General features: G+C 37.8%; 15 protein-coding genes and 5 non-coding genes across 31 annotated transcripts in view; 10 read left to right on the top strand and 10 right to left on the bottom strand.

Annotated features, from left to right (window-relative positions):
• Positions 1-6,169: 6,169 nt before the first annotated feature.
• On the top strand, positions 6,170-9,589 carry guca1b (guanylate cyclase activator 1B). The gene is made up of 4 exons (XM_055189417.2): positions 6,170-6,762; positions 7,024-7,173; positions 7,812-7,926; positions 8,164-9,589. The coding sequence occupies exons 1-4, from the start codon at positions 6,562-6,564 to the stop codon at positions 8,289-8,291; spliced, it is 594 nt and encodes a 197-aa protein (XP_055045392.1). The 5' UTR covers positions 6,170-6,561; the 3' UTR covers positions 8,292-9,589.
• Positions 9,590-10,032: 443 nt separating this feature from the next.
• Positions 10,033-11,898, top strand: oard1 (O-acyl-ADP-ribose deacylase 1). 2 transcript variants are annotated; one of them, XM_055189060.2, is made up of 6 exons: positions 10,033-10,190; positions 10,513-10,569; positions 10,753-10,918; positions 11,019-11,077; positions 11,177-11,289; positions 11,528-11,898. In XM_055189060.2, exons 2-6 carry the CDS (start codon positions 10,516-10,518, stop codon positions 11,628-11,630), a joined length of 495 nt encoding a protein of 164 aa, XP_055045035.2. In that variant the 5' UTR covers positions 10,033-10,190; positions 10,513-10,515; the 3' UTR covers positions 11,631-11,898. The 2 variants fall into 2 exon arrangements, with proteins under 2 accessions (XP_055045035.2, XP_055045036.2); XM_055189061.2 differs by having other exon boundaries at positions 10,743-10,918.
• Positions 11,899-12,271: 373 nt separating this feature from the next.
• On the bottom strand, positions 12,272-18,966 carry apobec2b (apolipoprotein B mRNA editing enzyme, catalytic polypeptide-like 2b). Its single transcript, XM_055189129.2, has 2 exons — positions 18,519-18,966; positions 12,272-14,513 (listed from the first exon to the last, which is right to left on the bottom strand). The coding sequence occupies exons 1-2, from the start codon at positions 18,845-18,847 to the stop codon at positions 13,982-13,984; spliced, it is 861 nt and encodes a 286-aa protein (XP_055045104.2). The 5' UTR covers positions 18,848-18,966; the 3' UTR covers positions 12,272-13,981.
• Positions 18,967-22,255: 3,289 nt separating this feature from the next.
• Positions 22,256-27,110, bottom strand: LOC129431023 (zinc finger BED domain-containing protein 4). 2 transcript variants are annotated; one of them, XM_055188705.2, is made up of 3 exons: positions 26,863-27,110; positions 26,620-26,784; positions 22,256-25,966 (listed from the first exon to the last, which is right to left on the bottom strand). In XM_055188705.2, exons 2-3 carry the CDS (start codon positions 26,767-26,769, stop codon positions 24,215-24,217), a joined length of 1,902 nt encoding a protein of 633 aa, XP_055044680.2. In that variant the 5' UTR covers positions 26,770-26,784; positions 26,863-27,110; the 3' UTR covers positions 22,256-24,214. The 2 variants fall into 2 exon arrangements, with proteins under 2 accessions (XP_055044680.2, XP_055044678.2); XM_055188703.2 differs by having other exon boundaries at positions 26,620-27,110.
• Positions 27,111-28,348: 1,238 nt separating this feature from the next.
• vma22 (vacuolar ATPase assembly factor VMA22) lies at positions 28,349-30,716 on the bottom strand. The gene is made up of 5 exons (XM_055188984.2): positions 30,497-30,716; positions 30,306-30,409; positions 30,121-30,221; positions 29,752-29,943; positions 28,349-28,583 (listed from the first exon to the last, which is right to left on the bottom strand). The coding sequence occupies exons 1-5, from the start codon at positions 30,596-30,598 to the stop codon at positions 28,453-28,455; spliced, it is 630 nt and encodes a 209-aa protein (XP_055044959.1). The 5' UTR covers positions 30,599-30,716; the 3' UTR covers positions 28,349-28,452.
• Positions 30,717-31,030: 314 nt separating this feature from the next.
• Positions 31,031-31,102, bottom strand: trnae-uuc (transfer RNA glutamic acid (anticodon UUC)). Its single transcript has one exon. It is a non-coding gene; the product is annotated as a tRNA-Glu (tRNA).
• A 408-nt stretch (positions 31,103-31,510) lies between these two features.
• trnah-gug (transfer RNA histidin (anticodon GUG)) lies at positions 31,511-31,582 on the top strand. Its single transcript has one exon. It is a non-coding gene; the product is annotated as a tRNA-His (tRNA).
• Positions 31,583-31,861: 279 nt separating this feature from the next.
• Positions 31,862-33,461, top strand: ebp (EBP cholestenol delta-isomerase). Its single transcript, XM_055188983.2, has 5 exons — positions 31,862-32,053; positions 32,133-32,439; positions 32,590-32,626; positions 32,708-32,838; positions 33,033-33,461. The coding sequence occupies exons 2-5, from the start codon at positions 32,133-32,135 to the stop codon at positions 33,254-33,256; spliced, it is 699 nt and encodes a 232-aa protein (XP_055044958.1). The 5' UTR covers positions 31,862-32,053; the 3' UTR covers positions 33,257-33,461.
• Positions 33,462-34,296: 835 nt separating this feature from the next.
• Positions 34,297-34,369, bottom strand: trnaf-gaa (transfer RNA phenylalanine (anticodon GAA)). The gene has a single exon. It is a non-coding gene; the product is annotated as a tRNA-Phe (tRNA).
• Positions 34,370-35,480: 1,111 nt separating this feature from the next.
• On the bottom strand, positions 35,481-35,554 carry trnan-guu (transfer RNA asparagine (anticodon GUU)). The gene has a single exon. It is a non-coding gene; the product is annotated as a tRNA-Asn (tRNA).
• Positions 35,555-36,910: 1,356 nt separating this feature from the next.
• trnan-guu (transfer RNA asparagine (anticodon GUU)) lies at positions 36,911-36,984 on the bottom strand. Its single transcript has one exon. It is a non-coding gene; the product is annotated as a tRNA-Asn (tRNA).
• A 2,243-nt stretch (positions 36,985-39,227) lies between these two features.
• Positions 39,228-41,135, bottom strand: fkbpl (FKBP prolyl isomerase like). Of its 3 annotated transcripts, none has more exons than XM_055188220.2 (3): positions 41,009-41,135; positions 40,309-40,704; positions 39,228-40,223 (listed from the first exon to the last, which is right to left on the bottom strand). In XM_055188220.2, the coding sequence occupies exons 2-3, from the start codon at positions 40,690-40,692 to the stop codon at positions 39,492-39,494; spliced, it is 1,116 nt and encodes a 371-aa protein (XP_055044195.2). In that variant the 5' UTR covers positions 40,693-40,704; positions 41,009-41,135; the 3' UTR covers positions 39,228-39,491. The 3 variants fall into 3 exon arrangements, with proteins under 3 accessions (XP_055044195.2, XP_055044194.2, XP_055044196.2); XM_055188219.2 differs by having other exon boundaries at positions 41,013-41,127; XM_055188221.2 differs by having other exon boundaries at positions 40,893-41,017.
• Positions 41,136-41,845: 710 nt separating this feature from the next.
• On the top strand, positions 41,846-64,376 carry pard6b (par-6 partitioning defective 6 homolog beta (C. elegans)). The gene is made up of 3 exons (XM_055188394.2): positions 41,846-42,143; positions 43,555-43,777; positions 62,367-64,376. The coding sequence occupies exons 1-3, from the start codon at positions 42,081-42,083 to the stop codon at positions 63,236-63,238; spliced, it is 1,158 nt and encodes a 385-aa protein (XP_055044369.2). The 5' UTR covers positions 41,846-42,080; the 3' UTR covers positions 63,239-64,376.
• A 4,457-nt stretch (positions 64,377-68,833) lies between these two features.
• arfgef2 (ADP-ribosylation factor guanine nucleotide-exchange factor 2 (brefeldin A-inhibited)) lies at positions 68,834-107,514 on the top strand. Of its 2 annotated transcripts, none has more exons than XM_055188223.2 (39): positions 68,834-69,208; positions 73,606-73,636; positions 74,014-74,137; positions 75,974-76,120; positions 76,656-76,835; positions 77,763-78,078; positions 78,227-78,376; positions 78,460-78,578; positions 78,701-78,834; positions 79,934-80,168; positions 80,292-80,391; positions 80,473-80,612; positions 80,869-80,977; positions 81,124-81,295; positions 81,388-81,499; positions 81,601-81,806; positions 81,883-81,967; positions 85,520-85,691; positions 86,904-87,055; positions 87,285-87,413; positions 87,520-87,678; positions 90,146-90,293; positions 90,402-90,498; positions 90,590-90,630; positions 94,028-94,197; positions 94,283-94,434; positions 95,365-95,537; positions 95,624-95,784; positions 95,866-95,996; positions 96,083-96,212; positions 96,300-96,435; positions 96,619-96,757; positions 97,001-97,058; positions 97,271-97,385; positions 101,337-101,476; positions 101,730-101,901; positions 102,063-102,201; positions 102,545-102,662; positions 105,971-107,514. In XM_055188223.2, exons 1-39 carry the CDS (start codon positions 69,043-69,045, stop codon positions 106,133-106,135), a joined length of 5,523 nt encoding a protein of 1,840 aa, XP_055044198.2. In that variant the 5' UTR covers positions 68,834-69,042; the 3' UTR covers positions 106,136-107,514. The 2 variants fall into 2 exon arrangements, with proteins under 2 accessions (XP_055044198.2, XP_055044197.2); XM_055188222.2 differs by having other exon boundaries at positions 78,221-78,376.
• Positions 107,515-107,901: 387 nt separating this feature from the next.
• bcl2l1 (BCL2 like 1) lies at positions 107,902-135,808 on the top strand. 2 transcript variants are annotated; one of them, XM_055188228.2, is made up of 3 exons: positions 107,902-108,114; positions 110,826-111,532; positions 134,094-135,808. In XM_055188228.2, exons 2-3 carry the CDS (start codon positions 110,960-110,962, stop codon positions 134,235-134,237), a joined length of 717 nt encoding a protein of 238 aa, XP_055044203.1. In that variant the 5' UTR covers positions 107,902-108,114; positions 110,826-110,959; the 3' UTR covers positions 134,238-135,808. The 2 variants fall into 2 exon arrangements, with proteins under 2 accessions (XP_055044203.1, XP_055044202.1); XM_055188227.2 differs by lacking the exon at positions 107,902-108,114 and adding an exon at positions 108,634-109,148.
• A 2,027-nt stretch (positions 135,809-137,835) lies between these two features.
• On the bottom strand, positions 137,836-143,975 carry cox4i2 (cytochrome c oxidase subunit 4I2). 4 transcript variants are annotated; one of them, XM_073875135.1, is made up of 5 exons: positions 143,885-143,975; positions 140,074-140,173; positions 139,691-139,849; positions 138,747-138,884; positions 137,836-138,101 (listed from the first exon to the last, which is right to left on the bottom strand). In XM_073875135.1, exons 2-5 carry the CDS (start codon positions 140,171-140,173, stop codon positions 137,968-137,970), a joined length of 531 nt encoding a protein of 176 aa, XP_073731236.1. In that variant the 5' UTR covers positions 143,885-143,975; the 3' UTR covers positions 137,836-137,967. The 4 variants fall into 4 exon arrangements, with proteins under 4 accessions (XP_073731236.1, XP_073731235.1, XP_073731234.1 ...); XM_073875134.1 differs by having other exon boundaries at positions 143,778-143,964; XM_073875133.1 differs by lacking the exon at positions 143,885-143,975 and adding an exon at positions 140,433-140,489.
• LOC129430723 (protein FAM110A) lies at positions 140,665-176,916 on the top strand. 3 transcript variants are annotated; one of them, XM_055188226.2, is made up of 2 exons: positions 140,665-140,685; positions 173,573-176,916. In XM_055188226.2, exon 2 carries the CDS (start codon positions 174,045-174,047, stop codon positions 175,383-175,385), a length of 1,341 nt encoding a protein of 446 aa, XP_055044201.1. In that variant the 5' UTR covers positions 140,665-140,685; positions 173,573-174,044; the 3' UTR covers positions 175,386-176,916. The 3 variants fall into 3 exon arrangements, with proteins under 3 accessions (XP_055044201.1, XP_055044200.1, XP_055044199.1); XM_055188225.2 differs by lacking the exon at positions 140,665-140,685 and adding an exon at positions 158,733-158,892; XM_055188224.2 differs by lacking the exon at positions 140,665-140,685 and adding an exon at positions 164,179-164,330.
• Positions 176,917-201,949: 25,033 nt separating this feature from the next.
• Positions 201,950-207,387, top strand: nsfl1c (NSFL1 (p97) cofactor (p47)). Its single transcript, XM_073875129.1, has 9 exons — positions 201,950-202,111; positions 202,621-202,718; positions 202,810-202,884; positions 204,013-204,178; positions 204,312-204,409; positions 204,497-204,604; positions 205,566-205,703; positions 206,315-206,473; positions 206,585-207,387. The coding sequence occupies exons 1-9, from the start codon at positions 202,010-202,012 to the stop codon at positions 206,745-206,747; spliced, it is 1,107 nt and encodes a 368-aa protein (XP_073731230.1). The 5' UTR covers positions 201,950-202,009; the 3' UTR covers positions 206,748-207,387.
• A 1,040-nt stretch (positions 207,388-208,427) lies between these two features.
• emp3b (epithelial membrane protein 3b (MAM blood group)) lies at positions 208,428-211,980 on the bottom strand. The gene is made up of 5 exons (XM_073875130.1): positions 211,735-211,980; positions 209,709-209,799; positions 209,155-209,259; positions 208,878-209,018; positions 208,428-208,701 (listed from the first exon to the last, which is right to left on the bottom strand). The coding sequence occupies exons 2-5, from the start codon at positions 209,782-209,784 to the stop codon at positions 208,526-208,528; spliced, it is 498 nt and encodes a 165-aa protein (XP_073731231.1). The 5' UTR covers positions 209,785-209,799; positions 211,735-211,980; the 3' UTR covers positions 208,428-208,525.
• A 486-nt stretch (positions 211,981-212,466) lies between these two features.
• The window catches only part of trpc4apb (transient receptor potential cation channel, subfamily C, member 4 associated protein b), a 9,106-nt gene continuing 5,207 nt past the window's right edge, over positions 212,467-216,365 (top strand). Inside the window, exons 1-6 of the mRNA XM_055187991.2 lie at positions 212,467-212,624; positions 212,953-213,081; positions 213,163-213,279; positions 214,694-214,751; positions 216,074-216,129; positions 216,232-216,360. Of these exons, the coding sequence (XP_055043966.2) occupies positions 212,502-212,624; positions 212,953-213,081; positions 213,163-213,279; positions 214,694-214,751; positions 216,074-216,129; positions 216,232-216,360 (612 nt within the window). The 5' untranslated portion in view covers positions 212,467-212,501. The remainder of the gene's footprint in view (positions 212,625-212,952; positions 213,082-213,162; positions 213,280-214,693; positions 214,752-216,073; positions 216,130-216,231; positions 216,361-216,365) is intronic.

Raw genomic sequence — 216,365 nt, 5'->3', positions numbered from 1 at the left:
TTAGAGTGCATGGTTTGACCAAAAGTGACGAACCCAGGAAAACCCAGACAACTTCCGGCAAATTTAGATTTGCTCTGCAAGTAGTCTGGCAGAGAGGCCATTCAAGCCCATTTCTAATGCCAAGAAATCGCGGCACCAATCAGAAACGTTGGGGCGGGCTGTACACGATGATGACAGCGCAGCGACAGTGAAGCAGATTTTGTATAGCTATTGCGTCTGTTTTAAGCGATTTAAACTTTCGTTAAAAGCAAAGAACAACACTCAAAAGGGCTTTTCACACTGCGCTTAACCCTGGGTTATCTTCGTTGTAAACCCTGCTTTTAACCCTGGGTAAAGGATCATTTCACACTTGTAATTTAGAAGCAGGGTTATCCCTGACATTAACCCCAAAAAAAAATTTGCACCGCTTTTGTGGGGTTAACCCCGCATTGTGGTGCCAAACGCATGCAGTGTGAAACGAAGCAGGGTTAGAATGTTATGACCCTAATTAAACACAGCTGAAGTAGCTAATCAAGGTGTTCAGTGTTGCTTGATAATTACAGACAAGTGTGTTGGAGCTGGGTTGGAGACTCCTGACCCAGGGTTTAGGAATAGACAGCGTGAAACGTCAAATTATGTTATCTCTAAACCCCTGGTTGAGTTTGAAAAGTGTGAAACATGAAAAAAATAACCCAGGATTCCATTAACCCTGGTTTTGGAATAACCCAGGGTTAACAATTTCAGGTGTGAAAAGCCCTAAAGTCTTCATATCTAAAAAAAGATGTTATCGCTGTCTTACCGACTGGATCAGGCAAAAGTCTGGTATAGCTCTGCATACGTCATCTCCTTCATCGCTGTGATTGGTTTTAGGTCTATCCAATTGGACTCAGAGGCATTTGAGAGACGTCTGTTGGTGACGCCCCTTTGGAAATGATTTGTCTATGAAGCTTTGCCAGACAATAACTCAGTTACTACTGAGAATGGTCTGGTTTTAACCAGGCTAGACGAACCCAACTGTTGGGTTATAAATGGTTATTTTAGCCCAAAATGGTAGACTTTTCAGCCCATGGTTCAGTCAAATATTTCTATGGTTAATTAAACTCTATAGTTGATTTTGTCCCAAGGGTTAACCTTCCGATCTCTCTGATGAAGCCAATACGGAAGTGATTTGAACTGCAATTCATCGACTGGCCACTAGAGGCAGGCTCCAAAAAGGAGTCAATTCCCATAGACTCCCATGTTAAAAATGCCCAACAGTTTATGTACAGTATACAGCCTGGTACAAAAAGTGTTTTTTGGTCTATATAGCTAATTTTGCCCTTCATGACAACTGTGAGGGGGGTGAATTTTTTTGTAACTCATCTGTTTAAATTATATTAAGCATTAAAGTTCTGCATAATTAAGGGCATCGCCACATGAGTGACGGTTGAACAGCCACTGCTGTCACTTGAATCGAGCTAGGCGCGCGTGGTTTCAGCAACCAGCCACTTCAGCTTCACCCATGTCCCGCCTTTTTACCCATTTTCGGTTTTCCGCACGTTTGACGCGCAGCCAAGATGGCGACGGCAGGTAACGCCTACTTTAAGTTTCAAAAACGATCTTCACAAACCAATGGGTGACGTCACGGACACTACGTCCATATTTTTTCCTTTTCTGAGCAAACCAGCATTTTTAGAGTGTACTTTTTAAACACTACACTTGGGTTGAACCCAACCATTTTCCAATGACTGGGTCCCTTGTTGACCCAACAATGGGTTGAAAATGACCTAGCATTTTTTAGAGTGTAAAAATGTTGAAGCTTTTGGGGTTGACCTACAATTTGAAATCATGAATGAATGTATTTTCTTTTATTAAATGTCACTTAATTTATTTTAGCACAGGGCTGGTGAACGAGGGGCTTCACTTAATGAATCTCATACTTTTATAGCCAGAAGTGCAAAATGGTTTAGTCTTTGAGAGTTGTTCGTATTAGAAGTGCAGCAAATTCCATTCAGACGTCTCCACAGTGCTTTAAATCACTTTAAGGAATACAAATTGTTTGACTCTGGGCTTTTTTATTCTATAATGTTGAAATGCATTTCATCCTTTCCCCTTATTTGTATGTAAATCAGTTCCGAATGAAAGGCAGAGTGTATTGATCACCTAAACTTTAGTAGCAGGTGTTTTGCAGTGATTACGTTTCTCCACGTTCTGAATATTCTGTGGTGAATTTCAAAATTCAAGTCGGTGAACTAATGCCGTTTCTCCAGTGTTTTGTGGGGTTACATGTTTGTTTTGTTCATTTGTGAGGTAACAGGTTGTCATGTTGACCCGTGATACCAGCAGCTGTAGAGATGATCTGATGTTTATTTATGATGTCGTGATGTCATATAGTGATGTAATAGTGGTAGCTGATGGCCTCCGATACTCCGGGCACATTTCAGCACATTTTCTAATCTCCATAATAAATCAATCAAAATCCACATAATCTCATTGCATAATCTCCAATCGGAAGATAGATAAGGTTTGGTTTTAGCCCGGAGCGGAAAATACAATTGTAGTTCATGTTTTTCAGATATGAAATATTGCCATAAACGATTGTTTCACACTGAAGTAGATGAGCAGAGACACGCAGGCGGCCCAAGGGAACTAACACTGTCCTATGAGATTACATTGCACTCATCCACGCAGCGAAAACTGTTTCACCCTCTAGCGTACTGTTGTCGACCATGCACTGAATTAACCTTTGTTGTTACACTTTGAAATACAGGTTACTGTTATTCACATTTTTTTATTCTGTGAAGAATTATGGGATTATTGATGTGTTGGTGTTTGAGCACTGTAGTCATGACCTTTGTGAGATGGGGATTTGGTTTATGTTAAATAATGTGACCCAGTCTGGGAAAACCCATTGACTGACATTTCACAGACAGGGTCACATATTTAAAATGCTTTAAAATCTCATTGACATCTTAAAGGTGTTGTAAATTTTGTTAACTTCAGCCGCACACCCTAAACTCCGCCCTCAAGATGTCACCCTTCTCAAACATGCAAAATTGACTGGCTTTCTGATTGGCTAGATTTCTGATCATCTTAAAAAAGCACAGACCTGACTCATTTGTGTTGTTTACAGAGTCAAGTGCTGTCACAGAAACAGGTGTGATTTCTCAGGACACCTATTTTCTATGATCTCTGTGAGGACGTAGTGACTTTATATGCGTTGTATTTCAACAACAAAACGAAAGAAAAAAATGCTTACAGCACCTTGAAAGTTGTCATCAAGATGAGAGACCCTTAGAAAGCAATATATAAAATAGCAGGAAAGCGGCATAAAATCTTTGGTACCAGTTAAATCCCCATTGTATGTTAACAGAGATTTAAACTGCATATCACATGGAGAACTTGAAAATGGATGGGTTAACATGCTCTGGATTTAAATCTGAATTGTTTGGAAAAGACACGCAGTTGCAAGTCCAGTTCAGTAGTTCAGTGCCTATATATGTGAAGTAGTGCCTCTACTACAATTTCTGTAATAAAGTCTTTGAACATTTCTGTGTGATTCAATGTGTCTTTCGCATACAAACGTCACAGAGAACAAAGGAATAACCCAAAAATGTCACCTCCGTTCATTATGGATGAAGTAGACAACACCAAAACATCTTTGGATGTCACGGTACAAGACAGAGATTATGCATTTATTGATGTAGTTTGATTCATGAGTGTTTGATCAGGCAATTGTGAAAATAACAGATTTTTTCCCCTCCACTTCTTTTATCTCCTAGTAATAATGAAAATTAATTAAGCCATTTAATTAATGCTACATGGATGAAGTGATGAGGGACTTTAACAATGAGTTCATTTACATTAAAAAATAATTAACAGTCGCTGCAATGGGCTTTAATAAGCAGTAATGAAACGGTATCACCTCGTACCTAATTTTTTTCATTCACAGATTATTTTGTATTTCCCTGCAGTGTAGCTATGTGTGTTGAGGATCATTATTAGATTAAACAACCTAGATGTACCTTCAGAAATATTGCTCTGGGTTCCCTCCTGTGTTGGGTGAGGAGGTGGGGTGGGAGAAATGTATTTATTGCCCTGATAACCCACTTAGACATGCAGGAGATTAAAACCAGTGTCAAACACCTGTGGTCAGTATAGCCACGAACATCAACCTTGGTTGACTACTGTAAATCATGGTTTTCATTTCCTACTGTCAATCACACGTCACACCACATTTAAGAGCCCCAAAACGTTATTTATTGTTTGAATATAGTAATAAAACGTACAGATTAGACTTTGTTTAGTATCATTTTGTGTGTAAGTAATACTTTAAAGTTTGACTTTATTTCACATTAAGTAGCTCGGCGTTATTCTCAATGGAATAATCAAGGGTGTGACGTCAAATGACGCGGCTACGTCGGATGTCTGCCTGTGAGCGCCCTTTCAGAGTATTTATTCCGAGTTTGAGGTAGGAAAATCCAAAGTTTTCACGAAACAGTCTTTATTGTGAGCTATTATGAATTATGTCGTACAATTGCCCTTGTTCTTTAATTTAGCGTTGCAATGTAATAATTTAATTGGATAAATTATATTATATGTGGTAGGCTATTCCCAGCTAACAATTTTTGGTTCCCAAAACGTTTCCCTAACGTTAGTTTTTGTTCTAAAACCGTTCTCCTAACGTTAGTTTTTGGTTCCCATAACCTTATTTCCCAAGGTTTGTTTTTGGTTAGCCAGGAAAGTTTTCTTTACAGAAATAGAACGTTATTTTTAGGTTAGTTTAACGTTAGAGTAACGTTCCCAGAACGTTATAATTTGGTTCCCTAAAAAATAACCAAAAGATAACCAAAAACTAACGTTAGGGTAACGTTCTGTGTTTGCTGGGTTATAAGTTATAATAGAGCTGCACAAGTTTAATGTTTCTAGATCACTTCTTCATCCAGGAAGTTTGAGTAACTATTTTCGATTGCGCATTAAAAACTAAAGAATAAAAGACACCACCAAAAAGATCATCACCTTAAGTTTTAGCCTCTGTAACACTGACACCTAGAGGCATCGGCAAGTATTGCACTTTTTTGTAAAACGAGTGAGACAGAACCACTGCAAATTTTTTTACAAAATTTTAATCAAATTTCCGCGTTCTCCACTTGTAATAATTATATTTTAGCAGCCATTTGTATCGTTATAAATGATTTAGTGTCATCTCAGATGAGAGCACCGACCAGGCTCGTTCAGAGGGAACATTACCCAGTGTGCTTATTTCTTCATCACTCAATCCTGCCCCATTTGCATTTAATATGACTCTAAAACTGACTAAATTATTATCAACACTGATTGATATTTTTCAGCATAGCAGGATTTGTTTGTGTATGACATGCTTTTTGAGCATGACACAAATGCTAAATGCATGTTAATTATGGGTAACATGAATCATACTAATGCTTTGTAGCTTTCCATTGTTTTCAATAACGCATACTAATCCTGCATGTTTGTTATTATATTGAGTTTTAATCCAATAAGATCATTAATTCATTACGCAATGAGTGTCCTTGACACCTCCAGGCCCATAGAGATTATCCTCGTGAAGTGTGTAGTCAGCACATTGAAAAAATCTTTAAAGATCATCGACTGACTGAACTGCATCCAAAGTTGCCTACTTAATTCTATGCCCTAAACTAGACCATAAAAACTAAATACTGCTATTGATCACACTGTCCTGTGAATCATAATCTGAGTCATAATCCCCTCTGCCCTTACTATATTTACAGTAGGCTACTGTGCAAAAGTCTTAGGCCACCATGCCACAATTAGATTTGTTGTTTTTGTAATGTTATTGTGACCATATATAATTGTTTCTCAGTCTATTTAATAGAATACACCCAGAAAATACAGGAAATGTGTATATAGTATTAAAAACTGTATACAAATGTAAAATGATATGTCAAGTTTTTAGGGTAAACTTCCCTTCCACTTGAGCAATAACAGAGCTGTCAGGATGTCTTGAACCTAAATAAAATGAAATACTAATTTCTATTTTATATATTATTTATATATACAGTATTTATGTGTTTTATGTGTTTTGGAGGATGGAGCCACTTCCTTTTACACGTTGTGGCCTTAAACCTAGTAAATGGTTTAAAATCTAAAAAGGGTCAAACATAGTCATAATGGACTCATTGTTTGCACCCTGTAACCTCTAGTCAAGAGTGTTACTCTTCTAAATGATAAATAATAGCAAAGCTTTTCTTCATCTTGTTTCAAACTAATTGAATCAGACATGTAGGGTTATGAATAATCCCTTGCAGTCATGTGATGCAAAATCGTCCCTGTGCTGAATCCCAAGCCATTCGAGCATCCACATCGAAAGGATGTGTTGAAAACTTCGGTCATTACAAAATACATCTGAACCTTGTTACTTTTGGCTATTTTAAATGTACCCCTAAAGTATACATTGATAGTCTTGTATTATTAGTTTGAGATTAAAGGTGAATTGTAATGTCTAGATGGAGAAGGGACCCAGAGAAATGAGGCTGCCGGATGCGACCTTGAACATTTTCGGTTAAGTGGCAGAGCTTTTGTTGGTTATCGTCCTATTAAGTGATGGGTCAGCGACTCAGTGAGGAGTCTGATGATAAAGAGATCGATGTTGCTGAACTGCAGGAGTGGTATAAAAAGTTTGTGGTGGAATGTCCGAGTGGAACCCTCTTCATGCACGAGTTCAAGAGCTTCTTTGGTGTAAGCGGCAACCAGGAAGCAGCAGATTACATAGAAAACATGTTTCGTGCTTTTGACAAAAATGGGGTGAGTAATTCGATTCTAGTTAACATACATATCAACAGATCAAACCCATTTCAAAAATTGTGCATCAGCAAACATTTTTCTCCGCTTTTAGTCAAAAGTAAATATTTTAGCAAATTTTATACAAATGTATAATTATTATTATTATGTACATATTTATAAACATAAAAGGGGTGAACCTAATGCGGTTTAAAATTAGGAAAGAAAGTGGCCTGTTTTTGGCAATGCATTTTTCAGATTTTCTCTTTCTTTTATCTTTCATAGGACAACACTATTGATTTTCTGGAATACGTCGCAGCTTTGAATCTGGTGCTGCGAGGGAAACTGGAGCACAAATTAAAATGGACCTTTAAAATGTATGACAAGGATGGGAGTGGCTGCATTGACAAAACAGAACTGAAGGAGATTGTGGAGGTAATCGGCCCTGTCGGTTTCATCAGTCAACATCTGACTCAAACGCTGCTGGGATTAGAATGGATCAGTGGTTTGGAAAATAAAAAATGGTTGAAAGACATAATAATTATAGGAACTCTGGTTGCACTAAGTAGTGATATTTCAATGATATAACTATTAAAGATGCTTAAAAGGTTGCCAGAGAAGAACCAATTTTGGTTCCCCAAAGTCAAAAGTTCATAGAATGACTATTTTTCATACCTTTTTTAATCTGAAGAACCTTTATCACTACAAAACCTTTTGTTAAACAGATGTTAAAGGTTCTTTATGGAACCATTTCACCAGAAATTTTTCTTTTATGGCATCATTAAGCACCTTTGTTTTTAAGAGTGTAGTTGCATAACTCTGACATTGAAATTTTTTACTGAGATACTTACAGGGGATTAAAACAATATTGCTATTTTATACCACTGTTAATGGGACCATAGGCCTGCTTTTAAACATCAATAGCCTTAACAATTAAAATTTTAACAGGGCGTTCTATCTTACATAGGCCTATAGTGAAATAACACCAACAAGTCCCTTGGTGACTTTTACAAGTTGCGTTATTGTTAGTCCTTTATTAGGCAGACTGTGTAATGTTGACTTTATTCTTACAGTCAATCTACCGACTTAAGAAAGCCTGTCATGGTGAACTTGATGAAGAGTGTAACCTGCTGACCCCAGATCAGGTGGTGGACCGAATATTTGAACTAGTGGATGAGAACGGAGATGGTAAAACTTATTATTGTTTTTGTGTTTGTTTGCTGAGTGTCTGTAGCTAAAGTTTTTCACAACTATAGCATACTATAATATAACTATAGTATAGTATATATTATATAGTTTATAATTTCATATTTATTTAAAATGCATCGAATTATGTATCTTAATAATTAATCCCATTGTGAATGGGCTCCAGGTTTATGTTGAAGTGCACTATTGAAGAAGAGCTAATGCAGTTTGTGTCTGCAGGGGAGTTGTCTCTGGATGAGTTCATCGACGGGGCACGACGTGACAAATGGGTGATGAAGATGCTGCAGATGGACGTTAACCCTGGAGATTGGATCAATGAACAGCGACGTCGAAGCGCCAACTTCTAAACAAACTCTTACACTTTCAACACAATTCTGCCCTCTTAACTTAAACATTACATAATTTATACATAGTTTCTCAATTACAAATGTTAGTAAGAATGTTACTTTTCAGATTGTCTTTTTTTATCAAATAGAGTGTAGAAAGGATTTTTGCAGAAAATGACCTTATGCCTCTCTTTATTTATTTACTTATATTACTAATTTTATCTTTCATCTCTTACTTTCATCTGTTTTGAAACTACATTATATTTGAATGTATATATTTATTTCTTTTTTCATTATTTATTATTGTTATGAGCAGCTATTTATTGACTATTACTTTTGTGGTATAATATCTGACAGTGGTGGCCACCAACTTTTTTCGTGGGGGCTCAATGCAAAGTTCGTCACAACATGTATGTGGCCCGTCATGTGTGTGGTTCGTCATTTCAAAATCTGCCCGTCGAGTGAACCTATGTGCATCACGGGTATTGTCAAGGTGGGTGCCTGCTGCAGACGTGTCTAAAGGGTTTATGATAAAAGAGACGATCGCGTTTGCCAGATACTTGCATAATCTCATGCGTAATCACAGTTTAGGGAGTGTCTTGCGTGTATTTTGTGAACGTGAGCGCCTCTTTTATTCTAAACAGTTTTGACGCGTGTGCAGCAGTCACTTATTTTGACAGGACACGTGATGCACATGGTTTACATGACACAACAAACAAATTTTTTGAAAACACGAGCAACACACATGACACTTCGAACACATATTTTGAATTACCATCCCTCGGATGAGCAGTCACGAGACGCCACTGATATCTGATGCGTTTGGGTTTATCTCAGATATTACACAATTAAATAACAGCAATATAATATTGGCATATGATTTTGTAAATAAAGTAAAGAATAGGATCTTTAAAGCAGTGGTTTTCAAAGGTTTTCCCGTTATATATGGTGCATTCCTACGTGGCCCCCCCCAAAGAAAATGTATGACATAAAATATTCCAATACGTAATATTTGAATTAAACAAAGATATTAAATTATACAATGTAGTGCATTTGGTAATAGGCTTATTTTTCTGATGTTTATTTAGACAGAATTTCTGATAAATACATATATTTAATAAAATTTCATGAAACTGGGACCCCTTTGCACAATCTCAGGGCCCCCCAGGGAGCCCACGATCCCCAGTTTGAGAACCACTGCTTTAGAGTCACATTATAAATGTGGTAGCAATTGCTTCTGTAAATTTCTCAAAAATGTACTCATTCTTTGCAATGTACTGTGCTATTATAATAAATGTATATTTTTTTTCTCATTTCATGCCATTTTGAGGCCATTTAGTATTTTGAAAAAAAAAAACATTTTGTTAAGAATTTAAATACATCTAATTAATTGTAATAGCAAACAATATTGTTACTGAAAGTATTGTAAATGTGTAATGAAAAACATATAATCTGCATAAATCGCCATACCAAGTCTATTTAAGCATATAATTTTTAAACCTCCTTATGAATTGTGTTAATTTTACAAAATAATTTACGCACGTGGACGCTACGATTGATAACTACTATTATTATTAGTGTAGACTATTGAATGTTGTTGTATGACACTAAATAAATAAACAAATAATGTTCATAATCAAATTATTCAGTTAAAGAAGATATTAACGTTGTTTGCCGTTTAATTGTTTTTTTCTACTGGGTTAATTTTACCAAAAGCTTTATTTTCAAAAGTGCACTTGAACTCCCTACCATTAGATGGCAGTCAATGCCTTTCAATGCAATAAATCGAAACTTTAAAAGGACAAAATGTGAAACACCAAAACCTTTGGATTTGTTTGCTGATCTATTCTCTGTATTTTACTCAAACTAACTTAAACGTTTTGATCGTTTGTAAAGCACACATCTATCTTCATTGCTGCGGTAAGTTAATACATCACCAAGTTCGAGGCAGCAGGCTACACATTTAGCCAGTGACTGTTAGCAAACACATGTAAATAGTACTGTAAACTTTCCTCAGTCTTAAAATTGAACCATCATAAACTACCCGGAGTTTGGATCGTTTTTATATACAGGATACAAGCTATTTCATGCATCTATTTTTAAAGTATTCCTCTCAACATTATGATTATTATACAAATTATGTATGCAGTGTGACAACATGCCCCGTCAAGTGTGTTAAATGAAATGTGTCGCTGTATTTTAATGATGTGTCTGTCTGGTATTTATCATAATCTCACCACAGTCAATGTCTAAGGAATATAAAGGCCAAGTTAACACAGATGACAAAGATACAAAAGATGTAAGCATGTCTTCATTTAAATAACATTACTTTTATTTAAATATGATGTCTAAAGTGTTATTCAAATTCTATTTTATTACAGTGTAAACAATAATATATGCTGATTTAAAGCTCATAAAAAGGAGGTTTAAATGGTGATTATCTCAGTATGACCTGGATTGTGATCTTGCTAGTATATTTCAGTCCCTGTGCAGCTCAGGATGGCAGCTGCAGTATATGAGAGGAGATTTGTTCACCTGTCCGGCCACAGACGCCCTGGCACATTGTATCAGTGAGGATTGTCGTATGGGAGCAGGTATAGCTTTGCTCTTCAAGAAGAAATTTGGAATTAAAGAGGTTCGTGCTCAGGGTAAGTGTGATTTATTATGATCACCAGTAAGTGCACTCAATACTTCACTTACCTTTATTCTTCCTATTTAATCTTCTATTTCTCCTTACTTTAAAAAAAGACAAGCATATAGGGCAGTGTGCTGTTCTTAAAAAATCTGATCGGTTTGTGTACTACCTGGTGAGACTTTTTTTGTATGCTTTTACTTCACATTTATTCTTTGTTTTGACGATTAATTTGAAAGTGAAGATTTCCCGGCCTCATATTTTCACACATTAGATCACAAAGCCAAAATACTACCAGAAGCCCACATATGAGACTCTCAGAGAGAGCCTTGTGTGTATGAGAGACCACTGCTTGGCCAATGGTGTTGAGAGGATATCCATGCCTCGGTAAACTTGACACATTATGTTATTCCTATTTTCTGTTTTTAGTTTAAATACTTAGCTGTATTACTACATATAAGAATATTGTAATTTTCCAAAGCTCTAAGTTAGCTAAATATTTGCATTTATAAATAATAATTTAGATATGGACATGAAGCTTTATTTTCTTAACAATATATATTTTTTAATATTTGGTATTTGTACTGAATAGATTATGAAAACTGATGTCATTTCATTTCACTAGGATTGGCTGTGGGCTGGATAAATTGAAATGGGAAAATGTGTCGTCCATTATTACCGAAGTCTTCCAGAACACAGACGTCTGCATCACTGTCTATTCAATTTAGATCACAGCAAGTCTGAAACTCACATTTATCTTTATGATGATTGATTCCAATGGAATTTAGCTGTTTTCCGTTGGTTTTCCACTATTTATGTTGGTGGAGGTTAGTAGGTGTAGACTCTACGAATGTACATTATTACACTATTATGTATATTCGATTTTGTTGATTTATTCACTTACTCCTGTTAGAAAACTAAATTATGTTATTCTGTTCAACACTAGAGGGCGTTTGTACTGTTGGATTGTTTTGAAATGAAGAAATCTCAAAATTATGTAATTTTAAATTATATGTTGAATACTGGTTACAAGTTGAATACTACTTTCATATTTGTTTCATTATAATAATAATATCACCCAAAATACAAACCCACTGTATTGTTAATCAAAAGACTTAATAACTTGGTCATCTTTAAAGGCGGGGTGCATGAATTTAAAAAACACTTTGGAAAAAGGAGTCGGGCTACTCTCAAAACACACTTGTAGCCAATCAGCGGTATCTTTTGGGGTAGGGGCGTGTTTGTTTAGGTGATTTCAAATGTCAACATTGGCTTTTAGAGATCATGCACCCCGCCTTTAATATAATAACATTAAAGGAGCCTATTCGCTATGACAATTCCATATATTTAAAAAATAATTTTAACAGACAAAGTTGTAATATTTGTATTTAAAAGCAAGTCAAGACTAGAGTCTGAACATTTTTCCTAAATTACTGACAAACACATGCTTGTAACTAATAATAACTAATGTTACTCTGCAACATACAAATCAAGTATCCCATATATTTAACATCCCTAATAAATACCTTACAATAGTAAGGTCAGAATTGTTACTGTTTACAGTCCAGTCAAGAAAGTCAAATGTGTGACGTCACAGAAGAAATTTTGATGAAAGAGGAAGAAGTGTCAGTATAATAGAGAGCTGCAGGGATGACGTATTTTTATGGGCGAAACCCAAAAACGAGTGAGCATTTTAGCAATTCCTGAACTCAATGTTTTTTTTTTAATGGGGTTTTGGTTAAATGCCTTAAAGCTCAATATATTTCACGTTTTATTCTACAACATAACACACCAGTAATAACCCCATTTGTAATTTTTTAGGGTTTAAGCATCTTTAAAAGGATGGTTAAAGTCCCAATGAAATTAAAACTAATAATTCTTATTTTTTTATGTAATTTTGCAGTGATTATTATAAGTAATTTATCTGTGCAATTTGTTATTCATGTGCCCTCATAAACTTCGATCAAAATCTAAAAGTTTACTTTTCTCCCTCTTGCGTCTGTCATTTTCTGATGACGTCAGCTGCTAGACCGCATTCATTAACTCCGCCTCCTCCAACTCAATGCCTACTTTTCAATATCCAATCAAAGCACTGTGGAAAACACAAGCAACGCCCACTATTTTCCTTGTGGGATATTCTTTTTCACTACGAAAAAGTCACAACACGGAAGTTTATCGTGACTTCCGGTTTACAGGAACTTTAAGGGTGGTTTTAATAGGGAGTCATCACGCATTAAAATCTTTAAGGAGACATTTCAAAAGACTTTAAGATGTCAAATAAATCTTTGGTGTCCCCAAAGCATGTATGCGAATTTCTTCCTCAAAATACCATATAGATAATTTATTATAGCATGTTAAAATTGCCACTTTGTGCCGTTTTGGGGTGTGTCCTTTTAAATGCAAATGAGCTGATTTGCACTAAATGGCAGTGCCGTGGTTGGATATTGTCAATTAAGGGACAGTATTATCCCCTTCTGACATCACAAGGGAGTCAAATTACAATGACCTATATTTTAACTTGCTTGCAGAGAATGGTTTACCAAAACCAAGTTACTGGGTTGTTCTTTTTCACATTTTCCAGATTGATAGAAGCACTGGGGACCCAATAATAACACTTAAACATGAAAAAAGACAGATTTTCATGATATGTCCCCTTTAAAAACAATGCAACGTGGGCACAATTCCCAAAAAGATTCATCCACAAAGTATTTCCTTATCAGGGTACATGCTTTGGTGGTGATGACATACAAGTAGCGTAACTGTGGTGTAGTTTGCTTATTGCCTAAGATTAGCTTTATTTATAGTAACTCAAAGTTCATAAATGGTGTGTTCATTTGTGAAGATTATCATATCAATATCAAAACCTTATGATGATCACAGTGCTTATCTATGATAATCCAAAAAGTCTATGGAAAAATCTTTTTGCCGAGGGAACCCATGTGACGCTAACATCGGAATTTCCCTACCAAAATACGTCTCCCCTGCAGCTCTCTATTGCTGAGTAATTTTAACTGTTTACTTTGAAGCTCTTGCCAGGCTGTGTTGTAATGTCTCATTTAATGGCAAGCAAATCCTTACCCTACTTTAAAATATCACACAGCTTTTCATCATAATATTCATAGTTATCTTGACAGTCTTCCCAGGGTGTAAAGTTATCTTCCTCGTTCTCTACAAAAGTAGACCAAACATAAGCAAAATCCAAAGGCCTCATCATGCGTAGCTTACACCCCGCCTTAACTAGCTCTTGAAGTCCGGCTTGTATCTCTGGCTCCTCCCACTCGAAGAGACGAGAGCAGTGGATATTAAGGCGGAGCGTCTTGCGGTTTTGCAAGATCTCCACAAGCTTAGCAGAGCAGGCCGCGCAGGGGCTCGAGGACGTGTACCAGGTCACTGTGTAGCGAAGTGACGTATCGTACAAGGCCAGCACTTGTTGGAAGAAGGCTTCTTCAGCGTGTACACCTGAATGTTCATCCTCCAGATAACCACGAAGCCCATCTGCTTCTGCTTGTCCTTGGATGTCCACCTGGTAACACAGGAAGGTCTTGTTTCGCCCTGAGGAATATTCTACATTTTTGAATTGGAACTTAAAGAAAATGGGGTTCATTCTGTCACTGTAGGAAAGAAAAACATATTTGGGAGAGATTTAGCAATTTGAAAGAAAACACTACGATGATGTCTGATCTGATGAGAACAAAACAAAAAACTTTTTGAATTAGCTTGTACTGATGCTAGGTTTGCAGCACTAGGCTATATTGAGAATGTTTTCAGCAGCAACAACATAAACAAACGACTTATGTGGACTCAACTTAACTTCCGGTAGAATTTCACATAGCATCAATAAAAAAAGGGTCATTTTACTGAGTTAATGTTACTGAGTAAAATTGATGTATAAAATGTTAGCTACAGGTTCTTTAATTCTTGCCTCCTCGTCTAGTCTCCGCTCTTCTTTAGCAAACCAAAAAAAAATTATTTTCACCAAGGAATTCGTTTCAGAGATCAGTTCAGCCACTAGCCAGACTGATAAATAAATACAGACCGAAAGTTCACTTCGGTTCAGGTGTGTAACCGCAACAACGCGCGTGCGTCCGAAGAAACCGTCATGTATTTTCACATAATTAATAAGTTTTCATACAGGTGTTTTTTAGTTATGTACAAAGATAAACCAAGTTTTAAAAAAAATATTACTGTATAAATACAGAGCAATTTAATAAAATAACTAATAAAAGCAGTTTTTATAACAATTATTAACAGTAATATTCTGTAATTTAATGAATTAGGACTGTAAAAGATTCTCTGTATTTTTACAGTTTTTGTATGTAATTTTGAAAAACATTTTTTTACCGTAATTTGACGGAATTTCTCTGGCGACTTTGCTGCCAGAGATTTACAGTTTTTTTACGGATTTTTTTTTACAGTGATAGTAAAGTACACTACATGGCCAAACAAATGATTTTTTTTGTTGCTGTTGTCATAAATCATTGGGTTTTGTAAATATTTAACTAATAAAAAGTATTAAAAAGTGCTTGCTTTTTGTAATCAGTAAAAGTGTTTTTTTCTGTTTCTTGGAAAAGAGTGAATTTGGGCATACAAGGTTTCGGAAGGACAGCGACAATAATCAATAGAGTTGGTGGTCTGGAATACTACTTTATTAATTTTTCTTATGATAGTCCATAGCTATGTATAAAAATCGGATTTGGACTGACAGTGTGAACAAGGTCTAGTTTTTTTTAAGTTGTCAGTTTTTTTACTAATTATTAAAAAACTTAATTTAAAAACAATTTGAAATAAAATTTAAAAAGTACTGTACGTCAAAAACTACACTTATAAATTAAAATCATTGAGTTATTTTAACCTATAAGCACTATTCGGACGGTAATCGTTTCTCTTGAGGATGTCTGTTAAAATATATTTGCATGTCTCCAAAATAAAACTCATGCATTCGGATGAAGATACATTTGTGGTGGATACACTCTAAAAATGGCTGGGTTATTTTTGACCCATAATGGGTAAATGTTGGACAGAACACGTGCTGGGTTCAAAATTGACCCAATGCACGTGTTCTGACCAATATTTACCCATTATGGGTAAAAAATAACCTAGCCATATTTAGAGTGTATGTGTGTTTATAATTCGAAACACCTGGAAATGTGCTGCTTGTGGTTATTACATGTATAAGGAATACTATTGTGAAATTGAATACATTTTAAAATTGTATTTAGCACTTGTTGCTGCTAATAGTCATTTTAAATGTTTTTGTGATTTTCTTCTCTTTATTTATATCAGCTCCCACTCGCTGTAGTGGTGTGATGATGAAACTTATATTATGTTCCCATATACTTCTCCTCATTTTTGTTATGAAGGTGTCAATGTTTAAAATCCATGCGTCACTGGTGCAGATTAAAAGTGAAGCCTGTTACCATATGATGGTTTTCAGTGATCTACACTATATTGCCAAAAGTTTTGGGACACATGCCTTTATATGCACATGAACCTGAATGACATTCCATTCTTAATCCATAGGGTTTAATATGGGGTTGGCCCACCCATTACAGTTATTACAGCTTCTACTCTTCTTGGAAGACTTTCTACAAGGTTTAGGAGTAAGTTTATTGGAATTTTTGACCATTCTTCTAAAAGCACATTTGTAAGGTCAGACACTGATGTTGGACCAGAAAGCCTCACTCGTAGTCTCCACTCTAATTCATCCCAAAGATGTTCTTTTGGGTTGAGGTCAGAACTCTGTACAAGTTCTTTCACACAAAAGTCACTCATCCGTGTCTTTATATGACCTTCTCATGTTGGAACAGGAAGGGGCCATCCCAAAACTGTTCCCACAAAGTTGGGAGCATGAAATTGTTCAAAATGTCTTGGTATAATGAAGCATTAAGAGTGCCTTTCACTGGAACAAGCCCAACCCCTGAAAAACAACCCCACGCCATAATCCCCCTCCACCAAATATATACTTGGCACAATGCAGTCAGGCAAGTACCGTTCTCCTGGCAACTGCCAAACACAGAATCTTCCATCAGATTGCCAGATAGAGAAGCAAGATTCGTTGCTCCAGAGAACACATTGTCACTGCTCTAGAGTCCAGTTGCGGTGTGCTTTACACCTCTGCAGCCGACGCTTTGCATTCAACTTGGCAATGTAAGACTTGGACGCAGCTGCTCGGCCGTGGAAACCCATTCCATGAAGGTCTCACGCACTGTTCTTGAACTAATCTGAAGGCCACACGAAGTTTGGAGATCTGTAGTATTTACTCTGCACAAATTTGCCGACTTCTGCGCACTGTGCACCTTAGCATGCACTGACCCCGGTATGTGATTTTACGTGGCCTACCACTTCATGGCTGAGTTGCTGTTGTTCCCAACTGTTTCCATTTTGTTATCATGTAACTAACAGTTGACTGTGGAATATTCAGTAGTGAGGAAATTTCACGAATAGACTTATTGCAGAGGTGGCAACTATCACTGTACCACACTTGAATACACTGAGCTCATGAGAACGACCCATTATTTCACAAATGTTTTTAAAAACTGTCTGCATGCTTAGGTGATTGATTTTAAGGAAGTGATTGGAACACCTGAATTCAATGATTTGGGAGGGGTGTCCCAAAACGTTTGGCAATATAGTGTAAAAGGAAGTGCGGAATGACTTTTGCATTGATACCCTTATATAAACTCAGAGATCTGGATCCGGATGGCAATTAAATTACCACAAGACCTTGGTATTTGTGGGAATTCTTAGGCGGGTGTTAAGAGAAAAACGCTGATATTCTGGATTCAGAAGGCAATAAAATCAATGACTACCCCCTGTAAATGATGAAAATGCCTTACGTCCCCTCGAGAAACAAGTACCATCCGAATAGGGCTAAGAGTTAAAATTCCTAGGTTAATTTAAACCAGCTGTTAGGTTTGTCCATATTGAACACAGCATTTTAAGTGCATTTACATACACATAGGCCTGGTTTCACAGACAAGCCTTAGCTAAAGCCAGGACTAGGCCTTAGTTAAATTAAGGTGTTTAAGCATTTTTTTATAAACATTCCTTACACTGTAAAAATGTGCTGTAATTATGCAGCTGGTTGCCAGTAACTTACTGTAGAAGATAAAGATTGAAAATGTTTCATGTTCATTTAACTTTGAACAAACTGTTGACAGTAAATAACATACATTTAAATCTACAGTAAGTTACTGGCAAACAGCTGCACAACTACAGCTTTTTGACAGTGCTGGCTTAATCTAAACCCTGTCTGGGAAACTGTCACTTTATCCTCCGGTTTTACAGACAAGGCTTAAGGCAAGTGCTAGCTTAAAAAACATGATTGAACTGTCTCTGAAAATAACTTTGCAAACAGATGCCAGTAAAACTGTAATTTCTACAGATTGTTTTACTACATCTGAGTTATATTAGGACATTTAAGTAGTTTTTAACAAACATACCTTACAACAAAGATTGCTGGTTTGAGACAAAACAATAGTTTGGATTTAGGCACATTTTGTCAGTTAAGACAGCTCAAGTATTTTAGTCTGGGACAAGGCTTAGTTCGGGAAGCTGCCCCAAAATGTTGACTTGCTTTTGGATGACTTGTATTAAATGAGAGATCTTTGACATACCCTGCAATGATCTCAAATGGTGGAAGCTCCATAGGTTCCAGCTCATACTCCTCTTCTTTTCCGGGACCCTGGGCTCCTTCTGCTACATTTCCATTTCCCTGAGGTGTATCCTCATTTTTGGGTTGATTTTCAGGGCTCTTTTCTGCCTTCTTTTTAACCATTTCATCCTTATCTTTTTCCGGTTGATTTTCAGGGCCTTTTTCTGCCTTCTTTTTTATCTTTTCATCCTTATCTTTTTCTTTCTTCTTCTCAGGTTTACTCTCCACTTTCTTTTCTTTTTTCTTGATCAGAACCTTGCCGGGGGTCTTGCTGTCCTTTTTGTCCGCCATGACTTAGCTGTGCGACGATACGAGTATGTTTGTCAGCGAGTGTGTGCGAGGGGTGCTGTTGATTTAGGATGTGAGTCAGAGAGATGACAGCGTGAAATTGTTCCTAAGTCTGAGAGTTGAAAAAAAGATAAAGATAACCGGTGTCACAAACAGGAGCCGGTCGGGGAACACACAAGGGAGGGGAGGGAAAGTAAAAGGGCAGCTGCTCTCTCTTGTTTCCATGCTATAAAAAGACCCAAGGATAATGGGTACGAGGGAATTTCATACGGCATTGTTTAAATGTAACCGCCTCATTTTGTTCAACTGGTGCATCAATGACCACTTTTCTTCATACTAAATATTTGAATAAGAGTGCGGACACCAAAAATATGATAACACACTCATGGGTGTTTTCCCTTCCCTTTTGAACAGAATATTATTGCAGTTCATACACCAACAAGCTGCTTATTAATAGCTGAAATCTGGCAAAGAGCTCGGAGTGACTCAGTCTCTTCACATAGTTATGGATCAGGTTAGAGCCACACTGCTTCGCATCAAGGTCATCTAAAGAGCAGCATAATACTGACCTGACCTAAAAAATAAAACTCAAGCTTTTTTGAATTATTTAAATATACACTTTACAGATGTTCTTGCATATGTAGATACAGTATTGGGCGCCTCAGGGTAGCACCGTTGCCCTACAGCAAGAAGGTCCATGGTTCAAGCCCCGGCCAAAAACATGCAAGGTAGGTGAATTGGAGATGGCAAATGTGTGTGGATCAACTTGTGTATGGATTAACCCGTTCTCGGCATGAATATAGCCATAGATGCTGGAATGGTGTGAAGAATAAATTAAAAAAGAAAGATTACTGTATGCATTGAGATTTTTTTTTTTACAAATTGTTGATGTCCCTGCTTTAGTACTATAACCCTAATAACCTTCCAGATGTGGGGTCCAAGGACGAAATTGTCTTGTCGCTAATCTACATTTAGTTTACAAGAGGTACTGACCATAAAAGCAGGAAAAATGACTAGAAAAATGATGTTCAAGGATCTAAGCTGTAAGGCCTTTATAAATACATCAAGCCATGCTAGGAACAAAGCTATTGGTGATGCATTGTTATACATCAGTTATGAATGTTTAAATATAGATCTGTGTGAGCAGCTGGAGCGTTGGTCACGTATGGATCACCCATTTTAAAAGTGGACATAGTCAACTATTTCTGACCAACCCTAAACATAAACCAAGATTTAACAGATAATCTAACTTTAATCTAACTCTGCACATTGCAGTTGTCTAACTTGTGTAACTTGTCATTGTCGCATATCAATAACGTTATACTGTATATGCGCTAACATTGGTTTCTTGTTAAGTCCATATATCTATAGATCGTGAGAATGACACTCTTTTTAATAATGTCATTAAGCTTTGTCTTCAAACTAACATATTGTCAATTTCCTGTTTAAAATGTTATTTTCATAGCAACTATGACCAATTATTTTCCACATAAACCCACCCGGGACCTTAACATCAAATCTACAGAAACTGATCTACAGCCATCTGTTATTGGCATTGAGATTGCAATTGCAGATGCAATTTCTTTTGGGGGTTGGCATGGTGGGAGTGTGACGATGAAGAAATGAAATGAAATGCAAATGGAAGCACTGCTATCACTGTTTCAATATGGCTGGGCCAATTCAGCAAAGATGTGAAAATGTCAATTGGACTTTGCTTTTCCATTTTAAACTTGGCAGTCGTGTGCGCAAATAGGAAATGCAATGTTACCGTGTGCATATGAATCAATGAATATGAAGGAATTTGACTGTGGTTTAATAAATGGGAAACTGAAAATAAAGATTGGCGCGCACACACACACAGAAATTGTTCATTACAGCTGCACTGCAGCAGTGTCGCCCCACCTTACACATAAATCTGTTTGAGACTGCTTGGAGAGTTTATTGATTGAATGTCCTTATTTTGTTCTCCGTAGGATACAGGCAGATACAAAATCTTAGAATGCACAACCTGGCACGCTCCCTAAAAATGTAAATGCACACAGACTGATTCTGATGAAAATATCTTAATATAAAGACATCCAAATTGCTGGACCATTGGTGTACTGCATGACATGCTTTAAAATTATGACAAAATGTAGTGTTTGGTAACACATGAAATCCTCACTGCACACCAGCCAGGGGCGTCACTAAGGGGAGAAGAGGTAGGACAATTCTAAGGGCCCACACACTATTGGGGCTCCCAAAGATCGCTTTGTTAGTAGTAACATGGGTGTGGTAGGGTGCCCAACCTTGTATTCTTTCATAGAGCACAAAATTGCATGTGCCCCCCCTGATACCAGCTGTGAAATGCATATCTTGATATCCCACTAGCTTTATTGCTTTCCATTCGGCCCTGCAAGCTGAGAGATCCCAGTTCACCATCAGCTTTCTCTAATTCCCTGCAGTCCTAAAATGTAATTATTTTCAATTACAGTGATTGCCTACAGCTTTCTAGCTGCGGGGTTCTGTACACAAAGAACGCATAGAAGAGACTTGTCAGCGGTATTGTAACTCTATTTGACTAATTCTCCTTAATTATTATAAAACTACTTTAACCCAATGTTTAATAGTGTTTAATTTGGCACAGTTTTTCTTACAGGTATTTTATTAACGGATTTGGCTGCAAAATAAAGTAAAAATTTGGGTTCAGATGCATGCCGAAAGTGGAGAACTATTATGTAAATGTTTTACAATGAATTAGGGTTTTACATCGGTATTAACTGTACTTATATAACCCTGTTACATTTTTTTAAGTACAAGGTATTGGGGTGGAAATGTATTAAAGCCAACATTGGTCTATTTATGAGGACTAAACATCACAATAGGGCTCCAATCCTGCTCCAGGACAGCTCCCTTTCTGCATACTTTAACTCCAGCAAACATGCCAGTAGTTTTCAAGTATCCCTAAACAACTTGTTAAACTGGTTCAGCTGTGTTTGGAGTTGTGGTTAAACTCAGCAAGACAGTAAGTCTCCAGGAGCAGGGTTGGAGACCCCTGCAACAGGGCAATACTTCTGTCATAATCAATTATAGTTTTATAGTTTATACTGCTTATCAAAGTTTCACAGCATTTATTTAAATACATTTTTCAAATGTATTGAATGGTTTTGCAATGTATTGCATTACAGTACACTGTCAGTTAAGGAACGCCATCTAATACCGTCTCATTTATACAGGTACTACAGCTCCCCCTTGTGTTTTTTAGAGAGATGTGCAATCATTGTGGTGATTTGAAATCATCGCGATGAGGTTAAACAATGGCGATGAGATGATTATTTAATCATTGTGACAGCCCTATATTTTTATGATAATAAATAATAGCTTTTGTTTTCATTTACATTCATTTATAATCATAAACGTACAAGATGAGCATAAAAGTTAATGTGTGTATTTATTTGTGAAGAGAACAGATGAACGCAGACCGTGCATCACTTTACATGTTCAACATCACATGAAGCAGATGAATGTGACAGTGACAGCGGAGGTGGTGAAACACGCGACCTTTGTGCCTGAACAGGCAAATATAAACAAATCAAATCACAAAATGCTATTGGGATTAAAATGTAAATTAAAATCTGAATTAAACTAAACTCCAAGAATTTTCTGTATGACACTGAAACCTTCCTGATCCACAATGAATGAGTGCTCTAATTTGTGTAATTAAAATGTTTGTGTAAAAAACTTTAGCGGTGTCCAAATGTCACTACTGTGAAACAACAGCGTTACCATTAACCTATGATATGCATTTTAAAGAATGATTGTCTGACTGTTATGCATGTCAGCTTTCCATTTCAATTTTGCGATATATTCTTTTTATAAATTGACAGAAAAACCACCTCACCCGAGGTAAAAACTTTTGCGAAATTGACATGTCTTTCTATTTGGTCAAATTGAAGGGTAATTATTGATATTGTAATTGCGCTTATTCTTGTCCATTAATAGATTATACATTGAAGTTTTTCTTAACTTTCTGTGAAGCACCTGCATGTTAAATTCTATACATCCAAAACTAAATAATATAATGTAAATCACAAATAATGATGGGAATTATGTTGTTCCCTACTGAAAAATCCAGCTGGTAGCTGGTTTTAGCTGGTTTAAGGTGGCAGTAACTGGTTTAAGCTGGTCCTCCCAGCCTGGCAAAGCTGGTCAAGCTTGTGGGTCAGTTAGTCTTCCTTGGTTCAGCTAGACCAGCTTAAAATGTGACCAAAACACAGCTAGACCATCTTGCTACAACAGCAAAATAGCTTAAATCAAGCTGGGGAACCAGCTTAAATCAGATCACCAGCTTATGCTGGTTTTAGCTGGATTTTTCAGTAGGGTTAGTAAAAAATCTAAAAAAAAACAAATGGCTAATGGACACGTCAACTTATACATTTTAAAATCTCTGATTCACCACTGCATTGGTGCCTAAACATACTGCCGAAATCCACAGAAATGAGCACAGATGGACAGCTGTAATTGAGGCTTTTGGGGATTACGTAATTGCTTCACATGTAATTGTAATCCTGATTAACTATTTCATTAATTGTGCAGCCCTAGCGTCTAGTGAGAGAAAAAAAGCACAAAACAAATCGCTCAAACCTGTTTAACAATGTGAAAGGTCTGTGTTACAAATAACCCCACATTAGGTTGTGCACCACTCACCCCTACATTCAAATGTCTGAATGTACACTACATGAACTACTAATCAGTGCTTGCTAACTTATTGTTGTGTTACCCAATACTTACATAAATAAAGTCTAGTCTACTATACATAATATAAAAGGAATGTCTATTTTAAAGGTGCCATAGAATAAAAACCTGTATTTACCTAGGCAGAGATTAATAATAAGAGTTCTGTACATGGTAATGACATATCATGAGCCTCAAACGCATTTGTTTCCTCCTTCTAATGTAAACCTCGTCCATGCAAAAGACTGCTGGAAAACAGGCCAATCTCAACAAAGACTGCGATGTAACAGTCGAGATGTACGCCCCAACACAAGTTTACTAATGTGAGCTATTGGCATGAGCCTCAGAGCAGAGCAGAGCTCAATATTATTATTCATGACCCTTCCAAATAGGGTTAAAATAGACAATTTCATTCAAAGGACAAATCCTAGGGTTGTAAATGGGCATTTCTGGAAAATAACTTAATAAAGTTACAGACCTTCTATGTAAATATCAAATAACAATTTATCAGATTATTTCAATGCATTCTTTGGCACCTTTAAAATCTACGCCATTTATGTTGACAGATACATATCAGGCACCGTCCCCCGTTTTGCATTTGAGGTGTTTGGTTTGAAATAAGCATGACAAAATCTTTCGTTAAAGCTTTCTTTGCCGTTAGGACCAAAGTATTTTATAGTTAGCCTTTAAGTAAATCAAAGTGTCCAAGTTTTTTGGCAGATATTGACATCGCTGTGGTGCGAGCGTCTTGCTAACCAAGTTAAAAATCTGATCCACCGATGTGGTCGTTGCTGGTACAGTAAAAACTTTCTTGGCTACTTGTGAGAGCAAGGGGAAATCAATGGACTTTCGCTTCCAGTATTGCAGTGGATCCTCGTCTGTTGGTTCCTCGTGGAGATACGTAGACAGCTCCTGCTCCACAGTCTTGGCCTGAGTGGTCGGCCTCTGTTTAATAAACGAGAAAAGCTTACAGCGTTTTGACGGCGAAGGCTGGGCTTCTGAATGATGTTCAAGTGGACTCAAAGGTTGTGTATGCTTTCCAACCTCCTCCAACAGCACCTGCTTGTGCCAGTCAGTGTCACTGCTCCAGGAGAGTTTGAACTGTGGGTCAAGAGTGGTGGCTGTCACAAAAAGAGGGTCTTCAAGAATGCCAGCAAGTCTGCGCTCCAGGGCTTGAGACAATCCCATCACAATCCCAGAACACTGTTGAGTAGTGACCTCTGCCAGATGTTTGCGAAGACCTAATACACACGGCAAGGCTAGACTGATGGACACGTGCTTGTCTCCAGAGACCATGTCCGAGGCCTCCTCGAAAGGTTCCAGCACCTCAACCAGCTCCTGGAGCACAGCTTTTTCTAAGCTACCGAGGACTAAGTCATTTCTATCCACAATGTCTTCAAGGAAATCCATTGATTCCACCATTTGACGCATTATTTTTAATTGAGCGGTCCAATACTTGTCTGTGGATGAGGATTCCTGCTCACCTGCTAAAGTACTACTCGAGCCAAACACGTGAAGAAGTTTCTCAGGAGCAACCGTAGCATTAACATAGTTGTAGAGGTGGGCGGCCTTGCTTAAAGGAACCGATATCTGCGGGGAAGAGCAAACTCCTTCCTTAACACACTGAGCCAATAATCGAGCAAAACAGTCTATCCTACTTTGACCAAGACAGTGATCTAAAGACTTGTGGTTCTCGTTGCTACTAACAGCTTCCTTAATTCCTCCTGCAACGGCTTCTTCGTCACTACTATCATCCTCCCCTTCCTCATCTTCTTCACCGTTTCCCATGAGATGGAACCCGGGAAGACGAAAAGCTGATCTTTTTTCAGATGGCGACGAGTCGGCAACAACTCGGAACACTTTCCCGGAGATTCCATGGGATTCGGAAATCTCGTCGAACTCAGAGAGCATCTGCTGTGTGTTGCTGTGGCCTGGAAGTGGTAGGCACGCCAAAAGTGCAGATCTAATATTCCAATCAGTATTTATGAAATGACAAGTCACTCCAAGATACCCACAATTAACACTCAAAGTGTCAAGAGTCACGCTGCAGGATTCTGCGCCTTTGAGGGCCTGTTTGGCAGCTTGCTGCACCTGAGAGACATAGGCTGGCAGAAGCTGCTGTTGGATGTAATGACAGGGTATCGGCGTGTAACGGGGCTCCAGGAGCTGGAGCAGCTCACGAAAACCTTCATATTCCACTATCTGTGCCGGCTGAAGGTCCCGGATGATCATCTTGGCGATAGCTTCAGAGATGAGGGATTGACGTGGGTCACTGTAATCAAATTTGTTCATCCCAGTGCCGCTTTGAGGGATTACCCGACCTGTTGGAGGGCCGGCACACGTCTGCATTGCCTCTCTTTTTACATCCTTTTTTCTTACAAACTCGTCATACATGGCTTGATGTTTGCGCTTTAAATGTGAAAAAAACTGATTATACAAAAAATTGTGTAAGTTTGTGTATAATTTATTTGTCACAAAAAAGCCAATATAGTGAAGTATTTAATAAAGAAAATTGTAGTAAAATTCTATAGATACTATAGTATTTTTGAACCTACTCTTGTAAATATTGTAGTATACAATATTTTTTATAATAACCATACTATAGGCCTACTATAGTATTGTTACTATAACATAATATAGTATACTGCAGTTTACAATAGCAAATACTATAGTATACTATGGGATTATAATATTAATCACAAAAGTCATAAAATAATAATAATATAGTATATACTAATAAGTAATATAGTATACAACAGTATATTATACTATAATTTAGCTACTATAACATAGTATAGTATATTGCAGTTTACTATAGTACATACTGTAGTATACTAGTATGGTGTTTAATATAAGTTATAAAAGTCCATGAAATAATAATAATAATATATATATAGCATATATTATACTTTAGTATTTACTATAGTAAAATTCTTTTTAAGCCTTTCTATAGTAACATTATACTAGTAATCCAGTATATTTTTATGTGGTAGGACAGATATGCAGATATGCATGTTAGGTATTTCACATTTTCATTGGCTTTCTCTCAGATTAACCCTTACCTTTAAATGTGTAACAAAGTTAGAAGTGACGGTCCGTTTAGCCTGAATCCGTGTGCCACAAGCTTTGCAGTTTGATTCAATTTTGCCATTTTCCCCCTCACAGACGATATTGAAGTAATCCAGAATGGAGACCCTTGATTTTGACGCCATCGGTGATTTTCAGATCTTCCACGATAGAAACAACAATATTGTAGGAAAAGCACATTGAAAAACCCAAGCAATTTGACTTCCTTCTATTTTTACCTGAAAATATCTCGATTCTGCGATTAACAGCCTTGTATGAACATAGAGATAACCGGATTGTTATCTGACCGAGATAACGCGTTCACGTGAGCTGACATTGATCGTAGCGTGTTAAAATATATCGTCAATCGCAATAAAACGCATGATAAAACACGCGTCCGTCAAACCTGACAGGCTACAAACGATACATTATTTCCAGTGTTAGCACCGACGTAAACATAACCCGATCCGCTAGCATCTCTTCTGCGAATGAACAACACCAGGAAGTAGACAGCGATTTATTTATTTATTTATTTGTGGTTTTATTATTTACCTTTCGTTCCATGTTTGGGTATTTTTGCATAACCCAAAGCGTGATACGAGCTAATGTAAGTAAAATTTTAACACAAAGAAAACTTGCATTTCATAATTTTTTGTTTGTTTTGCATACATATTTAAAATAAATAACTAATCCTATATGAGAAAATGCTGTAGTATACATTAATATTTAATATGGTAAACGATCTATACTATGAACCTTGCCGTATTCAAGTATACAACATTATTTATTACAGTTTATTAATTCGCATTATAATAGTATAAGCTACTAAGTTACAATTTCTAGTTTTCTAATTTACAATTTTCTTGTTTTCTATATAAATACTAAAATATACTACAGTATTTTTCATGTGGGATTCTATTTTGTGTGATTTTCCAACGTAAAAATACTGTAGTATACTTTAAAATTACAAGATGGTTCATTTTTTAACCATACTATAGTAAATATTACATTATTCACTTAAGTAAATTATTTACTTAAATGTTACTTAAGTATTAAGTACTTACTACAGTTTATTTAGTTAATACTAAAGAACACTAGTATGCTATAGGAATTATGCTTGATGTGGGTTTTTATAGTTGAATCAGCCACCATGTTAAACAGCCTGATATTTACTTTTTGTTTACATTTAAATATATGACAAGAATTTTCTTGTAGGTGCATGTGCAATTGTGCATAGATACCATGCCCTACCTGGGTAAAGAAAAATATAAACAGCGTTTAGCCCTTTACGTTGATGTAGCCGTCCATATATAGTTTAAGACATTTACATTTATTCTGGAGACAGGTTCAGTGTGACTTTCAATTGAGGGAGCATTTAATCTATTTATAATTTATCTTTGGAGCCAACAAGAAACATTAGCAATGCTAAACAATGTTGGAAAGTCGGAAACTCAGCTTCGTTCTATCAGCAAAACAAAAAACTGCACTCTAATTGGTGTGATTTATAAACTTGCCACCTCCCTGTTGTAGTTCAGAATCTGTCCCGTTTGTAATGAAAATACATAATCTATTTGACATTGCATTGAATGATCAGGCATGATCCTGCCCTATAAGAGCATGCGTCATTTTACTGTCTTTCCCTGTAAAAGCTGTGCAGCATTCCTGAAACTGCATTAAAGCTCACAATGACAACATAGCTCATCAGTAAACATTTTTATTAGGAAACAATATATATTGATATTTAGACAGGTATCTGTCATTTGGAATGATGTGCCATTTTCTAGGGTTCATACAAAGTTAATAAATAAATGTTATACAATTTGAAACTGTTATTCCTTCAGCGTTTCCAGTTTGGTCTCCCCCACACTGTCTTGTTTTTCTTTCATCTGGGCCTGCATCTCTTTCCTTGTAGCCAGTATTGCACTTTGTAGGGATGCAATCTCTGCTGAGACAGTGATCACTATAGTGAAAAAAGGGGTAGTGCTTTAGTTATAAAGTAATAATACAGAAGCTGTTATTTAATAATATGACACAAACCAAACTAAGCAGAACATAAACTGTACAGTGGAACAAATGTGTCAGTGAGTCAGATTCAAATGAACCTCTGAATTTAAACAGGAAGTGTGCAACTAAGCACCTCACATTACGATCTGCTTAAAGGATTAGTCCATATTTTTTTTCTTTAAAAAAATCCAGACAATTTACTCACCACCATGTCATCCAAAATGTTGATATCCCTCCTTGCCCAGTCGAGAAGAAACTATGCTTTTTTTTGTTGAGAAAAACATTCCAGGATCTTTCTTATTTTAACAGATTTTAATGGACCCCAACACTTATTAGTTTTAATGCAGTTTAAAAGGACTCCAAACGATCTCAAACGAGGCATAAGGGTCTTATTTAGCGAAACGATTGTCATTTTTGGTAAGAAAAATAAAAAATATGCAAGTTTAAACCACATCTTCTTGTCTTCCTCCGGTCCTGTGACACGCCAGTGCAACCTCGTGTAGTACGTCATCACGTCAAGAAGTCACGGATGACGAATGTGAAACTACGCCCCAGTGTTGACAAGTGTGGAGAAAGAGGACCGTTCCGACGTTGTTGTATGTCGAATGATACTAATTAATGTCTTTGTGTCAGTTTATTGTTTAAAATGGTCGGCAAATGTGCGTTTCATACATGTAACACGTGACCTTTCGACGTCATTACGCAAATGCGTGAGGTCGCGCTGGCGCGCCACAGGACCGGAGGAAGACGAGAAGTTGTGGTTTAAACGTGGATTTTTTTTCTTGCCAAAAATGAAAATCGTTTCATTAGATAAGACCCTTTTGCCTCGTTTGAGATTGTTTAGAGTCCTTTGAACCTGTAATTTGAAACTGCATTAAAACTAATAAGTGTTGGGGTCCATTAAAGTCCATTAAAATGAGAAAAATCCTGGAAAAAAACATAATTTCTTCTCGACTGAACAAAGAAAGACAAACATTTTGGATGACATGGTGGTGGGTAAATGATCTGGATTTCTCTTTTCAAGAAAATGGACTAATCCTGAAAGGTAGTTAGGATACAGGAAAGTAAAACACTTCATTACGTTTGGAAATAACTATATACACCATATAAAAACCTGAGCTCACCTTCCTTAAATGCAGCTTGAGCTTGTTTCAGATTTTGTGGTACAAGGATTCCAAACCACTTCAGTGGGTCTCTATTCTCTGGTGTTGGTGATTCAGTTTTTGTTTTTTCTTGAAGTTCTGTCTCCTGTTGCGTATCAGAAGCATCTTCCACTTTAGTCTCCTTTTGTTTGGTATTTATTCGCCTTCTAAGACCTGAATTGTTAATAAAATAAGAGTGTCTTAATACACGAATGAATGCTTTGCAGCTTTAAGCAGAAAGTTTATATCTTGGCATATGTTAGATTAGATCTGTATTGTTGTAATTATTATATGTATGGGAGAGGCAGCACTGTTGAAAGACCTTTTACAGAATCTAACTTTAATTCGTACCTCCCTCTTTTGCTCCAATGTCTTCTATGTTACTTTTCAGCTCTTCTGATTTACTCTCCGCTCTTTTACATACAAACTCAACTGTTCCTCTTTCCAGCAAGCTGTTATGAGGACAAAAACGTATGTTTTAACCATTTAAAGCATGTGCATAAGTAAAGGTTATGTAATTTTACACGATAACGAACCTGTCTTCCACGTAAACAAGCGGTTCCATCTCACTCGCATACTGTAAGGCAGATACTTGCTTGTTTCCCATTGAATAACGTGCCTTGGCGATAGAAAACCATCCCTGTGTAACAAATAAATGAGCAGAATGCTTAAAATTAAATGCTCTGTGCTCATGACCTTTCATTTCCTAAATCTCAGAACATCTTACCTCTTCTATAAGAGAATTCAGTTTATGTCTTTTCTCTTCCAAAGCTTCGAGTTGGTCCATGAACAACAATAACTGCTCATCCAAACAAGTTTGGGCACGCATTTCTGCTGCTTTCTCTAAATAGAGACGAACAAATAATGTATGCGTAATGAGAGATTTATTTTGCTAGGAAGCTAGCACAGCCATCAAAGCTTTACCGGTCACGTGATAAACAAATCACATGACATGAGAAGGCCAATCACAGCGGTTATACGCATTCCGTAACTCTTATGCCAGATCAATATTTCAATATTTTTTGTTAAATGCACTATGCTGTTTTTATTTACAAAGTCATTTTACAAGCACGCATAACTTTCGATATACAAAGGGCATTTATTTACTATATGATTATGTTAAGTTACATGTGTAATCTGAACTTACTACCTGGGCAAATGAATCGTTTTAAACAAATAAAAATGATGATAGTGTTTTCTTAAACGATATGTGTTTTGTATAACATGTATTACTGTTGTTGTACATTAAAAAAAATTGTACTTCCCATACCGGGAGTCGAACCCGGGCCGCCTGGGTGAAAACCAGGAATCCTAACCGCTAGACCATATGGGAGATATACACGTACAAAAAAAAGTAAGTTCTTTAAACCTAATACACGACCATGTTTTACATCAAGTTGACTTGCGTAGTTTCTTATTTTTATCTTTAGCGCTATATCTTTATTGCATTCGGTGCCCAATCTAAATTCTTATTATTATAACGATAATTGTAAATGTTCTCTTTTGATTTACTTTGTCAGAAGGTAACTTGAAGAGGCAAACGAGCACATTGTCTTACATTGAATAAGAATAGATTAAAAAGACAAAACACTTGCGTCAATATCAAATAAAACAAATAAACGCCCGCAAGTATCAAAAAACAATTTAAAAACTATTTCAGGATCAAATGTGTAACACTATAATATCGGTACAACTATAAAAGCCCTATTCCGCTATGCACTCCCATCGCCTCCAGTAGCTCGCCGTGATCGTATAGTGGTTAGTACTCTGCGTTGTGGCCGCAGCAACCCCGGTTCGAATCCGGGTCACGGCAGGGACATATCTCCCTATCACGGCTAGGAGGATCAATTTTTGTTTTTAAAGCTTTTTTATTGGTTTTAATTGCTTACGCTTACACGCATTACACTTAACGTAAAATGCCAATAGCTAATTAGTAACAAATAATGAGTTCCACAAGAGAAGTACACATTTCGCAATAACGTGACGACATGCATGTTCCGAGATGATCATCCAACTGCAAGCGAAAAAAATTCACGAAGGGGCGTTTCCCACCAAGAGCCTAATAGTGATTGGGTGGCCACAAACACGTGGTTGTGCAGTAGGATGGGACTCGGTGGTGCGATGCTTTTGCAGTACAGATAACTAGAGGGTTTCATCTGGCTGGCTAAAGCTATCGTTTAATTTTAAGGATATTTTATAACTTATCACAAAGCAAAACCAAAAAAGTGTTCTGAAGCACACTTGTCGATGAGATTGGCGTGATTTTCTTGTTATCTGGTGCAAGGTAAAACACACGCAACTGCATGCAACATTTACTGCTTGATTTGACTGATAAATAACGTTACGTTGATTTACCTTTGCAGATGGTGAAAAAAGCAGACACTGTCAATCATCCCTATTGGCCACGCAACCTGTCCATTCCAAACTATGTAGAAAATGACCGTTCAATGTCAGAAATCCTCACATTCCTGTTCTCTGTGTCTGGGATCCTGCTGCTTGCCACTTGGTCACTAACTGGGTGTAAGGTTTCTGGCCGCAGGCTCAGTGGAGGGAGAAGGTTAGCACTGTGCTGGTTCACTGTGTGTGGCTTCATCCATGGAGTAATTGAAGGATGGTTCTCTTTATACTACAGCATTATTCCAGAAGACCAGAGTTTTCTTTCTCAGCTCTGTGAGTAAAGTTTAAACTAAACTAAAAAAATGAACGGTAGTCACTAAATTATGATGAGGTCATTGTAAATTATCTATATGCATTGATCAACAATTAATTTAGTCTAATTGAATGAAACATATCTGAAAGTCTTTTTTTTGTCCTTCTTAGGGAAAGAATATTGCAAAGGAGACAGTAGATATGCAATGTAAGTTACGCACATGCTTGTTGCACCTGTACTATGAGTACAGTTCTCTAACCCTATTATTTATTTTGATTATTATTTCAGAGCGGATAATTTCACTGTAAGCATGGAGACTGTGACTGCTTGTCTCTGGGGTCCCTTAAGCATCTGGATTGTTTTAGCCTTCCTATATAATCGTCCTTACAGATTTGTTCTGCAGCTCATCGTATCTCTGGGTGAGATGTGTCATCACTATGTATATGCAATTATTAAACAAGATGTTTACTTCACACTATATAATGTTAACTTGAGTAACGTACAATTGTTTAAAATGTCAGAAGGCTCGATTCAAAGGCAGATTGCATCACACAATGCCTGTTGAGCTTTCACTCGAAAATCTCTCTATTTTAACATTACACATTGCTTACAGGTCAACTGTATGGTGCAGTGCTTTACTTCTTCACCGAACACAGAGAGGGATACATTCACAGCGAGTACGGTCATCCCATCTACTTCTGGTTTTACTTTGTATTCATGAATGCTTTATGGGTTGTCATTCCTCTAATTCTCATACTGGATTCGTGGCTTCAGTTATCTACCAGTCAGTTCATGTTTGATAAAGCAGCCCTGAAAGAAAAGTCTAAAAGAAGTTAGGCCAGTAGAAATGTTTTATTATTATGTCTGTATAATTTTTTTAAAATATATACAGAAAATGTGGAAAATATTTTTGTGAAACAGAACTGTAAAATTTTATTTGATAATTTTTATGGTGCATATTGATTACAGAAATAAAAAAATAATTATGTAATGTTGTGTTGCAATCTATCAAATGATTTCATTAAATGACTATATGATTGAGGATTATGCTCTGCTCATTTAATTGTCTCCAGCCATGTTATCACTTTTTATACTTTTTATTTGATACACAAGAATATATGTAAATAGAAATGTGGTCACATTGAAAATGTTTGCTTGGCAGTGCATGATGCGATATACCTTAAAGGGGACATGTCATGAAAATCTGACTTTTTCCATGTTTAAGTGCTATAATTGGTTCCACAGTGCTTCTATCAACTTAGAAAATGTGAGAAAGATCAACTTAGTAACTTAGTTTTGGTTAACAATTTTCTGCAAGCATGTGAATAAAAGGTCATTGAAATTTGGCTCCCCCTGTGATGTCAGAAGGGGATAATACCGCCCCTTAATCTGCACTATCCAACGACCACACTGCCATTTAGAGCATAGATCAGCTTATCTGCATTTTAAAAAACACACCCAAACTGGCACATTTTGGCTCACACCTACAAAGTGGCAATTTTAACATGTTATAATAAATTATCTATATGATATTTTGAGCTAAAACAAAAACAAAAGTCCCCTTTAGGTTAACAGTGCCCCTTCATGGCTAGTCTATAAGGCTAGTCAACCCCTAAATGCACCTGTTATACACTGATATGCTTGGTTAAAATTGTATTTTTTATCAAATGCAAGTAATATGGCTCAATTTACTTTATTGCTAAATGTCATGAATAAACGTCTGATTTTATTATATAGACATTACACAATTGCCTTGTGTTGGCAGTGTAATGTTTGTTGTTTAAAAAATAAAATCATAATCTTTTAATTGTCACAAAAAATGTAGAACACCACTGAAAATTAAACAATTAATCAAAATCATCAATGCGATGTCAAAATGCCGAAACCCGGGATCGAACCAGGGACCTTTAGATCTTCAGTCTAACGCTCTCCCAACTGAGCTATTTCGGCTACATACGCATATGTCCTCGATGGTTTTATGACTTTCATATCTGCTACAATCCTTAATTGCTTTTGTAAGAATCTGAATTATATGATTTAATATGTTTTAGCATGCATTTATGAGAACGTGAGATTTACAATAATCTATCATGTTTGTGGGCGGGACTTACTGGATTACTTAAAGTGGCCGACGTTTCAACTTAGTTCAATGAGAAGTTTGAGGACGACGGTAAATTTGACTTTTATTTGAAGCCTTTCCAACCAATACTGCACACTCTAAAGCTTAATGATAATTGATTTAATTTTAGATCTGTCAAATAAGTAGGTACCAGGCTCAGACTGATCTAGATGCTAACTGGATAAAACTAAAAGTAAATGTTACAGCATTTCATGTCAATAAATATACTGATTTTAGGAGTTAAAACATGAGCATGCATGAGATTTCACATCCCCATGCATGCCTGTTGTATTTATTGTATGGACGTAAAACAGAACATGAAAATATATGCTTTCTACTTAACGCAACATATTTCTTCTCCATTTCGACCTTATCCACCACTTATTTTTTCGTTTCTGTTGTAATTATTATATTAATAGGGGGTAAGCTCCACCTTATAATTTATGACAAGCATTAATCCCTATTCAACCATCAAGTTGAATGAACAATTTTCCTAAATACCGATGTATCTATTTATTTCTCATTCAAGTTAATGTTGATTTAAATATTGCAAAGATCATTTAACAAAATAAAGCAAACACATGTCCTGTAAATATTTAACTTTACAGTAGTTTATACAGTTTTCACTTTAACTGCAAAAAAGTCACAAATGGCATGTTTGCTGATCTGTTTAGTACTGTTATATCGCCGCCTAGAGGAAAAGCAGGGAAGTATGTAAATGGTATCGCTTTATTCTGATCTCAACAGAAGGGGTCGCTCTTTTAATTTTTTCACAGTTGTTTACAGTCATTTACAGTTAACTTAGTATTAAAAAATCTGTACACACATTTAATATTCATTTATCTCATTTCATGCCTAATTAAAATGTTTTTATTTAGCGTTTTCTAACAATGTTACTATTTACATAAATTGCTTCCAAGCATACAAAAACATAACATTTTACGTCCCTGGGTGGGCTCGAACCACCAACCTTTCGGTTAACAGCCGAACGCGCTAACCGATTGCGCCACAGAGACTTGTAGTCATGGGAACCAGAACATTTTTTTCAAAAAAAAAAAGAAAAAAAAAAGACGCGCTCTCTTTATTGCTACTCTCTCTCTACATGCATGCATACATACATGCATACGTATACAGATATATCAAATTGTCCTTAGACAAAAACGGGTATTGGGTAATGGTTTTAAGACAATTTTTATGAATGGTTTAATCCACTTCAAATGTTGACTGGTGTATATACTATAATAATAAACAAATATTGCAGCACATAGATAGGATATAGGAATAAATAAAATATTCAAAGACATGGTTTTATCTAGATAACATTAGTTAATATGATGGTTCTTTTTAACAAGAGCCATGTTTAAACAAAATAATAAAAATCAAGAACAATAATATCAGTCTATCAAGTAATAGGTTATGAAAACTTGCTTTGTGTCTTTATTGTACCTTTGTGTGTAGTCATGCGAGTTGGGGACTCAAGAACTCCTCTACAAAATGTGCTGCAAGTTCAGTCACGAACTTTTTTACCAAGTAGTCTGTCTGTCTGTCTGTCTGTCCTGACCTGACGTAAGAATCAGAACTATCTTGACAAGACACCAAGATACAGACTTTAACATGCAATCTAGTTTATTTAGGCAAATACTTACCTAGTTTAGGTATTATGTTTAATATTTGTCCACTAACCTTTAAGGATTATTGAGTGCAAAAGCGTAACCGGTATTTAAAAAGTTTATAGACATAAGCAAAACTTTTGATATTGGTGCATTTGTTGTCATGCCTTATTGGCTGTGGGCGCCATGTTGGATTTCTGGTGTAGCGGAACACTACCTGTTTAATAAATAAACGAAAGCTTGTAAATTTATGCAGACTCACAGTGAATGTTAAAAGTTTTTAATTGACGTTGACTTCTTGAATTAAAACAGTTAGTCAGTTTATTTGTATATAGTAATTATATAATATTTTAATCACGGCATATAACTTTCTGTTATAGACCTTTTATACAGTCTATAGTGCAGACTGAAAGATTGGAGTGCACTCACATTACCGTGTTCGTTTAGCAAAGCAACAACAATTTTGTCTGCATTTCTTAAGTTACTATTATATTTTTATCATCTTTCTGATGTTAGCTAACAGTTTAGTTATCTAACGTGAAAGCCGGGCGACTCATATTGTATACGGTGTCAAGTCAGCGTGCGATCACGTTCTGTTAAAGCTTTAAGCTCATGAAGAAGTATGGTTTTAGTGAGTGTGCTTGCTTATCGCAACCAGACCGGAAGAATGCGCATTGGCGTTTAGAAGCGCCATCTTGTCCACCTAGCCAACTATCAACTAAACCTCTGTTTATTGTTTAAACAGGTTAAAAACCAACCGTCCGTCCCTGGGTGGGCTTGAACCACCAACCTTTCGGTTAACAGCCGAACGCGCTAACCGATTGCGCCACAGAGACTGGGGTTCACTTTATTTCTGAGGATTTTCCTCAAAAATCTGCTAAATCTAAAATGATATTACATCACCACATTATTTCGACGTGACGGCAGTAAAGAGAAGCGTGACGCGGTCGAGTGGCTTTCTGATTGCTTCTAAATGACGTAATAATGCTGCGTTTTAGACAGAATTTTCTTACAAAAGCTGTGTACAGAAGTGTCTACAGAATGTATAAGTTAATGCTTGAATTACATAAAAACAATTACAACAATTATGATATACTGACCAGTATACTCTACAACTATACTTTTTAGTCAAACCGAACTTTTGTCTAGTAACTTAATAAAAAGTATGTTAGTAGGGATGTTCTAAAATCGAAAGAAATATATTAAGAAATTAGTAAAAAAAATAACTTGCCTTGCTTATTTCTCCATTATTCTAAGGTAGACTCGATCCGCTCGTTATCCAATTTCACAGCGGCGCTGACGCTGTGATTGGCTCTATCCATTCTCAACCTGCGTTGGTCATCCCTTCTCACAATGGATTTGTGCGCGGTGATTGGCCGTGTCCATTCTCATCTCGCGACGCGATTGGCTCTCGTCCATTCTCACAATGGAAAGCGAGATCAGCGATTGGACGAGAACATAGTCTTTACGCCGGCCGCCACGCTGAGTTCTGCACTGGTGTTTGTCGAAGTCTGTTCCCTCTGTTTCCCTTAGTGTAGTGTTATAGTGTTTTAATCACGTGAAGTTTATAATTTATTTAGAAAGAGCAAAGATTTTATGTATTATACCATGTATTCTATAATACCATTTTTCGTTTTGTATTATTTCTTTTTACCTTATATCTTATAGCCTTCTTCCTTTTTCCGTACTGTTTATTCTTAAATTATTATGTTTACATACTTTTCCAGCTGACGTAACACATATTAAATATAGTTAAATTAAATATAGTTCACCCAAAAATGAAAATTCTGTCATCATTTTCTCACTCTAATGTTGTTACAAACCTGTATAAATTTCTTTGTTCTGAACACAAAGTAAGATATTTTGAGAAATGTTTGTAATCAATCCATTCATGAGCCCACTTCACTTTCTTAGTATTCTTTATTCTTACTATAAAAATAAATGAGGCTCATGAATGGTTTGGTTTCTAACATTTCTCAAAAAATCTTCTGTCGTGTTCCTAACAACAAAGAAATGTATACAGGTTTCTAACAAAATGAGGGTAGTAAATCAGTCCTTCCAGAAAATGCTGAGTTTTTTTGTGATTGTTGCGGGCAAAAATCCTCGATTTTGCAGCATGTTTTCTTAAAAAATGCGATGGAATATGCGGGATATTTATGCAATTTATGCGATGGGAATTGCGACGGGAATTTGCGAAAATTGCGTAACTTGCAAAAGCTGCAATGATGTTCACGTCACATAATCACGTCACTTCATAACATTACCATGGAAACAGAGGACATGGCTGCGTTTGTGTGAAGTAAATGCAACATTTTTCAACTTTCTGCTAATATATATGACTTTTTGCTATGAAAATGCGGGGATTAGGAAATCATGCAAGCCCCGCATATTTTGTGCGCGGAAATCTGTAATTAATGCGGCGAAAGTGCGTCGTATTTGGAAAAAATGCAGCCCCGCATAAATATGCGGACTTTGGCTGATTATATGCAATAAACCGTGCGATCGCACAATCTCGTTTTTCTGGAGAGACTGGTAAATAATCACAGAATTTTCATTTTTGGGTGAACTATCCCTTTAACGTTCCCAATGCTTAAAATGTGTCTCGATGATAACATTGCACAGCCACAGGCAGAAAATGAATGATGGGTGATGGCGAAGCACTGGCTCAATCATAATACTATTTACTGGACCGAGCCTCTCTCACGCTGTCCCCGGGAAGTCCTGTATTAAAGTGCACTCTATATCATTGCTAAAAAAATGTGTATTTGGTATAATACAATGTGTTTGCGTAGTTTATGGTTAAAAACACATTATTTTCCACATACCATACATTTTTGTAGCTCCAGATAGCCTATATTGATTTCCTCAAACCCATTGATTTTGTACAAAACTCATCGATCTGAGAAGCGCTGTGTCCTGTATTGGCCAGCTAATCTGTACCTTGTGATTGGCCGGAATACCTCTGACGTCAGCCGGAAATGTGATGCTCCTTATCATGTTTGAAAGATTCGCTCACAATCCAATGCTAACAGGAGTTTTTGTTTACAAAAATTACACTGCCAGAATTACATAAAAACGATTACAACAAAACAGTAATTCCTTTATTTAAAAAAAGTTACATTCAGTAAATGTCTTAATTTAACTTGAATGAGATAGTATAGTAAATACACTATCCAAGAAAAGCCCAGAAAAATTACTTGGACATTTCAAATTTCAAGGCAGCAATGACCTACTGATAAGACTATTTACATAACAGTCAGCACTTTCACATATAATTATTATCCAATATTGATATACACAATCTTTTTTTCTTTTTTGACTTCTCTTCCTTCTTAATTATTTCCTAGTTAAACATCTTGCTCAGCCTTTGACTGAGTTTACTGTCCAAATCTTTTAACTTTGAATTGACTTGTTTTAAAGCACTGCGAGCTGAGGCTGAATCAGGTTGGAGTTCCAGCATCTTTTCAAAGGCCATACGGGACTCATCCAACTCCCCGAGCTGAAGGCAAGCTTGCCCAAGCCGGTACCAGGCCTTAGTGCTCTTTGGGTTTAGCTCAGTGGCTTTGATACTACCATCTCTGGCTTTTCCAAACTGTCCTAACTTAAGCTGGCACAAAGAGAGATTGGAGTGAAGTTCTGCTTTGACCGTTTTATACTCCTCCTCAGTGGGAATGTTGGAGTCTGAAGAACTTTCTGCCTCATCTTCTTCCTTAGCATCGGAAGATGGCAAAGTGTTGTCATTATCTTCTTCCACACCTTCTTCAGACATTTCTTTTGTGTTTCTTTGGGTCTGACCATGTAAAGTTATTGCCAGTTTAACAGCTCTGCAGTAGCAGTCTGCTGCCCCCCAGATATCTCCATTCCCAAACCTCTGGCCGCCCCATTGCTTGTGAGACAGCACCCAAGACCACTTTTCTCCAGGTGTCATCTGCCATGACTCTTTCCCAGAGGTAACTGAGTGTAGCTGTAGTGTGAAGCAGAGAAACTGCTGGCCTGTTGCACTTTCACTCTGGGGAAAAGTAGCATCACCGCATATAGCACTGGCAGTCTTTTCATTCCAGGCACTTAGTGTAAACTGCAAAAAAGCAAAACGTGATGTACGATTACAGTTGCTATGCAGCACATACACCATTACACTTCCATGCCAGCTTTGACCTTACCTCACACATTTCTCCAGCCTTCATCCCTTCCAGACAGCCCTCTATAATGTCACATTGACCCTCTCCCATACGCAACAAAAACCACTCATCTAGTGGAACTTGCAGTACAGAGTCCTGGGTGCGAGGATATGAGGACGCTTGCTGACTACAATCAACATTGGCTATTGATTCCTGTTCATCAGAATAAGTATGTAATGTGTTATCACTCTTTCTTCGCACTTTCACTTTACATAGTGATCCCATCATAGGGGTATTGTCCCCTTTTGGTCTTGGCCCAAGCCATCTTCTGGAGACTTTCCACAGACCACCAGGACACGCGGAGATCCATGACGTCTCAGCTGGATTATGATCCACCTGTCTTTCAGGCACGTAGACCGTTGTCATGACAAGAGATTTCTGGATTACGTTTAAAGAGAAAAATGATTACTGACACTTTGAAACAATAAAATAAGCACAAGGAATAACCTAAGTGGCAATTCCTGAAAACAAGCTGTCAAAACAATAATGCTTTGAATTTTTAACATTTCTAAGATTTGCAGCAGATGCTGTGGCTATCACGGCACCCTGACCCTGTCAACACTCACTGTGCAGCAATATCGTCATTTGAAAACTAGTACATCTGTTGCATTGGAGTGAATATATATTTCTAATGGATAAAGATAAAATTACACAAAGATGTGGCTTTAATAAAAGCGTTTACCTACTTCACTATTCGTTGTCAGTGACAGACGCTCTTCCTCCACAGATAAAGATGCCAAGATTGAAGTCAATCAGCGCCCCCTACAGGTACGGCATAGCATGAACGTAAACGTTATACTCTAATCTTGACCGTAGATGTCGCTCTTTGACGCGATATACATCAACAACTTAAACTATGGGTTACTTACATGGCTAATATATTTAATTAATCTATTGTACAATGTAGATCGAGCTGCACTTATATTATAATAAGATTTTAAAATTTAAATTTACATAAATATACAGCATATACAAATATAACGCATAATGCTTCCGATGACGTTTCTCTCTCTCTTTTCTGTGTTATGATGATAAGGCTTATACTATTTTACAATTACAATATATGTTGTTGAGGTACCATAGTACAGTGATGGTCATCAGATGGTTATAGCAATTCATAAGTACTTTCTTTATATAGTTACACATTACATATTTATTGCATACATAAATTACATTATGCTACTAAATAATTAACGCATTTGCATAATACTGCAAAGTATTTCAAACTAATAAAGTATTAGTACATTTTTAGGGCAAAGCTTCCTGCAATAAAAAATTGTGGCCAGGTGGGGCGCGCATGATAAGCGGCTTTCACGCTGTGTGAGTTTTCCTGGATGCATGCAGCGTCACTGAAAGGATTCGTAAGGCGCTGCGCAATCATTTAGACTGTGATGTTAAAGTACCGCGAGAGCAGTAGAGGGCTGGGTTTTCGAATTGCTCTCGCGGTATTTCTGTGTCATACTGATCGGTCTGCGAAGCGCCACATGAACACGCCTTGCATCTGCGTGCATGTGAGTGAGAGAGGCAGAGCTGAGCTGGGGCAGAGTTTTCGGAGCATGATCAGTTGACAGGCGTCGCCGTTGCTACTCGACTCGGATAACAACACAGGCGAAGGTACAGAGTTGTCGCGAGATACGAGCCCGTAACTGGATTAAGCCTAGAAAAGCCTTTTGGACGGATCCGAGCTGAAGGCGGATGAGCGCAGCCCGCGGAAGGGCAAGTGTGTTTCTGTGGCTGGGTCCAGTTAGCGAAAGATGAACAAGAACCACCGAGTGCCGAGCAACCGAACTCTGAACGCAGTGGAGGTGAAGAGCAAGGTGCGTGCGGGCCAATAACTTTCATTGGTGTAACTTACCAAAGACATGCGAGTGTTAGCAAGAGATTTATCATTAGCTTTATGCGTTGATATGCGATTACACAGTTTACTTAACTCACATTGACAAGTTTGTTAACCTCGGTTGATCAACCGTGACTTTTTAGCGTTTTAAGCTTTACGTTTTAAAGCCCATGTTTTGTGATTGTTTGTTTTGACAGGTGCTAACTAATCTCAATTTGTCAAATGCGTATTCCTAAAATTATATATTCTTCAGTTATTATATAAATAACAAAATAAAAGTTTCAAAAGTAACCAGTGTTAGTAGTGTTTCTAAATCCTTTCCTGATCCCAAAATTAATTTTCTCCCCTTCTGGTATTTACAAACAAACTTAAGATCATAAATTTGTCTGGGATGACACACGAAGTCTTCCAAACGTCACAACAAGGCACGAGATAAAGTTTGAGGAAATTAAATATTGACTGTTCTCCACTGTTTAAGTTAATCAAACAACTTGGCGCATGTATGTAAAATCAAATGTATGCTAAACTAACTGTTTGTTATTTTACCTGTCATTGATTCCTGTGGTTCAACAGGTAGAGCATTGCGATAGGGGCGCAAAGGTTGTGAGTTCCAACCCCTAGGGATTACACATACTAATAACATGTGTAACCTGAATGCTTTGCTTAAATGAGTCTGCCAAATTCATACATATAAATGTACAGACGCCTCAAAAGCCACACATTAAATTATAAGGGCTTTAATTGAATAAACTCAAAATACTGATTGTTTGTGTCCTGTTTAGTATTCCGTGATTCCCAAATGTGGTCTACATAGACATCTTGGTCCCAAACTGGTCTCCTGTTTGATTCTGTCAATGTTATTTTGTAGGTTGGGGCAACTTCAGAAACAAAATGTTTCTTCATTTCTAGTGTTAACAATATAAACAAGGGTCTACTAGTCACACTCACACTTCTTGTTTAATGATCTACAGGACTGCTATGTCATGGTCATTTAACTAAATCTGAATCTCTTTCACATTGTACTTCACTTCATAACTTATTACACACAATGAAACAATCTGAGCAATCTAATCTAACTAGTTACCAATAATTTCTTGCCAGATCAGTTCCTGTTCATCAATAAGAATTTAGTTTTTACAATGTTTACTGGTGCTGTTAGTCTATATTAAGCATATATTATGATTTTAGACTTCCACGGTATTCAAAGGTGAACTTATTATGTGTCAATCATTACAGTCAACAACACTAGTTATGTATATAACAAGCATATGATGTGCGTATAACACACTAATCATGAACAAAAAAATCTATTTGTTAGTCTGTACAGTCTATGGATTAGATTGGTTGAATTTCATTTCTGATGTGTGTTGGTGTCTGTTCCTCGTTGATAGTTTGGAGCTGAATTCAGGCGATTCTCTTTGGACCGGTCCAAGCCGGGGCGCTTTGATGAATTTTATGGCTTGCTCCAGCATGTGCACCGGATCCCTAACGTGGACCTACTCGTGGGTTACGCCGATGTTCACGGGGACCTTCTTCCAATCAACAATGATGACAACTACCATAAGGCTATCTCCGTGGCAGCGCCCCTGCTCCGCCTCTTTTTGCAGCGGAAAGGTGAGGGTTTTGTTTGAAGTGGGTCACTTGTCCCTCACAATCGGTCCAACTTCAACTCTGTATGACGCTTGTACAGAAATATAGTCTTCCTCCAGTGTTTAGATCAGTAGTTATATGGTCACATGTGACAGGTTTTATAGTGTGTCTGTATGTGTGACAGGAATTTGTACAGCTGGAGTGCAAAAAAAATGTTTCAACTGATAACATGTGGGGGTAATGGGAAGCTGTCAGACCAGAAGTGGTGGTTTTGTTTATATATCAATGCTATCAGGTTCCAATGAATGCTGAATTTAGCCTAAAGGTACATTAAAGAAAAACATTTTATATTCTGTAATAATCTGGCTCTCATTTAGCAAAAACTTGCATTTTTTTATCAGCTCTGTTGCTATTCACAGGCAAGTTATGCTTTTGCGGTCACTGCAGGATATTGGGGATTCAGAATGAGATGACTGTTGCATGTTGATAGATCTCATTTTCTTTTTGTCTGTTATTGATGTGGCGTGCTTTAGTTTGATTAAAGACTCTACAGTTCTCCATCCAAGGTATTTGGGAAGTTTGACAAGACGTAGTTCATTGCATAATCTCCCTTGAGCTATTACTCCTGTGGCCAAGTGTTTCTTAATTTTGGTTGAAAGTCTTTTCGCTTAAAGTAGCAGTGTAAAATATGCTTGTCTGGTGACACATGGTCACAGATCTCTGTTCTTTGTGTTTTTGGTGTGTTTCTGTCCCAGTTAAGCATCCTGTCTGTGGGGTGCCCCATTCTAAGCTGTCTTAGCATGCCATATGACCTATAGATTGTAAGCCACTTTGTTGTTGGAGATTACATGGGTCAATGCTTAACACCGCGTGGCCTGTGTTTCAATTACATGGTCGACGCTGGCGCCATGCTGTGACCTGTTGCAATGCCGGAGTTTGTGACTCGGAAGCACACATAAAGACCTGCCCACTTTCTAACCTCATGTGTACATGAGGCTGCTCTGTGTAACCTAAGGCTCTGTTTTTCGTTTTAAAACAGCTTTTTTTAAATGAAAACAATCCTCATCTATAGACGGTTTCATTGGACAGCCGTGCACTGACACGATACACGTCTGGATCCGAACTTTACTGCCGATATCGTTTTTTTTTAATGGTCTGACTAGTTGCTTAACTGATCTCTTGAACAAATGTCTTGTCGAAAATAACAAATGTTTTGGTTTCCTAGGTAATCTATGTGTTGATTTTTGCTTGTTATAAATAAACTACGCTGTAGGCTTTGAAAGGGGACTTCTGTGGAGTTTTATCATTTTGCAGGTATTATTTATGCTCTAACAGCAACATTACACACTAATGCTGCATCCAAAAACTTAAGGCAGTGACTTGTTGCCTCGTTGCCTCATGAGGAAATGACTTCGGAGGTATGAAGGCAGCTCAGAGAAAGACTTTCGGACACACTTCTAAGGCAGCGTGTTTGAAATATAAACAGAGAGCGCCTTTGTGATAACTAATCACATATTTGAAAACTACAATGCTAATTTCTCGCTAGAAATGCAATTAAAAGGTGTAAAAAGTGAAAATCTACCATTATTTACACTAAATTGGTGGTCCGGTCGCGTCCTTGGCCGCCATTTTATTTTTTCGAACTCGACCGGGCTCGACCAATCACATTCTTAATGTACGCCCACGCATAGGTATCTCAGGAGACAGGAAGTAAACCAAACATTGAATTCGGACATGTCTTGATGCCTTACTGCCTTGGAAAGCTGCCTCAGAAGGCAGCAATTTAGAGTTTTCGGACGCAGCCTAAAGTTTGAAAAACGGGATCAGGAAGAACGTGACCTTTAGAGATAAATTCACTTTCACTTTAAAAATGACGAACTGTCACGTTAAACCTGGCTGCCATGTTATATGTTGTCATAAGTTGCGAAAACGTTTATTGTTGTATATATGTGCTTGTTTTGGGTGTTTGTATCATGAAATTAACCTTTGAACAGCTAAACTCTGCAAAGCCTTCAGCTCCGTCTCCATGTTATTGTTTACACAGTCGTTGCAGGATTCATTTACGTAAAGGCCGAAATATGGTCCAATTTTTACACGTACACGTACATGCTATTTTTGTCATCAGAAGAGCACTGGATTTTTGAAACCCTGCGTAGGTCACCTATGCGCCAAGGTTGTTGTATGTAGCCAATTAGATGCATTGCATTTTGTTGCAATGCGCATGCGTCGAACATCTGTGTACACATACAAGTCAAATAAACTACACTTTCCAGTTTCCAAGGCTGTGTTTTCAACCGTGTGCGTAGGTTCGCATACACATAAAAAACAGACTACCCTATCTTCTGGACTATAAGTTGCCCTTTTTTCATAGTTTGGCGGGTCCTGGAACTTCTAGTCAGGTGCGACTTATACGTCAAAATTATTTTATATGAACCAAGAGAAACCATTACCATCTACAGCCGCGAGATTCCGCTCTATGCTGCTCCTGTATTTATGTCATTCAACGAATTCAGTGATCCGGAATGACTTCAGGACCTTTTTGAACTTGATTTGGCTTATTGTGTTAATGTAGCCTATTCAGCCTCCCACGTATGTTCTGTATGCTGTTGTGTATTGTGTAAATAAGTGTTTATGTTACTTTAACATGTACGGACACCTATTCAGCCTGCTGTTCTGTGCTATTGTTTAGTTGAATAACTTGCCTTTCCTGATTAAATGTCTGTTCTTCGGCTTGGATTTTGTGAAATCATTTTCTAAATAAACGCGACGCATAGTCGCATTTTTGACTGAGGCGTCTTATACTCCGGAGCGACTTATAGTCAGGAAAATACGGTTAACTTTCGGGCTTTAGTGTCCGGTTAGATTTGTCGATACTGCTGCAAAACCATGGTACATGGTAAAGCATACAGAAGTTTGTTCAAATGTAGTATGTTTTGTTGCCTACCTACAAAGGCAGTATCCTTCTATGGTAGTGTCCCTAATTAAATACAATGCCATAAGTGACTTATTTAGCACTTCTCAATACTTGTTTTGACTTTGAATTTAACATTAACACAAAATTGATGTTGACAATCTATCAACAATATATGTGACACACAAAATACAGATCACACAGATATACAAAAATAGTTTTTAGGATTAATTGAAAAATATTTTTAGTGATTATTTCTTTTGACTTCATTTGCCATCACGGATGTATTTTTTTTTTTCAACTGAGTCCATTATAAAGCATAATACGGTTGCCTTTTCATACAATGTTGCATTAGTATTGGGCCATAACAACATATCTGACAAGGCAGTGTTTTTAAATCACATAAATGTCCCTAATATCAAGATAAAATTAAAGTAAAACAGTTTTGTTTTGTGCAGCATCTGATTTCATATAATGGGACTCATTCAGTGATCAGGATTAAAATAGCCTTTACCGTGATAGATGGGAGTAAACCAGGGGGATGGGGGTCGGTCTGAGACATTCTTGAGTGGTGCTCTGTGTCTGTGTTTGGAATTTTGGGTTTTGTTCTGTCCTAGCCTGTTTTGCATATTCAAGTGGCTTGACTTGAGTTCAGTTCACTGGATCATTAACCGGGCTGTTTCATAAAGTATAAATTGCATGTTTATACCAAAACACTGCAGTTAAAGGAATAGTTGACTTAAATATAATTTTCTAATTTATACACCCTCACAATCACATTATCCTTTTTATTAGTTGAACACAAACAGGTTTTTATAATACAATGCCATCATGTTGTCGTCTTATGTCAGGGCTCATAACTATGCACCAGGGTGAGTAAATTATGAGTGAATTTTCATATTTGGGTTAACTATTCCAATAAGTGTTTCTAGGAAGTCTAGACCACATAATACAAACACGATAGCCTTTCAGGTTAGCCACAATACGTCAGTCTTTAACTTGTTTACCTGTTGCCATGGCATCAGTGAAGAGCCCAAGCTGGTTAAGATGAATGACAGGATTGGAGCATGCTGGGATTGCTACATTTAAAACACACACAATATTAGCATACCTGACTGTTGTGGATAAGCGTTTGCTGTCTTAAAGGGTGTTGGCAGCTGCGTGTGCCTATTTGCATGATGTGTTTTCCTGATCAGACATCCTGCTCGCTCACTTTTTTTTGCTATTACTCTGGGTCTCTGTTTATTTTTTTTGTCTCGTTCACTCCTCTTCATTCTGTCATTCATTAGCGGCTGATTTTTCTCCTCCTCTCTTCTGGCACTCCTTCATCTCCTTGTGTTCTGCTGATGTTGTGTAATAGTGAAACTGTGCTCTGTCTCCGGTCACGCTAACATAATCATCAATGGTGCTTGTTAGGTTTGGGTTAGGAGCACAAAGGTCATGGGTTCAATCCCAGGGAGCACGCAAACTGAATAATGTAGCCTATAGATGTAAATAAAATTTATATCACATATTTAAGGGAAAAATGTATAACCTCACAGTGTATATTAATAATTCAAAAAAAATCCATGTCCATGAGTCAATGTTTGTTCATCTAGGATTTTGTTATGGACATAAAAATTAGGATCGGGGCAATAATTTAAAAAAAGAAATCCATGTCCATGAGTCCATGTCTGGTCATCTCGGATTTTGTTATGGACATGTTGATTCATACCAAAATGCTTTTTTGCAAAGTTGTGTTTGACACATGAAAATGTCTCGGGTTACGTTTGTAACTGTTGTTCCCTGAGAAGGGAACGAGACGCTGCGTCTCCCTTGCCATACTTCCTGCATCCCTGTAATTCCATCTTTGGCAATATTTCAAATAGTGATATACTTCCTGGCTCCCGCGTCACCCTGTCTTTGTCGTTAAGTCTCACCATTGGTTGAATTAGATATACACATTCAGACGCACTTAACCTTGGAGGCGTCCCCAAAGTGTCACCAAAGTGACGGAGCGCGAGTTCCCTCGAAATGGAACTGTAACAATGTATCTTAAAAGGTAACACGGTGTAACCTTGCTCTCACTTGAAATGTGCCCCCACATTTAGTCCTTGAATTTGAGGATTAAGGTCCTTGAATTTGAAGTTAACTAAGGTGTGGGAACCCTGAAATTAAGATCGGGCAATAATTCATAAAAAAATCCATGTCCATGTCTGGTCATCTCGGATTTTGTTATGGACATAGAAGTCGGGCAATAATTCGTAAAAAAAATCCATGTCCATGAGACCATGCCTGGTCATCTCCGATTTTGGTATGGACATAAAAATTAGGAACGGGCGATAATTCGTTAAAATCCATGTCCATGAGTCCATATCTGGGCATCTCAGATTTTGTTATGGACATAAAAATAAGGATCGGGCGATAATTCGTAAAAACAATCCAGGTCCATGAGTCCATATCTAGTCATCTCGGATTTTGTTATGGACATAAAAATAAGAATCGGGCAATAATTCGTAAAAATAATCCATGTCCATGAGTCCATATCTGGGCATCTCGCATTTTGTTATGGACATAAAAATAAGGATCGGGCGATAATTCGTAAAAAAAATCCAGGTCCATGAGTCCGTATCTAGTCATCTTGGATTTTGTTATGGACATAAAAATAAGGATCAGGCAATAATTCGTAAAAACAAATCCATGTCCATGAGTCCATGTCTGGTCATCTCGGATTTTGTTATGGACATACAAATAAGAATCGGGCAATAATTCGTAAAAAAATCCATGTCCATGAGTCCACGTCTGGTCATCTCCTATATTGTTATGAACATAAAAATAAGGATCGGGCAATAATTCGTAAAAAAATCTATGTCCATGAGTCCATATCTGGTCATCTCGGATTTTGTTATGGACATAAAAACAAGGATCGGGCAATAATTCGTAAAAAAAAATCCGTGTCCATGAGTCCATATCTGGTCATCTCGGATTTTGTTATGGCCATAAAAATTAGGATCGGGCGATAATTCGTTAAAAAAAAACTAGGTCCATGAGTCAATATCTAGTCATCTCGGATTTTGTTATGGACATACAAATAAGAATCGGGCAATAATTCGAAAAAAAATCCATGTCCATGAGTCCACGTCTGGTCATCTCGGATTTTGTTATGAACATAAAAATAAGGATCGGGCAATAATTAATAAAAAAAATCCATTTCCATGAGTCCATGTCTGGTCATCTCGGATTTTGTTATGGACATAAAAATTAGGAATGGTGTTTTTGGTAGTTTTGCATTAGGATACAAGTGTATGGTGTATTGGGATTGTTTTGTTATTTTCCTTTGGCATTAAAAATCGGTTGGACTTGAAAGTGATGCATGACATCAGACTTAACAAGCCTATTGTTTCTCTGCCTGATATAATATTGGGTAATGCCTATTTTTGGATAGAATAGTGAATTTGATACTTAACAACAGAATTGGTCATCTTATATGCCGATTTTCTCGTACTATTTGGAACTTGACAATGTTTGCTTTCATATAAGTAATGTAAAACAGCCATCTACCTGTTTTTCAAACCCTACAAGTTCCCTTTTGAAGTTTCGCTTAAGTAATTGGTGACTAAAACTTTGCTTCTTGATTGAATTTTATTGTCATTCATTACACATTATATCCATTCCTTTCATAGTTTTGTCATTGTGATTCTAGGAAACTCCCATTTGACTCACCTGACGTGCAGAGGTGTGGTTCAGGAAAGCGTTTCTACGCGGGTTGAATAGTTTCATGCCGTAACACATGCTTTGAGGATCTGATCACTCTGTCTCTTTCGCTTCTCTGGCCCTTTATTTCCTGAAACCACAAATTTGTTTACTTTTCCATTCATTTCGTCAGCTGGCCGAATCAGGGTGCAGGAGTGGGTTTGCGTTGTATTGATGCCAGTGACGTCTGCAGCTTTTATTGCGGTTTCAGCTTTAGGAGGAGTCGCTGTAATAAGGGAAAGGAATTCCAGGGTCAGGGAATGTCTCACTGAGACGGAAACATTCTGAAGCGTTGTTATGTCATCATGACCGGGTAACAGCGTGGAAGCAGAACGTTTGCCTGAAGCAAGGTGTCTTTTTAAAAGTCGCAGTGTTTACTTTTGCTCCAGACTGACTTCTTCATGCTCTTTAGTGCTGAACGACACCACAAAATTAGCATGCATACTTAAAGGGTGTGTGCTAGACTAAAGACAAGAAAAAAAATTGTATTTGATAATCGCAGTAGACCATGTTTATATTTCACTAACTGTGCAGTCATATTTTAAAATCATTTGTCATATTCCTCGTTTTACAGTTAATTACATTGTTATGACTGTATAACACATTGCCTAAAGCATAATTGCACATATTTCATTGCTAAAAACACAACTATTTTGTGTATTTGGTATAATACAATGTGTTTGCATGGTTTATGGTTAAAAATGTGACTGCACAGTGCACACTCACTTGCAGAAGGCTTGTTGGTACCAATGTTTCGGCATAAAGCCTTTGTCAAGGTGATACAGTAGGTATACCTTGACAGGGGCTTTGTGCCGGAACGTTGGTATTAGTGGACTTTTTGCAGGTGAGTGTGCAGTCATATTTGGATTCATCCTTCCTGGCTTGCACCTCGGACGGAGTGCGTTTGTTTCTATTTGGATTATGGTTAAAAACACATTAGTTTCCACATAACATACATTTTTGTTGCTCCAGATTTCACTATTTTCCTGAAACGCACAGATTTAAAGAGCTCTGTGTCCCTGATTGGCCAGCTACTTTGAGGTGTAAAATTTGCGTCTACCGCGTCTAGTTTGCAGCTTGAACATTTTGAGTTTACTCGCTTAGCCGCACGTGAAATTCTAGTCATCGAGACATTCACGTGGAAATTCGTGTCATGGGAGGGGCTTCTGCGACTCCGCTCGCATCGTGTAATCACGTCACTACTAGAGCAAGCTCCTGATTGGTTAACACGGCACGTTTTTCTGCCAAAGTAAAAATTTTTCAACTCCCACGTTTGCCACGCTAAACGCCTCAGTCGCGCCGTGAGATCTTCAGACGTGCATCAACACGTCTTCACATTGACTTAACATTAAAATCACTCGCGCTTGACGCCTCTACCACGGCTGGTGTAAACGCAACATTACCATGTTTGAAAGATTCGCTCACAATGCAATGCTAACAGGAGTTAACTTACAGGCTTTGAGTCCAAGCAGAGAGGAATTATGATAATGTCGGTCTTGTCTACATCAACAGGCCCAGGAAGTAAACTGTTGCCTACAATCTGTGTGTTTGTTGTAGTACAAGAAACATTCGTTGAACATGTTTTTCATTATTACATTTTATTGATTCATCAATTAGCTCTGTTTTTCATATGCCATAACCTTTGTAGATGTACCGAACTACACAAACAAGACTTTATGTATATACATTTTGTATTTATATGTTCACAATTTAAAAAATACTTTACACTGAAGCAGTAATGGTTATTGATAATTTATGTAGTTTTGAACAAAATAGTTTTTTTCACTTATGAGCAACAGGTGGGAGATGAAAAACTTGGAGTGTGGATTGCTTTAACAAAATGATTTAACAGGGAAAATGATGATCCTCTCTTGAATACTCGGCTGGTTAAAGAGGGCAACCACTGTTGTCAGTGAAGCGGAGAGGGAATGGGGGAAATGAACTAACAGGGATGAAAGAGGGATGGAGGGTACGCTGTGTAGTGTTTCTGGGGGGAAGGGGGCCGTTAGTCGCAGGATTGGGGAGGGCTCACACCGAACATTGTGTGGAATGTGGTCAGACTGTGATCACTTCTGCTGGTTAGATTAGAGAGGACAGCAAGGCTGCAGATGGGTGTGAGGAATGAAGCAGTCCATAAACATGTACAAGTGTAGCGAGGGACCAGACAAGAAAAGAGGCGATGGAAAAAAATGGGTGGGAAGGAGGTATTGTTTGTGGAAAAAAACTCTGCTTTTATTCATCTGTTGGGGTAAAACGTAGTGCGAGACCTGGTCTCTATTTAGGCTGTTTGGGATAAAATGCCAAATTAGTCACAGATTCTTTAAAAAAGTTTCTAGTCAACCTATGTTCAGACATAAAGAGCACATATACAGAAAACAGTGGTCATTACAATCATATATCAGTGATTGAGGTATTGTTGTAGCTCTGTGTGTAGAGTGTCGTGTTAGCAATGCAAAGGTCACACATTCTTGAATTTTTGTTTTGGTTTCTCATCATATTTTATCGACTGCAAAACGATTAGTCTCCATTGTACACTACTTTCACCAAAAAAAACCACCTACTTAGACGAGAAGTCGTCGTCTTTCATTATATAATTGGGCAAACCCAGCCCTAATGTATAACAGAAGAAGAATTTATTCATTAGCTTTGTCATACGTTATTATGAATGCTAATGACTGTGACTTTCGTACCGCTTTATGATGCAGCTATGTATGATTAACCTAAGAGCAATAAAACGCCAACCTGAACCGTGTCACCTTAAAGCACTTCACATTCCTGACAGTGTCAAGCAGATAAAGGTATGAGTTACCTGAGAGCTTCAAGCTGGGGAAACTTGAGTAACAGGGTGTCCCATTAAGGATTATTTATTCACATAAAATGTCTATTTTTCGATTCTCCCTTCTGTACATCCTCAATAATTGGCATAAAGTCTGGTCCACTATGCAGCTTAATATGTATCAGGGAGGAAGTTATGCCAAACTTAGGGACTATTTTTGAGCCTGATAACCAAGTTGCCAGGTGGACTGATAAAACCATGTATTCTGACTCTCAGAAACTGCCAATCAGATTAGAGCTTGTCATGCTTTTATGCAATATGCATCAATCATTCAGTGACCGCGCTGTGGGCAGGCCCTATTTACACCTGGTATTAAGATGCGTTTTGGTCAATCGAAGTGGACAAGAGAGACATATTCTCGTTCACACCTGGTGTTTTAATCTGTTTTTATTTATATGTTGGTCCACTTTTGACCGCTTCTGTCCTGATTACTTCCCTCTGCTTTCATTAACTCTTTCCTCTCCAGCGTTTTTTAAAAAAAGTTGCCAGCCAGCGGCAGCATTTTTATGATTTTCACAAAAGTTACAAGTTAACGTGTTTTTCTTTAAATATATAAACATACAATATATCAAATGAAAGAACAGACCCTCTGCTTTCAAAATAATTTTTTTCTCTCTTTTATCACCGCTCAAATATGGGTAGGTTTCTTCAAAAATGCCAAATTTTGAACAAAAAGCTGAGATAATTGAATTTTTATGAAAGACTTCTGGTAGAAATTCTATTCATAGCAATGATCAAAACATATGCTGCGTCTGAATTGTTTGAGGTGAGCGGTTGCTTCCTGGTTGTATAAGTTGGGCCATCTGGTGGATAAAAGCGGTATTATGGATTGTCGGAAAAACTCGTCATTGGCAGGGAAACGTTTTCTCTTAATTGACGAGTTAACTTGTCAATGGCAGGGAAAGAGTTGAACATGAGCAGGAGAAATGACGAGTTTAAGTTGACACGCACTAATATCTAGGGCTGTAACGATTAATCATGTGTCCCATTAAAATGCCTGTCTGAAATCGATTCTGAATCGCAAGGCTCCGATTCCATGTTTCATGTACAGCTTGTGCGTGTACTACGGCATTTGGTCAGTAGGAAGTCCTTATCAATCTAAAATCATTATGAGTCAGAGTCATTTATAACGTGCATTTAAAAAAGCAACACTCGTTAAACAAAATCATTCAACATATTCTTTATTATCATGAAAATACCTGAAACAATTTAAAGAACAGCGATATAAATATTCCTGTAGACATTTCCTGGAATAGCATTTGTAATGCTACTTCTTTAGTGGCACAAAGGGAGTTTCTGCACGAGAGCGCCCCCTGGCTTTGGGATGTGCCGTAGGATTTCACCGTAATTCATTCAAATTCATTCATTGAGAAAACGCGCATTTGCACGATTAATCGTTACAGCCCTACTAATATCATGTGAAAGTACTGCGGCTTGTGTTGTTAGTAAACATGCTGCACAACGTTTTGTACATTTATAGCCTGGAGTATAGTTTTTTTTTGTGTGTAAAAAAGCTAATGTATGGCACGGTCTAACTCACAGCTTTGCAAAGTATAGTTTATTTGATTCGTACATGTACACAGATGTTCGACACGTGCATTGCGACAAAATGCAAATGCAATTTTCTGCCAAAATCTGCGATTGCGGATTCCGTTTGGGCTTGCCTTACTCCTGCTGCTGTTTAAGTTGTCACGTTATTGTTTGTACCTATTCTGAATAGTTTTGTTTCATATAAGTTGTTATTTATAAGATGATAACCTGCTGTTTCAAACATTAAGTAAAAAAAGTAATTCAGACAGTCCTGTTTATGACTGTCTATCACTGTTAATAGATTTGTGATTGAATATCCATTACGGTGTTTTTTTTTTTTTTGTTTTTTTTTTTTTTTTTGATGCGCACGCGGGGGGCACCTAGATATTCGAATATATTCAGATACATTTCATGATATTCGATATCCATTCGAATTTGATTTTTCTCAAAAGTGACAGCCCTATCACACGCACTGTATGTGGACTCTCGCGCACATGTAAAAATGGACTACCCTTTGGCCTTAAATGTAAGGGCTTTCTCAGATATCTAAGAGCAATTTATGAATTAAGCTCATGAAACTTTCACACGCTCGCAAAATGAAACAAAAATAGTCTAAAGCAGGGTTCTCCAACCTTTTTGTGAGCAAGGGCTACCACAATGGATAAAACCATGTTGGAGACCACTGGTCTCAAGATTGTGCTGAACACTCTGGGTTCATAGTAGAAGTCGGGACCGATGAAAAAACATTGTGCTTGGTACATTACACATAAAATTAAAAGGCAGTCTTTTGTGACTGCTCATACACATTCAACCACATAAACGTTTACTCCACAAAAGAAATCCAGTTAGATGCGTTTTGCACTACCTCTGAATGTATTCGAAAAGGGAAGAGCTCAAAACATTTAACACCCCATTTACACCTGTATTTAGCGTCAACAACTTGTTATCCGATTGACCCCAAACATCTTCATACCAGGTGTAAACAGGGCCTTGAGACAATGACCAACACAAACACAGGCCAACAAAAACAAGCTCATCCCAGTTGAAGCAGCACATCTTGGATAGCGAAGCTTTCATGAAAGCCCCTAAGAGACAATGACTATGAGAGAGAGGAAAGTGGGAGAGAAAACAATGAGCATTGTCAGCATGAATAAAATTGATGAATGCAGCAGAAGTGATGAGACAGGAGGACTCATTCCACCCACATCCACTTATTAAACAAACACATCCTTAATAAATTTATTACGGTTTTACCCTTGGCTATAAGCATTATAAAGGTAATGACCCTTATGAGAACACTGCTGCGCTATGCATCATACAAGAATATTCCAGGTTAAATACAAGCTCTAACAAAAACATTTCGCTGGCATTTGGCAGCAGCTGTAACATTTAATGACTTTAACTTGTAAAGATGAAGTAGAAAATGGGTTGGCAGTTAAACACTTGTAATGTAAGTGCATAGGGTAAACGTAGTCTCAGCTTTAGTGTTGTTATCACCTGAATGTGCATTAAAATGGGCATTTTAACAAGAATATACAGCAGACTTTACAATCACTGCATTACACTTTAGCAAAAGTTTATTTGGCTTGCCGTATTGGTTTAATGCCAGCAAACTACACTGTAAAAAAACGTTTTGCACTTAAAGGAAAACACCACCGTTTTTCAATATTTTACTATGTTCTTATACTTCAACTTGGATTAATTAATACATACCTATCTTTTTTCAATGTGTGCACTTTAATCTTTGTACAGCGCTTGTGAATGTGTTAGCATTTAGCCTAGCCCCATTCATTCCTATGGCTCCAAACTAAAGTTTTATTTTCTGCTACCATACTTGTGTAACTACTTATGTAACAGTCTTTAAATAGGGAAAACATGGAAGTGTTTGGTGGCTTCTAAATTCATCCCTGTTTGGAGCCAAAGGCATGAATGGGGCTAGGTTAAATGTTAAAAAAACATTCAAAATGCGCTACATCCAAAAGCCAGAGGGCGCTCTCGTGCAGAAACTCAATATGCGCTGCAGACGAAGAACCATACAAACGCAGCTATGACATGCAGCTCCAGGAAATGGCTTAAGGATATTTATATTGCTGTTCTTCAAAACTTTTCAGGTATTTTCATGATAATAAAGAATATGTTTAATAATTATGTTTGATGAGTGTTGCTTTTTCAAATGCTTGTTATAATCGACTCAAACTAACAGTGATTTTAGATCGATAAGGACTTGCTGATCAAAAGCCGTAGTACATGAAATAGCTGTGAATAAGATCGGCTGTCCGATTCAGAATAGTGATCGGCCACGTATTTTTAGTTTATATCGACATTGATTGGAGCACCCCTAATGATAATGACCGTCGTGTCCAAGTCAACAGACTCAGGAAGTAAACTGCTGCCTACAATCCGTGTGTTTGTTGTAGTCCAAGAAAAGAGATTTAAGTTGGAAACAATAGCTCGCGTCATTGTTTACTTTGGGATTTGTACCTTTTGCATATCGTTAACATGAACTAACACACACTTACACACCAAAGGAAATGTAAAACCATGAATCGGATACTTGGTGTTCTTTAAATTCTTAAGTATTATCAACTCAGCTTTGCAAGTCGTTTTAACTTTTAGTTGCTGTAACTTGAAAGTTTAATTAGCTTATTTAGCTAATTATATTATCTTAAGTTATTTTAAATTAATTTTTAAGTTACAGCAAGTCATCACTAGTCAATATTTTAAAAAATAAAATCTGATTATACTTAAAAATATAAGTGCAATGTTTTTACAGTGTAGAGCAAAATTACTACTGTTATGATCTCCGTGTGGGCTTAATACACTATGCCCTTGATCCTTATACTCATCTAACTTTTTCCAAGTGTGGCTTGTTCTCGAAGGCCTTTCCCTTGTTAAACGCTCCCAGGCTTTGCACACTTTCTCTGTTATCAGTGCATGTCTTATATTATCTCAGTAATTTTGCCGAAGTATGCACACAGCAAACCCAAAATAGCAGTACCTTTCAAGTTTTTCACCATTGAAAGCGTTTTTTCCCATAAAGCTCTGCTTTTTCATTCTCCCCTCTCTCCCTTCCCCAATAAGCACTCACAAGCTCCCTCTCCACCCCCTCACCACTATTGCACCGTGACTGGAACGGGATGGCACACAGTCTCCATGGGGGAGACGTCCAGAATCTTAAAGCAGCAGAAATGTTTCAAACATGCTGTCAGCAGCCGCTGGTCTGAATTATCTGGACGCATTTCTCTCACTTTGTGGAGTCAGGCAGTACATAAAAAGTTGCACAGTGGCCACTGGCCTGGTCAATGGTGTCTCACATTTCTGTCACACTGAATTTTGAGCCTGTTTTGCTTATAGGATCGAATAAATATTTCGATGAAAAGGAGGTACTATCTTTGCTCCCTTACTGAAAAGCATTGATGGTATCAGATTGTATCGGGCAATCACGTCGCTCGGCCTGCATATGCAGCCAATAGTGTGTGTTTAAAGGGACACTTCACTTTTTTGAAAATAGGCTCATTTTCCAGCTCCCCTAGAGTTAAACTATTGATTTTTACCGTTTTGGAATTCGTTTAGCCAATCTCCATGTCTGGCGGTACAATTTTTAGCATAGCTTAGCATAATCCATTGAATCAGATTAGACCATTAGCATCGCGCTCAAACATAACCACAGAGTTTCAATATTTTCTTATTTGGAACTTGACTCTGTAGTTACATTGTGTACTAAGACTGGCGTAAAATTAAAATTAGCAATTTTCTAGACTGATATGGCTAGGAACTATACTCTCATTCTGGCGTAATAATCAAGCTCTTTGCTGCCGTAACATGGCTGCAGCAGGCGCAATGATATTACGCAGGGCCCGAAAATAGTCCCCTGCTATTGAAAGGTACCAAGGGGACTATTTTCAGGCGCTGCGTAATAACATTACAGAACTACAGAAGAGTCAATTTAAAAAAAAAAAAAAAAAAAATCGAAACTCTTTGGTCATTTTTGAGTGCAATGCTAATGGTCTAATCAGATTCAATGGGTTATGCTAAGCTATGCTAAAAGTGTTGCCGCCAGACCTGGAGATCGGCAGAATGGATTCCAAAACGGTTAAAATCAAATGTTTCACTCTAGGGGAGCTGGAAAATGAGCATATTTTCAAAAAAAGTGGAGTGTCCCTTTAAATGAGGCCTGCGTACCTGTGAGTTGGAGACATAGCATGTATGTTTTTGTATAATGAGAACACAGGACTGACTCTAATAATGAGCCATTATGATCAGATCGGTTTCCATAGCGAGGGCATCAGGTTTCACAAAGAGCCAGCTATGCTTCATTGAAGTAGTGAGGTGATTGATGTTTGTCTTATGCATATGCTTTTATATATCTATATGTATATCACCACCGCTTCGATGTATACTTACCTCTAATCTAACAGAAAATGTAGGATGTGCCTGTATGGGTGGCCTTTAGGGACTTCCCATGATGCCCTTCAACATGACTATGAAGCCATTGTTAGGCTTGAATATAGAAGAGCGTAGCAGATAAGGAACAGAGGAACGCTGGAGGAGATGAAAAAAGATCTCTATATGTGCTTGCTTGACTGCTCAAGCAAACCTGTATAGCTAAGACTTGTGTGTGCATGCTAGTACTTAAATGCATGTTTTTCAATTTAAGCCAACATGAGATTTTTTATGTCTGTAGGATTTAAAGGCATTTTGCCAGATTGTTAAGATTTCGACATAGGCTATAACCTGAACATGCAGTCCTATCAAAACACAGCAATGAGGAACAAAAATGAAGGATCTTTGCTCTTATCAAACAATTAGTCTTGTGTGTGTGCATGCATGTGAAATCTTGTCTTATTTCTTTTCACATGGTCTCACTAGGTTTTTGCAATGTCATTTTTTAATAGTATAGCTAAATAATGCAATTAAAGTTCATCAACTTTTGCTAAAAGCAGTGGCCTGTGATGCAAAACATTACTGATTTGTAGTTTTAAATTCAATCTGATGCTTCCAATTCTGTCACAATTTATTATCATAGTTTCACCCAATTTTGCAATCTCAATGTTAGCCACAGCAAGTAATTAAGTTATGTTCAGTGTATAACAGAAAACTGAAAGGTCATGTTTGCAAAACATAAAAACATGGCACAACATTGACCTAATAGGGCAAGCAAAGGTTCTGTCAACAGGCCCACAACACTCTCACACTGGCCCGGGGAACGGTTAGTTATCCTTATTGTCTAGTCCTGAATACATTGTAATTTACAGGTAAATTTAGCTTTATTCCTTCCTGGTTCATGTGATAAACAAATCCATAAAAATGCATCACATAAGTAATTCAAATCGTAATAACATAATTGTGATGTTAGTTATGATCTCATAAAATGGGTGTTTTTTGTCAATGATTACACTTCTCAGGTTAACCATTGTACTTATTCGGTTAATAGGAGACCTGTTGTGATTTTCAATACCTAGAACTGCTTGAAACTTTCTAAACTCTTGTCCAATTATTTTCAGCATCCAGACGTGTCTTCATCCATTTTCGTACTTCATTCTTTTTTGATCTCGAGTATGAATGCCTTTGAGTATGAAGTTCAGGCTGTGATTAAGCCCCTGAGGAATTCATAAATGGCAGGAGAGAGAGAGAGAGAGAGAGAGAGAGAGAGAGATTGAAAGAAGGCTTGGGTTTACAGTAGATTACACATTAGCTGAGGGGCGGAGGGAAACTAACAAGCAGGCATTCTCTGCTACGATATCCCCTGTAGGTCTCTTCTTACAAGGCTGTGGGAATCTAGAACAGAGAAACATGTTTGATAATGGTTACAGGTTAATATTAAATAAGGTGTGCAGATAATGAACATCACATGAGTTGGAATATTCTTAGAAAGGCATTAGAAGTTTTATGTGACAATTTCGTCACTTTTTACATCGTATATTTTTATTTCTTTAGTTGTAAATACATGGTTTAAATAATAAAACCATACAAAACAACAATGGCGGCCCCCACGGATGCAGTGTTTCTGCAAGTAGTACACGGTGGGAATACACTTTAGGACAATATAACGTTGAAGTCAAATTAATAATAATATAATAATAATAGTAAATAATACACATGATTATATATTACAATGTTATATTACAATGTAAATTCCTTGCGCTCAGGTAGTTTGGCGTGACTTGCCTGGAATGCTACAAAGCATTTAGCAGACACTTTTATACAAAGCAACTTATAAAGGTGAAAAAAACATTGTGTGACACATTTCAGGTAACAACCTTTTAAAGGTGCCATAGAATAAAAAAACTGTATTTACCTAGGCATAGATGAATAATAAGAGCTCTGTACATGGTAATGACATATCGGAAGCCTCAAACGTGTTTGTTTCCTAATTTTTATGTAAACCTTGCACTGTAAAAAATACTTTGCTGCCTTAAAATTTTTGGTTGAATCAACTCGGATTTACAAGTCATTTCAACCTACTGTTATTTATCTTGACTAGAGATGAGTTGTTATAACTACAGGTGAGTTGTTATAACTTATAAAATTAAGTTGACTTTTCTCAACTATATTTTATAAGTTGTGACAACTTTAAATTACACATTTAATTAAATACAATGTTGCTACAATGCTAAAAACAAAGTTGTGATTGCTGAATTAGATCTTAGGCTGAAGTTCTACTATTGACTTTACAGTTATGTTTTGCAGGTCCATACTGAAAAAACACAAACTTACCACTCAGAAACATCCATTAGAATCTCCAAACAATTAGTTGTTCCCAAAATCTGTATTTTTGTCTGATACAGGCTTAAGCTTATAAGGTCTGTTTACTAATGTGAGCTACTGGCATGAGCCGCAGAGCTAATCACAGCAGAGCTCAATATTATTATTTATGATTCTTCAAAATAGGGCAAAAATAGACCATTTAATTCAAAGGACAAATCCTAGGGTTGTAAATGGACATGTAAAAACCTTTCTGGATAATTTTTGCACTTTATAAAGTTAAAGATCTTCTATGTAGTTCAGAGAACAATTTTCATATTATTTCAGGGTCACATATAAGGGGAAAAAATAATTAAATAAATGCAGATTATTTAAAGGAGAAGTATAAATAAATTAGACTCAACCATAGCAAATAATTTTATCTTAGTTCTCAGTTTGTAACAACAAACAAAGGATGTGTTGACTGTTAAACACTTACAATGGAAAAATACTGAAATTGTGAATGCATTATTGTAGACACATACCTCAATTTGTAAAAACAAACAAAAAAGGATTTGTGGTAATTGACAACATGAAACTGGTGGGTCATGGAGGCCTTTTTTAAATTGACATTATTTAATTGTTTATATTTGATTGTTTAATATTTAATTTCACACTTGATGTCACCAATGTCACAGCCATTAAACGTGTTTTGCCACCGTCTCATTCAACAAAAAAAACTTATAAGTGTGTATATGTGGTAAGACCTAATTTAGTCAACTTTTAGAAATAAACTAGAATTTGGTGTTCAACACTAAGCTATAAGAAATGGAAAACCACTTAAAACTTGGTTTCTTAGTGACTTTAAGTGCCCAAAACAAGCTTTACATTAACATTTTATATCTCTCTTCCTTTTACAGAGGAGGCAGATTACTCTGCATTCAATACGGACACTGTGACCCGTAAGAAGACCCCCGCCGGGCTTGCTGCTGTCCTCCTGCGTCAGGATGCCAACAAGAAAAAGCCTCCGGTCATCATCAGCCTGCCCAAAGACTTCCGCCCAGTTTCCTCCATCATTGATGTGGACATCCTCCCAGAAACGCATCGACGCGTTCGTCTGTATAAACACGGCCAGGAAAAACCACTGGGCTTCTACATACGCGATGGTTCCAGCGTGCGTGTCACGTCACAAGGCCTGGAGAAAGTACCAGGCATCTTCATTTCCCGCATGGTCCCCGGAGGCCTGGCGGAGAGCACGGGACTTTTGGCCGTCAATGATGAAGTGTTGGAGGTCAATGGCATCGAGGTGTCTGGAAAGTCCCTGGACCAAGTAACAGACATGATGATCGCTAACAGCCACAACCTCATTATAACCGTCAAACCGGCCAATCAGCGAAATAACGTGGTGCGGAGTAGTGGAGGCAAGGCCACGTCTGGCAGCTCAGGACGATCGTCTGACAGCAGTACTAGTTTCTACGGTTATTCAACACCAGCCTCTATGGCAATGACCCCATCCCATATTATCCAGAACTATGAACCAGATGAGGAGAGCGAAGATGAGGAGGATCTGGTGATTGAGGGGAACGGAGAGGCTAAATTCATTCCACCGGCGGTTGCTCGAGTGATGGCCAGCTCCAGCATGCCCAGCCTGCCCAGATATGAACCCCACCTTCATTTCCGACCCTCCAATGGTTCCATTGCAATGAGCTCCAGCACGGGGTCTCTAAATGCCCACGACAGGAGTTTGGAGAGACATAATTTAGAGGAAGAAGGCACAGTTATTACACTATAGAGACTGATTTAATTTTCAAACACACTAATACTGTCACACATGCCACTACGCACACTTGTGTGCCATAGCACGTATTTTCGGTGAGTATGGCACCAAGAGAGGATATAACCACGGGACCAGGTCATCACTATAATCAAATCCACAGAGAGCAGTGCCGAAAATAGCTGCTTCATGAGTAATAATGATCTGACGGAGTCAGAATGAATAAATGCAGATGTCTGCAGGGTGTTAAGCGTATTACATGACGAAGTGCAGATTTTTGGCATCGTATGAATCGTGACAATCTTCTTCGACTTTGACAACCACTCGCATATGAGCCACGTGGCTTTAGCATTGTGACCGAGAACAAAGTATGGTGTCCCATCTTCTGTTGCTATGGTAACCGAGTAAAAGTTGGGGTCTGATGGTACCGCTCAACTTTAGAGGGAACATGCTTTTCGTCAACTCCTGTCTACAGCACTAACAAGCGGATTCATAATGGTTTGCAAGGGAATCATGAACATTTTTGGAGGCTAGACGAATGTTTAGGATATTTTTTTAAGTGTGATCGGACATTTCAGTAAGGTTGTAGACTGCTGCCTCTTAAGATATATTGTGTACATATCTCAATTTTTTTAATCATAGCCAAAAATACAGAAGATTAATGTCATATTTTTCATATATTGATATTTTTTTATTTGCATCACGTATTTCTTTATGACAAGGGCTATCTACCTGCTCTGCGGTTAAGTTGACCCATGTGACCTAAGGTTAGAGAACGCTCTCTGTTTTGAATACATTATGTTTTTATAGTGCACTCTGAAGTGGACACAGAGCTGTTTCATGTATGAAGAGTGTCTCTAACCCTCAAGTGTTGCAAGCGAATCATAGAGAAAAAAATGAATGTTTTTAATTGAATGCTCACAATGACTATTGAACATCTGCCAAAATGAATTTTAAGGGTGATGTTTGTGAATTGTATATTTTGGGGGTCCACACCATCCACCTTCCACTCCACCAAGGGTGGATCTTTCTACTTGATCATTTTGATTTTTAGAAAATGACCTCCTATATGAATGACAAACAGCATGATGTCCATCATCTTTATGAACAAAATTAAGCTCTAAAGCATTCCTTTAAAGGAATATTCAATTTTCTTGGGGGAAAGGTCCAGATGGTTTGCTCACCACCATGTCATCCAGGGTGTTGATGTCTTTCTTTGTTCGGTCGAGAGGAAATTGTGTTTTTTGAGGAAGGCATTGCAGGATTTTTCTCATTTTAATGGACTTTAATGGAGCCCAACATTTAATACTTAACTCAACACTTAACAGTTTTTTCAACGGAGTTTCAAATGACTATAAACGATCCCAAACGAGGCATGGGGGTGAAACGATTGTCATTTTTGACAAGAAAAATAGAAAATATCCACTTTTAAACCACAACTTCTCGTCTAAATACGGTCGTGATGCGCCAGCGTGACCCCACGCAATACGTCATGACGTCAAGAGGTCACAGAGGACGAACGCGATACTGCGCCCCAGTGTTTACAAATGTGTTGAAAGAGGACCGTTCCTACGTTGTTGTATGTCAACTGATACTAATTAATGTCTTTGTGTCAGTTTATTGTTTAAAATGGTCCGCAAATTTGCATTTTAAATATGTAACACGTGACCTCCCTACGTCACTACGCATTTACGTTATGTCGTGCTGGACCGGACCTAGACGAAAAGTTGTGGTTTAAAAGAGCATATTTTTGTTTTTCTTGTCAAAGGTGACGGTCGTTTTGCTGGATGGGACCCTTGTGCCTCGTTTCGGATTGTTTGTGGTCCTTTGAAACTCCGTTGAAAAAAACTGTTGAGTGTTAAGTGTTGGGTGTTGGGCTCTATTGAAGTCCATTGGGGTGAGAGAAATCCTGCAATGTTTTCCTCGGGAAACGTGGTTTCTTCTCGACTGAACGGGGAAGGACATCGGCATTTTGGATGACATGGAGGTGAGTAAATTATCTGGATTTTTCTTTTAAGAAAATGGAATATTCCTTTAAGTTACTATTACTATACTGTAGGTATACATACATGACCCTGCCTGTGAAACCTCACTTGAAGTCATTTTTATGATTTACTAAAATCATCCTACATGAAGAACATTCTGTGAAAATATAACCGTGATATATTTAATATTGACCCCCGTGAGGCCATGGCAAAGATAGAAATCAATGTAAAATTAATGAGTGTGATCAAACTTTAATGCTCCTAATCTCAAAATTAGATTATAAGACTTCAGCCTGGATATCACACACAGGGTCACTTTTTGTCTTTGAAGTGGACTGGACACATCATAAAGATATTTTTGTGCACACTATCTGTAATATAAGCTTTAAAGATCCCAAAATTAGTGTTGACACATGCACTGAAGGAGAGATGTGGCTCACGCTGCGCCCTTACAGTTTAAACTGGATATTTAGCCTTAGTTTCTTAACACTGCTGTCTCACCTTCGTAATAGCTGATGAGGGTTGCAAACACTGGATGCTGTGAGCAGAGCGCATATCAACTCACTTCACATACATGTAGAGCTTCTTATGGCACTTACACTTTACATTAACATGTACATTACCAAAACCTGCTCTGAGTAGCACACTTATGTAGTTAAATCATACGAATTTTATACAGATCATTCATTTTAAAGGTACAAGCGACATATTGAATGGAGTCTTTAGCTGTGTTGTTAATTTATTTTTTTAGTAACCACTACATTGGGATATGATTTGGGATTGTAACCACAAAAGTTGTATTTATTTTCAGATAGACTCGATGTGTTTTTGTTTTGTTTCAGCAGACATACAAACCTCATGATTTTTTATTATTTCCACATGGTGGTGTTTTATTTTTTTCATCCACTAGCATTTTTTGTGTATCTTAATTCCTTTTTGGGACTGGAAATATGAAGAATATAACCTGCTATTTTCCAAACTGTGAATATCTTTAAATTTCTAAAGGAAAGTGTATATCTATGACCATCTGCTATAGGAGACCTAGAAATGGCCTTTTTTAGCGTTAACGTGTCAATTTCTCTTTTTGATAATGAGCTTGCCAGATGAATCTTAAGGTATAGATTTGTACTGAAAATTGTCAGTATTTTCTTAATAGTGCTACATGATATAAATTTGTTTCACATAATGAAACTTTGCAAAGAATAAACACTATATTAAGACATAGCTGCACATGTATTATAGTTGATTCTTAGATGAAATAAACTAATATGTTGATAAACATTGATGATGCTCCTTTCTTCAATTGCTTTAATATTAGCAATGATGAATGTTCATGTTTGTGATAACTGGCGTGTGAAATTTATATTGTAAAACCAAAATTAATATAATGCATGAGTTTAAATGGAATACAGGAGGAATTGTATGTTATGCTACATTAACAAAAAATAATTAATTTAGAAACTAAAGTATTTTGTTGGTTTAGACCAAAAAACCTTTTAGAACATCTGTTTGCTTCAAAGATGAGTATCAATAGACTGCAATCATAAGTGTTTTATAAAACCAACTATTCAGTTTGATGTCAATACACGTTTAACCTTTGGTTAACTGAACAATGTGAAAGAGGCCAAGTTTTTTGTCTGTAATAAACTACTGTAGGTTCACCCAGTCCATCCCGGACTTTGAAATGATGATGCCACCCCGTGGTTAAATCATGTAGCAGCATCTTATACCAAATCAACAAAAAGCATAGCAAAAAATCCTTTACGGACCAGTAATTAACTGTTAAAAACATGGGGGTGATTTACTTAAATATGTTTAGGAATGTATTTTTGCCAAATTGCAAAACTCAAAGGTCAGATCTCTATGATAATGATAATAGCTACATTTAAATTCAATTATGTTGGTGACTGAAAGCATCCAAAATAAATCAAAATTCTGTTATATTTTATCATCTGAAGTGCAGTCACCCTTTGACTAGAAATTGCAAAACCATACTCGTGTCATTTTATCAAGAAGCTTCTTGGAGTTTTACTTTAGACTGTATTTTAAAGGATATTGTAGGACTTCACATTTAATCTGGGCTCTTATTGACAGATTTTTCTTTAATATTCAGTGCAAGTCATCTATTTAAAAAAGAATATTTTAAAATAAAATTTTAGTTTTCTAATAACAGAAATTAAACAGAAACGTTATTTCATGCATTTAACCATACACCTTCAGATTAAAAGATTTTTTAAATCATAGTTAACATTTTAGTCAAGTGTGTCCACACTTTTGGCCTGTGCTGTATATATCTATATCTATATATATATCTATATATATATCTATATATATATATATATATATATATATATATATATATATATATATATATATATATATATATATATACAGCACAGGCCAAAAGTGTGGACACACTTGACTAAAATATATATATCACGCACGTAGAGAGTTTTGCAGCTAAAGACTAAAAAAGAATTTTTTACAGCCCTTCTTAATCTCTTTTTTTTTATCTTTATTTTGTGACAATTCACATAGAAGTTAACAATAAAAGCAAAAATGTCAATATATTCAAACAGACGATAATTGTAAAAAAAAATGTAAGAACATACTAAATAAATCAACAAAAAATAACAACTATATACAGTGGGGTATTAAGAACAAATCCATATCTCCAACTATAACATAAGTACAACAGTTCTTAAAAAGGATAAAGTTTCAAGGCTTTACAACAATCTATAGTCTGTTTAGCTTTAGAGTTCCTTACAAATTCCATCACTTTAAGATACTGACGTAACACAAATTAAAATTGTAAAAAAATAGGTGTACTCTTTGACCATCGACATTATTATTGCATTTTTTTAATCAAGAATACTTATACCATCTAACTTTAAATTTAAGTCAGTTATGTTTAAGTCAAAAGCAACAGCAGCCCACATCAACTGAAGAAAACCAGAAGGTATAACATCAAAGACCCCTGCATAATCCTTTGCAGAAATTGGAAGTTTAAATTTATTTAAAAATTCTCCATATGAAAGTAGAAGACCAAACAACTGTGTCACCAATATAATATTATTTCTAAACCAATAATCGAAAAAGTATCTTATTCTTTAATATCTTTATTGTTCCAAATCAAACACCTGTGAAGAGAGAAATTAGGTTTGTACACCAACAACCAAGATAATAGAGCTTGTCGCTGAAAGTTAGACAGCTTAATGGAAATTTTATTCATATCAAAATTACAATTGAGGAGAAAATGAATACCACCAATTTTGTCAAAAACACAATTTGGGATATTTTACCATAACTGATTATTAGATTTAATACAATTCTGAATCCACTGACAGTGAAATTTGTTAAATAAAAATCTATTTACTGTAATATAATAATATTATCACAAATATGATCATATTTTTAAAATACTGACATCCATCCCTATCTATTTAATTTTATGACTATTTCCCCTCATTCTTTTAAAAAAATAATTAGGTGCTTGTTCCTAAATTACACCATCTCAATTTTTTTGGACGGTCTTTTTATATTAAATATATTTACATATGGCCAAGGTAGATATAGTCAAATGAACACAACAATATTTTGAACAGAAGCTCTCACTCTGATGTACACATCAGTGTAAGCGCCCGGGTGTCACGTGACGTGACGTTCGGCCAACATGGCGACGCAGTGCTGAGATAGCAGCAGCGGCCAACCAGTCCGAGTCTGATCTACCGATACCGTTAGCCCGCTCCTGGCTGGCACCCTCACCCACCTGCCGAACCGCAGGGAACGGGCCAGCGATGACGGCCTGAGGGTCTCGTTTAACGCATCGACCGAGAGATGAAAGAACAAGAACAGCTGGAAATCCATCGACGGCATACGCAGACAGAAACGCTGAGCACCAAAAGCATGTTTCTGTCTCGGGCGCTGGAGAAAATCCTGTCGGATAAGGAGGTGAAGCGGAGCCAGCACAACCAGCTACGCAAGGCTTGTCAGGTGGCACTGGGTGAGCTTTCTTTCTTTTAAATTACCATGACAACAGATCAGGCCTCGAGCACATCTTTAGACCATAAACTAGCTGCCGCTGCCCACTGACGTTGTCAATTAGGTCTGTGTAGCGAGCTAGCGTAATGCTAGCAGCCTTCGGTGTCAGTTTGTCTCATTTATCCTAACGTTTAGCTTGTCATCTTTCCTGTTGGCTGTAATAATACCACAGTGGGATGCAGAAGTCAGAATGACATTGTTTTGGTTGATCGGGAGCTGTTAGCATGTGTTAGCAAGGATCAGCTGCTATCCGACAAGCTGTTCTTGGATTGTTGCTCAGCTTTAACATATTTGCCATTTGTGTGTCTTATCGATTAAAGGTCAATTTCTGATATAACGTTACAGATCGTATCGATCTGCATTATGTGTGGCACTTTAAACGCGACGATAAGCACGAGGCCTATTCTGTATAAGTTATTTGTATAGCTTAATGTAGTATAGAGATATGTTTTTAAGTGTCATGTTGTGTCATATGTGCAGCCCGATAGCGGTTATTCGGAATACACGTTGTTGCTGAATAACTTCCGGTATATTCATCACTGTGGTCATGTATGAGCCTGATATGCAGGTCAGACTCATTGAGCTCGTCCCGCCTGTACTTCGTTACTTATTTACTAAGTCGACGAGTACTGGTTGAGACAGGAGGATCAAGTTTCTTAGTGAGATTTTCCAACATCTAACCTTTGTTCTGCAGTTTCTTACATGTCAGTCAAAAATGAAGAGTGATTCATTTGAACAAAAATGATCCAATTGCAGCATTTACTAAGTGTATTTTAAATATTTAATGTCTTATCCTATTTACGGTATAATCTTGAAAACGAATGATAACTGTAGTGTTCAGGCATTTTAGGTGATGTAATGCTCCTTTAAGTTTGTTTAACTGTATAGGTGTTTTCTATTCATACAGACACTCCCCTTATTACCTCATTTGAGTGAATGAGGTTAAGTGCCATAGACATGTTTACACAGTCCAACAGACACCCGGATTCACTGCAAGCCAATGGCTTATATACACAGTTTCTCAAATCAACGGTGATGTTTCTCTCAAATGTTTTTTTCTCAAACAGTCAGGTATAGGTTTATAACAGAATGGCTTACAAAACGTCGCAATGTGTGCATCTTGTGAAATATAACATTGCTTAAGCTTTTCCTGTGGCTTTTGGTAAGGCTGGTGATGATGATCTGTTTAAATTCAAAAGATCTTGTCATTGCTTTAGCAGAAATAAAAAACGTTCTGCCGGTTTTACAGACAGGGATTAAAGCTAGTCCTAGACTAAGACACATGCTTGCATTGACAGATATTAAAATATGCCAGTGCCACCAGTAACGTTTTTTCTAAGGCATGTTAATAAAATATGCTTAAATGTCTTAATTTAACTAATAAATTTAACTCCTGGCTTTAGCTACGCCTTGAAAGCCTTTATGTTATTTGCTCACTCTTGTAAATAAACTCGTTTAACCCTATATTTAAAGCCAAATTAAATTGGTGGTATCTTCAAATTGTTGTTTTCCATAAGGAACAGAGCATGAGTAAAGTTATTCACTAAACACCTTTCCTCTCGCTATCCTTTGTAATAATGTTTGAGTTGGATTCACTCAGTGAATTTAATTATCTCGTTCACAAAACAATTCAGAATGATTAATTGTAATTTAATGGAAAAGATTGACCAACTACAAAAATAAATCAGAAATTATTAGAGATGCACCGATACTACATTTCTCTATCGATATCCGAGTATTAGTCGTGATGTCTGGCGATAACGATTACAAATACTGATTAAAGATGCATAACGATTAGTTGCGAGTAATCTATAGCAGAATAAAAGTTTTTTTTTTACATCATATATGTGTATAATTACTTTAGATAAATGCACACAAATGCATGTATATATTTAAGAAATGTTTTCATGTTATTGGGCTATATGATTATGAAATTTGGCTGGCAGTTAATTGTCTAAGAAATTGTGACAATTATGATGATTAATTGCCTGTTTTAGGGCTTTGACATTTATTCTCATACATTTTTTTCTTTGTTTATGAAGTAATTTTCTTTCACACATTGTTGTGATTATTTAAATTAAATCTTTTGCCAGGTTTACCTAGCAGTAAATATTAATACACATAACATATATTTAAAAGTAATTTGATACGGAGCCAAATTTCAACTACCTATTTTTTCATGTGCTTGTAGTGAATGGTTTACCAAGACTAAGTTACTGGGTTGATCACATTTTCTAGGTTGATGGAAGCACTGGGGACCCAATCATAGCACTTAAACATGGAAAAAGTCAGATTTTCATGCCATGGCCCCTTTAAAAACAAACACTTGAATTTACATCAATGTGATAAAAACTACAGTAAATGACAGAAACCAGCTTCGGAAAAAAAGATAATTGAAGCGTAATTAAATTGTTTAGTTGGTCTCAAGTCCCATTGAATAACATGGGGGAGGCGGGCATTATAACCTATTTTTGGCTTCACTTTTCAGGGCTTGTGCGCCACGCTTGTAATGAATGCGATATTGCCTGTCTTGTCAGAAAACTATAGCTTTGTGTAGTAAATGCTGCTCCATCTGAAAGCAGGTGATGGGGATTTTCTACTAATCAAGAAACCGGTTTTAAGCTGCGGTCACACTAGATTTTAATTATGGAAGTATTTGTCGGACGTTGCTGCAGGGAGTTGGCGGGGGGCAGTTCATGAATATGATCTTTGGCTTCGTCCATTTGTGCTTTTCGGTAGAGATAAAGATTACGCAGTGACATGACATACCAGTTTTGTACTGGTTACAACACTCCATGTGGTTTGAATTGGCTGGTCAGAGTTACCAGACCTGCAAAATATCGTCACACAAGCTTACGTTTCCGGTCTGACGCATTTACTTGCATATGAATGGAAGTCACTGGGACTAAAAGTCTAGTGTGACCGCGGCTTTACTGATGAGATACACATGACAGTCACGTGATTTATTGTGCGGCCCTTAAATACACATTGCTTGTGTATTTGAAGAGTTTGGTTCCAAAACGCGATAAACGCCATTTTTGAAAAAAATGAGTTACTGCCAAAATCAGTATTATATCAGGTCAGTAGTTAAAAGTAAATTCTTAATTTTACGCAAAATCCAATATCCGCCGTGTTATTCTGTCATCTTTTCTCCCTTTTTTCCCAAAATGCGATAAACGCCACTGCTCCTTTTTTACAGAACGCAATAAATCCATTTCTGATATTACAGCCCACCAGTCACGCAATGTAAACAAACAATGGCGGACGCGCTGAGTCCACGGAGTCCTAGTTTTCCTCATCTACTTTGTACTTCGTGATCAACAAACAAAACAAAATAATACTTTAATTGCATCGCTAAACCTGTGATGGTTTTCTGTGATGGGAAAGAAACGTAAGCCATCAACATCTAATATTTTCCCTGAGAGGCACTCGGGAGACGGTTGCTTGTTCTCCCGACAGCAAGCTTCTCATGCTAACACATTGACCCCAGAGGATCTTATGAAAAACTTTCCATAATTTTACTCAAAGTCAACGAAAATCGAGCAGGACCAAAAACATTTTACAGCTGATCTCTGTGAAAGACGTTAAGCGACGACGTCAAGTAACCGCAATGACAGTGATCTTAATATGACAAAGTAAGTGTTTTGATTAATGACATTAATGTTTATATTTTTAATTAGTGTGTACAACTAGTCAACTAAATGAATATAACATGGCAAAGATGAATGCACATTTATATAGGCTATTGATTCAATAGATTTATAGCATTTTGAATAAAAACTTGTCATGGATTTATTGCATTTTGTGGAAAAAATTATCAGTTTTTATAATAAATCTTTGAAAATCAACTTATGGATTTGAATTTTTTATGTTTTTATAACCTAAAGATGCTATGTGAAAGTTTGTAACAGAAAATAGTTGTTTTCATCTTGTCACTTTCTTGGTATAGAAAACACGTTTTTACCAAAATTTGTCAAAATGGATTTATTGCGTTTTGGAACCAAACTCTTCATTTATTAGGGCACATATACTTTCTGCTGTGCTGACGTTTTTTTTACACTCAGCGGTTGCAGTTCCTTTCATATATCCCACAGTACTTAAAAAAAAACACTTTACTTGACTTATTTAGCAGCAACTAAAAACTCAAAACTTGTGTTAAAACATAACACTTTTCACAAACGTCATTCACAATTGTATGTGAGGATCTTTCTGATCCAGTGACTAAACAGAGAATACAGTGAATAAATACACTCTTGTCTGTCAGGTTTATTTGCTTTGAAGGAGGGGTCTCATTTAAACCTTTTGTGATGTAACAGTATTTTCATATGTTAATTTGTTTCTTATTTTTGTTTGTTTTAGATGAAATCAAGCTTGAACTGGAAAAGCAGAAGTAAGTTTACAACCTACTGTACTGTAGCTCCCTGTCACCGCATCTTATTTACCAACATACGCAATCCATAAAGTCATCCAAATCCTCCTTTAATGTTCACTGAAGCATTGGTATAACATTGAGAGAACCTTTCTTAGCTTTTCTTGGAGCTCAATGTATTTTTATTCTCCAGCTATGTATTATGTGTTATGTAATAATATCAGACACTGGCCACATTCATTCGGTTTAAAATCTATGCTGTTAGCTGAACATAAGGCCCTCTTTAATGCTAAAGAACTTCGGAAGGATTTAACTAATGTGACGTGTACGGTCTGAAGCTTTCTGTATGGTGTAGTAAATGTTTTACTCATCTGTGCTGTGAATTCTGTGTGTTTCAGGGATGGCACTGTTGTTCCACCCAGAGCAAACTACATTGAAGCAGACAAGTACGTCCTGCCATTTGAGCTGGCATGTCAGTCGAAGTCTCCGCGCATTGTCAGCACCTCTCTTGACTGCCTACAGGTACATTCAGTGTTCTCATTGTCCTGCTTTGGTACCCTTGGCATTTGCCATTACATATTTCTGTTAAACCCCTGACATGTCAACCCTGTAATTTTCAAATTACGGACAATCTTCTTTGATTTGTTGTTTAGGGAGGTAACTAAAATGGTTATTTTAGGATACAGATTTTACACTGGACATTAGGTTGTGACTTGGTAGTACTAGAACTTCTTCAACAAATTTGTTAATTAAAGGGACACTTCACCCATTTGCATTAAGTCATGTATAGTTAGAACCCCAGTCATATTTTTGAATGGTCGTGCATCATTTCCTCTGTTTCCCCTGAGACAGGAGAAATATGGATTTCAGTGTTGCACTTCCTTCTTTCAATGATGTAAAAATCGTCATTTTGCATCATTGAAAGAAGGAAGTCCAATATCTTTGTAGAGAGGGTGAGACAACAAACACTCATTTTCTCGGTCAAATAGGCACCAAATTAGAAATTTATGTTACATTTCGACTACAAATATGATCCACTTTTAATAAAGATTAATGTTTCCACGGGTGAAATGCTCCTTTAAGCTTAATTTAAAGGGACACTCATTTTCCAGCTCCCCTAGAGATAAACATTTGATTTTTACAGTTTTGGAATCCCTTCAGCCGATCTCCGAGTCTGGCGGTACAACTTTTAGCATAGTTTAGCATAATCCATTGAATCTGATTAGACCATTAGCATCGTGCTAAAAATAACCAAAGAGTTTGGCTATTTTTCCTATTTAAAACTGGACTCTTCTGTAGTTATATCATGTTCTAACAACGACGGAAAATTAAAAGTTGCAATTTTCTAGGCCGATATGGCTAGGAACTATACTCTCATTCTGGCGAATAATCAAGGACTTTGTTGCCGTAACATGGCTGCAGGAGGTGCAGTGATATTACGCAGCACCCGAAAATAGACCCCTTGGTTACTTTCAATAGCAGAGTATTATTTTCAGGCACTGCAATGATATTTCATTGCTCAATAGGAAAAATATCGAAACTCTTTGGTTACTTTTGAGCGCGATGCTAATGGTCTAATCAGATTGAATGGATTATGCTAAGCTATGCTAAAAGTCATACAGCCAGACCAGTGGCCGGTTGCATAAACATAGCCGTGACGTTAAGACTGCGTCTTAAGTATGACTCTGACTAACTAGCAATTAGTTAGGGCTAATCAGTATTATTATTTGGATTTAAATTAGACCAATCTACCTTACTATGTAACATACTTAAAACAGTTATGATCAGTCTTGAAGAAAAAATTCATGACTAACTTTAAAGATTAGTCTTAAAGTTTTATGCAACCGGCCACTGGAGATCAGCTGAATGGATTTCAAAATGGTAAAAAACAAATGTTTTACTCTAGGGGAGCAGGAAAATGAGCATATTTTCAAAAAAAGTGGAGTGTCCTTTTAAATTAAACAACTAACCTAATTTTAAGAATGTTTTTAGTGGATAGAAACTTAAAAGACTAGTTCATCTTAATATAAAACAAATGTATTTGCATACCAGTGGCATCACATAGCCCTCACAGATCTGTATGTTGCTATGGATATGCATATCAATAGGTAAATAAGGTAAATTATTTACAAATCAACATATCGATTGGTAAATAAGCTCAAATATTATCATCTGAATGGCATGATAGCAGTAAATTATGAAACAATTCTCAAATTTTGGTCCACTATTTCTTTAATGTGTTATAGTGGTAGCTCCTTTCTACTTCATTTTAGTTTTAAAAATCACAGTTCACAACTTTCTGAATTTACAATCATGACAAAAACATCTCATCACTCACATTTTCTCTGTTCACTGCAGAAGCTCATTGCGTACGGCCACATCACAGGAAACGCCCCTGACAGTGGTGCTCCAGGAAAGCGTCTGATTGATCGGCTGCTGGAGACCATCTGTAACTGCTTTCAGGGTCCACAGACTGATGAGGGGGTCCAGCTACAGATCATAAAGGTGACACAACTCTTCATCATCACCGCTTAACCTGAGAGCAGTGTGGATGATGGCCCATATAATACCAATGTACTGTGGTTTCTAAGACCAAACCAAAGATATTGGATATAACATGATTGAGCACTGTTATTACTTTAAATAAGGGACTGTGCAATGCTCAATGTGACGCCTCTGGCAATGGACGCATACATGGTCACCTAGTGGTGCGACATTCAGAGTAAAAGTCTTTGATTCGAGCCTAACTGTAGATAATCATGCTATGTGACAGCTCTCTTCGGTGCAGAGAAAGAGGCAGTTTACATAAAGAGAGTAATGGTTTGCATAAGAGGGTGAGGCAGCATCATGGGTAAATTGTTTCGTGTGACTACTAAGGTGTGTAAATAAGCTCACAAGATCTTGTGTGCATGTAATATTCTTTTTGTTTTATATTTGTGACCCTGTCTGTCTGTGAAATTAGATTTTGATCAATTTAATGTGGTCTTAGATCTTTACACTCCACTGTATTTGAATAAATCGTAACGTTTATATCATGTAGGCTCTTCTGACAGCTGTGACATCACCGCATATAGAGATTCACGAGGGGACGATTCTCCTCACCGTACGGACCTGCTACAACATCTACCTGGCCAGCCGAAACTTGATCAACCAGACAACTGCCAAGGCCACTCTTACACAGATGCTTAATGTCATCTTCACACGTATGGAGAACCAGGCGGTTAGTGTAAACTACTTTTTAAAATACCTATTTCACATAAAAAAGTACTTTTTGGAGATAATGCAATCTTGGAGATAAGATTCCTGATAAGGCTTAGCTTACGCCGGCTTGGCTTAATTACACGTTGGGAAATGTATATATATTTGCGATCTGGTATTTAAAGAGACACTCCACTTTATTTGAAAAATATTCTAATTTTTCAGCTCTCTAGAGTTAAACATTTGATTCTTGCTGTTTTGGAATCCATTCAGTTGATCTCCAGGTCTGGCGGTACTACTTTTAGCATAGCATAATCCATTGAATCTGATTAGACCATTTAGCATCGCGCTCAAAAATAACCAAAAAGTTTTGATATTTTTCCTGTTTAAAACTTGACTCTTCTGTAGTTACATCATGTAATAAGACCGACAGAAAATTAAAAGCTGCGATTTTCTAGGCAGATATGGCTAGGAACTATACTCTCAGGCGTAAAGGACTTTACTGCCTTTAGCGCCTAATAATAGTTCCCTTGGTTACTTTCAATAGCAGTGGACTATTTTTGGGCACTCTTTGATTATTACGCCAGAACGAGAGTATAGTTCCTAGCCATATTAGCCTAGAAAATCGCAACTTTTAATTTTCCGCCAGTCTTAGTACACGATGTAACTACAGAAGAGTCAAGTTTTAAATAGGAAAAATATAGAAACTCTTTGGTTGTTTTTGAGCGCGATGCTAGTGGTCTAATCAGATTCAATGGATTATGCTAAGCTATGCTAAAAGTGGTACCGCCAGACCCGGAGATCAGCTGAATGGATTCCAAAACGGTAAAAATCAAATGTTTAACTTTTGGGGAGCTATAAAATAAGCATATTTTCAAAAAAAGTGGAGTGTCCCTTTAACTAATACTTGGAACTAGCATCGGAAATAGACTTGCTGATTTTCTTACAGGCTCTGGAGGCTCAGGAAGCAGAGAAAGACAGACAACGTCTGCAGCTGTGCAATCCTTCTCCGGTCTCCAGCAATCCTTCACCTGTGACCCAGAACCCTTCCCCGATTGCCGGCCGAAGGTCCGGTTCTCCGTGGCTTGGGCGAGACACCTCAGAACAGAACGGTTCTCCGTCTTTCCCCCTCAGCCCCGCTGGTGTCTCCTCCAGCCCCTCCCCTCCTCAAGACTCATCAACCATCAATGGCCAGACAGAGGAGTCGAAATCAGAAGAGGAGTTTACCACAAATAAAGAGAGCACAGAGGAACTTCAGCATCCAGGTATGAAGGGTTAAAATGACACAGAGGCCAAAAAAGGTCTAGCTCCTAAAACGTCTACATACACAATATGTAGTATTTATTTCTTTATTAGTGAAGTAGTGACTGACAATCACTAGCTTAGCTCTCCTTTTTTATTTTAAAGACACAGACACTAAAGAGTCAGGCCAAACAGATGCTGGGTCTTTAGCAACAAAGGAGGCAGACGAGGCACATCTACAGCCTGAAGCTGAAGCAGCCACTGAGGTTCTGGAGGAGGTCGAGCCGGACAGCGGTCTGGGAGATAGCTCTGTTGAAGGAGGTGGGTCAAACTTTAATCTGCATACGACTACAAAATAATAGGTCCACCTGCTCCTAAAACCTTTTGCTTATTTTCTTCTATAGGCTTAGATCAACACTCTGATTCGGAAACCAAAATGCCGCCCCCTGCTGTCCATGTAGACTCGCAACAGATGAACGGAACGGTGGACGATCGTGCCTCAGAGTCCTCGACAGACATTCTGGTGGGGTTTGAATTTTTATGATGGAGTTGTTTTCTGAGCTTTAAGAGCTATTTGTGTTTTATATATATACATAAAAACACATTACATCACTGGTCTGATGGGTCTTCTTTGTGTATGAGCAGGATGCAGAAACCCTCCAGGGCGGCCAGACAGCTACCCGTTTCTCTCACATCCTACAGAAAGACGCCTTTCTTGTGTTTCGTTCCCTTTGCAAGCTTTCCATGAAGCCTTTGGCTGATGGACCACCAGATCCAAAGTAAGGGGAAAAAAATATATTTTACAGTGCTGTTATGGCTATCCAATATCAAATCCAAGCCCCTTAAAGGGATTATTCACCCAAAAATGAAAATAATGACATTAATGACTCACCCTCATGTCGTTCTCGTAAGACCTCCCTTTATCTTCAGTACACAGTTTAAGATGTTTTATATTTAGTCCGAGAGTTTGTTGACCCTTATTGAAAATCTACGTATGGTTTACTGTCCATGTCCAGAAAGGTAATCAAAACATCATCAAAGTAGTCCATGTGACATCAGGGGGTCAGTTAGAATGTGTTAAAGCATCGAAAATACATTTTGGTCCAAAAATAACAAAAATGGCGACTTTATTCAGCATTGTCTACTATTCAGTGTCTGTTGTGAAGCGCATGCGCGAGACTAAAGTCACGTGACTGCAGTGACGCAGATGACGTGTTATCCTCAGACATGTTTGTGAAGTTTCTTTCCAAACTTACAGCGTGCGTCTCCCTCAGACTGTAAACAAAGCGTGGGCGCACAAAAAAAACAAAAACAGCTGGGGCGCACCAGATAACACGTCATCCGCATCACTGCAGTCACGTGACTTTAGTCTCGCGCATGCGCTTCACAACAGACACGGAACAGAAGACGATGCTAAAAAAAGTCATAATTTTGTATTTGTTCGATGCTTCAACACATTCTAACTAACCCACTGATGTAACATGGACTACTTTGATAATGTTTTTTCTGGACATGGACAGTACACCGCACGTAGATCCTCAATGAAGGGTCAACAAGCTCTCGGACTAAATATAAAACATCCCAAACTGTGTTCCGAAGATGAACGGAGGTCTTACGACTTTGGAACAACATGAGGGTGAGTCAGTAATGACATTATTTTCATTTTTGAGTGAACTATTCCTTTAAATGATGAGTACTCTATATGATGCGATATTGTGTAGTGTTGTTATTTATTAAAGCATTAAGTGCAGTGTTTTTAAAGGAAAATTGTTGTTGGATCAGTTTACTATTGAAAAATAGTCCTATACAGTTAATATAACTGTGATTCCATCTTGTGTCTATTTCTGTACTCCATCCTCTTCCCTTCCTTTCTCACAGGTCCCATGAGCTTCGTTCTAAGGTGGTTTCTCTGCAGCTCTTGCTGTCTGTGCTCCAGGGTGCCGGTCCTGTTTTCCGAACCCATGAGATGTTTGTGAACGCTATCAAGCAGTACCTGTGTGTGGCGCTCTCGAAAAACGGGGTCTCCTCTGTGCCTGAAGTGTTTGAACTTTCTCTCGCCATATTCCTGACATTGCTCTCCCATTTCAAAGTGCACCTTAAGATGCAGATTGAGGTAAAGCTCATTTTCGTAAGATTCATTCACAGTTATTTACTATTTTTATTTTAACACACAAAAAAAGTCTTGCTAACACCATTTTGCATTATTTTTGATAATTTTTATTCTGAATCTTCTCAGGTGTTCTTCAGAGAGATCTTTCTGACCATCCTGGAGACTTCATCCAGCTCCTTTGAACACAAGTGGATGGTCATCCAGACGCTGACTCGTATCTGTGCAGGTCTGGGGCAAACAACTATAATGTGCCTACCACTTTAATCACTTTAAAATCCAGTATTAAGTCTCTTCCTTCCTCTCACAGATGCTCAGTGTGTAGTGGACATTTATGTGAACTATGATTGCGATCTCAACGCCGCCAACATTTTTGAGCGTCTGGTTAATGATCTGTCTAAAATCGCCCAGGGACGGAGTGGACAGGAGCTCGGAATGACTCCGTTACAGGTATTTAAAATAATTTAATCATACAGCTCACATTAAAATGATGCTAGGAGGAACGTAATGACATTATGGTACATGTTAACATCATTGTTTATTGCATTTTCCTGGACATTGTAACTTGCAACTTTACCCCAGCAATTTACCCATCATTGGACTACTCATTCACATACTTCTGTTAAAACTTGCCCATAATGTAAAGCCAGAGAGGTGTTTGTGTTTTGTAATTACTGATTGATTAAGTGTTGGTTAATAATTTCAGGAGTTGAGCTTAAGAAAAAAGGGACTGGAGTGTCTGGTGTCTATTTTGAAGTGCATGGTGGAATGGAGCAAAGATCTGTATGTTAACCCAAATCTGCAGGCCAATCTTGGTAAGAGAACTGATTCATAGTTGCATATGAGTTTAGGTTTATTTTATTTTAACTTTAATTTCAGTTTACTTGAGCCTCTTCTAGGCTTAGGTTATTTTATGAGTCTGTGAATGTGTTTGAATGTGCTGTACTGTTTTGCGGTGAAGGTCAGGAACGTCCAGCAGAGGGTGACAGTGCAGATGTGAAGCTCGCCGAGCATCCGTCCTCTCGCAGAGACAGCGTGAGCTCTCTGGACTCCACTGTATCTTCTGGTGTTCATCCAGATCAGTATGAGGTCATCAAACACCAGAAAGAGATTATCGAGCATGGTATTGATCTGTGAGTCATCTTTTTTTTATTAACATTTCATTTACATTTTTTTGTTTTGTTGTATCTATATTTTTCTGAAAACTTTTTGCTTTTTACGAAAGGTTTAACAAGAAACCAAAAAGGGGACTGCAATACCTGCAAGAGCAAGGCATGCTGGGAACATCACAGGAGGAAATAGCCCAGTTCTTACACCAAGAGGAACGACTGGACACAGTAAGTTCATAGTGAACGGACAGTAGTAGACGTTTTGTTTAATATTGACAACTACTTAGGCTTTGGTGTTGAGTCTTGTCTATGCTGTACCATGTGATCAGACACAGGTTGGAGAGTTTTTGGGGGAGAATGTGAAGTTTAATAAGGAGGTGATGTACTGCTATGTGGACCAGCTGGACTTTTGCGGCACAGACTTTGTATCAGCGCTCCGTGTCTTCCTGGAAGGATTTAGGCTTCCGGGTGAAGCCCAGAAAATCGACAGGCTCATGGAGAAGTTTGCCGCTCGCTACTTGGAATGCAATCAGGGGTGAGCAATGCAGTCTTTTAAAGCTTTATGGGGTTTCTTTATATGCTAATCTCTAAACTGGTCTGTTGCTTTATAGGCAGACTCTGTTCGCCAGCGCAGATACAGCTTATGTTCTGGCATACTCCATCATCATGTTAACCACAGACCTGCACAGCCCACAGGTGAAACTGCCCTCTATATTACAGGGATTGTTTACCCAAAAATGAAAATTCTGTCATCATTTACTCACCCTCGTGTTGTTACAAACCTGATATAAAAGAAGATATTTGTAAAAAAGCAGGAACAGAGGCACCATTGATTTCCATAGAAAAAACTGCTACTATGAAAGTCAATAGTGCTATTTTCATTTGTATTTTTGTGTTGTTTTCAGCAGGCTTGTGCACAATTCAGAATTGAATTGAGAATGACTCCTGAATTCCAATTCAATTCTTGATTTTGAATTGAATTTGAATTGATGTCAAAAACAGGATCTAGAATTAAAAATCGAATTTGAATTAAAGGAAGCAGAATTGCAATTCAATAGAAATTCTAAGAAATTAATATACATATTATACAGTAAGTGAAGTGTTAAAAATGAAGCTTTCAGTATATGTCAGATATGATTGCATTACATATTCTAAAAATTATATTAGTTTGAATTACTTGTACAGATTACATTAACAGGAAATGTTTTCCCCCAGCAATTAATGTTAAAAACTCTAGTCACATAACAAATAAAGTTTTTTTATTGTAATTTTGTGGAACATGACTTCATTCCCCAGAATGCTTTAATTTTACCAACTATTTAAAATGGTTGCCAAACAATTTTCCAAAGCAACTTTCCTAACACTGAATGTATGTGAGATTCTTTCTGTTGTGTGACTGTGGAATTTATTTGAATTGCCATGAATTTAATTCCACTTCCTGTCATTCCAATTCAAATTCAACTTCCATGGCGGAGTCAATTCAATTCAAATTCAAATTCATGAATTGAATGGAGGCCAATTCTGAAATTCTGAATTGTGCACAAGCCTGGTTTTCAGTACAAATATCAAAAAATATGCTTGATGAGCAAAATGACCTAAGAAAATAAGTCTAGTTTTTAGACAAAAACATACAATTTAAGTGAATTTGTGCTTAAAACAAGCACAAAAAAAATTTGCCAATAGAATAAGAAAAATGTTCTTGATTTTTTTCTTGAATGAAGTGTTTAAAGGCACCCTGCATGATTTCTGAAAGCCAATGTTGACATTTGAAATTACCTAAACAAACACGCCCCTACCCCAATAGAATCTGGGCCTTCTTTTGATAGACACGCCCCACACATACGTGACACGATCTGCTGACTCTGTAGCTGTCTTTAAGAACCGGCTAAAAACCCTCTCTTCCATCTCTTCCGCCATTAGCTCACTTCCTAATATAAGACTTACTCTCATTTTATTTTTTTCCTTCTTTTCCTGATCTCTATCTATACATTCTTACAAAAAAACTAACCCATGGCTATGTATACTGTGTTAGACTTGATGAGACTATTTCCAGTGCACTTATGTATTTCTGTTCTTGTGTTGCTATAATTGCTTCTATTGTTTACCTCTTGTTAACAAAAGCGTCTTGTAAACCTCTTGTAAAAATGCAAATTTAAAATACGCAACCCTGGCAATGATGTCAGTTAGTAGACACGCCCCTTACTGCTAATTGGCTAAAGTGTGTTTTGGTAGTTGGCCCAACTCCCTTTTCCAAAGTGTTTTTTCAAAAATCACGCACCCCGCCTTTAAGAAAGTGAAAGTTTTTACTTGCCCCATTTACAGTTTTTTTTACCGTTTTTGCTTGTTTTAAGCACAATTTTACTTACATTTAATGTTTTTTTTTTTTGTCTAATGCAGGGTTTACACCAAACGCGTTTTGGGCGTCAAAATCGCGTCTACCGCGCCTAGTTTGCCGCGTGAACACTTTGAATGCATTGGCGCTGAAGAGCGGAGTAGACGCGCGGAAAAAGCAAGCATTTGACGCGCGTCCGAGGCAAAATCCGCTTCTTGTGGGAGGGGCAACTGCTGTGCGAGTGTCTGTTTGCAAGATGACTGATGTTACTTGTGCATTTATCAAGAGAGTTACCAGTTTGTATTGGGTAACCTTACTATAGGGGGAAAATAAACGGCGCGGGTTGATAAACGTCACGTGACTCAAAAGTGAAGTGTGTATTACAACTTGCCAGGTTGCCCAAAGTCCTTACTGACACTCTTCCAAGCGAGGTCCTTTTTATTCCTGTCTCCTAATAGAAATAACAACTTGTGTCATATAGCTCCGAGTGACTGCTTGAGTGAGTGACTCCGGGCGGGGCTGCCACCACAGCAGCAGGCAGGCTCCTGATTGGTTAACGCGGCGCGAAATTCCGCCAAAGTTCAAATTTTTCAACTCGGGCGTGAGCCGCAAATTTGCGTGAAACGCAAAATGCACAATAGCACCATTCGCGCGTACCGCGCACAACGCTCAATTCGCGCCTTTCGCGCGAGCTTCACGCGCGAATGAGGCGGAAACGCGTCTTCCGCTCCGCGCCGAACGCCTCTTCCGCGCCGTGGGACCTCCTGACGCGCGTCAACGCGTCTGCACATTGACTTAACATTGAAATCACTCGCGCTTCACGCCTCTACCGTGGTTGGTGTAAACGCACCATTAAAACTAGACTTATTTTCGTAGGGCATATTGCTCAAGAAAATATATCTTGATTTAAGAATTTTTAGATATTTGTCCTAAAAACAAGACAAAAACACTAACTTAGTAATTTTTTTGCAGTGTTCCTGCTTCATTACAAATATCTTTCTTTGTGTTTAACAAAACAAAGACATTTCTGTGCTTTTCACTGCTTCTATTAATGTAAAGCTGCTTTGAAACAATTAACTATTGTGAAAAGCGCTATATAAATAAAATTGAATTGAATTGAATTGAATTTATACAAGTTTGTAACATGAGGGTAAATAAATGATGACAGAATTTTCATTTTTGGATAAACAATCCCTTTAATGGTGAATTCTAAGGCACTGTTATGCAACTTACACACCAAACGTGGGGCATCGCTTTACCCGCTCTAGATTACTCGCGGGATTTAACTTTGTGTCATGCAAAATTTTTGCTCGAGTTGAATATTTTCAACTTGGGCGAAGACGCGTTTGAAGCGAATAGCACGTGTTTTTGCGGCAAACACGCCACCCATATTGCGTCATTCGCATCGCCCCATGCGAGGACACATCTGATCGCGTCTTTGTATTCACTTTGTATGTAATCTACTCGCGCAAATCATTGAACTCGTGTCTGGTGTGAACCCACAGTAACAGTTGCTCTAACTTGGGTTTAGAGGTTTAAACAAACCTTTTGCATAAAAATGTAAAATATGTGCCTCCTAGGTAGAATTGCTTTGTTTTTCCTCACTTTTGTATGTTGCTTTACAATTTACATTGTGCATTCGGTTCTTTCATCCAAAGCAACTTATAGTGCATTTTAGTTATACAATTTTACAAGTGCGTGTTCCCTGGCAATCGAACCCACAAACTTTGCAGTGCAGACTATTATAGAGACTTGGGTGGGTTTGAGCACTGTTTTGATTTGGGCCACCATATAACCACCTAGCAATGCTCTAACAACCATCATTACACCTTTAGAAACTGCACAGTAAAATGCTTAAAACCACCCAAGCACTTCTTCAGTGATGGAAATGTCACATTGGTTTCTTCTTTCTTTAGGTGAAGAACAAGATGACAAAGGAACAGTACATTAAAATGAATCGCGGCATTAATGACAGCAAGGACCTGCCTGAAGAATATCTGTCATCTATCTACGACGAGATCGCAGGCAAGAAGATCGCCATGAAAGAGAGTAAAGAATACTCCATCACCCCCAAGTCCAGCAAACAGAGTAAGAGCATCTTCATGACGTGTATCTGATAAATTGTATTTATAGATATGGCATCCAGAGGAAGTATATTAGGTTGTGTGGTTACATGAAAGCTTGTTTGCTATCTAATTGATCTTTTAAGGGATACTCCAGCCAAATATCAAAATAACCCCATTATTTACACACCCTCAAGCAATCCGAGATACACATGTCCATCATCTTTCAGACAAACACATTTGGAGTTATTTTAGTAAATGTCCTTGCGTTTCCTAGCTTATAATGGTAGGAAACAGAGATCAGGGAACAACTTCTGACTTTAAAGCAACACTATGTAGTTTTTTTTACCTTTAAATAATGTCTCTAAAATTATTTCAGTGATAGAACAACTCTTAACTGGACAAATTGTACTGTTGCTGCAAACTGAGCAGCCTCCTAGCTGCTACAAGCACACTCTGAAAGTGGCGGTGGAGGGTAGGAACCACAGCCCCGCCCCTCCCCCTGCCTGCAGAAGAGTGTCTGATACCAGGCACTGTTGCGCTTTTCAACCACATGGGGGAGCTGTAAGTCATTTTTACATGGAAACTACATAGTGTTGCTTTAAACAGCAAAAAGTGCATTCATCCCTCTCCGAGGCAATCCACACGGCTCCAATAGGTCAACAAAGGTCTTCTGCGGATAATTTTGTGGGAAAAATATCCATATTTCAAACTCTATAAACCACAATGACCAGCCTCCGGTAACGGCATCATCTTGGGCTCACTGGAGAGTTTTATAGTAGTCAACGTTCATTGCCATGTGTATGCTGCGCAGTGACTCTTGTGAATTGAGTCCAAGATGCCGTCGTTACCGGAAACTAGTTATTATAGTTTATAAAGTGTAAAATATGGATATTTGTCTTACAAAATTGCATCAATTACCAGCAAAAGACCTTTATTATTCCCTTGGAGTCATGTGGATTACTTTTGTGAAAGATGGATGCACTTTTTTGGGCTTCAAAGTCAAAAGTTGTTCCCTGATCCTGGTTTCCAATAAAAGTTTGGAAAAGCAAGGACATTTAGTAAAAAAGTGTTCATCTGAAAAATGATGGACATATGTATTTCGGATTGCTTGTGGGTGAGTATATCATGTGGTAATTTTGATATTTGGCTCGAGTATCACTTTAAGGTGTCATTTCCATGTTGAGGTTTAAATTAAACCTCATTGGATGCTAAAAAGTGAATGTCTTCCTTTAAGATGTAGCCAGTGAGAAGCAGAGGAGGTTGCTGTATAACATGGAGATGGAGCAGATGGCCAAAACGGCAAAAGCTCTGATGGAGGCTGTAAGCCACGCCCAGGCGCCCTTCTTCAGCGCCACTCACCTGGAGCATGTCCGCCCCATGTTCAAGGTAACAGCAGCTCTCTTAGGTTTGTAATTGTTTTAAAAAAGAAAGCGAAAGCACATATTGAAGGTTACTGTTGGGTCAAAAGGTTCACAGAGAGTTTAACACATTCTGATGCTGTTACAGGAAGTGGTTTCACATGTCTGACTAGTAACATGTATTGCAAAGAAGTCAGATTTTTTAAAACTGCTTTCATGTGCTGTGTGGTTATAAATGTGTTTATCTGTGCATACAGTTGGCCTGGACGCCTCTGTTGGCAGCATTTAGCGTAGGACTTCAGGACTGCGATGATCAGGAAGTGGCGTCTCTATGTCTGGAGGGGATCCGCTGCGCTATCAGAATCGCCTGTATTTTCAGCATGCAGGTTTGTGATTGGCTTATCAATGCTGTTCATGCCTAAATGTCAAGCATATCTTATTTAGTTCCTTTTTACAAAGTCTGTACATTTTCCCTCTTGCCCATACGTGAAGCTGGAGAGGGATGCCTACATCCAGGCCCTGGCCAGGTTTACGCTGCTCACCGCAAGCTCCAGCATCACAGAAATGAAGCAGAAGAACATTGACACCATTAAGACTCTCATTATGGTTGCCCACACTGATGGGAACTACCTGGGCAACTCCTGGCATGAGGTGAGGTGGAGTAATGACAATTTTGCTTTGTAATAGATACGCTTCAAATCCACTTCCAGTTTCCTCTCACCTGCTCTTTACTGCTAAAGGGAAATTCCACTTTAATTTCGTTCATGGTATGAATTTGCATATCCATGCAACGGCTAGACATAAGGAAAGCATGTTTGCCATAAACATATTTATTATGAAACCAAAAAGTTTTGAGTAAAACGGGCTGTACATGATAAAGGGGACATATCATGAAAATCTGACTTTTTTCATGTTTAAGTGCTACAATTGGGTCCACAGTGCTTCTATCAACATAGAAAATGTGAAAAAGATCATCCCAGTAACTTAGTTTTGGTAAACCATTCTCTGAAAGCATGTGAAAAAATAGGTCATTGAAATTTGTCTCCCCTTGTGATGTCAGAAGGGGAAGATACCACCCCTTAATTGCTCACACCTACAAAGTGGCAATTTTCACATGCTGTAATAAAATCTATGGGGTATTTTGAGCTAGAACTTCACATACGTACTCTGGGGACACCAAAGATTTATTTAGCATCCTAAAAAAGTCTTGTGAAATGTCCCCTTTAAAGAGAGTACTGTATTACCTATATGTTGTATCATTGAATAAATTTACTGGAAAATTCCACACAAGCCAAATAAAGAGATAGTTTACCCAAAAATAAAAATGATGTAATTTATTCACACCTATGTCATTCAACACTTATATGACTTTCTTCTATGGAACACAAAATAAGTTACTTTGGGAAATCCCTTAGTGTTTTTTTTCTATACCATGGAAGTCATTGGGGTCTGATGTGGTTACAAACGTTCTTCAAAATATTTTCTTTTGTGTTCCTGAGAAGAAAAAAACTTACACAGGTTTGTAATGACACCAGGGTGAGTAAAATATCAAAGAATTTTCATTTTTGGGTGAACTATCCCTTAAAGGTCTAATAACACACACTGTTTCTGCTTATCTTATGTTAATATTGAGTACTTATAGAGTAGTATTACATCCTAAATAACCCCGAAGAGTTTTCAGTTTATTCAAATTTATAAAAGACAGATCAGCTGTACTGGTACTTTCTGTAAAAAAAAAAGTTTCTGGAGGGGGTGGAGCGAGTCACGAGCAAATAATGCACACACAAAACATTATCTCACTATCTCTAGATAACTTATGATTCACTACATGTACATATTGTTTACATTATATGCACTTATGCGAGGCAGGGGCGTAGCCACGAGGGGGGCTGGGTGGGCCTTGGCCCCCTCATTTACATGTCTGCCCCCTCAGATTGGATTTCCAATTGCTTAAAAAATAATAAGAAGAAAATGTTGATTTCTTAGTCTGATTGATAGATTGACCAATCAAAATGCTGCACGGTAGAATGCACTGTAAGATAAGCGGGAAGGAGAAAATGTGCTACTTCATGTTCTGCTGAAACAGTAGAGTAAAAATATGTTGTTTTTAAAGGGGCCATGGCATGAAAATCTGACTTTTTTCATGTTTAAGTGCTATGATTGGGTCCCCAGTGCTTCTATCAACCTAGAAAATGTGAAAAAGATCAACCCAGTAACTTAGTTTTGGTAAACCATTCTCTACAAGAACATGAAAAAGTAGGTCGTTGAAATTTAGCTCTCCTTATGATGACATAAGAAGCCCTTATTATAATAATACCACCCCTTAATCTGCACTATCCAACCACAGCACTGCCATTTAGTGCAGAGAAAAGCACAATTGAGTTTTAATTGCAACACACCACCATCATTGTGATCAGTGTTTTGAATTTCATCAGCTCATTTGCAATTTAAAGGACACACCCAAAACTGCAAACTTTTGCACACACCTACAAAGTGGCAATTTTAACATGCTATAATAAATTATTTATATGGTATTTTGAGCTAAAACTTCACATATGTTCTCTGGGGACAACAAAGATTTAATAGACATCTTAAAAAAGTCTTGTGCCATGGCCCCTTTAAATGTGTACAGGTGTTAAGCTATTGCCCCCTCATTTTAAGATTGGACCCCCAAAAATAAAATTCTAGCTATGCCCCTGATGCGAGGATTGCCAACAAAACACAGACATTTGATGCAGTTTTACTTACTGTCTGCAACTCATGACGCGGTATGACGCGTAATGCTGTGTTCTTTGGAAAGCTGAACAAGCTTAAATTTCCCTCACAAACAACAACACACTTTTTTGGTGATGTTGATTTCGTGTCAGCTCTTCGTTAGTGTGTGCGTGCGATATTCCGGATGAAGTGCCCATATAAGGACTTCTACTGTGTTCCAGCTTTGTTCCGAAAATACACTTTGGTTCCATTGTTGATTTTGGTCTAAAACAAAATGACAAATCTTTCACGCGCAATGCTGCCGATAACTTTTTCTCCTCCATATTGCCGAGTACCCTCTTTTTGTGCAAAATATCTAACATTTCTGCCGTCTCTACATATTCTTTTGTTGTCCCCTTTATAGATTCTGAGGTGTATCAGTCAGCTGGAATTGGCCCAGTTGATCGGAACAGGAGTGAAGACGCGCTACATTTCCGGTGTGGTTCGAGACCAGGGAGGCAGTATAAAGGGCTTCCCGACAGGGGGAGAGGAATTCATGCCTCTAGGCTTAGGCAAGTTATTGTTAGACTGCTGTTAAAAAGCGTTCGGTCTGGTTTGTTTATTGCTATGTGCAGAGTGGGTTCCATATGGAACGAAACAATATTATTGGTCTCCCACAGGTACTCTAGTTGGAGGTCCAGACAAGCGTCAGATGGCTCACATCCAGGAGTCGGTGGGGGAGACCAGCTCGCAGAGTGTAGTGGTGGCTGTGGACAGGTGCGCTGCTGTTATAGGACATTACAAACATGCAGTTTTTGTTTATGCTCTTTTGTATGACCTTCCTTCTTTTTTTGTTTTGTTTTTTAAGGATCTTCACTGGATCCACTAAACTTGATGGAAATGCAATTGGTAGGTTATTTATAGATTTGTGTTTGCCTCTTTGAGAACAGTTAACTTTTATTAAATATATGCTACTCTTAGTCTCCTTTAAATGTTTTATGACACAAATTGGTGTCTTTATAATGTCCTTGTTTTTACAGCATGTCTCTATTCTCATAGAATGAGACCAATTCATTAATTTGGTCCATACCATCATAAGGAAGTGACTTAACTCTTTCACCGCCTTCTTTCTTTTTAAAGTTGCCAGCAAACGGCAGCATTTTTATGATTTTCACAAAAGTTTAATGCAATCCAAATAATTTCCTTCATTAAATATATACACATACAATATATCAAATAAAACAACAGACCTTTTCCTTTTAAACAAACCTAAAATAAAAACATTTCATCCCCTCTTAATTTGTTCTCCTTTTATCACTTCTTAAATATGGGTAGCTTTCTTCAAAAATACTAAATTTTTAACAAAACAAGCTAGAAATCAGATTCAGAGCCATGATCTAAACCGTCAGAGTTTTTACTGTCTTTGGATCAGTTGATGCTTTAGTGTTTTAAAAGTTGGGGAGGTGCGCCACCTAGTGGATAATAGTGGAAATATGGATTGCCGTAAAAACTTGTTATTGGCAGGGAAGAGTTTTCTCTTAATTGACGGGATAACTCGTCAATGGCGGGGGAAAGAGTTAAGAGGCACTTATTATCCAAAATCTACTTTTTTGCATATTGATGTGTGATGGCACTGTGGGAACACAACCCTACAATGAAACAAATCCACCCACTCCTTTTTTAATCCCTATTAAACCAAAGCATTCTCATTAGACATGCTGTTTTGATTATCTTAATGGGACATCACACTGATTAAGCGCCGCCCACGGCTTCTGACTGACTGGTTAATAGTACCCAACAGCTTTTCTAATTGTGTTTATTAGTGTTAATGCAGCTAAATATACTATTGTCTCAGACTGTATTCACAGGAATCAGATCTATTTTAACCAAAAGCACTCAGTGTCTGTCTGTAAGGAAGTGATGAGCTGTAGCTCATTTGCCCCCCCCCCCTTTCAAATAAGGGCATTTTGGACACGCTATAAATTGTTTCCTGTTTAAAAAGGGGCTTTCCCTGTTGTTAATGTCACTTTCCATCAATTTGTATATGCTATCGCCTTTGGCTGTTTTTAAGACTTGTCACTTCCATTATCAGATGTTGATGCAAGGTTTAATAATAAACCCTTCTTACATAAGGCAATTTTTGTTTAACAATGTTTGGCAAATACACAATTACCTAAAGGATTATTAGAAACACCTGTTAAATTTCTCATTAATGCAATTATCTAATCAACCAATCACGGCAGTCGCTTCAATGCATTTAGGGGTGTGGTCCTGGTCAAGACAATCTCCTGAACTCCAAACTGAATGTCAGAATGGGAAAGAAAGGCGATTTAAGCAATTTTGAGCAGGGGATGGTTGTTGGTGCCAGACGGGCCGGTCTGACTATTTCACAATCTGCTCAGTTACTGGGATTTTCACCCACAACCATTTCTAGGGTTTACAAAGAATGATGTGAAAAGGGAAAAACAACCAGTATTCGGCAGTCCTGTGGGCGAAAATGCCTTGTTGATGCTAGAGGTCAGAGGAGAATGTGCCGACTTATTTAAGCTGATAGAAGAGCAACTTTGACTGAAATAACCACTCGTTACAACAAAGGTATGCAGCAAAGCATTTGTGAAGCCACAACACGCACAACCTTGAGGCGGATGGGCTACAACAGCAGAAGACCCCACCGGGTACCACTCATCTCCACTACCAACAGGAAAAAGAAGCTACAATTTGCACAAGCTCACCAAAATTGGACAGTTGAAGACTGAAAAAATGTTGCCTGGTCTGTTGAGTCTCGATTTCTGTTGAGACATTCAGATGGTAGAGTCAGAATTTGGCGTAAACAGAATGAGAACATGGATCCATCATGTCTTGTTACCACTGTGCAGGCTGGTGGTGGTGGTGCAATGGTGTGGCGGATGTTTTCTTGGCACACTTTAGGCCCCTTAGTGCCAAATGGGCATCGTTTAAATGCCACGGCCTACCTGAGCATTGTTTCTGACCATGTCCATCCCTTTATGACCACCATGTACCCATCCTCTGATTGGTTTCTTGCACATGATAATGAGTTCACTGTACTAAAATGGCCCCCACTGTCACCAGATCTCAACCCAATAGAGCATCTTTGGGATGTGGTGAAACGGGAGCTTTATGCCCTGGATGTGCATCCCACAAATCTGCATCAACTGCAAGATGCTATCCTATCAATATGGGCCAACATTTCTAAGGAATGATTTCAGCACCTTGTTGAATCAATGCCACATAGAATTAAGGCAGTTCTGAAGGTGAAAGGGGGTCAAACACAGTATTAGTATGGTGTTCCTAATAATCCTTTAGGTGAGTGTATGTGACCATGTCTGTGAAATCCAGACTAAAGTCTTGTAATCTAATTTTGAGAAGAAGCATCAAAGTTTGGTTTCAATCATTGATTTCACATTGATTTTAATCTTTTGACATGACCTTACTCGGTCAATATTTAATAATAATAATAATAATATTTAAGATATCAAGGTTATATTTCCAAAGAATGATTGTATGTTGAAAACCGTAAAGCACTCAATATTACTTCAGCTAGGTTTTCTTCGAATGGATTACATGTCACATCACAGTCTAATAAATAATATTTATAAAGGCTTCTTTTAAAATGAATTTAAGCAGACACTTATTGAGCCCCTTCACAACCTTAAACAAGTGTTTACTAAATGGTCCATAATGGAGGATTTCAATACTTATCCAGTTTATGGGCTGATCCTGACAGAGAAATGTTGAAACCTGGAAATCTTTTGTTAGCCACCGAACCCTCAAACCATTAGGTCATTGATTTACAGCCCGGCTCTGGACTGATTCCCTGCACACCTATTTATTTTTCCAAGGTACACTTTGGTCATCATTATTAATTACAATGAAGATTCAAAATAAGATAAAAGGGCTGCCAAACTGCATAAAACTTTCCAGAGGAGCCTCGGATAGTATATTTAAGGTGCTCAAGATTGAGATATGACATCACCTCTTTCACCCAGCGTTTATGAGACTGTGAGATTGCCTTTTTCCACACTGACACATCTTGACATGTGTCAGTGCCATTGTTTTGTCTCAAGATGCACACCAGTATTGTTTTTTGTAGGGTATGTTTGTAAAAACTACTAAAATGTCCTAATATAAGGCCTGTTGTTGATTAATCTAAACCCTGTCTGGGGAAACTTCCCCAATATGTTCTGTTAATACATCTGTTCATGTACATAAATTGTTTTGAGGGCAAAACGTCACTAAGCTCCATCCCATAATTCATGTTGGTTGTGAACTCTGCTTTGGTCTCCAGTGGACTTTGTGCGTTGGTTGTGTGCGGTGTCAATGGACGAACTGGCCTCGGCGCACCAGCCTCGCATGTTCAGTCTGCAGAAGATAGTGGAGATCTCCTACTACAACATGAACCGTATTCGCTTGCAATGGTCACGCATCTGGCAGGTCATCGGAGATCATTTCAACAAGGTCGGTGGGCAGAGACAAACATGGCACCTTTAATACATAATCACACAGTAAACCTAGTAAATCAATTTTTCTTTTGGTATGGTAGGTGGGTTGCAATCCCAACGAGGATGTGGCCATCTTTGCTGTGGACTCCCTGAGACAACTTTCAATGAAGTTCCTGGAGAAAGGAGAACTGGCCAACTTCCGGTTCCAAAAGGACTTTTTAAGGCCATTTGAACACATTGTGAAGAAGAACAGGTGAGGAACGTGGGGACAGACAGAGAGTGATTGTAGAAATTATAATTCTGAATACACATAATATAGTATATAAAACAGAATAAACATAAGCGATTCTCACGAAATCCAGACTTAGAAGGTGTCCAGCATCAGATTTTTTTGCACATATAAGATTAATGTCTGAACTTACTATAACCATGATTTTTAGAGGATTAAAAAATATGTCCTATAGAATTATTTAAATTTTTTAGATTGCCATTATCAAAAATGGTCATTACTGGAAAATTATATAACATTAAATAAATGCATTTACAAACTCATGTTTCGGTAATGGGAACTAAAAAGTTGTCTAGGTACTTTGACAAACAAAATTTCAACTTTTATCTGGAGAGAAAAAATAAGAACTGCTTACCTGGTAGCCATCTTGAGTGTCACAGTCAATTATGCCCCTTCCAACATTTTTTTTTTTTGAAAATGTTAGTTCCTTGAGAGCTTAAACAATTATTGAAAATTGTTGCGGAGGATGAGAAAGTTTTTCTCTCTCTCTACATTTACTAATGATTACCAAATAGCACATGTTTCTTTATTGTAAATGTTTATAGTATAACATGCACTGAAGCTTTTTATTTTTTAGATATTTTAATTATAAATATTTCCATGTCTAAAAACCCAAATCCAGTCATGGACACGTTGCGGTAATGAAAATTTTCCCCTTAAATGTGTAAAAACAATAAAATTGGTTTGTATGATGTCATTTAAAAATCATGTGCAAAATAGTACATGAAGAGATGTTTGTAACCATATGGTTCTTATTTTAATACTCTTACTTTGCATTTACTTTTATTTATCAAAATGTTTCATGACACCTCATAAGTCTAATTTCGCGAGAATCACCCACATACTTATCTCAATGCTTGTTTCTGTAATAATTACCCCTTATCCTTTCCAAAGGTCTCCTACTATCCGGGACATGGTGATACGTTGTGTTGCCCAAATGGTGAACTCTCAGGCTGCTAATATTCGTTCAGGCTGGAAAAACATCTTCTCTGTGTTCCACCATGCGGCATCAGACCATGACGAAAACATCGTCGACCTTGCGTTTCAGACCACAGGGCACATTGTCAGTAAGTACCACCAATTATCTCCATTATGAATGGGTATTTATAATTTTTTGTAGATCGGTAGTAAAACATTATCATCTTCTCCACAGTGAACACATTTCAGCAGCACTTTGCGGCAGCCATCGACTCTTTCCAGGACGCGGTGAAATGTTTATCAGAGTTTGTTTGCAACGCTGCGTTTCCCGACACCAGTATGGAAGCCATTCGGCTAATCCGCCACTGTGCTAAATACGTCTCTGAACGGCCGCAGGTTAGTGCTGTAACCTCGCTCTTAGGATTACCCACAATGCCACTTGAAGATTATCCATTACAGTCATTTCTACGTTTGCAGGCGCTAAGAGAGTACACCAGCGATGACATGAACGTCGCCCCCGGTGACCGCGTCTGGGTGCGAGGCTGGTTCCCCATCCTGTTCGAGCTTTCCTGCATCATCAACCGTTGTAAACTGGACGTCAGGACTAGGTGCGCCCCCTTCTCTACCCAACTACTCTCTTCATCACCGTAAAGTGGCTGTTTGGCTCAATGAGAGTGTGTGTCGTGTCTTACAGAGGACTGACCGTCATGTTTGAGATCATGAAAAGTTATGGGCACACTTTCGAGAAGCACTGGTGGCACGACCTCTTCCGGATCATTTTTCGCATCTTCGATAATATGAAGCTTCCGGAGCAGCAAACTGAGGTAAGTCGGTGACTAACTTTAAATAGTGATACTAGTGATTTAATTGTTACATCACTGCTTTTTCTATATCACTGTATGTTCACATAGAAAACCGAATGGATGACGACAACGTGTAACCACGCCCTGTACGCGATCTGCGACGTGTTTACGCAGTTTTACGAGCCTCTTAGCGAAGTGCTCCTGGCAGATATTTTTGCACAGCTGCAGTGGTGTGTGAAACAAGGTGGGGATTTTGCATATATCATTTGGGAGAGTTTTGGGAAGTTTAGGGCTTGACCGTCTGCAGCCGATACGGTTAGCACAACAGTACAATAACACGACACCTACACGTGTCGTATTAATGGAAACATATCAGCGGCGTTTAAAATCGGCAGGGTGTGGTAACACAGGGTGTCTCTGTTTTCAGATAATGAGCAGCTGGCGCGGTCGGGCACAAACTGTCTGGAGAACCTGGTGATCCTGAACGGAGAGAAGTTTAGTCTGGAGGTGTGGGACGTCACGTGTGCCTGCATGCTGGACATCTTCCAGACCACCAGCCCTCATGTGTATGACACTCTTGCACACACCATCTGTTTCAATGATACATCGATACAATTATTTATTTACAGTTGTGAAAAAAAGTGCATAAACCATACTTTGCAAAAGTCTTGAGCCACCTTTTGCACAATACTGTATGTCGTTCATATGCTGCAAACATATTTCACCCTGTTTATGATACATGACCATGTTTTTGGACAGTCTGCTTATTAAACGCTCTCTCGGTTTTATTCTGACTTTGCTTTTAACAGCTTGTTGACATGGCGACCAGCTGGACAGGAAGAGGAGGTGGGAGAAGGGAAACACATGGTGAGATGACAAGAACTTAAATAAATATTGCCAATGCACACATGAATAATCACCGGCAAATAAGCACCCCTAAGCCCATAATCTTTTATAAATTGTAGTTTTCTTGTAGCATTAAGACACACCCAGCATAGACTTTGCTTGCTATATATAGTGGATATTTGCATTTTAGGCTGCGGTCAAATAAACGCATGCGTTTGTGTGCGCTTGTTTAGGATGTTGATGTGGATACTCAGTCTCAGAGCAGCTTTGAAAGGACCCTGTCAGAGAGAGCCCACAGTCAGATGTCCACTGCCAGCGATGACACCTGGAAAGGAAAGTCCCACATCAGTATGTACTTAAACACAGAAATCCTCTGATGTCAATATGCAAATAAAGTATTCTTTGAATGGCAGGATGTTCTAAATACATTTTATGCAAAAGGAATTCATGAAGATCACAGATGCAAAACCCTCTAAGTGCATCTGACATGCTTTCTTGTAAATTAGCATTTTTTATCAGGCTCTTATGTTTAGGTTTAGTAATTTCACTTAATGGCATTGAAAAGGTTATTAGTCAGTAATTAAAATGCCTTATTTTCACAAATTTCACTTCATTGGTATTTAACAAATTTGACTCTCTGCAAGCTGCAAAAATCTCCAGTCACTCTTTACTGTCCTGTTCTAAATAAAAGAAAAAGGGTCTAAAATTCGGTCAATATCCTAATATATTTGGTAAACCTTTTATAACTGTGCAAAAAAACCTTGATGTAAGCGTGCCTTTATTGTATCCAATTCTTTTTCGGTGCTCTTATGGCGCTTTTCCATTGCATAGTACCCCACGGTTTGGTTTAGTTTGGGTCGGGTCAGCTTACTTTTGGGAGCTTTTCCAATGGGTGCAGTACGTAGTACCCGATACTTTTTTTCGTACCACCTCGGTTGGGGTTCCAAACGACCCGAGCTGATACCAAACGTGACGCGAAAACACTGTAGATCACTGATTGGTCTGAGAGAATCGTCACGTCATCGCTATAATGTAAAAGATTAGCTTTATCTCAATACTAGCTTGCGCTGCCTCGAGCAAACATGTTGTCATCTGCTCTGCTATAAGTTCCCAAACTCCCATTAAGCGATGAAAAACATCCACATGTTGAGAATCCGGCACACCATAACAGTTTTTTCCAGACTTGCAGTTTGTGGCGGAACATTTGCGACGAGCACGTCAGCATTATATGCTTAAATGCAACCTAAATGAGGCTCCGCGGAGCGCCGTCGGCTGACGCAGCGGGTGTTTGTACAGAAACTGTCATGTAAGACAGAGGTATAGTGATAAACACGATGTGCAAACGTCTGTTTGTGGTGGTCAATTTTAATTTTGTGGCGGACTGATAAATAAATAAATGAATGGGAATGTACAACGACGCTCTCACTTGTATGATGTCACAGCAGGCAGCGCAAATATAACAACACGCCTATAATCCCTCCCACTGCGAAGTGATACTAAACTCAATGGAAAAGCTAACCAAGCCAAAGTGAGGTGAGCTGACCCGGCCCAGGCTGGACTAAACCGTGGGGTACTATGCAATGGAAAAGCGCCATTAGAGGACGTTTAACTGATTTTGCCAACAAATCGGCATTTCTGAATTGCCTGAGGCTGGGATTAACTCTTTCGCCGCCATTGACGAGATATCTCGTCAATTAAGAGAAAACGCTTCCCCGCCAATGACGAGATTTTCCGTCTTTCCGCAATACCGCTATTATCCACCAGGTGGCGCACTTCCGCAACTTATACAACCCGGAAGTAGCGCCTCACGTGAAAGAGAAAGAACTCTGTGTATGTTTTAAAGATCGCTCTGCATCTGATCTCTATCAAAATCCTTCGCAAAAATGGAATTATCTCAGCTTTTTGCTCAAAATTGGGTGTTTTTGAAGAAACCTACCCATGTTTGAGAGGTAATTACAAGAGAACTAATGAAGGTAGGATGAAACGGTTTCTTTTTGTCTGAAAGCAGAGGGTCTGTTCTTTCATCTGATATATTGTTTGTTTATATATTTAAAGAATAACATTTTTTGGAAGGCATTAAACTTTTGTGAAAATCATGGAAAATGCTGGCTCTGGCTGGCAACTTTTTAAAAAAACGCTGGCGGGGAAAGAGTTAAGCAGATTTGAAGCAAAAATATCCTATGACTGTATAATACCTGCCGAGAGCAGTCAATATCATTATTACATATTTGACAGAGGTGGCGTTTATCGGCTTTTGCATCTGAGCTCTTTATATATGTCACCCTGGACCACAAAACCATAAAAGTCATAAGTTGTACACGTATATTTGTAACAATAGCCAACAATACATTGTATGGGTCAAATAATCATTTTTTTAATGTAAATATTTAATATTAGGCATTTATGTTATCCCAAATTTGAAAACATTTCTTCGCAAATATCTGGAAATTACCCCCACATAATTAGTCATTTTGATTGCAAAAATCACCTAAAAAGAGTCACGAAATCCTGGTGGGACTAATTGGTAGACATTTGTAACCGAGTCTGTGACAACCCATCTGAAGTCATTTTTTTTTGTGATTTACTGTTTTCCACATAAAATCTTCTGACATAACCGAGATGGTCCTCACTGCAGAACACGACATCTAGGGGGCGAGGTTGGATGTAGATCCAACTCCTCCCACTTTATATACGTTTGCTCTTATCAGTTTAAGTCTACGTTTCATTAATAAAATATTGTCGAGAATGATTCATAATTTAGTAAGTAATGATTACAGTTAGTGTAAGGGGAGGTAAGGGAGACGTTCCCGACAGGGTGATATCACTGAAGTGATATATTTGCGACCCGCTTGGCTGTACATTATTCCACTTATTCCAAATAAAAACACAAATTTATTTGATATCTTTTATTAGCACTTTTTTTTTTAAAGGTAAACCATCTACGAGGGAAACCTGTTTCCTAATGGCTGTAAACAAAGACACGTAAAAACAAGTTCAAAGTCCCTACAAGATAAACATTCAATTTATTATTGCTCTTGCCATATGTTAATAATTATGCATATTTATACTGTATACATTCATAGGTATTAAACTGCATTTTGTAAGATTACTCCTAGTACCTGAAATATTTTACTCCAAAACTTTATAGCAAAAAACTTACTTTTCACCTTAAAGGCACTACTTTTATTGTAGTCATAAGTAAAGTTTGTTTTTCTGTCAAAATAATAACTTAATTTAGTTACAACTCAATGCGGAAATGCAACAACACGTGTATGACGTGTCTTGTGGTAAAACTGCCGACCAATCAAAATGCAGTGGGAAGAGATCTCTGGATCTGAATCCAACCCCGCCCACTGGATGTCGTGTTCTGCAGTGAGGCGCTACTGACATAATGGTTAATCCTGCTTGAGTAAAATAACGTCAAAAATTGAAATCAATAATTGAAATCAAACTTCGATACTCCTAATCTCATCATTAGATTATGAGACTTTAACCTAGGTCATATATTGGTAAAAATGTATCAGAAAGCCATTTTCTCTTTTTGGCATTGATTTACAGGGGTCAATGGTGCATATATGCTATGTGCCACACAGAAAAAAATGGTACCAAGCTGTACCCTTTAAAAATGTCCTAAAATATACTTTAGGTACAAAAAATGTACATTTGGTCAAATATTTACCTCTGAGGTACTATGTCATGAATTGAATTGGTATATATAGTTTGGGTTAAAATTCGATTTTTAGATTTTTTTATGCCAAAAATCATTAGGATATTAGGTCATGTTCCATGAAGATATATATAAAAAATATGTAAACTGTGTTGCTATGGACTTCATTTGGACAACTTTTAACTTTTTGCACACTCTAGTTTTTTAAATAGTTGTATCTTAGGCAAATATTGTCCAATATTAACAATTATTTATTCAATTTTCGCTTATTTATTTAACTTTTAGATTATCTCAATTTAAAAAAGTTGACCCCTATTACTTGTTTTGTGGTCCAGTGTCACATATAGTTATTTGTATATTGGATATTCTGCAGACATGTACTGTATGTCGATAACCTGACTACACCACATATAATCTACTTGAGTTTCCACCGACAGCCACATTATGTTTAAACGAAATTATCACTTCCTATTTTAGGTTTTATTATGGATACAGTTTCTGTCTCTGAAAATTATTGACCAAATTCAAAATATTTCCTCTCTTACCAAAACTATTAACTACCTATTTTTCGCTTTACTATAGGCTGTCTATATGTATGCATGCTTCAAGGTGTATTCTCTGGTCTGATCTAGGGGTCTCGGACCACAGGCTGTTTGCAGGCCTGCTTATAAAATGCGTTGTACAGCTGGAGTTGATTCAGACCATAGACAACATTGTATTCTACCCAGCTACCAGCAAGAGGGAAGATGCTGAGAACATGGCTGCTGCTCAGGTTTGTTGGAAACAATAATACAACTTTGCACTGGTTCTCAAACTTTTTGACATGCTCCCTCCTTGTGTAAGGTGCATCTCTTTGCAACCCCCCAAAGACAAATCATCACATCGAACAAGCTCAAGCTCTTAGAATTTAAATTAAGCAAAAAAAAATTTCTGAATGTATTTTATAAAATATACATCAATAAAGCAAATTATATAGCATAACAAATCTTGTAATAATAAGTTTGGCCTTATGTGTTTCTCGGCAGCGAGATGCGCTTGAGGAGGCAGACGATGGAGAAGCGGAGCCGGATCAGGGCATGTACAGACACCTGTCGTCACAGCACCTCTTCAAACTACTCGACTGCCTCCTCGAGTCCCACAGGTTTGCCAAGGACTTTAACTCCAACAATGAGCAGAGGACGACACTATGGAGAGCAGGTCTGTGCCTGTTGGCTTCCTGCCAGTTTTTAAAAGTCATTACAAATGTCAATCTTTATTTCCTTGTCTGGGTTGTGGTAATCCTGTCATTTTAGGCAACTGCCCTTTTTAACTGTGCCTGTCTTTCTATATTTTTTTTGAATGTGTGGGCTCGTGTGTAGGTTTTAAGGGGAAGTCAAAACCAAATCTTTTGAAGCAAGAGACCAGCAGTCTGGCCTGTAGTCTGAGGATCCTCTTTCGCATGTACTCTGACACGCAGCTGCAGAGCTCCTGGCCAGACATCCAGACACGTCTGCTGCAGTGAGTGCAGCCATCTGCCTCATTCATTAATCACACCAAGATCAACCACGTTTAATACAATTAGTATTTTACAAATAGTACTTAATTTGATTCATTATATTAATTATATTATTATATGTCAGCGATCACGATAATAAAATCATAATGATGCATTATAATTTAAATCATTAAATATATATATACGCCACAGTCATCAGTTAAATCAAATGAGGACCAATCAGTTAGAGGGATTATTTTTATGACTAAATGTAATGCAGTAAGAACAAATAAATGTCAGATATAAGATGATTTAAGAAGGTTTTGGGACGGGTGGGGGTAACGTACGTGTTTCTGTGTGTTTTAGAGTGTGTAGTGAAGCTCTGGCTTACTTCATCCGTCTTACCTCAGAGAGCCACCGGGAAGCCTGGACGAGTCTCCTGTTGCTGCTCCTCACCAGGACACTCAGACTGCCTGATGAAAAAGTAATGACTTGCATAAAAACCTTCTGAGTGATTAGATGTGTGTACAGAATTAGTTTTGCCACACCTGCCAAAGATGGATGACAAATCTTGGCAGCCGTAAAATGATCACTAATTATTTTGCTCTCCATGTAAACACAATTGACATATTTTTTTTAATAATTTGGTATCATGTTGAGGGAAAGAGAGAAAGAGAGACAGATAATGCATGTTCTGCCTGTCTAGTTCTGTTACATAATGTCAGCACTGTTACTGTGCATTCACACCAGACGCGGAAGAGGCGGCAAAAATGTGCTATTCGTGCGTAGTTGGAAGCTTGAACAGTTTACTTGTTGAGTTTACTCGCTTCATTCGCACGTAAAATTCTAGTTATTCGAGACATTCACGTGTAAATTTGCATCATCGGAGGGCCTTATATAGCTCAGATTGTTAGACCTCCTTCCAAACAAGATCCTTTTAATTCCTGTAAAAGTAAGATGTCGTCTTGTGTAGCGATGATGATTGTCCTCCTTTGTTTTATTTTTCTGCCTCTGCTTGCTTTCTGTAATCATGTCACTGCTAGAGCAAGCTCCTGATTGGTTAACGCGGCCGAAAATCTGCCAAAGTTCAGATTTTTCAACTTGCGCGGATCATGTGGCAATGCTCAATTGATCTGCACCATTCGCGCTTACCACGCCACAGGATGCCTATTCTTTGCATTGACTTAACATGTAAATCACTGCCTCTTCCGCGTCTGGTGTGAATGCACCATTACTGAACCTTGGTAACAGTTTGACAGTAACAGAATTTACTATTTTGGACAACAGGAGGTCATGATGATTTTCAGCTATTTCAGACACTTTTATAGAAAATATGATGATGTTATGGCCTGTAAGATCTTGTGATCCATGACAATGAGTATCAAATTAATAAAATAATGAAAATATAACCGACTAAAAGGTTAGAAAATCACCCACCTGTCACAAAATTCATTCAGACAGGTTGTGATTTTTGTTCCTCAATTTTGATTTGGTTGGTTAATGAAGTTTTTTTCACCCAGAAATGAAAATTTTGTAATTTCTCTGCTCTTGCTTAGATTAAACACAAGGAATTTTTTTTCAAACAATTCAAATTTATTTATATAGCGCTTGTTCATTGTCTCAAAGCAGTTTTACATGACAAAATAACACAAAAAAATGAAAATAACTAAATATATAAAATGGAATACATAGTATTATTGCAAAGTTCCTATAGAACTCATAAAAATCTACTTAACCCTTTAACTGGTGCATCCCTTTTTAAGTGATGGGGGGTCGTGAAAAGTAATGTACACCTTCAAATTAATATAACTCATTGTTTTGGTCTACAACCCTAATTTTGGTCTTGTTTTAAAGAAGACACTTTAACGTTTTTTACGGAAGTGTCTGGAGGTGAAAATAATTTTTATAGCAGTTTACATTTATTTGTAATAAACAAAAAGTGAAATATTATATTATTTTTAATACATAAAATTATCAAAAATGTTCATGAGGTTTGCTGCATAATCTTGTCACAAGTGAATAAATGACAGTTACTGCATTATTATTACTGCTAAAAGGTTTTGATGTATAAAAACTACATTCTTAGACATTTCCAACAATATGTAGTTTGCCGTGATAGATTAACATTTACATTAAAAATATTGAAGTAAACTTAGGTGTCCCGCTCATGGGACAGCGCCAGTTAACTGGTTAAATGGAATGTAGTTTTCCTGATACTATAGGACAGATTTAATTTTACTTACTGCCAAAACCCATTTTTACCCGTTTCACATGGTAATTTTGAACATAATTATTACAAAGTTAAAGATGTTAGACAGTGTTTTGGAAGTTACTTTTAAAGTAATGCATTACAATATTAAGTTACTCCCCCAAAAAGTAACTAATTGCATTACTTAGTTACTTCTCATGGAAAGTAATGCTTAAGTTACTTTTAAGTTACTTTTGCGTACTTGGCTGAGGCTTGATCTCTTTCAGGCCTTGCAGGTGTTTTTTATGACAGAGAAGTTTCAGAAATTGCGTATTTCCTTCGCAAAATTGCAAAAAGTCATTGTTTCTGACTTAAACTGTTCCTGCTCAGCTGCGGCGCATAGAGTGTGTAATTCTATGTTAATATGTAAGGAACAATTGATGACGGGCCGTTGAATTATTAGAAAAAATGCACACCCAACAACACCACGGGTATGCATTGTTTTCTTATAATTCATAGGACCATAGTCAATTATTCCTCTTATACCACTAACATCGCCCTGGTGCCTATTTAAGACATTTCACAGGTTAGGTGTGTAGTTTACAGAAAAATAATCCACACACATGGAACATTTCTAAGCCAATCAGAATAACAACAGGCCCGTGATATAAATTCAGTTTAATTCAGTAATTTTTTTTTAATCAAAATAAATTAAACTGAAAAGTAATAGTTTTTAAAGTTTTTTAAAAAGTACCTCAAATATTAATGTGTACATTTTATAAAGTAATTTATTTGTTACTTCAGAAAAGTAATATTATTACGTAATGCAAGTTACTTGTAATGAGTTGCCCCCAACACTGATGTTAGACTTTTTGCATTTTGGCTCCATGAAACAGAACTCAATCAATAGTTCCTTTGTAAACATACTGGGGAGTGTAGTGATGTAGGATATTTCCTGGAGGAAAGCCCTGTTTTGAATATCTCTTATCCTTCATGGTTGTGTGTTAAAGGGAATAGTTCACCAAAAAATGAAAATTAATTTACTCATCCTCATGTTGTTACAAACCTGTATAAACTGTGTTGTTCTGATCAACACAAAGGAAGACATTCTGGGGAATGTTTGTAACCAAACCAATCAGAAGCCTCATTGACATCTATAGTAGAATACTTAATGAAGAATATATGGAGGTCAATGGGGCTTCTGATCGGTTTGGTTACAAACATTCCTAAAGAAAATCACCTTTTGTGTTTATCAAAATAAATGTATACAGGTTTGTAACATCATGAGAGTGAGTAAATGATGACAGAATTTAAATTTTTGGGTGAACTATCCCTTAAGGCTTTCATTATGGAAAGCACCCTGCTGATAAGCCCGCTTGTCAGTATGATGACCTTTATATGTAAAAGAGACTTGCGATTTAACGCAAACAGACGATTGGCCACCCTGGGGATCTTCCATTTCCATTTCTAAAATAAACATTTCCGTTCATCACTGTTCTGATAACATCAGGTGTTCCTCTGTAGATTGACACAAGGTCAAAAGGTCTTGAATTAATATTACTTTCTTTAGCATAATTCCCTCTAACCTTCTTCTCTCCCTGCAGTTCAAGCCTCATGCCTCCTGCTACTACCACCATCTGTGCGAGATGATTCAGTTTGACCTCATTCCAGAGCTCCGCGCAGCTCTGCGGCGATTTTTCCTCCGTATTGGTTCGGTCTTCCACATCGCCGCTCCGCAGTTGGGCCAAGCGCAGCCTTTATCATCCTAAATTACATCAGAACTGGGATCACAGCTATGAACTGGGAAATAAACAGGCTGGAGATGAGACCGATGGATGGTCAGAACATATAAGCACCTTCTCCTGTGGATGTTAAAGTGTACAGGGATGCTAAGCCTGATGCAGAAATGTGTGACTCAGACTCGTGCGTTTTCTTCTGCCAGTTTTGATTCATCGACCAACAGCCACTCCCCAAAAAGAAAGCAGCACTGTGACCCAGCAGGGCTTCTCGACGCTGACACCTCCACTGTGTCATCCGTCTGTGTTATTGAAGTCATGAGTCATATTTGTTTATTTTTATTTAGGATGGCTACAACAATAATTTATTACCAGTACTGGTATATAGCTGGTTTCTGATTGTCTGTTGATTTCAATTTGTTGGTTTTTGTCTTGTGTTCAATTATTTTGTTTGTTTTAAAGGCTAAGCATATATACATATCTCAAAAGAAATTAATTCATAAGAATAATTATATAAACCCTTATTATGTCTAACAGACAGACGGTTAATGGTATGACAGATAATGTGCAGTTTGCCTTTGCCAGCTGGCCGTGGCATTTTTGTAAATGATTGATTGGTCCTGAAATGTGCATTGTTTTTGTCCTTTACTAAAACTGTTATAAAATTAAACATTCATCTCCAATAACAGTTTAAGGGCTAGTTTATTGAACCCAGATTCAGGCTAGCTTTAAAGTTTGTGGTAGCCCTACTCGAGTTTAAAGCTCAAAGAATGTAAAACATTTATTGTTTATTTTACAGGTGTCAATGCGTACACTTGTTATTGTTAATTCAACTAAACAGACACTACCATTTCCCAAATACCACACATCAGGCAGGTTCCAGCTACATTTTCTATATAAGGGTTCTTTTATTTTAGATGTATCTGTATTTATCATTAAAACCATATATCAAATGAATATTTAATTTAAGTGCACCAATGTTTTAGTTTTTTTTGTGTCAGACTGAATCTTTGCTAAAGTTTACATCATGGATGCCATTTACTGGTATCATTATCAAAAAAGAAGCTAATTCAAATATACTGTATAATCCAGGTATACCTTTATTACATCACCACGACATGTCTAACTAGTATATTACAAATTTAGATTCAACTCCTCATTCATTTCCATTAAGGATGTATTTCGTTCTTGAAGTGCATTTAAGTATTTTCTGAAAACCATTCCTACCCTTGCAACTATGGATGTCTACTTGCCTCCCTTTGAGACTGGGAAATATAAATATATACAGTATACGAAAGAAACGTGTAAAGTTTTAATGTAAAATATGCAGAATAATGTTCAACTCTATACATATTGTGATGTAATCTTACAAGCATTTGGTGAAGTCATCAATAAAGTTGAATTTTCTCCGATGTTTTGTTACTTTTATTATTAAAGAAGATTATAGATTAATATTTATTTGACAGCGCCACGGGGTGTCGCTACAGCAGTTAAACGCACCAAGAGAGCGTTTTGGGGGTAACAAAGGTTACCATAGTAATTCTGCTACTCTTTGTTTCATTTAACGCTCATCTATATTCATATAACATCACATTCTTATTAATGTCAAGAAATTTGTTGTTAAAAAAAACAACTTGCCAAATTAACGAGCTCGTGAATATATTAGCAGAAGTTAGTGCGAATATGGTCCCTTTAAATGTGTAAACCGGTGCGGTGTTGCTTTTTAAAAAATATTATTTTCACTTAAATTAACGTACTAAATAATAGTGCGTATAAACAGATCACTCCACAATCCAAGACTTCAACGTACATCTAATCTATATGCAGTAATAAATTAATAGACCGTTGGTTTGAGAGCAGCCGCTCTGAAGGGGCGGAACTGTGAGCGCTTGTAGCCTCCTGAATGCACCGCTGACAGACAGCCGCTCTGGAGTGACTGCAGACTGGTCGAGGAGAAACACATCTAGATTGATCATGCGGGAGTTCGAGGCTTTGCCTTTTCAAGTGTCCGTGTAAGTACATAAGATCCGTTAGGCGGGTTTTTTGCGAGCGTTATTTTTTAATCCGCATTTTGCTCCCAAACGATCTCGTCAGCTCATCTTCCATGACGCTAGCTACACTGCTAACTAGCCGGATGAGGAAAGATTGACGTAGTTGGCTTGGATTTTACTGGAAATTTATTCTTGGACGGCAAGAGTCGTAAATTATAGAGCTGTTTTTTATTAATGTGCTGTTCTTGCGAATGCTTTACGTGTATAATGCGCAAGTGCATTAAATATTTTCGCAAATAAAACTATGTATTTTATTGTAAAGCATGCAGGATCGTCAAACAGCTCAACCTTTAAAAGATCAGCAAACCAGATGTCAAAATTATAATCTGCATGTGTTTTGCACAGATGCTGCCCTCTGCATAGTCAGGGCGACATTTAGAAAGCTCTCTCTCTCTATGAGCAGGAGAAACGCTGTTTCGTGAACAATATTAGTTTTGTCATAATTTGGTGTCTGCTGTGGGTTCACAGACTGACGTGGTGCGTGATCGTGTTTCTCCGCGAGTGCCGTGTGTGCGCGCGTCCTTTGCGGTTGTTTCCAGAAGTGACTGGTTGTTTCCGCTGTGGTGGGCCCGACAGAATGGAGTCTTTATTACGTAATGGCGTGGATCAGCAGACAGGTCGTTCCTCATAGGTGTGTTTGATTTAATGCGTCACCGCACTGACCAAAAAGCAATGACATCGAAGTACCGCGAGAGCCAGTCGAAAGGTGAGCTTTCCATTCGTTCTCGCGGTAGCTCGATCTGACTGCAAAGTGCTGCATGAAGCCGAACAGCGAATACGTCCAATCACAGAGATGGGAGGTCTGCTTTAAAGAGAAACATCTAGTGCAGTATCGTTTGTGCTTTACACAGTATTACTTTTGATCTGCCGCGGTGTTTATTGGATTTTGTACAACAACCTTTGCACTATAACCAGAATTCACACAAGTACACGCGGTCGGGGTTGTTTGCTCTGTTGACCTTAATCTACGAGAAGAGTACGCAGATTGCGTTATGGTAAGATAAATGCTTTTTTACTCTGCTGTCATAAACACGATAATGTAAGATAACGTAAAGATTTTCTGTCGATAGACTTTGTTTTGGTTAATTTCCAAATAGTTGGTTGATGAAAGGTTTAATTATGTCTAAACGCGAATCTGTGTATTAGCAATTTGGGGGCAAACGAAAGATTTCGCCTGTTTTAATGTTTTTATGAAATGTGTAGACGCATTACTCGGATAAACACATTGAATAGCTTCATTTTCAATAATTCATTACATTATTTTTCCTTTATTTCAATATAAGTTTCCCCGTCATGTCAGCGTGTTTACATACCAATGTATTATATTAATGTTACATGATGTGTAAAATAAATATTGTGATTTGTAATTTAGAGAATGCGTCATATACTTGTTTATAAGTAAATATTTTAAATGTACATATAAATAAAGAAATTCGAAATATATTCTCCATTACATCTCAGTCTTTGAGAGCAGCATCGCAGTGGCCATGTGTTGTGTTTAGTAGTGCCTCGTTGTTGTCAGCACGTGTTTGGCTGATCCACTGTGTTTCCTGGGAACTCGCGTGTCCCCCTCGCGTGTGCCCTTCCAAACGAACTATCGCAAAATGTAACGTGTAAAGACTTTTTACTGGTTATCTAGTCTTTAAATAGTCTTAAATCATAATAATATACTAATCCATTTCAAAATCAAGCATATTTAAAAAAACAACATGAATGTAATGCATCTGTTTACTTGTGTGATCACAAAGACGATCTTATGTTTAGTTTCGGTAGTTTTACTTTTAATGGCAATTAAAGGGTTATTGTCAGTAATTTAAATGCCTTATTGTCACAAATGTCACTTTAGTCATTTCATTTTATTTGTTATTGAACAAATGTAATCCTATAAGTGCATGCAATAATTTTGGCAACAATTTCTATTTCTAAAAAAATCCACTTTTCTTGGATAAGACGTAGTAAACAATTGCCAAACCACTAAAGATGCAACTAGAAGCATTGCAAATAATAAAAGAAAAATAGAAAAACGAAGATACTAAACCACACGTTAGGGGGCGCTGCGATGTGACTGCCACATAAATTCTAGTGGATACATTTTTTTCTTGTATTTGAAAATTGTATGCTAGCCGTAAAAGTTATGTATTGATTATTTTCAGTGTAACACTGAAATATATGTTTTGAATAAGTGTTTTTCTTATTTTTGTTTGATGGAAATTAATAAATTTATATGTATACTTTTATACAATGCTTATATTGAGTAATGGCACAAAACACTGTGCCATCTTTTGTCTGTGATTCTCTTGGCTGGATCTTCTGCCACCATAATTACAGTCCGTTATATACAGATTTGTCCAAATGAGAAAATCATAATTCAAGCCACGCTGGCTGACCATGCCCCTCGCTGCTTAAAATTCAGTCATGTCAAGGTCAAAGTATACATTGTCTTTCCTCACCATGGGGAAACTGTCCCTGTTTTTCATAGGAGGCAAGTGATGAGTAGTTACCATCTGTTCCTTTGATCAAGCCACTCAATTAAGTAAGAGGGTTTTAAAAGGCTGTTTATTTCAGTGCCCCTTAACCCCTTCCAAAGTTTCACCATGACCCCCTCCTCTCCCTGTTTGTGAAGATGATTGCGTATTTACGGATCAATTCATTGCACTGTTGTCTTACTACAGGGCATGAGCCATTGCACCATCCCTGAGCGTCGGCAGAAGCCTGAGAGGGACGCAAGGGTGTGCACTGGGTTCTAAGAACAAGCAAGTAGGAGAAATAACCAGACATCGGAAAGCAACCAGGAACGACGTGAACCATGTCTTACTATAACAGAGAACTGGTGGTATTTTTTATCAAACACAAACTCTCGCAGAGGAACTACCCCTGCAACCACATTGGACTCACGGAAGACACAAATCGGACTGATGGGGGACAGGCGGCAGAAGAAAATGGTGATGGGGCGTCAGGGACGACGACCATCGTTAATGGCTCCCTAAATGGAACGAGTGCTGGGACCCCGCCGAGGTCCCCCACTTCATCCCCCCAACATCAGACGAACGGATCTGGGAGTCTGAACGCCGTGAAGGAGGCGCTCCGAGATTCGGCCAACGAGTTTGAGCTGCGTTATTCCAGAGCATTCAATGATCTCTCCTCGCAGCTTCACATCACGCCCGCCACGGCGTACCAGAGCTTCGAGAGCGTGATGGATGAGGTGTTTCGCGACGGAGTGAACTGGGGTCGCATCGTGGGTCTGTTTGCTTTCGGAGGGGCTCTGTGCGTCGAGTGCGTGGAGAAGGAAATGAGCCCGTTAGTGGGGCGCATCGCAGAATGGATGACAGTCTACCTAGACAACCACATTCAGCCCTGGATCCAGAGTCAAGGAGGATGGGTAAGTGAAAATACTCTTGTATTTATTATTTTGTCTACCATAGACTTTTCAATGTGTGAAAGACTAATCTTATCTATTTATAGATGTAGGGTCAAAATATGTAGAGCTTGTTCATGTAAATTGGATTATAATAAAACAACCTGTGATTTGATGCATATGGGGCGGAACCTCACAATTAAAAAAAAATGAATACCCTCCTAAACATTGAAATTGTATTGTTTGAAAAGGCTTTCCAGGAAAAGTCTTAAGTGGATTTAATTGATCAAGTTCTGTTGCAATTTGGTGTGTGTTTTGCATGGCCCTATCTGCCGGATCCCTTGGGTCCAGACGCTGGCTGTTTTTAGAGTCGCCTTCTCTTGGGCTTGGGTGGAGATGTTCTAACTCTGTGGAGGGGAAAGAAATTGGAGATAAGATAGCAGAGCCACAACTGGTTATTGATCTTCATTAGCTTTATTCAAAATCAAAACATGTCACAGAGCATGTAGATGCACATATGGTTGGGAAAAGAGAGGGGATGCACAGATTTTTTTATTGTTTTTTTTTTACTGTGCGTTTGTTTTCCATTTGCTTTTGCCATGATCAGCTGTCCAGCAGATGAAAGGCAGGCATGAGTAAAATCATGTGAGAAACCTTTGTGCTGGTCTTCTGCTTTGTGTAGACTGGATTGGTGGCAGTAATGGAGGTTACTGGCCAAGTCAGCCTTTTCCCTTTGTGGTCAGAGCTGCAATCTGATTGGGTGGTCAGTGAAGATGAGGTATAGAAGTTATTGTCTACAGGTCATTTTTAACATTGCTGGACCTGGTTTAGTGTAGAGTGTCTCTGATCTGGTTTAATCTAAAATCTCTTGTTTTTGTCTGACGTATAATGTGTTTTCTACCCTTGATGTTCCTTTCTGGTGTCTTGTGATGTTTTGGTTGGAAAGCAAAAGTGAACATGCCGCTTTTTATCTACACTTGAATTAAGAAATCGTAGTCTTATCATGTGATCACAGAGATGATCATATTGAAGCGCACAGTCAAAACAGACTGTACATAAAGGGGCGTTTTTCCGGACAGGGCTTATCCTAGTCCCAGAACACTATGTTTGAGCTGCCTTAATTTTCTTTTAATACGGTTTTTATGTTATTAAAATATTTAAACAAAAATCAAGCTTACTAAAGATAAACAATCAGTGATGAAATAAGAATAAGTAAGAAATAATTGATTTCTTGACGGGCCATTGAATTATAAGAAAATAATGCACACCCAAGGTGGTAATGCAACACGATTTCAAAGGACCAGAATCAATTATTCGGCTTATACCACGGTTACCACAAACATTGCTCTGGTGCCTTTTTTTAAGACATTTGACAAGTTAGGTGTGCGGTTTACAGAAAAATAATACAGTAAAATTAGGTAACTTCCCCTTTAAAGGGAAATTCCGCCTTGAAATTATCCCAGGGCCAACAACAAACGTGCACCGAGCTCGACCGTTCACTGGAGTTTGTTTTCATGCTAGTCTAACGTGACCAGTGTTATTGCTAAACGCAAATTAGCATGTTATGGTAGCCTTCGGGGCATCAGTGCATTAAAAACGAAATCGCTATGTCTATACTACTAATAATGCTCAAAATAACCCCACACTTACACTGTAGCACAATGAGGGTCTCTATATGTAAACCGAAGCATTGAGAACTTTGCAAGTGTACAGGCAGTTTATTAAAAAGAAACACTTACCGTTCACGTCTGGATCACATATCCATGCGGGCGCCATCTTGGGAAAACTAAACTATCGCGTGAAACGTTGTTGCCCGGAACAGGTGTTGTGCTTTCACGCGAGAGTTCAGTTTTCCCAAGATGGCGCCCGCATGGATATGTGATCCAGACGTGAACGGTAAGTGTTTCTTTTTAATAAACTGCCTGTACACTTGCAAAGTTCTCAGTGCTTCGGTTTGCGTGTGGAGACCCTCGTTGTGCTGCGGTGTGGGTGTGGGGTTATTTTGAGCATTATTAGTAGTATAGACATAGCGATTTCGTTTTTAATGCACTGATGCCCCGAAGGCTACCATAACATGCTAGTTTGCGTTTAGCGGTGACGCTGGTCACGTTGGACTAGCATGAAAACAAACTCCAGTGAACGGTCGAGCTCGGTGCACGTTTGTTGTTGACCCTGGGATCATTTCAGGGCGGAATTTCCCTTTAAGACCAAAGTCACTCCGATATAGTGTTACACATGCGTTTGCTTTTTCAACCGTTTACTTTCTCTTAAGACCTAAATCGTCTTGTTTATGAGGATACTTTTTGATGCATATGTGTATTTAAGGCCAATTAAGCGGAAAAAATGCTCACAAGCTTAATGAGCAGCGAAAGCGTGACTTCCGCGCTCCTCTCACACAGAAACAGCGCCCCCATATAGCTCTGTTGTTTGTGTTTTAATCACTTGTTTTAAAACTGTGCTACTTACATACATGTACAAACGTTAAATTTCGTCAACATGCGCAGAGCAACGTGATGTAGGTGCGCAACCTCGATAGAGACAATAGTCCAAATCTTATTCTTATTTAACATATCTACAGTTTTTTTGCCCACCCCTAATCAGTGTCATTGTTTTGTCTCAAGAAGCACACCAGTATTGTTTTTTGTAAGATATGTTTGTAAAAGCTACTTAAATGTCCTAATATAACTAAGACCTAGTCCTAGCTTAACCTTAACCCTGTCTGGGAAACCGCTCCAAAGTGTGTCTCTAGAATTACCCAATAGAATTGACTTAACCAAATTTTGCTATAATTTCTGTGATTCAGAAAACACAGACGAAATCCTGGAATCGAGATATGAAAACGGAATTTACCCTATAGTGCGGAATTCAGCAAATTTTGTATAAACAATTTTTAAAACCATTATTTATTTGCGAATATCAGTTAATTGCTGTGATGTTATTAACCAGAAAATAAAAATAATAGAAATGAATGGAACCATCTCACTATTTGCGGGACAGAACACGGTCAAGTGATTAGGCACCATCAACTATAAACATTCATACTGAATTGAAAAAACGATGTCAAAGAGACTGAGAATTTCAACTTTAACTGCCAAATTTATATCATAGCAGTATCCAAATAACTTTTATAAATTGGGACAGCAACTGTTTTGCAGATTCTGTCTACACACTAAACACGTAACGAACAAAATGAAAAATTTAAAGGAAAACTAGAATAAAAAATTTAAATAAGGTAATTTGAGAAAAAAATAAAATGAAATTAAAATAAAAAAAGTTTTCATAGAGCCCTACAAATTACAGATGTAACATAATTTGCTGAGGAAGAGGAAAGTCTCGCTCAATGTATTATGTTTGAATTGCTGAATGGCACTTCATAGGCTAATGATGAATGAAGGCTTGAGGTTTCACATCCTGAGGTTATGCACCCAGCTGCATTTTGGGTTAATTTTGAGCTGAAATTGCAGGATGTCTCTTGATGTCACTTCCTCAATGGGGTAGGAAAATGAGGTCTGTGTGTCTGACATACAAAGGAAGACATGCATGTGTTACATGCTCACGATGAATGTAGGCCGCCTTTCTGTACACACCCACTCAACCCTCTTCATCCCACTCGCATTCAGCAGCAGTTACTCGCTGCCAGTCGAACTTCACCAGTTGGCGTACGGATTCTCAAACAGGCCACTGAAAATCATCTGCGAGATGTGGCGGCAGGGTTCACGCATACGTGCACGTGCGTGCTCGATTTTTACAGTCGACAGAATAGGGTCTCTCTGTAGCGTGTTTTTTATGCATGAAGCATAATAGGGGGAGTTCACATAGTGCTTAATCATAGTTTCTGCTTTGTAGTGAGATATATGGGGGGAGCTGAAAAAAAGTATTTACTTTCCCTTGTGTCATTCCAATCCTGAATAACTTACATTTTCAAGAATTTTTTTTTTTTAAAGGAAGTGAAAGGGGAACCAGATTATGTCAAGCTTCAAATAAAAAACATGCATCATAATAGTAGTACATTGGAATGTTTATGTATTATATTATAGTTTCAGTGAAAGTTCAAAGTATAGACTGTAGCCTTTTGAAGCCATACAGTAGCTTTGTGGTCACAATTCACTTTCATTAAATGGAAAAGAGCAGCTTTTCTTTTTTTATGTGCTCTGTAAAAAGGATATAAAAGTTAAATGGGCTATGAAAGACATGAAAGGACGTAAATTGTGAAATACAGGCTAAAGTCATTAAAGCATTAAAGTTTGATTTGACATTTTTCGTAAAAAAAATCCAGATAATTTACTCACCACCATGTCACCCAAATGTTAATGTCTTTCTTTGTTCAGTCCAGAAGAAATTATGTTTTTTGAGGAAAACATTCTAGGATTTCTCTCATTTTAATGGACCCCAACACGTAACCGTTTTAAAGCAGTTTAAAATTGCAGTTTCAACTGAGTTTCAAAGGACTCCAAATAATCCCAAACGGGGCATAAGGGTCTTATCTAGCGAAACGATTGTCATTTTTGACAAGAAAAATATAAAATATGCACTTTTAAACCACAAATTCTCATCTATCTCCGGTCCTGTGACGCGCCAGTGCAACCTCACGCAATACGTCAAGAGGTCACGGATGACGTATGCGAAACTACGCCCCAGTGTTTACAAGTGTGGAGAAAGAGGACCGTTCCAACGTTGTTGTATGTCGAATAATACTAATTAATGTCTTTGTGTCAGTTTATTGTTAAAATGGTCCGCAAATGTGCGTTTCATATATGTAACACGTGACCTTTCCACGACATTACACAATTACGTGAGGTTGCACTGGTGCGTCACAGGAACGGAGGAAGAAGAGAAGTTGTGGTTTAAAAGTGCATATTTTTTACTTTTCTTGTCAAAAATGACAGTCGGTTCGCTAGATAAGAGTACTTTGAAACTGCAATTTTAAACTGCATTAAAACTGTTAAGTGTTGGGGTCCATTAAAGTCCATTAAAATGAGAAAAATCCCCGAATGTTCTCACCAAAAAACATAACCTCCTCTCGACTGAACAAAGAAAGACATCAACACTTTGGATGACATGGTGGTGAGGAAACTATCTGGATTTTTTTTTAAAGAAAATTTAAATTCAATCTTTATCATGACCTTACTCCATGAATATTAAAGACATCAAGGTAATATGTTTTTACGTTGTATAGGATGATTTGGTAGAAAACGGTTACTCGCTAAAAATTACAGGGTTTTCACAGACAGGGTCGCAATTATGACAGAATTCAAATTTGGAGTGTTGAATGAACCAACAGTTACCAAAAATAGTGTGTTAAAAAACCCATCCTATGTCATACAAACATACCACTCACCTTCATCTGCCTTCTGAAAAACCTTCTGATGTGCGCAGCAGGGTTACGTAAATGTCCAAGCTGCACACGTGACAGAACACCTAATAAGCAATACAATGGCATGTGAGAGGGCTGTGTGTCATCGCCACCAAACGACTCCGAATAAAAAAAGACAGACTTAACATTACGATGGTTCCAGTGCAAAGAGAGTGCTTTACTTAAAATCGCATCCTAATGACGAAAGCACGCATGGGCTCGGATTGATAAAAGTACAGTGTGAGTGCGTGCTTCTTGGGGAGTAGAGAAGGGGGGACTATTGCGCTTGGGCATGGTTTGGTTTGGGTAATGTGAGTGCGCCCTCATATTTTTGCGTGTGTTTATGTAGGTTTGTCTCATCCCACAGAGGCACATTTTTCAACCACACTTGTCTCGTCCTCAGCCCGCGCAGTTATGCCGTGAAAGTCGTTGGCAGCTGTGTGATGCAGGTGTATGATGGTACCTGCACGTCTTTCTTCGGCTCTGGGGAGATCTGTGCTGAGATCTCTGATACAGTAAAAATACCCAGAAGGGCAGTGGCACCATGGTCTGTTTTCAAATGCATGCTGTAAGTAAAAAAAACAAATGGATTTGGGAATAAACAGAGTCAATAGGAAGGATGTGCAGATTCAGGGAAAGAAGAATGACTGTCGTGTATGTGTTTGTGTGTGTTAGTATTTCCAGTGATCTATTAACCATTGTACTAGAGAAGTCCAGTTCTGGAGGGGGTTGGGATATTACCAATTAGGGTTGAATTATATGTGAATGTGCTCTGGGTAACTGCCTTTGTTCATTTAGGCTAGTACAAGATCAATTATTTTAGGTCGGGGAGAGTTTAAAAGCAATGAGGGGAGGGCAAAATAGCTATACGGGTGCTGCTTTTTGTTGTTATTACACCTGCTTTGTTCATGGTTCCTGCTTTAGTGTATGTAAGGGTAGGATGAAGAAGTCCTCCGAAACCCTCATTAGCACTGTCCAGCCAGCTTCTTTTACCATAGTATTACACACCGAACCATTAGTCAACACATAGTATACTCGTGATGCACTCATGCATGCACGCATATAAACAAAGTCCCAATTTGTAATGTTTTATTTACTGTCACCAGATTACTTTAGTCCTTATGTGATGTATAGCTATCCAAATTCATTAAATGTAGATGCAAAATGCACATGTTTCACAGACACGTCTCATTGTCTATCATGTTTGCAGAGGAAAACCCATGGGACCCCCTCCTCCCATCTATTATCCTTCTTTCATCACTTTTACTTTCTCTTCACCCTTCCTCTGTCTCTTCATCATCCCCTTCCTTTCTTTCGATTTTTCGGTTTCTTCGTTCGCTCTCCCCCGCCTTTCCCTGAGCCTCACGTGGGTGGACGTGTTGCAGATCAGACATGCAACAACACGCCTACGTCACCACGTCAGTGTCCCCGTTCACCCCTTCACGCCGTCGCATTCGTTCCGCGTTCATCCGTCCATCCATCATTCCACCATACTGGTCATCTGTTTGCTTCTTGCGATGGCCACACGTGTTGGGCGACGTGTTTGTGACACGCCTCTTCGCAACCATTCGTCAAGCTCCAATACATCAGCACCGCCTCTCTGCGCCTCTGCGGGCGCGTGTGTCGCATGTATACGCCTGCTTTTGTTCTCCTGGTCAATTGTGTCTGGGTTTGGATCACGTTGTTTCTTCAGCGTAGAATCGCCAATTAGCGTGTGCAGATGCATGTCGCATTACAAAATGCGACGTACGTTATTGTTCTACTTCGTGCATTTTGTTCATTTTCACGGTTATATGAGCGTATAGCACACGCAGAGCATGTGATTACCTTAAACAAAGGAGCTGCGGGACACACAGTCAGCTTGCAGCGTCCAGGTGAGGGGCTGGGCTGTAAACACACAGCGACTGCAGTAATGTATACAGTCGTCCAGATGTGACGCTGTTGAGCAAATCTAATGCACATTAAAAAATTAAGCACAACCATTACCTTAAACAGTGATGCATCATTCAGTTAGTGCTTCGCATAATATTGCATGGCAGCCAATATTCTCTCATTACTATTCTCAAGGTCATAGTTCACCCTGACCTTTGACCTCATAACAGATGAGACGCGGGACAGCCAGATCAACACACCGCTGAGATTTGGCATTTTCTTTTCTGTTTTGCTGAGCTTTATCTTTTTAACTACATGCATGTGGCTTTATTGTGTACGTGTGCATTTGGTGTTTGTGTGTAGCTGACTGAGTAAAAATGGCAGTAAACAGATGGTGTGTTTCGGTCTCTTCCAGCAACCTCCTTATTGAGAGAGCGAGAGAGAGAGAGGGATGGGTGGTGGTTAAGGGGATGGGGGGTTGAAGGACAAACACTATGGCCATGCACTGCTCTTATGTCACATGCAGAGGGACAGATTTTGGGGGGGGCTTACCTTCAAGGAAGCGTGGCCTGATCCATTGTGCCATGGGAGGAGACCGAGCAAACACGAAAGACGAGGGATTGGGCTGTGGGGGATGTAGAGAGATGAGGACCGTGTTTCATTATTACGAAAGTCTTTTGGTCCGACAACAGAGGCTTAGTCAACATGCACCTGTAAGCTCGGTTCTCCTAATGCACTTCAGACAAGATTATCCGGCGCCATAAAACCATGCTGCAATTAGCCCCAATAACACGGACTAAAAGCCCACTGAAAAGACGCGCTCACCATGGCATTGTTGCTGCTTGACTGTGTGTCGGTGGACAACATTAAGCTCCTTGTTCATCTGACAGAATTTACTTAGAAATGTGATTTGTGTTCTCGTACATCGGTCGTCTGCATTCCACTTTCACTCGTCTAATATACTATGCAGAATACACTTAGACTGTCTCTTGCTAAACAAATCATATAGCCGGTGCATGTAATAAATTAATAAATCAGTTACGGTAAGTATAGTCCATTTTTATGGTACGCTGGGGTCCGCGTACAGTGCATGTGATGCAATTTTCATCATTAGAGGAGTTTCATCATACCGACGGCTTTTTGAAACCCTGCAGACATTGTACACGTAGGTTGCGCCCACAGGAGAATGTCGCGCAGTAAATGACTAGTATATGTACACATGTCGAACGTCTGTGTACACATACTAGTCAAATAAACTATACTTTGCAAAGGCTAAAGGGCTCGTTATAGTTGTGCGTAGCCGCAACGGCGTAGGTTCCGCGTCGGTTTTCATTTATACTTTTGCGTCGTCATCCCCGTCGACGTGCAAACACACCCGCAGACCGCTGGTATGCAGTAACCACGCGTGTAACCACAGTAACAGCACGACTGTTAAAGAAGAAGAAACTTGGCCAGTTAACCCACAAACAAAGAAGAAACAGCAACTTGTTGTGTATGATTTAAGAAGAGCAGCAATGATGGAAGTAAATAAACAGCGACTTTTGTTGCAGTATGAGTTAAATCACTCTTCAACTTGGCTCATCTTTGTTTTCATCGTCCCAAATGGAAATATCTATGACGCGTTTTTTTACCTGACGGGAGGGGTTTTGGTGGACCAATCACAGCGCTTACGGTCTGCGTAGATCGGATGCGCTGTTAAAACGTCAGGCTACGCAGAGCTACGCACAGGCTACAAATAACCTACGGCGTCGCTACGGTGTAGAGCTTACGCACGACTATAAATCGTGCTTAAGCGTTCGACCGTGTGCGTACGTTCACATGCATAGATAAAACAGACTATAATCTGGGCTAAAAGGGACACTCTACTTTTTATGAAAATATGCTCATTTTCCAGCTCCCCTAGAGTTAAGCATTTGAATTTTTGCCATTTTGGAATCCATTTAGTCAATCTCTGGGTCTGGCGCTACCACTTTTAGCATAGCTTAGCACAATCTGATTAGTCCATAAGCGTCACGCCTAAAAAATAACCAAAGAGTTTCGATATTTTTCCTATTAAAAACTTGACTCTTCCGTAGTTACATCAATTACTAAGACCGACGGAAAATTAAAAGTTGCGATTTTTCTAGGCAGATATGGCTAAGAACTATATTCTCAATCTGGCGTAATAATAAAGGACGTTGCTGCTGTAGCATGGCTGCAGGAGGCGCAATGATATTTTGTAGTGCCCGAAAATAGTCCCCTGCTATTGAAAGATACTAAGGGGACTATTTTCGGCTGCTGCTAATATCATATCAATATCAGGGTGCACAATCTCTGAACGCCAATATTGACATTTGAAATCACCTAAGCAATCATTTCGGTTAGTAGACACGCCCCTTACTGCTAATTGGCTACAAGTGTGTTTTGGTAGTCGGCCCGACTCCCTTTTCCGACGCGTTTTTCAGAAATCGTGCACTCCGTCTTTAAAGTATGCAGAAGCTGTCCTCTTCCAATGGCACACTTTTGCAACATAATGCGTTGAAGGTGCATGGTGACCGCCACTAAATCGTAAAATGACAAATGCGATGCCTACGGTCTCGTCGTCCTGCACTTAATGGCCACTGCAAGACCGCAAGAACACTTCAAGTGGGCCATTTGGGACAGGCCCTAATTGTGAACATGTTCAAGTTTGTGTAAACGTGTCTGCACTTTTGAGATGAAGTCATAAAGTCACCACAGTGTTACGGAGGTGACTGACTCAGACTGGTTCAGCTGACTCAGAATGAAAGCTCAGTCTTAATAAGATGCTCAGATTGGGACTGGGTTGACGTCAGATTGTTCTCGTATATGCTGCTTTGGATGTAACACAGCTGCTGCTGTGCCCTGACCGAGGTGCCTTACAATGGAAATCAGGTCATGAACAATTCTGTCTTTCACATTGTGTCTGCCCTGTCCCTCCATCCTCCTCTTTAAACCCCCATCTGCTTTCTCTTATTCCCGTATAGCTCAGTTCAGATCAGATTATGGAGTTCGATATGAGGCCACATCAGAAAGATTAGTTACCGTGATGAAGAAAGACCGCCATGGCTACTGAGTCACTTATATAATGTGATTTGTTTGATTTGTTTTTGTACAGAACTGTCGGTGGATATTCCAAGATTGCTTCATATGTAGTCATAATTTGATCTGATCTTTAAATAAGTTAATTGACAAACAGTATGTTTAAACATTGTTGACTCATCCAACTCGGTAATGTCAGCAAAGGGCAATTACATGCATTATAAAAGTTCAAATTTAATTGGATTAAAACATTTAATATTTTTGCATTTGGCAAACGCTTTTTTTATCCAAACCAACAGTGCACTTTATCAGTATGTGTGTTCCCTGGGAATCGAACCTACTACTTTTTGAGGTGCAAATGCAATGCTTTACCAACTAATGCAGTAATACCTGAAGTAACTAGGTTATCGCTATGACTATCCTGGTACCACCCCTATGTTTGTATGTCTGGTGCTCTCGTACAGTGCATGCCATCCAATATGCATAAGTCTTACAGTCTGACACACATCCCCAGAGGCTGTCTGTATGAGCAAGTGTCTGATAAATCCGCCCATATTTTTCCCTTCATGCTTGTATGTATGTGGACATACATGGTCTGTGGATGGGGATACCCAGCTGTATGCTCATTGGGATTTGTCTGACAGAATGGGAGCTGATGGTGACGCCTCCCTAGTGAGACGTGGAACAGATTGGAGTCTAAACCCCACTCTCCTGACTCATTAATCTCCTCTTTAATTCATTTATAGTACAGACAAACACGATGAGTACAAAGGACACCTCCAGCAGACAGATCCTTCAGATATATGACCTAAAATAAACGAGGAAATGTGACTCTAGGATTACTTCACATCCGGTTATCTGATTGGATGTTGGGTGGTCTAAATTACATTTGGGATAAAGGTGTAGTGGAGTCTTTAACTGTGATTGACTGCTAAATTTGTGATTCCCAGGATTGATTCCGACTGAAGGATTGTATAACTAAACCCTAGCCTAATAGTTTAAAGGATAGTTCACCCAAAAATGAAAATTTGCTCATTACGCACCCTCATGTTATTACAAACCTGTATAAATTACTTTGAATTTGAGGAATGTTTGTACCTAAACCAATCATGAGCCCCATTGACTTTCATAGTAGGAAAAGAATACCATGGAAGTGAATGGGGCTCATGATCAGTTACGGTACAAACATTCCTTAAAATATCTTTTCTTGTGTTCATCCGTAAATTAAATTTATACAGGTTTGTGAGTAAATGAGAAAAAACTTGAATAAAACTAATATCTGGATGTTGGGAGATTTAAGCTATATGCAAAAGCAAGAGTGCTGTTATAGTTAGTATTAGCACACCTGTGATGTATTATTTATAATATTAAATTCTCTCTCATTTGTAATTTACTTTGGATAAATGTGTCTGCTTAAAGAATAAACGTGAATCTAAAACAGCAGCACATTCTTTATGTGATGTCTCAGTGCTGTTTTACAAAATTTCGACACTGTGTTGCTTGGCCAATCAGATTAGAGAACCGGAAATAAGTAATAAAGTATGTCTACAGTGAGAACAGTTTGTGCCGTTGCTGTCATTGATGCAACGTACTTCAATTGTTGTACAGGCCCCTGATATGCTGCTTTCAAGGTGACTGTACTTTCTGTGTTTGACAAATAGAGACTTCATAAAAAGCCCTGCTATTTGAAAAGTTATTAATACAAAAACTAGTAGTTTCAAGATGCATTTTATTATAGACTAGTTTCAGCAGTAACAACATAAACAAGCGGCTTTCGTGGTCAACACGTAACTTATGGTAAACTCCGCTAAGAATAAATAAAATACTTTAAATGTAGTTTATTTATATAAAAAATCAAAATAAACAACCCTTAGATTACATAGGAAACCAAACATTTGTTATTTTCGACAAGGTATTTGTTCAATAGTTCACTTTAGAAACTAGTCAGACCATTAAAATATGAAACCGGAAGTAAAGTTCTGACCAGACATGTAATCGCGTCACCGCACTTGTGTCCGATAAAACCGTCTATATGTGACCGTGTCTGTGAAATCCAGAATAAAGTCTTATAATCTATCATAATCCATCATAATCTTGGCCTTACTCGGTTAATATTAAAGATATCAAGGTTATATTTCACAGACTTTTTTTTACATTTATATAGATTGATTTTATAGCAAATCACAAAAATTACTTGAGCTGGGTTTTCACCGAGGGGCAACCTTCCGATCTCTGATCAAGCCAATACGGAAGTGATTTAAACTGCAATTCATCACCTGGCCACTTGAGGCTGGCTCCAAAAGGGAGTCAATTCTCATAGACCTCCATGTTAAAATGCCCAACTTTACAGTAGAAAATAATATGTTTACAGCCTGGTACAAAAAGTGTTTTGGTCTGTATACCTTTCATGACAACTGTGAAGGTAGTAACTCTTAACGTTTAAGTTATATTAAGCCTTAAAGTTCTGCATAATTAAGGGCGTGGCCACTTGAGTGTTGGTTGAACAGCCACTGCTGTCACTAGAGTCAAGCTAGGCCAACGTGGTTTCAGCAACCAGTCACCTCAGCTTCACCCACGTCCCGCCTTTTTACCCATTTTCGGATATCCGTGAGATATGCACGGTGACGCACGACCAAAATGACGATGGCAGGCACTGCCTTACTATAAGCTTCAAAAACGATCGTCAGAAACCTATGGGTGACATCACCGACACTACGTCCATCTTTTTTACACAGGCGTCATCACAAATTGGTTTGTGACTCATTGTGAACCTGAACCCAAAGGCGTTAAACCAAAGATAGAGATTTCTCTATACGAGAGAGAGTTTTAAAAATACATTTTTGCCTAGTAGGTGTGAGCTGATGTCATTGACATCAAAATGGTAAATACCAGGCTGACATCAGAAATCCTATTTACTGGGAAGCCTTTGCCCTCATAGCTCAATGTCTGCTGACCTGACGTGATAATAAGCGGTACAGTTTGATCAGAGATGAAGTAACTGAGGCAAACACAATCTTTGCCCCTTGCTGTTTATTTTTACCCTTAAAAAGTACCAATACAGGTTTATCTGTAAATCCCAAAATATTGCATCCTGTTTGTTGTGCAACATTTTGTTATGTCCATCCTGCCGTGTGATTTACTGGATTTATTCAGCTTAAATCCGGTGTTTTGCCTCTTTTCCTCCTCTCTCACTGTTTTCCATCATCCCTCCCATCACAGACCAGAAATTTCTGGTTTCAGCCCGAGTGACTCAGCAGAGATTATTGATAGAGAAAGTGCTAGGCCTGTGTTACGAGTTACACGAATTTTTTGTTCTGGCTCTCAAAGCCTGCTTCATATCAGCTGATTTCTGTCCACATTCCTCACTGGCTATGAGGAAATCCTGCCCTTCCGGTCTCACTGTAATTGTTCTGCTGTGAGTCAGTGGAGTTGACTGTAGAAAAGAATCCCACTGTTATCCTTTTGTCTCACCATTCAGGCTCAATGCGTTTTTAAGAGGCCACAGGCCTTTATGTTGTTGTAAGACACCTCCTTAACATTCCAGTTTGTGCTCTCATCTGAACTGGACGGCTTTGTTTGGTTGCCAGCCTCAGGCTGCATGGATCTTGGTCTCCAGGTTGAGATCTTTCATTAGTGGTTCTTGTTAAGAGTCATTTTTGTTATCAGGGACGTGACGGTGAGAAAATGTTCCCCACCGGTTATTAATTAACGTGTGACAAACTCTGTGTCACCAATATCACCGGTTGGGGGAGGAGGGGGTTAAATTGCTTATTAATGCACATGCAGTCTTGTACATTTTAATTTCACTTATTCCCTAGGAAGCGAACCCACAACCTTTTGCGCTAGTGATGCACGTGTTGGGGACATATCATGAAAATCTTTTTCCATGTTTAAGTGCTATAATTGGGTCCCCAGTGCTTCTATGAACCTAGAAAATTTGAAAAATCAACCCAGTAACTTAGTTTTGGTAAACCATTATCTGCAAGCATGTGAATAAATAGGTCATTAAAATTTTGCTCCCCTTGTGATGTCAGAAGCATTTTTTGCATTTTAAAGGACACACCCAAAAAACACACATTTTTGTTCACACCTACAATTTTAACATGTTAAAAATAAATTATATTTGTGGTGTTTTGAGCTAAAACTTCACATACATACTCTGGGGACACCTTTAGTTGACATCTTAAAAAATCTTGTGAAATGTTTAATGACGTTTTACTATTTTAAAACGGCATAAGATATTTTATTTAAGGCTTGAAATATTAAAATCAAAAAAATTATATTAGTAAAACTCGATGTGTGGCTTTTGCACTTTTTAAAGTACACTTCTACACATGAATACCCAAATTTGGGTTTTATTTAGCTATAATGTAGTGAATAGATGTTTAGGTTTTTATCTGATTAGTCGATTAATCGCTTATGAAAATAGTCGTTAGTTGCAGACCAAAAAATAATAATTATTTGGCTAAAATAATGGATTTCAATTTAAACTATTTTGAACTATTATGACAATTATGCATTATTTTGATCTTTTAGGAAGCATGTGTTTATATCCCATCTATGATTTCCTTTAACTCAGGTTGGTGCATTGCATTTACATTCAAAGGTCATGGGTTCAATCCACAGGGATACTGATAAAAACACACATACTGATAAAATGTATATCTTGTACGTCGCTTTGGATAAAAGCATCGGCCAAATGCATAAAAAATGTAATTTTTCGTCAACATTACTCATCATCCATGTTGGATTTATCCGATCTTGTCAGATACATTCTGGGATTTTCATTTCTACAAAGGCCTATTTCTCATTTTATCCAAATTTCAAGGCGCTGTAATTACAAGCTTTTTATCTTTAGAAGCAACCTTTGCTGTTCGAACACACCTATTGTTAAGATCTCCATTTGGTTTCAGAGTAATTGTTTTTTTGAAGATTCTCATTGGTCAGCCAAACAAGAAAAGGCTGTTTCACAGGTATCTACATGAAAGGTGGACAGCGAATAACACCCATCTGAGGACTTTCCTTTTTTACTGGCTTATGTTCAGACATACCGCCCTTCATCCAGTCTTCTCTCATCAGTACAGAAGAATTGTTTAGTATGAAACACATTATGTTATAAGTAAACGCATCATCAATCATTTGCTTGCAAACAGAACAGGCCGTTCCAGAAAGCGTGTCATCGGTTAAGCGAACGCCATGGTGAGGGTAAGGGGTCAGGATGGTGTAACAGTGGAGAAACACAGCTTTCTGACTCACTGAAGTATCTTTGTGACACTTTCACAACCTCTCTCTCTTTTTCTTTCCAACATTAAGCTCTAAGTAACTTGATGTAATACACTGATGTCAGCCGACAACATGATGAGGATGACTACGCTCTACCACCATCTTCTGTGCCAACTCCAATACTCCCGCTCTGTACCTCTTTCATAAACCAAATCCGTCCCTTTACTGGCCTCTATTTGGATATTAGCCTGTGCTAACTAAACGCAGACACCTTGCACCTGGTTTCACTCTCTCCTGTAGGGTTTGGTTTGTATGTGCTCTTTGTTCTGATAGGCCTGTGGAAAACGCCTGGCACTCGCCGCTGCCTAGCAGCCAGTATCTCTCGGGAGATTTCGCACAACCCCTGCGGTGTTCGAGAGCAAGACAAATCAGGTTTTCATGACAGATAGCATTTATGTACACATGCTTAACTTATTCACTCAGGCACACCTACTGCAGATCATCGGTTTCGGAGTAGGTGTAGTTGTAAAGTAGTCCTATTGGGTTTAAGAGCTGTTTAGACAACTAGTCATAAATACTTTTAGTGATATTCAGGCGTGATGATGGAGTGGGTTTGGCTGTATTGTTAGACGTGTCAGGGCATGTACTGTACCTGTGTGTTGGTTATGGGATCGATGAACCCATGCATTTTGGGTTAAGGTCATGTTAAAGATTATTGAGAGGAGCTAAACACAAAAATATTAACATTCATGTAGCAACTTGGAGAAAGACTTAGTTGCAAAGCTTGCACCCATGTGCATTTACAGTGATGCCTTGGTGGACGCTTTTAAACTATACATGTTATCATTCTGTGTTCCCATTATCTACATTTATGCATCTGGTAGACCCTTTTTTCCATGCTATACTTTTTTATTAATATGTAATTTTTATTAAACCTTTTGCACTACTAATGCAATGCTCTACCAACAAAAGTCCTTTTAAGGAAGTCCCGCCACTAAGCAGCCATGTTTGCAACACCTGCAGGCTGTTATTTCAGTCATGCAAGACTAAAGTCCTATCTACTTGAATGAGGAAAGACGGATATCTCTAAAATCACGTACAATCACAATTAAGCAACATTTTTCTGACCAACAATTAAACTTGACGTCAACTGTACCAAAACTTTTGTTCTTAAACTCAAATTGTACTTAAAACACAAGCGGACATATTAAGTGTTGCATCACTTATTGATAGTAATAGCAATGCTATGAAGCAGTTGGGGTTTAACCATCTGACCCAAGTAAAAAAGCGAACTAGTCCATATATTTAGTCGTCTTTTCAATGCAAGTCTATGGAATATTTTGTTGGTTTTGCAAAAACAAGCCTTTGTGATGTTTCAAGCGCATTATGCATGACACACACTTTTTTTAGCTTACTCATTCCAAAATAAAAGACATCGCCTTGAGTTTAAGGCGAATTTTTAAAACGCCCATTCTACATCCAGCTATTACACTTACTACTTAATTTTCCCATACATCTTACAACACTACAGGCTGAGCTCACCTTACCACCAATGGCATGTCTTAACATGTCTGAGATTTAAGATTGGACAGCAACCAAAGAGCGACATTCCGATCATACCGCGGTACATTTCACCCACCTTGTTCTCAGAGTTTGTGTATCATAAAAGTTGGCGTTCCTTGAGAGGTTACGTATGTATCTGTGTGAACGTTTAAAACAATGTGAATTCCTCTAGTCGTGTATTGACTCGAGCACACCCACTGTTCTCCATTCACTATGAGGTCAGCAGTGTTTAAACAACCCAAAGTTGACGGAGTTGTGATGGAGGAAGTGAATGAGAGAATTTATATTTACTCTTGCTGTTCGTCATAAAGCTGTAGTTTACTTTTATGGTTCAGTTCAGTTGTTAATTAATATAGAAGTATATTAAATCGCATTTGATGTGCAAGTAATTCTACTCAGTCAGATTTAGGTTTTTGCTATGTGTGATAGGTGTGTCTCAAATTACATATTTGTTTACTATTGTACTTGTGTACTGTTTTGCAAAGACAATTACGCTTAAGTCTGACTGTGACTGAAATTATGTGACATTGACATCAAAATACCATGTATGGATCGGTTTTCATCGACTCGCATTGTGTTACGCGTTTGACGTAAATTTATATCATACATCCGGTTGGTCAGTTTGGAAATACTTACTTTATTTATTTATATTTTTTCTACAACAGAATAATCGTAAACTCCTCGAAACTGGCATAACACAAATGTAACTATGGGAATTATGTTGCAACTAAAAGCATCCAAAATAAATAAAAACAACTGTTATAGTTTCCGCAATAACGGTACATTCACACGCGGCGAAAGCGTTAATGCTTGACAGAAGGCTTGTCTGAAGCGTGGCCAACAGCCAATCACAGTGGCCGCAACCTATGCCGAAATTGGCTGGCTCTGCCTAGGTTATTTGCATAAGGCGATCTGATTGGCTGGCGCACGTGGTGCCCCTTGAAAAGTTAAAAAATGTTCAGCTTCGGCCTCGAGACGGATCCACAATTCAGTTTGGCAACGCATGACGTCACCCATTAAAAGTGAATGGGTAGCGTTAACGCTTACGCCCCGTGTGAATGCACCGTAACATCATAAACAAACGGCTTTCATGGAACAAACGTAAACTCAACAAATAACAAAAAGTCATTTTAAAGTAGTTTATTTTTGATAACAAGCAAAATAAATAACAAGTAGATTACCTTAGTTCAAATCATAGCTAAAGCTTATCAAAAACTACACTGAGCGTAAGTAACTGTGTAAAATTACTGTATACAATCTTAACTACAGATCGGCTGCCAGACCTGCATTCACATGGGGGTGATCTATGATCGCCGTCTCCCCTTGTCTTTAGGAAACCAAAACATTTGTTATTTTTGACAAGGTATTTGTTCCTGAGTTTAGTTTAGCCACTAGCTGTAGCAACAGACACTGGAAGTTAAGTTTCGCCCAGACGCGTAACCGTGACAATGCGTGTGCATCCGATGAAACGTCTATATTTTATTATCTTTACCTCGAATTTGCAAAATTGTAATTGACATTTTAGCGAAACGCTTCTTAAGGAGTCATTTAAAAAAATAATGAAAGAGTTTGCATCAGTTCTGCAGTCTAATTGGCTGCTTTATCTTTAATACTCAGTCCAAAATAAAAAAATATTTTTTTAAATAAAATTTTTGTTTTTTAAAAGCGGGGTGCATGATTTTTGAGAAACGCTTTGGAAAAGGTAGTCAGGCCAAATACCAAAACTCACTTATAGCCAATCAGCAGTAAGGGGCGTGTCTACTAATCAACATTGTTGCCTGGGTTGCGTATGTGTAGGGCGGGTCTATCAAAAGAAGGTCTAGATTCTATTGGGGTAGGGGAGTGTTTGTTTAGGTGATTTCAAATGTCAACATTTGGCTTTTAGAGATTGTGCACCCCGCCTTTAATGAAAGAAATTTATATGTTTGAAACACCTACAAAAGTCATTTGAGGGACACGAACATACACCTTAAGATTAAGAGTTATTTAAGATCATGGGAAACTACATCAGAAGTGTAGATGGTAGAGTACATAGTGCATAAACAGTAATTTTCAACCCAGCGTTTGGTTGTAATTTAACCCCCACTTAGTTGTAATTTAACCTATGCTGGGTTGTTTTAACCCATTGTTGGGTCAAATATAAACATTTTGTAGGTTAATTTAATGCAACGTCAGTGTTCATCCCACACTAACGCTGTGTTAAAATAGGCACAGCATTTTTCTATTGTAGTTTATCATACATCTTTTGCGAAAAACAAAACGGATGAAAAATTCTGATATTAAGGCAGGAACAGAGTTATAATGTTAAAAACACTGAGTAATAGGTGCGTTTATTTAGGTTAGTAATGGAATACCCTAGCAACCACATAGCAATGCACTCAAAACACCTTAGCAACCATCCGCACGCATTCTGCCAGCACAGGTAAGAGTAAAACCTATGCTGCATTATGTCTCTGTGTTTTTGTACCCATGGATTTAAAGCAGAGCTTTTCAAAGCAGATCTGTTGGGGTGTTTATGTGGATGAGCATGTCAAACTAAAACAGTAAGTTAAGGTCTTGACCTGTGATGTCACGTGCTGCGTCATTGGTGATGATAACCCCTCTGCACTGGAACTGCGTGTGTGTTATCAGCCTCTGCCACTGCCATGACCCCTCCCATGTAATGACACAATCATTTCTAATGAAATCGCTGTCATGTGCATCTGTGTGTGTGTGTGTGTGTCTTTAACAATAGTGACACATTACAGTAATGTCAAACCTGTAATGTATTGCACCTTACACTCCACCTCTGTTAATCTCACACACCTTTGTCGTCTTATCCACCTGCATTCCAGGTAGCGCCTTTTTGTCAGTTAGTGCAGTTTATTACCTTTTTATATTTGACTTGATGTGTAATTAACCATTTTATTTGACTTTAACGTTGCATTAAACCCTCTACCCCAGGATATTTCTCACGCTTTTTTTTTGAATATGCACAATAATTTACAATGTTGAGGAAATTCTGTTTGTGTTCAGTATGTGTACACCGTGCTTTTTGGGACTTGGGACCGTGTACAGAAGCTCAGTTAAAGGGAAGCTTGCGCAAAAGCAGCTTCCATTCAACCTGATGTAATGGAGTCAGTTGCCAAAGGGCTTCATTTGTATTGTGGTTCTTTCACACATATACACCTTTAGCTTCTCTTTTTTTTTGTACAAAAAACACAACTATTGGTGTTGAAATGGTCAGAAAACGTATGACATGCCACCTGGTCATTCGAAAACAAAGTTATCGTCTTTGAAGATGCTGGGGTATCTCCGCTTTGGTTTCTGAGGTGAAACCCAATCTGCTGTGACTGACAATGGTTGCCACAGTGAACATGTTATGCGTCTGATGGTTTTGTCCTCCACATTCTTCTTCCCATATTTTCAAGCTTGTGTAGTCAAGTAGGGCAAAGGGAAGGAGAAAAGGATGACATCAGTGTGATCACATTGTGGAAAACGGGGGTGAGCGTCTGAGGCTTGTGTTTGACTTGCGGCCTGTTTTGTAATCGGCTGCATGCACTGAATATTTCGTGCGTGATTGCGGCATTGCTGTAATTCCTGGACCGAAAATGTGATGCCAGTAAAGCTTATTGCATTAACCCTACATTGGCACACAGGAGGCAACAGAAAGCAACTGTTTGTATATGTGTACAAGAACATGTCCATGGTTTTGAGTTATATTTGTTTTAGTGGTCACGCACTGTAGATTTATTTCAGCTTTCATTGGCAATTGGTCTGCTCCACTTTTTGTGTGTTCCCTAAGGAACGGGTTACGTTATAAAGCCTGAATTCCCCTTTCAGCTTTTCAAATAAAATTGGGGTTGAAATCCTGCTGTGAAATGAGGTTAGGCTAGTATTTGGTAAATCTCGCCCCCTGGTGGTTACAGAATTGATAATGCATTACAGTGCACACACATTTGTCATGAGAGTGGGAGGGTTTATTGAGAGGGATGTGATGGAGTTCAGTGATTGGCTGAATAAAATTTCAGCTAGTGTTAAGGAGTAAAGTGATTGGATAGTTGGGCATTGTAAAATATTTCCTCTCCTATATGGCTTGTGATGTTAGAATTTTCCAGAATTTTCTACATGCTTCACTATTGCTGTGCCAGTAGTTAGTTGGGACTTTATTAAACATTTTGTGTCGAGTCTGGAGTCCATATTTATAAGATTTTGGGGCAGTTTCCCTGACAGGGTTTAGTTTAATCCAGGAGTAGGTCTTAGGATATTAAAGTCGTTTTTACAAACAAACCTTACAAAACGTTACTGGTGTGCATCTTGAGACAAAATAATAGCACTGATGTATGTTACAATATGTCAGCGCAATATGTTTTTAAATTAAGGCAGCTCAAACATGCATTTTAGTCTGGGACTAGGATAAGCCCTGACCCTTTATGCTCATTTAAAGTAAATTTAAGTGTATTTATTATTTATTTTGAACCCATATCATAATAAATGATCATAATACAATTTGTCCACAGAAATCAATATTAATAAAAGTTTATACATAGTTCTTGAAAACAATATTATTGGGATAGAAAAGGACCGGGATGAAGCAGAAGCTTGTTTTCTCCGCCCCTTGTACAATTCACATTTTAACCAGTACATGCTGGTATCATATATTCATTGCACAATGTCCCTTAAATACATATTTGTTAAACCATGTCCCATGAATTCCAGTTATACACCAACAAATATTTGTTTTTTAACAAAACTAAAATAATTTTTATCATATACACATTCTCTAATTTTACAATTACTTCCATACATCTGTACATTGCTGTATAAGAGCGTTTTATATAACTTTTGCACTGCTTAATATTTGCATTTTTAACTCTGATCTTTAAAGGGATACTCCCTAGAGTTAAACAATTGATTTTTACCGTTTTGGAATCCATTCAGCCGATCCCCGGGTCCGGCGGCACCAACCTCAGCACAGCCTAGCACAATCCACTGAACCTGATCAGACCACCAGCATCACGCCACAAACAACCAAAGAGTTTCGATACCTTTCCCACTCAAAACTTGACTCTTCTGTAGTTACATCGTGTACTAAGACTGACGGAAAATTAAAAGTTGCGATTTTCTAGGCAGATATGTAACTACAGAAGAGTCAAGTTCCAAATAAAAAAAAATCAAAACTCCCTGGTTATTTTTTAGCGCGATGCCAACGGTCCAACCAGACCCAACGGACCGTGCCAAGCCACGCCAAAAGTGGCACCGCCAGACCCGGAGACCGGCCGAATGGACTCCAAACCGGCAAAAATCAAATGCCCAACTCCAGGGGAGCTAGAAAATGAGCACACCTTCAAAAAAGTGGAGTGTCCCCTAAAACACCATTTCGTTTCACAATCAGTGTTTTACTTTATACATAAAAAAAATCTATTATTATACAGTAATGAGAATCCCTATTGAATAAAAATGTCGGAAAAAGAACCTAAATGTGTCAATGTGATGAGTCTCAAAATGTTGTTTCTATTTACTTGACTCATATATTGCATGTGTGTTTTTACGCAGGAACGCTTCGCAGAGATCTTCGGAAAAGATGCAGCGGCGGAGAGCAGAAAGTCGCAGGAAAACTTCAAGAAGTGGATCCTGGTGGGAATGACCTTGTTCACAGGTGTTGTGGTGGGATCGCTGATAGCACAGAAACGCCTGTGAGGAAAAGGATAGCTGAAGATCCAGCATCACCCGCTACTTCATTTAGACATCGACTTGATATGAAGAAATACTTTTCATTTCGGATTCGTTTATTCTCTTTTATTGCCAATACATTTTATGTTTACATCCCACATCTCCACTTGTACTGCTGACTGAGTGAAGCGGAGAGACGCATCTGCGACGTCAAGTCACACAACCCAGACTGCAGGAGGGTGCGTGGCTTTTTAGCAAGAAAGAGAAAGCCACGTCTTATTGTTTAACAAAATGAGAATAATTACTAAATTAGTCAAAGTTTGACCAAACATTTGTTCGTTTTTTGTCTCTCTTTCTGTAATTATTTTATTTTAATAAATAATTATTTTCTGCTTTATTGTCAGTCAAGTATCCAAATTATGCTCTCATTTTCAGAGATTGTCAACTAACAAGGATACAGACATTTTATCTGAGTCTAATTTAAGCTTATTTGTGATTCTTTGAAAGTTAAATCTGAACTGAATCTCTGCTGAAGTATTCAGTCATTATAACAGCACTGACATCTCTGTGAAACGTCGCCTGTTTGATGTGCAAGAGCTAAATAGAGAAGCCCCCCTGATCCCTGCACTAAACATTCAGTGCTTGAAGCTAATCTGGAGGAGGATAAAACATGTCAGGAACCCTTTTTAATGATTCTGCTGTTTTTACATGCAAATTTTAAGAGTTAAATGTGTGTGTACCTTTTGAAAACATCTGTTCGAGCATTTTATCTTTTGATGGACCAACAGCTTCTTACAATGTTTTGATTTTGAGTTCTGTATGTTTCCGTTCAATGTTGGATTAAATCTGTTTGTTTCAGCTTTGAATGTGGTATCACACATACAACTCATTGGGGGATTGTTCTAGCTAGAACCTAGTAGAGACAAGGATATGCAAGGAGGGAGACGGTCGCTCCTGTATTTATTTTGGCTGCCCTTTCACTGTGTTTGGTGCACAAATGTAACGCATTCAGCAGAAAGAAATTAGATTAAACCATATTGCCACAAGTCTTGAGAAATGACTAAATTAGTGCTGGATTTACTGCTATCTCTCTCATCTATCTAACAGGCATTTGTATGTGTTATATAAAAAACATTTGCAGCAGGTATTTAAGCAAAGTTTTGAAATGTTTCAAAGTCAAAATCCCAACCTTAATTCACATAGGAGCATCTATACTTGAGTTTACAGGGATAGTTTAATAATAGTTTTGTTCGTTGTTACAAACCTATATAAATGTCTTTGTTTCGCTAAACACATGAGCACCATTGACTTCCATAGTAGGAAAACAAAATATTATGGAAGTGAATGGCGCTCAAACATGGTTTGGTTAAAAAAAAACATTGTTCAAAATGTACTGCGTTGTGTTCGGCAAAATAAAGAAATGCATACAGGTTTGTAATATTGTGAGGGTAATTAAACGATGACACAATTTTTATTTTTGGGTGAACTATTCCTTTAAGTCAACCCTTATGTGTTATAGGCCCATGATGTTTTCAACACCCACTTGAATCAGATCAGACAACTTCTTGGTTCTGACTTAAAGGGACACTCCACTTTTTTTGAAAAATATTCTCTTTTTTCAGCTCCCCTAGAGTTAAACATTTGATTTTTAACGTTTTGTAATCCATTCAGCTGATTCCTGAGTCTGGTGGTATCACTTTTAGCATAGCTTAGCAACATCCATTGAATCTGATTAGACCATTAGCATCGTGCAGAAAAACCCCCAAAGAGTTTTGATATTTTTCCTATTTAAAACTTGACTCTTCTGTAGTTAAATCGTGCTTTGCTGCCGTTACATGGCTGCAGCAGGCGCAATGATATTACGCAGCGCCTGAAAATAGTCCCCTTGGAAACTTTCAATAGCAGGGGACTATTTTCGTAAAAATAAAAAAATTGGAGTGTCCCTTTAAACTTTACAAAATGTTTATTTATTAACCTTTTTGCCTCTCTGAGACTTCATGGTTTTGTTTTCCGACTGAAATACTTCACTGTCACAATTTAAAATAATTACTTATAAACTTAAAGCAACACTATGTAGTTTCCATGTAAAAATGACTTACAGCTCCCCCATGTGGTTGAAAAGCGCAACAGTGCCTGGTATCAGACACTCTTCTGCAGGCAGGGGGAGAGGCGGGGCTGTGTTTCCTACCCTCCACCACCACTTTCAGAGTGTGGTTGTAGCAGCTAGGAGGCTGCTCGGGTTGCAGCAACAGTACAATTTGTCCAGTTAAAAGTTTTTCTATCACTGAAATAATTTTAGAGACATTATTTAAAGGTAAAAAAACTACATAGTGTTGCTTTAAGTGTCAGTTTCACCTCTCCATCATTTTGTTATCTCCTCACAGCTCCTGATCGTAATCATATTTCTGTTAGGCTGCACCTGCTGCTCTGCTTTCAGCTCATGTCACCATGTGCAGGGATCAGGAAAAACTTTTAGGTTCAAACCATGATTAAATCAAACAGGACGTCAAGTCGAATATTCCCCGCCTGTTCCAGTTAATAATGATTGACGAGTGGTTTAATTCAAACAGAAGTGAATAAAGGAACAGTGGTGCAGGTGTATTTTCATCCTTCAGCCGCTACTAGAGGTCTCAGGGGAAAGCGGAGATCTTTTGGTGTGTCAATCAAAAGACACCAATCCTAAACGTGACATCCTTTGAGACCTAACCTAGAAAAGACACGTCTGTCATAGAGCTCTTGTAAGCATTAAGCAGGTCTGAGATACTCTGAGAACGGATGAATAGATTCTGATTCACTTCCAAAACATGAAATTCCCAGAGACATGGAGTGTTTTGTTTTAATGTCAAGGTGAAATCGAAATCCAAGCTTTTTAGTTAAATTGTGAGGTTTACCGGTTTTAATTTTGCAAGTGTTTGAATAGCAATGTAAAAATTATAGTTGAGTCTCAGCGGATTCAAATAGCCGGCATTTACACTTTTTGCTGCTCTGTAGACACTGATTTCACAGAATACATTCCGTGTTATTAAACTTTGCTGCTTGCATGAATAGTCTGTGTAACATTGCAGATGTGTGCGTGTTTGTGTGTGAGAAAGAGAGAGAGGTTGTGTGTACTGTATGAGTGACAATATGCTTAAGAGTAAAATGTACCAGCATTGGTACGACACCATGTAAACTAGTTAACTTAAATGACCATTAGACTAGCTCATCATAGCGTAGCAAAAATATTTAAGGCATTTGATGATTTGAAAATATTATTTATGATATTTGATGTAAACGCATATTGTTCCTTCCTATGGCCTTAAACTCCATATTTTCTTTGAAGTGTATTTGTTGTTCATTGTGTTTGTATTTAGCCATTTTAACCTAAAATAACAAAAACTATTTTTTTAAAGGTTTTGGGTTTATTTAAACGGCTTCACCCATATATTTTATTGTTTTATGTCTTTGGACATTTTTTTAAATGTCTAATATCGTTTAAATTAAATAAAGTTCCATTTGAAATCAAAGGTCTTGTGGTCATTGTGTGTTTTCTTGTCCACTGAGTCACAGATTTACACAGATTTTTGTAGTAATTTTACTTAAATCAATCAAGATGTAATGGCTGCGATTCATCCAACATAGTAAATTGTTGTGGCTGAAACTATTTTATTGAAATGTTAATGTAAAGGACATACATCATAGTAAGGTGTGATGACTGCCAAAGCAATTGACAGATAAGGAGCAAGGCTTTGACACGTGAAGCTCACATGAACTTCGTCTATTTCCACTTGCCCTTCTCATAGTCCCACTTAGCGGAGAAACTTTCCACAGGATTTATTCGCATGTCCAGCATTCTCTTCACTTGCATGGCCTGCCACTCCTCATCAAAGGTATGTGGATGAGGTGGATATACTGAAGACACAAAAAACCAGACTGACCAGACTGCCATGCAAAAAATAAGTGCATAATTTGCATGCACCTCTAGCTTTTTGTACTTATTTACCCTTTAAGTACTGCCCTAGTGAAAAACTTAACATACAAATGTACCTCTTTTGATAGTGTAGAACACAAAAATATGCTTATTTCAGATACACATTAAAATGAAAGTTGGGTTAGTTAGTAAGACCTAAAATAAAACCCTTTTCAACTTACATTTTCTCATTGTGAAATTTAAGGTTTTAAAAGCTTACATTTTTAAGGTGTAAACAAATTTAATTGTACTTAAAAAATGAAGGCACCAAAAAATTGTAAAAAAAAAGGGGCATATCTAAATCAAAATACTGTATGTGCATGATTATCTATCTGTAAACAATCAAAAATGAATGTTTAAAAAACTACAATTAGCAAACAGTGCGAGATCTCCGTTTTCAATTTAATGATATGATAATATTATATGGAATTAGCACAAGCAGACTAGGTTGTTTTCAACCCATGGTTAAATAAAATATGGACAAACCCAACTCTTGGGTTCAAGTTAACTTTTAAAATGCATTTTGCAATTTGCATTTTTTATGTGCACAAGTAAAACCTAAAACATAAGTGAATGTCATTTCTTACCATAAAGCCTTTGCCAGAGGAGGACCAGACCAGTGACACCAATAAAGAAGAAGATCCCACCAAACACAGTTTTCCACTCATGGGTCGGTCTCTTCATCTCTGCGTATGTGAGATTAAACATCATCCTGTACAAGGCAAATAAAATTTCACAAGTGACTTAATAAAAACTACAACAGATTTACATTTTTAATATCATCTTATTGTGATTTGCCCTCTAATTTCTTGTCTAAAAAACCCCATTAAATGGCTTAGGTAGTGCAGATTTCCTTCTATATTATATATTATATTATATTATATTATATATTATATTATACATTATATTATATTATACAGATATTTTGTACACTACACTCACCTAAAGGATTATTAGGAACACCATACTAGTACTGTGTTTGACCCGCTTTCACCTTCAGAAATGCCTTAATTCTACGTGGCATTGATTCAACAAGGTGCTGAAAGCATTCTTTAGAAATGTTGGCCCATATTGACAGGATAGCAGTTGATGGAGATTTGTGGGATGCACATCCAGGGCACGAAGCTCCTGTTCCACCACACCCCAAAGATGCTCTATTGGGTTGAGATCTGGTGACTGTGCGGGCCATTTTAGTACAGTGAACTCATTGTCATGTTCAAAAGACCAATTTGAAATGATTTGAGCTTTGTGACACGGTGCATTATCCTGCTGGAAGTAGCCACCAGGATGGGTACATGGTGGTCATAAAGGGATGGACATGGTCAGAAACAATGCTCAGGTAGGCCGTGGCATTTAAACGATGCCCAATTGGCACTAAAGGGCCTAAAGTCTGCCAATAAAACAGCCCCACACCATTACACCATTGCATTAATGAGAAATTGAACAGGTGTTCCTAATAATCCTTTAGATGAGTGTACGTGCCTAATTGCATATAGTACTAATAAATCCATAGCATGAAATACCAACGCAATTTTCTCTTCTTTCGAGAGGTTGTTCCAGGGGCCCATCTCCTTCTGCTTCAGGCTCTTATCCACAGCGTTGAGGGTGTCACGGTATGGCCTATCGGGCAGAGGAGTGTCCAGACGGTCATTGTACAAAGGCAGAGACATGTCAGTTTGCTGTGCCACTTCTGAGAGAGAAGAAAGAAACGAACAATCATGCAAAGTAAATAAAGAGAAACACAAAAATGATCAAGAATCTAAAATGACCAAGGCATGAACAGCTACATTTTGTAGAATGATGGATATGGAAAAAACTCTGGACCATAAGGTACAGGAAGTAACATTTGATGAATAATTTTGAGAATGCAGAAATGAAGCGTGGATATTTGTTTAAGAGGACATTTAGGCTTACCATGGCCATGGCTGGCAGTTCTGGCACTGCTATAGCTGAAAGCAGCAACTGTCCGTCTGGACAGAAGCCCCGCTACACGACCGGCAGTCAAACGCAGCATCTAAATAACAAGCGAAATTGAAAACACACACACTCGAACCCACTCAGGAAGAGGTTAAATACCAACAAAACAAATGTTGTAACTGCGTTTTAGTACTACTAGTACTAGTTATCAATCAACACAAACTCAGCACACCTGATAAACGATAGGCGGCGCGTAACTTAGGCAACAACACAGTCGAATCAAAACAAATGTGACGTTTCGGGCGTCATGACATTTAAAAATACATTTCCAACCCATGTTTGTTAAACTAACTTACCGATGTCCGTGTGGTTTTTATGTGGAAAAAAACATGGAACATTCTGTCAGGAGAAATAATAGGCTTGTTCGACTTGCGGATGACATCAACATACCGCGAGAGCGATTCGAGAACTCATGCGAAGGAGTCTGCTGTCGCATAGCTCTCGCGGTACTGTGATGTCATCTCCATTCGCTTCTTGCGACGCCACATGAAGTCGAACAAGCTTAGCGATACCCTGAAGTGATTTATTTTGGATTGCGACACTGGTAATGTAAGTGTCTTTTATTGTATATCTGAGTGTCTGTTTGATCATTAGGGATTGATATTAAAACCCAGTTAAGACGTGAATTGGCCTATGCTATCATAACATCGTTTAAAGGTCCCATTCTTTCTGTGTTTTTGAAGCTTTGATTGTGTTTACAGTGCACAATATAACATGTGTTCATGTTTAACCTGTAAAAAACGTAGTATTTTTCACACAATTTACTTATCTCTACACTGAAAAAAATAATTCATTGACTTTAATAATTTTTTTTAGGTTAGTGGTTGCAATCAATTTATTTCAGCTAAATTTAAACAATACGTAACAAGTTCTGATTGTGTAGCTTGTTTAGTGTGTTGTGATTCGACAGCAGCTAACCCAGCTAACACAAATACTTAACTGTTACCAGTGTTGGGGAAAGTTACTTTTAAAAGTAATGCATTACAATATTAAGTTACTCCCCAAAAAAGTAACTAATTGCATTACTTAGTTACATTTCAAGGAAAGTAATGCTTACGTTACTTTTAAGTTACTTTTGCGTTACTTTTTCTTATTTGGCTGAGGCTTGATCTCTTTCAGGCCTTGCAGGTGTTTTTTATGATCGCAAAAATGTCAAGCTCTGGCCTGCCATCTCCGTTTCTGACTCAAACTGTTCCCGCTCAGGCGCACAGAGTGCGTAATTCTATGTTAATATGTTCAGTTTAATTCAGTACATTAATTTATTTTTAAATTGAATTAATTAAACTGAAAAGTAACTTGCATTACTTTTTTATAAAAGTAACTCAAATATTAATGTGTACATTTATAAAGTAATGCATTACTTTACTCGTTACTTCAGAAAAGTAATATTATTACGTAATGCACGTTATTTGTAATGCGTTACCCCCAACACTGACTGTTACGTAACGTTAACATAATATGATGACCAAACTTACGTCGTGGCGACCGGAAAAGTGAAATTCCTGGATTTGTCGCCTCAACGTAACTTCGCAACGTAATCTGCCTGTCGTGGGCAAGTCATGACAATGGATTAAAAGTTATGTGTTGGTAAGTTTTGTGTTTGGGTCTCAGTTCAGAGAAACGACCGGTTTCTGTTAGACACCGTGCTGTGCACGCGCGGTCACGCGCTCAGATTGAGTTCAGCTGAAGGTGGGAGGCGCGTGATGTTTTTTGTTTCCCATGTAAAGAGCAGCACATACGGTGGTTAAATATCTATTCTATTTTGATTTATTTAAGGGACACTTTGAGACTGAACAGTTTTAACAAGCTAACCTAAATAGAAAATGAAATGAATGTTTATATTCATTATATTACCATTCATTGTAATGGCAAGAAATTACCTCCCTGGGACTTAACAGTTACGTTGTAAGTTATGAAATTACCAAAATAGTACAAATGTATTACGTAACTGGAACGTACTTGGTTATCTCGTGATGTTAGGAGACCATAGTAACAACATAGTGTGATTTGGTACTGTATGGTAATGAAATTAACTCTCTAGGATGTAACAGTAACGTTGGCAGCTGGTAATTAATGAAATTACAAAAAATTACCAATAAATTATGTAACTAGAACGTCATGTGTTAGCTGGGTAGCTTAGCGGAGTCGTTTGAGCTTAGCTGGTGACTGACGTATTCCTCTGGGCAAAGGTTAAAAACTCTTCTAGTGACGTCATTTAACCGGGAAGTAAAGGGCTGTAGTCCAAACCGGCCATTCGCTGTAGGCTTTGAAAGGGGAATTCTGTTAAAGAAAATATATCGCCTGGCAGTGAACTTTGAGCTTATGCCAACTTTACACACTAACTAGGGTTTAAAAATGGGATCAGGAAGAACGTGACCTTTAATGTAATGTTGTAGTGTTTCCTATTATATTTAATTATATTTATAAGTCCATGCATTTTATGACGTAAGAGTTTGTGATTGGTCCATATTTAGTGTTGATGACAGTTTTAAAACGTCATGTCTTTAAAAGTATATTCCTGATGAAGGTTGCTTTTGTTAATTAATAAATATATCTAGCAAGCATTGGTAATGTGCAGATTTTTTTACTACTACTAGTAATAACTTTACATGATCTTATAGACGTAATAGCAGTTTTACACATATAGGCCTAGATCTTTTAATGGGAAACAAATATATTGCAGAATGGATAAAAACAACATCATCTCATTGTAAAATTATTTGGATGATTATTATTTACGTGTACCGTGTGTTGTTTAATTCCGACTTCTGTACAGAACCAAACCCAAATGCCAGCTTGCCGGGTCCGTTCACATAATAATCTTCTGCTGTTTTTTACAGTAAGTCTTACTTCACACAACTACTCTGGATCCTCACAAACAGAATAATACAGAGTAAATAAATATCTTGATTATGTTCATAAACAAATTTTCATTAATTTGTGCAAAGTTTAAAGTTTCTGATCTGTCTGTGTGCTGACGAAGAGACATCTTGTAATTTAAATGGACGATAGGCCGGAGCTCAAAGTGACCTTCAAACTCTCACCCAAATAAACAACAAATAGATAACACACTACATTTTAAAATATCTATTTTAATCTCAAACCTATTTTGATACGTCTATGCACTCTTAAAAATAAATATAATAAAAATAAATATTCTTATCAGGCTGTATGTTTCTATAAAGAAGAACATCCACAGAAACTTTCTGTTGCACAAAAGGGTATTGTCTAAAAAATGAAAAAGTTTTTTTGTGGAACCAAAAATGGTTCTATTATGGCATTGCTCTGTGGAGAACCCTTTATAGCACCTTCATTTTAAAAAGGTTAGCTCAGTCTTTAGACGTCATTCAATAAAGACTGTTTTAGTCTGTATACACATTGTGCATTATTTTATGGCAGAGATTGTAAGATAAACTTCATCTGTAAATTATTATATGCTCATCGGTTTCTGCAAAGTTGGTCTATTCATCCAAAAATATCAAAAGTATGAAAATGTCCCCCCTTTCATGCTACATGATATCTTTGGAAGCTGTTGAATAGCCATTTTGACAACGTTTTCAAAAAGTGCACACATGCATTTTTCTTCTCTGTTTGTGAACCGTCTCCCCCTGCTACTTCTAGAAAGTCCACAATGTACTCACAGTTTTCCTGAGAGACGAGACGTTAAGATGGCAAAACCACACGCAAAATAAGAATGTTTGCAAAAAACCAAACAAACAAAAAAGTATTTTAAAATATGCACACTTGCTTTTCTTAACGTGTAAGAAACTGCCTGGGTTGCTTGCACACAAAACTGATCAGAAAAACACAGAGAGAGAGAGAGAGAGAGAGAGAGAGAGAGAGAGAGAACGAGAAAGAGAGAGAGAGAGAGAGGGTGGGGGTGTTGGGTTTAATATGGATTTTAAACAGTCTGAGACTCTGCCAGTACAAGTAAACAATCTGGGACAGTCATGTGATCGCAGTGGGATGCCAACACTAAATTTAACTCTTAAACTATCAAATGTATTTTGTGCTGTTTTTTTCTGCATTTTTCTATCTCACATTTAGTATCGCTGTCCAAAAAAAGATGTTTTAAACATTTGTTTCTTGGTATTGGATTGTTTTATTTATAGTTTGCATTCTGGGAAATGGTCAACATTCAGAGAACGGAGGAAGTAAAGACCCTGAAGAAAACAGCAGAGAAAAGTATGAGAAAAGAGGAGTAGGAGAGAGAAGGGGGGGGGGGGTCTGGATCTTGTCCAGTTCTGGGTTTGGCCCAATGCAATGTGAACTAAAGTCTGCTTCATAAGGCTGTGAGCTTGCCTGCTGTATATGTTCACAGCCAACAAACAGACACCAAAGCTGAAAGAGAGGGATAAAGAAAGATAATGAATAGTGTGTCTCAGGGGTCAAATGAGGACTGCACTCACTGCAGAATATTCAAGCACATGCCTTTAAACCTTGATAGTGGGTACAGACATTCTCATTTTTGATATACAGTATCAAGCACAGAATAGAATAAACATTACTAACCCTTAACTGCCCCCCCCCCCCTTTTTAAGTCAAGTTAAAAATACAAAAAAAGTTTTTGTTACACTTTTAGTGATTTTACCAACAAAGGCCACTAGGTGTCATTGGTTTGCTGCATTCTATTGTCATAAATTAATAAATCATGGTGACTGCATTATTATTAGGCCTACTGAAAGGGTTTAAATATATGGAAACTACATTCTTAGAGCTTTCCAATGATATATAGGTTCAATATTTTGTAAGATTTATACTAGGATATTAGTATTATAAATATGTAAAAACAAATTCGTCCCACTTGTGGGACTGTGACATTTTAGAAATAGCTCTCACTACGTTACACTTTTCGCAAATTTCAAAACTAGACACCAGTGGCGGCTCGTGACTGCACTTCCGAGGATGCGCTAATTCAAAATAACTGTTCGGATTGTCACGTGTGGTTCCCTTTTCCAAAATATGTGTCATGCATGTGGAGAGATCTTGTGTGCATCACGTGTTTTGTCAAAATAAGTGCCTGCTGGAGACACGTCAAAACCGTTTATGATAAAAGAGACGCTCACATTCCCTAAATGCACGCAAAACACTCCCTTAACAGTAAACTCTGATTACGCATGAGATTGTGCGAGTATCTGGCACACGCGAGCGTCTCCGTACCTTTCAAATTCAATGCAGCAGGCACTTATTTTGGCATGACACGTGATGCACACACAATCTCCCAAAGCGCAGAACACATATTTTGAAATGACGAACCACACACATGACAAGCTACATACATGAACTTCGCATCATGTGCTTCAAAAAAAGAAGTCACCAGCCGCCACTGCTGGACACTTAGTAAAAATGTTTGGGCCCACCTGTGGGCCAGTGACAGTTAAGGGTTAAATATGGTTAAATCTTGCTCTACCATTTAAGTCATGGCTTGTTTTGCTCGTTTGACTCTTTTTAACGAGCTATGAATACAAAATAAGAGCAGCTGTTATGCCTTTTGAACTACTCTTAAATTGTCACACAGTGCAAGTTAAAGTGTGTGTGAAAAAACCAAGACTTACTAAACTTGTCTATTTAAAGTCGTATCCAGTTTTTTCCAGTTATAACTTTTATGATATGCATAAGGATACCAGAAAGTAAAAGCAAGTCAATGCATGACTTTTGGAACAGCTTTTGATAGTCATCTCATTGTCCCAAACTATCTGAATTTACTTTAAACTTTACATTAAATATAAAGTATTGAGCAAATGGCACATACAGGAGTTACATCTGTAATGCATAACTAAAAGTTTATACACAAAGAAAATAAGTTTAACTTCACAGCTTAAATAATACATGAAAAGTGCTTTAACCTACATTTAACATTGTGCATTTAACTTTATTAACTAAATTTTAAGTACACATACATTTTGTAATTTTTGCAATTTTGTACCTGCAATGGCCTGATCCATGTTTATCTCATAAGCATAACTGAATGTTATCTGCTTCTGAGCATACTGACACATAGAGCTGCCATGCACAGATGACAACAACCACAATAAGGCCTGTCAGTTCACAGCTTGCTTTAAACCAGCAGCAAAACTGCATAACAAGTTGGGACAGTTTTCTTTGGATCCCACCTCAAATGTAAACAAACAACTCCTTTAACAAAGTTAAGAAATCTGATAATCACTGCCAGGTTGTGGATCTGTTACCATGTTTTGAAGAAATTAGTAAAAAGTTTTAGTGACAGCCTCATTCATACAAGTTTCTTGTAAAACCTTCAGAAGCCTCTAGGTGGCGGTATTACGCTTCACAAAGTGCAAGTTGCACATCTTCTGTAATTCATACAGTTAACACAGGGGGCAGCAGTGAATATGTATATAGACAGGATATGATTTCAGACACACTTGGTACCTCTTACAGTTTAAAAAAAAACTTACTGTTATGAGCACCTGCATTGACAGGGTCTATCTATAAGAAAAGCTTTAATGTTTATTTTAAATGCTTAACCACATACAATCACATTTTGTTAAAAGTTTCTCAGTCTTGTGCACTTTAAAGACTTTACATTTGTTTTTACCAAGTTTAAGTATTAAACAGTTTCTGCATCAATTTTTTATTGTATTGAGAGAGACCACTAATAACACTTATTTTATATTTCTATTTTTCTATTTGTTAAAAACTATAGAGCATAATTGACCATTTGATAACTGCTATACTATGTCTATATGAACTGCCACCTGCTTATTTACTGAAGGAAAAAACTTCAAGTGAATGTTTACATGTGACTGCTTGTGTCTTGCGGCACTTCTGTTAAGCAAACAAAGTAAACAAATTAAATGAAATATGAAATGCAAATATTCTGTCTCTGTTTAAGTTCCTTCTCTAAAACCAGCAAACAAAACATTATTATTACACATTTAATTAAATATGAAATACAAACATTTCTAATGTCTTCACTAAAAACACATTTTCTTCCTTACAACATTAAACATTTTTGTTCATCTCATTCATCCCAGCAAAAATCAATGTGGAGTCTGATAGTGACTGTGCTGTTGGGCTCCACTGATTTTTGGGTGTTGACTGTGACACCAGCAGCTGGCAGAACAAAACCTAGGGTTGACTGGGGCATCGCTGCCTCTGCGGCCCCACTTTACACGTTCCCCTCCCATAAAGAGTGCATGGCACGTGCCGACTCCCCTAAAAAATATAACAGCTTAAACCAAGAGTACACAACCCCCGCTTCTCCTGTGGTTACACCCATTGTTATCTCTCGGTTCCCCACGGGTCCCCTTCCTCCATCTCACTCTTATCATATGCTCAGATTTAGCATTTTTTGCTCTCTAGAGAAAACTCATATGCCATTTGTCTTTTCTAAACCCCCAACGCACCAGGAGCGACTCTCATTGTCCTGTCCCTCCACCCGACAATAAAAATCTGTGATGAAGATTGAAGGAGAAATGACCCTCTTGACCGTTAGCCTGAAGTCAGTCTGGTTCTTCGTGTCATTCATCTACGCCTAACAGACACAACTCACCAGCAGTTTATCTGCAAATGATAGGACGCCCATATGACACAAATGCACATGACCGTTATTTTATAAATCAATGAAAACTGACATTTGTACTGTTTTTAATTTCACATTTATATATACAATCCCAGTGTTATCTGTCCTTGTTTATTAAACCTCGTGTTTTTACAGGTTTCGGTCACTATACTAATTAAATTATGAAATTTTAGCCTGGACCCAACCTACTTTGATGGCATCATAAGACAATGTTCTCCATTTAGTCCCCCGGGGCATGCTGGGTAAATGGGTCATTCTCCCGCTGCCCTACGTATGAAGTATGATTGCTCTTTTGTTGCTCATTTCATGTGTGATAACAGCTTTGTGTTTGATGCGAACCCTCTCCTCCTCTGCTGGCTCACATTCAATGAGCGATGTCCCACGTATGCTGGATCGCAAAAGATAAAATGTACTCAGTGCCGGGCTTGCTGAAAGACATAATTCTCATTGCACGCCTGTTAGACTTCCTCACTGTTTATTTTTCTCTGGGCGGACTGGGTATGCCAAACATTCGGCTACAGTAATGACATTCAGTGTTGTAACTGTAACAGGATTATCAGGCTGACTTACCTTGCTTGCAGTTTCCATATTATCATTTGGCATGATATGAAATGAAGCAAAAGAGGTTATGAGCATTTCGCTTCAGGGCGTAACATCAACGCTCCCCCCAAATAACTGCTTTTAGATTATCATGGGCGACAAGTTCAACATCATACCAAAGGGCTTTTATCTGTGCGTGTATTTAAATCAGTTCCTCATCAACTACAAAACAAAACTAAATCGAATCTCCTTAGGGTCTCGTCTTTTTAAATCTCACATCTGTGAGGTAATACATTGCAAGAAACAGGTAAACGCCATATTCAGGTGCCAATTTAGTTGCTATCTGTGTTTAAATACATATAATTTTCTAAATTCTGGGAAGTCATTGTTTTTCAGTGTGGGATTTCATGGGTAACTTTTACATAATGGAAACCTATCAATCAGAAACTGTTTTCTGCTGTTATTTTTGGGTGGAGGAGGAAATGTGAAGGAAATAGTTTCCATTTTCATCAGAAGTATATTTGATGCCCTACACAAGAAGTAAAACAAAGGGGGAGGTTTATTCTGGAACCTGGTTGGGTAGAAAAAGGCCCCACTGTGTCAAAGTCCAAATTTGCATGTTTAACCATAATCTGTGCTTATGCAAACATACTGTATACACATACACAGCTCAACAGTCTAAAGTTTTTGGGCTCGCCAAATTTGACAAATAACAAACAAGCTCATGTGCATGACACAAATAAACATGTGCACATTAAAATGGGTGAAAGTGTAAAGAGTGATGACTAGGCTTTCCACTTAACTTACTAGGAAAGAGCAAGAGTTTATTTTAAATAGACATAAAGAATTTACATTCATGCTTTTGGCAGACAGTTGTAGACTTTTTAATATGTTTATTTCCTTTCATTTAGTTTCAAGTGGATATTTCACAAGACTTTTTAAAGATGTAAAATAAATCTTTGGTGTCTCCAGAGTACATTTGTGAAGTTCTAGTTCAAAATATCATATACATAATTTATTATATAGCATGTTAAAGGGACACTTCACTTTTTCTGAAAATATGCTAATTTTCCAGCTCCCCTAGAGTTAAACATTTGATTTTTACCATTTTGGAATCCATTCAGCTGATCTCCGGGTCTGGCGGTACCACTTTTAGCATAGCTTAGCATAATCCATTGAATCTGATTAGACCATTAGGATCGCGCTAAAAATAACCAAAGAGTTTTGATATTTTCCTATTTAAAACTTGACTCTTCTGTAGTTACATCGTGTACTAAGACCGACAGAAAATTTAAAGTTGCGATTTTCTAGGCAGATATGGCTAAGTTACATTCTGGCGTAATAATCAAGGACTTTGCTGCTGTAACATGGCTACAGTAGGCGCAATGATATTACACACTGCCCGAAAATAGTCCCCTTAGTAACTTTCAATGGCAGGGGACTATTTTCGGGCCGTGTGTAATATCACTACGCCTGCTGCAGTCATGTTACATCAGCAAAGTCTTTGATTATTATCCCAGTTTAAGAGTATAGTTCCTAGCCATATCTGCCTAAAAACGCAATTTTCAATTTCCTGTTAGTCTTAGTACACAATATAACTACAGAAGAGTCAGATTTTCAATAGGAAAAATATCAAAACTCTTTGGTTATTTTTGAGCATGATGCTAATGGTCTAATCAGATTCAATGGATTATGCTAAGCTGTGCTAAAAGTGGTAACGCCAGACCTGGAGATCGGATGAATGGTTTCCAAAAAGGTAAAAATCAAATGTTTAACTACGAGCTGGAAAATGAACATATTAAAAAAGTGGAGTGTCCCTTTAAAATTGCCACTTTGTAGGTGTGAGCAAAAATGTGCCGTTTTGGGGTGTGTCCTTTAAACTGCAAATGAGTTGATCTCTGCACTAATTAGCAGTGCTGTGGTTGGATAGAGCAGATTAAGGGGTGGTATTATCCCCTTCTGACATCACGGGAGCCAAATTTCAACAACCTATTTTTTCACACACTTGCAGAGAATGGTTTACCAAAACTAAGTTACTGGGTTGATCTCTATCACATTTATAGGTTGATAGAAGCACTGGGGACACAATTATAGCACTTAAATATGAAAAAACAATTATGATATTCATGATATGTTCCCTTTAATTTCAAGGACATTTTGTGCAATAAGCAATGTTGGTACCCTTATATGTTGTCATTTTTGTTCCTAAACCAGAAACACCAATGTACAGATTATTCCATACATACAATGTATTTACCTCTAGCCAATAAGCCCATGTAGATTAAAAAACCTTGTCCTACATCTGAAAGTCCCTGTGTCTCGTTCCTTTTTGCACAGCTTCAGGGCAAAACATTATCCTGGATTCATTATTCAGTTTGATATTCATATTTATAATTTAACCAAGCCCCTCTAGAGTTGACTGTAGGCTATGCCTTGTGTCACAGTTAGTTGCTCAATACCAGAAAAGCATCAGTGAGGTTTGAATTCAGAGAAGTGGCATTAGCAAAGGAAGTTTATTTAAGATGGAGGAGTGCTGCAGGAAGGGATAGATCGTCTTCTCAGGAGTCCTGGCTTTGTTGATAAGGTCAGCTCCTCTGGGGTTTGATCTTTGACACAGCACTGAGCGCCTAATGTGCGTGTGCGTGTGTGTTTTTGGGAAGAAAGACTGTTTTTGCGTGTCGTCATTGTTTAATGTTTTACTGCGTAGGGAAATCTGCATCAGATGGTTTAAAATGGCCAATTTCACACTCCGTTTGCTGTAGCATTTGCTAACTTAACTAGCTTGCTAGTTGAATGTAGTAAATCCTTCCTGTTTAATGGGTATTTTTAGATATTGCATATATTTGCATGTATTTTAGATATATCATTGATTGGGTATGCATGATGACTGTAGATAGAAGTTGTGAGTAATTCCCTAACTGATATGCCATAGAAATCTGGCAAAGCTGTATCGACCTCTGACCTGTAGCGTCTAGTCGTACTCATCCTTGTTTTCTCCTGGGGATCTCCATTCACAGGGAGAAGGACAGCAGCTGCTTGTCAACGTAGAGAAAAGGAAAGAGGATTTAAATTTGGTTGAATGGGGTGTTTAAGAATAGATGAAAGGAAAATAAAAGAGAATGCAATGTTTACTTGGGCCTGTGTACTGTAATATTTTGTGCTATATCAAGGTGAAATTCAAGGTGATGTATATCATTTTTGATATGTTTAAATAGTTTTCATTTCCCAGTTTAATTTGAGAGTGACAAAACACTCTCAGTTTGTCAGTTTAGGACTACTGTAGAAACAAACTGTTCGTGGACCCCATTTACTTCCATAGTAGGAAAAAATAATACTATGGAAGTAAATGGGGTCCACAAATGGTTTGGTTACATTTCTCAAAATATCTGGTGAATAAATAACAGAATTGTTATTTTTGGGCGAACTGTCCCTTTAATAATACTTAATTCACACGTTATTTCCTGTTTTGAGGTGAGAAATATCCTAAATCCAAGTTGTCTGGAATGCAGCGTGGGTCCGTAAAAGTCTAAATTGTCTGCCAAATAAATGCAAACAAAGTACGATCACAGTGTATATCTTGTATCTCTCTACTTCCACATGCATTCATTTTAGTGAACTTACATAACACGTAACGTAATAATGACAAGTAGGACACAGTGGAATTTAATACACTCTTGAGTACCCACATATACCGAAACACATGTAATTCAAGTACGCCAATAACTTTTTTAAATGGCAATACGTCTGGCACTATTAATAGTGGTTTGGATTTGAATGCACATGTGCTAGCAAGTGTATAAATAGGCAAAAACACACCCCATACGGATGAGCTTGACTTTGGAAAGTCATTGTTTACATTGTCTCTATTTCCTGATAAAGAGTGAAAAAGACTGGGCGGTGTATGTGTGACAGTGAGTTTTTTGTGTTTGATGGGGGTTGGGGTGGCGGAACCTGTTTAATTCAGTTTGCGTCTTTGCTGCTTGGCATCTGCTGATCCCTTTGTCCTTGTCCTGATGGGACTCTCTCCATTGGGAAAGAGCAGAAGAACACTAGAGACGGTGGAAACCGTCGAGGACCAGAAAAAGGGAATGGAACAGAGAAGTAATATGTTGTAGAGACAAGACCAGTATGGGGAGTGGTTGGCGTGTCTTTGGTAATGGGAGTAAGGAACTGAACTTATCCTTAAAAGTACATTTACATGGCAATGTTGTACTAAAAGCGGAAATGGTTTCTCTTTTAAATTTGCAATGTGGAACTTTTACTGGAATCTAGTGGTGAGACTGTGAATTGCAACCGATGGCTCAGTCCATAGCTCACCCCTGACCTTTCAAAACGCATAGTAAAGCTATGGTAGCCGCCACAAGACAAACACGTCATAGTCTGAGACAACATATTAACAAAACACGCCCTATAGAGCAGTTTATCCATTTAAAGCTACTGTAGTAAAAATGGCGTTGCGAAAATGGCGACTTCTATGTGTATGATAAAAACGGCTCATTCTAAGGCAATAAAAACAATACAGTACAATTTTGTAAGGTCTTTATACACCACTAATAATATAGTTATGTGTATTATATTGCATTTCTGTCAAGAGGTCCTTCTAAAAGTTACATAGTGCACCTTTAAGCATGCAGGGGACAAAGTTATCAAAATGCTGTTTTAAAATTAAAACAATCCTCCTCATTGTCATATAACGGGGTCATATGATAGGGGGTTTACAAATGAGAATACTCAAGGATTCAGGGAGGGACATCAAATAAGGGAGCAAATGTGGGCCTAAGGACTTAAATAATCCACAGCCTGTCTTCACATACACTGTAATGTGGCTTTCACACAGGACGCTGTGTACGCTGCGCAATGAAACCCATTTATTTCATTGGCTTGCGTTGTGTGAGGACGGTTTGTTGTTGCATTGACCAAAGGTTTTTTACTCTTGTGCTGCGCTCTGTGACACCCAGCAGCGAGCGCATTGTGCACCGCATCCTGTGTGAAAGCTGAATGAAGAATATCAAATCAACATATATTTTTGTTACTTTAAAGTAACAAATTAAGTTAAACAATTTCAACTTGTTTTTCAAAGTTATGTCAACTTATCACAAGTCAAAACTTAAAAAGTAGGTTAAATTTACTTGCATAATTAAGTTGTTTAAGCTTCATGCTGCATTTTTTTACAGTGTAGGCTATCATTCCTCTCATCTATCATATTGTCTGCTGTGGTTTTCTTTCATCCAAATCAGATGAACTTATCATCACTGTTTCATCTCGCCATTCCTCTCGATCACACTTAGTTTTCTTCTACTCTCTGTTTCAACTAGTGAGATAATGAAGGCTAAGTGATCAGCAAACCGTCCTTGTTCACATGCATGGATTTTTCCCACGAGTCTTTTATCATCCAATGGTAGGGAGTCTGGGTGCTATGAATAGCTGACAGATAGGGAAAATAGTTTTTGTTTATTTGAGAATGAAAATGTGTGTGCGACAGAGAGACTGTCACTGGTGATTGAATAGCAGCATCCTGGACTGGCGGTCTGCCAGGCTTTGCCTCAATGCAAGGAAGAGATGCTGAGTGACCAAAATTAGATGTGGTTTGTAAAAATAATAGAGGGACATATACTGATGTATGCAGTTGCCAGTTATCTCATTATAAAATATAGAACTGTCATGGGCTTGCCAGAGCTTTTTGTAATAGACTCAGGTCTGAATGTATCTGGCAAGACCATGACAGTACTATGTTCTGTGTGGGAGCATGTGGAGGCATATAGTTGTGTGGCTTCCACATGTTCCCAGTGTTTTGTGGCTGTCATGGTCTTGCCTGACCTTGGTTATTATCCAGGTTGGATGTTAGAGGGCAAGACCATGGCAGCAGTGTGTTTATGTGGGAACACGTGTGTTTCACATCATGTCTGTGTGACACGTGTTCCCAGTGTTTTGTGGCTGTCATGGTCTTGCCTGACTTTGGTTATAGTCCAGGTCGGTTGTTGGCAAGATTATGGCAGCATTGTGTTTATGTGGGAACACGTGTGTGTTCACATCATGTATGTGTGACACGTGTTCCCAGTGTCTTGTCACTTTTACCCTACTCCCTTATGTACTCGTGTCTTAAGTGATTAATTATGTTCACCTGTTCCCCATTGATGTGCTGTCTATATAATGCCCTTGTGTTCTCTGTGTGGTGTGCGTGCGTTGTTGTATGTCAGAGCTTCATGTTCTCCGTGTGCTTTGTTGCAAGTTCCAGTTTGTTCCAGTTTATGTTACGTTTCTTACCAGTGTTTAGTTTATATTCTGTTTTACCCCCTCGTGGGTATTTATGTTCTGTTTTAATAAAATTATAGTTTATTTTTGTAGTTCGTGTCTGCGTTTGGGTTCTTCTTTAGTTTATTTATCCGGTGTGTAAACCGGTCGTGACAAGAACAGTGTAAAAATCTTTACACCTAACCAATCCTCTAAGGATAGAGGCTTAAAGCAACAAAGGAATCAATAGTACTGGGTTGGAGGTGTGCTTTTCTCCACTTAAATTATAGACCGAAGATTAAGCAGAATATGAAGTCCTGGCTCAGCTAACTGGAAGTCATTGAAAGCAGACAATACCTTGACTCTTCATAAGATTTAATCTTTTTCTTCAGAGCGTCAAATGCTTTCCAGAAGTGATGGAAACATGTTAATGGGAAGCATTTATTTAGAAAGTAAAGGGCAGGATCATTAACATAATTGTCATTGCTATATCATAGCAGCAGTTATGATTAATATGTACACTCACCTAAAGTATTATACTGTTCAATTTCTCATTAATGCAATTATCAAATCAACCAATCACACGGCAGTTGCTTCAATGCATTTAGGGGTGTGGTCCTGTTCAAGACAATCTCCTGAACTACAAACTGAATGTCAGAATGGGAAATAAAGGTGATTTAAGCAATTTTGAGAGTGGGATGGTTGTTGGTGCCAGGCGGGCCGGTCTGAGTATTTCACAATCTGCTCAGTTACTAGGATGTTTACGCACAACTATATCTAGGGTTTACAAAGAATGGTGTGAAAAGAGAAAAACATCCAGCATGCAGCAGTCCTGTGGGCGAAAATGCCTTGTTGATGCTAGAGGTCAGAGGAGAATGGGCCGACTGATTCAAGCTGATAGAAGAGCAACTTTGACTGAAATAACCACTTGTTACAACTGAGGTATGCAGCAAAGCATTTATGAAGCCACAACACACACAACCTTGAGGCGGATGGGCTACAACACCAGAAGACCCCACCGGGTACCACTCGTCTCCATTACAAATAGGAAAAAGAGGCTACAATTTGCACAAGCTCAGCAAAATTGGAATGTTGCCTGGTCTGATGAGTCTCGATCTCTGTTGAGACATTCAGATGGTAGAGTCAGAATTTGACGTAAACAGAATGAGAACAAGGATCCATCATGCCTTGTTACCACTGTGCAGGCTGGTGGTGGTAGTGTAATGGTGTGCAGGATGTTTTCTTGGCACACTTTAGGCCCCTTAGTGCCAATTGGGTATCGTTTAAATACCACAACCTACCTGAGCACTGTTTCTGACCATGTCCATTCCTTAATGACCACCATGTACCCATCCTCTGATGGCTACTTCAAGCAGGATAATCCACCATGTCACAAAGCTCGAATCATTTCAAATAGGTTGCTTGAACATGACAATGAGTTCACTGTACTAAAATGGCCCCCACAGTCACCAGATCTCAACCCAACAGAGCATCTTTGGGATGTGGTGGAACGGGAGCTTCGTGCCCTGGATGTGTATCCCACAAATCTCCATCAACTGCAAGATACTATCAATGCCATGTAGAATTAAGGCAGTTCTGAAGGCGAAAGTGGGTCAAACACAGTATTAGTATGGTGTTCCTAATAATCCTTTAGGTGAGTATAGAGCTCAGATGCAAGTGGATCTGACATGTTTTTTACTAAGCATATTTTTTCAGTCTCCTATGTTTAGTTTCAGTAATTTTACTTAATGGTAATGAAAATGTTATTAGTCAGTAATTGAAATGCCTTATTTTGTCATTTCATTGGTATTTAAAAATTCTCCAGTCACCCTTTGCTGTCCCTTCTAAATAAAGGTAAAAGGCTCAAAAATCAAAAATTCGGTCAAAAGCCTAGCATAATCTGTATAACCTCCTTTTAAAAAAGTGTGCCATTATTCATTCAATTACTCTTATGTGCACCTAGGGGACTTTGCTGAAAAATCGTCATAGCGTTTAATGGATTCTGCCAACAAACAGATATTTGATGAACGTATAATACGTGCCGAGAGCATTCTGTCAATATCACATTTTTGACAAAGGTGACATTTAGGGGCTTTGCATCTAAGCTTTTAACATATATTACAGCACATTCGCTTAAATATATAACTCAATACCCAATAGAAGGTTTTTGGTGATTTATAGTATTCAGAAACAGATTGTGTTGAAAGAAGAAGTAATTTACAAGCCAAAGCTTAACAATAATTATTAAAATATTACATAACTAAGCAACATTCACAGTAGCAGCATACAATTAGCTTTATTGTTTGCATGGCTAACTTGTTTTTTATATTTCAACCACAAAACCACACACCTGTGTGACAACAATGAGAATGAAAGTGGAACTGATATACTTCATTGTTCCTATAGTTTATTTTATGTAGAGCGACAGATCAGCTGTAGCCTAGTTTAATGAGACATGTTTGTAATGGGAGACGATTGACGGTTGAGGTTCATGGCCCAGGGGACTGTGTCTTTGTGTCTTAGAGTAGACATGGCTAACTGTTAAATTGGCCATTGAACAATGGATGCAAACTGCATTTGGGCCCTCAGAGCCCCTATGGGAGTAAGTAATAAGGCCCTGGCAGTTTCAAAATGCCTTTCTTTCTTTTCTTTTCTGTTTCTCCAGATAATTACATCTTCACAGTAAATCAGCAGCAGTTGTAGTTTGCTTTGGTAATATATTTTCCACCCAATGCCTTTATTTCTTTGCTTGAATTATAAAAAATTGCTAAAATTATAAAAATAAATAAATAAATTAGCTATCAGATAAATTCTTTGATTTTTACAAAAAAACTCTCTTTCTGCATAATAAGAGAATATAGTGGCTAGTTACTGTGCTGCTAGCCCCATTCAGCCTTATACAGTATATTCTTTATATAATTTAATGTTACATCATTTAATGTACTCAACTTAAGTGTTCATGTGGCTTAATGGGTACACCATTAAGCCACATGAGTAATGGGTACAAGTTCACTCCCAGATACACACATACTGATGAAAGAAACGTGTATTAAACACACACTATAAGTTGCTTTAGATAAGAGCATCTGCCAAATGTAAATGTAACTTGAATTATAATTGAGCTGCTCATTAGCACATACAGAAAAGATGACAAAAAGGGAAAGGTTACAAATTTCTCAAGTTTATCAAATTACTTTGAATTCAAGCCATACTACTTTAGTTTATCAGTAGCCCCATTGTATACATGCACTAAACAAACAACACTGAATCGGTGCCAGCTAATGAAATAACCCCATCATCTCATTACACTTCACTCTGAGATTGGCTGGGCTTCAACATTATGATGTAGTCAATGTAGCACAATTTAATTACACAAACACATGAAAAAATGCTAACTAAACAGTAAATAATCATATGATATGACGTGCTCTAATGTAAATTTCTCTTTGTATACTAAAAATCGTAATTGCTAACATATGGCATCAACCTCAAGTCACAAATAAAGTTAGCTAAGAGATTCAAGCTGTAGTATTGTAAAATAAATGCTAAAACTTAGGTTATAACAATAAGATTATATTTGTAAAAACAAACAAACAAACAATTTTTTAAATCTTTGTTAATGCAAATAAATACACATATTAATGTTAGTTCATTGTATTGATTAAAAAAAATATATTGTAAATGCTGAAATGTACATGAACTAAGGTTAATAAATGCTGTAGAAGTATTGTTCATTGTTAGTTCATTTTAATCAATGCATAATCTCGTGTTAACAAATAAATCCTTTTGTTAATTTTTTTCCAAAAAATATGCGGAAATGACACACGATGAAGTTTATTGGCAAATTCTGCTAGCGTACGTCAAAATAAAGTACAATGTTTAAATGTACAATATTTTTACAAGGGTTAATTTTCATTCAGCTTTTGAATGAATCGCTTGTGTTAGCAAAATTACGTAATGCGTTGGAGTGTTGTTACCTTGGAAACTATCCTGCGTTTTCCAAACTGGGAAATCATGTGGGAAACGACCAATGGCAGGATCGGCTCATACTACGTTTGCTATAATAGGGGTGTTGAAACGCCATGCTGATGCATTTACCCTCTTTTTGTCCCAAATGTATGTTTTTATTGTTTTTTAAGAACTTGTTAAATTAGCTAAAATACATACATGTGTAATAAATGCTAATATGTTTAAATACGTAAATACCTCTATTTAAAACACAGTAGTATCGCCCCCTTATCTGCCATGATCTCATAATGGTACATTCCCCGCAAAAATTAAATGTACCGACAACGAGTGTTCATGAAAACGTGGTTTAGTTTATCAGAAAGATAAGTAACTAATAATACGGTACTATATTTAGCAACACGGTACAATACATAGTTTGACGCAAGGTTTTTACGCAGGTTTACGTTTACTCAAGGAAACGCTGCACATTTGAGGTAAGTGCAGAAAGATATGAGGCAACTCAATGACAGCTGGAGTGAGTTTATCAGCACATTTTCGTGTGTTCATTTAGACACGCTTTTATTCAAAGCGACTTCAAATGAGGGAGTATTTAATGTTTTACGAACTAATTTAATAATAAGCATTAACAGTTAATAAGCATAATACGCAAAGCTATCTTTGCATTTAGGAATAGCAATAAAGAAAGGGGAGAAGAGAATAACTTAGTAAATTTTAAGGCTTTTAAAGTAGTTGCATTTTATATGCGTAAAAGTGCAGCCTAGAACACAGTTAGTGTTTGAATTCATGCAGTACTGCGCAGACTTATCCGCGAATGACATCACAGTACCGCGAGAGCGGCTGATGTCAAATACAACGTACTCTCTGCAGAGTGATGTGTATGTCCTTGACTACAGCTCTGCTTCCTGAAGTAACAAAATATCTACACAAGTAAAAAGTGACAGGTGCTTCCTATCCATTTCAAGTTTATGTCTTTTGAACTATTTTTATATATAAGTGGCCACTCTGGGTGGCTAGAGCATTCTGTAAAGTTCTTAGGAACCTCCTGATGTGGTTTGGGGTTTCTCCTCTCTATGGCCTACAGTTTGGACACTGTACATGTTATGTTATAACATTTCAGATGTAACTTTGAATATGCGTATCAGTTTTTTTAAGCAAATTAATCAATATATTTATTCAGGAAAATTAATACAGTTAAGTCAGGATTGACTTATCCCAGAAATATGTTACACCTCAGGATGGTTTTAGGCAGAGCTAATGTGTTGTAATGCGTCTTTCCAGCATATTTATAGTGATACTACAGAAATTATACCTTTAAATCCTGACTTACTGAGCGTTTTCAGTGGCAACCATTACATAATACTGTCAAATGTGTTTCCTCTTGATCATGAGGGTTCCCAAAAGTATAAAAGAAATGTATATGCATAGTAAAATAGTGAGGTTTTAGGACAGAGTTATGAAAATTGCCATTATTTCACTCTACATTTGACAGATATTATTCGGTAGTTAAGTATTACTGCTGATGTCAGCGTTGTGGAAATCATCTGTACTCCCACACTGTTGTGAAATGTAGGATCGTTCAGGATGTCATAACAAAGTCTGAAGCCCCGTGACTCTTGTGGTCTCTACTCACAATCTTTACTGGCTTTGTGGATTTCCATGATGACTGTCTTTTCTGCAGGCCAATTTTCCATTTTGGATTTGGTCAAATGGAAGTCTGTCAAAACTGAGAGGACTGTAGGATTAGTACGCGGTCTGTTATGTTCTCCTTTTTTTCATAAGAAAGAGCTGTTTTTCTCAAATTAAAGATGTACACTGTGAAGCCCCAAATGCCACAGTCTTTCTTTCAATGATAGTTGACAGTTTGACTGCCTTGAGGCTCGAGGAGATAAGATCATATTCATACTCTTAGAATTATTGAATCATTGACAGTTAGATGTCAATTCAGGCATTCTGTGTATAAAAGAGGTCTAGTGCATTGTATTTAGTCAATAGCCGAGGGGAGGATGTGTACATGCATAAACTTTGCAGAATAAGATGTTGGCTCTTCCCTATGACCCATATAATGCTCACAGTTTGCTCAGCATGTGGCCTAACTAAAGTCAAAAATACCACTCCTACATAGCAATTATGCTTAATGTACATATAAAGAAAATAAAAACCAGAGCAAAAAATAGAGCACTGGAAAAAGCAAAACCCAGTTTGACTTCATTTGTTTCTCTCTCTCCATTAAGTAAAGTTTTACCATAACTTTTACAAAATATGATCACAATTCTAATATACCTTACTCTTAAATGCACTTTTTGAACTACAATTTATTTATGTTCATATAAGACATAAGTTTTGATCCATAAAAAGCATGCCACATCAACCACCCGTATGCAGTTACATGACTAAACATCTCTCTCAAGTGGAACTTCCGAACGTGGCTTTTCCCTTCTACTCACATGCTCACGGCTTTCCAAATTCTTCGTTTTTTTTTTTCCTGAGGAATGCAAGTTGGCTCTTTCGTGCCTCTCCCATGAAATGCCATCCCAAGATAAACAGCTCTAGTCCAGCCAGCCCTCCACCCTTCCCATAGGGCCATGCTTCCCTCCTGCACGTGAGTGAAATCATCTGGCCACCTCCCCTGTATGATAGTCCTGACCTGACCAGCTGTGTGCTAACCCTTGATCTTCCTCTCTTTACACATTTAACTCTGTAACCTGTCTAATATTTCATTACTGCAACCTTGAATTAAGCAGGAATTAGACAAGTAGTTCTCTGTTTACTCATCCGATAAGGACTGTTAACCTTATTCAAATTGAAACAGTTTATTCAAACACCAGCGGTAAATATGTAAAATACTTCCATTCTTGTATGCGACCTCACAATGGTTTGATATTGATTCATTGACCCGCTTTACACCTGGCTGGCACTAATGTGCGTTTACATTCCACTGCCTTTCTAATATGATATGTATTTACTGCTATAAAAAATTTCCTTAATCTCACAATAATGGATGCTTATTTAGAAAAAGAGGTGAAAATAGTCCATTTAACTAAATCACTAGCTTGGGTGTATTTACACCGAACTTGTATTGTGCTGTCTGATTGTGATCCAAACCTCAGATACATATGCTAATGGGAGGACCTTTTAATGGTCTGTTTGATTGGTCAATTGATCAAGCGTCTTTATGGGTACATTCGCTAGTGGGGGAGGAGGTTTTAGTGGTGTGAAAGCCCGTTTGGTCTTGTCTGCATGTAATGGGATTTGTAAACGGAGATGTCCGTATGTGAGGTTGTGTGTATCAGAGCCTGCAGCGTGGTCTGTGATCTTCAGAATGAAAGATGGGCAGCAGCAGTAATCCTGCACTCCTTTATAATCCTCTCTTTCAAAGACACAACTATCCTTCAGCAGCTCAGATGAACTCCGTACAGATCCATGTTGACAGCTTTAATAGTGTGGCAAACAGGGCAGCCAGGGTATTCAACATTAGCATTGATCTTGCGGTGCCACCAAACATAACAAAAACTTGTCCAGGGAAGATGTTTTGACGTGAAGGTGAGAGATCAGGGCTGAGAGAAGATCTAGCTTCATGCTTGCACAGAGATTCCTATTGAAATAGAAAATAACCTGATGAAAGACAGAAATGGCAAAATTAAGATTTTGTTTTGTTCACATTTTGTTGTTTTAATATGCTGCACATGGAGTCTTTGTTTCAGATCTTCCAAACCAACTTTATGAATCAAGCAGCATCTTTTCCCGCGATTACAGCTATTCCCATAGAGATCTGTTACCACAGCCAAAGGCGCTAATTTTGTGGGTATTGTGGTGACGCTATGACACAGGTATGTCCCCTTGGCATGAGGGTGTGGGTTTCAAAGACAGCCAGGAGAAGAGAAATGGATAAGAATCCACACCTGGACCTGACTTAATGAATAGACCCGGTGCTGTGAAGTGAAGGAGGTGTTTGGGTTCAGACTTGTTTGTTTGTTGTGCATCTATTAGGTTGATGTTATCTGTTTTAAGGTGAAAACTTGCCTTCACTTCCTCTTTACACCCTAACAAATGTCTGCCCACCTAGACTTCATCTAATCACTTATTGAATAATCTGGTTAATCCGATTTTAAACCGGTTAATGGAGAGGCGGAGACTGTAGAAGTTGTTTGGAGGCCACAGTGTTTTTCTGCTCTCTTGGGTTAGTTAAAATACAAGGCCTTTTTGTGTACCTCTTAGCTGGATCAAGTCCAATCGTGCACCCCTTTACCGGATGCACTTCTTGTATAAGTGCTATACCACCCAATCTTGTGTTATGAGAGCCGAGAAATTGCACATATTTATGGACTGCTTCCAAGAACAGAACCGGTCATAATAGATGAGTCTTTTGCAGGTATACTGGAGCTCTTCATGAAATTGTCTAGACTAATGACAGGATATCCTTATGAGTACCACTGTTTGGCTTTTTGTTTTCTGCAGCACTCTTTTTACTTTGATAAAGCCGACTGGCTTTTTAAAATCATATCCTCTCCAGTAATACAGACTTGAGGCGGGATGTGGGAAAAGATTATTAAGAGGTGTTTTGGGAAATGGACGCTACAAAACAATCTTAAAGTCTCGGATTGGAAACAAAGTCGGAAATCACTCTAATAGCTAAAAATAGGAAAGGGAATGAAAAGCTGGAGTGTAAACGAAGAGTTTGGTTCCAAAATGCGATAAATGCCTTTTTTATTAGTTACCGCCAAAATCAGTATTGTATCTGGTCAGTATTTAAAAGTAAATTCTTAATTTCACGCAAAATCCAATATCCGCTGTGTTATTCTGTCATCTTTTCTCCCTTTTTCCCAAAACGTGATAAACGCCAGTCCTCCTTCTCTGCAGAATGCAATAAATCTGTTCAACAAATCACAGCGCACCATTCCACGCATTGTAAACAACAATGGCGACGCGTTGAATACACACGGAATCCTAGTTTTTTCTCATCTACTTTATACTTCATGATCAACAAACAAAATAATACTTTGTTGGCATTGATAAACCTGTGGTGGTTTTCTGTGGTGGGGAAGAAACGTAAGCCAATAATTTACGCGAGAGGCACTTGGGCGAAGGAAAAATGCCGGCTGTTGCTTGTTCTCACACGACAGCATCAAGCTTCTGTCATGCTAACACATTGACCCCAGAGGATCTCATGAAGAACTTTCCATTATTTTACTTAGTCAATGAAAATCGAGCAGGAATAAAACATTTTACAGCTGATCGCTGTCAAAAAAGTTCAGCGACGATGTCCCAAGGATGACAGCAGCAATGACAGTGTTTTTAATAGTGTTTTGATTAATGACATTAAAATAAATTTTTTTAATCAGTGTATACCACTAGTCAACTAAATTAATATACAATGGCAAAGATTAATGCATATATATATATTGATTAAATAGATTTGTAGCATTTTGAAAAAAAAACTTGCCATGGATTTATTGCATTTTGCGGATATATAATATAAAAATATAATTTTTATAATAAATCTTTGAAAATCAAATGATGGATTTGAATTTTTAATGTTATTATAGCCTAAAGACAAACACGTTTTTACCGAAATGCGTCAAAATGGATTTATTGCGTTTTGGAGCCAAACTCTTCAAATCTAAAATGTAAACATAGATTGTGGCCCATGAATTAACATTGATGTGTCTGTAGGGAAGTGTTGTTCTTCCTGCTTGTATTTCTCCATGCCAATGCTTCCTGAAAGTGTGATGTGGGAGGGGTTTTGTGGGAAAGAGGGAGGAGGAAACGTATTTGAGTAAGCGTCTCATTCGATCATACACACAGACTCTCACACACATTCACTGAAGCTGAGCTCCGGTCTTCAAGAGACTCTTCAGCTTGAGAGCTTCTGCTCTCGCATAACACTTATCCCTGCTGATTTCTCACAGATCGGGTAAGTTAAGCAACCTGTAACAGAGATCATTCATTTGTAGACTAGTTGCATGTCCATTATAGTTACTTAGTGTTGACTGTGGGAGATATTACTGTTGGGCAAGTGAGCTGTTGAATTTTTACTTTTTTTTTTTTAAATCAACTTATGACAGTGTTTAGGTATTTTTCTCATTTTATCATTCATTTATAGAGGATGTCTCTAGTGAGTTTAATTTGAACGTGTTGTGGCTGGACAGATTACCTAGTAGAGCATAATGAATGTTTATATGGGATCGGTGAGAGCTGTGTAAGTGTATGGTGCTTGAGGTTTTTAAATGGACAATTAAACGCACATTAAAAACAGGTATTTTCTCATCCCATGTAGTCATACGTGTGTTGTATGTGTGTGACTGTTGCTTTAAATTTGTGTATGCAGTTGGTCTGTTCAAGTGTTAGATTGTGGTTTTTCTGCGTGCTGATAATGTTGTTTTGTGGGTTAACGGTGTGTAAGAATACAGTGACTAAAATCGAGGAACTGAGTCATAGCGTGCATTGTGTTTGTGTAATAAAAATCACAAGCTAATATTTGTGTCAACAGGTTGCCATATACATACAGTACAGGAAAATATTACTTTTTTATTACCACTGCTCTCTAGCATGCTCTCTCTCCCTTTCTCTCTCTCTTTCCTTCTCTCTCTCTCTTTGAGATCAATTAACTCACATTCCAGTTCAGTTATTGGTCAAACTGGGTTAATAGGTGACCTCTGCTTGTGTATGTTTTAGATGGTGTGATTGTTTGTTAAACTTGGTTACTTTGTGTTTGTTGTCCTTTTGTTTTGGTGGGTGCTGCGTGTGTGGGAAAGGGGAATTGGTAGCTGCAGTGGAAGAAGGCAAAAACAACACTCTGCGCTGACGCTAAAACCACATCATCTTTGTGATTATACACTGTGTCCACACAAGGTTTTATGTCTGTTAACATGCCTGTTTGTGTGGTTTGTAACACAGCATATGGGTGATTCTCACGAAAACTTGGTTGAAGCATGAAAATGTAAAAATTGCTTACATTTACTTTTTTTTCCACCAGACATTGAAAAACAAAGTCTGGAGTAAATGGGAACATTAATTTAAAAACTTTTACTTATCATTTAACACTTTTTGTAACATAATTTAATAAATTAGTCCTAAAAAATCTCATTACCGCAACAGTCAGAAAACATCAACACTGACATATTTTCAAAATGACAAGACAAACCTGAAAGAACATAATTTGGAGGTTCTGCACATGCATTTAAAATCAAAGTATTATGCTTCTATTAATTAAATTAACATTTAATAAGCATCTGTTGCGGTAATGATAATCAAAATGTCGTGTGAGCATTCTGACAAGACAATATTTCAAATTAACTGTAAAAAAATGATCTTACCTGGTAGCCATCTTGAAGTAACTGGTCCATGTGCTTGGTCACTCACAATCAAACTTTATTAAAATTCTGTATGTGTGCTTAAACTGTTCTCAAAAAGTGTTGCGGAGGATGAGAACATCAGGCATGGACATCATTTTCCAAATTTTTCTTCATTATTATTATACATGAATATTCAGTAAATATTTTTCTGTCATCTAAAGTAGTCTAGCAAAACATCCATTTTTTCTTAATATTTTTGTGTTATTTTAATTAAATTACAACATAACGCATGTTCAAACACAGCCGGACACATTGCGGTAATGAGAATTTCAGCAGAAAATGAGATAAAATTTCCAATTATAAATTCTTATGTTGAAATCACACATTGTGCTAGGTAGAACACAGTATTGTGTTAATTCTGATGCTTTTTAATGTTACTATATTACACATTTTAAAGCTAAAATCATTAGTGCCGTGGTGTTTCAATGGTTTCGTGAGAATCACCCATATAATAATAATAATACAATTGTAGCCAGGTCTGTGCACGCATTTTCAGTGTACAGAATGTGAGTCTTCTTTATTGTTGCTCTTGCAGACCTAAGTTGGGTCAGAGGGGTCAGGGTCCATCTAAAAGACCCAGGAGTAATGAATTCCTGAGATGAGTCTGACACAGACATGGTTGCCATGGTTGTAATAATGGGATGATCTGGCCATTTATCTGTCATTTAACTTAATCAATATATCAGTGAGCAGCATCACGCTTTTTACCAATGACAGGACCTGCATTAAACAATGCTTGAATGAAAGTGTGTGTGTGGCTTTAGTTTAAATTGCCCTTTACCCCCACAGTGGCCTTGCCCAAGTGTGCAGCTGATACTGCAGCGCTTCATCCAGAGGAAGCGGTACATCACTTATAGTCACGTAAGTGACAGATCGCTCGGTCCTCTGGGGTCAGATACATCTGTCTAAACGCCTATTGTCTTGGAAGAGCCTCCTGATATAATGTGACGTTGTACCCTGATCTGAAAACTCCAGAGAACTGATTTGGTCAAAGCTGATGAAGAAGACAGGAGTAAGGATGTGGATAGTTTGGGGTCATAGTGTGTGGCCTGCATGTCAAAGACAGATGGGCTGTCTTCTATTATCTGATTTTTCTATTACAGTCAAAAGGGATGAGAACGGGATTACATTTGCCTTTATCAAACATTAAGGGTGTTGAACGTGTCTGTGTTACTTTTTTAAAAGATCGGTCTGTCCTATAATACATCCTATGATTCTCGATTGCTCAGACACAACCATACCGCTTTTGTTATCTTTGACAAACAATTTAAGAAGTGAGAACAGCACATTGTTTTGTGTATATGTGGTAAAAGCAACTGTATTCGCACCTCTGTAGCGATCTATTGTATTTACAAATGGCGGATGATAATGGTATAGTTGACAGTATCCTGAGGGCTAAGCCAGACATTCAATGCCGGTTGCATTCAGGTCTAGCTGTGTGGCGTACAATACCAACTCTGTCACAGTCTAATGATGTTGTGTTGATAGCTCGTCCTGGCCTGTTGTGGACATGGGGGAAACAGCTGTGATGTGTTTTGCCACACGTTGGAAAGAGAAGGCAGTTTATAACCCGTATTAACCAGCTGTCCATTACTGATAGAACTGTGCGGTAGTAACGGATGGAGTTGGTGTGAAAGGTTATCAGGGTAAAGGGTTGAATCCTCCGGGGCGTCTTTATTGTAGGTCGAGCAAGAGGTGTGACTCTGTCAATGCAGTTAAAACTCTTGGGAATTATGCTACTTCTTACTTCTTAGTAATCTTTCAGTTTGCAGCCACTCAAATAAGGTTCACCCGTAGGGCATAGCTACTAAATACAGCTGAAGCAACCCATTATGATCAATAAATCAATTGATAACTGTCACGTAAAAGCACTGGCAATGTGGAACTACTTGTTGCAAAATAACAGTTAATAAAGTGCATCTGTTTCGGTGTAAATTGTCGACACAATCCTTATCAGCTTCCATACTTTGCCAGCCTGCTAATCTATAAATTCAGGAAATAATTTCGTCTTACTCACGTCTTTGCATAACTTCAGCTTTGTCAGCAGAATGCCCCACATTGGGCGAGATTCCTGAATTTCCGCATTACTCACAATGACGTAAGCACGATCTTCCTCATTTCAGTTCTTGCTTAATACCTGACAAAGCGTACTCAGGCTTCCTGTATACTGACACACGAGAGCATAAAACCATTTAGCCTGAGGATTGTAGCGGTAACTGTTACGTGTGTACACGGGTGACTCAATGCCAAAGTGGATCTATCCAGACTAGTGGGAGCAGTTTTATTTGACACATGGATAGGAGGGGAACTGTTGGTTTCCAGTCAGAAAAATACTGTTTCGCCTCTCTGTAGATCTTAGTGTCACTCAATAGAAGTTAAGCAATTCTTGTGGCATGTGGATCTTCCTGTAGATAGTGTTTATTTAAAGTATTAGTGGTAGTAATTTGTTATCATTATTGTTATGAACCATTATATAACAGAGATTTGGATATAGGCTCTTTTAACTTAAAGGAGGACACCGCCGTTTTTCAATATTTTACTATGTTCTTACCTCAACTTAGATCAATTAATACATACCTATCTTTTTTCAAGGCGTGCACTTCATCTTTGCACGGCGCGTCGTGAATATGTTACCATTTAGCCTAGCCCCATTCATTCCTTAGGATCCAAACAGGGATGAATTTAGAATCCACCAAACACTTCCATGTTTTTCCCATTTAAAGATTGTTACGCGAGTAGTTACACAAGTAATTATGGTGGCACGAAATAAAACATTGCAATTTTTTAAGCGAATAAAATTTGAAAAGAAGTTTGAGTAGTCAGGAGTGATGATATTTCTGTGTCAGAGGTTGGAGTGCTGCAAACTAAGTGTTCTTCCGCCACACAATATAGTTCTCATTTTTATCCACTTAAAAAATCGCAATGTTTATTTTGTGCCACTCTACTTACTCGTGTAACTACTTGTGTAGCAGTGTTTAAATGGGGAAAACGTGGAGGTGTTTGTTGGCTTCTAAATTCATCCCTGTTTGGATCCAAAGTAACGAATGGGGCTAGGCTAAATGCTAACACATTCACGACGCGCCGTGCAAAGATGAAGTGCACGCATTGAAAAAAGATAGATATGTTTTAATTCGTCTAATTTGAGGTAAGAACATAGTAAAATATTGAAGAACGGTGGTGATTTCGTTTAAGCTGGGATGCAACCTAGCAATGCACATAGCAGTGCATTTAAAATACACAAGAAATTGCATAGAAATGCTCTTGCAACTACCCACAAGACTTTTGATTTGTGGTGGGCAATAGCACGGACATTGATCTACTTAGTCTACTTTACTTTACTTTGTAGCTGGGATACCTTACCAAAATGACCTACTGTTTATGAACCCTTTATCAATTTGACTTTTTGTGTCTGTTTCTTGCATACTTTAGCCTTTCCAACCACGTCTCTCTCCTCCTCAGCCTCCTCCTCTTTCATTTTTCTTGTTCTGTTTTTATTCTCTCCTCTCACGTGTATCGCTCATGTCAGGCCTGTTGTCCTGGCAGTTATTGATAGATGGTCTAAAAGCAGCAGACTGCTTCCAGTCATACAGAGCTTCTCTGTAATTACACTGCGGGCCTTTTTTAGCCAAAATTAGTGAGGTCATTTTTTACATTATATCTGCAGCTTTAGACCGCCAAAGTCGAACTGTTGTGTTCACCTGAGGTTTTTAAGAATTGTTCATATTTTCCTCGCATCGAGCATCACTCAAATTATTAAACGCTAATGAAATGAAGAGATTGGAAAATTATACATCCACTCATAAAAGATATAAAAACATCACTGTTAGATCCCAAAGGCTGAGGCTATTAACTAACTTTTTCCATTCACGTTTTTTGTGGCTCGACCAACAGTCGTTTACCACTAAACACTGTGGGGAACATTACATCAGCTCAGAGAAATCAGGACCAGATCTTTATTTAGTGCCCAGCAATGTTTACATTGGAGATGTTTGTGTGTTTCTGCGGTTGTGGCGGTTTAATATGATGTGTATGTGTGTGTATTACTGTCTCGCACCACGTCCTCTGTGTTCTGGGTCCAGTTGGCTGATCGATGAAACCCTTCTGTTATCTCAATCAGTTCACACTCGTGCCCAAAGCTGACGTCTGTTGGTGCCTTGCACATTTCTCTGGCCCTTGCATTCCATTTATGTGTCTACTTGTGTTTTGGGAGATCTTATTTTACATGGCACGATACTGTATGCACCTTAATGGTTTTGGGATAACTGTGTACTACTGTAGGGCAAGCGTGATTTAGACTCCTGTTGAACAAATTACCCCACAGTATAATAACCAAACCTTGCTTATTATTTTTGGTTTGACAATTCTACTTGTGTTGAATAATTTTTATATGACATTGCATCATGTGTACTTAAAGGGATAGTTCACCCAAAAAGTACAAATTGTGAATGCGAAAGCGCAGAGAGTGAAACAAAACGCAGTTCCTCCAGAAAAACGCGATTGCGCGATATATTGCATAATCAGCCAAAGTCCGCATATTTATGCGGGGCTGCATTTTTTCCAAATACGACGCACTTTCGCCGCATTAATAACATATTTCCGCGCACAAAATATGCGGGGCTTGCATGATATCATAATTTCCGCATTTTCGTAGCAAAAAGTCACATATATATTAGCAGAAAGTTGAAAAATGTTGCATTTACTTCACAAAAGCGCAGCCGTGTCCTCTATTGCCATGGGAACGTTATGAAGTGACGTGATTATGTGACGTGAACATCATTGCAGCTTTTGCAAGTTTCCGCAGTTTTTGCAAGTTCCGCAATTTTCGCAAATTCCTGCAATTCCATTGCATAAATTGCATAAATATCCCGCATATTCCATCGCATTTTTTAAGAAAACGTGCCGCAAAATCGAGAATTTTTGCCCGCAACAATCACAAAAAAACCCCACGTTTTTCTGGAAGGACTGAAAGCGCTAGTCAGGAAATCTGTGAAAAGTGCTATACTAAGCAATACTGTACATTTTTATTAAGTTTAAAGGTCCCATTCTTTTTGTGTTTTTGAAGCTTTGATTGCATTTACAGTGCGCAATATAACGTGCGCAATATAACATGTGTTCATGTTTCACGTATAAAACATAGGGTGGCCATTCGTGCCAGTTCCGCCAGACACATCCCAAACATGTTTTCGGGTGCGTTCTTCGGAAGTCGCGTTGGTCGACCACATACATCATCAAGGTTTAATATTTCGGGTTTAATTTCAGAAAAGCAACCGTTACATTTCAAGGTAACTTCCGCGACAAGGCAACGCGACTTCCGGAGACTGCACCCGAAAACTGGCACGAATGACCACCCTAGTAAAAAAAGCTGTATTTTTTACAGTTTACTTATTTGTATAGCACTGTTTACACTGTCCTCAAAACAGGCTGACGTCTTCCTTGTTCTATGAAGTCCCTCCTTCAGAAATTCGTAACGAGTTCTGATTGTGTAGTTTGTTTAGTGTGTTGTGATTCAATAGCAGCTTAGCTTGCCGTTAGCTTAGCTTGCCGTTAGCTTAGATGGCGACTGACATATTCCTGTTTAGTCAAATAAATGTTCTACTGACGTCATTGAAGCAGGAAGTAGACGGCTGTTGTTCTAACCGGCTGTTCGCTGTAGGCGTTGAAAGGCAAATTCTGTTAAAGAAAATATATCGCCTGGCAGTGAACTTTGAGCTTTATCATTTTACAGGTATTATTTATGCTACTATAGTTTAAAAAATAGGATCAGGAAGAACGTGACCTTTAAAATGGTTTACTTTGCATCTATACTACTACATCTCGTAAGCTACATCCTGTGGCAACGTACTCTCTCGTGAATGCGTGTCGGTCAATAATGGAAGCTAGTACATCAATGATTGCTTGAGGGCAAGTAAATCATGGGTAATTTACATTTTTAGGTAAACTATCCTTAGTAATCTCCAGTAATGATGTCAGTAGGCTTGATTCAGAGCTGTAGGGTTAGGCGGCATGGAAAATATCATTTGCCTGGTATGAAACTGTGTGCGTGTGTGCTTATCTCCCTAATGCCCGTGGCAGTAAAATTCTTCAGAGAGAGAGAACAACTTGTGTTGGCTTTGGCCCTGATGACTCAACAAGCCTAGAATTTCTGCTATTTCTCTGCTGCCCCTGTATGCTTGTAGTCTCAGGTCCCTCTGGAAGATGTTTCTACCATGTTGGTGCCTAGTGAAGGCCAGTTGAGCACTTGGGAATACTGGGATGTTGAGAGTTCGGAATGGAGATCCATTTTGGATTATGGTCACTAGAGCTGCCTCACCCATAGCATCATGGCAGGATCTTGAGCAACTGTGCCTTCTATTAAAAGCCAGGCCATTGAGAGACAGCTGTGTATGTGTGCATCATTAAAATGCACCACCGAATTTGACCTGGATATGCATTTATTGAAGTACTCATCCATAAGCTTTTAAAAAGACGACAGGCAGATCCATGACAAACATGTTTAAGTAGCTTTTTCACAGTAGTGGCTCACTAACAGACATTTATCAGTGACAGTTTTAACCTACTTTTAACTTGCTGCCACCATCTTCAACAAACAGAACTGTAAAAATAACACTTTTATCTTTATTTAGTGTTTACAGTTACGTATAATCTCTGCATATTAAAGAAAGTATTTCAAGTGCTACACGAAGCCTCATATAAGCTTCATATTAAATCATTGCATAGTCTTTCAAATGATATCAGAAAGGTTATGAGAAATTGCCTACGCAGGCATTTTATTATTTAATGAGAGTTTGAAGCTATATTTAGGTTTTCACATTGATTGTTTCTCGAGTAAAGAAAGCATCTTTGTCTTTTGTTGAGTCTGTTCTGTCTTTTTAGAAGAAATGGAGGGGTCATAACAGGGGCAAGGGCCCAGACAAAGTCATGCTATTAAAAGATTAATTGAAAATGGGCATTTGAATATAATGAACTTCAATGCTATAACAAAAAGAATGATATATGGGAATGAAGGCAAATTGCTGTCCCTCCCTCGACATTGATGTTCAAAAGAATATTAAAGCATTAGAAAATGTGATGGAGAAAAAGAGAATAAGAGAAGAGTTGCATTTAAGCCCGCAGAAATTCTCTATAGTTTATAGTTTACTAAAAGGTTAAAGGGTTACACAATATATAAAACCAGTCAAAAGATGTGACTGTGCTCATAAGTGTTTTTGACAGAGCCTTGGCTTAGATCTAGTCTGGGACCAGAATATAAAACATGTTAATCCACCCATATTGTACTCGGTAAAGACAGTGCACAAGGCGCTTTTGTGTGCATACAAACACTGAACAAGTGTAAAGGGAGAGGAGGGGATTTAAATATTTTCATAAAATGCCACAGCTTGATGCAACTGAATGTACAAGATTGCAGCTGTTCTTCAGCGCAGCCTGTTTCTTTTTTGTTTCTTTTCAAAGAATCACATTTGAATGAAAATTCAGTAGGAGTGTTTGTTATGACGTGGGGGGAAGGGTGCAATTGGTCAGAATCCCGGCCCGTCGACCAATAGGACGTTGGCTGCCGGCTTACTCCATTCTCCACCCCTTATGCTCCGAATCCTTTTCTCTTTCCCGATTGGCTGCTTGCACATGCAGCATCTGGAGTCTGAAAGAGTGTAGTGGGAGGTGCCAGATAGTGTGTTAAAACCAAATGTCTGCCCCCATTCGTTCTAGAGTGCTCCAGTATCTTTTATGTGTGTGGAGCTGGAGGAGGTTCTCTCTTTGCCTACCCATGTTTGACCGCATCCTTTTCTCTCTTTTCTTTCACCAGGAAAGTATCCAGGATTACAAGAACACGAGCCTGAGGTTTATACAGTGTGTTACAAGTCTGAAACATCCAGGGAGTGAGAAGAAAAGACTGAACAAACATTATCCTTCTAACCTTTCAGCTGCCAGGTCTCAGCATCAGTGTTCGCATCAGGATCTGCCCTGTCTTGGTGGGTCACTCCGTCGGACTGATGTGGAATGCGACCCTTTATGACCCCTTCCCAGAAGTCTCTATTCAATGAGCCGGACTCAGGAGAGAGCAGATAATAGAGGCAAGTGGCCGGCACACACAAAAAGAGTAAAGCAACAGCAGCAGGAGTGTTCAGACTGGTAAGAAAGTTAAAGGGGCCCTTGAAGGTAGCGAAAAGGAGCTTGAAACACAAAAGAGAAGGAATAAAGAAGAGACTTTCTTGGGACATTCTTGAACGTTAGGAAAACTTTGACCCTTAGCCTTTATTCCATCTTTTAAATTAATCATGCCCGTGGAGACCCTTCGTCCCACAGATGGGCGCCTTGCTGGAGGTCCCTTCACTTCTGCCATGCCTTTCCGCATCCTCAACAAGGGACCGGAATACTTCCGGAGAGCTCCTGAGCCAGGAACAAGAAAGCTAAGTGCAGTAGAACGTCTGGAAGCGGACAAGGCCAAGTACGTAAAGAGCCAGCAAGTAGCACTCAATAGACAAGAGCCCGTGAAACCGCCAATCATCCGTAAACCACTGCTATCCCCAAGCATGATCATGCAGTTCAGGATAAACACTCCACCAGCAAGGAAAATTACTCGGCGGCTAGCTGATTCGGAGAACGGAGGACCAGAACATGGCATCTGTCGAGGACCTCAACTCAATCTGGAGATCCTCAATAACCTAATTAATGTTTGTGATGGACCACTTGCAAACTCCTCTACCCCTTCCTCTACATCTCCCTCCACCTCTTCGCCCTCTTCTGGAGGTCACAGTGTTGGTAGTGGACAATCTGCAGAACCACAGTCTTGCATCAACTTCAAAGCACACCTTGTGTCAACGCCTACCTCCTCTCCTCTTAACAACCAGCCCTCATCTGCAAAATCTAATCGAAGGCCACCACCGGTCCCAGCCAGGGCTCCCAGACTTGTGCCACAAAATAGTTACGGACCCAACTCTGTAACTGTCCGTCGGGTAGATGTGCGACCACAGGCGGAGATCAGAAAACCTCAGAGGTTGCCTTTACGACCCAAACCCAGACAGCCCCAGGTAGCTCAACCACAGATAGCCCAGCCACAGGCACCCCCTCCACCCACACCTCCAGCTCAACCCCAGCCTGTGTCTGCTAAACCTCCATCCCCCTGCCTGCCCCCCAGCCCACTGCTTCTGCGCTCTGGTGTTTTACCCCCGGCCTCCCCTGCATTCACCCGCCTCTCAGCCAGCTCACGAGGATCACGGCCCGGATCAACCCGGAAACACCCCACTCTCCACCGCTCCAAATCTGACTTGAGTGACCGCTATTCCCGGGCCACGGCCGACCTGGAGCGCTTCTTCAACTATTGTGGGCTGGACCCCGACGAGGTAGAAGGTATGGGTGGTGTGGAGCGTTTTGCACGAGCCAATTCGGACATTGTTTCGGTCTCCAAGCTTCGCAGCGTTAGCACGCCAAGCTCTGATTGTGGAGATGGAAGGAGAGGAGAGGACGATGATGACGACGATGAAGACGATGGGCCCGGTAAGCCCAATGAGCGTGTTCCCTACGGCATCTCTGTTATTGAGAGGAATGCTCGTGTCATTAAGTGGCTTTATGGATTAAGACAAGCACGGGATGTCTCGCAAAACATCTCCAACGTGTAAAAGCTGACGTGCAGTAGGAGTACCAGACTTGGACAATTTAACTGGAACAGAGACTTGCTGTAGCATTCTTGATGTCTATCACACATATAATATTTATTACGTTCTTGTTTAAAGATGTTTGAAGGCTCTAAAAATATTTCAGTTGTATTTGACATTCATGATAATGTTCATGATGTTTTTGAAATAGAATTTACATAGACATCTTGTTGTTTTATATTCTCTGTTGAACTGCAAAAATGACGTATTTCCGTCTAAGAAGAGATGCAGAATATTACAGACTCTGTGCACTGTGACTTTATTACATTTTGATGTAAGCAATAATACATATGCTAAAAATTTACAAAGTGACTGAATGATGATAATGATGATGAAGGCAGCAGTCGATCTGCTGTGCTGGCACTGTTCAGGTACAAAATCTTTATTAAACAGCAGTGCTGTGGAAACCGTGGCCTAAGCTATTTTCTCTAGCACCTAGTAATGGGAAAAACTGGTACTTTTTCGAAATGTATTTGTTGAAGAATTCAAGTTTGATTGACGGCTATTAAGGATGCTTGTGCAATGAGGTCATAATGTAGTGTATGTGGTAGTGGCTTCAGGGACGTGTGCTTAAAATTCGACATTTAGAACTGGGATGCAACGTACAAATGTTTACTAATACACACGTATAGCAGCAAGACCCTGCTCAATCTGCACACTTCTGCTCCAAAGGTGTCAAATTCACAAGTGCGTCAGACTTTCGGTTTAGATATTTTGAAGGCGAGACTGAGACACTGTGAAGAATTCAGAGCTTTCGTAGAGGCACTGCTTCTCTGAAAACATGGCTGTCCGACTGTTAATGTTGAATATGGGTTAAAATGGAAAACATCAGCATGTGAGAGCCTCTTCTCAGCATGCATACATTATGATGCACAACCATGCATTCCCAACATATGGACATACATTCCATTCAGCATAATGTTTACTTGTGTAGGTTTTATTGTTTGTGACCCGTTCTTCTGCTTGTTTATGTGAGAATGTTATGTAATGCTCTAGACAGATGGATATGGCAGGTAGGATTTGACATAGCAGAAAGCCATGAGATTGATTTCTGAGAGTTTGGCTCGGAGCTCTCAAAGGAAATCGAAGCTGTTAAATCTATTTTTTACACTTGAAGTGAGGAGAAAGGGCTTACAGAGAGATAGAAAAGTTATTTTGACTGAATTTGTGCACAAAGACAAGTCATGAGACCATAAGTCACGAGGCTTTGGTTGAAAAAGATTTTCAGTTTTGCATTGTTGAAGGCGCAATAATCAAAATGTTTTCCCTTTTCTGTGCAATCTAATTATAGCCATAAATGCATAAGAGGTTGCTCTGCCAGCACATTCAGAAAGAATAAACACAATGGTACAGAACCATAAACAGTTCAGTGCAGTAGTTATTTGAAGTATAATCGAGTATAACATGGATTGTTCTGCTTGTTCTTTGAAGTTTACTATTAAAAAAAGTAAAACATTTGTTCAGAAATGTTAATAAAGATATGTTTTTGAAAAACTTTCTTTATTCTCATTATTATTTATACACTGTCGGAAGAAGTGGTATAAAAGCTGTCACTGGGACAGTACCCTTTAAAAAAATGCAAATATGTTTACTTTAGGTGCAAAGTGTACTTTTCAGTGGCGGCCGGTGACTTCTTTATTCGAGGGCGCACAATGGGGAGTTCTTCACAACATGTATGTAGCCCGTTATGTGTGTGGTTTGTCAGTTCAAAATATGTGTTCTGCGCGTCAAGTTATCCTATGTGTATCACGTGTCTTGTCAAAATAAGAGCCTGCTGCAGATGCGTCTAAAGGGTTTATGATAAAAGAGACACTAGTGTTTGCCAGATACTCGCATAATCTCCTGCGTAATCAGAGTTTACTGTTAGGGGAGTGTCTTGCGTGTATTTTGTGAACGTGAGCGTCTCTTTTATCATAAACGGTTTTGATGCGTGTGCAGCAGGCACTTATTTTGACAAAACACGTGATGGACATGGTTCACATGACGCAACATACACATACTTTGAAAACACGAGCAACACACATGACACTTATTTTTAATTTGCGCCCCTCTGAAGAGCAGTCTGGAGCTGCCATGGTACTTTTTGAAGAGGTACCTCCCCAGACCCCAGTGATAGCTTTTTGGCATCTAGAGGCTTTTTTACTTCTGACGCAAAATATTTGCAATACACTGCAAAAATTACTTTATGACTTAGTATTTTTGCTTTTTTTCCAGTAGAAATATCGAAAAGATGTAGAAAAGATGTATTTTCTTGATAAGCAAAATGACCTAAGAAAATAAGTCTAGTTTTTTGACAAAAACTATACAACTTAAGTGAATTTGTGCTTAAAACAAGCAAAATTATCTGCCAATTGAATTGGGTGTTTTTTCTCACCCTATTTTCAGATATTTTTGCTTATTTTAAGCACAAATTCACTTAAATTGTTTTTTTTTTGTTTACTAAAAAACAAGACAAAAATACTACATAATGAAGTCATTTTTTGCAGTGTAATTTGGAATTCATTTTTGTAAATAGTTGTTTTTTATTCACATTTATTTATCATACAATATTAAACAAACTAAAATATATGTACGTCCGACTCAAATGTAGTAAACAAAAAAATAGTTATCCTTAGGTAAAAACATTACCAACAAACTATGCCCTGCTGAAGCAACTTACAAACACTGTAACACCATAAAAATGCTATATATATAATTTTTGGGAAATATACATAAATAAATGAATGACTTAATTTACACATGTATGTGTGTATTTATATATACACAATAATTACACACAATACACACACACAAATATATTATGCAAACACCTTTATTTTATAAGCAATTAATCGCAATTAATCTTTGGACAGCCCTAGTTATTTTAAACCCACCGACTGGGTTAAATTATCCCAGAAATGTCCCAAAATTCACTCAACAACAACATTTTGGGCTAAAACAATCCAGCATATTAAATTACAACCCAATGGTTTTTGTTTGTACATTTTTGTCCCAACGCTGGGTTGAAAATAGCCCAGCATTGGCTGTGACAGTGTACCCTTGTAACCGAAACATGCATTAATCAAAGTTGTCATAAAAACCTTAAAGCGTTTGTTTGCTTGTACACTCTCAGAAAAAAGGTACATGAAGGTACAAAAGTTGACAATGGGGTGGTACCTTTTCAAAAAAGTATACTTTTGTTTTTAATGGGGTTGTCATATTTTTGTGTATAACCTCCTTGTAATCCCCTGCTTATTTAGCTGTTATGTACAGTGGTCTGTTGTCATGTTAACATGGATTAGCACAGACTTAAAGCACGGCCGTTTTTGCTGTAAGAGGAAATCGAGTAAATATGGTGCCCTGAGGACAAGGCTCACACCAGCAACCTGTTGCCGCAGTCACCGGTGAATTATGAGCAACCTTCAGCAGACAGACAAAGAATTATAGCCAGAGGGATGGAGAAGGTGGAGCATTGGGCAGTGTGACAGTGAAGAGAAGAGAAATGAGATAATGAGTAATGCTGTGAGGAAGTGATTGGCGACTTTTAGAAGAAGAAAATAAACAGGTGTGTTGAAAAGCATGCCAATTAGCTTTAAAGCTTTTACTTGAGTAAGAAAAAGTAAAGAAGATAATTAAAGTAATAGTTCTCCCCTTCACTTCTGTCATTGTTTATTCCTTTCGCATTTATGCATTTGGCAGACACTTTTATCCAAAGTGATAATGGGATAAAAGGATTATGTGTTTCCTGTGACCTTTACCTCTAATGCAATGCTCTATGCAACAGGAACACAATTCTCTCATTGATATTTACTCATATATTTATTTTGTGTTTTGGAAGATATGTTTGTTGTTGCAATGAGCAGATAACAGATTTTTTATTTCTGTGTGAATTAGACTAAAGCTCATATTTACTCTCACACCAGCTGCTTCATACACTCAGGGAGAAGTTAAACATATTACAATACACACTTCTGCACCTGTGAGCCTCTAGCAAATATAATATTCATTTCTGAAAAATGAGAAGATATTTTTTGGTTTTACATTTATTCTCAACAAGGTCCATTGTCTAACTGACTGCAATAATGTGCACAAGTAATAAGCTAGTATTTATCAAAGTCCTATTTTTTGAACAGCGGAGTTTATATATGAAACAGATTAGTTATTAGATTTCTGTGTGAAATTTTTGGGGGGCATGGAAGACCCACTGGCGAGACTGTAAAAATTACATTTTATTCACCACTCTTCATATAAAAAAATACTGAACAAAATTGCTGAAACCACAGAAAATATTGCAATATGATGCAATCTAATGTGAATTATATGGATAATAATATGCTTATTGTTTTAGCTCGTTGACATTATTTATTCAAATGCGATCGTTTTTGTCATCACTATTTGTTATTTATTGTGTAGTTATGTCAGACAATTCCTCGTTTAACTTAATGGTGTGTGGTCATTGTTAAAGGTTTATTTGTTTAGCGTTAAAGGATTAGTCAATTTTCTTTAAAAAATCCAGATAATTTACTCACCACCATCTTATCCAAAATGTTGATGTCTTTCTTTGTTCAATCAAGAATAAATTATGTTGTTTGAGGAAAACATTTCAGGATTTTTCTCATTTTAATGAACTTTAATGGACCCCAACACTTAACAGTTTTAATGCAGTTTAAAATTGCAGTTTCAAAGTTTCTAAACGATCTCAAACAAGGCATAAGGGTCTTATCTAGCGAAACAATTGTCATTTTTGGCAAGAAAAAAAATGCACTTTTAAACGACAACTTCTCTTCTTCCTCCAGTCCTGTGACGCGCCAGCGCGACCTCACGTAATACGTCATCACTTCAAGAGGTCACGGATGACGTATCGAAACTACGCCTCAGTGTTTACAAGTGTGGAGAAAGAGGACCGCTCCGAAGTTGTTGTATGTCGAATGATAGTAATTAATGTCTTTGTGTCAGTTTATTGTTTAAAGTGGTCCGCAAATGGGCATTTCATATATGTAACACGTGACCTTTCCACGGCATTACACAATTATGTGAGGTCACGCTGGCGCGTCACAGGACCGGAGAAAGACGAGAAGTTGTGGTTCCATTTTTTTATTTTTCTTGCCAAAAATTATCGTTTCACTAGATAAGACCCTTATACCTTGTTTGAGATCGTTTAGAGTCCTTTGAAACTGCAATTTAATCTGCATTAAAACTGTTAAGTGTTGGGGTCCATTAAAGTCCATTAAAATGAGAAAAATCCTAGAATGTTTTCCTCAAAAAACATAATTTCTTCTCAACTGAACAAAGAAAGACATCAACAATTTGGATGAAATGGAGGTGAGTAAATTATCTGCATTTTTTTTTTTAAGAAAATGGACTAATCCTCTAAGGTCTATATGCAGCTTCACTGGCGGCTCGTGACTGCTCTTTGAAGGGGCGCAAATTCAAAACATGTGTTTGAAGTGTCATGTGCTTTGCTTGTGTTTTCAAAATATGTGTTTGTTGCATCATGTGAACCATGTGCATCACATGATTTGTCAAAATAAGTGCCCGCTGCACACGCGTCAAAACCGTTAATGACAAAAGAGACATTCACAATATACACACAAGACACTCCCTTAACAATAAACTCTGATTACGCATGATATTATGCGAGTATCTGGCAAACGCGAGCGTCTTATCATAAACCCTTTAGATGCGATTGTACCAGGCATTTATTTTAACAAGACACGTGATACACATAGGTTCACTCGATGCACAGAACACATATTTTGAAATGACTAACCACATACAAGTCACCGGCCACCATTGAGCTACAATGTCAGAATAAATGGCCTAGCTATCATTTTTTCAAAAAAGCATACCGTTGCACCTTAAAAGTCATATTATTTTCTCTGGAGTACATATTTGTACCAAAGAGTCTAAATAAGTATCTCAAATGGTACATATTGGTACTAAATGTATACATATTTGTACCTGAATGGTGGTGCACACTATATTAGGACCTTCATAAAAGTTACAGCTTTGGACCATTTTTTGTCAGTTAACATAGAAAATGCAAAAACATTGATAGTAGTTTTTAGTCAGTAACCAATAATCTATTGCTAAACATTACACCTGTGGTTGCCTCGACAACCAGAAAACAGTTGTGTGTTTAGGTAAAGCACAAAGCAGAGCAGCTGTCAATGTATGTCACTCATTGAGCCCATCTAGAGATACGTGACGTTTTAAGCTGATTAGATGCACAGGGCAGATGGGTTTGTGTAGTGAATGCGATGTCCTTCTGCATTGCATATTGGTTGGTCTGCACTCACAAGCTTCTAAATTCACAAGCCACTTAACCCATATTACTCATCTGCTCAGAGACCAGACAACAAATTAAAGCAGCTGAGTTCAGAGAAATAGTCTATGACAGTTATAACCAATTATAAGCATCAAATTATTTTGGAGATAAAACGTGAACTTTAACCTTTAGAAATCTAGCAGTATATAGATGGCTTCATCGGATGCACGCGTGTTGCATGTATGTATTTATTTAGCGGTCTGACTAGTGGCTAAACTAATTTCTGAAAACAAATACCTTGGCAAAAATAAAATGTTTTGGTTTGCTAAAGTCTACAGGAGTTGTGTTTAATCTACAAAAGCCATTGTTAATATCTTTAAAATAAGCAGTTTTTTACAGTGTATCAGTGACAAAATTGCTGGTGAGTTGAAGCCACTTATGTCACCCGATAATCCTTAAAGAAAGAACGACTAAACTTCTGTCAGATCTTAAAGACATCAAGAACATTGCTGTTGTTAATGAAGAAGATAGACTTACTGAGACTCACTCAATATTTCATCACCATGAACAGTCTCACTATTCATCAGCCTTATAAACATTTGATTTGACCATTTCAGTCCTGTTTATTATTCAGTGAGAGTTTAGAGACGCTGGTTTCAAAAAATTGCAGTTGTCTTGTATGAAGGATTGTTTTTTCCAGGCCAGTAAAACTTGTTTCTTATGTTTATGAGAACTGGCCACTAGTGGTAAAGTTTGCTAAGAAAGTGCCATTGTATCTGACTTGAAAAAGTTTTTTTAGCAAATGTAATGAATTCTCATGTCTCTCTGGTCTGGGTTTAAAAGATAAAGGAGGGTTAGCCAATGATATGAAGACCCTGTTTATCTGGACTTCGTCCTAATTGCTATTCCCTTGTAAAAACATACATCTCCGTGTGCATTCATTTTGTGCTGCAAAAGAACCTTGACCCTCCAGTTATTTACTTTCTCAGATTAACAAGTAAAAAGAGTTGAGCTCATGCAGTTTAATCTGTTAGATAAACCAATAGCACTTTCTGAGATATACCATTTTTTATTGGCTGTTCTAGAAGAAAGAAATAATTAATCATGGATGATTACCAGAACTATTAATGACAATCTAAAACTTAAATCCGTGTTTTAAATAAGTTAATACGTTAAATAAGTGTTTTATAGTCAAATCCAGTTTTGAAGCACAAGCAGTGCCGTCACAGATGTTTAGCTGTACGAAGGTCATATGTATGTCAGTGGGTCTTTCATCCTTTTCTTTACCAACCAGACTCAACAAATCAATGGCCAATGACCTTGATGGATGAGTGGCGCTCGAGTATAGGCATGCACTCTTAACTTTAAACCAAATCATGTGATGTCACATCCTCTCTTTAAGGCCAGCTGTTTTTACAAGACAATTTTATAAGATACAAGCAGCATTTTTTTTGTGTGATGATTGAATCATTTCACTTGTATTGCTAAAGCAGTGCAAAAAATGTAAAATGTGTCAACTACACAATTTGATACTTACACACTCATTCAAATACAGATGTACACACTCTTAAGCCCAGTTTATACTTCTGTGTCGATTGTACGGCATAGCTTACACGTAGCAACGCATTCGCATATACCCTATGCCAGGGCTAGTCAACTGGCGGCCATGGGCCAAATGCGGCCCTCCAGTCATCTTTATTATATTTTTGTGATTTAAAATCAGCGTGGTTAATTTTACCTTTCCACTGTACACGACAAATGACAAAAAAGAGAGTCGGAAATGGGCTTGGGATGCCAACTATATGCGGGTGCGTAATTATCGGATCCAATTTGAGCTTTGGATGCATAAACTTGTGCGACTAAACCGCATGACACACTGACCGGAAGTGATGCATTTCAATGTGTTCCAATCAAAATACTGTGCAAGATGAAAATGTGTTTAACTTTATCAGAAACACTTGAACTTTTAAAAACTATTGATTAGGGATGTAACGGTATTATAAATTTCGTGGTATTGCGGTAGAAAATTTTCCCGGTACCACCGTGGTCACATGATCGGTAAAACGTTAGGTCTTCCGGGCAAAACGTGTAGTTTTTTTCCGGCCAAGTGGAGCGAGTGCTACTCTGACGCCTCTCTACAAGTGGAGCGACAATGGCGGAAGCAAAAGAAACGCGAATTTTAAATCTGATGTGTCGAAAAAGTTCGCGTTCGCTGTGACAAGAAACGAGAAAGAACAAAATGTGATGGACATTCAAAAAACGAGTGAGTAAACCCGTGAATGAGCACAGTGTGTATGCCGTTTCTCAATTCGAAGGTTGCAGCCTCCTTAGGTCGCATATGCAGGCTGCATCCGTCTTTACACGCCTGGTGTATTTAAGTTAACTGAGTATTACATTCGCAAGTCATAAGCGTGTTACAATAATATACGATTAAATAAGAATAATAGTCAACTTGAAAAATGTTAATATTTTGAAATAAGACGGTCTTCATTACGTATGCAGCCTACAAATGCGACCCATAGAGGCTGCAGACCTCCGATTGGGAAACGCGCCCCTGTATTAAGTAAGCTGACCTCAGCTCTAGGTCCAGCTACAATAAGTAAGCTATTTTCATTTTTTACTGGGTTTTTTTTGTGTTTTTTAAGGAATTGACCCATCTTAAAACCCATCATCTTTTCTTGATTCTACAATCACAACCGTTGCTTTCATAGGAGTACCAAGCATTAGCATTAATATTAATAATAATAATAATAAAAACTAGGTCAATTGAGGGAGTCACTCAATTCTTAAAACCTGACTGATTTGGAGTTGTTTAAAGTTGACAAACTAAACTGAAACTTAATTTTTTTTGTCCTTTTTATGAAAATTGTAAACACTACACTACGCTACACTTTGTACATTGTAATGTTCACTTAGGGCAGTTTTTCCAAGTCTTCATTTGTTTTTCCTTCCTGCAAATGGTTCAATAATTACCGTACCGTGGGCATCATACCGAAATACTACCGTACCGTGAATTTTTGATACCGTTACATCCCTACTATTGATTGCTGATAAGTAAATTAATTAGGGCTGTCAAAGGATTAATCGCGATTAATCGCATCCAAAATAAAAGTTTGTGTTTACATAACATATATGTGTGTAGTGTGTGTAATTATAATTTATATATAAAAACACACACAGTCATGTATATATTTAAGAAAAATTGGTTATACTTATATATAAAATATTTATAGTTCTATATAATATAAATTATATAAACAACATACAGTATATAAATGCAAATATTTATTAAAAATATGCATGAATGTGTGTGTATTATATATACACGTAATATTTACACACAGTACACACACATATATTATGTAAACACAAACTTTTATTTTGGATGCGATTAATCGCGATTAATCTTTTGACAGCCCTAAAATTAATAAGTATAAATACATGCAAATAAATACAAGTAAATACATGTTAATGTGGACAACAATGCAGATGTTTATGTTAAAACTGACGCATAGCCGTAAAGGGTGCGGCGCCGCAGGTCCAACACAAAAGTATAAATCAGGCTTTAGTTGTCTTTGCTATGTCCTAACTGACAGCAGCTGTTTTTGGAAAAGGACCAGGCTGTTCATCTGGTTCATGTTTGTGTTTTGATAACATGTGTGTGTCTAAAATCTTTATCAATTTGGATGGGACAAGCTTTTCCAGAGCATAAAGTGTTTAACTTTAAACTTCACTTTGGGAGGTAGTGACTTAAACCCATCTTTACAATGCTAAGCCCTGGTGCCCCTTTTAATTTCGTTCTCCTTCCTGTGAATTCATGCAAGATCGCGTTATCTAACATATATGAGACAAGGCTTTTGTCATCAAGGTTTTAATACATACCGTGTCCTTAAAAACCCATAATTATTTTAAACAATACTCACTCTATCCTTAACAGTCCCGGCTTGTGTGATTATGTGTTCAGGATTTAGTGTTCTTTAAAGTTTTAGGACACTTTTATGATTTATTTAATGGCTGTTTTCATACAGCGCTAGACTGGCTACAGCTCAGCTCAAGTTTCTGAAGTCTGACATCAACAGCTGTGTGGTATGACCTTGTAGTTTAGGATTTATCTGTGTGGGAACCTAGAGAACAAGCCAAGGGTAGATCCATTAAGTCATGCTAACTTGAAACAAACATCACCAAATATCTACATAGGAATACAGAAAAAAAGTGGGCAGACAAAGAAACATATCTAGAGGAGATGCACACAAAAACTGCATCATCAAAACGTTTTTTTTTTCTGGTTCTCTCACCCCCCTCTTGATTTATTCGAGCAGATTGTAAATCCCCTCTCTAATTAAAAATGCAAAATCTAGCCCACTTTTCATGCTCACTAATGTGCCTGCCACAGCAGCTTTCAGAAACGACTTCTCCCTCTCCGTCCTTCTATATTTCTCTCATTTTATATCTCAGTCATGTTAAAGGGACACTCCACTTTTTAAAAAAAATATGCTCATTTTCCAGCTCCCCTAGAGTTAAACATTTGATTTTTACCATTTTGGAATCAGCTGATTTCCAGGTCTGGCGCTAAGACTTTTAGCATAGCTTAGCATAGTCCATTGAATCTGATTAGACCATTAGCATCGTGCTAAAAACCAAAGAGTTTCAATATTTCTCCCATTTAAAATTTGACTCTTCTGTAGTTACATTGTGTACTAAGATCGATGGAAAATTAAAAGTTGCTATTTTCTAGGAACTATACTCTCATTCTGGCGTAATAATCAAGGACTTTGCTGCTGTAACATGGCTGCAGGAGGCGCAATGATATTACACAATGCCCGAAAATATTGTCCAGCTATTGAAAGTAACCAAGGGGACTATTTTCAGGCAATGCGTAATATCACTACGCCTGCTGCAGTCAGGTTACAGCAGCAAAGTCCTTGATTATTACGCCAGAATGAGACATTTTTTAGCACGATGCTAATGGCCTAATCAGATTCAATGTATTATGCTAAGCTATGCTAAAAGTGCTACCGCCAGACCCCGAGATCAGCTGAAAGTATTCCAAAACGGTAAAAATCATGTTTAACTCTAGGGAGAGCTGGAAAATTAGCATATTTTCAAAAAAAGTGGAGTGTCCCTTTAAATCTCTTTCACACAAACTTGAGCCTGAGGTGTGAGTGAAGATATTCAGGCATGAAAAATACAAATTACTTCAAGTTAGCAGGCAGTGATTTATATGCATTCACTTGGGAATGTTATCAAAAACATATGCATACAAAAATAATTTATATAATACACTGCGGCTAAGCATTTACTGTAACATTTCTTCACTAACCTAAATTTCATATCTTTTTGCAAGTGTCTAAATGGAAATTTATTTTCTCCTACTTTATAAAATATTTTTTTTCATGGAAAGTGGCTTACATTGTAATTATTAGAGCAATTGGTTTATTTACAAACAAGATTATAAACATAATTAACACTGTTCTAAATACAGTTATACATGTATAATAATAAGTTATTTACTTTTTATATATAAATTTTATTAATTTATTATTGATTCTCTCTCTCTTTCTCTTTCCCTCTCTATCTCTCTCTAATGGGGATGTCATGCTGTGCAGCTCAAGCTGGCTTCAAAAAGAAACAGTAATGTCTCAAAGGCTATGTCTACAAACTGGGTCGTCTGAGTAGGCATGAGATCTTACAGACGCAGGAAAACTGCAGCTGATGCTGAAAACAATGCGCTGAGAGAAAGGCTGTTTCATGCCCTTACAGATTTCATTTGTGTGAAGAACTGCAGGTGGGCTGCCATCACAATCAATGTGCGCTAATAATATATTCTGTTTCAGTCTGAATTGTATTCAATTATCTATTGCACACTGCTTTCATTTCTAGCTGTGGCAGTCGGTTATGTAGGTGTTTTATTTTCTTTTAACATGTCACAGTTTCACAAAGGTGCATTAAAATTCTCCCGGGAACATTTGTTTCTATGTTTCCTATAGCTATCATGCACTGTATGTTCATTTGCAATAGTGTTTGCCTTTAAACAGAATGAATCTATTAGGATCTGTTTGTGCATTGACATACTTTATGCGAGTCTGTCTACAGTTTGTAAAAGCTCTCAGCACAGTCTAGCACACAGTTCTTTAACTTTAACCTAACTGTGGGTCCCTTGATAATTTGCTTCATCTCTTTATACAAAAAGCCATTTTCGTGCAATACTCATGAAAAATAAAAAACTTGATAACATGGACAAGATTTAAAGGAACAGTATGTAAGAAATTTATATAAATTAATCATAAAATGCCCTTGATATGTCACTAGACATTAAAAAATCATTTTCATTTCAAATACTTATATCACTGACAACAGTGGTCTGGTCAGGATATTGTTATTTAAAAAGTGGAGTTGCAGCCCTCAACTGATGTTTATGTTGTCATTTTGTGTATTGGCCACCAGTTGTGAGATTGCAGTACCAGTTTTAGCCACAAGTTTTGCGATTGCAATACCAGTTTTGGCCACAATCCTACATACTGGTCCTTTAACACTAAAAACTGACTTTGTGCAGGCACTAGACACTAAACACACTGATTTTTGGGGGGGTTACAAACATAAAGAGAGGTATAGCAAGAGAAGTAGTTGAGACTATTGAAAACAGGGAGACTTCTGGCAGACAAGTGACTTAAATTTGAAAACTGACCTACTGAAGTGCCATGAAATGTGCTGCTTTATTCAGTGCGTTTTGACATAATTTCCACTGAAACAGGAAGTTAGGGTGGGACATATGGAGAGGCTCCTCCCTCTATTGAAATAGCCAATAGTTTTCAGTTTAGCTCACAGTGTGAAATCTGATAAGAGTAAAGGTACATTCACATTATAAGCGACTTTGTCGCTGTGTGTCGCTCGTCTCTTTCAAAAGAGGCATTTCTAAATCTGGTTGTCATAAACAAATAAGCACCGTCCACTCCAGCAACCGACAAAAGAAGGATGATGTGAACAACACAGCTTCGTTCTCATTGATAGTCGTATTGAAAGTCGCTCATAATTTGCAAAAAGTTGGACTGGACACACCCCATCCAGTCGGCAACGTTCACGGGTCGCTCGTTTTGCTGAAAGTCGCCAAACTTCTATTGAAATCAATGAGATCGCATCGCTGTGCTACTGCTAGTCGCTGCTAGTCTGAATGCAGCTTATGAAGTGCAGAATGATGTCATAAAAAATCATTGATCTGCATTGGTAGAAGTGAGAGACTTTAAGTTTTGAATGCTTATATCTTCTAAAAATCAATTTTCTCAATAGCCTGTCTTAATACAGCACACTAATGGGGCTTTCACACAGGACGCAGTGTGCGCTGCGCTGGCCGCTGGGTTCAGCGCTGCCAGGATGGATGCCCCGTTTGGATGCCCCATTTCTTTTGGCCGCGTGGGTAATCATCACAGAGTTAAACAAGTTAAACAATTTTAAACTCCGCTGCGTTCGCGCTTTGGTCCATGCCACAACAAACCATCCTTGCACACCGCGTCCTGTGTGAAAGCTCCAAAAGACTAACATATTCATATCAATTATTAATTCATAGAATATATCAAATATTTTTTTAAACTCAAATTTAATCAAATGTAATTATTTATACCTTTATTATTTCACCTCGACCACCATCTTTGTTGCATTGTGCATTCTAGGATGCATCTTGGATCTATACTAAAGCTGTGACTACAAGGTATTCTAGCTTCTAGCGTAATGAAGATTACTACATTTTTAAATACCTTTGCAGCAAACTGTGCATCTGTGATGTCTTAAACATTCCGAACAAAGCATTACTACAGAATTTCATACAGTTTGAAAATACATTTACGTACTGATATTTGTGAACTGAGAGTGTATTTAGGTGAGAAAAACCAAGACCTTTCTGCCTGTTTGTCCTGCCTATCAGATTGCTTAGCCTGCCCTATGATTCAAAGCCTCTTATTCTACCTCAATGAGACGTAATCCTACAGCCCCCCTGGTGCAGGGTCGTGGGCAACCTTATTCTGGTATATTGGGAGATGTAGCCCGGCACAGTCTGGGGGTGGAGGAGACTCGCAGAAACACAGATCAAAATTTGAATAAACAATTGTTAAGGATTTAGGAAAGCATTATGGGATAGTGTCCAAAGCTGCTCACTGAATGCTCTCTGTATTTATAGACATATTGTTTTCACAAGGCCTACTGTTTAGCGGTGAAGTATGCAAATTTAGACACACTGGTGTCACATTTAATTTCTGTTTGTGCCAGACCCAATACAAGTTAGACCGGTGGGTCAGAGGTCATGTGGGCAGAGAAACAGGAAGGGTCTGAAATAATATCAGGCATGTCTTGGGGTTCATGAGCTGACCATCAGCTGTGTGTGTGTGTGTGTGTGTGTGTGTGTGTGTGTGTGTGTGTGTGTGTGTGTTAAAGGTCAACAGTTTTACTCCCTCCACCCAGTCACTGACATATAACAAATCATGTTGAGTCTTCAGTCTGTCTTAAGGTCAGCACTTGATTTTTTTTATCAAGATTTCAGTGAAGGAGATTCACAGCCCTGAGAGCATCCTGTGTTTGGGTTTTGCATGTATTTTGGATTCAGTCTGATCTCAAAGGTCCCAAAGATAGTGTAACTGTTAATACTGACTTTAAAATAAAACACTCAAAAAGTATGATCTACTGATCATGTGTGCTCGGAGAGGTTAGCATTTGTGTTATTTTTTGGTTGTGTGGATGTAAGTGAGAGAGAGAGAGAAAGAGAGAGAGAACATACAAAGCCATGTAACCTGAGGCAGAAACAGAGAATAGGTGTGGAATTTCACCAGAACCGACCGCTTGTTTTGTCTAATGTGTCCTTCCTTGTCGCATAAGTCATTGCATACCTGCTGGATAATATCACGTGGGGTCTTTTTATACTTTGTTTTTATGCACCATCATTTTAATTGCTCGCTGCGGGCAGAACTCTGCCCATTTCACCCCATCTCATCAAAGACGACCCGATCCATCCTCTGACTCACCCGTTGACCTTCAGAGGTGTGACGCAAGTGAAGGTGATCACCTGCGGATCAACTTACATCAGAGCCGACTTTGTTTTGGAGCAGCCTTCGCCCTTTCCACACCCCTGCCGCCCATGCCGAGTTCAGCCCACTGTGGGTGCTGTGTTTCCGGGGCCCTGATAATGAAACTCCTTCTCTTTCTTCTAACTGGATGAATGCAGTTCACGCTGTGAGCTTATCTGAGCCACTGAACATATGTAGCAGACGCAATGATGGTGCAACTGTTGTAACAAAACTGTTCTTGTTCAGTCAGCTCTTTAAGTATCATTTTATGTCTTTGTGGTTCAGTCCCATCGGTATTTCATCATATTTATAGGCTATTGTTTTTCATGTGTGTGCATGGATGTGTGGGAGTGCAAGCTAGATTTTAACCCACATACTGTAGGGACCAAAAGTGATGTCAGCTGGACCCCCTTGACCTAAATTATCTATGTAAAGTACCCCCTGATATTTTAAGTAAATAGCACATTTGCATGTTTAACTCCAAAAACATTTGTTTTTCATCAGTTTTAAAGTTTGTATCAGTAGTATTTTACATACAGTAGTTATTGTTACTATTACCTGTTACTGGACCTTAATTTGGTCTTTTTTATTGGCACTTAAAACGTATCCGTATATATCTGACTGATCTCACGGAAAGTCGTGTTATATTCACGAAAAATGTGATTAAAGCGTAACTAAACCCCTGGTCAGAGCCTGACTCCACCCACTGGCAATATTTGAAAAATGCAAGAAAAGTGGGCGGATCCCAACGGAGATAGAGGGGACGAACTAAGCTTGTACCGTGTGGGGTGAGATCGTAACAAGGGCGTGGTGAGCTTGAACCTGCTTACGTCACGAGTTATTTTTTGGACCCAACATCCAATAGGAAAATTCAACTGCAGTAGCCACGTTCAACCTGAAGAGGGCAGCACTCAGACATTTTTACACCATATATTGTAGTATTGAAACACTATATCCAAAAAAAGTCAAAAACTTACTAAAATCAATGAACAGCACTAATAAAGCCCCATTCTTACAGATCATTAACTAAAAAAAGTATGTTTAGGGTTTAGTTACTCTTTAATTTATTCGTGTCCATGGCACAAAATTCAGCTTTTTTCATGTCTTGAGCATGAATGTCTTTTTTGTGTCACTCGCACAAATTTCTATAAATAGTTTTTCGTGTCCGTTGCACGACTTTCTTTTTTGTGTCATTTTATGTATTGTTTTCTCATAGTTTTTTCCTATTTTCTTATCATTGTCGCTTGGGGTTGGGGTTATCACTTTCTATTACATTTTTTAACATCCAAACCCAAACCCCAACTCTAGGCGAGAATAGTTTTAAAAGCAGAACATGTAAAAAACAATACATAAAAGTACATCCTAACCCAAACCTAACCCCAACCCCAAGCTACAATGATTTAAATATAGGGAAAAAATAGAAAACAATACATAAAATGACACGAAAAAGAAAGTCGTGCCACAGACACGAAAAACTACTTATAGAAATTCGTGTTAAGTGACACAAAAAAAGACATTCGTGCTCAAAGTATGAAAAAAATTAATTTCATGTCATGGACGCGAATAAATTAATCACATTTTTTTGTGACTAACAAGAATTGCAGTGAGATCATGTTGCATATGTTGCATATTTTGAATGAGTTCTCAGTTTTCTGATATATTGTAGTGTGTAATGGTCACATGGCATGCAGATTAAACAAATAAAATAGATTTCTTTTTAGTAAGTACTTTTTTAGATAGATTTTTTTTTATTTTAAAATTATAATTTTTTATAATTTAATTGTAATTAACAGTTTTTTCATCAACACACGAATCCCCGAAAACCACCAGGAGTTTGGATTAAACCATCAAAATATGTGGTGTATCTGGAACAATATGGACAAAACATTAAACTTTTAAGGTTGGACCAAATACATTGTTAAAAAGCACACCACAGCATATTATTTTATTCAATATACAAAACTGCAGGGATAAACAAAAAGCTCACAGGTAATCAAGCATACATTGACTACAGTTATGTTGATCCTCTTTTGTGGTAATATTTTGTAGTTCTATGTTTTGTATTTCCTATGTCTTTATTAACTTTGCACATGTGTTGTGTGTCATTTTTAAGCCTCCTTGCATTCTTCTCAAAGCTGAGATTACACCAATGCAACATGCATACACATTTTTATACATCTTTAATAAAATGCTTGAATATTGAGCAAAGATGTCAGTTGTTTAAAGTTGGATATCACCTTTGGCCACTACTGTGTTTCTCTCAAAACATAAAGATGACTTGAAATCAGACTATGAGTCTAGTTTCAGCTGAATTGGTTTGATACAGCTTGTATGCGGTCGGTCACAGCTGCATATTTGTCGTGCCGTTGAGACAGAAGATGTTTTGGAGGAAAGATTGTGGCGATACAGGGAATTTAAATTGCATGCTGGAGTAAAACATAAAGCAGTGGAGCCGAATTGAATGATGTATCTGCCGATACTCCATACAGCAGCTTTTTTGGAGCACCACAAACACGCACAGGGACAAAGTATAAAGGACCATTAGGCTTTATGAAAAATTGAAGGTGAGTTCTGTCGAGCCCTGGCCAGTGTCTGCTGAATATTTCATAAAAACTTTCTTTCTTTCATCCTTCAGCGTGGATCTGGGACAGGATGCAATTTACTGCAACTTCCTGTCTGATAACATAGACAACAGGGAAGACGAAGAAAAAGATGCTATGTGGCAAAAGATAAAGATAATTTAGTGGTGTTAAGTGTAAAGAATGACATTGAGACAAGGACATGTTTTGAACTTGAAGGTATTCTGGGACAAGAGTTTTTTTTTAGATATAGTTTTAAGATGCCTTATGCATAACCTTCTCATGTGTGACTCTGTCTATGAAATCCAAACTAAAGTGTCATAATCTAACTATGAGATTATAGGAGCATCAAAGATTCATATTGATTTCAATCTTTGACATGACCTTATTCAGTCAATATAAAGATATCAAGGTTATATTTTATACCTAACAGGATAATTTTATAGAAAACAGTAAATCACACTTTGGCCAGGTTAAGAGAGGGTCACATACTGAATGCAAAATTACAGATCGTTAAAGAGTGCCAGGCTTCTTTTCCCACTTTAATGCTGATAATGTAATTTATGGAGTGAGGACTTGGACTGTGTTTGTGTTTCCCTTTACAACAGCTGTACAGCTATACAACAGCTGCATATATGTGTACTTATCACACAAATGAGCATTCAGTGCTGTTTAAAACTCTCTTAAAATGTATTTTTCCATCTCTCGTATGAAATCCACAGGTCTGGAGTCACATTTCTTCAAGATCTTGTGCACCTGTTGTTGCCTCAATGTTCCCAGGTCTTGTTAATAGTGTGAGTGTTAACTATAGAGCCATTCATGCAGCTGTGTTCAACTGTGTTCATTTCTCTGCTTAAAGACAAGATTTGTCTAAGACATGGATGCACTTTGGACCCTATTACTGTGAGACCCATTATAATGGTGCAGCTGTGACATCAGCTCATAAACGCAGTCACTCATTTATACATATGTTTCTAAGAAATCTAAATCAATTGTTCATAAGCTGAGACATTGTTACATAAAGAAAAATTGAGTGCCACATACATCACTTCATTTCTGAGGTTATTTCAAGCAATATAATTTACTAATCATTCACTTTGAATTTATGTGTTTCATGACTGTTACATGTTACTTTTTTGGTAATTGTTGTCCTTTTTTGAGTTCAGAAGTGTGAATGATATTTTTCTGATACACTGTCAGAAAAAAGTTTTTAAAAAATGGTCCCAAGCTGTCACTTGGGAAGTAAGCTTTAAACTGGTCCTAATATGTACCATTTATGGACAGGTATGTATAGATTTGGTACCAATACAGTATCACTCTGAGGTACTAATATATGCAATATTTTTGCACCAATACGTACCCCGAGGTACTAATATATGCACAATTTTTGCACCAGTACATACCTCTGAGGTACTAATATACACTATTTTTGCACCAATACGCACCTCCGAGGTACTAATATAAGCACTATTTTTGTACCAATACGTTCCTCCAAGGAACTAATATATGCACTATTTTTGTACCAATACGCACCTCTGAGGTACTAATATATGCACTATTTTTGCACCAATACATACCTCCAAGGAACTAATATATGCACAACTTTTGTACCAATACGCATTTCTGAGGTACTAACATATGCACTATTTTTGCACCAATATTAATATCCGAAGTACTAATATATGCACTATTTTTGCACCAATACGCACCTCCGAGGTACTAATATATGCACTATTTTTGCAGCAATACATACCTCTGAGGTACTAATATATGCACTATTTTTGCATCAATACATACCTCCGAGGTACTAATATATGCAAAATTTTTGCACCAATACATACCTTGGAGGTACTAATATATGCACTATATTTGCACCAATACGCACCTCCGAGGTACTAATATGCACTATTTTTGCACCAAAACGTACCTTCAAGGTACAAATATATGCACTACTTTTGCACCAATACGTACCTCCAAGGTACTAATATATAATGCACTATTTTTGCACCAATACGTACCTCTGAAGTACTAATATATGCAATATTTTTGTACCAATACGTTCCTCCAAGGAACTAATATATGCACTATTTTTGTACCAAAACGCACCTCTGAGGTACTAATATATGCACTATTTTTGCATTAATATGTATATCCAAAGTACTAATATATGCACTATTTTTGCACCAAAACGCACCTCTGAGGTACTAATATATGCACTATTTTTGCACCAATACGCACCTCTGAGGTACTAATATATGCACTATTTTTGTACCAATACGCACCTCTGAGGTACTAATATATGCACAATTTCTGCATTAATATGTATATCCGAAGTACTAATATATGCTCTATTTTTGCACCAATACGCACCTCTGAGGTACTTATATATGCACTATTTTTGCACCAATACATACCTCCAAGGAACTAATATATGCACAATTTTTGTACCAATACGCACCTCTGAGGTACTAACATGCACTATTTTTGCACCAATATTTATATCCGAAGTACTAATATATGCACTATTTTTGCACCAATACGCACCTCCGAGGTACTAATATATGCACTATTTTTGCACCAATACATACCTCTGAGGTACTAATATATGCACTATTTTTGCATCAATACATACCTCCGAGGTACTAATATATGCAAAATTTTTGCACCAATATGCACCTCCGAGGTACTAATATGCACTATTTTTGCACCAAAACGTTCCTCCAAGGTACAAATATATGCACTACTTTTGCACCAATACTCACCTCCGAGGTACTAATATATGCACTAATATATGCACTTTTTTGGGGGCGAACTGTTCCTATAAGGATTTATTCAGAAAATCTGACTTATAGAGATATTATAAAGAAATATGGGGGTAAATGTAGAAATAACAATCTTCATAAGGCTTTATTCAATCTGAAAATTTCTGTTGTTTAATTATCTCATAAATGCTTTATTTAATCCAGACACACACACACACACATATTATTTAACCTAAACACACTTGCATAAACATGGGTCAAAGCAACCAAATGTTAGCTGACATCCTGGGTGTTTATTTACTAGCACAGCCCAGATAAGGTCCATGTTGGTTGCCACGGTGACTACCCTCCTCTATATGTTAGTGAGCCCATTGTATGGATGGTTGCAGTAGAAATGCTCAGCAGAATATTGAGGTCCAGGAGTCCCAGCGTCTGAGAGCAGAGCTGATGACGTGTGATAACAGGCAATAAAGAGACATAAAGGACCTCTGGACCTGCATATGCTTTGTTTTGTGGGTTCTTCAATATCTGTTATCGTGTGAGCACTTTCATTGTCTGAACGAAAAGGATCATTGCGTTAAGTGTCATAAAAACATTCACAGACACTGACTAACTGTTTATTGCTCAATTAAAAAACACAAGTTTGTCAACTGTGATGTCAATTGTGTTTGCCAGACAACAATACATGAACTGAATAAAGTCTCAGAACTCTTACTCTTACATCTTTTGAGAAAAATACAATAATTTATTTCTCAAGTCACAGAAGAGGTTCAAACAATTCAAACTATTTTTTACAGTCCTTCAGTATGCTTCATTATATTTTATATTTAAGTTTTTCTGACAAACATTTATAAATGTGTTGCTTTGAAGCATACAAAAAGTCTCCTAAGCTATGAAAGAGTATAACCATTAAAGGGATAGTTCAACAAAAAATAAAATTCAGTCATCATGTCATTCAAAACCTGTGTGTGACTCTTCGGATATTTTGAAGATAAGAAGATTTTCTCAGTGGTTTTCTGAGTTTGAGTTTGAGTTAAGTTAACTGTTAGGTTTTACAGTGTATGCACTGTTTAGGTACAAAAGTATATAAACGGTACCGCCCCAGAGACAGCTTTTAGACCCTTTATTCTGAGTAAATGGGAGCCAGTGTGACCAACATTAGTCAACAACAATCTTCAAAATATCATATTTTGTGGTCTGACGAAAAAGAAAGAAAGTCATAAGGTTTGGGATCACATGAGGGTGAGTAAAGATGAAATAATTAAAATGTTTGGGTAAACTATCCCTTCAAGCAATACTATTTTTACTTAGTATAAAATTGTTCATGATTATTACGTTTTTAATATGAAAATTTAATGAATTCTCATTGTGCATTTTTTAATAAAAGTTTTGTGGGCCACGCTTGATAAAGGAATAGTCTCTTTGCAGCTTAGAGCAGACTAAAAATAGACTTACGCTGCTTGTGTGTTCACAGTTGTAGATTTACCACTTACACTCTGTCAAGAAGCCGATCAATCTGCCCTCGATCATGTTTTATAGCCTGTGTGCTTCTGTTCCTGATGCTATGGGCTTTTTTAATAACTGTAGATGTGGCTCACACAGTGGGTTGAGGTTTGAAAAGTGTTCATGTATTCACTGAGATGATATAATGTCTCGCTGGTGGATTTCCATACAGGTCTGATGTTCCTCCTGTGAGAAATGTCACAATTTCATGACTCAACATTTTGTTCAGGCTTTCACTCCTTGCATACATACAGTACAGTTGGATTGACAGGTGACAGGATGAGAAAGACAAATGAAAGGTGATTTATTGAAGGAGGAGGGACAGAGTGGAAGAAGTGATGGAATAAATAGGAGCATGGGGGGAGGTCAGGAGAGATGAAACGGCATGTAGTTGAACTCCCTGATTAAAGTGTCAGAGTGAAAAACGGTAGGTCAGGACAAGGGGCGTCTGATGCTCTACCACACCCACAAACCATGCAGACAGAAGAGAAGTAAGATTAAAAAAAATTGATGAGATGGAACAGAAATTAACCAAGCATGTGAGGCGTTCAGATGTAAGTGATCTGACATGTTTTCTTGTAAATTAGCATTTTTATTAGGCTCTTATGTTTAGCTTGAGTAATTTCACTTTAATGACAATGAAAAGGTTATTAGTTATTAGTAATTGAACTGCCTTAATTTTGCTTTAGTTATTTCATTGGTATTTAATAAATTTGACTCTCTGCAAGTTGCATGCAAGCTTTTTGGCAAAAACCTCTCCTCCTAAAAATACGCTTCTTTGGGCAAGACATATAAACAGTTGCAAAATCACTTAAGGTGCAATTAAGAAACATTGCAAATGAAGAAAGTCAGAAATTCAAAATAAAGAAACTCAAGCACACATAAGGGTTGTATTCAGGTCAAAATATTCACAAGTTTGAATGTGATCATCTAATTTATCTTCCATTCACTTCAGCAGTGGTTGTATGGACAAAAGGCAAAATTCCACCTAAACAGCAATAATGTGGGCAAATATTATGCCTAAATACAAAAGTTAGAAGACCCTGGGTGAAAATCAGTGGCAGCCGGAGACTTCTTTTTTCGAGGGCGCTCGATGTTCGTCACAACATGCATGTAGCCCGTCATGTGTGTGGTTCCTTTTTTCAAAATATGTGTTCTGCGCGTCGAGTTATCTTATGTGTATCACGTGTCTTGTCGAAGTGGGTGCCTGCTGCAGATGCGTCTAAAGCAGTGGTTCTAAAACTGGGGGCCCGCGAGATGGTGCCAGGGGGCCCCAGTTTATGACATTTTATAAAATACATGAATTTATCATGAATTCTCTGTAATTAAAACTAAAAAATAAGGCTGCTAACCACTACTTTGTATAATTTAATGTTTTGTTTAATTTAAATGTTAAGTTTTAGCACTGTTTTTTGTCATAAAATTTCTTTGGGGGGCCGCGAAGGAATGCACTGCACACAAGGGGTGCCACACGTTGAAAAAGAACCACTGGTCTAAAGGGTTTATGATAAAAGAGGCGCTCGCCTTTGCCAGATACTCTCATAATCTCATGCATAATCAGAGTTTGCTGTTAAGGGAGTGTCTTGCGTGTATTTTGTGAACGTGAGCGTCTCTTTTATCACAGTTTTGACGCGTGTGCAGCAGGCACTTATTTTGCCAAAACACGCGATGCACATGGTTCACATGACGCAACAAACACATATTTTGAAAATGCAAGCAACACACATGACACTCCGAACACTTACTTGAATTAGCGCCCCTCGGATGAGCAGCCATGAGCTGCCACTTGTGAAAATTAAAGCATGAGGAGATTGAGACTCCAGAGAAAGAGATGTTGTTTAATTTCAGCAATGTTGTAAAATAAGGATAAGTCACAGTAAAGATCGTAAAGGGAAAGATGATACGGAAAGGAAAGATAATCCCACGGCTCTCCAGTCTACAAGCAGCCCCCTTCCTGTTGATCCAAACTTTATCTCCACATCTAAACCCCATAAAGAGCTAAAGAGCTTCACATAAACAAAGTTAATCCCAGGAGAGGAACAGAACGCACGAGAAAGTGGCCTTACTGAATAAACATCAATGTCCATATAGATAACAATGAAGATCACGTCTAATTTGTATTGCTGTAACGGTATCATTTGTTATCTTTGTAATTATGAAACCATTTCCTCATCTTTGGTGTCCAAACATTACGTTGTGATCTTGAAACTGTATAGTTTCATTCATAAATCAGATTCACAAATCTGCTTGTGCCCCTGGAAAGTGATTAGTTCAAATGAACACCATTACAGCAGAAGTAAAAGTGAGTTCTGGTTAATAAGCTTTGATAAGTTTATAAGTCAAAGGTCAGGTATTGAGATTCAGTAATGGTGGTCTGAATAGGAGGTTGGATCAAGAGACCGTATCTGCACTGAGGTGCAATTACTCCTCATGTAAAATTTGGACAGTGGTAAATAAGACTTATTCCACAGGGCCAGGTTGCACGACCCCACCCAGAAGAGATATGTTTTACGTGCTTATCAGTACAGAAATTTATGCAATTTTATTTAATCATGCCCATTTGCTACAGTATATATCAGTTTACCTCTTGCTTACTGTATAGTTCCACCTTTCCGGTTTGGATAGGGAAATCTAGACACAAACTAAATGAACAACCAAAAGATATACAAACTGATGGATGTTTGTGTCATTGAAAGATGAGTTCCAGGCTCAAATTGTACCTCATTTAAACAGCAAATATGTGTTTGTTCTGTGGAGACTGCAGACTGCACATAACTGGTATCAGGTGCGCATGCGCGTTTAAAATGCACGCCAGATGCTGCTCTTAAAAGGTGCTTTTGCTGAGCAACGTTGCTGGCATTTTGTAGCTATCTAATTTACTACAAGGAATTTCTCTGTGGGATCATTGGTATCATTTTTACAGACGTGTTAAAATTAGTGATGGGAGAAACGAAGCTTTTCGAAATTTTCAGACCAATTAACATGCAGTAAACAAGCAGCATTTTCATCAAATCAACATTTATTTTAAAATGAACAGATTAAGTTAAACGATTTTAACTTGTTTTATAAGTTATGTCAACTTTTCACAGGTCAAAACTTAAAATAGTAGGTTAAATTTACTTGCAAAACCAAGTTGTTTTAACTTCATGCTGAATTTTTACACTATGTTTCGAAGCGTTTGATACACCATACACGCTGGCGACACCTGCTGGTCAAAATGTGTAATGGCAAAGAGATATAGGCCCAAACATAATGACAGCCGTTACAAAAATTGTAATTATTTTAGGGATGTTTAGATATATATATTGCAAAAAATACTCATTAACAAAGTAATTGTTTGCAGTATAAAGATGTAATGCTCTATCTGTCATTATCTGTCATAATGCCTATATCTCTCTTGCTCATTCAGCCATGGTACACTGTCAGAAAAATGATCCCTAGGTGTCACTAGCAGTACCCTTTAAAAAGTCCTAATATGTACTTTTTAGGTGTAAAGGTTTACAGTTGCCCAATTGACAGCTAGGGACCATTTAAATATATATATTTGTAGTAAACCCATGGTAATCAATCTGACAAAAATATGGTTATTATTCTGTTTACTAAAATAAAAATTAACCATGGTTAATTTTTCTCAGGGTATCATGCATTTAAAAAACAGAAATGATGTTTTATTTCCTGAAGGGGTTGAAAGATGACTAAAAAGAGGGCTCTTTTATTTGAGGACATGCTGTAGTGAGTATGATAAACCTCAGGAGCAAAGATGAAATGCTCTGGTGTTTAGTCGTAATCACAAAATGATTAACTGTGAAGATTAAACCACCCAGAGTGCTAGAAAATAATACATTATTTTTCACGGTTTTATGAAGTAACAATATGCAATAAATTAGATGCTCACAAACTAATTTAGCATAGCCTCATTATATAAACACTTGAATCAGCAATGAGTAATGAGTAAAAACAATCTGTGGAAATCCAAGCCACACAATAAATAATCAAATATCTGCTGGTGTGCGAAAGCTTTGCACTGTAAAATCCCATGACACGGTCGGTCTGTACTGCCATCCGCTGGCTAGTGCAAGTATTATAGATGAGTTAGAACAACGTAAACGTTTCTTTTCAAACTAAAACTTTAGAAAGGTAATATCTGCATTTAATTTTAAAGAATTTAATTTAATATAATAAAAACTAAATGCACTTCCTAATAAATTATACAAAATGTAATTAAAATTTATTTCATTTTTAGATTAATTTACTCTTTTGTGAGTGGAACTATTTATTAAAAATAAAATAAATATGAATCCAGCTCCAGTAACAATATTTATAAGTATCTACCAGAATATTAAAATTCATTCAACCAGAAGAAAAGAAATTTGAAACAGATGGCACGTCGGAACTAAATGTTAGTTGTCTCTGTTTCCTGTCGGATCTTTCCTCTGAGTAACACTTCAAAATGGCGGAGCGGGAAGAAGCGGTGAGGGGTTTCGTCGCAGTAACTGATGTTGATGAAGAAAGGGCTCGTTTCTTTCTTGAGTCAGCCGGATGGGACCTACAGGTCAGCAACATACAGGACATTTTACGTGTTAAATATTCCGCTAAGACACGCAGATTCCAGCGGCAATTTCATCAGATATTAAGCCTATACTAGCAGATAGAAAGTGTAACCGGCTAACAAAATGTGCAAGTCACTCTACATTAAAACCACCAGGAGTGTCTTAAGCTGGTTTATCTGGTTAATCAAACTCTAATGATATCATTCGTGTCGCTGCATTCTCAGCAAGTTGATGCTTATAAACCAACCTGGCATTTTACATAGAAATTCAGCCTCTAACGTTACAGTTAGTATTATGTGTGGCCTGCTGGATTGATCGCTGTTGTTTACATTTCTCTGTTAACTGATATTGGACTCGTTGAATAATTCATCGTTTGCCTTTTTTCTCTTCATTTTAGTAGTCATAATACATTGGATTTCTATTGCTTTTGTGGACACTGCACTTGCAATTTTCATGCGGTGTGTGCTTGTCTATGAACTAAAGTGACAGTTGTCTCTACTGTGTCCTACAGCTCGCTCTAGCTAATTTCTTTGAAGATGGAGGAGATGATGATATTGCCACCATCCCTCAGCCAGAGCTGGGCTCTGTATCACGGTCCACAGGACCAAGGTAATACAAGTTTACTATTGTTTGGGGTTCTTACGATGGTACAATATCTTTTATTGTTAATATAATAACATTGCTGTTTGTGCTGTTTTAGTGAACACAGAGTGACGTCGATGAGAGATCTGATGCATGCAGATGAAGATGACAGCGGTGAAGAGGAAGGGCAGAGGTCAGTACGTTGTAATTGTTTGTTTATTCATTGTTTGGGTAGTTGACATAATACAAAGAAAAGCACGAGCATCAGCTCAAAGTGAGTATTCAACCAAGAAAACTATGAGAGCATAAAATATATATAAAATTAGCACACCAAGCTCCAAATGTACAAAAGATATAAAATTAAAATTTTATATGAAGAGCCTGAGAGTCCATTATTCAGTTTTTTGTATATTTAGAGCTTTTAACATTTAAGTAAGTAAATGATGAACTATTTCAGAGGAACTATTAATAAAAGCTGAAATGTTTTTAAATAAATCTTTAAATGTACATTTTGGGTGCTTTGTAGCTTATTTGCTTAAATGGCCTTTCCACATGAAATGTCAATTTTTGCATACTTTCAAATAGTATAATGTTGGACAACTGCATGTATGATCCTAAATCACAGAAATTACATTGAAATGACAAAACCCTTAAATAAATCGTGGCTCCATTAGCCAGATAATGGAAAACCATCAACAAGGCATGCTGTCTCATTTTGTCTGTAAGCTTGTTAAAATGCTGTTTGTGTACTCTTACATATTACTGCAAGGTACAGTGGACAAAAGTGATGTCCAGGGATGAAAATTTGTACAATGTTTGCTTTAAATGCCCCTTCAGGTTAGATAAAACCATTAAAATATGATTTGTATAGTACAAAATGGACAAAACAGTACACTAAAATGTTGAGGTATTTCGACCAAGTTATTTGGCAAAAAAAGCAAACCACAGCATATTAGGGAATTGGGGTTGCTCACAGGTAATACATGCATTGCCATTGACTGCAGTTTTATCAATTATTAATATTTGTTGAACTTCTTTTGTGGTAATATTTAGTATTTTTTTTCTGGGCTATGTCTTCATAACCTTTGCACATGTGTTGTGTGTAATTTTTTGCCAAACCTCCTTAAGTTCTTCTCAGTATTAAGCTTTATATTCAAAACACACTGATGCAACATGCCTAAAAATATGTAATACATCTTGTGTTTGAATAAATATGTCAATTGGACGTCACTTTTGGCAACTATTGTATGAAATGAAGCATTTTAGCACAGTACAGTCATTCAGTTAGTAATACAGAAGTGACATCAGATCTCTCCTGCAGGTTTTTTGCTGGGGGGTCAGAACGCAGTGGGCAACAGATTGTTGGTCCTCCCAAAAAGAAGAGCCCAAATGAGCTGGTTGAGGACTTGTTTAAGGGTGCCAAGGAGCATGGGGCCGTCCCTGTTGACAAACCTGGCAAAGGACCTGGAGAATCTAGCAAGTCTAGGGTAATTATATGACTTTATTGGTCATATATTTCATGTAGTGTGCTTCTGGTTCTGGTCAAATTCCTGCACCCCTCGAATTCGGACTCTTAATGTCTAATTTTTGTATTTGCTTATTACTACGTTCTTAACACAGCCTTTTATTGGCGGTGGCTATCGATTGGGTGCGGCACCAGAGGAGCAGTCAGCTTATGTGGTGGGAGACAGAAGACAGTCCAGCAGTTCACAAGATGTGAGTCAACCAGCCTTTGACTGCTAGAGTCATTCTGACATGGAAAGTTGCTCTTAATCTAAAAAATGATTGCTGCTGTGCCAACATGTAAATGTTGTGCTGAAGCTGTGGAAAAGTGGTTTTAGTCTTGATGATGGAGAGCTTAGGAACTACACTGATCCTGCAAACGCCCTCTTCCTGGAGTCTATCCGCAGAGGGTGAGCACCGTAGTCTTACAGCGATTAATAGGCCTTAATTTTCAGATTATCAGTAGTTAACAGAAGTTTAGCTGACATCATAGGATGATTCCTCAAGAAAGCAGATTAATAAAATGCCATATATTTTGCCAGTGCTAGACAAAGGGTGACTATGCTAAAGATGATACGATACAATCTGTAGTTATTTTCCGTAGTTACATTTGTGTCTTCTATGTTTGGATGAGTTTACTATTATTTTAACTCTTTTCCCGCCATTAAAGAGTTTACTCGAGTTAACTCGTCAATTAAGAGAAAACTCTTCATTAGCAGAAAAACGCTTCCCTGCCAATGACGAGTTTTTTGGTCAATCCATATTTCCGATATTATCCACCAGGTGGCCCTCTTACCCAATTTATAAAAACAGAAGTATTCCCTGCTCTGTGTATGTTTTGATAATCTCTCTGAATCTGCTCTCTCTTAAAAGTCCTTCTCAAAAAACGCACTTATATGCTTTTTGATCAAAATTTGGTATTTTTGAATAAACCTACCCATATTTGAGAAGTGATAGAAAAAGAACAAATAAAGATAGGATAAAAACGTATTTATATAATATTTATTTATTATTTATTTATAAATTATTTATTTATTTATTTATTTTATTTGTTTTTTACAGCAGAGGGTCTGTTCTTCTTTAATTTGATATATTGTATGTTTATATGTTTAAAGAAGAACATTTTCCGGAAATCATTAAACTTGAAAATCATAAAAAATTCTGCCGCTGGCTGGCAACATTTTTAAAAAAACGCTGGCGGTGAAAGAGTTAAGATACTGGAGGCAAAAATATTAAATGAAAAAATACATCTAAACTTGACATTCGACTAGTAGTGATCAGTTCACTATTGTTGATCAGTTGACCACTATTGGACATTATTGTGATTGTCATCACTAAACCTTTCCGACTTCTTTCCTCTGGCTCTGTCAGTGAGATTCCTCTGGAATTAAGACAGCGTTTCCGAGGTGGTCAGGTTAACCTGGACATGGAGGACCATCGGGATGAAGACTTTTCCAAACCCAAACATGTATTTAAAGCCTTTACTGGAGAAGGACAGAAACTCGGCAGGTAGGAAAGCACTTTTTCTTTTCTTGTTCCTGAGAAATGCATGAACAGACAATGATTTCTAATCCTAAGAAATTCTTGGGAAGTGACTTGCCCAGCAAAGCAATACTGTCCTGAATTAAAAATATGGAAAGTCGTAAAGTGGAATTTGACTCATCTTTTTAGGCGGGTATTAAAAATGAAATGAAAATATATTCTTTGCATGACTGCATTTTCATCTGTTTTATCCACAATATATATCTAATAAAAAATATATATATATATATATTATTTACTTATTTATTTAATAAACATGATACAGTATGACGAAACACGATATGGTTTTCAAAGTATACATTCATGATGAGTCCTGGCTGTTCCAAACTTTATAATAGTAGTAAATAGTAAAGTCCATCCATTCCTTACAGAAATAATCTCCACGGCTTCAGGGGGTTAATAAAGGCCTTCTTTGGGCAATGTTGAATAACATGGATTTTGTGGAAATGTTGCCTAGTGACTCCACTGTTAGTATGCTATTGTGAACACAGCACCTTAGACTTCTCCCCAATGTCCTTAACAAAAATGTTGACACGGAGTAATTTTGTTAAAGACTTCTTTACTCTGCCTTCCCTCAGTGCAACTCCAGAGTTGGTGTCACTCCCGCATGAGCAGGCTGCTACTGAAGCTGAGGCAAGTGCTTCCATAAGCGTGGACAGCTCCCAACCGGTTACCAGTATCCAGATCAGACTGGCCGATGGAGGCCGACTGGTACAGAAGTTCAACCACACCCACAGGTAAAAGCCTACATTAGCTATAGATCCCACCCACCAATGAGTCAAAGCATTTTATAAGTCACACCCAGTAGATCTTTCTCATGCCTTATTTCTTCCTTTTCTCTCTGTCAGTGTGTCTGATGTGCGTCAGTTTGTGGCAAATGCTCGCCCGGCTTTAGCCGCCACAGAGTTCGTTCTTATGACGACCTTCCCCAACAAGGAGCTGACGGATGAGAGCCAAACGCTGAAGGAAGCCAACCTGCTGAATGCTGTCATTGTGCAGCGGCTGAAGTGATGGCGCCATCTGATGGCTGGGCTTTATAAAAGCCCTCTGGAGATATCTGGACTGAACGGACTTCTTATTACTTAATTTTGTTTTCTTTAGTGATGTTGTTCCTCTGTTGCAGTTTGAGGGGGCTGTGGGTGTTTCTGGTCGAACAAAATCACACTGTGCTATAGTCAAAGCGAAGAAGAAAGGAATGAAATGGAGATCTAACAAATTTTAAGGTTTTAGAATAACAGATTAACATTCAGATTGAAATAAAGAGCTTTCTGAAGAGATTTCACATCCTTTACCTCAGTGTCTATCTTGCAGCTATATGTCCTTTCCTTTTGGTCACCTCATTTTTTTCCCTCACCAAATCTAAAGTAGCCTTATATATATTTGATCCACAGTAAAACTGACCTCCAAGATCAACCTCAAACTTTTTTTTACCAAATGATCTTTATAAGTTTTGAAGCTTTATTTTGCTGTTTAGACTGTCACACTATTTTCTATTTTGTTTTGTTGTAAGTATACAATGGTAAAATTAATTCATTGGTTAACATATCAGTGGCCATCTTGTATTCTATGCAGCAACTGATTATAAAATTGGACGTACTGCGTGATTATGTAGAGGTGTGGTAAACCTTATATTAAACCTATTTGTCTGGCATTGAAGACTTTTTTATGCACTTTTAATGGTGGCTTGTGGCTATGATGAGTGTTATAAAATGTAGAGCCATAATGACATCCTGATGTCACAATAATTGTTTTTGATCTGTTTTTGACACATTACTGAAAACAATTGTATTGATATTAATCTAGGAGTTACTCAGCTTTATTTATATACATTATCTTAATAATTTTGCCTGGATATCACTGTAATGTATAGGAGTATCAGTGGCCCATTTTATTAAACTAATCTAATATATTACAGGGTTCCCACGGGTCCTTGAAAGTTTGTGAATCTGGGGGAAAAAATTCAAGGCCCTGGGAAGTTTTTGAAAATATACATGCATATATACAGGTCATTGAAAGTGCTTGAATCTATTTTATGCAAGAAGTTTTCTGGGAAAAAAATCCATATTGTTCCTTGTGTAGTGTAGGATAATATCATACAATTTTTAGACTTTTTAAGCACACGTGCTAAACTGTTCACTTTAAATGCTTATATCTTCTATATGCGAATGTTGTGCTTTTTGGCATAGTTGTGTTTGGCACATGAAAACGTCTCGGGTTAGGTATATAACTCTTGTTCCCTGAGAAGGAACGAGACGCTGCGTCTCCCTTGCCATACTTCCTGCGTCCCTGTAACGCCTACTTTGGCAATATTTCAGATAGCGATATACTTCCTGGCTCCCGCATCACCCTGTCTTTGTTGTTAAGCCTCACCATTGGTTGAATTTGATATACACATTCAGACGCACTTACCCCTGGAGGCGTCCCCAAAGTGTCACCGAAGTGACGCAGCGCAAGTTCCCTCGCAAGGGAACTGTAATAATGTATCTTTAAATGTAACACGATGTTACCTTGCTCTCACTTGAAATGGGTCCCCATATTTAGTCCTTGAATTTGAAAGGTCCTTGAATTTGAAGTTAACTAAGGTGTGGGAACCCTGATATTAGTTAAACAAGTTCTGTGCTGTGCATGATCTGTGTTGTGTAATGTATATTTTTCAGCATTGAATATTTATGTGGCTATTTACAGTCTAAATAAGTGAAAACATTTTTTATTTCTTACATGGAGTTATTATAAGGTTTATAATCACTCACTGAAGTTTCAATAACAATTGCATTTGGGAAACAAATCCTCTATTCCCTTTTGCGCAGATGGATGTACATAATTCCACTGCACAGAAGCAAAGGTGCACAAACCCAGGACAAAATAAAGCAGAACCCAAAGTGTCCTGAGCTGAAATCCCTGGAGCCCTTAATGATTTCTTTATAGTGCAGAGTGTAAATAAGTGCGGCAGTAAAGTCGTTTAGACCTGGAAGAGAAAATGGACTATGTCAGTAACAGGAGAAACGTCTATCTTTAGAGGAAATAAACTAAATTTTAAAATGTATTGGATTGTGTTGATGTTACATTTAATTTAAACACACTGAAGCACATTCACACTGTTGTGAGATTACGTTACAGTTTTACCTATTTAGCCACAATTACCTGCAAATGCCTGACAGACACCAGTGAAGTAGAAGAGTCCTCCTTTAGACATGGTGAAGAGTTGAGCCAGAAATATGAGGAATGAAATGGAGGAGAAGATCACGGCCAGGATCATCAGAACCTGGACAGCATGAAGCCATTCTGATGGAGAAAACATTGAACTTAACATTGAATTGGTTACCAGGACATTCCAATTCAATTCATTAGTGTGCAGACAGTCATTAATATCACAAATATAAATCTGAATATTTAAATGCTTAAAATAAAGGTGTTTTACCAGTCTCATGTGATGATTCACAGACCAAACCCTCTGTTTCATTGGTAAATCTGCAGTTGTGCCACAGGTCTGAGCTCTCATTATTGTCCCAAACCCACCAGAACTGAATAAGAAGTGTAATCAATTCATAAACATTAATGATTATTGACATTATGTATGGTACACTGCATGCATAATTATTATGCAAGTTAATATTTTGATCACATTTTATCAAATACTGCTAATATTGTATATTATCATTTATAAGTGATATTATTGTTAATGATGGTTGGAAGTGAAATACACCTTATCTTCAGGTGTGCGTAATTATTACACAGATTTCCTTTTAGAGGAAAAATGGGCCAAAAAGGTTTAACTCACACTGAAAATGCATAATTAAATGCTCATGAGAAAGTTATTTAGATTGATGTGGTTTGGAATTGATATAATGTGCTTAGAAATTGTGTATCAAAATATTGACTTGGATAGTAATTATGCATGCATTGTATAATAATCAGTTAATTGTATATTAATTTGTAGTATTAGGTATTTAAAACACACTGGGACTCAGAACTTCTCCATGGTGGCAATAAATAAAACTGTAAGTATAGTAAGATGAAGTAGAGTGATAAATATCAGGAGGGATGCCATACTGCAAAACAGCACCTGTCAACAAACATCAGAAGCTGTTTTGTGTTGTCCAATGCATAACAAAAATAAGTGACTTAAGTTACATTTCATTCAAAAATGTCCAAGCCCAAATTCATTCCTTTGTTGTAACCATTTAATACATTTTGTAGCTACGTTTTGATCTAATGTTTAGTGTTCCTATAGCTTAGTTGTGAGCTATGTGTTCGATGCCCATGAAAGACACATACTGTTAAAAACGTACAGTGTTTGGGGTCAACGCATCACAAGTAACCCGCATCACTTAATAATATTACTTTTCTGAAGCAACGAGCAGTGTTGGAGAAAGTTACTTTTAAAAGTAATGCATTACAATATTAAGTAACTTCCCCAAAAAGTAACTAATTGCGTTACTTGGTTACTTTTCATGGAAAGTAATACTTACATTACTTTTGCATTACTTTTGCATTACTTTTTCTTACTTGGCTGAGGCTTGATCTCTTTCAGGCCTTGCAGATGTTTTTAAGACTGAAGTTCTGCATTCAGAAACTGCATATTTCCATTGCAAAAATGTTAAACTCTGGCCTGCCATCTCCGTTTCTGACTCAAACGGCTCAGGCGCGTATGTATTTTTAGTTCATTTTGGTTGGAAATAAAAATCAATCTTACATCAAGTCTGACATTAAGTCTTATTTTTTTTATAAAAATATCTGCTTAAAGAAGAAAGACACTGAAAGGACTGAAACTAAACCCCACTACAACTCAAAAACACCCATTCAGAAATGAACTCTAAATACCCATTAAGTCTTTTGTCTAATGTAGTGCAGACTGAATCATTTATTTCTCTTTCTTTATTTTGAAATCATTTATTCATTACTATGTTTGACTACTGCACATTGACACCTCCTTTGCATTGACTGCCCATAAAAACTATATTTTTTTTCCAATAAAGTTTAATATCTGGATTAAATGTATTCATTTTCTTCACTTCTAATGCGTATTCAAAATGTAAACACAATTCTATGCAGTGAACAGTACATTACAAGCTTTGTGTAAAATCACAGACTACACAAAAGGTTTTTAGGCGTTGTTCTAGAAAAGAACTCTTGGGGGCGCTTTAGAAGCGCTGATGTGCTGGTTGCAATAATACAACATCCTCGAAAGGTTTGTCTTATAAGTGTCTGTTTTTGCAGAAATTTGTTTAATCATTGCGTGTTAATATTGTGGTAGCACGGGTGTTATATATTAATCAACAAGCTATTAGCTTTTATGTTGTTGTTCAGTAATAAAGGCATATGATGTTTCGGTTAGTCAGTGTGGAGTTTTGTCCCGCCTCTATTCCATCGTGATTGGACGGCTGGATAAAAGTGACTTTACCCAGCGCCACGTTTTGATCAATACAAATATTTTGACCAGATTAACAATTGTTTTACAAAGTATTTTACAATGTAACGTTTTAAAATGTATACATAAAACCTAAATTACTATGTATATTTTTTGTGGAATTTAATTTATTTAAAAAAAAATATGATTTTAGCCAATGACCCCTGCAAGCTCCGCCTATGATGGTTTGATACATTGGTTTTGAAAAGTAACAAAAATATTTAGACTTTTTACATGACAAAAACATTTTTTGTTGTTTATACTCTTCGGCCAACTAAAAACAAACTATTTTTTTCTTTTTGTGGCAGACCAAACGCAAACCAGGGCTCAAAAAGTGCCTTTTGCTTTAAGTTGGCGATCACGCCACACTTCGGCCGAATGCTGTTGTTTCACATAATGCTGTGACAAAAGAGAGCCAGAAATGCCCAATTAAGCCAGATTCGGCCCAGAACAAGCTGATCTAGGATTTGAATACAGCGTCTGCCTGATGCATAAGTGTAAATGTAAAAAAAAACATAAATGTAATTTAGTTAAACTTTGTTTCAGTTTAACTCTAAAATTAATAAAAGTGAAAAAATATGGTAAACTTACCAAAAGTAATCCAAGTTCAGAAGGAAAATGTTATGTAGACCAGCGTTTATCCAGGTCTCTACTCCCTTTTGTGGGGTGAACTCCAGAAACGCCCATTTCCTTTCATTGAATTTTACAGTAGCCTATGTCCATTGCTGTGCGGTTGTCCTGCACACCCTGCTATCAGTTTAGATCAGATCCTTCATGTGTGTTCAGGAAACGCATGAGCACTGGCACACGTCCCCTTTTCCTCACCACTACTTTATCATTTTAAAGGGTTTGGGCCGACTTCCTATGCAACGTTTATCAAAACTTCAATCTCCTTTTGAAGATAAATCATGTGAGGGGCGGACAAGGGTGTGTTTCACTCACCATAGCCCAAGAGATGGAGTTATGGGAATTAAATTCACATAAATGGGAAAAAATGGAACAGGAACTTCAATGTTTATTTATCATGCATGCAGCTGGACCGAAATATTAAAAAATATTAAAATATAGTATAGCCCAGAAGAACGTATAAAACTCGTTAATATTACTTACTACAAAACATGATTTGTTGTTACTTTAATCCAATAGTAGTAATTAGTAATAAATGTGTAGATTGATAAATGTATTAGACATTATCATATGTTATTTTAAAAGTTGAATTTAGTTAATGTTTCTTTTTATTATTTGATTACATAAAAAACCCTGGCTGTAATTACAGCTCCCATCCTCTAGGGGGGAGTAACAACTCTATTATGTTAGCAGCAGGTGTCGCTGAACGTCACGACGTCAGAGGAAAAGCAATGGCGACGAGGGGCTCCGGATATTCACGGACCCAAACAAACCGCGGAAATACAAGTATAAACATCCTTAATAAAATCCGCCATGGCCAAATCAGTGGCACGGGGTTGATTAGAGGGACTCAGGTAAACGGTTTTATTTTTTTGAAGGCGATACAGCCGTTCATTAGCTAGTGTTTACATTCGAAGGCCTGAAGAACCCGTAGTGAGAAGTTGCTCAGACAGAAATATATATGACTTCATTTATGACAGTTTAAATCAAACATATCCTTTTCCTACAGTAGATGACGTATGTGTAATTTGCGTCAAAATCAAAGTGGCTACTGTGCATTAAAGCTGCACGTTTTCTCTAAAGCTAAAGCAATTATTATAGAAACAATAGCAGACTTTCTACCTTGTCTTTCTTGTTTAAGGTACCTAATATGTGCTTAATAAATTCTGTTGTCACGTGCAGGTTCCTGTTGCTGTGTTGGAGGAGAGAGATAAAAGAGTTAAATGGCAGGGAATACCAGTGTTATTGAGGAGGCTTTATGAGAGCAGCCATCCAAACAGTGATCTCTCTAAGATTCACAGCATGGTCATGGTATTCAAGATCCCTCACTGTGATATACTTTGTGAGCAGATGTTGATTCCTGTGTAACCGAGTTGTTTTGTGGTTGTGCAGGAGCTGTCATCATTGCTGTCTATGGAGGCCATGTCATTCGTCACAGAGGAGCGCAAAACACCCCTGGAGTCGATTTCACCCAATACGTATACATTTGACCTCTTTGGCGGAGTTGATGTGAGTTTTCATGAATCTGCCAAATTCAACCAAAAACTACATGCAAGAGTAGCTTGAAAGCAAAATTACGGCTGGATATTGTCACCTGACCAATTTGGTGATTCGATTCTTATTCATAATATGAAGTAAAACAGTTTGTAAAATTCATAACATTTTCAAAACAGCGAGTCACGAACAAGCAACACACACACAACATTATCCCACTATCTTTGCATAATTTATGATTTACTACACATTCATGTTGTTTACATTATAGGCACCCATGCGCCAATTGCCAACAAAACACAGACAATTGATGCAGTTTTACTTGCTGCATGCGACTCATGACCCGGTTGGGACCGCCCCATTCCAAGAAAAATTCAGCGTAAAACAAACACACATGCACAACTCCGCTGCTACCCCGCATAAACAAACTATATCCATTGTTTCCATAAGGCTGTGGTCTTTGGGAAGCTTAAATTTTCCTTACAAACAACAAAACACTTCTTTGGTGACGTTGATTTCGTGCCAGCTCTTGATTGGTGTGTGTGCTATTCTGGTTAAAGTGCCCATATAAGTTTTATGTTCTAAATAACTTTCCAAAACTTGTACAAACCCTGGCGACAAGCATTCTGTCACACGTCCAACTGCTTTTTTTGACACTTTCCCCATGTTTACCATGAGTAATCCAACTCTTAAACATTGTCAAAATGCATGAAATAGCTGAAACTCCCCTTTTCCCCTTTAAGGATAAATGTAAAATTTGAGCCCGTCACCATATCAGAGCCCGATGTGGGTGTGAGGACAAACACACCCTCCTCGCCCGCATGTCTCAGCAAAAGACCAGCATCTGCCCATCACAAGCACAGTAATCAGACACTGAATAGCTGGATTACTTCTGATATGTAAATATTGTAAATAGCTGCCTACAGGTACATTCACATTATATGCGACTTTGTCGCTGTGTGTCGCTCGTCTCTTTCAAAAGAGGCGTTTCTAAATCTGGTTGTCATAAACGAATGAGTACCGTCCACCCCAGTAACTGACGAGAGACAGATGACGTGAACTACTCCACTGCTTTGTTCTCATTGGTAGTCGCTCCTGAAAGTCGCTCGACATTTGCATAAAGTTAAACTTTTCTTAACTTTCTCGCGTCGCTGGACACGCCCATATGGTCACCAACGGTCACTTTCGCTCGTGACGCCGGAAGCCGCCAGGTTTCCATTGAAATGAATGTGATCACGTCGCTTTGCTACTGCAGGTCGCTGGCTGTCTAAATGGGGCGTGAGTCACCAACGGTAACTGTCTCTCTTGTCGCCGGAAGTCGACAAGCTTTCATTGAAATCAATGAGATTGTGTCGCTTTGCTACTGCTAGTCGCTTATAATGTGAATGTACCTTAATTTGCAGAAAAATCACCTTGTTTTCCTTTACAGCTGTTTGTAGAGATTTTAATGCGACCTACACTCACAGAACAGGGAGACCCACCAATACGTAAGCATATTTAAGTTTGTTTTGATGTAAGCATTTTAAACTCAAAAGCCCTTTTCACACAGATTCTGATCGTTTGATTTTGGTCAATTTACACCGCGTGATTTTCTGAAACCTTTTCACACAGACATCCTGTGAAGACACGTGAAATCAGCGTGTGACGTGAAATCAGCGTGTGACGTGTAATGAAATTGTAATCGTGCACTTTGTGGAATTTTTTCTGAATTGTCTTATGAGTTTGCTTATGATATAAACGATTTCACACTCGAGAAACCACAATCGTGCATTTTATTTTCTGTTTCGATCATAAGCTAGCACATTGCGTGCCATTCAGTAAACCTGGGGAGCAATCTCAGCTTCAGCGCGGATAGCAGGGTTCCCACGGGTCCTCGAAATCCTTGAAAGTTTGTGAATCTGGGGGAAATAATAAGGCCCTGGGAAGTTTTTGAAAATATACATACATAGATACATTGAAAGTGCTTGAATCTATTTTATGCAAGAAGTTTTCTGGAAAAAAAATCCATATTATTCCCTGTGTAGTGTAGGATAATATCATAAAATTTCTAGCCTTTTAAGCACACGTGCTCAACTGTTCACTTTAAATGCTTATATCTTCTATATGCAAATGTTGATTCATATCAAAATGCGTTTTTGCATAGTTGTGTTTGACACATGAAAACGTCTCGGGTTACGTATGTAACTGTTGTTCCCTGAGAAGGGAAAAAGACCCTGCGTCTCCCTTGCCGTACTTCCTGCGTCCCTGTAACGCCGTCTTTGACAATATTTCAGATAGCGATATACTTCCTGGATCCTGCATCACCCTGTTTTTGTTGTTAAGCCTCACCATTGGTTGAATTTGATATACACATTCAGACGCACTTACCCCTAGAAGCGTCCCCAAAGTGTCACCGCAGTGACGCTACGCGAGTTCCCTTGAAAGGGAACTGTAACAATGTATCTTTAAAGGTAACAGAATGTAACCTTGCCCTCGTTTGAAATGTGTCCCCACATTTAGTCCTTGAATTTGAGGGTATTGGACCTTCAAAGTCCTTGAATTTTAAGTTAACTAAGGTGTGGGAACCCTGGGATAGTGAAGAGCTCCCTGATCTCTGCTTCATGCCCATATCCAGGATCCGTTCCATTAACTCCTTTTCCCGAGATTGATCCTGGGATCACAGGAAGCACTTTCATGGCAATTCATTGATCATTGTGCTGTGTGAACGGGGCTTACTTGTTGTAATTTTAGCACAACTGTTTAAAAAACAAACAATATGTGATGTTTGATATTTGATTTTCTCAGTCAACGTTTGCGTTTATTTTTTTAGTGAGTGATGATCTCATCAAAGACTGTCTGAGCGTTCTTTACAACTGTTGTATATGTGTAAGTACTGTCAAGTGTAGATGATGTCACATAGTCTAAATAATAATGCAAAAAAATGTGGTTTATCATTATTTGATTGCAACCTCTGCTTTTGTCTTGCAGACAGAAGGCGTTACCAAAAGCCTTGCGGCGAGGGATGGTTTTGTCTTGTTTCTTTTTAGTCTTATGTCGAACAAAAAAGTTTTTCTACAAACTGCCACTCTTATTGAGGACATTCTGACTGTCAGGAAGGTAAA

This window comes from Misgurnus anguillicaudatus, chromosome 13 (assembly GCF_027580225.2).
Source record: "Misgurnus anguillicaudatus chromosome 13, ASM2758022v2, whole genome shotgun sequence".
Lineage (NCBI taxonomy): Eukaryota > Metazoa > Chordata > Actinopteri > Cypriniformes > Cobitidae > Misgurnus > Misgurnus anguillicaudatus.
Note: the sequence above shows the minus strand (reverse complement) of the source record. Positions and strands in the feature narration are given on the sequence as shown.

Bases quoted from the DNA above. Each gene is read 5' to 3' on its own strand.
- guca1b (XM_055189417.2), top strand. From the start codon at position 6,562: ATGGGTCAGCGACTCAGTGAGGAGTCTGATGATAAAGAGATCGATGTT. The intron at 6,763-7,023 runs GTGAGTAATTCG...TATCTTTCATAG, and splicing joins GTGCTTTTGACAAAAATGGG to GACAACACTATTGATTTTCT. The intron at 7,174-7,811 runs GTAATCGGCCCT...TTATTCTTACAG, and splicing joins AACTGAAGGAGATTGTGGAG to TCAATCTACCGACTTAAGAA.
- oard1 (XM_055189060.2), top strand. From the start codon at position 10,516: ATGTCTAAGGAATATAAAGGCCAAGTTAACACAGATGACAAAGATACA. The intron at 10,919-11,018 runs GTAAGTGTGATT...CTTTAAAAAAAG, and splicing joins TAAAGAGGTTCGTGCTCAGG to ACAAGCATATAGGGCAGTGT. The intron at 11,078-11,176 runs GTGAGACTTTTT...TTCACACATTAG, and splicing joins ATCGGTTTGTGTACTACCTG to ATCACAAAGCCAAAATACTA.
- apobec2b (XM_055189129.2), bottom strand. From the start codon at position 18,847: ATGGCGGACAAAAAGGACAGCAAGACCCCCGGCAAGGTTCTGATCAAG. The intron at 14,514-18,518 runs GTATGTCAAAGA...TCTTTCCTACAG, and splicing joins CCATTTGAGATCATTGCAGG to TGACAGAATGAACCCCATTT.
- LOC129431023 (XM_055188703.2), bottom strand. From the start codon at position 26,769: ATGGCGTCAAAATCAAGGGTCTCCATTCTGGATTACTTCAATATCGTC. The intron at 25,967-26,619 runs GTAAGGGTTAAT...TCACATTTAAAG, and splicing joins ACTTTGTTACACATTTAAAG to CGCAAACATCAAGCCATGTA.
- vma22 (XM_055188984.2), bottom strand. From the start codon at position 30,598: ATGCGTGCCCAAACTTGTTTGGATGAGCAGTTATTGTTGTTCATGGAC. The intron at 30,222-30,305 runs GTTCGTTATCGT...TCCTCATAACAG, and splicing joins CTTGTTTACGTGGAAGACAG to CTTGCTGGAAAGAGGAACAG. The intron at 29,944-30,120 runs GTACGAATTAAA...TTAACAATTCAG, and splicing joins CATTGGAGCAAAAGAGGGAG to GTCTTAGAAGGCGAATAAAT.
- ebp (XM_055188983.2), top strand. From the start codon at position 32,133: ATGGTGAAAAAAGCAGACACTGTCAATCATCCCTATTGGCCACGCAAC. The intron at 32,440-32,589 runs GTGAGTAAAGTT...TGTCCTTCTTAG, and splicing joins GAGTTTTCTTTCTCAGCTCT to GGAAAGAATATTGCAAAGGA. The intron at 32,839-33,032 runs GTGAGATGTGTC...CATTGCTTACAG, and splicing joins GCAGCTCATCGTATCTCTGG to GTCAACTGTATGGTGCAGTG.
- fkbpl (XM_055188220.2), bottom strand. From the start codon at position 40,692: ATGACAACGGTCTACGTGCCTGAAAGACAGGTGGATCATAATCCAGCT. The intron at 40,224-40,308 runs GTAAGGTCAAAG...GCTTTTTTGCAG, and splicing joins AGGCTGGAGAAATGTGTGAG to TTTACACTAAGTGCCTGGAA.
- pard6b (XM_055188394.2), top strand. From the start codon at position 42,081: ATGAACAAGAACCACCGAGTGCCGAGCAACCGAACTCTGAACGCAGTG. The intron at 42,144-43,554 runs GTGCGTGCGGGC...CCTCGTTGATAG, and splicing joins CAGTGGAGGTGAAGAGCAAG to TTTGGAGCTGAATTCAGGCG. The intron at 43,778-62,366 runs GTGAGGGTTTTG...TTCCTTTTACAG, and splicing joins CCTCTTTTTGCAGCGGAAAG to AGGAGGCAGATTACTCTGCA.
- arfgef2 (XM_055188222.2), top strand. From the start codon at position 69,043: ATGAAAGAACAAGAACAGCTGGAAATCCATCGACGGCATACGCAGACA. The intron at 76,121-76,655 runs GTGACACAACTC...TATATCATGTAG, and splicing joins TCCAGCTACAGATCATAAAG to GCTCTTCTGACAGCTGTGAC. The intron at 80,169-80,291 runs GTAAAGCTCATT...GAATCTTCTCAG, and splicing joins ACCTTAAGATGCAGATTGAG to GTGTTCTTCAGAGAGATCTT.
- bcl2l1 (XM_055188228.2), top strand. From the start codon at position 110,960: ATGTCTTACTATAACAGAGAACTGGTGGTATTTTTTATCAAACACAAA. The intron at 111,533-134,093 runs GTAAGTGAAAAT...GTTTTTACGCAG, and splicing joins TCCAGAGTCAAGGAGGATGG to GAACGCTTCGCAGAGATCTT.
- cox4i2 (XM_073875132.1), bottom strand. From the start codon at position 140,413: ATGGGTTGGAAATGTATTTTTAAATGTCATGACGCCCGAAACGTCACA. The intron at 140,174-140,308 runs GTGTGCTGAGTT...CTTGTTATTTAG, and splicing joins CGCCGCCTATCGTTTATCAG to ATGCTGCGTTTGACTGCCGG. The intron at 139,850-140,073 runs GTAAGCCTAAAT...CTTCTCTCTCAG, and splicing joins AACTGCCAGCCATGGCCATG to AAGTGGCACAGCAAACTGAC.
- LOC129430723 (XM_055188226.2), top strand. From the start codon at position 174,045: ATGCCCGTGGAGACCCTTCGTCCCACAGATGGGCGCCTTGCTGGAGGT.
- nsfl1c (XM_073875129.1), top strand. From the start codon at position 202,010: ATGGCGGAGCGGGAAGAAGCGGTGAGGGGTTTCGTCGCAGTAACTGAT. The intron at 202,112-202,620 runs GTCAGCAACATA...TGTGTCCTACAG, and splicing joins CAGCCGGATGGGACCTACAG to CTCGCTCTAGCTAATTTCTT. The intron at 202,719-202,809 runs GTAATACAAGTT...GTGCTGTTTTAG, and splicing joins TCACGGTCCACAGGACCAAG to TGAACACAGAGTGACGTCGA.
- emp3b (XM_073875130.1), bottom strand. From the start codon at position 209,784: ATGGCATCCCTCCTGATATTTATCACTCTACTTCATCTTACTATACTT. The intron at 209,260-209,708 runs AGTTCTGAGTCC...CACTTCTTATTC, and splicing joins ATTTATTGCCACCATGGAGA to AGTTCTGGTGGGTTTGGGAC. The intron at 209,019-209,154 runs GTAAAACACCTT...TTTCTCCATCAG, and splicing joins TGAATCATCACATGAGACTG to AATGGCTTCATGCTGTCCAG.